This window comes from Ictidomys tridecemlineatus, chromosome 10 (assembly GCF_052094955.1).
Source record: "Ictidomys tridecemlineatus isolate mIctTri1 chromosome 10, mIctTri1.hap1, whole genome shotgun sequence".
In the NCBI taxonomy this organism is placed as follows: domain Eukaryota; kingdom Metazoa; phylum Chordata; class Mammalia; order Rodentia; family Sciuridae; genus Ictidomys; species Ictidomys tridecemlineatus.
Window position 1 is genome coordinate 37,626,871 of NC_135486.1, and position 243,793 is coordinate 37,870,663.

Here is a 243,793-nt window from a genome sequence, read left to right on the forward strand (position 1 = left end):
GAAATAAAGATTGAAAGACAACTCCACAGATCCTAGAGATTACGCTGGTGGAAGCACTATGGCGATCAGGAAGGGTAATGACCCATGGTTATTCTGACTGTTGTTAGTAGGGCTACTTTACTCCTCAGGGAACAGGGATGTAGGGCCAGTTAATATGATGTGAAACTTTTTTAGATATTTTTATCCTTGTCTTAGAACACTGCTGCACATATTTGGAAGACAGATGGTCAAAATCCCCTGCGACTCCACAGTGGGGTAGTTTTTGTTCGTTATTTCTATGGAAAAATATTTTATTTGTAGGTCTTCTATTTATATGCATATTTGCTGGAGAGCTGTGAAAGTTAGCAGAATGAGGAGAAGAGGGAATACTTGGCAATAACATACTCCTTTGTTTTTCTTGGATTCATAGTATAAGCTACTTAGGAAAAAAGATAAAGATGTTCTTTGAAAGAAGAATCTTAATGAGCTGATTGTGGTGTATGCTAATAGCAGATAACAGAGCATTCAGATAATCATGAAAATATTTTTTAAAATATTTTTTTAGTGGTTGATGGACCTTTTTAAAATTCCTTTATTTATATGTGGTGCTGAGAATTGAACCCAGTGACTCACACATGTGAGGCAAGCACTCTACCACTGAATCACAAACCCAGCCCAATCATGAAAATCTTTATCAACTAGAATGTACTTTGAGGATTGAACCCAGGGCCTTGTGCATGCAAGGCAAGCACTCTACCAACTGAGCTATATCCCCAGCCCCTAGAATATACACTTATCATGTGTTTTGCAATGACTATTACTTAGCCCCCGTATATTCTCTTCCTCATCTTCCCAGTGTTTTAAATAATTCCTTTTATAAAATGTATAGATTGTAATAAAGTAAGTTCATAGGCAAAACTTTCAGCAATATTAATATTTTAGAAAAAAAATTATCAGGAAAAAACCCATAAAGAAAACTTTGGCATGGTCTGCTAAAGTAGCTGATCTTAGCTCATAGGACCTATCATGTCCCCCATGGGGGTACAATCATGCAGAGTCCTTTCCCTAACAAAGCAAGAGGTACCCTTTTAAAAGGTACGGCTTGTTCCTCCCTTGGCTGCTAGGTTAATTACTAGGCTTAAATCCTGGCATGCCCAGCTGGAGACATACTATGCCTGAAAAGGGAGAAAAGAGATTATACCCCAAAGAAACAGGAAGAATTAGCTAACATGTACTGGCAGAAGTGAGGCTTGTAGATCAAAGAAGCAAGAAAATAAGACTGAATAAGCAAGGGTTCATTGAGTCAGGGACACATCTCAGTGGGAGAAGGGGCGGCTCTTCCTAGTAACAAAAACTGCCTGTAGGCATAAAAAGAGACTTGTAGATCAATGGATAGAAGACACAGAGACAAATCCACTCAGCTACAGTCATCTGATTTTGTACAAAGTTGCCAAAAATGTTGGAGAAGATAGAGTCTCTTTAATAAGTGGTAGTGGGAAAACTGGATATGTAGAAGAATGAGACTAGATCCTTATCTCAACATGTACAAAAGTCAACTCAAAATGGATCAAAGACCTAAGTAAAAGACCAGAAATTTTGCAACTGCTTATTAAAAGAAAATATAGGAGAAACACACCAACGTATGGGCATAGGTAACGAATGGGACTCTTATAGATCTTATAGATCAGGAAATAAAACAAGTAATTAATAAATGAGATGGCATAAAATTTTAAAGTTTCGTGCAGCAAACAGCAGAGTGAAAAGACAGCTTACATAGTGGGAGAAGATCTTTGCCAGCTATTCTTCCAACATGAAGCCAAAAGGCCCATTAGACGATTATCTTGTATAGAGGGCCTAGAAGTCACCCCATTTATCAAACTATCAGGAATGTGCTAATGCTCTAGGCAGCAGCGCTGCTAGGATGGTCAATGTTGGCTCTTCTCTGTAGACTAGGGCTGAGGTTAGGAGATGTGGTCACAGAGCTGGGCACTTTAAGAGAAATGGGGATAATGGAGTCCTGAAACAAACAAGCCAGTTACTGATGCTCAGTTGCTAGAAGCCAGAGGAAAATAATTACGATATTGATTGGCAAATTTGTAGAAATAGCCAAGGGAACTTAAATCTATAAGGGAGCTGTGGAGATCAAGTGAACATGGTGTCCCTAAGGGCAAAATAAATGGAAAGTCAACAAGGGTGCTGCTTCATACAATTGAAAGAAATCAAGAATGGATAGGCAGAAAGCTAAGTGAAATTTTCCCATTAAAAAGTTGTAATGCTGGGCTGGGGTTGTGGCTCAGTGGTAGAGCACGTGCCTCACATGTGTGAGGCATTGGGTTTGATCCTCAGCACCACATAAAAATAAATAAAATAAAATAAAAAATAAATAAATATTTAATATAAATAATAAATAATAAAATAAAATAAGATAATAAATAAATAATATAAAGTTGTAATGCCTTGTTTAATTAAAAAAATCAGAAATTAAGCCAATTTTCAGGCCCTAAACTTATTATCTGAAAAGGCTAGGAAAAATATATAGTAAAGATTTCTCTATGGGGCTGGGCTCAGTGGTAGAGTGCTTGCCTAGCATACTTACGGCACTGGATTCAAACCTCCGCACCACATAAAAATAAAATAAAGATATTTAAAAAAAAGATTTCTCTAGATCTTCTCTAAAGGGACTTATAGCCATTTACTTAGATGACTATAAACTAAAGCAAGGAGAATGTGCGACATTTTGAAGACTATTGGATATAGGAAATAAGTTAACGTAGAGACCTACAGTGTCATAGTGACCCTCCTGATATAATGGTGCCATATGAAGGGCCATCAGGATGCATCCAACATGAAACATCCACTGAGTACTAGAACAAGTAGACAAAATGATTTGGCCAGTTGACATTAGCTAGCCTTGATCAAGGTATCCCTGAACTGACACAAAAGATGTGGGAACAGAATGTTCATAGCAACAGTGGAGTTGATGCATGAATTCGGCTGCATAGAGTCCCACCTACCAAGGCCTATTGAAATACTGTCATTTCTGAATATTCACCCAGTCAGCATCACAGAACAATATCGAGTTTACATATGGCATCTTTCCTTGAGAAACTAATTGACTGTCTGGTTTTAAGGTTTCTCCCATCCTGGAAGGGCGAGTGATTTACTGGCACAGAAAATTTTATAAGTTCTAGGTATGACTTTGTCTTTCCACCACTAGGAAGCTTATGCAGTACCTTATTCCTAGGCATGGAATATCTCAGTGTTCCACTCTGTGACCAGTGAAGGAGTTACACAAAGGGATTAATAACTGGTCACATCATACCATACAGAAGCAGCTGGTCTGACACAGCATTTGAATGACCTGTTCAAGACAGTATTGAAGTGTCATCTTGGAAACATACTTTGCAAGGGTTGAGTGACATCCTGTGTGATGCAGTATATACAACTACAATGAATCAGATATTGATATAAGGTTTAGAAAGCAAGGCATGGAAACATGAGTGGCTCCATTTACCATCATTTCCAATAACCCATTGGGGCACATTGTGCTCCTGGTCCCTACAATTCTGAGGTGTGCAAGATCACTCTCAAAGTGGGAATGATCTTTTCAGGGTCCCATTGAATTACAAATTAAAAATTTCCACCTGGGCACTTTGGATTCCTTTACCTAGAATCAGCAAAATAGAAAAGGAATCAAAATCTTGTTAGAGGTAATTATCTTGTTCTCAGGAGGAGGTAAGGCTGCTGTTACATAATAAGGACAGAAGATGTTTACATGAAATATAGGGTATCCTCTGATTGTTCTTTTTTTCATAGCTTTATTGAGGTAAATTTAAGTACAATAAAATGCACAAACTTGAAGTATGCAATTTGATAAGTTTTGACATATATGTAACTATTATATAATCAATATAAAAAGCAATTTCATTACTTTTTTTAAAATTTGAAATCATACAGACTGTGTTTCCTGAAGGATTTATTATATTAGAAACCAATCACCTTAGGGAGAGGAGGGGGAATGGAGGTAGGAATGATAGTAGAATTAATTGGACATTTTTACCCTATATATGCATATATGATTATGTGATCTGTGTAACTCTATATCATGTACAACCAGACAAATAAGAAGTTATACTTCATTTATGTATGATGTATCAAAATGTATTCTACTGTCATGTATAACTAATTAAAACAAATTTTAAAAAGAAATCAATCACCTTAAGATATATAGAACCCAACCCCCACATGTCAACTATTTCAAAATTAAATGGAACACTTATAAATATCTCACAGATCAAAGAAGAAAGCACAAGAAAAGTAAATAAAAAGTGCTTAGAACTAAGTAATAATAAAAGCTTAAAATATCAGGATCTTTGGGATGAAACAGTACTCAGATGAACATTTATAACTTAAAGTACTTGTATCAGAAAGAAGCTAGAATAACAATCAAATTATTTTCAAATTATATAGTAAGAAGGAAAAAAATAAGAGTAGGAGCAGAAATATATGAAATAGAGAAGAAATAATCAGCTAAAATTTGATAAAAATAAAACAAGTCTAACCAACAAAAATGCAAGAACTCAAAAGTTAATATCAGTGAAAAGGGAGCTATCAAAATAAACCTACAGATGCTAAAAATATATTAAGATAATTGTATGCCAACATATGTGATAGCTTACATAACATGGTCTATATTAGAGAAGGATCTGTGTGCTGTGAGAAGAGAGTGTATTCAGTCATCAAAGGATGAAATATTCTATATATGTCTGTTAAGTCTAAATTATCATTTGTATTTTTCACTTCCATAGCTTTTTTATTTAGTTTTCTTTTGTGTGTGAATCTATCCAGTGGTGACAGAGGCATGTGAAAGTTATGCAGCATTATTGTGTTGTGGTATATTTGATTCTTGAAATTGAGAAGGGTTTGTTTAGTGTACATAGATGCTCCATTGTTTGTGGCATAAATGTTTACAATTGCCATGTCTTGTTGATGTATAATTCCCTTAAGCAGTATAAAATGGACTTCTTTGTCCCTTTTGACTTACTTTGGCTTAAAATTCACTTTATCTGATGTGAGGATAGAAACCACTGCTTGTTTACACAAGCCATGTTTTTCCCCATTCTTTCACCTTCAGTCTATGGATGGTTTTGCCTATGAGGTGAGTTTCTTGGGGATAGCATATTGTTGGGTCTTGTTTTTTAATACAATCTGCCAGTCTGTCTTTTGATTAATGAGTTTAGGCTACTAATGTCAAAGTTATTATTGAGATATGATTTATATTCCCAGTCATTTTGGTTTATTTCTAGTTTTTAATTTGAATTAGTTTCTCCTTTGATTAACTTTGCCTTTTGTGTAGTTCCTCCCCTGGCTGATTTTCATTTTTTTTTTTCATTTCATCTTCATGGACTATCTTGTTGAGAATGTTCTGTAGTGTAGTGTAAACTTTTGTTTATCATGGAAGGTTTTTATTTCATCTTCAAATCTGAAGCTTAATTTTTCTGGATATAGGATTTTTGGTTGGCATCCATTTTCTTTCAGAGCTTAGTATGTTATTCCAGGACCTCCCTAGCTGTGTGAGGCTGGGTTGAGAAATCAGTTGAGATCCAAATTGGTTTTCCCTTATACATAGTCTGATATTTTCCTCTTGCAGCCTTTAAAATTCTATACTTCCTCTCTATGTTAGGCATTTTCATTTTAATGTGCCTTGATGTGGGTCTGTTGTAATTTTGTACATTTGAGGTCCTATAGACCTCTTGTATTTGATTTTCCATTTCATTCTTTAGGTTTGGGAAATTTTCTGATATTATTTCATTGAAAAGATTGTGCATTCCTTTGTGCAAAAAAGTATCTCTGCACCTTCATCTATCCTGATAAATCTTAAATTTGGTCTTTTCATATTATCCCATAGTTCTTAGAAATTGATTGCTTCTTAATACTCTCTTAACCACTTGACCATTAACCCATGACTATGCATGAAAAAATGCAGCAACTCTGACTTGATTGAGAGGTCAGAGCTCAGAAACTTCAGAAATGAGGGTTTATCTAAGCCACCAGGTAACCCACTAAGACCTCCAGAAACAACAGCTCAGTGTGAGTAAAATTTAGAATGGGTAGTAGAGAAGGAAGAAAATGATTACCAGATGCAAGCCTATAATCCATGGTAGAAAATAGTGCTGCAGTTTATTCCATTAATTTTCTTTCTTTCTTTCTTTCTTTCTTTCTTTCTTTCTTTCTTTCTTTCTTTCTTTCTTTCTTTCTTTCTTTTTAGAGAAAGAGAGAATTTTTTTAATATTTATTTTTTAGTTTTTGGCAGACACAACATCTTTGTTGGTATGCGGTGCTGAGGATCGAACCTGGGCCGCACGCATGCCAGGCGAGCACGCTACCGCTTGAGCCACATCCCCAGTCCCCAGCACATCCCCAGCACCCCCATTAATTTTCTTCTAAGTGTCTCCTCAAAAAGGGAAGCTATGCTAGTTAGCTTTTCGTTGCTGTGTCACAATACCTAAGCAAATCACCTTAAAGGAGGGAAGATTTATTTTGGCTTACTCCATTCCTTTTAGGCCTGTGGACAGGCAAAATATCATGGCAGAAGGGTGCAATGGAGGAAAGCTGCTCACATCATGGCAGCCAGGAAGCAGAGATAAAGAAAGGGGTTGGGGACAGAATATATTTTCCAAAGCACAGCTCTGAGAATCTAATTCCTTCAACTAGTTTCCATGTACAGTTCCTATCACTTTCCAATAGTCAATTCAGCTCTGAATCTCTCAATGGATTAAGATACATTGATGAGGTTAGAGCCCTCATAATTCAATTTCTCTCCAAAATCCCATTTCTGAACATTGGTACATAGGGACCAAGCCTTCGACAGGTATCCCTTTAGGAGACATTCCACATCTAAAGCACTATAGAAGCTAGTAGGAACCATGGAGATGTTGAAGAATTCACTACAGTGTTCAAGGCAAGAAATATTCTCCCTACACAGAGCCAGAGCCAGAAACAAAGATTGACTGATCATGGTGGCCAGTAGTGGTGAGTGCAGCAGGGAGACCCAGGGTTTGGCCTTTTCTACTCAAGGAGAAATTCCTCTAAAAGGCAGTCTTTATTCTGGAGCTTGCTAATAGAGTTAATGAAACATTCTCAGAATTACATAATGATTTGAAGCTCTTTCTACTCAATCCTCATTTCTTTTTCTTTCTGTTAACAGGGGTCAAATCAGTATTATTATCTGAATGCTTCCCCTCTCTCTTTCATAGACATTCACATTAATAAATTTCTTGCGTTTCTAACTCCATTTTTGCTTTAGCTTTTAAGAGAGCTCAAACTGACATACCAATTTTGAAGCCTTCTTAGTTTGTGTATTTCTACAACTTGAGCAAATAAATCTCTTTTCTTATTTCCTTGACCTTTTTCTTTTAAAAAGAATCAAGATCATATGTGCACAGAATTTTTAAAGTAAGCTATGTCTTAAAGATTTACTATGAAAAAAATTTTCTTTCTCCTAATTAGGTAACAATTTCCTCTTATTTATATGATTAATATGAAATTTATCTCTATATATCTAAATAATAGGTTGCATTGCTCCTACTTGATTTTTCAGTTATAAACTTGTCTATTCCACTATGGAAGATGAGGATTTAATTCTCTTTGCTTTTCCTACATCTATGCCCATTGTATATGTCAAAGTTCTTATATTTTCCAAAGCATTCACTTGCAATTGTTTAAAATATTGTTGTTAGATTTTGTTTTTATTTATAGATAGTATTGTTTCCATTTGCATGTGTGCGTGTGCATGTGTATGTGGTACTGGGTGGGGATTGAACTCAGGTAAGCTCTACCACTGAGCTACCTCCTCAAAGCATTAAATTATACTTTGGTTATATTTAGTATTTACATTTGATATTCAAAGTTTACATTTTCTTAACTAACTGATTGTTATTCAGAGCTAAGCCATGCAGAAAACATGTGATTACATTTTCTTTCTTGCAGAAAGAAGTCCATCATTGTCTTATGTTTTTGTTGTTTTACTCTAGGATCTTTGTTATTTATGTTCCCATCTCTTCTTGTCTAAATAGCCATTCAAGATGTTTAGGTACATCAAAAAGTCTGTCAATTTCATCTTCCTGAACGAGTAAGTCTCTCTCATGGAGCCTCCTGACCTGGTCCAGTAGAACTCACTGCCTTCTGTGCTTGATGCTCAGAAATTTCCAATTCTTCCCTTACCATCATTTTAGGATTCCAAGAGTTTCTCTTTTGCATTAGAATTCCTGTTTTCCACAACCTGTTTCTTTCTCTTTTTTGATTTATTCTCTTGCTATGTTGGGGAACTTTCTCAAATAGTTACTTAAGAAACAGTGCATAGCAAGAGAAAATTTTTTTGAGATCATACATGCCTGAAAATGTCTTTATTCTACCTTTCTATTCTATTTATAATATGGATGGACACAGACATTTAAGTTTGAAATAATCTTCCTCTAGAATTTTGAAGGCATTTCTTTATCACCTTCTCGTATATAGTATTGCTTCTTGGAAGTCTAAAATCAAACTAGATAATTCATTGGGTGACTATTATGTATCAGACTATTCCATATTCTTATGATACATCTGATTTCTGATCTTTTTGCTATCCTCAATATTCTAAAGAGATCATGAGATGTGGCTTCATATAGGTCTCCTTTTGTCAGTTGTACTAGGTCTTCATAGTGCCCTTTTAATCTGTAAAGTCATGTTCTTCAAATACGGGAACTCTAGGTTTTTTTCTTTGATGATTTCTTCTTTCTTCTTTCTGAAACTCCTTTTATTTGTAGATTAAAACTTCTGTGTCCTTACTCCCACCTCCCATTTTCTATATCTTTGCCATTTTGCTTAACTTTCTAGCAGATGTCTTCAACTGGATCTTTAAACCCTTTTATTAGGAGAAAATGTTTACTTTGGTTCAGATTCAGAGGTTTTAGTCCATGCTTGCTTGGCCTTGTTGCTATGGGATTGTGGTGTCACAGTGCATTGTTGGGGGAGCACATGAGCAAGGAGGCTCATTCACCATATGGCACCCAGGAAGCAAAAGAGGAGGGCAGGCTCCTAATATACCCTTCAAGGGCATGACCCAGTGACTTGACTTCCTCTCACTAGGCACCATGGAACTTCAGGCCTTACCTCCAGAGACTGTGATTCATTTTGTATGAGATGGAATCTGGAAATTTGTGTTTTTCACAAACCCCAGATGATATTGAGGCAGTACTGAGTACCACACTTTGAGAAACACCTGTGTATAAAAATATATTTTCAGATTAAAAATATTATTTAGAGCAACTATAAATTGGTTTTGGCCTTTTTTTTCTTTTAGACAACTTTTATATTATGTGCTATTATTTATGTCCTTTAATTATTATTTTGAATTTAGCCTTGCCTAGCCTTTTTAAACAATCCAATTTTATTTCAGGAGCCAAGAAACACATGACTATATTAAGACAGATATTTTAAAGAAAGACTTAGGTATTTAGTATCCTGTTGGGGGACATTTTGCTTAACTCTCCAGTTTGGATGGCCACCAGAGCAAACCTTCTTGGCAAAGGTTATACACTTGCTGCCAAAAGTTCTTAGTGAAAATGCAAATTGAGAATGTAGGTCAATGAGGGCATGGAATAATATTATAATTATCACAGCCACCTCATCACCTGCTGGCCTAATCAGTTTCTGGAAAAGAAGTTTCTTATCTTTCAAAAAGAATTCATTTTAAAAAAAGATTCCTTTATCCTCAAATGGATCACTGTCCTAACAATGATATTGGACCTAGTTTTTTTTTAAGGCAAGAGCAGGATATGTTATTATGTAACCCAGAGATGGATTAATGGAGGAAAAATTTAAGAACTTAATGCATTTTTGCCTTAGTTTTATGAACGCTAGCATTCAATTTCCTTTTTTCCTTTTTTTTTATTAATTATAATGACATATCAGTAAGATTTTCTTCTTATTTTCCATTATAAGTCTTTCAGGTACACAAAATATTATTTAAAGTAATTAAAGCTTTTATATTATAACTTGGGTTTCTTTTAGAAAATATTTATGGTATATTCTATTGTTTGTGTAGTTTAACTATTATTTTGAATTTAATCTTGCTCATGCTTTATTATAACAAATGAAAATCTAGCTAATTTTAACTAATTAGCAAATTACTTTGATGAAGGATATTTTTTGTTAAGAACAAATTCACATAGGTTAAGTTTAAAAGTGCAAAATAAAAATCAGGAAATAATCATTTCATTACACTGCAAAAGCCTATTGTAGTGCCTTGATCGATTTTACATTTTTGTTTCAAGTAGCAAGTCTGTTCTGTATCTATATCTCATATCTGAAACCTCTCACTAAGGCTTTGATCTTTTATTAACCTCAATAATCTACATTACATTTTTGTTTGGGTATCCTGTTGTGACTGAATAATTTCCCATAAGATGTTTTTAATCCTCATATTTTTTGTGTGTGAATAGCACCATTATTTTTGTCTCCAATGCTTATAATATTAGAACTAACTGCTTTTTAAATCCTATACTCAACCCTTTATCTGTTTTCCAACTCTACATATTAATCAGGACTCTTTTGGTTGCAAGTATCAGAGTTTGAAACTCCAATTAGCTTAAGTGAAAAGAAGAATTTGCTGGGAGGATCCTGAGGTACCTCACAGAATCAAAGAAGAGCTGCAGGAACTAGAGCATGCCTAGGAACCTTAAGTGCAAGCTGGTGCCACCAGAATGTGCTCTTTCTATTTCTATCTGGATGACAGCTAGTTTTTATTATTATTTTCTACAAAGCTGGAATTTCAGGAGCAGACTAAGGTCATACCCTATGGCCCTATGTACATTCAAAAATCTGTTTGTCCTCCAGTGTAAATTCAACCAGACTCAAGAAGGAATTCTGACTGGTCCAGCTTATGTTATGTGCGTATTCTTTGGACCAATTGTTGGGAATAGTGGGATGTTATAGTATTGAGTTGGCCCAGCCTATTGGATTGGTCCAGCCTATACCTTGTGTTACCCTTGGGGTATGTGTGAAGTGTGTGTGTGTGTGTGGGGGGATTGGGATTGGAACTGGCAGTTATGTTAGTTTAGGATGTTTGGGGGGGGGACAGGGATACTACGATGAAATACCCATTTGATGATAGCTTTATTGTTGGCAGAGTCCCGAAGTGGCACAGAGCATCATGTAGCAAGCTACAGGGAATGTACCTGTGTGTTTGTGTCTATGTCTCTTCCTCTTTTTGTAAAGGCACAAGGATTCAATGATGGAAGCTATACCCTAATAATTTCTCCTAAACCTAATCACTTCTCAAAGACCTCACTTCTAAAGCATAGGCAGATTAAGTTTCTACCCTCTTAATACCATTCAAAATTACTTTGAGGATTAAACTCCTGCATGAATTGCAGGGACAAATTATATTCAAACCATAGCAGCAGCTGTATTAGTTCATGTACTCTAAGAAAACAGATGCCCAAAAAGGATTAAATGTGTAAGTATTTTATTAGGGGAAATACCTATGTGAAAGGAAATCTATAAGGAGGGAGTTAGAAATGTCTGGGAAGCATCAGACAATGATGTAATCTGACCCTGAGTGAAGAAGAGCAAGAGAGAGACATAGAAAGAGAGAAGAGAGAGAGCACACAGCTTGGATCTATATTGCTGTGCAGTCTATGGGAGGTTCCACAAGGGTATTGGGTAGTTCTGGAGGCAAAGTTGCCTGGAAAAGGAGTCTCAAGTCTCCTTGGAATGGATCTACCTTGGTATCATCGTGGAAGTCATTGGCAGGAGTAGCCAGAAGGAGGAATGGCCTCAGTGCAAATATGGAGCTGGATTTCCAAGTGCAGCAGCCATGGCCCTTAGTCTAAAAGGGGTGTTGTCATGGAAGCACACCAGTCCCCTTCAGACTCATATGGCTAAAGTGGGACAGGTACAACTCCTCAAAAAGAAGGGATATATATTTTTTTCTGGACAGATAAAACAATAACATCCAGCACACTAAGTATTGTCAAAATCCTTCTAACATGCCTGTCTCTCTCTTTTTTTTTTTCCCCATTCCCACAGTTGTTCTTGTTGTTTCTGCTTTCACTGTCTTATCCTTGGACTATCATAGCATCTTCTGAATAATTTATGCCTTTATTTAACCAGTTTTATATGCCACCTTATAATTTTCTTTCTATAATATCACTTTGGATATATCACTTTCTTGCCAAAAATCTTACGAGACTTTGAGAGTCATCTCAAATCCCAGTCTGCATTCAGAACCTTTTGATTCTTACTATTATTCCCCAGTGCTACTCCTTCATAGTTATAAATCTCACCATTCTTCAAGGCCACCAGGATCAATTCCAACTCAAGCTTGTCTTAGAATCATAGGAACTTAGATGGGGGAAGGTCTATATGTAAGCACGAACTGTTCTTCATTTTAGCTTCTTGACCAGAAGGAAGCTAAAAGTGAATCATCTTTGGAGATTAAAACAAAAGTATAAATTAGGAGGAATGAAGAGAGAGAAAGGGACTACCTGAGTCTATTTTTCCTGAGACAAAAATAGCATATAGCCCTTAGGATTTTGAGAGCAGGTAGCTGTTCTAAAATGAAAGCTACTAAGGATTTGGACTGTGAGGGAGAGGGAGGGATGGAAAGGTTATAGGACAAGATTCCAGGAAAGGTCCTTCAGACAGAAGAAAGCCCACTGAGAAAATATCATCTTCAAATACTCCACCAACACAGTCTAAAAATAAACACACATTAAAAAAAAAAACCAAAAACAACAACAACAAAAAAAACACCAAGTAAGGAGGAAGGGAAAGGGATGGATGCTTCCCAAACCTGCCATTTGCCTAATGTTTTTGTTGACTAGGTCTGTTAGCATAATTCTGTTCCAGTAAAGCTCGAGTTTAGGGTATGATTACAATCTGGTTTATTGTGGTAAAAATCCAATTGTTATACAACCCTAAACCAAGAAAGACTATTCATAACAACAATAATCTCGGCACCAGGGCTTATAACAAGCCCAGATCAGTTTCTCTGCAGCTGCTACCCACTCATTTTGGCTCTAACTCTTGTGACCACACAGAGTAAGCCTGATCTCTTTTCATCTGGCAGTCATTCAAATATTTGAAAACAATTATCATGAAGTCCCTGAGTCACTTCTTTTACAGACTAAACATTATCAGCTTTTTAACCTTTTTCTCAGAATATAATTAGAAATGTCTTGCTGCTGAATTCACTCCAGGTATTTTCTTACCAGGGCAGAGAAGAGTGGAATCACTGCTTTCTTTGTGCTAGATAATAGGTCTCTAAAATTATAGCCTAGAATTGCATTAATAATTTTAGTAGGCACCCTATATATATATATACTCTGAACTTAATTAAAACTCCAGGTCTATTCTATCTGTGCTGTTTCTGGTTTAAGTTTTTTCTATTCTGTTTTCATTCACTTATTGGAGGGCTTTGTTGAGGACATTTCATTAATTAAATACATTTTTACTAATGAGAGACCACTGTGGATTTGGTGCTGGGAGTCAAAAGAGATTTGCCTCTAGAGATCCTCTCACATTCTTGTGACCCAGGGAAGCCAGAGATGGCAGAAATCCAGGATCAGGACAAAAAGTAAGGTAAAGGAGGCACTTAGGGTACAAAATTTAAGGGACACTCACTCTCAGGTTTGTTCAAGTGTAGCACACACAGTGTACTATTCTGAACAGAGTTCTTCATACAGTCTCCTCTCTGGTTTATTGCTTTGGATAAGCTGAGAACATAGATCAGGTAGGTTAGTGCAGGCATTTGCCATTTTGGTGCAGAATCAAAGATATTTATACATATTTTATATTCTGCACAAAGGGCTTTGCAAACACATGCCCTTATTTAATACACATTAATTGATAAATATGATAGTTGTTACATGAAACTGAATTTGGAATATAAAATCAGGTTTTCACCAGATGTGATGGCACATGCCTGTAATCCCAGTGGCTAGGGAGGCTGAGGCAGGAGGATTGTGAGTTCAAAGCCAGCCTCAGCAACTTAGCAAGGCCCTAAGCAACATGATGAGACCCTGTCTTAAAATAGAAAAAGGGATGGGGATCTGGATCATTGGTGAAGCACCCCTGGGATCAATTCCTGGTACCAAAAAAAAAAAAAAAAAAAAAAAAAAAAGAGTTTTCCAAGAGCACTGGAAGGAGAGAGAATTTTTGCCTTTATTACACAGGTATTTATACACAGGGGTCTTCTTTAGTCTGTGGATCCTTGATGTCATTGTCTAAGTTCATCTTTAGAACTATCACCAGGGTTCGTATTCTCCCAACTGCATATATATATATATATATATATATATATATATATATATATATATATATATATATCTCAGAACATTAAATGACTTAGCAATTACTAGCACCAATAGAAAAGCCTTATGTAGAAAACATGTTTGCAGTAAATGTTTTGACAAGTTTCAACGTAGGTATTCATCCATGAAACAACCATCATAATCAGTGTAACAAATCCATCATGGGTCTGTCCCATGTAAAGCTTCCTTCTGTCCCTTAGTAATCTCTCTGTCCTGCCCCTTCCTAGGCTTGCTTACCTCTTTCCTCCCAGACAACCATTGATCTACTGTCTGTTACAGTAAGTTATGTAATTCACATATTTCAGACTTAAGTGGAATCACAGTATATTTGTTTTCCTCCATGGCTTCTATTATTTAGCAAAATTATTCTGATACACCCATGATATTGTAGGCACCAATAGTTTATTCCTTTTAATTATTGGGTGCTATTCATTTATATGGATATACCACAGTTTGTTATCCATTTGCTTATTGATGAACATTTGTTTTATTTTTTCCAGTTTGGACAACTTCAAATAAAAACTGCTATAAACACTCATGTACAAGTCTTTGCATGGGCATATGCTTTCTTTTTCTTGAACAAATATCTCTGTGAAAATGATGAGATCTTATGGTAGGTATATGTTTAACTTCTTACCAAACTGCCAAATTGCTTTCCAAAATGTTGGTATTATTCTTCCTCCCCGCCCCCCCTTCCAAATGTTGACCCAACTCAGTGAACTTCCATACAGTTAGCATACTCTTTCACTGCCATTCAGAAACATTGAGGCTATTAAGAGAGGTTTTACATTGCATACTTTCACTATCAAGTACATTTGTATGCTAAAGTAACTTGGTCATCAGAGCCGATTTTTTACTTCTTCATTTTGAACTTCTTGATTATACTAATCCATCAGCAATTCTGCACTGTTTCAATATCTTATTGAAACCCTTACAATCATGCTGGTTCTTGGCATACTCTAAATGTTATTCTACCTCATAAAAACAAGGGCCACCAATCTGCTGCTGCTGTGTTGCTTGGGTTCCCTGAGGCTCCAGATGTGATATCGGGCTTGAGGGCTCAGCAGTACTTCCTCTGCTGAAGCCCCCAGTGATGGCATGGCTCAGCATGTGCCCCACAACAGAGCCCACGGCCACACCAGCCACAGAGGTTGCCATCTGGGCCTTTCAGACCTAGCTGCACAGCAGGTGAGCTGACTACAGATGGTGGGGCTGCAGCTGGTGGCTGAGCTGCTGGTGCTGGCCTAGGTGCAGCTCTCATGTGAGGGGCCCGGGGACCTAACCACATGTGAGGTGTGGCTCTGGTTTTCATGCATCATGCTAAGTGTTGCAGTGGCTAGGCATCCAGAGTCTGTTGATACTATTACTGTTCCTTCTGATGAATGATCTGTTTCAATAATCATATTTTTAAACTTTAATAAATCTTTCCTATTCTTGGATTTCTCTTTCTTTCTGTAGCAGTCTTTGTTTAATGAGCTCTTCCATGTGCTCCTGCCATGATGTGTTGCCTTGCCACAGCTCTAAAAGCAACAGGGCCAATTGATCATGAACTGGAACCAAAATAAACTTTTTATCTATAAGTTGATTTTCTCAGGTATTTGTTATAGTAACAAAAAACCAACACACAGATGGGGATTATTATTAGGCAATTACAAGTTAATTGTCTGATGCTTAACAGATTCAAAATTGGATCCCAGTGGAGACTTTACTATGTTCTAGTCTGTGAATTTGAAACTTAGTATGCACTCAAACAATACTGAGTTTAATTTAGTAATGTAGGAATACATTAAATCAAGTATATTTTGGCTGGGTGAGAAGTCTACAGAAGAAAAAAAGATACGGCTTAGTATCTTAAAAAGGAGTACATTTCTACCTGTAAATTGATAACAACAATATACAGTGGACAGAAAGTAGTAGTAATGGTAGGTACCCCAGTAGTTATACCCATTATCTTATATATCATCTTTTCTATTTATTGAAAGATAAACAAAATATTTATGCATACAGTTTTAGGAGAAAAATTCAATTACTTAGGTAGTTACTAGCAAACGTATTTTTTAGAGCCGTATTTTGTAGTATTTTAAAAATTTAGTGAGCATCTTCATGAAGTGGAAATTTACACAGAAATTGAAATATAAATTATACTTAGAGTCTTACAATTCACTTTCCAACCTTAATATGTCATTTAAAATCCTGATATTGTATTCCTACAAATCATTGTTCTGTAACTGATTGTTGGGGCACAATTTTCTAAATCTTCAAAGATGTTCCATAATTCCTATAATAAATTATGCTAAACTTCAGAAAAAATTTCATCCGTAATAGTAAGTTTCTGTATTAGGGAAAAATTATTAGAAAGATGATAATGAGAAATACTATTCTGGATTAAAAATTCTTTATCTACTTTCAGTTCTTTAATTGTCAATGGCTATTTTATCTCACTGTTGTGCAAATATATACATCAAATTTTAAGAATTAGTAATATGAGGGAGAGGTCCATAACACCTAGGCCTATTTCAACTTATTTATTTATTTAACAAAAATGAATTGAGCACATGCCTCTACTTTTATAGAAATAATGGCTGAGGTTCTGATATTTGATAAATGTTAGCGATAAAAGCTCTTAGTGACCTTTACAGAATTTCTATTCTGAGTCAGGCCTACACATTTGTAGTTACATAAACTAAAGGGATTTCAGTATGTTTTTTGCAGAAGCAGATTAGTTTTCAACCACTCAGATTATCAATTTATTTTAGTTATAGAATTCAATTTTATAGGTGTATATTCTTAAGAACTTCTAAAAGTTGCTTCTGCTTTCTGCATGATAGGTGGCTGCATTTACTTGTGGGTGACATATTTATGTTATTTAAAAAGGATTATGGCATATTGTTGACCTTTGAGTGAAAGTCATTATATAAATGTCACTTGTCATTATCATGAAAATATTCAGCTGTGGGGAAAAATGCTTTAAATATAGTCAAGTACTTCTATCCAGAACAAAACAATATATTTCTTGGTTATGAATAAGAATGCTTCGCTACTATATACTGTATCCTACTAAGCATATACTTGTTGATCATTTTGTGTTAAATTGATGTATTTGTTTAGAAGTTCTGTTTACTCCTTTATGCAGACAGACCAGTATCAGGCTGTGTTAGTGCTCTTGGAAAAAAAAAAATGTAGTGTACTATTTCGTGTAGTTAGCCATCAGTGATAACCTCATTGAGCAATAATAAAAAGTAACAGATTATATTTACATAGATTATATTTACATATTACATATATAATATTATATACTGTATCACAGAGATTACATATTTACAGAGAAAAAGGAAAAAGTGTAGCTGGCCTTCTGTCTGCATATAAGGCTTAGATAATATAATGGAAGGACTTTAGGGTAATAAATTAATGTCTGTGCTATTTGTTTTCCCCTTTCTTTAGTAGAACTGTGTTACTTATGAAACTTTACGCGTAGCAGGAAAAAAAAAACTACCATTTGATCTAAGTTATTAAAAACTGTTCTGGGGGGTTCTGCAGTTGTGGCTCAGTGGTAGAACGTTTGCCTCACATGTGAGAGGCACTGGGTTCAATCCTCAGCACCACATAAAAATAAATAAATAAAATAAAGGTATTATATCCAACTACAACTAAAAACAATTTTTAAAAATCAAGTCTAGAATATTCCATGTTATTCTTTTGATTATTACTGTGCTACTTAAAGTGGGCTAATTGATAATTCTTAAGGAAAATATTTGCTGGAAGCAATGGAATAGAGAAAAAGATTTATTCTGATTTGTTTATTTTCTTTCTTTCTCTATTTTTATCTCCACACAGTATGACAGATACATTTTTTACTGTATTAGGTCATCAGGTAGTATTGCCACACATAGGAAATTATTATGGTTCTTTTCACATCAGGGACATTATTGTTTATCTCACCAAGTATCCACTAAATAATCCTCTTTAGTAGTCACTTCCTGAATATAACCATATCATTTCTGTATCTAAGGCTATGCTGTCCAATAAAGCAGACATTAGCTATGTGACTTTTTAATTAAATGTAAAAATTCAATTCTCAGTTGTACTAGCTATATTTTGAGTGCTTAATAGCCACATGTGGCTTGTTGCTACTAATGTTGCCACAAATAACAAAATAATAAAAGGTTTGTTCAGAGGTATGCTTCTGACTTAAGCTGAACTAATTTTAGTATCTGGCCTACTGATTGGTCTGGAGTAGGTTAGTTCATTTAAATTGAGTCAATGACACCCAACCTTTTAATTTATAGATGTAGGGCCTAGAAAGTTGGCAAAATCTATATATTATAAAGCTTGGGATCTCTCAAGCGTCATGTTTTTGTGCCATAGGGAGAAAGTTAATCTGTAGTGAATAAGCAAAATGAAGCCAACATGCAGAAAGATAAGAAAGATAAGATACTCAAAGTATAGGATAACATTTGGGTTCTCAAGTCTAGTTGATCCCGAGGCTCAGCGTTATTTATAAACTTATATATTCATAATTAATTTTCCAATTTCCTTAAGCAAGTCCAAATTGAGTTGCTCTCATTTGCAACCAAAAAGTTACTAAACAATGCAGAATTAATTGGAGACAGAGGATCTTGTTAGAACGTATGTATTTAGACAGGCAAGTATAATTCAAAAGTTCACAACACAAAAAATATAAACAAAACAAGTCAATTACACACTTAGATATGTTCCTGATAATTACATTTATTTTAAACAGAAACTAATTTGTAAATGCAAAAAGCTGTAATATTTATTTTGTAAAGCTAATTTTCTGTCTTGTTTCTCTTTAAGAAGTATGGAAACATTCAAAGTTATCAGAAAAAATAACTAATATTATAGATGTTTCTATGGCATTGTGATTCATTGGCTAAAAGAATTATTACTGGTTTTAATTAGTTTTTTCACTGTTTTTATATGCAGCCACATCTTTTCAGATATTTGTAATTGCTAAAAAAAAAGTTTATAGTGTAACAATGTCATTTTCACTCAATGTTTTAAAATCCTGGAATAACAATTTAACATTGACTAAATTTTTAAAATGTATTTTTTGCATAGATAGGTGTTGTCTTTATTTCTGTATGTTCAACTATATGTTGCCATATAGCATTTTCCTCATTCTTTTATAGACTTTGGTATTTTTCAATGAGTAGTGTAAATTAAATAAAGGAAGATTCTAGCTTAAAAGAATGGGTTGGTTCTTGAAAATCCATTGGGAACTTCTAGTATTGGAACATATTTTGACAGTTGATATTGCTGTTAGTGGTAGTTGCTTATTTACCTGGTACACAAAAATTACTTAACTAATGTAAGTAAAATTACTTTTCACTTTGTACTTTTGACTTGATCTTTCCAAATAATTCATCCTAACGCTCAAATTTTCCATTGATGTTTCAGTCACATTATTTGATAATTAGATTTTGGCCCTCCTAGAAATCAAACTATCATTTAAAATAATATTTCTATGGAAAACTGATTTGAAACTTAAAATACAAAAGACATTTCCATTTTATAGTCACAAGAAACAAAATTACTTTGACTTCTTATTTCAATCCCTATATCTATTACACATGATGGGAAAACTAGGTAATTGCTTGAATTATGTTGTAAACTATTTTGCAAATAATTCATTATGAAGAAGAATGAAGAATTAAAAATGAAGAAGCTTTTGAACATCTAGTGTCTAAAAGTGCATAGCCTAAACATAATTTGGAGGTATAAGTTCAAGATTAGAAATAATTTTTGTCACTTAGCAGAATACGTGATTTTAAAAAATTAAAAATTTTAAGTTATAATTGAAATGTCCCCAAACTGAAAGTATTGAATCCATGACATACTTTAGAAATAGGAGTATATAGAGAAGCTACTTTAAAAAGCCAATTCTAAGTAACTATTGACTTAGCTCCTTTTCTGTTCTATAGCTGAATACCTGAGACTGTAGAATTTATAAATAAAATAGGATTATTTTTACTCATGGTTCCAAGGACTGACTACTAGGTAGCTTTATCTGATGAAGGACTCATGCTGTACCCTAACAGGAGGGTAGTATCACATGGTGGGAGTATATGTGAGAATGGAAAGTGGGCATGTGCAGAAGAGGCAGAGGACAAAGGAGTTGACTCACTTTATAACAACATATATGTCACTCTGCTGACAACTAACAATAATTAATCCAGGTTTGGTAGTAACTGCATAAATCCCTTCATGAGGGTTCTGTCCTTGTTACTGAACACCTCTTTAAGGCTCTTCTTTTCAATACTGTTACATTCATTGACAAGTAAATTTCATCATAAATTTGGCAGGAACAAACCACATCTTAGCAACAACAGCTGCTAATCAAACTCAGAAGCTATTTGAAATGTTGGGAAGCTGAGGTAATTCATATAACATTCTCCAATATTAGTCTCAGAAATTTTCCAACTAATATTTGGAGAGCATAGCTTTTGTTTTTCATTAAAGACAACATGGTAGGGAGAATTATGCATTTTAATCAAAGCGGGAAAATGCAGCAATGACTTAAGTTTCCAGGTTTGCCAAGTTTGACACTGAAGTCCTCCCTGCCACCCCTCCAAAATTTTCTGAGCATACTATGGTAATATTAACTTGGGTTATGAAAGCTCATGTAACTTGGTCTTATATACAGTAACTTGTATAATTGGTGATGAAATATAATTTTTTTCTTTCAATATGAAACTCTTTTAAAAAGTTGAACAATTGGATTACTCAGAATCAGTCAGAAACCACAAACCCAGAACTGTGGTTTCAAATTCAGACCTATGTCTTGAAATTTAAGACAGTTTTAAGATAGAAATGTCCTTAATTACACATATTTTATGTGAATCCCACAGATATAGTGAAAACACATACATACTTGAAGTTTCCTAGCCTGCACTATAGACATTTTTGTGTTTTCTAGTAGATCATTTAATAATAATTCTTGTTTGTAGTCAGTTTTCCAGCGCAGTGCCTGGCTGGAAAAGATATTCAATGAACTAATAAAAGAATGTCTATTGAACATAAACATGTGACTAAGGGAGAGGTTATGTAAAAGCAATGAAAGACAGTTTCTGCTCTAGATTACAGTCCAACCTCACTTACATAAGTGCAAAAGATTTTCTTCTTTGTGTCAGTCCCTAATATAGCTAAGGTGCCCTAGGAGTTATCATTTTCCTTACTCGGGAGAATCACGAACTCCCTATTCCTCAATGTTGTTTGTGCCCTTGATTGTCAACGCCCTTAAAGTACCAAATGAAAATGAGAGTTGCGTGAAGAATTGAATGTTTCAAGCACCTTAAGTAAAAATTAAGTGGCCAATTGTTATTCTGCTGGTGGTTGGGCTGTGACTGTTCATAAAGCCCTTAGATTTGCAAATTTAAAAATAAAAAACAAATCTGCAAGCTTTCTAGACCTCCTTAAAAAAAAAAAAAGAAAAAATCTATCTAACTCCTACTTTTGTGTGGCCTCAAATGGGTGTTTACACGGTGTAAACAAATGCCAACTCATACTCCCAAGGGGCTGCCTGATCAGCAGCGAGGCCGAGGGGTAAAGTGCGCGCGCACACACGTGTGTGTGCGTGTGTGTGTGTGTGTGTGTGTGGGGGGGGCGAGCAGCATGTCCTCAGAATCCCTCTCTCCTGTTTGCCTTTTGCCAACTAGCTGTCTCTATCCCACAGCGGAGATGTGAGGCGAGCATTTGGCAAAAGAAAACAAAACCAAAACAGACCTTCACCTAACCAAATCCGAGAGTCACCGAGTGGAATCCCAGAGCCCCACTTAACGGAGAAGACCTGTCCATGGTCCTGACCACGTCCTCTCCTACTCCCTTCCTTCCTCGGCTCGGGATGGGGCTAGCAACAGAGGAGCGGGCGCCCGGCGTGGTCCCGGCTCCGGGAGGCTCCAGGAGGCTTCGGCCCGGGCTGTCCCCAACCCTCCGCGCCCCTCGGGCGGGTCCGGCGCGCGGGCGCCACAGCCGTCCGGACTCGGCACCTGTTTTGAATCCCGGCGCGAGGCGCAGTGGGGGCGGCGGGGTGGGGGCGGGGCGCGTCACGTGCCGCCGGCGGCGGCGGCCCCAGGAAGGTTCCATTTCTTCTACCTCCCGCACTCTGGGTGCTCGGGCCCCTCCCCGCCCCGCCCTCCCGCGGCTCTCCTCTCGGCCGCGCAGCTCGGAGACTCCGGGCCGGGCCCGCCCCTGCCGCTAGCGGACTCGGCTGGTCCTCCGTCCTCCGGCCCGCCGCCCCTGCCATCCAGTTGGTGCGGTCCATGGCGAGCACATCATGGCGATTGAAGGTAAGTGGAGGCCGACGGTGGTGAGCGAAGAGGGGAACGCCCAGTCAGCGGGGGATCGAAGGGGTCCGGGAGGTTGAAGTGCGGGCGGGGCTGTCTCCTGAGGGCCGAGGTGAGCCGGCGGAGCGCAGGGGTCCCGTCGGCGCCCGGGGAGGCGGGTGGGCGGAGCGGCGCGGCGGAGACACTGGACCTGGTTCGCCCGCGCGTCCCGGCCCTCGCGGTTCCGGTCTCGGCCGGCGCGCGCGGGGGCGCAGGTCTGGAGCTCTGGTACAGGGTCGGGGCCGCCTCCTCCGGGCCCAGCAGAGTGGGCTCCTGCTGCGGCCCTGCAGACCCCGCGGGACGGGCTGGGAGGAGCGTGGGCACTGGGGCTCGGGCTGCACCTCTCCCGTTACATCGCCCCAGCAAACCTTCCTCCTGAGATACCTTCCTTCTTGCCAAACTGAGCCCAGTTTAGCTGTCCCCTTCCTTATCCTTTCCCATCCCTGCTCTGGAACTGATTTTTCTTTCCATCCATTACCCTTCTCTTTGATGGTGTAGGGGACCAGGAAATTTGGGGTGACGTTAATTTCCTCATCAAGTGTTTTTTTCCCCCCTTAACACTCAAAACCGCTTTTCTCAATGTAGGAGTAAATATATCTTTACAACTTGGGCACTTTTAGAATCCTGCAAATATCATTCTTCTGTTTTAGTGAGAACAGTATTTTTAAAAAGTAGCTTAATAAGAGTTAAGTTCCAACATAAGGTAGATGGCACTAACGTGTACTTTTTTCTTGTTCTAAAAAACATGGAACAGGAATTAGTATCTATATTTTGTCTTGCTTTTAAGGAGGATATTGTGAAAATTAATATCATAGCTAGGATATTTATGTGAAGCCTACAGCATCTTCTATCCCTGCCTCACTGTTATATTAACTCAGACAATGCAAGTGACTTGTAAATTTCCCTATATATATACTCACCTGTATGTGCAAGGTACCTAGAACTGTATCCTTATTTGTTTACACTGAATGTGTGTTCCTCCTAAGTAAAACTTTTCCGAGTGCTTCCCATATAAATGACAATCACTAGTAGCACACATATCTGGGGAGTTTATGTCAGATCTTGTGAGCTCCAAAATTAATGAAGCTGTGTGTTTGTTTCATTTAAGACAATAAGTACCTACTCTATGCAGGACACACATTCAGTTTCAAATATCTACTTTAGCTAAGATTATGGGGAATAAGATCTACTGAAGAATACGATTTACCTATAATCTTTGATATTCCTGTTATCTGGAACAGTACTTTCAACTTCTCTTCCTCACTGTACTTTTTACTAGGGCTTAAAAGTTGTATTGTATATTTTCCCATCCAGTTTGTGGTAAAATGGTGAAGGTAATAAGGTTTGTCCAGAATGTGAAGAAGGGTTAGTCAGATAGCATTAAGATATGGTCTTATAACTTGTAACTTAAAATATTTTCCAGTTTTTTTTAGTTTGTCCATTCTTTCCTATAGCAGTTAAATGTTACTGGATCCTTTTTCATGTCAACTGTTGGTATTTTGCTCTGCCCACTACTTGCATGTTTAAAGAACAAGATTTTAAAAATCGTATTCATGGAATTATTCTGTGGTTTTATTATCATTTTATTTTAGTGCTGAGGATTGAGCCCAGAGTCTCATGCATGCAGGCATGCACTTTATCACAGAACTGTACCTCCAAGCCTTTGATATGTTGAGATACTCTCATAAATATTTTTATATTTAAGTATTTGTTTAGATTTTGTGGTTTAAAGACCAACCAATTATGTCCTTCCTAGTTAGGCAAAGTAACTGTATTGGTATATCTCAAAGATGTCAGGTTGATCTTATCACTTACTAAAGCAGATTTTTTAATACACATCATTCCTAGACTGTATTATAAAGTGAGCTCTAGATGAAGATTCTGTATTAGAAACTGAGAATTTTAGATTCTCAGAACTAAATATCCAACATTGTTCTCAATGAAGAGATTCTGAATTCTAAAACATGGTTGCTCCATTCACCTGTTAATTTAACAGACATTGATTGTATGCTAGCTGCACATATTATTCTGTACTAAACTTCATGGGCCCATGAAGGTGAATAAGACCACAGTCTTCTCCTCAAGAGTTAGCATTCTAGTGAGGGAAGACAGATAATTTTAAACAGGCAATTATGATATAGTGTGAATACCAAAAGATGAATCTTAACTTCTGTTGTTTAAAAAATGGTGATGAGTTCAACACTGGTTTGGAGACAGTAATTTTTATATTTGGGAGGTCTTTGCATTTGGCCGAAAGTTCTGTATTTGGCCTAAAGTCTGCCATTCAGTAACTTCTGTCTATTCATCTGGTTCTGCTTTCTGTAACAATAATTAAAAGTCCTCTGTTCTCTGTCTACACAGCATCCTCTCTACAACTTGAAAACAAATATACAGTGTTTTCTTTTTTAGACATACTATCCAGTTCTCTCCTTTGAAGGAATTATACTGTTTTAAAATTTGGAATATAGTGGTGGGCTATTCCATTTCAGTTGCACTGTTGAATAGTATGCATTAAAACTTTTATATCACCTTTGAATTGTACATAATCTTATTAATGTAGCTTATTATTAGAGTAGCCTTTTGGGAGCTTTATGTTGGCCCAAGATGAGGCTGCAGTCAACAAAAAGCAGTTTTTACCTGGATTACTCTCAAGTCATGTCTTCAGTCCTTTGTATAACCAACGAATGTTTTTAATTAAAGAACAGGTCATTTATATCAGTTAAGTATACTCTGTGCGAGTGTTTTGGGCCTTTAGTCTAGACATTTAGGTATGAGGATTCACTTTTATTTCCTCCTCTCTGGAACCCTTATTTTATAGCACCAATTTATTTCTACTAAATATTATTCATATCCTCCTTTATAAGTCAGACATTTAACAGCTGGTCTGGCCCTCAAATAAATATATAATGATACCATTTAAGATGTTACACTGAACTAACATAATTTCACTCAGATGTGAAGAATTTAGTTCAATCTTAATTAAAAGTACAATTTTTAAAAGGTATTTTGAAATATTGAATAGTTTCAAGATCCTTCTTGTTATTCTAGCTGTTTGTTGATACCATGTTGGGAATTATGTTCTACCTGGCCTGTCAAAGCATGTAATTGCTATCCAGAATATTAACTCTTCTATTATTGACCTCTGTCAGTCTGACATTGTTGACTGCACTTTTATCTTCTCTCCTGACAACATAGTTCTTAATCATCTCTTTGTCTCTCTTTTGTGGTACTGGGAATTGATCCCAGGAATGCTCTACCACTGAGCTGTATTCACAGTCCTCATTATTTTTGATTTTGAGACAGGCTCTTGCTAAATTGCTGAGGCTGGCCTTGAATTTGCTATCCTCTTGCTTTAGCCTCCTGAGTCACTAGGATTATAAATGTGCACCCTTGAATCTTCTCTTCATCTACTTGACCTCCTGTTTTTTGTGTTTCTCTTCTCAATCCTCTTGCCATCATCTGCTTTACATGTACTGTACACATTGAACAATATTTTAATCACTTGTTTACAAATCTGTTTTTGCAGTGCAAGTGTAAATTCCTAGAGGATAACATTTTACTCATGTTAGTACTCCTTAAATTTTGAATAGTACCTGAACATAGTATGTTCTCAAACCATGTTTCTTGAACTGTTTCACGGAATTCTGTAGATATCACCATGGATTCCCTCCACTGCTCAGATGCATATCTTTAACACTAAATTTTCTTGACTTATGTTTCCAGATGGTAGCTAGATATCTTCATTTGGATGGCCTACAATGATCCAAATGTGTAGCTTAGAACATTAGGAGTGTCCTAAAGTTGTAATTGCAGGCACCAAATCAATTGTAGCCACCAAATTTCCCCTCCATACTCCCCCTCTTCATGCACATTTACCAACTGAGTGGCATTTTAAATAACCAGACATTTAAGTTAGAAACCTGGACATCACACCTATGTTATAATTCACATTTCAAACTAATTTATGTTGCTTGGTGCTTGTGTTGTTTAGTTTATGCCCCTATTATGAGACTCACATTAGTTTCCTAAATAGTCTTATCTCTAGTCTTCAGTTTCCTTCCAATTCATTTTCCAAACTAGTGTTAATTATCTTTGTAAAATGTAAATCTCAAAATTTTAAAACCTTACAATAAAGCTGTTTCTTAATATCTGGTCCGTCTCCTCATTCAATCTGCTTTTTTCCATCTTTTCCATAAGAGTAACAAAAGACTCTGCAACATGTTTTGTGAAAGTGAAAAATGAACACCTTTATTGTTAACTTGGTATACTTAATTAAGTTAGTTTAACAACTTAATCTCTCTGGAAAGCAGTTTAAAAATTGTAAAAGAAGTTTGGAAAGATCTGTGTATGTATGTATAGATATCTACCTTTTATTCATAGTGCAGCTTATATAGTTGGCCACACATTTCTACATATGCTGTATTTTAAACCTATTACTAGAATTCTGAGATGCTCATTAAAACTTTTCCCCTAAGATTTTTTAAATTTTATTTATTTTTTATTAGCTACACATGACATTACAATGATCTTGGCAATTCATACATTTCCCCCCAAGATTTTTAAGGCAGAATTTGGGCTTTCAGAAGCCGTTTGAAATATTGAATTTAAAAAACCAATAGAAACATGATATATATTAATCACGAGGGAGAACATCAAACCCAATTCCTACTTTCCATGTTTTATTACTAGAGAGGTAGGCTTAGTATATACCTATGTAGGGTCAGTGTGGTTAGGATGTCATACCTATTCACAGTCTGTAGCAGAATGAGGTAATTTATTTAATAGTTTATTTCTGGAGGAATTACAGTTCAGTTTAATCAATGATATTCTTAAAAGTGATACTTTGACTTGTGGCAAAGCTAAAATTTCTAATTGTTTTTAAAAATATTTTCTTAGTTTAGATGAACACAATATCTTTATTTTATTTATTTATTTTTATATGGTGCTGAGGATTGAACCCAGTGCCGTACACCCACTAGGCAAGCATTCTACCAGTGAGCTACAACTTCAGCCCCCAAATTTCTAATCTTTGAGAGAGATTTGAGACATGTTTATACATTTAGATGGGGTTGTTCAGAGACTTCTGGAAGTAATTTTTACTAATTTACAGTTTACTTGAGATTCCTTTTCTAACTTACTAAACCAAATTTGAAACAAGAAGAAAACACAACAGTTATTTTCAGTTGTTTTAAGGTGGTAATAGAATGCAACAGTGCATAACAATGGGGAAAGGGCAGGGAACCATATATTGGCTTAATTTATACAATTTGTTGAGTAATACTGTTTGCATTATTACTTTTTTGGAAGACAGTGTTTATATACAGTATATATGTGATAGTATACTCACTTTCCTCTTAGATTTGATTTCTATTTAGTTGACCTCACCCCTTCAGCCATTGAAAGTAGATGTATATCAATAATGTAAGTTTGAACAAACTAATATAGATAGAATATTTCAAGCTTTTGAGTAAAATGATTATATGGATATTTTATGTATGTGGTAATGTCTTAATTAATTGAAATTAATTAATTGAAAGCATCAATTTACCATTTTGTAGGAGGAGGAAATAATGACAAACAGCAAACTGTTACTAGGAATTTATTTACAAGTAAACTATATATATATATACACACACACACACACACACACACACACACAGCAATTTATTATTTTCTACATTTTTTAGGACTATATTCATATAGATATTCAGAGTAGTAATTTTGAGTCATCATGAGGTGACATAATGAAATATTATCTTAAATATTCTGAGTTTATAAATTTAGTAATGCATATTTGTAGTTTAAAAAAATTAATCTGATGTAGTAGTCAAAACAAAGGTTTTGTTTTATTCTTATTTAACTCGAAAATTTAATTTAGTAGAGTGTGTGTATGTGCACACATATTTATTCAGGGATTTATTGTGTTATGTTAATGAGCTTCTAATTGTCAAAAACCTGACAGGGATTTATTGTGTTATGTTAATGAGCATCTAATAGTCAAAAATCTAATTAACAAACTAAATAAAAAGTGACACAATGATTGGAAAATGGATTGATTTTTGATTAGTGAATTTAATTTTATGAAATTTATATTTCTTAGGAAAAAATATTGAATAAATGCACAGGAGCTTATGTGGATCAAATAAGATACTGTATTGAGCATGCTCTGTAAATTGTGAAGTACTCTAAATAAGATATTGTCATGAATAGAGTTTTATTTGGTTATAGGTGATGCTGTTGTGGAGGTGAGTATGTTCCTTAAAATTTGGGCTACAATTGAATATAAGTACTGTAGACAATATGAGTTTGTAAAAGTATAGAAAGAACTTGATTCATTCAGACTTTTAATTCTACAGTAATTGCATAGTATCAACAAAAAACAGTGATTCCATTTTGGGAGATAAAGTCCCAGAGGATTAGAGGCCTGAAGATTTTGTTTATTTTTTAAAGAAAATTTTAAGAAAGAGAACAAGTTAAGTATGAGAAGGTTAACATTTATTTTTGAATATTTATACATTTAGTGATATTTAGTGATAATTCATGCCTTAAAAAGAAGAAAACATTATACTGAAGTCTTCCCTGATTCCTGAGCTTGAACCCTTCAGTTTTCTTTGAATTTTATATTTTTCTTGTGGAGAATGCTAAGGGAATTAACCTTTTTCAGTGTCTATCATGGGCCAGTCATCACTTATCTATTCTCTCAGTTGTGGTTAGCACTACTTTACCTACTCTCAACTGTAGTAGTCATCTGCTTTATGAAGGACTCTTTTTTCCTATCTGTTGTGGACTTGGTTTCAGAATCCTGGGCAACACTGCCCTTTGCTCTCACTCCAGCAGCTACTACTAACCCATGGAAATCAGTATGCAAGATGAAAACTGTTTTCTTTCCTGCGGTTGTTTTTATTACCACTTCTACCACTTCACAAATGACTTTTATTTTGTGGTACTAGGGATTGAACCCAGGGCTTCTCATTTTGAGACAATTTTGCTGAGTTGCAGAGACTGTCCTTGAACTTGTGATCCTCCTGCATTAGCTTCCCAGGTTGCTGGCATTATAGGTGTATGACACAATACCTGGCTTTTAGTTATTTTTTTCTTACCCTACAGATTAAGTAACAAGCATAAAATGTTACAAAAATGGTGCTGGGTGATGCTGACTTCAGAGTTAAGTCTGGATAAATTCAGGATCTATGATCTTTCCTCAACACTGTATTTTAAATTATAGATCAGAACTGGTATATTTGAATGAACGGCTAATTAGGGACAAAACTAAAATGTGTCTAGAGATCAGTGGTTAAATTGTTTGAGGGTAGTTGGCAGCATTAATAGAAAATATTTAAAATTTCATCTTCATTATATATATGTTTTTGCATACCAATTAACTATAACAATGTATGAGTGAAGGCTAACTTACAGATTGTGTCTATTTTAATAGATATGCTTTGAAGAAGAATCTTTAAGTGAGATGAAATTTTAAGATATTTCTACAGTAGATTTCCTGTGTTTGATAAGGCAGAAATAAGTAGACCTGTAAATTTTGGTGTTTTAGGATAATAGTCAGAACAAGTTAGATAAAATACAGTGAATTTTGAAAAGGACTCTTAAAGTAACTAAATTGTGGGTTTAATTCCAGTTTTGTATACCTGTATCTATTTTTATTTTGCGGGGAAGGTACCAGGGATTGAACCTGAAGTGCTTAACCACTGAGCCACACATCCCCACCCCTTTTTAATATTTTTATTTAGAGACAGGGTCTCCTGGATCTATTTTGATGGGGATTATAACATTTCTACACATTCTCCTTTGTAAATGTGGAAAAAATATGTATTTGTGCATATCCATGCACATCTGTTTCTTCTTATTTCCCCCCAATTATAAGGGGACTATGCCAGGTTACATTATGCTCCTACATGGGTTTGCCTGAGGGAAAAGATGGTAACTGACAAAGCGTATCATTTTCTATTGCTCATTTTTATGTTGCTTAGATGGTTATTTCAAAAGCAATGTTAATATGACCTGTAAAAAGTTTTTGCAAAATTCACTTCTATTTAAATTGCCTTAGAAGATTAGAAAACAATTCATAATTTTATTTTTTCATAAAAATGAAGAAAAATCAGTTTTTATTTCTTGATTATATTAAACATAATGTTTGAAAATTTTTATTGATAATTAGTTACCTTTAGTGTCTGGGTTAGTCATTTTATACTTTAAAATAACAAGTTAGACAACTTTATTTTTTAGTTCCGTTTCTTGTTATATTGGTTGTGTGATTCTCATGAGTACTTGGGCAAATATAATAATTATTTGACTAGCTTTTTTGAATTTGTGAGGTTTTTAAATACAGATAAGTTGAATACTTATAAAAGGAAGTTAGCTTTCATTTGTTAATAATAAGCTTTGTAAAAACTGTGCTGTTATATTTAAGATTGATTGTAAAACCTAACCAATTTATATTAAATATGTGGGAGAGCCTAGTTTTAATTGCACACGTTAAAAATTGCAGCCTGACTGAGTCTGGTGTTGCATGCCTGTAATCCCAGTGGCTCGGGAGTCTGAGGCAGGAGGATCATGAGTTCAAAGCCAGCCTCAGCAAAAGCAAGGTGCTAAGCAACTTAGCAAGACTCTGTCTCTAAGTAAAATACAAAATAGGGCTGGGAATGTGGCTCAGTGGTTGAGTGCCCCTAAAAAAAAAAGAAAAAAAATGCAGCCTGGTTACATGGATAAAATACATAATTCAAACTAAGTTACCAATGTTAGCTTCTAGAGAATATACATTAATGACCACATAGAAGAAATATTTCTAAGTAACCTAAGAAAACATCATTGGCCTCAGTCTTTATTGCATTATTGTTATTACTTGATTCTTCTAATGTCTTGAAAATATGTTATAATTTGGTAAGTATTGACTTAATTGATTGTTGTCTCCTCAATTTAAAGATATGTTTTTATAGTTGTATTTCATTCTAGCCGTTCAGCAAATGATCTGTGTTTGCTCATTGGTAATATTCCAGTTAATACTGTATTTTACCCTGGGAATTTGCTGAATAATAATTCTTTTATAACATGGCTTAACATTATGTACTTTTTCTTGCTGTGAGTGTTTCTGATAGTGATTAGTCTATATTGCTGATAAGAAGGAAACAATGGCATTGTTGCAACCAAGTTAGACTGTAAGTCTAACCTACTTTAGTGATAGAAATACTGTTTTCTAGCTTATTTGCTTGCTTCTCAGATGACCTACTTTTTTCGTAAGTGGATATAATAGTATTTTATTTCTCGTATCATTGCTGTAAGATATTCCTATTTCTTATAACTGAACTTTCATAATAAGCTTTTAAAATGAATTAAAGAATTCAATTATTTTGCTTTGATTATATAAAGTTTAAAAGTAATTCACAGTGTAATGATTCAGCTATACATATACAGAACAATACAAAATTTTATTGAGCCTACATTAAATTGGTGGCATTATGTTTTTATGTGAAGGAAATATATATTTATAAAGTAACTAATAAAATTACTTTTAAATTAGAATAATCAGTACATATTTATGGGTATAATGTGATGTTTTAATACATGTATTAGTGGAGTAATTTAATTGAGCCAATTAACTTATCTGTCACATCACCTACTCATTATTTTTTATGATGAGAACATTTGGAATCTACTCCCTTAGCAATTTTCTTTCTTTCTTTTAAATATTTATTTTTTAGTTGTAGTTGGACACAATACCTTTATTTTATTTATATGTGATGCTGTGGGTCGAACCCAGGGCCTCGCACGTGCTATGTGAACGCTCTACCACTGAGCCACAACTCTAGCCCCTACTCCCTTAGCAATTTTTAATAATATAATTACTTGTTTTTAACACAAGTTAAAAAGATTTATAGCAATTAGAATAAAAAAAAGTTGATAGCAAAATTGTTTATAACCAACCCAATCTCAAGTTAATCCACATGTGTATGCATTGAAGTTTATGTATGTATAAATATACTGAGATGTGTGTACATATATATGTATATATACAGTGGAATTTTACACAGTGATGAAAGGGAATGAATCACAACCACAAGTAATAAAATGGATTAATGTTACAACTATTGATAGAAGCAAGACTCAAAAATGATGGCTAAATGATTCCATTTATATAAATTTTATAAAAAGATAAAACTAAGTAAGATGTATTGTTAGTACTCAGGAGTGTGGTTACTTCTGGGGAATAGGGTTGTACTTATGGAGGTACATAAAGAGACTCCTGGAATGCTGGCCAAGTTTTTTCTTGCCTTGTTTTATGGTAACTTGGGTGCATACTGATATGAAGAGGGTTTGGGAAGTGGTGATGTGATTTCTGCTCTTGAGAGGCTTGTTGTTCAAAATATCATGCTTGAATGAAGTGTCTTCATTGCAAAACTTCATAAAGCCTTAATTTTTGGGTTGTTTAAAAAAATTCTGAGAACCAGGTTATCACATTAATTTAGTTAAGTTTAAAGAGAAGAATTAGGGAACTTTTTTCCCAAGATAATTTCTAGGTGCTAATATAAAGTGGGTTTTGGTAACATTCAAGCTCAGGCTATTTTCTATGTTTTTAATGCCTCATAATTTTTTTTTAAATAGGTGGAGAGAGAACCTGTGGAGTACATGAACTTATTTGTATTAGAAAAGGTAAGTCAATGCTCAGTAAAGATATTTAAATACTAAAAAAATACAGTGTACAATAGATTTTTGTGAGATGGCAGACAATTTATTTGGATTTATTAGACATAACATTTAATAAACATTAATTAATTAATGTTTGTTACTTGTATTATAGACTTAATTGTACATAAAGTACATGTTGATTACTATGTGGCTCTTGAGAGTTGCTGCTTTATATTTAGTTTTGATGGACTGATAAAGCCTGGTTTCTAGCATATTGATTTTTAGACATGGTGAAGAGGCAAAGAATGGAGGGTTTGATTTTTGTTCCCTTTCAGAATCTGGAATCTGAGTGCATGCTGATCTCCCATTGACTTCTGTTCTATTACTGTGCCCCATCAGAGAGATGTGAGGAGTTGGTTGAAATTCAAATCGGGAATATATCAAAGACCACAACATCCTATGACACGAACAACTGTCTATGCTTCCTTAGACAACTGGGTGGTTCAACAAGGTGGCCCCAGGAAAGGTAATTCAGTTATTAGGTGGAATGCGAGGAATCAGGTGTTCTCCAGATTTGAAAGAATCAGGAGAACATTGGGTGTCCCCATAATTCTGTAGAAGTAATCACAAATCTGTGAAATGGTATGAAGAAAGGAATAGATAGACTTGGGGAGGCCAGGGAAATAAATTCTTATAAATTTACTATTCTTATCTCTTTTAAAACTTGGAGTGCTTTCTTTTTCTTGCATCTCTTGAAAATTCACCTGATTTTCTTGAGTCTGGTCAGTTAACATCTAACCTCACCCTAATATTTTACCTGCAAGAGGTTTGGAGCAGTGTCAGTGTTAGTGATACATGAGTGTGATTGGCATGTCAGGGAAATGTCAGTTTATTCTCAGCAAGTCTTTGACAGCTCTGAAAAATCTTAGCTTTTTTAGAGTTGAAAAAAATGTTTAGTCTTTCTTAGGTGAATTGATGCGGCTATTATTGACATGGTCATGTAATTTATCTATGTATCACTGTCTGCAATTCCTTTTTATTTAAAAACAATCTTCCTTTATTAGCATGTAGCTTATCTATACCTTTCCTCTGGTATCTCCAAGGAGGAAATGGAAGTCAGTTCTTATGTGGATTTGTATTTCTTACCTAAAATGGAGGAAGGAGGACAAATTGGTACATTGTTTTTTTTTCCCCTTGTGTAAACATTTTTAGTCTTATATTCTAATGTTTTAATCTGGAATTACTATAAATGTTTAAATATTTTTTTAGTTATTTTATTTTAGTTATTTTATTTAGTTATTTTATTAGTTATTGTCTCATCCCACTAAGACTTCTTATTTGATGGGACAGCAAAAGAAGCTGCTACACAGATTGTTATCAAAAGCTGTTAAAGCTACAGTGAGGTGAAGAGAGAATCGAGAAAGAATAGAGACCACTAGGAGGAAGGAAACTAAAATGTAAAGAGGGTTTCTCATGGCTACAGTGGAAGCAGAAAGCTACAGTGGAGAACATAGAATATAAAAGTAATTATTTCATTATTCACTTTTGCTATTCTTTATTGCTGTCTCCATTCCTGGCCAGGTAGTTGTCAGAATATGCTTTGCCCACATCTCTGTATGTGGTCCACATCTTTCTATATCATTTTACTCTTGACGTCCTTCCATTTTTCTGTAGAATTTTAATTCTGTGATCAAAATTTTAGAAAAAATTATTCATATTGTAGCCATGTCATGAAAAAGTGTCTGAATCTCTGTTTATATGTATTTCCTTGGAATTTAATGTATTGGATGTTGCATAAGTATTTAAATATTTCTAGAATTAAGACTGAGGGCTAAAACTTTTGTATTTTAAGCTGGACTTTTATAAATTACAGAATATGAAAGTTATATAAAGTAGAATTATTTTAATTATTTTAATGATATTTCTGATATTACACTCATTTTTTAAAAACATGTTTGGCTATTTCTTCTCTGTCTCCTTTGCTGGCTTCTCCCTCTGTTAGACCTGTAACTGTGGAACACACCAGGATTTGGTCCTTGACTTATTTCATTTTTCCATCTTTTCCCTCTTTTGATTTTATGTAGTATTACTGTTTTGAATGCTCTGTGAATTTATAAATCCAGCTGTGGACTGTCTTTGAACTCTTCTTCTTTTATCAAACTACTTACTTGAAATTTCTTACTGGATGTCTGTTAGAATAACAACTTAACATGTCTAAAATGCAAGTCTTGATTTTCTAACATGAACCTCTACCTTCTTCAGGCTTCCTCATCTCGGGTAATTAATAGCACTGTCTACTCAGTTGTTTACGTTCTAACTTAAGAATCTTCCTGTATTTCTCTCATTCTTTTATTTCCTACATTTATTAGCAAGTTTTGTCAGTTCTACCTGCAAAATGTATTTTGAATCCATCCTCTTTTTTTCCCCATTCTGCTGCTGTCATTACAGCCTGAGTCTCTTATTTTCTTTTGCCTAGACCGCTGTTTCCTAGTAATATATTCTTAGTTATTTTCCTTTCTACAAAAGGTGGCATATTATGTATTATTATTTTGTATCTGGATTATTTTAAAGCCTGTATCCTAGAATTAAATTCATACCAAAAGGATGAGATCTTATTTTTTTTCTCTGCATTCTTCTCTAACATGAACATATCACATATCACATACCATCATTCACTTAATTTCCCATTAATTGAAATTACCATGTTTTCAAATTTTTGCTATTAAAATAATGCCACAGTGAATACCTTTGTTCATAAATAATAGTGGAGGTCTGAAAAATAAGATTGCTAGGTTCAAGAGGAATTACTATATAATTGTATTAGAAATTGCAAAGTTCCTCACCTCATGGATTGTATCATTTTACTTTCGCATCAAAAGTTTTATGAACTTGGGACTGGGGTTGTGCTCAGTGGTAGAGTGTTTGCCTAGCATGTATGAGGCACTGGGTTTGATTCTCAGCACTGCATATAAATAAATGAATAAAAGGTCCATCAGCATCTAAAAAAAGTTAGATAAATTCAAAAGTTCTTTCAGAGTGTCTTAGACTTTTAGATTTTTATTGCTGTTGCTGTTGTTAATCTGGCAAATAAAAATTGTAGTTCAATGTCATTTAAATTTTCTCTTGTAAATGAGGTTGACTGTCCTTCAAGCTCAGTATATAGAGTATAGAAATGTGCTTGGTATTATTTGAAGGACACCAGAAGAACCTGGTTCTTCTGAAATGTCTCTCATAAGTGTTCCAGGGTTTCTCCCCTTTTGGCATTTGCTAAATTAGAATCTATCTAATTTTTAGAGGTTCATTTCAGAATATATATTACCTGGGAAGGGAACAGTCCTCTGGCATTCTCATTTAAATACATTATCACAGTATATCAGATTGTTTCACTTTCACGGTGGAAAGCAGAAAATTAAGGCATGATATCCAAGACAATGTGATATCTGTGGGGAAGGAGGTTGGACAAGTGGGTGAAAAGTAGAAGCAGAACCGTCTTGGAGAGTGTCCAGATTAAGCAGATTTGAGATGCCAAGGGCAGACTATTTATAGAACGCTGAAGACAGATTGTACCTATTTTATAGTTTTGCCTGAGTTACTTTGCCTTGTCCATATTTTTTTTTCCTCCTAAGCATAGAGGAGACCCAAGCCCCCTTGGCTGTTCTTAACTTTTTTTGACTTGGGATGAATAGAGGAATCCAAAATCTGAAGAGAAATGTCATATTAGTAACTAGTTCTTACTGGGGACTGTGAAACTGGAACCTTTCCATCCCTTTCTCAACAACATATAAATCCAAGATCTTAGAGTTTTAGTGGGGGTTGGCTTTTCTTTTTTTTTTTTTTTTTAAAAATTGGCATCTGTGACCACTTTATTGTGTCTTCTGGTAACTTTATTGTTTCTTGGAATGGGTAGTAGGGGTTTCTAGGTTCCATTGTTATGTGTAGCAGTGCCAGATAGCAGTTTTAGTGGTCCATACCAATGTAGCCAGGTATCCTTGTGTAGTTAATGGGATCAAAAGCCCATGAAATGCTTATTGGTTATGAAGGTAGAGGATGAATTTCTCCTCTTAATTTTCTTTTTTGTGTCTTTGTATTCTTGTATATTTTATTTCTTTTTTTAAAAAATATTTTTGTAGTTGTAGTTGGACAGAATGCCTTTATTTTTATGTGGTGCTGAGGATTGAACCCAGTACCTTATGCATGCTAGGCAAGCGCTCTGCTGCTGAGCTACATCCCCAGCCCTTTATTTAATTTCTTTAGAAAATAGTTAAGTGTTGGGCACTGTATGGGATATCATATTCAGTAAGAAAACTTTCTTGCTCATATGTAGTTTATAATGTTCAGGTGAAGGGAAATAGATAATAAACAAACAAATTAATTTTAGATAGCTAAATGCTGTGAAGACATAGAATACAATGATGATGATGATGTGTGTTTTTGTGTGTATGTATGATAGAGAGTGTATGTGTGTCAGTATCAGAGCCTTCAGACAGAATAGGCAGGTAAGGCTTCTTCTTAGGCTGATTCTGCATGATGAGAAGAAGAGAGAACATAGATCAGGAGAAGGTCATAGTTAGAGAACAGAGAAATGCAAAGGCCCTGAGGTGGGAATAAGACTTTGCATGTCCAAGGAGCTGAAATAATTATGGCTGAAGAAGTACGTAAAGAATAAGCCTAGGGAAACTCACAAATTAAGAGAGGTGGATAGGTAGGTTAGTAGGAGAGGTAGGTGGTATCCAGATTCTGTATGGATTTTCAGGCCATGGTAAGGGGTTTGTACTTAATCTTAAACATGATAAGATGCTAGAAGAGGGTTTTAAGCAGAGGAGTAACCCTAATACCTAATAGTGCTGCTCTTACATGACCAGTAAGGAGTTGAAAATAAAGAGACCCTTGGGAAACTATAGAAGAAGTCTAGGTGTGTTAGTCATTGAGAAGTGTTTGGATTTAGGATGTATTTTATAGGTAGAACTGATGAAATTTGAAAATAGATTAATGTGCAGAAAAGCAAGGAAGACTCCTAGATTTTGGCAGCACTTCCAAATGGTGGTGCTATTGAATAAAGTAGATAGACTGAGCAAGAGCTGGGGGGCAGGGCGATAGTGAATAGAAATCAGGTGTTTCATTTTGGATATGTTCAGTCTGAGATGCTTACCAAACCTTAATTGAAGATGTAGGGAAGACATTTGGATATCTAAATCTGGAATTTAGATAGAAACTTTGGGTATTTGGTATTTAAAGCCATGGTACTTGTTGAGATTACCCTACAATTTAGCATAGGTAGAAAAGAGGGGATGATCAAGTACAGCATTGACATGAAATATGGATTTATATATAAAAATTATTCATGTTCCAGTCTTTGAAAGTAGTTTATCATCAAAATAATATAAGCTCACATTTAATGAACATTTACTAGAGTTTTTACATACTTTCTTCACTTCATTTACTTAGTCACTGTATAAAGTAGGTGTTATTATTATTTTTTTGAGAAGAGCATCTTTTTATTGGCACAGTGTAGTTGTACATAATGGTGGGATTTGTTGTTACATAGTCGTACATGCATACACTATAACAACGTAATTTGGCCAATATCACTCATCAGCACTCTCCGCTTTCTTCCCCTTCTCCCACCCCTTGTCCTTTTTCTCTACTGAACTCCTTTGATTTTCATAATATCCCCCACCCCAACCTTTCTTTTCCTTTTTCCCTTCTAGCTTCCATATAATGAGACCCTTGACCTTCTGAGTTTGGCTTAATTCTCATGACATGATCGTCTTTGTTCCATCCATTTTCCTGCAAATGCCATTATTTAATTTTTCTTTATAGCTTAATTAAAAACCCATTTGGTGTGTATATATATATACACCACATTTTCTTTATTCATTCATCTATTGATGGACACCCATGCTGGTTCCATACTTTGGCTGTTGTGAACTGTGGTGCTATTAACGTGCATATGCGTGTATCTCTATAATATGATGACTTTAATTCTTCAGAATACTGAGAAGTGGTATGCTGGATCATATGGTGGGTCCGGCCATTCCTAGATTTTTTGAGGAACCTTCATACTAATTTCCATAGTGTTTGTACTGATTTACAATTCTACACTAATAGTATAAGAGTGTTCCTTTTCCTCCACATGTTCTCCAGTATTTATTATTATTTTGCATTATTATTTGTATTCTTTTAAAATTTTTTTATAGATACAGTATCTTTATTTTATTTACTTTTATGTGGTGTGGAGATTTAACCCAGTGCCTCATGTGTGTGAGGCAAGTGCTCTACCACTGAGCTACAACCCCAGCCCATTATTTGTATTTTTGATGACTGACGTTCTGACTAGTATGAGATGAAATCTGTGTAGTTTTGATTTGGATTTCCCTAATTGCTGATGATTTTGGACATTTTTTCATGTTGACCATTTGTATTTCTTCTTTAGGGAAGTATCTGTTTAATTAATTTGTCCATTTGTTAATTGGGTTATTTGACTTTTGGGGGCATTAAGTTTTTTGAGCTCTTTATATATTCTAGATCTTAAACCTCTGTCAGTAGAGTAGCTAACAAAGATTTTCTCCATTCTGTGGGTTCTTTCTTCATTCCTAATTGTTTACTTTGCTGTACAGAATATTTTTAATTTGATGCCATCTGATTTAATAAATGCTGGCATTATTTCCTGAGTTTTAGGGGTCCTATTGAGAAAGTTGTTGCCTGTGCCTATATGCTGGAGTGTTGAGCCTACATTTTCTTCTAGGATTTTTGTAGTTGCTGGTCTAATTCCTAAGTCTTTTGATTCATTTTGAGTTGATTTTTGTGCAGGGTGAGAGAGATGGGTCTAGTTTCATTCTTTTTGAAAGCAAGTAGTTTATTAACTTAATGCATTTATTATCTTTAGATTAATACAGAAGAACAATTATTGCTTGCCTTGCATTGTGCTAGGAATAAGTGATTATCCAATGACTGTTAATTAGAAGCATTTGCATCAATATATATTCTCAGTTGATTTTATTATAGTGGTTCCTTTCAAGGTTGAGGTTTTGATGATTAGAGAAAAAGCAAGGTAACAAGGTGTGATCTATGGAGTGAGAGAGTAGAAATGGTATAGTTAAATTTTACCCAAAATATCTTATTAGACCATGAACTTGATGAGGTTTAACTTTTGTTAGATCCACTTTTAAAAGTGAAACTACAGCACATCTAAACAAAACTATGACAGATGTAACATTTGTCTTAATTTTCTCTTTTCTTTAAAAATAAAAGCTCTGATTTTTTAATCAAAGCAATACTTCTTACACGATTGAGAGCATTCCCTTAACCCTTTCATTCTCCGCAACAGTCCTACTCCTCAGGGCCAAAGACTTTTGACTCTTTTTAGTTGTCCTCTCCCCCCCCCCTTCTTCCTGTTTACTTTCATGTACTAAAGTTTCCCTGTGATTTATTTTTTTTGAAAATATTTAGATCTTTTGATTTCCTGTTGTGGTAGATTAAGGTTTTGCTCTTGTAGATTAGCATAGTGTTTAGAGGTGTGGATTTAGAGTCAGTCTTCCTAGATTCTGATGCTGTCTTTCTGTTACTTAGTAACTGTGTGTCCTTGGGAAAGTTAGTTAGCCCTTATGCACCTGACTGTCCTCATTTATGGAATGAAATAACAGTTTTGTCTTTCATATGTGTTGTTGTGAGATTTAAACTAGTTAATACACATAAAGGCATAACAGTTGATTTGAGTTAAACCTATCAGTAACAGTAATTAATAAGAAAACTATAATAGTTTTAAATACAAAATATTGTTTTATTCTCACATGCATTTCTTCATATCTCATTTTTTTAGTATGGTTGTATTTCAATGTTGGTTAAGCCAATTTTCAGAAATTACATTTTTATGATGAAATATTATTTGTAGCAAAGATGTATTAGAAGTATATTTCTTGTTTTGTATAATTTCCTGTCTCCTTTTAAAATATCCTTTCCTGTCTACTTTCAACTCAGATCTTCATTAGTCAGGGTTTAGAATGCATGCCAATTTGTCTGTCATTCAGATTTTGTTTTTGCTGCCACCTTTCTGCGCATACTAAAATATACCTTTTCCATGGCCTATATCCTTAAATTAGCCTGTTTTGCTTCCTTAGGAAATGATTAGTCAGCATATTGTATTATTAAATTACCGTTAACTGCTATACCAGGCAAACCTCAAACAAATGATTCCAAAAGGAGAGCGGTTTCTGCCTTATTTCCATTAAGTTTGAGTTAGGTATTTCGAATGGTCACAGGGCATTCTTTCTGCAGTGATGCAGGGATTCAGGTTCTTTCCATCTTGTGACTCTGACATTTTTTGTGTGTAGCTTTGAAGATGACTGTGTCCATCTTCATCAAGATGTAGGGAGTGCAGAGGAAAGAAAGGGAAATTAGGATTGTGCCTAGGAGATTCTTATGTGCTAAGGCTTGGACATTCCTTCAGATTCATATCCCATGTCAATAATTCAGTCACATGTCTACATCTAACTTCAAAACAGGCTGGGAGCCAGTGAGCCCAAGAAGTACAGTGAGCTATATTCTGCCAATATCAGTTAATCTACCCTAACATAAAATGCCTACTTTTGCATTGTCTTACGTGTTCCATATATGTTAATGGTGATCAAGTGGGTAAATTGTCTGTAGATGTAGTTGTACAGATTAAAGGTATGGTTTTAGGGAGAGAGTTTTGAGGTTAGGTAGAAGGAGAGGATAGTATAAAAACATACTCAAGGTTTTCATTGTATTTTATTTTGATGGGGCAGAGTTGTGAATCCTTTGGCTTTGTGACTGTTTTGTCCTGAAGGACCATTTCCTATTTTCCCTTTGTGTAATATCCAGTTGCTGAAGGGTCTTCTTTCTTACCTGTTTCTTTTCCACAAGCTATGAGTTACAAAATCTGCCCAACTACCTCTTTATGTCACACTTGCCCCTTTAGCTTACCTATACTTTCAGCTTCCTCTGTGCACTGATCTGCTCTTTGTGGTATTAATATTTTCAAGTTTGGCTTGGTCTCATCTTCCTAACAGTAGCTTCAGAGCAGCCTTATGCCCCTTTGCTATCTTCTCTGTTCATCTTCCTTGCAGTTTTTCTCTTTCCTTTGTTACAAAAAAGTGTAATGAGATGTGAACATCAGAGATTGCACCCTACAGTTTGATAAGTTTTCTGTTTTTAGTCACAATTGTTTTGATATTTCCACATTGTTTTCAAGCTATTCTGAGGACATGATTTTTATGTAGATTTATTTTTCCCTTCTTGTTTTATGCAATTTTGGGGAGAAATATTGAAGCATGGAGTCAGGCAGATTCCTGTGTGGGTGTGTGTGTGTGTGGAGCTGGGGATTGAACCCAGGGCATTGTGCATGTAAGGCAGGCACTATACCAACTGAGCTATATCCCCAGCCCCCAGATTCCATTTTTCTTCAGATACTCAGAAGTATCTATGGTGTGTTAATAGACAAAATTGTTAATATTATTTTAACTTCTTAATATTTTTTCCCTTTTGCTCTGTTAATACTTTTGGAATTGATTTTTTAATGTGGTTGAGATATGAACCCAGTATGTGTGTGTGTGTGTGTGTGTGTGTGTGTGTGTGTGTGTATTTTTTCTTTTTTCCCCTCCCAGTACTAGTGATTGAACCTAAGGCTGTCCACATGCTAGGCAAGTGCTCTACCATTGAGCTGCATTCCCACATTCCCCCCACATTTGAAATTTTAATGGGAATTGCATTGGATCTTTAGATCATTGTAGAGATAATAAATGTCTCTAGGGTACTTGTTGGAGTTCTTGTTCTTCAACATGACATATCATGGCATTGGTGTAATGCCTTTCAATAAAGTTTAGGAAATTTCTGTGTAAAGGTCTTGCATAGGCTGGGGCTGTAGTTCAGTGGCAGAGCACTTGCCTGGCATGTGTGAGGCACTGGATTTGATCCTAAGCACTGTATAAAAATAAACAAAATAAAGGCATTCTGTCCATCTACAACTACAAAAATTTTTTAAAAAAGATCTTGCATATCTTTTGTTTGGTTTATGTTTAGATAAATCATTTTTTGTTGTTGTAATAAATGAATTAGGGTAATATAAATGTAATACTTTTTTATATATCAGTCATATATGCAGTCATATCAGTAAGCCATTTGAATATTTCTTTATATTGAGTTTTTTATGTATACAGTCATATCATATGCAGATAATTTCAGTTTTATGTATTACTTTCCAGTTGTATTTTTTGTCAGCTTCTATGGAAAAATAAGTAAAATAGAACTTAAAGAATACTGAATAATTATCCTATAAATGCTTGTCTAAGGATAATCTTAAAAATGGACAATAACAAGTGTTGGTATAGAATAGAAAAATTGGAACCCCCATATGTTGCTACTAGAAATGTAAAATGGTACAGCTACATTAGAAAACATTTTGAAAATTCTTAAAATAATTAAACATAGGGGCTGGGGTTGTGGCTCAGTGGTAGAGTGCTCGCCTAGCACGTGCGAGGCCCTGGGTTCAATCCTTTGCATCACATAAAAATAAATAAAACAAAGGTATTGTATATAAATAAAGAATAAATATTAAAAAATAAATCTGAAAAACAAAACATTGAAGAACTAGAAATATTTTAAAAAAACATAGAATTACTATATAACCTAGTAATTACACTGATGGGTCTGCACCCAGGAGAATTGAAAACATGTTTATACAAAAGCTTATACATGAATGTTCTTAGCAGCAGTATTCATAATGGCCCAAAGTGGAAACAGCCTAAGTGTTAATCAGTTGATCAGTGAATTAAATAAAATGTGGCATATCTATACAATGAAATATTATTCACTCATTAGAAGGATAAAATATTGGTATAAACTATAACATGGATTAGTCTTAAAAACATGCTGAGTGAAAGAAGCCAGACACAAAGGCCATATATTAAATAATTCCACTCATACAAAATGTCCAGAATAGATAAATACATAGAGACAGAAATTAGATTAGTGGTTGTCAGGGTTGGGAGAGTGGGAGAAGGAAGTTACTCATGGGCTAATGGGTGTGGGGTTTTTTGAGAGGGGCGGTGAAAATGTTGTGAAGTTAGTGATGATGTCCATACAACTCTATGAATATACTACAGGTCACTGAATTATGCTCTTTAAACATTATTTCCCTATGTACATGTATGATTGCACAAGTGGCATGACTGTGCATTGTGTACATCCAGAGAAATGAGAAGTTGTGCTCCATTTGTGTGCAATGAGTTGAAGTGTATTTTTGCTGTCATGTGTAACTAATTAAAAAAAAAGAAAAAAATGACTTAATGACAGAGGAATGTAATTTTAGTGGTAAGATTATAGGAGGCTTTTCTGAATTTTCAAAATTTTTAATTTTTTTTAGTAAACACTCGTTACTTTATAGTTAAGTTCCATCACATCTCATTTCTTTATTTTTTACTTGGAATTCATTTACATTATTTCTTAGAACATTTTTCCATTTAAGTGAGTTTGTCAAATTCAAAATGTTAAAATGTCATGTGTAACTAATTAAAAAAAAAATAAATTAAATTCATGGCCAAAAACCCCCAACAAAATATTAAAATGTCTAATAAAACATGCATTGTACCTATCAAAAAATAAAATAAATGGTGAATTTTATGGTATATTTATTTCAACTCAATAAAAAAGTGCTGCTTATATTGTATAACTTTAGTCTTCTGGGCTCTTCTTTTTGGGTAAAAGTTTCTATCACTTGACACTCTTTTCCCTTGATATTTATACATCTTTTATGTCTTTGTGAACCCCAAATTAAAGTAATGATCATCAGAGAGCTGGATGTGTATGTTTATGTGTGCTTATATGTTCAAATTGTGCTCAGCTGGAAGGTGGTTTCTAGTTTTGTGGCAGAGTCTTGCTTTATGGTCCTCACTTGTTAGCATTTTCTGTGTACTAAATCTTTCTTTATGGCATTATTTAGTTTATTTGGTTTATACAAATCAACTTTTATTTCTGTATGAAGACAATCAGTTTTGGAATCTGTAGGTAAAAGAATCTTTTTAGTGGTAAAGAATTGAAGATATTAGTGGTGAACTTGTTTTTGTAGTTCAGGAAAAGTAAATATGTATTTTTTAACTTTGAAAATAAAATGGCTTTACTAAGTCAATGAGGAAAATGTGTAGATGTTCAGATTTATTACCTGCTGTACTTTTTCCTTCACCAAAAGGAAGTCAGTTATTTAAGCCATCAAATATGAACAACATCTGGGCATAATTGGAAAAGAATAAAATCACTTTTCTACCTTTTCTCTCATTTGAATCAAAGACCATCCTGAAGTTAAGTTGACTGCCTATGGTTCTTGGCATTTTGCTCCTTACTAGTCTAAATGATCTTTACAATTTTCTTCAAATGTGATCCTAAATAATAACTTAAACTTCATGAGTTAACATCTTGGAGTGAGTATTGCTGTCTAAGAGCAATGATTTGCTCTCATATTGTTGATGTAGAATTGTGCTTGGTAGTGATAGGTTAACAGATTATGGGATTGAACTAGATAGTATTTTATATTCATCGAGTTCTTTTTTTATTTACAATTATATTCATCCAATCCTAATAGTTTCAGTTCTAATACATAATTGTGTTAGGATAATACGATTATAAAGTAGGAGAGTACCAAGCATAGAGAGTTTGGAGACGATAGCTAGAATGACTGCAGTTAATAGAGCTGGGGGAGAGGTTAAACCTGGTAACTTTCCAAGCTTATGACAGGTAGAGGAGTATTTCTGTGTTGTTTTTTTTTTCCCTCTGAACTGGCTGCCATTGCTTTGTGGCGATTGAAAATCCAGTAAGTTTTTTTTTTTTTTTTTTTACTGCCCTTACTCTTAAATTCTCCTTTCCAGTTAAATAGATTTGTTGTCTTTCTTCCTCTTCCCTCTTCAAGTATAACCTGGGCCCTTCCCTCTTTTGATGGTATTTTAGCTATCTCTATTGGGTAAGCATCTATAATTTGTAAAGTTGTTGCATTCTATTCTGACTTTTGGGGGTCTGGAGTAGGATAGGAATTTTTTGCTTAGTGTACATACTTGACTTCAAACCTTTTGTTCTAATTATAGAGAGAGTAAAAGAATATATTAAAGTACCTTTTCTTTCTAGTATTTAGAAGAAAGAGTACAGGAAAGCCATATAAATTTTGCATTATATGAATCTGGAATTCAGGATACATGGATTAAATTTCCCCAATTTGCTTTATTCATGGTGTGCAACTGAATAAGTCACTAAATTCTTTGCATCTCATTTCCCCCACATATGTAAAATGGTGACACTATTTTTATTAGTTTTGACTTATCATAATGAAATGCCCAAGGAAAGTAATTTAAGACAAACAGTTTATTTAGCTCACAATTTGAAAGTTCAGCATTTAAGATCAGGGCAGCTCCATTGGTCTGGCCTTTAGTGAAGGCAGATGGTGGCACATCATGGCAGTGGTGCAAATAGAGGGAGTGGTCACACATCTTTGCAGCAGAGAGAGAAGACAGGTGGATCCCATAGTGCTTTGTGAGGGCATGTCCCCAGTGACTTTGGCCTCACCTTGTAAAATTAGTTTGCTCTCCCAAAAATACCACTTCAGGTACCAAACCTTTAACATAATGGATTTTTTTTTGAGGTGGGGGAGAGCACATTCAGTATTGAAACCATAGCATTATTAATGCCATCTATACTTGAGATCAAGACTTCTGTGGAGACCAAATAAAATATGTGTAATCCTTTGTACCAGTGAATTGGTATTATACATTATTTTTATTGAAGAAGATAGGGACAGTCTTAGAACCAGAGATGGGCCAAATGTACTCCATATGTATAAATTCTAGAAGGTATATTCTGATTATTTCCATTGTTTGCTTTTGAATGATGTGACATTTAGGATTTTGAAGATTTGAGAACTAATAGTGAGTTGGTAACATGAGCCTTCTAAAATGTTTCAGTAATTCATTTAAACAGTGGTGTATGAAGCACTTTGCTGATCTCTGAACAAATGAGTAATTCTTAGTATGAAAAAATCTGATCACTAATCTTTGGATATTGGCATAGAAGTAGACTTCCATAATCAATTTCTATGCAAGTCCAATAAAAACATTTTTCTAGTGTTAGATTAACATTAGAATGTGAAGCATACAGGGCTGGGGTTGTGGCTCAACAGTAGAGCGTGCGCCTTGCATGTGCCAGGCCCTGAGTTCGTTCCCTAGCACCACATAAAAATAAATAAATAAATAAATAAATAGAATAAAGTTGTTGTGTCCAACTACAATTAAAAATATTTAAAAAAAAGAATGTAGGGACTGGGGTTGTGGCTCGGTGGTAGAGTGCTTGCCTAGCATGCATGAGGCACTGGGTTCCTCAGCACCACATAAATGTAAAATAAAGATATTGTATCCACCTAAAGCTAAAAAATAAACATCTAAAAAAAAAAAGAATGTGAAGTACAGTAGTCCTCTGATGCTTGTGGTTTTGCTTTCTGAAACTTTACTTACGTATGGTCAACCATGGTCAAAAATATTAAATGGAAAATTCAAGAAATAAACATGTTTTAAATTATAATATGTTCTGAGGAGCATGATGAACTCTCACACCATCCCACTCCATTTCACCCAGGATGTGAACATCAATTTGTCCAGCATATCCATGCTATATTAATTTCCTGCCCATTAGTCACTTAGTAGCCTTTTTGGCTATCAGATTGACTGTTGCAGGATTGTGGTGCTTGTGTTCAGGTAGTTCTTATTTTACTTAATGGTGCCAAAGCCCAAGAATAAAGATGCTGGCAGTTTTATTACAGTATATTGTTATAATTGTTCTATTTTTATTATTAGCTATTGTTAGTTTCAGTATTATGTATAGGAAAAAACATAGAACATATATGTTTGGGTACTAGCTGTGTTTTAGGTATCCACTGGGAATCCTGGAACGTATCCCCCAAGCTTAAGTGGTGACTTCTGTACTAAAAATTACATAAAATAATAATTCTATGCTATTCTTCCCCTTTATTTGTTATGTTCTAAGGAATATATAATGAACAATGTGGTCTTTTTCTAAAGATGAAATTTAGTTTGAATATATTTTAAAAAAATGTCCAAGGTGGTAATACCAGCATCTTGGGAAGTTGAGGCAGGGGGATCACAAGTTTGAGACCAACCTCGACAATTTAGCAAGGCCCTACACAACTTAGTGCGACTCTGTCTTTGGGGAAAAAATAAAAGGTTGGGAATGTAGCCCTATAGTAAAGTACTCCTTCCCTTGGTTCAGTTCCCAGTATTAAAAACAAATGTCTAGGGTGGGAGTGGTGGTGCTCACCTGTATTTCCAGCTACTTGGGGAGCCTGAGGTGAAAAGATTGCTTTAGACCAGGCTGGACAACACAGAAAGACTGTTTAAAAAGGAAAATCTAGAATTGTTCTAATATACTGTTGGTGGGAATATAAATTCAAACAGCCAGTCTGGAAAACAATATGGAGATTCCTTAAGAAATTATAAATAGAACTAGCATATGATCTAGCACTCCCATTGTTAGGTTTTTATCCAAAGGAAGTGAAATCAGTATATCAAAGAGATACCTGTCCTTCTGTATTTATTGCCTGACTCTTCACAATAACTAACTTATAGACTCAACTGAAGTGCCCATCAAATGATGAATGGATAAAAGAAATCTGGTATATATTCATTGTGGAATATTATACAGACACAAAAAGGGTACAGTCCTGTCATTTGCAGCAACATGGATGAAACTAAAGGTCAAATGTTAAATGAAATAAGGCAGGCACAGAAAGACCAGAACCTAACATGATTTCTCTAACACATAGAAGCTAAAAGAGCTGAGCTCAGAATTAGTGAGAAGAATTTTGGTTACCAGAGGCCAGAGCTGGAGGGGAGGGGGAGAGATGGGGAGATTGCCTAACAGGTACAAAGTCAAAGCCAAGATAGAAGGAATAGTGTTGGTATTCTAATACATGGAGGGTGATTATAGTTCACAGTATTGTATGGTATAATTTAAAATAGCAAGAAGAGAGGATTTTGAATATTTTCATCACAAAGAAATGCTCATTGTTTGAGACAGTGAATAACCTAAGTACCTTGAGTTGATCAACACAGTGTATTAATGTACCAAAACCATCACATTGTAACCCATAAAGTTGTACAATTATCTGTCAAAAAATTTTTTTAAAATTCTGTAGTTGTAATATAATAGTTTTTCCATTTACTTCCTTACAGTTTTCAGATTTTCTTTTTTTTAAATTGACTTAAAAAATGACAGTGGAATGCATTACAATTTTTATTACACATATATACCACAGTTTTTCATATCTTTGTATATAAAGTATTTTGACACCCAATTCATGTCTTCATACATGTACTTTGGGTAGTGATGTCTATCACGTTCCACCATCCTTGCTAATCCCCTGCCCCCTCCTTTTCCCTCCCACCCCAAGACCTGAGCACAAACTTCTCAGAAGAGGATATACAATCAATCAACAAATATATAAAAACATGTTTTCAGATTTTAATTCTGGGGGTAGATAGCTTTCCCTTTGCTGTAGTTCAGTGATTTCTAGACAGTGCTAATAATAGATATTCTTGAATTGAGGGGACCAATACATTTTTGTAGCTGCTTTCTTGGAATGTATTTTAAGCTCCTCCCTTCAAGGAATTTCAATTAAATTGTGAATTTATAGACTTGATGGTAGCAAGGAATAGGGCTTGTGAGACTATAATTAAAATGACACTTTCATTTATAATTTAATAGAAGGTGGAAATCATGGAGCTATATTTTCTTTGATTCATTCTTAGCTTCCTTGAACTTCTTAATGAAAGGGTTATGTGTACCCAGTGGGAAAGAGCCTACTGAATTGACTCATGCCTGTTATTTTTAGTTTTATATTCCAAATTGAGGCTGCTATAAGTTATTATAAGCACTAAGTGTGTAAAGCAGACCCTCAGATTTGAAGGTAAAGTTCAGGAGACAAGGAGAAAGAATATACTGTGAAGGTTGTAGGAGTATGAGAATCTTGTAATAAAATGGGAGCAGTGGGTGATAAAGACTTTGTAAAAGTGAGCCCTGTACCTAACCCATTTTGCTTTTCTCTGAATTACTCCTGTCATAAAATACCATTTTTTTTTTCTGGGTGTGGTGGCACATCCCTGTAATCCTAGCAACTTGGGAGGCCAAGGCAAGAACATACAAGTTTGAGGTCAACTTTATCAATTTAGTAACCCTAAGCAACTTAGGGAGACTCTGTCTCAAAATTAAAAATAAAGGGGCTGTGAATGTGGTTCAATCTCCAGTACAAAACAAAACAACAAAACAAAAACTTTAATGAAAGTACCATTTTCTCTCTTATTTCTTTCCTAAAGGCTAAATTATTCATTAGTTTTGTGAGCATAATACTAATGTGTTGCAGCATGATGTCTGTGGACCAACATGACAAGTCTGTTTCAGTATAATACTCTTTAGTCACTCACATTGAAAAGGGATAGAAGGGCATTTACTGATACTAGAATAGAAGGATTAAAATGTTTTTGTTTGTCCAGCTCTTGGTCCAAGGGAAGAGGTCTAAGCATGCTTTTGCTCAGTGTTTCCCTGATTTGTATTTGAGTTGTCCTTTTTGATCCTTGAGAGGAGGTGCAGGATTCATTCCTGAGGCCATCCTGGCAGAATTGGTGTTATACATACCAACCACTCTTGTATCTTTCAGTAGTAAAGGTCCAAGAATTTTACACAATGTCCCCACTACCAGTTTAGTTTTGCTTTCTCTCTCCTAATATTTTTTTTTCCACTAGATGGAATGCAGGAGAGAAGGACGTTTTTTTTTTCTTTTTTTCTTATGATCTATTTTATCTTAAGCAGGCAGAGAAGGACATATACCAATTAATATACTAATAATGTTGGCTATATGTCATATGTACCAACTAAGTTATACATATATACTAACTATATTACTAATTAATGTTGGCTTAAGTACTTAATTTTACCTAAATTAATTACATATATTACATATAATATACTTACTTTTTTGTATGTGTATATATATATATATAAAATATGCTTGTGGCTGGGCTCTTTTGATCCATGAATTTAATTTTCTGTTAATTCTGGTCTCTTGACTATTTTGAAGAGGAGGGAAAATATCTACTAAGAACAATTTCTATACATTAACTGAAATATGCTTCATCTTTCCCACATTTCAACCCCAGATGTTAGATACCCACATCCAACCTTTAAAAAATACATCTGATGATATTGTTTAGATTTGAAGGTATTTTCCTCAAAGAACTGGTCATTGACCTCAGTAAATTTCTTTATTTATTATAAAATAAATACTCAAAGCAATTATATCTTTAATCCAGTTGGAATTAATTTGTCTAAGATATGAAGAAAGGATCTAGTTTTACACTTATCTCAAAATGATAAACTAATTATACAAATGGTAGTTATTGAATGAGTCATCCTTTGCATGCTAATTTACAATACCATTGTTACCACATATAAATTATTGTACATACTTGGATCAGTTTCTGTATTTAAATTCTTTTCTTTCACTGATCTGTAGGTGTTTTCTGGAACTACAGGTATAGTGTTTTTATTTTGGTGGCTTTTGTTAGCTGCTTAGAAAAGGGATTTTGTATTTGTGTTTGTTTAAAACATTTCTTGGGTTATTCTTTTATGTTTATTTTCCCAGTTGAATTTTGAAATCACCTTGTCAGGTATCCTCTCTACAATTTATGTCCCACTCCTTTTTCCAAAAAGAAACTTGAAAAATTGAGTTAAATTTCTCAATGTATTTATCTTTTTATTTGGAAACATGATTATATCTCTGTTTTCTCTTATGTCTCCTAGTAGTATTTTTAAATCATATACATTTCTTATTAAATTATTCCTATGTTTTGCATGTTTTGTTGCTGTAGTGAATGAGACTTAAAATTTCTTTTGTTGTATTTTGTATATAAAAGTTATTGATTTATTTTGAATAATCTATGTATATGATGTGAGATATGGATCAAACTTTACTTATTTAGCATATGGATATCCAGTTGTTTCATTATCATTTCTTGAAAAGACTGTTCTTTCTCCATTGAAATGCCTTTGTCCCTTTGTAGAAAATCAGTAGATCATATATTGTGAGTATATTTCTGTCTAAACAAAGGAATGGTTTACTTTCCAAGTAGGATGGCCCAATATTTTTCATCATCCTCCTCAGAGTGAGCAATTTAGAACTTATGAATTTATTTCTGGAATTTTCCATTTATTATTTCAGACCACAGTTGACTGCAACTGAATATGGAAGACACTATTGTATTGTAACTTTCTAATCAGTCTTGAAGTTTGATATAGTGTGAGTTCTTAAATTTTGTTCCTTTTGAGTTTATTTTAGATATTCCAAATTCTTTACATTTCTGTGTGAATTTTAGCATCAGCTTGTCAATTTCTCCAGAAAAACTTAGTGGGATTTTGAATGGGATTATGTTAATAAACCTGTAGGTAAATTGAGGAATGATTGCCATCTTAAAGACTGAATTGGCTTGATCCATATACAGTTTGTTTTCAGTCTTCAGAAATTTTATAAGAAATGTTTTTTGAATTTTGTTAAGACTTTTCCCTGCACATGTTGAGATGATTCTGTGGTTTTTAACTTTTTATTTTTTAAGTTTGTTTAAATGGTGAGTCACATATTAAACTAACCTTGTATTCTAAAGAGAAACCCCACTTGGTTATGATGGGTTATCTTTTTAATATATTGTTGGATTGAATTTGCTAAAATATTTTCTGCATCTCTGTTATCATGTCTTTGTCTAGTTTTAGTATTAAGGTGATACCTTGGAAAATAATTGGAAAGTATTATTCCCCATACTTAATTTTTCTGAGCATTTGTGAATATTTGGTGTTATTTCTTCCTTATATATTTGGTACAGTTCATCTGAAAAGCCATCTAGGCATGGAGTTTTCTTTGTGGGAATGTTTTTATCCATACTTTGAATTTTAAAAAATATGTATTTAGCTTTTCTGTGTTTTTCTTGAGTTTTGATTATTTGTGTCTATTAAGGAATTTGTTAATTTATTTTAAATTTTTGGATTTATTGACATGAAGTTGATCATAATATTTCTTTGTTATCTTATTAATGTCTGTAAACTCTCTACTAATGTAATCTCTTTTATTCCTCATATTGGTAATTTTTGTCATGTCTTTTTTTTTCCTCTGGAGAATCATTATTACTGATGGTTTATATGTTTTTTTAGTTTTCTCAATGAGCCAGGTTTTGGTTTTGTTGATATTTCTCTATTGTGTGTCAGTTTTCTAGCTTACTGATTTCGGTCCTGATCTTTATTTATTTCCTCTCTTCCCAACTGTGAGTTGTATTTGTTTTTCTTTTTCTAGTTTAATAATGTAGATGTTTCTTAATGCTATCAATTAGTCAGTATTTTGTGATACCTCTTCTAGAATTTTGAAATTAAGTTCATAGATCATAAAATCTGTTTACACACTAAATTGCAGTAAAAATCAGTATATTGATGTCACTGAGGAACAAAACTTATACTGCAGGAATTGCTTATTTCAGTAGGTAGATAGCCAAGTGGCAAAGTTGCAAGACAGTTATGCACTAAGATGATTACATTGTGTGGAGGTTCACTATGAATATGATTGATGAGCATGTGACCTGATTTTAGATCTTTGATTTGACACTTTCTTAAAATAAGCATTGAGTGCTATGAACTTTTTTTGCATTGCTGTTTTAGCTACATCCCACAAATTTTGGTATGTTTTCATTTTCTCTGTTGAAAATATTGTCAAATTTCTCTTTGGATTTCTTCACTGATTTATAGATCTTTGGAATTTTATTATTTATTTCCCAAATATTTTGATATTTTCCAAATATATTTCTGATTTGAGTTTTTAATTCCATTGTGGTCAGAAAATATACTATGACTTGAATCCCTTTAAATTTATTGAATTGTTTTATGACTTAAAATATAGAATATTTTGTGTAGTAGAAAGAATGTATATGCATTCCACTATGTTGAGTGGAGTGTTTCTTAAAAGTCAGTTATGTCAAGTTAGTTGATAGTGTTCCAGTCTTTTGCATTGTTTACTTGGTCTTTGGTAGTTTTGGATTGTCTTTTTCTTGCAATTCTATTGTTTATTGTTTCACCTATATTGACATTCTGTTATAAACATTTAGAATTATTATTTCTTCCTAATGAATTGACCTCTTGATTGTTATGAAATGACCCTTTTATTTCTGGCAATGTTCTTTACTTTGACATGTACTTTATCTGACATAAAAATTGTTACTGCATGTTTCCTTTCCCTTTCCCTTTCTTTTTTTCTTTTTTGAATTTAAGACAATTTTTTAAAACATTTTTTTAGTTGTAGATGGACAACTAATTTTTTTATGTGGTGCTGATGATCAAACCAAGTGCTTCACACATGTAAGGCGAGTGCTCTACCACTGAGCCACAAACCCAACCCTAAGACTTAATTGTTTAGAGGTTTAGATTCATAGTGGAAAATACTTCCCATATATCCTTTTCCGCCCACATGTACACAGCTTCCCTCATTATTACCATCTAGCACCAGAGTGGAACTTTTGTTATAGTTGATGAAATTACACTAACATGTCTCTTATCATCTAAAGTCCATATTTTACATTAGGGTTCACTGTTGGTGTTCTGTATTCTAAAGGTTTCAACAGCTGTATGATATCATCTATCCGCCACTATTATATCATACAGAATAGTTTCACTACCCTAAAAATTCTCTGTGTTCCACCACTTCATCCCTTAATACCCACCCCCCCCAACACCCTGCTGGCTCAATCCCCGCAGCAACAACTGATCATAGTATGCCTGTTCTGGAATATTATATAGTTGGAATCATGCCATGTAGAGTGGAGCCTTCACAGATTGGCTTCTATCACTGAGTAATACACATTTGAGGGTCCTCCTCTGCCATTCCATAGCTCGACAGTGAATTCTTCTTTGGGGCTGAGTCATATTCCATTATCTGGACATACCATAATTTGTATCACCTACTGAAGGACATCTTGGTTGTTTCTAGGTTTGGGCAATTATGAATAAAACTGCTATGCAAGTTTTTGTGTGGACATAAGTTTTCAACTCCTTTAGGTAAATACTAAGTACAGTTGCTGAGTTGTGTGGTTGAGTGTGTTTAGCCTTGTAAGAAATTGCCAAAATATTTCAAGTGTCTGTACTATTTTGAATTGCCACCAGTAAATGAGAGTTTCTTTCATCCTCACCAGCATTTGGTGTTGTCAGTGTTCTTTATTTTCATCATTCTAATAGGTATGTAATGATGTCTGTGTTTTAATTTACATTTTCCTGGTGCAAGTTATGTGGAATATCTTTTCATATGCTGATTTGCAAACTGTATGTCTTCCTCAGTGAGATGTCTGCTAAGGTTTTTGGCCCATTTTTAAATCAGGTGGTTTTCTTATTCAGTTTTAAGAGTTTTTCATGTATTTTGGATCATAGTCCTTTATCAGATATATGATTTGCAAATATTTCCTCCTACTCTATGGCTTGTCTTCTCATTTTGGTGACATTTTGTTCCATAGAGCAGAAAGTTTAAATTTTAATGAAGTCTGACTTGTCAGTTATGTTTTTCTTGGATTGTGCCTTTGGTATTATATCTAAAAAGCCATTTTTGTCCATTATGTCTTTGAAGATTTTTTTCTCCTTTCTTCTCTTTCAGAAACTCCTGATGCAAATGTATTTCTGCTTGAAGGGGTTTCACAGGTTCTTCATTCCTGTTCAATCAGCATTTTTTCTGTTTCTCAAAGTGGATAATTCCAGTGGTCTTATCTTAAAATTTGCTCATTCTTTCATGTGTTCCCTCAAAACTGCCACTGTGTTCCTCTAGTGAGTTTTTATTAATTCTTTTGGATTTTTACCTTAAAAGAATTTCTTTTTTATAATTTGTCTCTGTTGACACTTCCTGATCATACATTGTCATCCTTAGTTTGGTTCTTTGTTCAGTGTTTACTTTAGCTCTTGAGCATATTTAGAACAGTGAATTTAATATGGTTGACTAGAACCCTAATGTCTGGGTTTTCTCAGTGCTAGTTTCCGTAAAATTGACCAATGTACAAAAACCACCTCTAATCCCCTAATTCTTCAACACTGGCAGGGCAATGGGGATAAGAGCAAATTTTCCTGGTGTGACTGGCTTTGTCTTTGAGTCAAACTCCCCCCCCCCTCCGAGAATGGACCATTCTTTCCTATGCTTTATAATTTTTTATCGAGAACTGAAGATATGGTAACTCTGGAAATCAGATTCTCTTGCTTCTCAGGAATTTCTATTTTTTGCTTGGTAGGCTATTTAGTTCTCTGTTAGTGGCTTATCCAGACTGTTTTTGGTGTAGTCACTGAAATTCTTTTTCATTATATATACTAGTAACCTCATAGAGGTTTTCTCAAATATATGAATCAAACAACATGAAGTTGTGTATGTCTTTAAATCTTCCCTTAGCCACTGCTGGGAAGCCTCTGCAGCCTGAGGTGGCAAAAACAAAGGCAAGCATCTTTAGTATCCTTCAGGAATTGCCAGAGTGACCAAAATATACAGTCTCAGCAGAATCCTGACTGCTGGTCCCAGCACCAGCCAGTCACTTTGGGAAAATGAGTTCCTGTTCCCTGCTAGAGTAGAGGAATTAGGGAATAAGAGCTGGTTCTAGTACACTGCTCAGTTTCATCAACTCTTTCTTCATCAGGAGCTGCTGGTTGCTCTAAGTGTCTGTCTGATAATCAGGTTTTAGTGTTCCAATAGTTGATTGTAATATAATTTTTCAACTTTAATGGTTGTTTCAGTGGAGAAACCAAATATTGAAGCTTTTTCTACGCCATCATTTACTGTCTTGTCACTCTGTTATCTTTTTAAAAAAATATGAATAGGTCAAATGGTATTGTGCCATGTGTTTCTCATTTTTACTGCTCTGTATTCCTTTCTTTTTCCCCCTACATATGAATGGATGTAAAACATTGTTAAATTTCCCTTATTGAATGTTGGATAATTTTGATTGGTTCTTGAGCTTTTTTTTTTTTTTTCTGAGATAGGATGAGAATACCTGGGAATAGTTTGTTCCTTTGGTCATGCTTTTAACCTTTGTTAGGAGGAATAAGCCCTACATATAGCTTGCTATAGTTTGGATATGAACTGTCCTTCAAAAGTCTCTATGTATTGAAGGCTTGGTCACCCACCTTTGGTGCTACTGAAAGATGGTGGAATGTTTAAGAGGAGGGGCCTCTTGGAAGGAAGCTAGATCATTGTGGGCATGCCCTTGGAAGGAATATGGGGACTCTGGCCCCTTTCTTAGCTTCTGGACTGCTGTGAGGTAAACCGAGCTCCTCTGCCACACAGACTCTCTATGATATACTCTGCCACCACTTACCCAAAGCAGCAGGACCGAGTTACCATGAACTGAAACCTCTGAAACTATGAACCAAAATAAAACTATTCTTCCTTTTAAGTGGATTATCTCAGCTATTTTGTTACAGTGATGGAAAGCTGACTGACATATCACCTAAAGTTAATTTTCTGAGCCAAGGTCTTTCATAGTGTTCTAATAAGTGGCCTATAAGAGATTTTTTTTAGAAATTCTGAGTCATGGGAATAGTCACCATTTCTTGTTCTCTGTGCCAGGTTTGGTTAGTTTTCCCTTTTCTTTTTAGGCAGTTCTTTTACAAGCCTCTGACTCTTTCTTTACACCTAAGTGTGTGCTCATGGTTAAATCAGTGTAGATATCTGCTTAGTTTTTTCTTATCCATACTTAGCCATGTGTACTTTAGTTTTTTGGGGTTCTTTAGACTCCATCTCCCCAATCCAGGGAAACCCCTGGGCTCTTGGGTTACTCCTTCTTTTATCATAGATTATTATCCTCTTTCTCTAAATTGTAAGTTTGGAAAATTGTAACTGTATGACTCATCTCAGTTTTTTTTCTTTCTTTGATCACTGTGTTCATTGGCTACATCTGATGTCTTTATTGTCATTGTTTTATATATTTTGTGTGTTTTAGTATTTTTCAGATGGTATACTAAATCTGACTTTTGTTATTCTTTTTGCTGGAAGCAGAAAAAGTAATTATCTGAATGAGTGTTCTTGTTATTGAAATAGAGTATACAAAAATCTGGAGCAGAGATTTTTAGAATAGATACTGGGAAACTACATAGGAAATGAGAGTTCTGGATTTGAGAACAAGATATAAAATCTAGGTAAGAATAGGAGACAGAAATATGATCATTAAGAAGAATCAGAAATTAGACAATGTAAGTTTATCTAATGAACAGTATTAAAAATTGATTTGAGGTAGAAAATTAGTCATGTTTATTTTTTCATACCAAGGATTAAACCCAGAGGTACCCAATCACTGATTCACATCCTCACTCTTTTTTATTTTTTTATTTTTGAGACAGAGTCTTACTAAGTTGTTGTGGCCTTGCTAAGTTGCTTAGACTGACTTTGAACTTTGATACTCCTGCCTCAACCTTCTGAGTTGCTGGGATTACAGGCCCAGACATAGTCATGTTTTAGATGACTAGAGGATGCCTTTGGTTTACCTTAAGGAAAGGCATTGTCTAACTGACTAACATATAACTTTTGAACAAATGATTTCTGAATGAGATTACTTAACATTTTAACATTATAGAAATGGTGAGACAGAGGTAGTTGCTTATATCATTCTCATTCACGGTTAACCTAATATTTAACAATGATAAAAGGTAATGTGTTTTATATTTAATTAAAAGTTAAATGTATTTTTTATTGTGTTTTAAGCATGTAGGGGTAAATTAGAGTTTAGTATATTATGTTAACTAGTAGATAGATGGTGCCATCTAATGGCTAATATGAAAATCTTTTTAGTAAATGGCATAATACTTTGCATTGCATGTATATGCTGATTAGATTTAACCTGAAATACTTGTTGCTTTAAATGTCCAAAGTACGGTTATTTTTTAAACATAAGACATTTATATTTTATTTTAATTTATAGTGTTTTTTTATATTCAATTTTGTCAATGTCTAATTTTTGTCATATTTAAAGCCATATGAATGCAGTTAGCTTATTTTAAAATGTTCAAAATAAATTTTATATATGAAACCTCCCATCTCTATCTTTTGTTGTTGTTCTCTCATTCTATTCCCAATATATAGTTATAGATTATTCCTTGTGGTGTTAGACCAGGACGCAAGAAAAGACCACTGACTCCAATTAAAATTAAATTAAAGCAAGCTTATTATTTCCACCGGCCTGGCTGCCTCTCCCTCCCCAAACGGCGGGAACAAGACAGCAACCCCAGCTTTCCTGCAGCCCAGCTTTATAGCCCAGAAAGTTACACAAAGGGGGGGTTACAGATAACAGAGCTTTGACAAGCATCACACTAATGGTAGTTTACATTTTTTTGCTGGCCCCAACATCAGAATTTATGAGGACCATTAGAGCCTCAGAGAGGGTTGTTGTCTGGCCAGGGAAGGCCAATATTTATGAGGTGTTACTAAAGTTTCAGAGAGGGCTGCTATCTGGTCACAGAGCCAGGCATGGGTGAGTTCAAGGCATGGGCAGGCATTCCAAGCAGGTTCAGAATTTGCAGTAATTTATAGTAAAGCCAAAATTATCTTTTCATGGCTTTGTGGCGAGATGGCTCCCAATTTTAAGAAAAGTTCAGGTTGGGACTATCAGTGGAACCTCAATTCTGTTGTGAACAGAATTTATTCTTTCTTCCTCCTCCCTCTTTTTGTATATTTCGTAAAATATATCCAACATTTGAGAATATTTGATATATTGACAGTTTTTAAGTGGTGTTCTGAATTATTAGGGATTCTCTGGAGTCACTTCAGAGGCTGTTGAAATGGCTCAAGTTAGAAAAGTAACATATTGAAGGCTGTAGAAATTTTGAACTGGAAAAAAACAAAAATGCAGCTCTGTTTAGCCCACTGTTTCCTAAGCACATTCATCATGGAACCCTTCCTTTTCTTTTAGTACTGCCTCTTAGTGTCCTGTTGATGGAGTACTCTTCAAAACATCATTTTTAGAATTGTTCTGTATTACCTTTGTAAAGATGAAGGGATCTTTCTTAATTTTTTTTATTTTAATAAATTAAAATTTGTTGGTTTTCATTCAGATAATAATCCTTATTCTTTATTTAAAAACAGCAAATGCTGAGAAATATTCTGAAAACAGGATACACATAATTCCATCTTCCACTGATGACAGCTTTTATTTTTAAAATATTTAAAAAATATTTTAGAATAATTTCACATAGCCTTTTATAAATATATGTGGAATTTAAAGAAAACAGGAAAAAAACTATTCTATAGCTTGTTCGTATCCTGAATTTTTACTTATCTAATACTACATTATAAATATATTCTAATGCTATTAACTATTTTTCATTTTATTTTTTAAATATCTGATGTTTAATGATAGTATAGTTTTCAATTTATGGACATTATTTTTTGACATTGTTTATTTATTATCTACTAACCAGACTGCTAATCCTAGAGTTTTAAGTGCTTAAGTTATTTACTATTACCAATAGTGCTGTAGTGAGTAGAAAATGTTTAAAATGTTTTAGTTGTTCTGAATATTTCCTTATAAAGAAAGATCTCTTTATTGACAAAAAAATCCTGGAAGTCAGGCATGCGTATGTGGAATCATAGTGGCTCGGGAGGCTGAAGCAGGAGGATCATGAGTTCAAAGTGAGCCTTGGCATTTAGCAAGACCCTCAGCAACTTAGTGAAATCTGTCTCTAAATAAAATACAAAATTTGGCTCAGTGATTAAGTACCAAATAAATAAATAAATAGGTAGGTAAATAGATAGATAGATAGATAGATAGACAGACAGACAGATAGATAAAATTCCTGAAATAGATTATCTGGGTCAAAAAATATCTTCATTTTTAATGCCTTTTATAAATTTTTCAGCATTTTACATTGATAGGAGTCACATTTGAGGCTTTGTTTCCTCTGTATTCTTGTCACCTTTTGTTTAAAAAGCTTTGTTAAATCGATACATTATTAAATTGATTATTGTTTTAAGTTGTATTTCTCCAATTACTCTGAGGTTGTGTATTTTTTCAGTTTTAACAATGATTCAACATGAAAAAGTTAAAGACAATTCTTCTTTAGTAAAGGGCCTTCAGAAAATGCTATTGTAGATTTATGAATTTTCTTTATTTAAAATTATTATGTTTAATATTGATTGATTTTTGCTTTAGTTATGTGTTAAAATTTGCCACTTGATTGTTTGACTTTTATGATTTTTTTTGATACACAGAATTTTCATTTTATGTGTAGTAAAAATTAATTTTTTTGTCTATTTTTAAATTTTTTTATTTGTCCTTTTTAGTTGTATGTAAGAGTAGAATGTATTTTGATATGGAATTTAGTAACTTCCCATTTTTGTGGTTACATGATGTGGAGTCCCCCTGGTCATGTATTCATATAAGAACATAGGAAAGTAATATCTGCCTCATTCTACTCTCTTTCCTATTCCCATTGCATCTCCTTTCCCTTCATTCCCTTTTGTCTAATCCAGTGAATTTCTGCCCCCACCCAGCCCTCCCTCTATTGTGAGTTAGTATCTGCATTACTTATTTCATTTAGCATGATAGCCTCTAGTTTCATTCATGAAATTACCAGCAAATGTCAGGATTTCATTCTTCTTTATAGCTGAGTAGTATTCACTATTCTATTGTGAATAGGTACCACATCTTCTTTATCCATTCTTCTGTTAGTTCCATAGTTTAGCTGTTGTGAATTGAGCTTCTATGTAGACATTGATGTGGCTGATGAATCATTTTTATTTTGGTTTTATTTTATAAATTTTACCATAAAATCAAAATAAATCTAATTTACCCATTTTTTGCATATAGTTAACATATAAGATATACATTCTTTTGGCTGTAAAAGAAGTGTGCATTTGCTATTAAATATTTGAGAAACAAGTTAAGGAAAAAATAAAAACTACATGCAGTTGCTATATCTAGAGCTGATAACAGCATTTATTTTATGGCCATTAAATTTATTTATTCTTTACTGATTTGAAATGCCCTCTTTATCTTATACACATTTTCTGTGCATATTAGGTAACACTGTACTTTTTATGTTGTATTATTGTTATATCCTCTTATTAATACCATACAATTCAGTTGCACCTTTGTGTAATACATTTCAGTATTTGATTTAGTCAAACCTCATTATACATCTATATAAAAATTTTCTTTCTATTTCTTTCTATGAATCCTTACAAATCTCTGATCTTGGCAAACATACCTTTATGGAACACATTTCATCCCTAGTAGCCACTATATTTTCTGTCTTCATAATTTTATATGTTAAAGAATGCTATATAAGTAGAATTATACAGTATGTGCTCTTTTGAGATTAGAATTTTTTTTCACTTACCATATCCTATCCTGAGGCCTCCTCAAGTTTGTTTACATCAATCAATAATTTGTTTCTTTTTATTGCTGAGAGTATTCCATGGTAAGAAATGGTAAGGTACCTCAGTCTCTTTAACCGTTTACCTCTTGAATGACATTTGTGTGCTTTCCAGTTTTTAGTGTTACCCACAGGACTACTATTTACATGCATGTATAGGTTTTTGTGTGGACATGATTGTTCATTTTCTGTGTAAGTTTTGTGCCCAGTTATATGATCAGAGCCAGTGTAAATGTTGCCAGGACATTAGTAAATGTTTGAGTAAAGCAAATTACTCACCATAATGTGTGGAGGCTCCATCTACTCTATTGAAGACCTTACCAAGAAAGCCTGAGATCTCCAGAAAGGGAAGGAATTTGCCTTTTCTACTGTCTCCACACTCAAGAATGCAACTTCAGTTCTTCTCTCAATCACCAGCTTGCCAGCTTATACTATGCAGACTTCAGATTCAGCAGCCCTCACAATCACACCAGCCAGTGTTCCTTAAAAGTAATCTCTTTATATCTGTACATCCCATTGGATCTGTTTCTCTAGAAAACCCTAACTAATACAGATTTTGATACTGAGAGTGGTTCTAGAGAAACAGAATCTTAAGGATGAGTTTTCTAAATTGGTTCTGTGGTTCCTGGAATTGGTTCTCTTAATATGATTTGATTTAAATAGTGAAACTATTTCCAGTAGTAGAGAGAACACTGGTATGTGGATATAGCCATATGCAAAATATTACCAGTGGATATTCCTAATCAAATTCTAAGGGACAAGGTTTGTGGTAAATCTGTATTAATAGCTTAGAACATTGCAGTAAGCTATCCAGTATAATGAGATTGACTGGGTTGTTCTTAACTGCATGGACAAAGAAGTAAAAGAAAAGAATGAGCTCAAAGATTTGAATTTCCAGCCCAGGCACCATAATAAATGATCTGAAAGTTTCTATGTCTGCCAGAGAGCTACCAGAAGTAAAGTCCAAACCCAGAGTCTCATCCTGCAAGTATCTGAATTACTACACAGTTAGATGCTCAACTTCTCAAATGGCTGCAGGGCATTCCCAATTCTTCCCTAGACATACTTGCATCACCCTCTTTATTTCAAGATCTATAACTAGACTAAACTTCTGGTAAGATTTTAAAGGTGAGGCACCAACTGTAACCCATGAGGAGATGTGTTACACTCCAAAAGACCATGACTTTCCCTAATTTGTTTCATTAGAAGTCTGAGGAATGTGCATAGGATTTAAGGGTGTGGGATAATGACAGAATGAACATAAAGTTGGAACACACTAAATTTAAAATCTTGCTGAAAGTTTGGTAGGAATTGTAGTAAACCTCTGTATCACTTCAGGAATAATTGTCATTTTTTTGCCATGTTAAATCTTCCAATTCATGAACTCATACTTTGTATTCAGAAAATAAATCCTATATATGTTTTGTTGTCTTTATCATTATATTCCATTTTCTTTTGAGGTAATTATAAGTAGTATTATATCTTAAATTTGGTTTCTACATGTTCATTGGTATATAAAATACAATTATTTTTAATATTGACCTTATATCTTATAACTTTGATGAACTCAGTTGTAGGAGAATTTTTTTTGTTATTAATTGTAGATTCCTTAGCGTCTGTAGTTGTCTTGATAGGTAATCATGTCTTTTGTATATAAGGACAGTTTATTACTTTCAACTCTTTTTCCTCTCTCTTTTTTTTCTTGGACTGGATGACACTTTCAGTAGCATGAAGTAAGAGTAAGTGCAGACATTTATTTCTTGCCTTGTCCCCAGATTTAGAGGTAACACATTCAGTTATTCTCCACTAAGTGTGATGTTAGTTGTAGGAGATTTTTTTAGACTTTTAAAAAATCAATTGAGGGGTTGGGGTTGTGGCTCAGTGGTAGAGCGCCCACCTAGTATGTTTGAGGACTTGGGTTTGATCCTCAGCACCATATAAAATAAAATAAATGTATTGTGTCCAACTACAACTAAAACATAAATATTAAAAAAATCAATTGAGTGGGTGGGAGGACCCGGGTCCAAGATGATAGAGATGAAGTAGGCTGTAAATCTTGACTTATTTGCAGTTTAGAATCAAAACAGTGAGAGAACAGCTGGTTGGAGAGGTGGGTGACAGGGGGAATGTACTAATTATTTCACAGCATTGGAAGATCAGAGGCTTCGAGGGACTCAGAAATTCTGGTAACTGGAACAGAAAATATGAAAGAACTTGTTAATCCAGAGTCAGCACTTACATCATCAAGGCAGGTCTGTGAAACAGGGTAACAAAGGAAAAAACCAGAAGAGACAAAGCTGACAAACTTACTTTGGTAAAAGAGAAAATCAGATTGAGTTAACATGGGACAGGAACTGCAAAGTTACTTGGTGATAGAGAAGTGCTCCACATTTTTCAGTTTGTTAGCAGATAACTATGGTGGGCAGCCATTTGCAGAGATCATATCTTAAACTTACATCTCTGGAAGCAATTAAATCTCTACAACTTCATCACTTAAAGATACCAGTTAATACTATTACAGGGAATGCCTTTGAAATAGGCCACCAATTAAACTGTGAAGTGGGATCATTGCTAGTTAAAGGCTACAACACCCACCCTCCTTCCTCTAATATCTGTGCCTGGAGGAGGACAGAGCAGAGCAGAGTACATGCCATTTCCAGGGAGTGCAGTGCATAGGGAATAGCAGTGCAGTGGTCTCCCCTGGGTGCCTCTTTTGGGGAGAGTGGTGCCTAGGGTATAATGTGCACCTCTTCTGCAGGTTGCCACCATGTTCTCCAACTGCCAGCATCCACTGTGTCCTACCTGCCAGCTGCTCCCCCAAACCGTAGCCACCACCCATGCAGTTCCACACCTCAACTGAGTGCTACCTTGCCCGAAGCATGGAAACCCATAAGGGTGAACCCATACCTATTTTTGTAACTATGAGAGTACCAGAAAAATATCTCCACTTAAAATATAAATATCTCAGCAAGAAGAAAACAATGTTTTTATGATTGTTGTTGTATTTGTTTTCTCTTATTATTTTTTTCATAGTTCCAACTGATTTTCTGTATTCTTTTGTTTAATTGGATTTCTTTCTCAATAGTTCTTCCTCTCCATATTCTTCCCTTCTCCCTTCCTTCTTTTTCTCCTTCTTTTTCTCTTTGCTTCCCTACCTTTTTTCTCTATTTTCTTTTTTTCCTCCAGTATAATTTACATTTAATATGCTATCATTAATGCTCAGTATATTCTATATTATTTCTCACCCACTTTTCTTTCAATCTGATTTTCTCTTCTACCAAAGTAAGTGGATGCAGGTAGATGCTGGCAGTTGGGGAACATGGTGGCAACCTGCAGAAGAGGTGCACATTGGTTAGTAGAGTTGTAGCGATCATTAGAAAAAAGTTTTTAAATATGTTGATCTATGGTCTACTCTTAAATCATGACTGTTACGGGTGGTTATGCTCTTCAAAGTGGTACTGGTGGTTGAACTTATTACCATTTTGACTGTATGTGTTGATGCTAATGTATATGTCCAGCCCAGGGATTATTGTAAAGAGAGAAAATGAAAGAGGAATCCATCACAACAGAGGCACAAACATAACTAAATCCATAAACATTGAAGTGGATTTAAATGCTGGACAAAGAATGCAAAAGGTAAATTGTTAAAATGATCAATGAATTTGAAAAAGCTCTAAGGAATGAGAACTAAGGGAGAAAATACATATATAAAAGAATATTTCAATAAAGAGAGATTCTAAAAATGAACCAAATCAGAAATCTTGGAAATCAAAGGAATAGTAAGTCAAGTAAAAAAAAGTCTATTCAATCGATTAGATCAAGTACAAAATAATTTCAGAGCTTTAAGACAAGGTGGATACTCTGGAATATTCAGACCGTATAAGAAGAAAGAGAGAAATAGAGAAAAAAATATGATCAATGAATATCCAAGAACTCTGGGACAATAGTAGGACACCAACTATTATGGACTTAAGTTTCATAGTTACTAAAGAAGCAGCAGAGATGCAGGCCAATGGCATTGATAACTCATTCTTTGAAACCATAGAAGAAAAATGTTCAAACTTTGTGAATAATATGGATATCCAGAAACTGGAAATATTTAGAATCCTGAATAGATAAGACCAGAAAAGAATTTCTCCATGATGCATTAGAATTAAAATGCCAAAAATCCAGATCAAGAAAAAAAATTTAAAAGCTACAGAAGAGAAATGCCAATTTATCCACAGAGTATAACCAATCAGAAATACATCATATTTCTTAGCAGAAACCCTAAAATCCAGGAGGGTTCAGAACAATGTATTTCCAAAATAACTGTCAACCTAGATTGCTGTATTTAGCAAAGTTATCCTTCAGAATTTGAGAAGTTTAAAAACTTCCCAACATAAGCATAAACCAAAGGAATTTATAACTACTAAGGTAGATGATAATTACACTCAAGATGAAAACAAATAAGAACTTGGAAAAGAATAATTCTTAGTAGAATATATAAGCAATTGAGAATCAGTATTGAATCATACATTAGAAATAAATCAAAATGGCAAGAAATAATGCATACCTCTCTCTATATATTATAGCACTGAATGTAAGTAGTCTTAATTTTCCAACTGAAAGACATAGTCTGGCAGAATGGATTTAAAAAAAAAAGAGAGCCCAACTCTGTTTTCTGCAAGAAATACCTCATAGGCAAAGACATCTACAGGCTGAAAGTGACAGGATGGAAAATGTTATTCTATGCAGATGGAACCTGAAAACAAGCAGGATTATCTACTCTTGTATTCAGTAAAGCAGACTTTAAACCAAAATTGCAAGAGATGAAGGTCAAAACATAATTGTAAAGGGAAATATCCAACCAAAAATATGGAGATGGTAAATATATTTGCCCCCAAGTCCAGGAATCTAATTACATGAAATAAACACAGTTTGACATAAAGTCTTAGGTAGATCCCAGTACAATAATACTGGGTGTTTTGAATGTACCTGTCACCAATAGATTAGTTTTCCAGACATAAAATCATTGAAGACCCTTAGACCTAAAAACTAATCAAATGGACTTAACACATGTCTAGAGAATGTTTTATCCAATGACAGCTGAATATCTTTCCTTCAGCTGCTCATGGAATTTTATCTAAAATAGATCCCATTATAGGCCACAAAGCTATTCTTAGCAAATTAAAAAAAAATAAGGTTGATATAATTCCTTACATCTTATCAGTTCACAATGGAATGAAATTGGAAATCAACAAGAAAAAGAACAGAGTTTATATAAGCACTTGGAAATTGAACAATACACTTTTGAATGATGAGTGGTTATCAAAGAAATCAGGAGAAATTTAAAAATTCTAAGACTCAACTGAGGATAGAAATATAATATACTGGGCTAGGGTTGTAGCTCATTGGTGGAGCACTTGCCTTGCACATGTGAGGCACTGGGTTCAGTCCTCAGCACCACATAAAAGTAAGTAAGTAAATAAATAAATAAAATAAAGGTTAAAAAAAGAAATATAATATCTGGGACACAGAGAAGGCAGATTTAAGAGGGAGGTTTATAGCTATGAGGGTCTACATAAAAACATTGGAAAGATCCCAAATAATCTAATGATTCATGTCAAGACCTTACAATAATAAGAAGAAACCAACTCCAAAACTATTATAAGTAAAGAAATAAAAAAAATTCAGAGTCAAATTAATGAAATATAGAAAAAAAACAGGACCAAGGATCAATGAAATAGTTTATTTTTTAAAAAGATATGCAAGATTGATCAACCCTTAGCTAAACTAATAAAAAAAAAAAAGATGACGACGACCAAATTAGTGCAGTTCGAGGAAAAAGAGCTATCACAATAGATATCACTGAGTTCCGGAGGGTCCTTAGGGCCTATTTTAAAAACTTATCTTCCAATAAATTAGAAAGTGTAAAAGAAATGAATAATCTCAAGCATATTATGACTTACCCAAATTAAACCAAGATATAAAAAACCTAAACAGACCAATATCAAGCAGTGAAATTGAAGCAGTAATAAAATGCTTTTCAATAAAAGCACAGCCCAGGACCAGATGGATTCACAGCTGAATTCTAACAGATCCTTGAAAAAGAACTAATGCCAATAATCCTCAAATTATTCCAAGAAATAGAAAGGGAGGGAACACTCCCAAACTCATGCTACAAAGCTAGTGTCACCCTGACACTAAAACTTGATAAGGACACACCAAGGAAAGAATACTACAAACTAATCTCTTTGAAGAACATAAATGCAAAAAAATTAATAAAATCAGCAATAGAGTAAGTATATTATACATTGTGATCAAGTTGGTTTCATTTCAGCAATGCAGGGATGATTGAACATAAGGAAATCAAATGCAATATACCATATAAATAGAATCTAGGACAAAAATCACAGCTTATTTCAATAGATGTGGAAAAGCCTTCAACAAAATTCAGCTCCTAGTCAACAAAAAATCTTGAGGTAGCCAGGGATAGAAGGAAAATATCGTAAAGCCAACATCATATTGAATGGGAAAACACTGAAAGAATTTCCTTTAAAATAAGAAACAAGACAAGAATGTCCACTGTCATCATTCATATTTGTAAAGTACTTGGAATCTTAGCCAAAATAGTTAGGCAAGAGAAGGAAATAAAGGGGATAAAAATAGGGAAGAAAGAAGTCAAATTATTACTGTTTGCAGGTGATATAATCCTATATTTAGAAGATCCTAAAGCTTCACCAGAAGACTTCTAGAGCTGATAAATAAATGCAACAAAGTAGCAGGATACAAAATTACTATACAAAACCCAACAGCTTTTCTATATACCAATAATGAATCCACTGAGAAAGAAATCAGGAAAACAGTTCCATTCACAGTAGCCTCAAAAGAAATATTTTACTTAGGAGTAAATCTGAACAGAGAGGTGAAAGTCCTTTAAAACAAAAATGTCAAACACTGGAAAAAGAAGATGACACTAGAATTTGGAAAGATTCTCATGTTTATGGATAGAAAGAATTGTTAAATATTGTTAAAATGACCAGATTACCAAAAGTGATCTACAGATTCAGTGTAATCCCTGTCAAAATACCAATGACATCCTTAACAAAACTTGGAAGAATAAAAGACCCAGAGTAGCCAAAGCAATTCTGAGCAAAAAGAGCAATGTTGGAGGCATCACAATACTGGATTTCAAATTACATAACATGGGTGTAGTAACAAACCAGCATGGTACAGGCATTAAAAACAGATATGTAGACTAATGGAATAGAGTGGAAGACACAGAGACAAACCCACACAAATGCAACCATCTGATTCTTGAAAGAGGTGCCATAAACGTATGTTGGAGAAAAGATAGCCTTTTTAGCAAGTGGTTCTGGCAAAACAGGATCTCCAAAAGCAGAAGAATGAAACTACATCCCTACCTATAAGTCTTCACAAGAGTCATTTCAAGGTGGATCAGATACTGAAGAATTGCAGACAATTTGAAATTACTATAAGAAAATGGAAATACTCCAAACTCTAGGTCCAGGCAATGACTTCTTCAGTTGGATTCCTAAAGCCCAGGAAATAATACCAAGAATTAATAAATGAGAAGATATCAATTTTAAAAACTTGTGCACAGCAGAGAAACAATTAAGACCATGATGAGAGAGCCTACAGGATGGGAGAAAAATCTTTGCCATCTACTAAAGCATATAGTTTGGGAATTTTACCCAACTTTCAAGTCCATGAAAATTCTGGAGCAGAGTTCGTTTGAGTAGAGCTCTGAAAGGCAAGAATTGGCAAGGTCAAGTACAGAGAGAAGGGAGGAGCAGAGGTAGAGAAGGACCGTTCAGTCAAATGTATGGGAAGACCTGGAGTGAAAGAGTAATTTGAGATGGAATGAGATCAATAATTTTTAGAAATTATCACTATATTCAAAAATTACCACTCCTGATTTATATGGGATAAACTGTAGTTTATCTTGGACAATAGTAAAAGCTATGTCTAGTTATTAACAATAATTTTCAAGGGAACTGATTCCGTGTTTTAATTGTAAAAGACCATTTGCATATAAAACGTAGCAAAGAATTACAGTAGTATTATATTGTTCCTTCTCCTTGATATTTTCACACTAAAAGATGTGATAAACTTCATTAATTATTAACCTAAGTCATCTGTCAAACATGTAGAGAACCTTTACTGTATAAAAAAAGATTTTGTAAAAAATATTTTTTTAATAAAATGCAATTTTCCAAAATAGCATTATCTGATGAGTCCATCATTGTCCAATATATTTCCCTCACTTTTAGAAGTCCAAAAATTTGTCCTTTTTCAGGAGTCAGATGGCCTATTAAGGGAAAAAAATGAATTTTCATATATGTCCATAAACAGAGAGAAGAGCTTTTATTTGTATTTGGGAAGAAAGAATAGAATTGCAATCCAGGACACACATGTGCAGGCGGTGGTGGCCTCTGTTATGTTTGGAAAACAAGGGCAATGTTGAGTTTTATTAGAATCATGCAAGTCATCGGCCACAGCTGGCAGCTCTGATTGGCGAGAAGCAGCAGTTACTCTATAAAGTTAGTCTTAAGGCGATAGTTGGTAGTTACGCCTACAATTGCTAAGAAGAAAATATGTAGTCTTAAAAATAAGGCAGACTGTTTCATAGAAATAACATAGTGAGCAGTTCCTGGGACAATTGATTCTGATCCAAGCGTATTCTCCCCCTTGGGCTTGTGTGAGAAGAATGTTTTTATTTGTATGCTTAACTTACACACATCCATTTTAACTGAAAGAGTAACTTGTCCAAAGTTATATTCTAACAAGTACTTTTCTTTAGTTTTTTTTTTTGTGTGTGTGTGTGTTGTTGTTTAAAACTGGTGTGACTCAGCTAATTGGAAGAATATATATCTTTATGTGGTGAGAGGAGCAAGAATTTGGAAAGTCATTTTTCATTGATTTAGAGAGGTCTGGCTGCCACCTGCCTGCATTTAAAACTGAGGGAGAGAGACTTCTTAAAGGGAAAAGTATGAAGCCAGGATTCATTCCCTCTTATTAACCTGGTGGTCAGAGTAGTAATGGTCTCTGATCCTAGCCTTTAGGTCTTTGCTCTAGCAAGGACCAACAACTTTATTTAGAAAAGTTCAGTTTCTGGCAGTACTAATTCTGAAATGCAAAACCACACATCAAAAAAATGTTGTTTAGTAGTTTTCTGAAAATTTCTATAAAAGGAGCCATATTATCTGTATCCTACTTTTGCTCTATTATGACATTTAAACCAGTTTTCCATCTAAAATTCATCAAATATTGCCAAATTCTTACAAATATCATTTATAACACACTTTTTTGGCGGGGGACAGAGGGTACCGGGGATTACACTCAGGGCACTCCACCACTGAGCCACGTCCCCAGCCTTATTTTGTATTTTATTTAGAGACAGGTCTCACTGAGTTGCTTAGTGCCTCACTTTTGTTGAGGCTAGCTATGAACTCACAATCCTCCTGCCTCAGCCTTCCAAGCCACTGGGATTATAGGCGTGTACTCCCACACTTGGCTTTATAACACTTTTTAAAAACATAACTTCATTCACTTTTCTGTTTTCTTTTGTTTTTTGATTTGTTCTTTATTTTAAAATATTCTTCATATCTGTCCTTTACATGTGTTTTAATTTTTATGAATTAATTTAGTTTTTATGTAATTATAATTTATCACCATTAATTTATTTTCCTATTTTAAAAAATCTCAAAAGTTTGTTTCTGAATTTGAACTTTAACAATATTTTTTATGGGCTGGGGTTGTGGCTCAGTTTGAATTTTTAAATATTCTCATTATGGCTTGAAATAGGTTCTTAGCCTTTCTCTCAAGCAAACTTTTAATCTGAGCCTTCAAAAATTTATATTCCCCTCTCCTTTCTTGATAGCCTGTTTTATTTTTGAATTCTCACAATTAAATAGGATTTTTATAATCAAATTTTTGGATATCATTATAGATAATTTTCTATTCTTAGAGTTCTGTATTAAATAATTAATTGATCTGTATAAACTAAAAACAGCCACCTTTTTACCATTTTTTTTTTACAGTGTAGGATGTTTGCTTTTGGTATAGTATTTTTTTTTAAATATATATTTTTTTCAGTTGTAGGTGAATACAATGCCTTTTTATTTTAGTTTTATGTTATGCTGAGGAACGAACCCAGTGTCTCAGGTGTGCTAGACAAGCGCTCTACCACTGAGCCAGAACCCTAGTTCCTGGCATAGTACTTTAAATATTTTTTAAATGAAGTTGATTGTTTCTCTCTGAACATTTTTGCTGTTCTTTTTATTTTGAAATTTGAGACCATAATTGCTTTCATTAAAATCTGATAGCATAATAGAAGGCTTATGTTTCACTTGTTAGAAACATTACACTGCTGCTTTCTCTTTGACTTATAATACCATTGTTTTAAATTTTTCTTGACACATTTTACTGAGCCAACTTTTTTATTAACATTATCAGTGTTTGGCTCCTGGTGGGGTAAGTAACCTTGTAGTTATCCATATCAAGCTTCATTTTGTTGCAACATATTATTTCTTTAACAAGGTCCCTAGAATATCTTTATTTCAGTGAATTAGCAATCATGCCCAACCTAGAAGGGCCTTTTACAAAATTAATGAACATATTCTTAGTTCTTTCAGGTCATCAGTAAAGGTATTAAATAACAGTTCTGTGGAGTGGCTGTCTTTAAGCTTCTCTTGAGTCTTTTGAGTTTTGGATATGGTCTTATATTCATTTGTCTGTATCAACTCGGTTACATGTACAGCTGTTGTTATTCCCAACTTTAAGTTGCTGAACCAAAGAAACCATATTTAATTAGAAAGTGACTCTTGTAGCCTCCTTGGCATTAGATTTAGTCACCATTAAAGACAGGTGTGATAAACTACAGAGGTTGGCTTAAGGTAAAAAGGCAAAATTGGCACTAAAACCCATGTATGCCTGAGAGAGGTCTTAGAAGCAGCCTTGAATCATGAAGCCTAGCAATGTACTTGTTGGGCTTTTAGATTTTCTTCTAGAACTTAGATTCTATCTCTAAGTTTGTGGATTAAACTGAAGTTTCATAGTAGAGGAAGCTGTAATGTTTAAGATAGCTAGGAATTTTATGTTTTGTTTATGTAACTGCTCATTATTTCACAGAAATTATCTTGACTGCTTCGCTGAGACATAAAGGTTGTTCTTTTGTGTCAAATCTTTCTGTAGATAATTGAGAATAGATATTTTGATAACTTGTAGTGATATTTTCCCTACCTAACTGTAATGGTTGTTTTTAAAAAACAATTAGCATTTGGCATTTAACCCATAGTATGCATTTTGTTTACTTGAATATCAATATGACTTCTGTAGGTAGAAGATCATTTGGTAAGGCATATGCATGACTGCCACCTTTTCACAACAGAAGTTTATGTTCACAAAATTAGTAAGTAAGTTATATTTTGTTAGGTGATTGTGATATAATACCAGGGATTAGAAGTTCTCTATCATTAGAAATAAAGTATTAGTAGAACACGTAAATAAAGAGCATTAAAAAATTAATATGGGGTGTTCTGTGTTTGTATGTATATTTACAGTTTGTATGTGTGAGACAGCCTGAAAGGCAGACTTTAAAAAGGAACCTCTTCTCCTAGTCTGTTCAGTTAAGGTATTCCACATGGCAGGCCATCATCATTTCTTGCCTGGATTACTGCAGTTACTTTCTAAACTGTGTCTTACCAATCCTTCTCCACTCCTGTTCTTATTTTTACTCCTCAACAATCTTATCACCTAATCTATGTGTAAAATATGTATTGAGTCCCCACTACCTTCAGGACAAAATTCAAACTATAACAATTACTGCAAGGTCTTTCATGATTTTTGCCTTTGCTTTATTTTGCCTTTTAGTTGACCCTTAGTGCATCATTCTCTTTTGCATTTTTTCCTATAAATACTCTTTTTTATTATTGCTTTGGTCCCTTCCTCTTATTCTAGATTTTTTTTTAATCTTAGTTTTTAGGAGTTACTTCTTTCAGGAAGTTTTCCCTGGTCTTTTAAGTCACTGCTGTTTGCACCTATAGTACTTTATTATGTGCCCGTATAAAGAGATCACATTTGTTTTATTCAGTTTTCTATTGCTTAGTATATTTTGAATAAGTTAATGCATTATTAATACTCAGATGTTCCCATGAGCAGAAACACCTATGCCCTAAAGACATGAAAAATTCCTTCTAAGAACATGAGAGTTTCTTAAAAGTTTTGTATTTTTTGTTTTAAGTTTCAGCAAATTTTCTTATTTTGATTGGTGGATTGATTTTTTTTTTTAAAGGCTGGGGATCCAATGTAGTGCCTTGAACATTGTATACACATGCTTTACCACTGATCAGTACCCACCCCACAACCCCTAGCCTTTTTTGGTTTTATTTTTATCACTTTAAAATATTACCTTTTAGCTATATACTCTTTAAACCTCCAACTGCAGTGAATACTAATAGAAGATATACTATGATACAACACCAAATTTTTTTCAATTTCATCGTTCCATTATGTGTTTTTCTTTTTTATTGACAAATTCTTTCATCATCTGTGTGATTGCTAATTTAGTTTCAGGTTACCCTTAAAAGAGACACTACTCCTTTACAAAATTTTTCTTACTGAAATTAGCCCATAATTTATTTTTATTTTTATTTTTACATTTTTGGGTACTAGGGATTGAGCTTAGGGGCAGTCAACCACTGAGCCATATCCCCAGCCCTATTTTGTATTTTGAGACAGGGTTTCACTAAGTTACTTAGCACCTCACTTTTGCTGAGGCTGGCTTTGAACTCAAGATCCCCCTGCCTCAGCCTCCTAAGCTGCTGGGATTACAGGTGTGTGCCACCATGTCCAGCTAGCTCATACTTTCATGGCCTAAACTTTGTATTTTCAGCCTCTCAGGACCAAGACAAACTGCTTTCCACTTGATTCTACTTCAAGAGTAATTTTTCTTTAAAATTGCAAATATTCTTGCTTTCACTGTGTCTGCTACAGATATCCTGTCAGTGCAAAAGATTTATGTATAGGTATCACTTTGCAAATAGAACACCATGGCTTTTATTCAATATGCCTTGGAAACAAAAGTGAATAGTCCTTAAGTTTAAATTGCTGTTTTTAAGAAGGCTTATCTTGATCTCTTCTCATCACTAACTAAAGTGTGCTGGACCTGTTTTCTTTCTGTGTAAGTAAACATGATAAAGATGGCAAGGTAGATGAACCTTTGATTATATGTGTGTAGGTTCAGACACAGTAAATCCATATGCCTTTAACCATTTAGTATTTTCAGCAAAGACAGCATCTCTTCAGGCTTGGGGGGGGGGAGTATGTTTTCAGAATAAGCAAGAGATGTTTTGATCACTTTGAGAATAGAACTCATTGGCATAACATAAAATTTTAGGAAAAAAGTTGGTGTTTCTCTAAGAGGTTTGAAAGGAACTGCTTTCTGTTTTTCAGAGTTTTGACAGTTTTGAACTAAATTCTGTACTAAGCATATCTGAAATTGTGGTTGACATCACAGATTGGCTTTAACTGGAAGTTTCTCCTGCAGTTGGTGTTAAAGTTTTCAAAATCTTGCCTTTAGTAGCTTAGCTATGAAGATCTCAACTGAGAAGAAGATCAAAGAATCATTGAAAAAGTGAAGCAGAGAAACAAATGACCTTACATATTGCTATTTATCATTTAGATAATTTCAAAGTAAGTGATATGTATTGAATAGGTAATAAAACATTGGAAGTGGTTAACCCTAATTGGTTGTTCAAAAGAATGGCAATACTTTGCTATAGGGAGATTTGTCAGAAAAATAAGTTTTCCTCTAAACTTCATTAGAATTATAATTTTGAAGCCTAAATTGAGACTGTTCTTGAAGAAAAATCTGTCTCAGAGAATGTTTGACAAATTATTATATTAAATATTTGGTTTAAATTTATTATTATGGGAGCATTACATACTATTAAGTCAGTACTAAGTATTTGGTTTAAATATATTATTATTATTTTTAAATTTATTTTTTATGTGATGCTGAGGATCGAGCCAGGGCCTTACGCATGCTAGGCAAGGGCTCCACCACTGAGCCCCAGCCCCCAAGCCCTTGGTTTAAATATATTATGAATTTATTTTTCCATACTTAATAAAGTCTGAGTTTTCTCTTTCTCTTTTTCTCTGTTTTTTTTGTTGTCATTATGATATTTGAATGAAAATTCAGTTTGTCTAATTGTACTTGAAGGAGTTATAACTCAACCTGTTGATGGTTTCACATGATAAACAGGTTAGATACTATCTTACTTTATCAATATAGACAGGCACCTTTCTCTCAGAGAGCACTGTTTTTGTTAAGCACTTAGTATTCCACATTACTGCCATTTGTGCCTCCCCCTTGATTTTCCCTCTGAGTTACTGACAATGAATTATATCACTTATAAGTAAATGCTCTTTTTAATGTTATCTTAAAAAGAGTTAATATTATATTTTATTCCTTTTTGGTTTATATATCACCTTTCCAGTTTTGCATCATTTATATCATAAAATTAAAATTTCATGGGAGATTTATGCAAGCAATTGAGATGTTACAAAAGGAAATTTAAGCAAAACAAATTAAACCTTTTCCTAAATGATTTCTTTGAATCACTGATAATTATCTAATTCTGCCCAAACCAGAACAAAACAAACTATAGAATTTTTCTGATTAAAATATTAAAAATTAGATCTAATTAAATAGAAAACGAGTATTTCTTTTAAAATGAAAGTTGATTTCTGCTAGCCACTGTTGCATATGCCTATAATCCCAGGAGGCTGAGGCAGGATGAGCACAAGTTCAGTGGCAGCCTCAGCAACTTAGCTAGATCCGGTTTCAAATTTAAAAAATAAAAAGGGCTGGGGATGTACTCAGTAGTAGAGCATCCCTGGGTTCGATCTCTGTGATTAAAAAAAAAAAAAGTAAGTTGATTTCTTTCCTAGTTCACATTTTGGTCAAGAGATAGAATTGCATCTATTAAATGAATTATTAAAGTCTCCATGACATCGAGTTAGAGAACTAGGGTTTCATGCTCAGCAGGACAAATCAGCAATATATCCCTTATAATGTAAATTGTGAGTTGTGCTTTTTATCCTTTTTGTTTTAAAGCATTATATGAAGCCTAGGTATGTTTTGTTTAATTTTGCATAAGTATAATGAATAATGAATAGGATAGTATTTTAAAGTGTCTTTAAGGAGTTTTGTTTTGATACAAATGAATGTAACTTAGAGTATGATTGTGGCACAGACAAAATTGAAACATCAAAATTGAAAATATATTGGATTAGTAGATAAATAGTTACCTTATATTAATTATTTGTATGTATAGTCTTGGTATTTTTCTTGGAAACTTTACATAGAAAATGTTATTTTGTGAAGAAATGTAAAGACTTTATGAAATTTAAAGTTGAAAGTCAAAATGGATTTTTCTTGCTTTGATCTTTATATTATTTTATGCTTTTTTTGAACGATCAGTTTTCTGTAGAAATTAAAATGAATTTTACCACTATTATGGAAGCTTCATGATATCTTTTTAAAGTTTGATTTTTTAAGTATATATATTCATTTCTAAATATAGAGTAAAGATAACTGCCCAAGCCAGTTCTATTTGCTTGCATAAATAATCATTAATCTGGGAAAAACTAAACTATGTATTTTCTAATGAAATATTATAAATTTGTACCTATTTTACTTTATAGTATGGTTTTAGAAATTCATATTGAGGATCATATGTTTAATTATATTAGTTATATTCTTTACTGAACATTATTAATGATTCTCAGTCTTATTGTTCTATAGAATATTTTTAGTTTAAAAATTCTTAACTTTTCAAATGTGGCATATAATATAAGAATGTACTATTAATGTTGGGTTTTTAAATGTTATTCTAAAATTAATTTTAAAATATTTTGAAAAGTATCTTTAATTAAAAAATTATTTCAGTTATAATTTATATATTTATTTTGAGAAAGTCAAATCAATTGCTATCTTTTAACCTAGGTGAAAGCTAAGCAGTAAAATATTTGTTCATAATATATGTAGTAAGCTGTGTAACTTTGGTCACATAGCTATCTCTTATTTTTTATATGCAAGTTGGCATTAAGGAGCAATGTTGCTTGGCGTTTGAGATCATGGACTCTGGAGAATGTCTGGGTTCATAGCTATATGTTCTACTATGTGACCTTGCACAAGTTAATTACTCTTTGAACCTCAACTTACTAATCTGAATTCTTAGATGATACTTATCTATCATAAAATTGTTTTGAACACTATATTTTAAAATGAAAGAGAGTATAAGAGTACCTGGCAAATGTGAAACAAAGAGATTAACAGTTAACGGTTTGAGTTCAGGACTCAGTGTGCCTGACAAGTTCAAATCCATATTCTGTCACGGAATAATCATATTAAGATCTTGAAAATTGTACTCAGTCTTTCAGTTTCGATATCTGTATCAAATTGGATTGTAGTGAGAATTAAATGAGATAATGCTTATAAAGCAACAGTTACCTATAAAAAAATAAGCATTCTTTATGTGTTAGATATTAAAAGTTGTTATTAGTTTGTCTTGATTTTGTTGTAGAGCACATTAAAATTTTCCAATTTTGGATTATGAGGGAAAAATACACTAAAGAATTTTGAGTTTTTGACTACACTCATCAGATTTAATCTTCAAATGTGTATTAACCTAAACCAGTTATTGACTGCATCTTTTTAAATAGAGATTTAAAAGGCCAGTCTTAGGAGGTGAGGGACATTTTCAAATAGATTTACTTGCCTACAGTAGATAATCTAAAAGGCTTGAAAAGGTTTATATATAGATAAATTAACCATATTAGAAGTACTTATGCAGAATGGCTCTGTAAGCAGGTTCATAGTATAAATAACATTTTAAGGGAAATTCCATCTTTCAGTGAATGAAAATGTATATTTTTAATTAGTGAGGTCTAATTGTAATTTAGTTTTTTGTTGATAATGTGCAGCATTCACATCTTTGATCTTATTGTATCTTCTATCGAAATTCTATGTGATAGAAGTGAGATTTAGCAAATCTTTTTGTACTCAGAACTATTACTGGCCATCTTCTAGTATTATGTTATTTAAAATAATGTTATTTTAGCCCAGAGATGACGATGACAATAGAAATTTGAAGATTTTTAATATTTTCTGTTCGACATGCTATTTAATTTTTTTTGTTTATAGCAGTATCACTATTTAAAATCATAAATACATATTTTATATGAATGGAAAATTGACAAGTGATAGCTTCAGAGGGAGTTGTGTGAGTAGTATATTTACAACAGGCTATTGTACATTTTCCTTTTACTAGTGGAAAAAGCCTTTTTTTTAAAAAATCTAAAAGTTTATAATACTTATAAAGGCCACTACCTACATTTGTTGATTTGGCTTTATTTAGTGAGTGAAGTTTTTTTACATGGAATTAGAGGAGCAAAAGGGAAAAATCCCAAATGTTTTATAACTAAGCTGACCTTAACCAGGACACCATACTTATATTTTCCTCTGAAATACTCTGTTGATGTTTCTAATGTAACTTGTTAAAAGCTAAACTAATAATTTACCTCTCTTCTTTTAATTCATTCTTTCCCCCCATGCCCTAAAGCATATATCTTTCCTCTAATTTTTTTTTATGTTTGTTAGTGGAATTACCATTTACTCCATCACTCAAACTGGGAACTGTAATTATCCTTATTGCTTCCTCATCCTCATTGGGTCATTATCAATTTTCCTTAAACAAAGTCTAGAATTCATTTATTTTCTTGGCCACTGTTGCTACCATTTAGTTGAAGAACTGGTCACACCTTTCCATATTCGCTCCCTCTCATTTTCCAGTTTTATGAGTGTTTTATCAATATGGTTTTATAAGGCAAACCTGTAATCATGTAGTATAAAATCGTTAAGTATAAAATCGTTAGGATGATAATCAAGGTTCTTAAACAGTTTGGAGCTTGCTTTCATTTTCAGTCATAGCTCCTAGAATATATTCTTTATCTTTCCTGAATACTCATTCACTAATTCATTTATTCATTTATTTACATGTCTGTATGTCAGCTATGTGATGCTGTGCTAGGTGTGTTGAGGACACAGACATAAATAAGACAGTCATGATTGTTGTTCATTAGTGCTTTTAAAATTGCCATTTCCATTATTTCTACCTTTATGCTTTGTTATCTGTCCTTTTACTATTTATTCAGTTTGTATTAGTCTTTTTTTAAAATCAAATGTATCTCCTTTCTAAGTCATTTTGTGACTTTTTCAGATGGTGTTGTTTCTTTGTGTTCCAGTAATAATTTATACTTGTACCTTTATTATAGTCCTTACTGTACTATATTATATTATATTATATTATGTTATATTATATTTACTTGTTTACAGTTTATTCTTCCCACTAAGTTGAAATTTTTTTTAAAAAAAACAAACAGGAGGGAGGAAAACAAAAGAGTAACACAGAAATTTGGGGGTTGAGTAACACAGAAATGCAGTTTGAGGTCAGGGATAGGAAAAGACAAGAACACAAGAGAAGAAAAACAGGAGAGGCAGGATGAGTCTTAGTTGAAAACAGACACCAGAGCCACACCGGGTTTGAATTCTGACTCTCCACTTACTAGCAGGGCACGTGGTTTCATATCTCTGTATCTCAGTTTATAATGGGGATGTTAATAAGATCTTTGTGAAGATTAAGTGAATTAATATTTGTAAAGTGCTTAAAATGATGAACAACACATAGTGTATGCTATATGTGTTTATTATTTTTACTAGCAGTAACTTGCTTTATTAATATAAGCAAGGTTTTGTCATTTAGTTTTTGAAGGATGCAAGATTTTCAAGCTGCATAATATCTCATCTTGTGTGGCTAGTTAAGGGCAGTATATTTCTGAGTATATTTTGGGCCTGGGCTAAGAATAAAACTCCTATATGTATTTGCTGCTTATAGTATAATATCAAAGTTATTCTTTTACCTCTTAATGCCATATTCTGTCCTGTTTCTGAAGCTATGAGGAATGCTAATGATAATTCATCCATTTTCCTTTTTACCTCATCCTTCAAGCTTGATGCACACCATTGTTTTCATGTCATACCTTAATATGTTGAGAACAAGGCAGGCAGGGATAATGTCTGGGTCAGACTTCATAGTTGTAGTAATGACCTGTGTCTCAGCACCAACCTGATAAACAGCTGGCAGTATAACCATTCCTGATTACCTCTTCCCTTCACTCTCATTGCCCCTCTCTTGCAGAGTCACTTCTGCTCAGTCTTTTACAACAACACTGTTGACCCCTCTTTGATTAGACTATAATGCCCTACTCAGTTCTGCTCCTGGTATGCCTGGTTTTCAAAAATAAGAAAGAAAGGCTAAGAGATTAAAGCCCTTATCACTGACCAGTCAATGACTTCATTGTTAACAAATAAATTAAATGCTGATTGCCATGGTACATCTGTTTTTAGGAAGACTTAGAGTAGATAACATGTTGAATACTTTTTGAGTGATGGAGAAAGAAGGAGTAGGTTGTGGTTTGTAGGGGATATTTGGGACTTGACATTCCTTCCTAATACTTGTTAGGTACTAGAGATTCAAAAATTTAGTTCATATTTGGCTCTAAATGACCGGTGTAGTGACTGGAGTGAAGTTGAAAGGAAAGAGAGATGGCTGGGGGTTGAAGTTGCAGGAGAGTTTTATCTGTTCTTACTCTACACAATCTCCCCAAGTGGTTTCATGTATTCTTTTGACCAAATTTTGTTGAGAGTCTTGGTAGTTATCAGAGCAGTTTCATTCTGTTTCTGGAATATACAGTGATCTCTTGTCTTTAGAACATCACACATGTTCTTCCTTTTGCCTGAAATGTTAACTAATTCTTATTGGTTCTTAAAATATAATCATGGAGGTCACAACTTTGAGAAAAGCTTACTTGATCCTTCAACACTGGATGTAGTTCTCAGGGTTCTTATTGTTCTCCAATTGTAACCTTTATTATGCTGCATTGTAACTGTTTTCACCAAATTGTTCGAGAAAAGCAGAGAGATGTGTAAATAACTATGCATGGTGTATGGCTGATGCTCCAAAAATATTTGTTGGTTGAGTGAATGAGTGTGATATGGAAAAGAGAAGTGTTAGCTATTCAAGGCAAGGGGAAGAGGCTAAACCAAAAAAGGAGTGTGGTAGTTAATATTGCCGATTCTAAGGCAATATTGTGGATCCCCTTTGACTAGAGTATATATTGAAAAGGAAGCAGGAACTTTAAATAATAATATATTCTCATGAATTTGATAATTCTTGTACATAAGAAATAGTTTTTATTGATTCTTGTTAAAAATTTTGTAATACTCTTCAATGGATTAAACATTTGCTAACTGCCTATTTTGTAGACTCTTGTTTTTCTTTTAAAATTGTTTTGACATAATTTATAGAGAAACTTTTAGAAAATTTGAATGAGTGCTGTTGATTGTATTTAACAGCTGTCATTAAACTTTGGGCTTCTTTTTATAAACTATTTTAAACTATGATGATTTAAAAATATAGTTCAAATAAGGCACTAATCTAACTTATGTATGAGGGTTTCCTTTTTATTTGTAGCTTAAAGAAAAATAAATGCTTACAGCTGTGACTTTTTTTTCTCTAGTATCTCCAGAGGCAGTTGGATTTTTGTCAGCTGTTGGGGTGTTTATTATCTTGATGCTGCTCCTTTTTCTCTATATTAATAAGAAGTTCTGTTTTGAAAATGTTGGCGGGTTTCCAGATCTTGGTTCAGGATACAATACAAGGAAGAATTCACAAGACAAAATGTGTAAGTATCATATTACTTCTTTTCTTTTTATCTGTATTCTTTATTCATTTTAATACATACAATAAGAAAATTGGCTTTGACATATAATAAACTTATATTTGAGCCTCTTCCTTGTAAAAAATGAATAAATTATGTTCAGACATCTGTCTTTTGACTATGAATTGCTAAGTTATTACATAAAGATGAATTGTCTACTATCACAAAATAACATTTTTATTTTTCATTTATAATATATGCTTTTAGAAGAAAGAGATATCTGATTACTTTATATAGCTCAAATACATTGTCACATAGATTTCTAGAGAGCTTTCTCCCCATACCCCCAGAAAGTTTTTGATACTAGTCACACTTTTTCTTTACCTGCAGTATACTTTTCAGCTGCTGGATAATTTTATTGCTTGGAGGAGGTGATTTTTTCCTACTAATTTAATGTATAGATAAATTCTGATTATAAAAAGCAGTGTTCACTCTCTCCCTTGGCACTATAGGCATTATATTACTTAGTATTTACATATTGGGGAAGGCAGTTTATGATGTTATTCTTTATTTTTTGCAAAGCTTTTTTTGCAGGGTTTTTCTTTTGCTTCTTTATTAAATAAGAATTTTTAAATTTTCAATTTCCAAAGATAAAGGATAAAATTTTTAATTTAGAAGAGTTTCCATGAGTGCCTGTCGTGGTGGTGCACGCCTGTAATCCCAGCGAGTGGAGTGGGGAAGCTGAGGCAGGAGGATCCCATGTTCAAGGCAACCTCAGAAACTTAGTGAGGCCCTAAGCAACTTAGTAAGACCCTAAGCAACTTAGTAAGACCCTATCTCAAAGTGAAATAGGACTAGGGATATGGCTCAGTGGTTAAGTGTCCCTGGTTTTTTAATCCACATTACAAAAAAAAAAAAAAGTTTTGATGAGTAATAGCTTTGATGAGTAATAGCAGAGAAGCCTTGTCTTTCTTGTTTGTATACATATGTTGGAGACATGCTTTTTTTTTTCAACTTTGATAACTTAAGTGGTGATAATCCCTACTTATAAAAGTCTATTAATTATTAAATTATAGTTTGTGAATTTTGTGTTAGAAATGGTCATACTTCATGTGGTTTTGACTCGGTTAATTTCAGTGTTTCTTATACCTCCTGCTTTTTTTTTTTTTTGGTACTGATGATGAACTACTGAGCTACATTCCTCTTTCTCTTTATCTTTTGTTTTAAGACAGGGCCTCATTAAGTTGCTAAGGCTGGCCTTAAATTTGCAGTCCTCCTGCCTCAGCCTGCTAAGTTGCCTGGTGATAGGCAAGCACTACCAAGCCTAGCTCAGTCCTGCTTTTTGATCATTTGTATGAATGAATTGGTTAAAGATATTTCTTTTAGTGTCTGTTGTTCATTCTCTTGTTCAGCATTTCTGATTTTTCTTTGGTCAAATAAACTCTCTTTATCCCCATAAAAATTATTAAGGACCCTGAAGAGCTTTTATTTATGTGGGTTATATATATTAACGTGGGCCATATTAGAAGTTAAAACTTACAAAGTTTAAAAATATATCTTGTCAATTAAAAAAACTAAAAGGCTATTGCATGTAATTTAAATAACATTCTTAATATTTTAAAAAATTATGTATTTTCCAAAACCTAAAAGAAAAGTTTAGAAAAAAAGAGTGAGAATTTTTTTAAATTTTTACATTTTCTTGCAAAACAAAGAAATTTATTATAACTGGCATAATGGGAGACAGCTGAATTCTGGTATCTGCTTCTACATTCAATCTGTTATATAGTCTCTGGAAAACCCCACTGTGAACCTGTAAGCAAATTAGAGTAGAAAAGTTAAATATTCCCTTACTGTTAATATAACAAGTTTGACCTTGAGGAGCTGAGGTGTCAGGGACTATCTTAATTTTTCTGAGTCCTGTTTTTTTCTTTTATTTATTAAATAGGAAGAATATTTATCAGATAGAGTTGTTATAAAATCAAATAAGATAAAATTTTCACGTTATAATACTTTAAAGTGCCACTCAATAGATATCTGCACCTGCTCTCTCATTCTTACCTCTGTGCAAAATTGTCAATGTATTTTCCCCATAATATTTTTTATTTGAAATGATGTTGGTAGTTTGTTAATAGGATAGTTCCCTTATGTAGACTATTAATAAATAAACTGAAAGTACATAATAAAAATCCTTTTTATATTCTTCTTTCAGGTATAGAATAAAAACCAATAGTGTTTGAGGGGAAAATATTATCTTGCTGCTGTTGTGATAGCTATGGAGTGGGAAAAAAATGTCATTACATTTAAACCAAGTGGTTTGATTTGTTTTTGAAGAGTCTTTACTTCAACATATTTCTACCAATGCTTTATGAATTTACAGAAAAATTAAAAGGCACTGTATGAAATACTAATTGAGCTAAGGAGTAGCAACATTTAAGTATTAAATCCAAGTTCCAAAGTAGTTGATATTTTGAGAAGAGAAAATTCCATTGTTGTACCTTTTAGGAACAAGAAATTAGAAAATGGCATTTTTCAAAAATTTTCAACAGAATCTGCGGGGAGTGTCCTCCCTGGTGGACACAATCAGTAGTGCTGTAGAAGACTTGACCACTGCTGTTGGGGAGGTCAGCTATGCTTTAACTGACTCAGTTGCTGAGCAGGTAACAAGTATGATAAATGGCTTTCGCCCTGAAGAGGAAATTTCAGCCACAGAAGAAACTGTGAATACTTCTGAGTCAAAAAATACCAGGTTACCAGAAGTCTCCAACAACACTGCTTGTCAGAAAACACAGTCCAATTTAGAGCACAGAGCAAAGGAAATAAATTGTAATAATACTTTTGCTTCTCAAGAGCAAGGAATGCATGAAGAAAGATTATTTAAACACACTAATGATAGGCTACAGACTCTATCAGAGTATCAAGAAACTGGTAATGGTAGTGATTCTTCTTTGAAAGGCTACATGAAAAATGATGGGATCTCAGTTATGAAGCAGAATACAAAACCTGAATCTACTTGTCATGGACTTGAAAGTATTGACAGATGTAAAAAAATTGAATTAGGAATCTCCAATGATGGTAAGAATGATTTAAGGGAGGTAAGATATCAAGAAATGAAAGAAAATGAGAATACCACCAATGGAATAAGCATACTGTATGAAAAAAAGAAATATATTGTTACAGATAATCATAAAAGAGAAGAATATGCTAAATCTCAATATGCGTTTTTGGGACGAGATCAAGAGAAAATAGGCCATTTCAATAAAAGTGAACATCTTATTGATTTAGGGCATTCTGATCATTCAGAGGAAGCTGAAAAACATATTAAAGGTAAAGAATTCAAAGGGAATGAATGTTCTCCAAAAGATATTTTGACAAGCAATAGACAGAAACCTACTATGAAAGAAGATATGTATCCAGCATCATCAACTAATTCTAAAAATAAGTTTTCTGGAAAAATCAATCAACAAATAAACCTAACAAAATACCACAAAATGAAAGGAGACATTAAAACAAAGAAAAATGAAGCCAATTCTTCCAAGAAGGGAACAGCAAAGAGTAAAGTTGAAAAATATTCTAAGATAGTACCAGAAAAAGGTGAGGTCTCCTAATGTTGGTTTGAGTGATTAAATTTCCTCCTGAGTTTTTGTTTTTGATTAGGAAAACAATATCCAAATTTCCTAACTTTCCTGTCTGTGCCTGTGTATCTAATTAAAAAATTTCTTGAATCTTCATACTGGGTAATATTTAAAAGTCTTTTTAAAAAAGAATCATTTCAGGAGCCTTTGTGTTATTGGTATACCACAAAGTATGGCTGCTGATTCCTACATCATTTGGCCATATTTTCTCCCCTTGATACTGACATTGAATCCAGTGGCACTCCCATCACTGAGACACATCCCCAGTGCTTTTTATTTTTTATTTTGAGATAGTTTCTCCCTAAGTTGCCTAGGCTAGCCTTGATATTGGTTCCTCTTGTCTCAGCCTCCTGAATTGCTGAGATTGTAAGCACCCAGCTATTTTTTCCTTATTTTCTTTTTTTCTAGGGATTGAACCCAGGCCCTATATCCCCTGCCTCCTAACTTTTCTTAATGGCCATTTGTTTTACAACCAGAAACTCTGTGGTTTTCTTCAGGAAAGTGTATGCTTTAGTCAGTTTATTTGGTATCCTCTACTGGTATTTTAAATGTTTAACTCATAAGTCCTTTATACAGCATTGTTCTTCAAATCTGCCCTAGTAAGAATTTAAATAAAATGTTTTCTATTTTTCCTTGAGAGCAGATCTTATTTTATTGAATAACATGCTTAAGGATATGTATTTATTCATTTAGCCATACTTTAAAAATTTTATGACTACTTAGTTCAGAATGAGTATACATGAACAATAAATTATTATTCATAAGTTCTTTATATTGAATTAAAATTCTGTGTAAACATTTGTAGTTTTCCACCATAGTATTTGTGAAATTTTCAAAACATCATTGCAGTTTATACTGTATTAACTGCAATATGCTTCTGATAATCCTTTGTCATTTCCATTTATTGCGGGTCTAATCACAAGACTAAAAATACACTGATTTTTATGAAATATTCATCTGGAATTTTCTGTAAATTAACTTTCTTATAAAATAACAGTCTATTATAGTAGTTTTTGAATGTGAGATTCAGTAGTTTTTGGCAATTCTGGTTTAGTAGCCTTATTATTCAAAGTAGCAAAAATAAATAAAATAAACAAAGTAAAATATTTTACATAATATTTTATTCAGAAAATAACAATATGATAAACATCAGTAATGAATCTATTATACATAGAAAAACAAGGTTTTTAATTTTGTTTTGCTTTGTTTTCATTAGAAAGCATGTTGTTACCTAAAGAAACCAAATATCCCTCGAGTCTTCCTGAGTATAGTTAGTACTAAACTTAAACATGTTGTATTCCAAAAATCATTTTGAGAGTATTTTGACCCACAGATTAATCCTATCTTTAGCCACACTATAGTATTACTAATACCTGTGTTTTAGGTCTTGGCATAGGAGTTATAAGATACAGAATAAAGAGGAAGAGTTTTCTTTTTTACTTCTGAATATAAGGCTACTTCAAGTAGCATTTTATAATAGATGAAGTTTGATTACAGGGTAGGTGCCTTCACAGGGCTTCAGTCCTCCTGCTGCCTTAAACCCACCACTGTGGTATCTTCAAAGTGCCCACAACTGTGAATAGTCAGAAGGCTGTGGTTCTAGACCAGCTCTGCCATCTTCTTGACACTGTTCAGTAGAACTTTCAGTGGTAAAGTTCTGCATGTTGGCATTATTCCTTATATTACCTACTAGCTATATGTGACTATGAGCCCTTGAAATGTGGCTGATAGTATAGAAACTGGGATTTTAAATTTTGTTTAATTTTAACTAATTTAAATTTAAATAGTCACATGAGACTGTTGGCTACACAATGAGTAATACGTTTTATGAAATCATGAACTATTCTAACTGCTGCTAGTGATTTTAAAAATAATATAAAATTTATATCTCTTGAAAATTTTGTTTGAAATTTAGGTATATTTAAGTAAAAATTTTCTAGTAATACCACTTTTCACAGATAATAAATCTTAGCAGCTTAGTATATATCTTTCCAGACATAGATTGAATGTCTGTGTACATGTATTGCATGAAGGAGTGTATAGAATGTATGTGCATCTGTGTGTGTGTGTGTGTGATATGATAGGAATATAACCATACCTTGTATGATGTAACTTCTTCTTTTCTCTTAACATGATGTTCTAATTATTGTCTGTGAGTACTTATAAATTTACCACTTTACTTCTAAGACTGTATAGTAAATATGTCATTGTATAAACACATTATAAGTTATTAACCAAGGCCCAGTGATGGACATTTTGGTTATATATTATTTTGTTTTTCTTCTGCTATTAAACATAATGCTGTGACTTGTCTCAAACATATATCTTTGTTCACCTGTCAGTTTTCTTTGGCTGAATTCTCAGAAATGGATTTGGCAAATTCCTAGAAAAGAATCAAAGACACTTGGCAGATTTAAGAATTAGATATATTTTGCCAACTGTTCTCTAGAATCCCAGCGCCTTGGGAGGCTGAGGCAGGAGGATCTCTAATTCAAAGCCAGCCTCAGCAACAGCATGGTGCTAAGCAACTCAGTGAGACCCTGTCTCTAAAAAAAATACAAAAAAGGGCTGGGAATATGGCTCAGTGGTTGAGGGCCTCTGAGTTCAATCCCCAGTACCAAAAAAAAAAAAATTGTACCAGTTATAATTTCACCAATAATTATGTCTGCCCATTTCTGTTTCACTGGTAGTACTGAGCATTGCCAGTTTTGAAATTATTGTCCAAAATGAAAATAAAAAATGTATCTTATTAACTATTTGAATCAGATCTCTATATACTGACAGCAACCATAACTTCATTTGTTTATTACTGATCCTTTTAAAAGGTTTGTAATTTCCTTTATATGTCTCAAGATTGAAAAATTCCTGGGACTAAGATTATTTAAAGAATTAAAATACACAAATTGATTTTTTTCCATTAAAACATAAAAATCTAAAGCTTAGATGTCTTACATGAAAAATTATATTTCTCTAAAGCTGAAAATTCAGGGATTCAGGGTGTGTGTATGTATGTTTGTGTATGCACCTATAAAACACTATGCTTTAAAGGACAGTTTAAGGGATTTTCAAGGATTTCAATAATTTCAAGGATTATCTCTTAATTGATTTCATCTATATGCTGAGATGTATATGTGTGTCACATACATATGGATGTAAAACTTTAGCAAATTTCTTTTTTTTTCTTTTTTTTATTGGTTGTTCACAACATTACAAAGCTCTTGACATATCATATTTCATACATTAGATTCAAGTGGGTTATGAACTCCCTTTAGCAAATTTATAATGTTTTATTGCGTTTAAATGATCATTTCCTCTTCCTGTCATTCCAAATAGATAATTCCTATATGGACAAAGATGAGCATGGTTCATCCTCTGAAAGTGAAGATGAAGCACTGGGTAAATATCATGAGGCCTTATCCAGAACACATAATTCTAGACTACAGTTGGTAGATTCTAGAAAAAAGAACTACGCTTGGGAAACAAGACAAAAATACAGTCCTTTATCTGCAGAGTATGATGGATATAGTAGTGAAGCATCAATAGACGAAGGTAAGACAGTTTATTTTGTTTTTGTTTTTAAATGACACATTACTATCTTAGATTCTTTTTTACATCTAAAATTGTAAGCATCAGTGGTTGTACAGTAAACAAGAAGACATCAGAGTCACCTTTGTGAGAATATAATTTATTGAAATCATTGGGCTCAAGCTATAAATCAAAACTAGTACTGAAACACCAAAAAGTAAAACACTGAATAATACAAGTAATATTTAGATTGTAGCTCTCATTTCACAATGAACATATATGCCTAACATGCATGATATAGAAGAAATGAATGTGGTATTCACATGGGTGGAATCAGTTCTCATATACTGTTACAGAAGCTTATAGCATCTATGTACCTCACAGTGTTGAATATGACTCCAGTATGTTAATGTCAGCTTTTTCATTCAGTATGCCCCTGAATATCAGCCAGATGCTTCACATGGTATGCAGCAGAAAAAATTGTGATCTGTTCTGTGCAGAAGGAAAAGATATTCTGAGATGAATTTTTTGAGGGCTGATACTATATTACATGATGCTTTAAAAGCAATTTAAGGGATTTTCAAGGATTTCATTAATTTTAAGGACTATTTTGTCTCTAATTGGTTTCATTTTATGTGCTGACCTGGACTTTAAAACACAATCTTTTTATATCTTTCTGTAATATAAATAAAAAGGTTTTGCCATTAATTAAAATATTTCCACATTAAAAATACATTGTTCACTTGCTTGAACACATGATGAAATATATGACTCCTTCTAGCAATTAAAGTCTTACCCAAGAGTATTAAATTGTCAAAGGGGCCGGATCATCAATTTTTGTTTTTGGCTTCCTGCTAACTGAAAATTGGTATGCCTCAATTTTGTTTTTGCTAATACATAGATATAATAAATTAACCAAATACAAAATGATTATTATCTAGAAGGTTTATTAAGAGACACAAAGGAAGAAATAAAAAGTATCAGATATATCTAAATAGTACAAAGCAGTAAACCCAGTCCCCAGTTTATGTGTACCTCTGGCAAATGAATAATAGAGCAGAAAGAATGGATTTTAAAAGCTGACCTTTGTAGACATTCTGGCTATCTTTTAACATATTAGCTAGGAAACCTATCATCAATTTTTTAGGTGTTTCATTGTGTCTAAAACATGGTTAACACCAATCTGGTAGGATTGTCTCATGAGTATCAATTGATATCTGTAGTACAGTTTTTAGTTAGTGTCTGGTACCTAGTAGGTAATTTATCAGTCAGTATAATTGAAGATGGGGGTAGTGAAAGCACAGTGGTGGTGACGGTAATGAGTAGTCATGAGCAAGGCTTGAGTTTGGGGTCTGTGACCCTAGATAGTTTCCTTTCTGTAGATGCAGTTAAGGATTTTTTTTTTTTCCCTACTCACTCCTTCTTGCCCCTCACACTCTGTTCTCTGCTGTCTTGATTGTATTTCGACATAGTCCTATTATTCTGACATGGCTCTGGAACTGGTCCACTTGTCTGAGAGTCACTTCATTTCATTTTCCCTAGATACCTAATCAGAACTCCTACAAATTTCTACTTGAAATTGTTTGACAAAACACTCAGAGTAGATTAATTTTAAGTATTCTCAAATTAGATTCATTAGTTTAAAAACATTTATTGAAAACTTTTTATTATGCTAGATACTGTGTATATAAAGATAAATATAAAACAAGCTTGTATCTCACAAAAAGTCTACAAATTGGAGGAGGAAATTCAGTTATGCAGCCACATGAACAAAGTAATGTAGAAATATGGTGGAGGAAACTTTGGGAGGTGGGGATGAAGTCTAGGTGAACTGGACTTGGGTGACAACTGTATAAACAGTCACAGAATAGTGTTTTTATGAAATCATGAAAACAAAATGTATTTCAGGGCCTCTAACTTAGGATCTGTGTATGGAGAAGTGGCAGGTAATAGGGCTGACTGCTCCACTAAGTAGTTTGAATATTGTCTTATATAAAGTACGCCAGTGTTCTGGCAGTCTGGAAGACTGGAAGATTTTTAGGTAGGACTCTATGGCACTTTCAGATCAATGCTTTTAGGGAACATTATTTAAATACTATAATAGAAGAATTGGAAGAACAAGAGGAGGAAGAGGCACAGTTAAATAGTGATTACACTTTTACTAGCGAAAATTTAGAGATGAAACATACATAGCTATAGGGATGAAGTCAGTATGTCTTGGTGAATAATTAAATGTGTACAGTGAGTGAAGAATCAAGATATTTAGGCCGGATATGGTAGCGCATGTCTGTAATCCTAGCAGTTTGAGAGGTTGAGACAGGAGGATTATGAGTTCAAAGCTAGCCTCAGCAATTTAGCAAGGCCTTAAGTAACTCAGCAAGGCCCTGTCTCCAAATAAAATTTTTAAAAAGGGCTGGTGATGTAGCTCAGTGGTAAGTGCCTCTGGGTTCAATCCCCAGTACCCCCCCCCCAAAAAAAAGAATCAAGAAATTTAGTTCAGAGTATTAGAGAAGTAAGTTTATGGGAGAAGATACTTAATTTGGCCATGTTCAGTTTGATGTGCCTGTGAATTATCCAGATGGAAATATCTTTTTAAAAATGCTGTCATTGGGATTTAAGATGGGAAGAGAACCAAGTGTTAATGTAAGATAACAACAGATTGAGAGAATAGTTTGTATATCCTAGGTTATTAATTTATTTGGTACCAGGGACACACAATCGCTGAGTCCCATCCCCAGCTCTATTTTATATTTTATTTAGAGACAGGGTCTCACTGAGTTGCTTAGAGCCTCACTTTGCTGAGGCTGGCTTTGAACTGGAGATCCTTTGAGCTTCAGCTTCCTGAGCTGCTGGGATTACAGGCATGTGCCACCATGCCTGGTTTATCATCAGTTATTGCTTATTGAAAGATCAAAGCCCAAAACAGGCTCAGTGGAGTTGGAGAAGAATAGAAAGGCATATTTCAGAGTTCAGAATTTTAAGGTGAAGCAGTTTCAAATGAGAGTACATTATGAACACACAGACAAGGATGCAGAAGTACTACAAAGTGCTAGAAGATTTTAGGGAGGGAAGTGAAATAACATTCATTGGGGAAAAAATGAAGGATCCTCAGAGAGAAAATGGTATTTGGCTTTAGCTTTTAAGAATGGGGAGAAAGTTGGTGAGAAGACTAAGTCTAGATATTTAAGATAGACTTTTATAAACTCCAAGATATAAAGTGGTAAAATGTAGTGAATATGGGAACAAAGAAAAGTTCACTTGACTCAAACAGGGGTATATATGCATATAGTGTATATATGAGAGAATAGGAGACAAATGGGAAAGGGAAATGAGGGCTGAAACCTGGTGTGCCTTCCTGACTAAGAAGATTGGGTTGAATCTGTTCTGCAGTGAGAAGTTACTGAATGTTTTTCAACTAGAAACCATGATCAGGGATGTGCTTTAGAAAGATTAATTTAGCAGCAAAAAGGCTACAGGAAATGATATTAATTAAGTGGGTCTTTGGAGTAGTCTGTATGGAAAATGATAAAAATTTTAATTATAGTAGTGGCAATAGGAGGATGGAACAGAAATTAAGGTAATAGAATTTATAGAGTTAAGGAACTAAATATATTTAGAAAAAGAGGATGCTAGGTTCTATCAAATATGATTAGGAGAATAATGATGTCATACCTGGAGAGGGATCCATTCTTTGTTGGAAGTGGGGAGTAAGTAGGAGATATGATATATAGTTGTTTTGTATATGTGGTAAGGCAGAGCGTTTAAGTAATTGGAAATGTTTATCGAGTTTGCAATCATGAAAGGAGTTAGGGAGAAAGATTCTCATATTATATATATTTAGTCATAGAAATCATAAGAGTGGCCTAAAAGAAGGGAGAGATTATGGAGAGAAAATATCACATAAAGAAACAGAAGAGACAGTAAAAGAGATACAGAAGAGAATCAGGAGAATTTTGTATTTTATTATCCATAGAAGGAGAGACTTAAGGAGGGTGGGGAGACTGGCAATTTTGAGAATGCAAGTAAGCCTCCATTTCCAATAGAACTTGATCAATAACTTTCAATATAATAGGATAGAGTAATAAAGAAGTGAGATTGACTGTTGTTAAGGAAAGAATACTTGATAAAGAAGTGTACTTTTGCTGCCTACATTTTCTTATCAACTACTTGCCCTATCAACTTTAAGGAAGAGAAGTAGGTTAAAGGGGTTTATAAACCAACTATTTGCCTTTTCTCTCCCACCTGCCCATAATTACCCTCTTCTGGTATGTATTTGGGGAGGATGGGAATACACATTTTACTCTACTAGGTGTTTACACACCTGCAGAGCTGCCTCTTCAGAAACTGCTCACTACATGACTGATTGCAGAAGGCTCCTGGGAACAGTTTCCTGGGTAGGATGTGGTTCATTTTCTCAAGGCACAAGTAAAGACATGAAGAGAGTTTGCTATTCTTCTCCTTAGTGCTCTGTACCCTTTTTTTCTGCATACTATTGTTACCTACATTTATGAAGATTAGACTCAACTACCATAGGTTGAGGTGATAACCAAAGAGAATTATAAGGTTGAAGGAAAACTATTTTAAAATGTACATCTTTCAGTGACATAGTACTATCTCATTAATGTTAATAAAGAACCTTCAGTCCAGTATTCAGCACCCTAATTCCAGTACAGAACCTTTGGAACAGCCAATATTGGAAGTAAATCTGCTAGTCTTGGGTTAGGGAGAGCCTGAATAGGGACTCTATGAATAGAGACCAGTGCAGGAGAACTTTAACCAGGTAGTAAAAACTACCATTTATTGAGCTCCTACTATGTGCCTGTATGTATGCATTGTTATATTTAGTCTTCTCTACAATTCATTATGGTAGGTAAGATTATCCCCCTTTTACAGCCATGAGGAAATTTTAGATGGGTCAGATAATTTTTAATCTCAGAATCTCATAGCAAGTTATTAAGAACTATACTTGTCAGATCCAGTACAAAATTCATATTATTTGGCTTCTGCTATTTTAATATCTCCCTAAATTTATTTCATCAAGATGATCCCTCAGTTTTTTTTTTTTATATTATAAATCTGAAATCCAGATAGTCAGAAAAAAGCAACAAAAAATGTGATGGCATACTTGTTGATTTTGTTTTCTCCTCTAGGTGGCCATATTAATCTTTTATTTTTATTTTTGGAAACTACAAAAAGGAATGATATCTTCAAGAATATTTTGTAGGAAAAAATAAACATTAAAATAATTTATTTAACTCTTTGTTCATAATTTTATTTTTACTGTGTCATTCTTAATTAAAGATATTTTATTATTAATATATCTTATTTTAAAATGGTCAGTCCTTGAGCCTCTCTTGCTCATCCAACTCATGTTACTTTTACCTTCACCTTCAATAAATCTGTACTTTGCCTGTTAACAAAAAAACGAAACCAAAAAGAATCATATATAGTTTGCTGATATTTAAATTGATGAGCTATACCAGCCTTTGAAGTTTCATTCATGCTAATTAATACTTTCCATTTTCATATTAGTAAATATAAAGATCATATTTAGTGTAAAATTATTGGAATGTCTTTGTTATTTATAGCTTTTCATTCTTAATTCACCTTAGAGATTACCAAGCTATATCTATATATTATAGAAAGCAATATTATTAAAACTGTGTTATTTAAAGTTAATTTAAAATACTATTAAAAATAATTTCCAGTATCGCTGTGTCTTAGAGATATATAAGTTCTATACATATCCCTGTCATTCTTTTCCCTTATGTTTACATCAGGAGCTTCATGCAATTAATTTTGATGTTATCTTAAAATTAGGGTCACTAAAACATAGTTCTTTATTTCTTTTAAAATTATTCTCTTATTGCTTAAAATTAGGGCCATAAAACACTTTTTGTTTCCTTAAAAATTATATTTTAAAAATAATTTAATATTTGGGGCTGGGGCTGTAGCTCAGTGGTAAAGCACTTACGTAGCATGTGTGAAGCACTGAGTTAGAACCTCAGCACCACATTAAAAAATAAATACATAAAATAAAGGTATTGTGTCCATCACAACTAAAATTATTTTTTAAATAATAATTTAATATTTAATAGAAATGATTTTATGTTTATGTTTTCTTTAAGAACTTTTAAACTAATTTATAAATTAGCTTGTTCTAATTTCTGTAGTTTCTTTGTGAAGAGGGTATTCTATCTGTATTTCCCAGAATTTTTTTGATATAAATTTAGTGACTTAGAATAGAGTTAAATTTATTATATGATTTATTTAGATATTTGGAACACTTTTTCTTTGATTTCAGTTTTTTGTTGATGAATGTTTCTTTTTTGAAGTATTCTTTCTTGTGTGTGAATATTTTTTAAATAGGACCAATTAGAAGGGTAATTGATCTTGAAGACTTTTGTTAGCATTTGAAGATCTTTTTATATAATGATCTATTTCTCCCAATACTATTGAATTTTTATCTTAAAAAATTAATTTTACTTTGAATTTTTATTGTAAAATATATATACATAAAACCATTCTGATAATTTTTTAAAAATATACAGTTTAGTGGTATTATATTACATTCACATTGCATACAGTCATTGCCATCTCCAGGACTTTTTCATAATCCTAAACTGAAACTGAAATCATTAAAAAAGTAAATCTGCATTTTCCTCTCTCCAGCCCCTGATAACCATATTCTACTTTCTCCATGAATGTGATTATTCTAGGTACTACATTTAAGTGGAATAGCACTATATTTGTCCTCTTATGTCTGGTTTATTTTACTCAGCATGATGTCTTTAAGGTCCATTTTAAAGACCATGCGACCAGCGCACTGGTTTCATTAAAGAGGTTCTTGGCATAAAAGTTAGCTAGTGAGATCGAAATAAACACACAGACTCAGTTACCTTTTTCTATGACCAGGTCCGAGACAGCTCTCTCTCTGACTCACACCTGGAACCACCCGATAGGGCAGCAGGGATTACTCAGGGCTAGCAGGAGAGAGAGAGAGAGCACGCCAGGGAGTAGCCTTTTATTGGGGAACAAGAAATTCAGGGGAGAATTCCATCCAATGAAGGTTGAGGGGGGCAGTACTCCAAGGTCAGGGTCAGTGATTGGCCCCAGGGTCAGTGGTCAAGTCACACCCCCACACGGACCGGCTCTCGCACCAGGAGAGGGTCGGGAAAGCTCCGACACAGTTTAGCCAGAGCGCCTCACACCCAAACAGGGAGTTGCCCAATCACGTGTGAGAATGGCTCCCCACAATGTTGTAGCAATGTATCATAATTTCATTTCTTCTTTTTTCCTCCATTTTTTAAAGTTGTGGTAAAATATAAGTAGCATAATGTACTTTTGTAGTTGTTTTTATTAGTGTTAAATACATACTCTTGTCGTGCATCTTCAGACCTCTTCATCTTGCAGATCTTAACCATACATCGATTAAACAGTAATTCCCTATTCCCCCCATTCCTTAACTCCTAGAAACCAGCATTTTTTCCCTGTCTTTATGATTTGGCTTCTTTATCTCATATAGGTGAAATCATACACTATTTTTCTTTGTGATTGACTTGTTTTACTTAGCACATTGCACTGAAGTTTCATTCATATTGTAACATGTGTCAGAATTTATTTCCTAAAAAGTAAGGCTAAATAATATTCTGTTAGATGTATGTACCACTTTGGTTATTCATTCATATGTCAAGAGATACTGAGATTACTTCTACATTTTAGTAATTGTGAATAATGCCCCTCAACTTAGAAGTACAAATTTTTTGGGGGGGACCAAGCTTTGAGTTGATTTGAATAAATACCCAGAAGTGAAGTAGGTAGGGTTTTAGTTAGCTTTCTTGTCACTGTGACCAGAATAATTATAGGAGGAAAAGTTTATTTTAGGGATCATGGTTTCAGAGGTCTTAGTCCATAGATACCTGACTGCATTCATTGGGGCCCAAGGTAAGGGAGGTCAACACTGTGCAAGAATTTAGTGGAGGAAGGTAGCTCAGTTCATCACACGAGGAAAAGGAGGGAGGGAAAACACAAAATATAAACTACAAAGGCATGCCTCCAGGGACCCACCTTTTCCAGCCACAGCCTACCTGCCTGTAGTTACCATCCACTTATAGCTACCAGGGGATTAATATTACTGTTAGGTTAAAACTCTCATAGCCCAATCATTTCACCTCTAAACTTTTTTTTTGTTTTGTTCCACACATGAGCTTTTGGAGGACACTTCACATCTAAACCATAACATTCTGCCCATGTCCCCACCCCCAAGCTCATGCCCATATCACAGTGCAAAATACATTTAGTCCATTTCTAAGAGTCTCCATAGTCTTAACAGTTCTAGGATTGCCAAAAGTCCAAGTACAAAATCTTCTGTGAGACTCATTGCAAACTCTCAGCATGAGCTCCTATAAAAACCAAAAGCAAATTACATGCATTCAATATTTAAAGGTACAGAGTAAACATTTTCTAAAAGGAAGAAATAATGGGCATAGAAACAAGGTATGAAACCAAAGCAAGACCAAAATCCAGTTGGCAAACAAGTCCTGTAGTGTCATATCCAGCATTTGGGGCACATGGCATTCTGATGTTCTCTCTAAAGGGTTTATATAACTCTGCCCCATGGCTTTGCTAGTTACAGCCCATGTGGCCTCTTTCTGCTTCCTGCTACTATGTGCTGAGCTGCTTTCCTCCACTGCACTCCTCTGCCACAGTTCTGCCTCACCTCAAGTCCTGAGGAATGGAGCTAGCTGTCAATAGACTGAGAAACCATAAGTATCCAAATAACCTTTTCTCTTTAAAATTGTTCTTCTCAGCTGTTTTGGTCACAGCAGTGAAAAAACTGACTAAAACAGGTAGATGATAATGGTAATTCTGTTTTAATTTTTTAAGGAACTACCATACTGTTTTCTACAGTGGCTTAACCAGTTTACTTCCAGTAGTGCACAAAGGTTTTAATTTATATACAGCCTGAACAGCACTTTTTATTTTCAGCTTTTTTGATAATAGCTATCCTACAAGGTGTGAGATGGTATAGTTTTAACTTGCATTTCACTAATGATTAAGTGATATTGAACAATTTTTCACATACATCTTTTCATGACATATTGGCCATGCATGTATCTTCTCTGGAATAATTCTATTCGTATCCTTTACTTGTTTTTGAATCAGGTTGTTTCTTTGTTGAGTTTTTAGGAATTATTTAAATTCTCTTCATAAGGAATATTAACCCCTTATCAAGGGTTTGTAAATATTTTCTTTCTATGGGTTGCATTTGTACTTTATTGGTAGTGTTATTTGATGCACAAAATGTTTTACTTTCTATGAAGCCCAGTTTATCTGTTCTTTCTCTTTCATTATCTGAACTTTTCATGTCATATCCAAGAATTACAAATCCAATGTTGTGAAGCTTTTCCTGTTTTTTCTTCTGAGAGTTTCATGGTTTTACATCTTATATTTAGGACATGATCCAGTTTGAGTTAATTCGTTATTTAAGAGTTCAACTTTATTCTTTTGGATTTGTTCGCCATTTGTTGAAAAGATTCTTCCTCCCATTGGATGATATTGTCATACTTGTCAAAATTATTGGAACATGTTTTTGAGGGTTTATTTCTGAAGTCTTTATTCCATTAGTCTGTATGTTTGTACTTACTTTGGTATTACTCTGCCTTGATAACTAATATGGTTTGAAATCAAGAAGTATTATACATTCCACTTTCATTTTTATTTTTTCAAATTGAGGGCCTTTGAGATTTTAATTAATTAATTATTTTAATTAGGTATATATGACAGCAGAATGAATTTTGATTCATTGTACACAATTGCAGAACAACTTTTTATTTCTCTGGTTGTACATGACGTAGCGCTGTACCATATGTGCAGTCATATATGTAACTAGGGTAATGATATTCATCTCATTCCACCATCTTTCCTGTCCCCATACCCCCTCCCCATCACTCCCTTCCCTTTGTCCAAAGTTCTTCCATTTTTCCCTTGCTCCCGCCCCCCATTATGGCTCAGCATCCACTTATCAGAGAGAACATTAGGCCTTTGGTTTTTGGGATTGGCTTATTTCACTTAGCATGATATTCTCCAACTCTATTTACCTACAAATGTGTATTTTAAGGTGAATTTTTCTATTTATACAAAAAGCATTATTGGCAGTTTATAGAAATTGATTAAATCTGTAGATTGCTTTGGGTTTTATTTTCACCTTATATTAAGTCTAATCCATGAACATGGTATGTCTTTCCATTTAGTTGTTTTAAATTTCTTTTGGCAAAATATTGGTGAGTAGAAGTGGGATTATTCTTCATCATAGCCATCCTTCTCCTCTTTCTATTCTTTCTTTTTTGAAGTGCTGGGGATTGAACCCAGGACCTCCTAAATGCTGGACAAGCACTCTACCACTGAGCAACATTTATAGCTCTCTTTTGGAAAAGTTTTGTAGTTTTCACTGTTAAGTTTTTCACCTCCTTAGTTAAATTAATTCTCAAGTATTTTATTCTTTTTTGCTGTTATTGTGAATAGAATTACTTAATTTCCTTTTTAGGTTTTTTATCATTTGTGTATAGAGATGAAGCTAAGTTTTTGAGTGTTGATTTTGCATACTCCTTTGTATACCACTTTGTTACAAAATTAGTTTTTTAATTCTAGTGTGTTTGTGTGTGTGAGCACGTTTGTGTTACTCTAGGGTTTTTTATGATAAGATCATGTCATTGTGAACAAAGATAATTTTATATCTTCCTTTCCAATTTGGGTACCTTCTTTTTCCTCTTGCTTAATTACTCTAGTCAGCAATTCCAGTATTCTGTTGAATAGAAGTGACAAAGTAGTTGTCTTTGCCATTTTCCTTATCTAAGCTTTTAATCTTTCATCAGTTGAATATGGTGTTTTCTGTGCCTTTTTCACAGGTAGATTTTTTTATGTTGAGATACTTTTCTGCTTTTCTTCAGTTAGCTGCTTTTATCATGAATGCGTGCTGGATTTTGTTCAGTGCCTTTTTTACATCAATTGAGAAGATCATGTAGTTTTAAACCCTTTCATTCTGTTAATGTGGTTTATCATATTGATTGAATTTTGTATGTTGAATCATCTTTATATTCTAGGAATAAATCCCACTTGGTCATAGAGTAAAATCCTTTTAATATGCTACTAAATTCAGCTTGCTGGTACTTTGTTGAGGATTTTGGCATCAAAATTACAAGGAGTATTAGTCTGTACTTTCCTTGTGGTGTTTTTGTCTGGCTTTGATATCAAGATAATGCTGGCCTCACAGAATGATTCTGGGAATGTTTCCTCTTTAGTTTTTTTTTTTTTAAAGTTTGAGAATGATTAGTGTTAAATCCTTAAATATTTGGTAGAATTCACTGGTGAAACCATCATTTCTAAGGCTTTTTGTTATTGGAAGATTTTTGTTTACTCTTTTATTCAGTGTCCTTACTTTTCTTAAGTCTTCAGGTTTTTCTCTTTGTTGGTAGATTTTGTGGTGCTAGGAATTGGAGATGGGACAATAATTCCCAGGACAGGCAGGGTCATGAAATCTGCTTTTATTTTAGGCTTATTTATATTATTTATTAGTATAAATATTCAGCTTTGAGAATATGACCCAGATAAAAATTTTCAGCTTTTCAAAAAATATTTTTTAAATTATTTGAATAATAAAATAAAAAATATATATCAACAACCATAGAAATAAAAGCCTTGGAAAACTATATAATGTGCCAGGCCTTTCCCCTTACTCCTATCACTGCAGCGTCCTAGTGTTGACGTATGTGTATTCCTCCAGAGAAGGATATTGGGAGTATGTGGAGACCTTTGCAGGAACAATGAAGATTGACTGGTGGAAAATGGGGGTTGAGGATCTCAGCTTAAATGTTTGGCAAACAGGTGGGAAACATCAAATGAAGTCTGCTGTAAGGGAGCTGAGGAGTCTTTTAGGTAAGAATTTCAACTTTGTCTATTATTGAGTTACAGAGATGTAAAGTGTACATAGCTATTGGATTGGGGAGAGTCTGAGAGATAATTTGCAAGAGGAGTTTCCTGAGAGAAGTTAAAAAACCAAACATGATAAACGTGGCTCAGTAATAAAACCTTGTCAGTAAGGCAAGGCAGTTTTGGTATGGCTTAACATCTCCATCCACCTCCATCTACTGATGGCATTATATGATTTTCCTTTTTTAGCCCATTGATGTGATGGATTATATTTATTGATTTTTTTTATTAATTCATTATTGTTATATTTTTAAATGTTGACCCAATCTCTCATGAAAGATACTGTATGAGAGACATTGTATTTGGTCTAAGGTAATGCTGGCTTTATAGTTAGGAAGAGTTCCCTCTGTTTCTATATTCTGGAATAGATGTAGATAATTGGTATATTTTTTAAAATGCTTATTTACTTTTTAGTTATAGTTGCACACAATACCTTTATTTATATGTGGTGCTGAGGATCAAACCCATGGCCTTGCACACGCTAGCCGAGCATTCTACCGCTGAGCCACAACCCTAGCCCCGAGAACTGATATTTTTTATTCCTTAAATGTTTATTAGAATTCACTAATGAGGGGCTGGGGTTATGGCTCAGCGGTAGAGTGCTCGCCTCGCACATGCAAGGTCCTGGGTTCTATCCTCAACACCACATATAAATAAATATTGTGTTCAACTACAACCAGAAAAAAAAAAAAAAGAATTCAGTAATAAGTCCATTGGAGCCTGGTGTTTTCTTTGTTTGGAAAACTATTCATTGTGATTAAATGTCTTTGATAGATATTGGTCTATTCAAATTAACTATTTCTTCTTTTATGTGGTAGGTTGTGTCTTTAAGAAATTGGTCCAGGTCATCTAAGTTATCAAGTTTGACATATTGTTTTTCATAATATCCCTTTATTATCCTTTTTAAGTTTTAATCAATACCTATTTGTATATATTTATTAGGTATAATTTGACACATGTTTGTAGTGTATAATGGTTAAATCAGATTAAACAAATATCATTTCATGTATGTATGTTTTATACACACACGCACACATACTCTCTCTCACACACACACACACATATATATCTATATATGGTTTGTTTTAAAAACAGTGTCTTCCTTTGTTGCTGACTGACCTCACACCCTTGGACTCTAGAAGTTCTCGTGCCTAAGCCTCCCAGGTAGCTGGAACCACAAGCATGTCACTCACATCCCCCATATATTTAATTCTCTTTATATCTGAGTAATATTCTATTGGAGCTACATATACACACCTCATTTTTTAAAGTCATTCGTGATTGGTTCTATAACTTGGCTGTTGTGAATAGTGCTGTGATAAATCACTGTTAGAAGGTATGTCTTTGTTATGATTATTTTATTTCCTTTAGGTACCCAGTAGTGAGATTGCTGAATCATTTGTAATTAATTCTATTTTCAGTCTTGAGGAAACTCCATACTGTAATCCATAAAGGCTATACTATTATATATTAGTATACCACTAGTAGTATATAAAGAGTTTCACTTTCTCCAAATTCTTGCTAGCATTTGTCACCATTTTTTTCCATTTATTTGCATTTATTTTATGGTGAATTTATTCCCATGCTGTAAGTTTTGGTTTCTTCAGTTTCTTCTGGAATATCTTTTTGTTATATGCAACTGCCTCTTCTGTTTTAGGAACAATTTGTTCCTTTTCAGTGAGGATCATCTCAGTGTGGTGGGAGCTCATGTATAAGTTAATATGACTATGAGCTCTGTAAGTGCATCTCAGGTGCTTTTTTCACCTGGATATATGTTCAATGACCGGAGAATCTACATCTAAGTCCTGAAGTTCAGCATTACTCTGCATTTTTAAGTGTGTGCAACAGAAATTCAGCATTCTTTTTGGTACATTGACCCTGTGTCCAGCCCCGCCTGTTTGGCCTGAGCATACCTCTCAACTCTTCCATTGTAATGCTGGAATAGCACACATGGCTTATTTACAATGATATCTTTCAGATTCTTACTTGGTAGCTTTTAGAATATGCATACCCATGATGGACTGGGCAGTTAATGAATGTTCTTAATGTAAACATGAAGATCTGAAGGTCTTGGGCTGGGGTATAGCTCAGTGGCAGAACGCTTTCCTGGTATGTGTGAGGTAATGAGTTTGATCCTTAGCACCACACATAAATGATCAAATAAAATACAGGCATTCTGTCTATCTACAACTACAAAAATAAATTTTTTTTAAAAAAAAGATTTGAACATCTTGATTTGTATGATTTTGTGGGGTGTTCTGGGTCAAGAGAGTTGTGACCCATTTTCACAGATCACCTCAGGCCACTTACTGGTGGAACCATTCTTTACTTTTCGTCTTGTGATATAGACATTCCAACTGTGATGAAATGATAGGTCATTGCCATTTTCATTTCTCAGTTTATTAGTATGTTGAGAAATTTTTAATGTACTTATTGGATATTTGTATATTTTGGAGGGATAACCATTCAGATTATTTGCCCAATTTTGATCAGATTATTTGCCTTTTTTCTATTGAGTTCCTTATATATCCTGAATATTAATTTCTTGTTGGATAAATTCTTAGCAAATGTTTTTTTCCCATTTTTGAAGTTGTCTCTTCATTCTGTTTTTTTTCTTTGCTGTACAAAGCTTTTTAGTTTGATTTAGTCCCATTTGTCTAATTTTTGCTTTTGTTGCCTATGCTCCAGGAGACATCCAAAAAATATTCGCCTATACTAATATCTCGGTGTGTTTCTCCTATATTTTCTTCTAGTAGTTTTATAGTTTCAGGACTTAGGTTAAGTCTTAGAACCATTTGAGTTAAATTTTGTATATGAAAGAAATTGGGCTCTAGTTTCATTCTTCTGCATATGTATGTCCAGCATTTATTGAAGAGGCTGTTCTTTCTTCATTGTATAAAATTGGTATCTTTGTGGAAAATCACTTGGCTGTAAGTTCATTGATTAATTTCTAGCTTTTCTATTCTGTTTCATTGGTCTATGTGTCAGTTTATATGCCAATACTATGCTGTCCTTTTGAATCAGTGGGATTAGTAGTAACAGAGAATGGTATTCTGTCCATTAGATTATTTTCTTGTTGTAGGTTTCATTTATGTTTGAGTTCTGTGGAAAGCAAGTGGTCTATCGCAAGACATGAAAAAGCTTTTTCAGTAAACCCTGTAATATCTCCTTAATGTTGTTTTGCAACTCTTTCTAAAAGAAATATCCTAAAGGAGAGAAATCCATTCTTCCCTCTCTGCTGTAGACTTCAACACATACTGTCTAAAAGAGAGTAACATAAAGGAGGAAAAGCTATTTTTGCCTCTTTACTATGGATTACCTTGCACTTTGACACCTTGAGAGCTCAAGGGAACCAGCAGAGAATAACTAGGCCTAAAAGTACAACAGTAGAATAGTGCCTGGTGGAACACTTACATGTCGTGGCAGAGTTAAGTAAATCCCATTTTCTTCTCTCATATGGTTATTCCTTTTCTCAGAGAAGGATATCTTTGGAATCACCTGAATATGCTAAATTATGAAAGATTAAAGCACATTGCCATTATTAACATCTAACAGTCATTTTTATATAGTATCAGCATGCCAAAATGACATCAACACAGGTGAATTTCATGGCATACCAGATGCCCTCGGCATACCAGATGCCCTCAGAGCCTTAGGAAAAATAGCCAAATGATCAACATTCTCTACCAGGTCTTTCTACTTTGTCTCTTCTGTTTCTACTAACATCTGTTACCCTTACGTTATTCTAGGCACTTCATCACGTTTATCCCATTCCATGTATTTTTTGTTCTCAAATCTAAGAATATGGTTTACAATTAGGGGTTCTAAATGATCAGTTATTGCCTTCTGAAAAAGGAAGAGGGAGAGAGGAAAGCCTAGTTAATCAGATTATTATAACACAAAATTCTAATTGTTTATGAGATTGATTCCTTATACTTTAAATTTTCTTATAAGTGACTCTGACTCTACTACTAATAGGAAAAACCCTCAACACTGAAAGATAGTATGTAAATAATTACAGATAAATACTGGAACTAAAGAATGTATCAATGCTGCTGTTAGTTTCTTATTTACACATTTATTGTGAAGAGTATTTAGAAACAAATTAATCTCTTTGTACTGTCTTCCCATTTTGCCCTTCATGTTTCCCATCCTACATATTAAATGTATTGAATATATTTTCGAATTTTTCTTTAACATTCCTGAAATTATTGGTATGATTTTTATAAAAGGAATTTGCTTTAAAATTAAAACTTAGAATGGGAAAGGATCAGATATTCCTTTTTCCAGTTTCTGCTATAGTACAAGCTAGAATTAGGGAAGGACAAAACGTAGAAGGTAGTTACGATAGTGAAAGTATAAACAACTAAATTGTTTAAATGATAATGTCCAAAGGACTTGTCCTGTCTGTCCCATGTCTACTTAAGATTTGAGTTTTGAGAAAAAGAAAGAAAATAGACCTGACTAAACACAAACTTTTATTGGGCAATGTGGATAGACTGTGGGAGTTGTATTAGTTGTTTATCTATAAAATTGTATGTTATGGTAGTATAGATCCTCCGTCTGCTTCATTCATGTTGAATAATTTCTTAGCACTTCAAAGAGGTTAAACATCAATAGCATTGTCAGTTTTTTGTGAAATGAAATTAAATTTCTTGTTTATTTTAATTTTAAAATTCTGGGACTGCAGTTGTAGCTCAGCGGTAGAATGCTTGCTTGGCACTGGGTTCAATCCTCAGCACCACATAAAAATAAATAAATAAAATAAAGATATTGTGTTCATTTCTAACTAAAAAATGTTTTTAGAAAAATAACTCTGAAAAGTCTCTCACCTATATAATTTTAATGTAAAACTCTTTTTTTTTTTTTTGAGGCTTCTCAAAAAATCTTTCTTTGAGAAAATAAATTACCTTGAGAAACTAAGAGGTGTTTTGATGCCTTGGCATATCTCTTTCATTTGCTTCATCTGTACTCAAAAAGATAAAGCCTTTCTTAGAAAATATGGTTATATTTAAATCTCTGAGATGGTGAGTAATGCCATCAACAAAAGTAAGGTAATTTAACTGGAGTTTGAAGATTAGTAAGACAGTTATCTAATATTTAGATAGTTATGAATAAGGATTTTGCTTTTTTTATTTTAAACAATCTTTTAGTTATTATAGTTTGTTTTAGTAGTTAAATGAAAAACATATCATAAAATTTTATTTATTGGTTACTTTGGAAATACTTTTTTAATTAAGCATAAATTTAATGAAGCATTATTTATACTTTTAATTTTTTTATAATTCTGTAGTAAATAGCTTTTTTTGTTTTGGTATTAGAGGGGGGCTGGAAGCCAGGGCCTTGAGCATGCTAAGTATTTGTTTTATCCCTGAGTTGCACCCAGCCCCCAGTGAATAGCTCTTTATGGTTGATAGATTATTTTGTTTTTCCTACATCAATCAATGGTAAAATATAGTTCTATAAATAACAATAGCTGTAGTTTATTGATTGAGTAATAAACTATTTCAACACTATATAAATTTAAGTTTTTGAATCTTCACGCTAACCCTGAGACAAGATCTGTTACTGTCCGTATATTGCAGGTGAGGCATCTTGTTATGGTTTGATTTGAAGTGTCCACCAAAAGCTCCTGTGTTAATTCAAGAATGTTCAGAGGTGAAATGATTGCATTGTGAGAGCTGTAACCTAATCAGTTCATTCTAGTTCGAATGTGGTGATTGTAACTGACTTCGAGGTAACTATAGGCAGGTTGGACCTGATTGGAGGAGGGTGGATCTCTAGGTGCATACCCTGGAAGAGTTGTTCTTCCCTGCATCCTCTTTTACCTTCCTCTCTACATGCCCTTCTGCCATGATGTTCTGTCTCACCCTGAACCCAGAGCAGTGGAGTTGGCGCTTCATGGACTAAATCACTGGAACTGTGAGTCAAAATAAATTTTCCCTCCTCTAAGTTGTTCTTTTCATATATTTCCATCATAGTGACACAAAACTAACTAACACATAACTGAACAACAGTTGAAGTCAAACAGTATTGTCAAAGGTTGTATAGCAAGTGTGGTGAGAGCCAGGATTCATTGATAAATGTTCTGTCTCAGAGCTAATGCCCTGAACTCTTCCATTAAAATGTCTTGGACATCTGTTCTTTTGTATAACTTTTATACCCCAATAAATTTTTCATTGCTACTTTTATTGTGTAAGTAATATGTGTTTATCATAGAAAGTCCAGACATTGAGGTGAACAAAAAGAATAATTATTCATATTCCTACCATGAGAGCACATGAAACTTTTTTATACTTTCATAAACATTTTTATTTGCATATATTTTTTATTCAAATAGATTTCTGCTTTATGTAGGTTGTTGTAATCTGCTTTTGTTTCACACAAATACAATTTTCCATGTCATTATCTAGTTTTCATAACATCAGATGTACCGATTGTACAGTGTTTGTGTGTACTATATTTATTTAGAAATTTCCAATAGTGACATTTTGTTTTTACTTTTTTTCTTAAATGAATGAAGATGTTCTTAATAATTTTCTGAAACTTCAATCCTTGCTATTCTCTCTTCCATTAAGACTCACATGAACTTCATGGCTCAGAGATGTTCTTTTCATGCTGTGCTTATGGGTTTTTTTTTTTTTAGTTGTTGATAGACCTTTATTTATTTATACATGGTGCTGAGAATTGAACCCAGTGCCTCACACATGCCAGAAAAGTGCACTACCGCTGAGCCACAGTCCCAGTCTCTGTGCTTATGTTTTTTAATAAGTGCTCTTGATGTGGCTTGTGCATGTTTGTGTTTAGTATTATGTGATAAATAATTGAAGGTGTGAAGAGATTACACTGAGCTGGAGTGGTATTAAAATATTTAACAACTGGTATGATAATACAAATTAATGTATGTATCAAGAATAAATAAAAATTGAACAATATATTCTTTTAAATTCTCTGATAAATTAGGGTTTATGTATTATAAAACTAATTACCCAAAGGGTATAAGTTATAGAAAAACTATCCAATCATTCTAGTAATTTAAAAATCATTTAACTATTTTTTGGAATTATTGCTGCTATTTTTAGCTAATCTGCTTTCTCAAACTCTTCTAGGTATTTTTATATTAAATTTGGAGTTGTTAATTGACTAATAGTCTCAATAACCATAAACTTTCTCTTCATATTGATGATAATTATTCTTGACATAAAATTCCTTATCAGCTTCTGCTGAATGAACCAAATGACAATTAAATGAAAATACTTTTTAAACTGCCTAAAACAAAGATATTGTTATTTTAGTACCATGTAATGCACAAAAAATAATTTATTGGAGTTTCATATTTAAGAAGACTGAACTTGGATAGATGTCTGCATGAGAGAAAGAGACCAAAGACAGAGGCAAGTAGAGAAAGATCAAGCACAGGGTGGAAAACTTGGGCTCTGTTGTTGAACTGTCTCAGTTTGAATCCTGGCTTTGCCATCTTTCTATTTTTGCTTTTAAGAAATGGGTCTGATTATAATACATTACAAAAACAAGCTAATATTCATTTATAGCAATGCCAATCATTGAAGAAATGATCAGTAAAGGTTAGCTCTCATTTTGTCAATAAAGTCAATATTATTATGTTGGTTTTGGCTGGATATTCAATGAGTTTGTAAAACTTAGAGCATTAAAAAGGGTTCCCTGGGCTGGGGTTGTAGCTCAGTGGTAGAGCATTTGCCTAGATGTGTGAGGCACTGGATTCCATTCTCAGCATATAAATAAATAAATAAGTATAAATACTAAATGAATAAATGAATGAATGAATGAATGAATAAAATGAAGGTCCAATGACAACTTAAAAAAAAAAAAAAGAATTTCCTATCCAGGTCATCTCTAACCCCAAATTGCTGAGCTTCCAAGATCTCTATTAGGGAGTTCCTGTAGAACACCACCAAGATTGATGCCTGTGATAACTTCCATTAGCAGTTCTGTAGAGGCCATAGTTGCTGTAGGATACTCTATGAGGGAAATGTGGGCAGGTAGCAGCTGCCATTGCCAAGGCTGTCTACTCTGGCATCTGTGGGTACATGTAAGGATAGGGCCTAGAAGACTGGTGTATGGTAGGGAAACCCTGTCCAGGGTTCCTAAGGGAGATGAGAAGACATCCGACTGTACTGGCTACTTGTTTAGGCACCAGATATCTTCAAAGATTTCCAAATGAGAAACCAATACTATATTGACACTCTGTGGCTGAATGTCAGCACTGAGCTGATCACTGATTTGGTTTGATTGTTGGCAAAATAGGTGAAGCCCTACAATTTATCAAAAAACAAAACCAAAAATATTCTCCCAAAACACAAAAAACTTTCCTATTAGATGGGATGACAGTATGTGAATACTTAATATTTAAACTACTGCTGAGAGAGGTTAGTATATATTAAGTGAAAAAAAAACAAAGTATAAAACAATTTCTATACTCTGCTACCTTTTATCTTAGAAAACAGGAATATGTTTGCATTTGGTTATATTTAAAAACAATGGTAGAAAGAACCCAAACCTTTAAAGCTAAAGCTGATGTATCTCTACAATTACTCACTCTGGGTTTTATACCCCTGATGTCACTGAAATCATCAAGTCAAGCATTGCAGGATATTCTAAGAGAAATGATAATATAACCCATGTTGTTCTGGATAGATAGTTCTTCCTTAGCACAGAATGTTGCTTTCTGGTTATGTATATTCTGTAGCTATTCAAGAAGGAGGTCAACCAGAAAATCTAAAGATCTATTCTTATCTTCTTGCAGGGGCAGTGGTGGAAAATAGTCGTCTTTGATAAATTCTGTTTTACATAACAATTAAAACTTATATTTTAAGATATATTTCCTAAAATCCAAAAATATAATGAAACAAATGAACCTAACTATGTATTGTGAATTAGCCTAACCATTCAGAAAAGATATTAAATTTAAAACAAAGAAGTGGAAGTTGATATTGTTATGGTAATCTAGGACATTACAATTATCTTAATTGTATTAGTAGCAATGGGGATAGACATAGGAAGTATTTTTTTATTAAAAATATTTTATTAGTTGTTGGTGGACCTTTATTTATTTTTATGTTGTGCTGAGAATCGAACCCAGTACCTCACACATGCTATACAAGCACTCTACCACTGAAGCCACAACTCCAGCCTGACATAGGAAGTTTAAGTCATATTTTAGAATCAGAACCAACAAAACTGGAATTCATGAGGGCTGACAGAGAGTAAGAAATCTAGGATTGATTCCTGGGTTTGGGGTTGACTCATGAAAATGAAATAGTATAAGTAAGACTAGCATCGGAATTAGGATTTTCTGAACTTGTTAAGACAGTTTTGAAACTATCCACTTAGAAGATCAAGTTGACAATTCACTGTGTAAGTCTGGATACTCAAAGGAAGGCTCTGAGCTGGAGATAGGATTTGGGAATCATATCAATATAATTGGTATTTAAAACTTGGTACTCTATTTTTATTATATACTACACTGCAATTAAATCTGCCTCGCAGACTATTCTAGATTTATGATTAGGATAATATTAACAAGGTAAATTTCAGTAATGTAGGTAGTAGTATAATTTTTAAAAAATACTGATAAAATATTATACTCCTTTTGTAGTGGCTTCTCAACTTATCAGTTTGAGTAATTATTTACTAGTCGGTAATTATTTACTAAAGAGTAAATAATTTCTGGGTTGGTACTTTGAGACTGTGTGACTATCCTGTTCCCCAGTACCCTTTGTTTTCGGCATTCATTTATAATTCTTGCCTAAATCAATTATTATCATTTTTGTTTTGTATTAGTACTCATTGACTGTTTTGATTTAGTGTTGCTCATCCCTGTCATTTTTCATTTATATTCTCAAATTATCCTAAATTTAGGTATTGGCAGTCAGTCCACACAGACTGCTATTCCTTTTTGGCATGTCCCCATCAAATTTTGAGCACTTCCTTACTTTAAGTGCCTTTTTGGAATAAAAATCATATTCTCATCTTGTATTTTCCCCTCTCAGCCCAAGAATCAGACATTTTGCTTTTTTATGAGGGATATTATTTAGAAATCCAGATCTAGGTTGCTCGTTACTACTGGGTGTCATTTCTTCTAGGTTCTTTGTGAAGAATTCATTTTAATACCACAAATTTAAATCCAATACCAGAGAGTTCTTCCTCATTTTATATTTGTGTTACTGATAGCTCATTCCTTGTTTTCTGCTGTCAATCCAATAACAAGGACATGGTTTTGAGAAAAAGGAAAAAGAAGTTTTATATCTTTAATAGCAAAGGAGAAGCACAGGAGACTCCTATCCCAGAGGCTGTGATTCTCCCCATCAAGGGGAGCAGGGGACTTTTAAAGAAGGGATTCCAAGGCTACATTCCACCTGTACTCTCCCTAAGTTGTAATTTACTTATTAATTTGGGAGATAGTCATTTCTGAGATCTTCTGGTACCATCCCCAAAGACTAAATTACTTCATTCCTGTGGTGGGTGTGTGCTCAAGGACCTATAACTACCTGGGATGGGGAAGAAAGGTAATCCTGTTTGTCTAAGATTAAGGAACGGGAGAAATTAGGAGGAGAGAGAAAGAAAAAGGAACATGTCTGTTTTAAAAATAAGTGGCAATGGCAGAGCAACAAGGGCTATATTCAAAGCATAAAGTGGACCATTGTTACATTTGTACCTCCCTTAACTGGTAGAACCATGGTTCCTCCACAGATTTATGTATTTATTTATTTGCTCAGTTCTCCAATATGTTGAAAATAGGTTAGGAATTGCTACACAAACCCTCGCCAACAATAAACCTGTTAAATAAAGTTCAAGTATTTTTTTGCAATCTGTATGTCCTTAAAATATATCCTACTAAGGGTGTACAATGTATTGTGTTTGCAAGTTACCTAAATTAATTATTTTTTGGTTAGTTGTGTTTGCTGTAAATATAATTCAATTTATATATTTTGTTTCATTGAGTGTTGGGTTTTCTGTTTGTATAGTTTAACTCTGTATTTGAATATGTAAAGCAGCATAGATTAAAAGTAAGAGCTGAGTAAAAAGGTGTACTGAGAGAAATCCCATTTTTTTCTTTATTCTTTTTACTTTATTCCGATTCACCTTTGTAGATGTCTGCTTCTGTTAGTTTCTAATTGAGCCTTCTGTGCTTCCTTTTGCAAAAATTTGTATGTGTTTTGTTATTTCTCCTTCATTGTTATATAAAAGGTAGTAAGATAGTATCCTGTGTATATGTACGTGTGTATGTATATACATACCTATCTTTTCTTTTCATCACTTAATATATCTGGGAAATTATTCTGTAAGTTCATAGAGATCACCCTCTTTTTCTACTTTTGCAGGGTCCACTCTTGAATCAAGTAAAAAATTTTCAACTGGTTTTCTTCATATAGGGTAAACATTGACCTGTCAGACTACTTTCTATAGAATATCGCTATCAGATTTTTTTGAGTTTTTAGATGCATATCTTTGTCACTGTTTATACTTAATGTAAGATGAGACTCCTGTCTATATCCTAGTTGTTTTTATATTTTAAAACTTTCTTACTTTCTGCTACTTCTATTAACTTTTGGACCCTCTTTGCAAATATAATCCAATTTCTTGGTTTGTATTCTAGATTGTAACCAGTCAGGAGCACTCTGTTGTTTAACAAATTGCTAGCAATAACTCATTAAATTCTTTTCAAGATTTTGGTTAAGTTACTCTTACAAGAACAATTTGTTTTGATTTTAGTTATAGAATTTTTTTAGCACATTCAGGCTCTTGAGGTTTTTCTCCCATGGTGAACTATTGTGGCCAATTTTAGATTTTAGAAGGTAAGCATAGAACTAAAGTATTCTAAGGCAATTTAATCAGTAATAATAAATGATAGAGAGCTGATAGACAGGAAGCATCATGAATGCCCAGGACTCCATTCAAAAGATTGCTAACATGAAATTAATGAGATGTATTAAGTTAATGAAGCATATTATTTTTTTAATATTTTTTTTTTTTAGTTTTTGATGAACATTTTATTTATTTATTTATTTATATATAGTGCTGAGAATCTAACCCAGTGCCTCACACTTGCTAGTAAAGGGCTCTACCACTGAGCTACAACCCAGCAGCATGTTATTTTTAAAAATAAAAAATAACTGAAAGGACACTTGCAAAGTCCACACAAAGTCCAAGGACCACACCACACACTGGAATCCCACTTGTGAGATTGATTATCTGAGCATGGAGCAAACTGACAAGGCTGTCCCTCCAGGAGAGCAGCAGCCTGAGGGCATTGCTTTATAGCCTATGAGAGGAATTTTTCACAAGCATGGGCTGAGATTAACCTTTTAGCAAGCACATTCAGAATCCAAAGCCTGGAAGTCCCTAGAAAAAAATGACTTCTAAATCCAAACCTGGGAGTCCCTAGATAAAAGGCTCCTAAATTGAAACTTAGGTGTCCCTAGATAAAAATGGCTCCCAACCTAAAATGGTGGATCTGATGCCAATAATAATTTCATGTGCCTATTCAGAGTTATGTTTCTCCTTTATTAAAATTTAATCCACCTTTAAAATTATCATTGAGTTTTAGGTGTTATAAAGTGCCACGATCATCTTGCTGTATTCTTTGTTATCTTCTTATGACTATGTACTCTATTACAATATTGTACAGTATCCTACATGACTATAAATGATTTACTATTCTTTATTTACACACAATAACATAGCCTAGATCAAAGAAGACCAAATTAATCTAAAACGTGGAAATTTTATATCCATCCATACAGTATCAACATTTTTTACTTGAACAGTTTATGTTCATTCATAGAAGAATATATTATAGACTCCCTTTTGCTCCTTCACTATAGTAAATCACTACTGTATGCTACTGTATTTTTTTGTATGACTACTATACTACTCACAGAGATAGAAAAGTAACTATTTAAGAGAATTCTTAATTCTGAATTCTGGGGAAGCTGAGAAGGCTTGTGTGGCTTGGGTGGTAATAGTAGTAGTAGTGTAAGTACCAAAATTAAGTTTCTATAGATCATTTAGGGACTTAGCTGCTGGGCCAAGCAATGTGGGCTTTCTTTTTGGCAATTAGAGACATTACATCCTAACCTTCAATAGACAGTTCTACAAATTTTGCTTCTAATGAGTGCTTAAGCTTAATTTCAAATTCTGATATAAAGCTCATTGAAGTTTGAAAGGTGAGTGACTCACCTCAGAAGGAGATTCAACCAAGAGATTTTATTGGGGGGCTGCCTGAAGGAGAAGAAAGGAGAGGTAGGGAGCAGCAGTGTGAGCCTACAAGCTTCAGCTTAATAAGGGTTGCTTTGGTGATGTGGCGGGTACTGATTGGCAGGGTGACTCAGGAACAGGCAAGCAGATACTGTGTCCCTACAGGGATTGGTAGAGAAAATTGACTTCGGCGCTCTTCGGAGAGGAGGGGGAGAAGTAAGGGATTACTGAGTGAGTGAAGCTCCTGAGGAGAAACCCGATGGGGGAAATAAAACCAAAAGGCAAGGTCTCCCACACACCCAACAAAATCTAATTCTAGTCTTATCATCACAGTACCTTTGATTTTTTATGAAAGTAATTCATGCATATAAGTATATACAAAAACATTAGATTTCTTTTTGTCTTTCTCATTTTGGTAAGGAGCATATAGTCTAGTAGGTCTTGAGAAACTGTATTAGAAGGTGAGCTTTTTGAGGTACTACACATAAGAAAGTATCTTTATCCTAACTTCCTAATTGATGATCTGACTAGATAGGGAATGCTAGAGTGGAAATCATTTTCCTTGGGGATTTGAAGTTGCTGCTTTTTTGTCTTTTTATTTTCAGTGCTGCTATAAGAAGACTCTGCCATTTTGATCTTTGTTTATCTTTAGTTTATTTGTTTTATTTTCTCAGTAGGTTTAAATATATTCTTCCCACTTATACTGTGAAAACTTGTAATGAAGTAACTTGGGTATAACTTTTTTCATTCTTAATGCCAGGCACTTGGTGGTCTCTTTCATCTGAATACTCACTACTTCAGATAGAGGAAGTTTCTTCAATTATTTCTTTCATGATTTCTTTTGATTTTCACTTATTTTTCCCCCTGAAATGTCTCTTAGTTTGATATTAAATATCTTAATTTGCTTCCATACTTTTCTTATTTTTTCACTTATTTTACTCCTGGACTTTTCTACTTTGTCTTCCAATTTATTTATTGACTTTCTGCTCTCATACTTCAAAATATCAAGTTATTTTTCAGTCTGCATTCCTTTCTTAAATCATTTGCTTATTTTATGATTGTCATTTCTTTTCATAACCAAGAATGTTCTTCTATCTAAAGCCTTTTTATTTGTTACTTATGTTACCTGTTTCCTCCTGTCTGTTTTGTTTTCTTATCTTTAATGTCACAGGTTTTCTCACAAATGTGGAGAATTTTTGTCACTGAAAAGAGTGATACATCAAACAGCAAATTATAAACTGTGGGCTGAACTTGAAGTGATTGGGAAGGAATGTGACCATTCCCTTGAGACTGCATGTGTCAATGTTTACCAATGAAGTCTGAAGTCATTCTATTTTTTAGAAGAATCTTCTATTATCTTCCTCACCCTGCTTTTGTTGAGAAGTATTCCCCAGTGCAGGACCTCTTCTGGAGAAGAGGTTAGGAGCTGGAGCCCCAGGGAGTCAGGATGTCCTGCCCTTTTATAGATCTTTGGGTCCCTTTCTTCTCCTGCCCCCTCCTCCCATCCTGCCCAAAGGTAGAGTGACCAAGGGCAGGAATAGAGCTACCATGGGAGTACTCTTTAACAACTCCTTGCTGGGAGGAACAATTCCTGAAGGCAAGTGACCTGGGCCACTGGTGAGGAGGAGGAGGAAGTGTCCTGAAGGTATTAACATTCCAATTCCTTTGAATCGGCTTCTGGTTCTTCCTACCAACCAGATCATCTGTTTATTCTAACTGCCTGTTTTTTGTTCTTACTTCACTTACTTGTCTTAATTAAATGTTTGGATACTTAGTATGAAGGGATGTGGTTAGGGGTGGAAGTATTATTAATTATTTGTTAGGCACACAGCCCACCTACCACCTTCCCTGGAACCTGACACCCCTAGTTCTTAGGCCTTTCTAGGCTCTTTGGAGTGAGCTGGCCTACTCTTCACCATCTGTGCTTTGGTCACATGAGTCAGGAAATGAACAGACTGTGGGCAACTTAATTTAAGTTCCATCTTTGATGAGTAGTATAGGTGTGAATCGTTAACTTTTCTGAGTCTTAAATGTAAAATGTGGCTAATAATACCTACTTTAAAGAGTTTTGTGAGAACTAGACAAACTGCATGTCTTGAGATGTGTTAAACCCAAGGACTGCAGGAGACCAATCACACTATTTACCAATCCCAAAGAAAGAAGATGGAGAAGAATGTGTTTGGATAAGCTACACACCCAATCTGCAGGTGGATTTTCTCAGATGTTTTATCAGTACATTCTTTTACTTTAAAATAAGGATCACTCTGCTTTGAGGCTCACCTAAGACTGGAGATAAGGGAAGTAGCCTGCTTTCCCTCTTCATTTCCATCATTATAACGTTTTTTTAAGAGTCCTCTTTATCTCACTGCAAGCTTTCCTAGGCACTGATTAGTGTTTAACCCAATATGATATAGTGTTTCTGAATAAATGGTATTAATATAGTTGCATATGTGAAAGGTCTTTCTGTATAAAATTAATCACAGGTGTAATTATTATTAATTGACTGTGTTTAAAAAGTAAGAATTCACACACTATCTAAAAAATAAGAATAGCTGATTTTTGTTGATATTTTGTTGGCTAAGAATTCAGAAAATATTTTCTTCCCTATCAGAAAAATAAAATAGAATTGTCTGCAGTCTAACAAAATAATTCCAGTTATAGTTATTAGTGACACATCAATTAAAATTAAAATAAATTCCCAGTTAACATCATCAAAGTTCACCTCTAACCTCTTAGAAACCATTTCTAAACAAGGGTAACATGACCCCTCTTTTTAATTTTTGGTAGCAAGGATTAACTCAGGGGTACTCAACCACTGAGTCAAATCCCCTGCCCTGTTTTGTATTTTATTTAGAGATAGGGTCTCACTGAGTTGCTGAGCACCTGCTGTTGCTGAGGCTGGCTTTGAACTTGGTAATCCTCCTGCCTCAGCCTCCAGAAATGCTGGGATTACAGGCATGTGCCACCTGCCTGGTGACCCTTTTCTTATAGACCATTTAGAAACACCATATAAATAAGATTTTTGATGCTTTACTTAAAAACTGCTCTTTTGCCTAACACTAATCCTGGGTTTAGATTTAAAGCTTTGTAATTATATAGAGGCAAAGTTTGCTTAAATTTACTTAAAATATTGATAGAAATTATCATCAATTGCTTTATTTTCATATTTCTGTAAAGGCACAGTATTACAAAAACTATACTAGTTTAAACATTTCCAACATTACCTGTATGGAGCTTTTGTCGCTTAAGACATTTCAGGGAAAATATGGGTGAAGGAATCTGTGGGGCACACAATGAGATGAGAATTAAAACCACTAACTGGTACTGGAGAACCCCACAAAGAAAGAATTCCATAATAGTTTTAAGCTATGCTCTACTAATGGGTTCTGTGGATTCATGGTAGTGTTTTGCTCTAGAAGTAAGACAAAATGAGGGGCAAGGAGTAAAAATGACAGGGACAGACATCTAGCCCCTTATTTTGTATTTTAAATAAGTTAGATTCTCTTTGGACAAAGGATTTTATAACTAAAACATTTTTTGAAAATTTCTAATTAATAGAATTGATAGTTGAAACCACAAAATTGAAGACAGACTCAAAGATAAGGTCATATAAGGATCTAAATTAACCCTTGGCCAGTTTCCTGTGATCATCATGCTTATTCCTGTCTTTTGTTCCTTTGTTGATATGGCAGTGCATTTTGGAACATTATACCCTCTTTCTGTTTGTTTAGCTCTGCAACTCAAGGCTAAAGTTAACTCCAACTCCTGTCATGAAGTTTCTTGCTGGCACTCCCACAGATTGATCTTTCTATGCCCAGAATTTCTATACTTCTCAAGTGCTTAGTGTTCTTTTTGTTACATACATTAAATATTTTACTTCACTTTAATGTGAATTCCCAGTATATCACATAATGCTCTTTGGGTAAAAATTTAGCAAATCAATAATTTTTTTATTTAATTGAAATAAAATCATGAACCTAATTTTTCTAATTAAAAATCTCTCTGATTCCCTATATTTGGACTTCTTGTGTTTGATTCCTTAATATGCTTTATGCTTTCCCTTGTTTGCATTCATCTTGATTTGTCCACTACATGGATTATTAAATTTATTCATGTTTAATAGTAACTATACTCCTGCTTCTCTATAGCTTGACAACAGAATACTTTGCTTACATAGGTTTCTCTCTCCCTCTCTCTCTCTCTCTCTCTCTCTCTCTCTCTCTCTCTCTCTTTTGGGAGAGACTCGAACCCAGGAGTGCTTAACCATTGATCCACATACCCAGCCCTTTTTAAAATATTTTATTAGAGATAGGTTCTCTCTGATTGCTAAGTTGCTAAGACTGGCTTTGAACTCGTGATCCTCCTGCCTCAGCCTCCTGAGCCATTGAGATTATAGGCGTGCACTACTGCACCTGGCTTGTATATATAGTTTTTTTATGACTATTTAGGGGTAAAGAGGGTCATCCTTTAGAATATATAGAATATATGCACTTTCTGTCCCTACCTAGTCTCCATAAGCATTTAATTAGGTTATATAAAGACCTAAAATTACAACAGATTACTGTGATGTTTGAAGAAAATAGTTAATGCCTGCATTAATTGTATTAATATCAGGATGTTGAGTGGTGTTTCTGGAGGATTTTTGTTATTGTAGAATTGGTGGTGAGTGGCTAAAAGCTGGAATGAGGAAGGGATGATTCTCCATCTCCCCACTCTCCAAAATCTTGAACTAAGAGCTTCTGACAGTCTGGATCAGACCCATCTCTTTTAAGTATTTATTATGAGATGACAAAACTTATTACTCTTCAAAACCATTCTACCTGTCATGTGCCTACTACTATCCTATAAAAAATAAATAGGAGATGGGGGAAGGAAAAGAAAAGAGAAGTGGAGTGGGAAAGTTGGAGATGGTATGTTAAAACAGCTCTTTAACCCCACTCCCTTTCTCAGTGGCAGTTGAAGTTCTTGGAGGACATAGAATTGGATGTTTATGTGGTTTCATGTAGCAGGACACAGGAAGTAGAAGGGGAACTAACTGGGCAACCAGCAAGTCAGGAAATGCTCCACCTAATTATTAGGAAACTGGGAGCATGGACTGCTGACAATAGAAGACTTGTCTTCCCTATTTTGAGAAGTTCCTTGATGACTGGGGCAACCAAGATGAAGAGGAACATCATACAGATAAATTGTATGCATCATTTATGAAGAAACCACCATATCAGCAAAAGTCATCACAGCTGATCAGGCTAGAATGAGGTTTAGGGTAGCTTCATACCATCTGCAGGCAACCAGGAAGGCTGTCCCAGCAATTCGGGTTTTCCTTTTCCTTATTCTCACATCAGAGTAATTAGAGACAGAAGAGAAAGGGGAAGAAGGAATCTTAGTGAATCTTAGTGAGGATTGAGTTTAGTCACCAGGATACTGGAATAGGAGGATTGAACTTGCAGACCTCACTAAATCTCCCACTGAAAGGTCCATGAGCAGATGTTTAGTTGGCATCAGAGTCAGGGAATAATAAAAGCTAGTATTCATGTGGTGCTGTGTGTAGCAAGCCGTCTTTATTAACTCACTTAATGCTTTGTTAGGATCATGAGCTATAGACTATTATTCTGTTTTACAAGTTGGAATCTTTAGGTACAGACATGAGATTTACATTACCTATGAGAATTTCAAAGTCTTCTAGCCTGAGAATCTTTATTAATGGAAAGTGGGAATGGATGAACTGTGCATTAAGATTGGATGATGGGGGAGCTAGGGTTGTGACTCAGTGGTAGAGTGTCCGCCTAGCACATTCGAAGCCCTGGGTTCGATCCTCAGCACCACATAAAAATAAACAAATAAAATAAAGGTTAAAAAAAAAAAGATTGGTTGAGGGAAATTCAGTATCATATAATTTAAAAAGAGAGAATAGAGTAAAATTTAAGCTACTTTATATTATATTCCACTGAGTTAAGACTATTTAATAAATTATTTAAATATCTGAACACAGTTTAACCTAGTTTTAGTAATACATATATAATTATATGGAATATCACAAAATGCTAATGATGTTATACTGTTCTAAAATTAATGAAGACCAACATTAGAATTATGTGAACCATACAAAATTTAGTAATTTGAGAATGAATTTGGTGGTTGAGACATAGATTCATCCCTACTAACCTAAGAGAAATTATATATTATATGCCTGCCCACAATAAACAACATACATTTATCTCTATATTATATATAACCTAAATATTGCCAAGTTTTTCCAGCTTATGGACACAAATAGGGCCACATTAACATTAATTCCCAAGTAGTGGGCATTACTGATTTTTATAAATAGTCTCTTTAATTTTTTTTTAGTTTTTAATAATTACTAAGGTGTATAATTTATGGGGAATAGTGTGATAATTTATACATGTGTGCAGTATATAATAATCAAATCTAGATAGTTAATATTTACATCTCCTTAACCATTTAAAAGTTTTTTGAGTAATATAAAGAACATATTTGGGGGGTATAACATCGTATTTCACTATGTGTTAAATGCATCCTGATTAATTCAGGTTACTTAATGTTTCTGTCTCTTTATCGTTTTGTATTTGGAGTTTTTATACTTCTAGTTTTTTTAAAAATCAGATATACAATAAGTTATTGTGAACTGTATTCCTCCAACTATGCTGTAGAACACTAGACCTTATTGCTTCTTTCTGTGTTTGGATACCTGTTCATCCCGTTTTCCTATCCACCCACTTTCCAAGCCTCTAATAATCATAATAATATTGTGAATAATGCCAGCTTTACCTACTCATACAGAGACTCTAATCTCCTGCATTTCCCATTCCTTCTATTTTTTTTATAGCTCACAAGGGGTGCCATTCACTCACTCACTCATACATTAGGTCAAGCTACTACTCTTTTTTTTTTTTTTTAAACCTCTGTTCCAAACTGATCTTCTCTGGTCAGTTCTGCCACCCAAGACAAATTGTGAACACTATACTAAATTGTACTAGTTGGTCTCTACCATCATGGCAATCAATTGTCCATATGACGTAACAGCTAAATTCTTCTTCTTTTTTTTAAAGAGAGAGAGAGATAATTTTTTTTAATATTTATTTTTTAGTTTTTGGGGGACACAACATCTTTATATGTGGTGCTGTGGATTGAACCCAGGCCGCATGCATGCCAGGTGAGCGCACTACCACTTGAGCCACATCCCCAGCCCCAGCTCAATTCTTTTGCATGTGAAAGAATTCTCCTTTTGCATTATACTCTTAGTGTGGGTAAATCTTGTGTCAGATTTAACAAGAATTTTAAGAGTGTGTTCTTTCAGTTCATGCACAACACTCATGGGAAATGAATAGATTGCCAGAATAGTTTTGTAGGATGGAATCTTTTACCAGCCATCACCTTGCACTGGGAGTCACTACTTTACTCAGACCTTAAGTCCTGTGGCCTCAAATGGTTTTCTATGACACATATCTCCTTTCTTCTAATCTGATCGTTAGCTGGGTGCAGTGGTGCACACCTATAATCTTAATGGCTCAGAAGACTGTGGCTGGAGAATTAAAGGTTTGAAGCCAGCCTCAGCAGCTTAGTGAGGATACAACAACCTAGTGAGATCCTGTCTCTAAAAAATAAAAAGGGCTGGGGATGTGGCTCAGTGGTAAAGCAGTGGTAACCCCCCCACCACCACCAAACAAAAGAAGAATCTCATTGTTTCCTTCAGAACTTTGGATTGTTTGATTCACTTTACCCTCTAATTTGCTAGGCATATTCAGACCCATCTGCATTTAGTTTTAACTCAAAATGTTTTCCCTGGAGTTTTCCTACTCTCTCATATAAATCAGTGGATGCAAGTAGATTGAACAGAGTTATGGAGTGAGTATATAGGAGTTGGGGACTGAGAGGTGAGAAATGGAGTAAAGAGGGTGTCATCTAATTTCATGTGTGAGATGTATCTGAAACTCAACTCCAGTTTAGTTTTGCCTTCTGCTGTGAAACTTTGTATGCAGCTTTATTTTCTTTTTTTCTTAAACCTACTTAAGGTAAGTGGTTAGAGCCACCATGTGTGGTTTTGATGGTCTGTGTTCAGCAGCCCTGTAAGTGCCAGACATGGCTTCCAATCCTATCCTACTATAAACTTTTCCTTTGGCCCTGACTCAGACTTTGTTTTTCCTTTTTCAGGTAAGATTAGGTAGTATGATCTGGGGTTCATTCATTTTTCATATTCTGGGGTCCTGTGTTCCTAACTAGAATGGTTAAGATTTTCTCTATTTAGATATATATGTTTTATTGCCATTATTATTTCCAGTGTAATACAGAAAGTTAGTTATGAAAAGTAAGCTAGGTATGCAGTTTATATTCATCTTTCTTTAGTTCTTTTGTGTTAGCTGTTTTTCTAAAACTTAACCTTAGTCTCTATCAAAATTAATATGAAAATACTATGCTTTTTGATCTCTGGTGCTTATACTACAAATATTCCAAAGTAGGGTTGTAAATAAAGGAAGAAAATTCAGAGCTAATAACTTATCTTTAGAAAGCTTTAAAATTCTACTTGGTTGTAATTGTGGGTAAGAAAGAAAAGGAAAAATATGTTTAATCCAGTGATCCATGCTGTTGTTATTGCTTAGTGTGACTGGACTTTTTTGGGAGGTGGAGGGAAAGCAGTTTTGCATTTGCTGTTCCTAGTATGATTTTGAATTTCTGTGCATCAGAGTTTTTTTTTTTTTAAGCCTTAATTGGTGGTTGAATTGTTGTTATTTTCCTGGTATTTCTTATAGAATACTTACTGAACAGATTTGGCCAATAATATTATTTATCAAATTCCTAATTAAATTCGAATCCTAACAGATGAAAATATCTTTGATTTATCCACTGTCATCTGTCCATTTGTTTAAGTTTTCCATCCCTACAAGAAAACAAAAGATATTTTCTCTGTACCTGAACTAGATTCTCTTTACTAAACAGACTTCCATGCCTTCTTTGTATTTCCCAAAGGCCTGCTATTTAATCTTTTTTTCATTATCTCCAATACCAATGAATCCTTTTTCTCTATTCCACTAATTTCATTCTTCGTATTTCTGACATTAATGGACCGTCATTGTAGAGGATATTATATTTGGTATGTCTGTAATATTGAGTAGGACTAATATGAAATTTTCATAATTCAGTTGGGTTGCATGAACAATGATGTTCATATTCTAGAAGATTTCTTTAAATGAATTATATTTGAAGCTTCTGGGAAAAGTTATCAAAATATATACATTTATTCTTGCTTATAAAAATTTTAATCCAGAGACTAGTCAATTATGTGTCACATTTTGAGTTATTGGTAAACATTTGTTTTTAATAGCCTTAAAATTAGACCTTTATAGACTATGACCTAGTGATCTTTTTTTTCTTATTATTTGAAAAGCAAGCATCTACTATGAAGGTTACAAAAAATAAAATCCGATATAATGGATACCCAATGTTGAAGCTTTATAAGCTTACCCAATAAATATCAGTTTAAATTTGATAGATTCAAGCTTTTCTAGATCTAGACCATTTCTAGACTTAATATTCATTTTAGAAATTTAGTAATTGAATTTATATTTAAAGTATTTAAATTAGGCTAACTTTACTGATATAAAACTATAACTGAATTAAAGTGTAAAAAATAAATCTCAATTCATGGTATAACTAACTTAGAGCATTGATTTTGTAATTTTATCTACATTTTGGTTGTTGGCAAAACTTAATATAATCTATTGTTGAATTGTGAGCTTTTGAATCTTATTCTGCCTTGTGTCTTTCACTGTTTAGAATTAATTTTCTAAGACTACTGTTGCCTTATTTTTTCAATTATCTCTTTTCAGTAGTATAAGATCTCTTCTACAGTGGCTTTGCATTTTTGGCATTCTATTCCAGAAAGTATCAATTTGTCACATAAAAAGAAAAATTAGATATACTTTATTCATGTTAAAGTCACACCCTAGCTTTTTTAAAGGCAGCTTTGACTTAGATTTTCAAGCCTGAGGATATTGATTTGAATTATGCATGACTGTCTGGTGTGCAGTTGCATTAGCCTGCTGGATGGATAATGTAAACATGTTCTGAATTTTAAGTGCATGACAGTATATGAGTAGCAGGTTAAAAATAGAACTAATAACCAAGAACATACTTGGAAATTTGATTCTTACAGTGTGAAACTTACAGGGATGATATCTTCAAATGATTGGCTGTAAATAGAATTGTATTCTACAAATATAAGATATTGTCTGATAAGTGTACTAGGTCAGTGATTTTCTTCCCTCCAATTAGTTGAACTTTTGACAGTAAAAACAGCATAATAATGTCAAGTGAATAAGGATTGCCTTTCACAGATTATTAATTGATTGCTTAGGCATAATGTTTCTAATACATTTTTCAACCAGTAAGCAAGAAGTTTTAGAAGGTTGTTATATCACCTTGCCATTGACACATCTGTTTTGAATTCTGCATTGCAGTGGGTACAACTAAACATTGTAGTTCATAATGAAATGTGACATTCTAGTCTCATAAAATTCTGTACCTTTTACTCCCATTTGAAATAGGGAAAAATAATCAATTCTAAATGTATCTGTATCTTTGACACTTAATATTTTAATTTTATATTTCTAAATATAAATTTTACCTAAAGTTATAATAGATGTTTAATTGTGAAATAATAGCTAGTTCTAGACTTTGATATTAAATGATATAGATTTTATAGTTCATATACTTATAAATAATATGTAAGTATATACATATTTTTTAGATAAATTTGACCCTTTTTTGCATTTTACTGTTTTTCTTATTAATTGATAAGAACTCATAGGTATTAAGAGTATTAGACTTTGTTCTATGGAATATTTTTTCTAGTTGATATTTTTATATTATCAATGGTGATTTTGCCTATCCAGAATTTTAATATTATGGCAGATTTTTCAGGGTTTTTTTTTTAATGGCTTCTGGGTTTTATGTTATATTCCAATCTTTCTTATTTTGAGATTTGAAAAATCTCAATGTTTAGTTGTACCCACTGCAATCCAGAATTCAAAACAGATGTGTCAGTGGCAAGGTGATATAACAACCTTCTAAAACTTCCTGCTTACTGGTTGAAAAATGTATTAGAAACATCTCCATGTATTATGCCTAATTTGAAAAATTATTTTCATGTTGTCTTCTAGTATTTTTTGTTTCAATATTTTTACTGTAAATATTTGGTCCAGGTAGAATTTATTTTGCTTCAGTAGCTGAAATGTGAATTATCTAGCTTTCTTTTCCAAATTCCCAGCCATTTATCACCATTATTGACTGAACTTTTTTTTTGGTACTGGGGTATTTAACCCAAGGGCACTTTATCACTAAGCCACATCCTCAACCCATTTTAATTTTTTATATTGAGATACAGTCTCACTAAATTGCTGAGAGCCTCACTCAGTTGCTAAGGCTGGCCTTGAACTTATGATCCTCCTGTCTCAACCTCCAGAGTCACTAGGATTACAGGCATATATCACCTGGCTGAAAAATCTTTTTACTTACTGACTTGAAATGCTTCTTTTGTTATGTGATAAATTCTTTTTTTGCATTTGTGTCTATCTCCAAACTTTATTCTCTTCTGATAATTTCTCTAATATGGTGTCTAACTGTAACATGTTAGTTTTTTTCAGAATTTTAATTGTTATTTTTATACATTATTTATTTCAGATGAACTTTAGAACAGTTCTGATGCTATTTGATTGAGATCATAGTAGACTTATATTGAATATGTCTTGATTACTTTTTAATGCTGCTGATGATTACCATTATGAAGTATTTCAGTGCCCCTCCTTGCCATTTCAAATTATCTTTTTATTTTTATCCATCATCTCTATATTTTAGTAGTCTAATTTTCCTATGCCTTTGTTGGTTTCTTCATTTGGCCTTAGCTGGGATTCACCAGCAATCACTTCCCTTTTTTATTGTGACTTAATTTCTTCTTCTCCATGATTCACTTACTTCTACTCTTAGCTTTCCCTATATGAACATTGTTCTATATCTCCATGGGAGTTTGTTTCTGTAAATCCTCACAACCATTTATGATTTTCATCTGTTCTTGAGAGATTTTTCAGTATTTTACTAAACTTATCTCAATCGAGATGTAATATCCTTATAACCGTTTTAGTTATTCTATATAACACTCTCTTTCTTTTCCTTATAAATTCTACATAAAGGCTAGTTGATAGATGCATCCATATCTTTGCTGTTTTTTCAAATCACTTGAAAGTTACATTTTAATTCTCTCATTCAAGTGAAAAAATTATTTTGTTTTTTTACTGAAATTTACCCCATATAAGTGGAACCTCATGTAAGTGGAATTGTCATGGGAGAACAGATGCTTTCTAAGAAGGATTTAAGGAGTTCCAAAAAGGACAGGGAGAAGTGAGATTCTTGGCATATGTGAAAGGGAAGAATTTCAGCAGGAGCCAGACAAAGGCATAGACAGGTTTATTTAGAAAAGTAGGTGCGCATTTGGGGAGAATGTGGGCTATCACTAGAGAAGCAGTCCTGGCTTGGGCTGAATGTCCAATATATATAGAAAGCTTGTATCAGGGGCCAGACTGGGGGTACATCCAGGGTGGAGCTGTACAATTTTGTGCTAGTTTTCCTTGCACTTGCGTATTTCCCTCATTTTACAAGGTCATGGGCCAAGGGCACATTGCTCAAGATTTATAACTATGCTTTCTACATCTCAATGACTTGTGGCTGCCTTTTCTTTAAGATTCAGTATTTCTCTCTTTATCTTAAATCTCTGTCTCAGAATCATGTAATTTTTGTCTTTCTGTGTATAAGTAAAATAAGCAGTTTTCAAAGTATATCCATGTTATAGGGTATATCAGAATTTCATTGTGTTTAAATCTTTGTTTCTTTTAGTGTGGTTAAATACACAAAACATAAAATTTGCCATCTTAGTCATTTTTAAGTGTATAATACTTTGGCACTAAGTACCTGTACATTGTGCAATTATTACCACCATTCATTTCCAGAACTTTTTCATCATTTCAAATTTTTTACCTGTTGAAAAATAACACTTTATTTCCCTCTTCCCTTAGTCCCTGATAATTGCTGTTCTACTTTCTTTCCCTAGGAATTTGCCTACACCTGGTAACTTATAAATGGAACCATACAGTATTTTTTCCTATTGTGTTGGTTTTATTTCACTTAGCATGATGTCTTCAATGTCTGTCCATATTATAACATGTATCACATCTTTATTCATTTTCATGGCTAGCTGACACTCCACTTAACTGTATATATGCCACAGTTTGCTTATGCATACATCTACCTTTGGACATTTGAGTAGCTTCTACCTTTTGGCAATTGTAAACAATACTGCTGTGAATACTGGTATACAAATATTTAATTGAATCATTACTTTCAGTTCTTTGGGGACTATACCTAGGAATGGAATTCCTGGGTCTTACGGCGATTTCATGTTGAACTTTTTTAAGAACTGCCAACTTTTCTGTCTCTTGTGAACCATTTTATATCCCCACCAGCAATCCATGGGAGTTCATTTCTGTAAATCCTCACCACCATTTATGATTTTCATTCTGTTGTTGTTTTGTTTTTAATAATAGCCATTCTAATTGTATAAAAGTAGCATCTTTTTGTGGTTTTTATTTGCAATTTCCTAATGACTAATAATACTGAACTTTGTGTTTATTGCCTATTTCTGTATTTTCTTTGGAGAATTGTATATGCACGTCCTTTGCTCATTTTTTAATTGGTTTCTTATTTAATTATTTGAGATTTTCTTTCATAGTGTGGATTATCTTTTCACTATCTTGATAGTGTGCTTTGATATCCCAAAGTATATGATTTTTTTTTGGTGTGTGTGTGTGTGTGTGTGTATGTGTGTGTGTGTGTGTGTGTGTGTGTGTTTGGTGCTAGGGATTGAATCCAAGGCTTTGTGCATGCAAGGTAAGCACTCTACCAACCAAACTATATTCCCAGCCCCCACAAAGTTTATGATTTTTGATAAATTATAGCATATATTTTTTTCTTTGTTGACTGTGCTATTTTATCAGATACAAGAAGTAATTCCCAATTCCAGTGTAATTATAGTGTTCTTCTATTCCTTCTAAGACTTTTATAGTTTAAACTCTAAAGTTTAGGTCTTTGATCCATTTTGAATTAGTTGCTATGTATGGGGTGATATTTGAGTAGCTTCTACCTTTTGGCAATTGTAAACATTGAATGTCCAATTTCATTCTTTTGCACGTGACTATCCATGTATTCTAGCAATATCTGTTGAAGTCTGTTCTTTCTCCATTGAATGGTCTTAGCATCCTAATCAAAATCAATTTGGTTTTATTTTTGAACTCTCAAGTATATTTCACTGATCTATATGTCTTTCCTTATGCCAGTACCATACTATCTTGATTATAGCAATTTATACCATGTTTGTAAAGTGTAAGTTCAAGGTTTTCTTATTTTTCATGATTTTTTGAGTGTGTGGCTTGGTTATTTTTTAATGCTTTCATTAATGCACTATAGATGCGTAGTAGTGAAGTTCATTTTGACATACTTATAATTGTGTATAACATAGTTTGTTACATTTGAATCCCCAGTACTTCCCCCTTTTCTCCTCATCTTCTCCTCCTGGATACCCTTCCTGTACTCTTTTGGTCTTCCTTTTGTTTATTTATTTATTTTTAAATTGGTGCATTACATTATAATTATAAAATCAGAATGCATTGTAATATATCCGCAAAGCACAATTTGGTCAGCTTCATTCCCCAGTTCTCCCCCTTTCCTTCTCCTTTCCCTGACCCTACCACTCTACTCTATTGATTTCCCTTCTATTTTCACAATATCCCCCCTTTCTTTTATTCATTTTTTTTCTATCTTCCACATATGAGGGAAAACAGTCTGACTTTCTGAGTCTGTCTTATTTTACTTACCATGATGTTCTCTGGTTCCATCCATTTATCAACCAATAGCATAATTTCATTCTTCTTTGTAATTGACTAGAACTCCATTGTGTATATGCACCACACTTTCTTATTCAATTATTTGTGGATGGGCATCTAGACTGTATCCATACCTTGACTATTGTGAATTGTGCTGCTCTAAACATTGGTAGCATATATCACTATAATATGCTGGTTTTAGTTCTTTAAGATAAATACAAGTGAGATAGCTGGGTAATATGATTCCATTTATAGTCTCTTGAATAATCTTGATACTTGACACTGCTTTCTAAAGTTCTTGTACTAATTTGAAGTCATTCCAACAATAATACAATGTATAAATGTATTTTTTTCTATATCCTCACCAGCAGTTATCATTATTTGTACTCTTGATGATTACAATCCCAACTGGGGTGAAAGAAAATCTCAGTGTGATTTGTTTGATTTGCCCTTCCGTAATCAGGGATATTGAACATTTTTTCATATATTTGTTGACCATTTGTATTTTTTCTTTTGAAAAATGTCCATTTAGATCTTTGCCTATTTATTGAGTAGGTATTTATTTATTTATTTGAATTCTTTATATAGTCTGCTTACTAATTCCCTGTCAGAAGAGCATCTGGCAAAGATTTTCTCCCATTCTGTATTTTCTCTTCTCATGCTATTGTTTCTTTTGCTGTTCAGAAGTTTTTAATTTAGTGCCACCCAACTTGTTAATTTTTGGTTTATTTCTTGCATTTTAGGAGTCTTATTAAGGAAGTTGGTGCCTTTGCCAAAATGTTGGAGTGTTGAGCCCATCTTTTTTTTATCTTCTAGCAGTTGCAAAGTTTTTAATCTAATTTCTAGATCTTTGATCCACTTTGAATAGATTTTTGTGCAGAATGAGAGGTAGGTATTTAATTTTATTCTTCTACATATGGATATTCATTTTTCCCACCACATGTTTTTAAAAGGCTATCATTTCTCCAATGTATGCTTTTGGCACCTTTGTTAAAAATTAGATTACTATTTATGTGGATTTATTTCTGTATCATCTAGTGTATTTTATTGATCTTTATATCTGTTTTTATGCCAATGCTATGCCATTTTTGTGACTGTACCTTTCTGGTATAATTTGAGATAAGGTATTCTGATGCCTTGCTCTTGCTCCTCACGATTGCTTTGGCTATTCTGGGCCTTGTATTCTTTCATATAAATTTTAGGACTCTTTTTTCTAGTTATGTGAAAAATGTTATTGGTATTCTGATGAGAATCACATTGAATTTGTAGATTGCTTTTGGTAATGTACCCATTTTGATGATACTAAATTCTGCCTATCCATGAATAGGTAGGTCTCTCCATCTTGTATTCAATATTTTTCTTCAGTGTTTTATAATTTTCATTTAGAACCTTTTATCTCCTTAATGGAAGACCTTTAATCCTACGTATTTTATGTCTTTAAGGCTAATATTAATGGAGTAGTTTTCTTTATTTTTTTTCCCCTTGGAAACTTCATCATTAGAGCATAAGAAAACTATGGATTTTTCTATGTTGATCTTGTGTCCTGCTGCTTTGCAGAATTTTTAAATCAGATATAGAAGTCTTCTGGTAAGAGGTTTTTTTTTTTTGTTTGTTTGTTTTGTTTTGTTTTGTTTTTTTCCGGGGGTGTCCTTTGGGTACAGAACCATGTCAATGGCAAGCAGTTTGACTTCTTTTCCTATTTCTAACCCTTTAATTTCCTTCTCTTGCTTGATTGCTCTGGCAAGAGTTTTCAAAAACAGTATTAACTAGAATGAGTGAGAATAGATATTTTTGTCTTATTCCTGATTTTAAATGAAATACTTTTAGTTTTTTTCCTTTCAGTATGGTGTTAACTTTGGGTTTGTCATAGTTAGCTTTTATCATATTGAAGTAAGTTCCTTCTTCCCAAGTTTATTCAGGGTTTTTTAAAAATGAATGGGTGCTGAATTTTTTGAAAAGCTTTTCCTGCATCTGTTGAGTTGATCTTGTGATTTTTTTCATATTCAATTATAAATCAGGTTGGAGAACATCACCATTTTAACAGTGTTAAATCTTCTAATCCCATCAACAGAAGATCTTTGGTATTTTAGATTATCTTTAATTTCTTTCAATAATTGTTTTGCAGTTTTCATGGTTCATCATGTTTTCTCATGTATCAGAATTTCAATCCTCATAATCCATTTTGTGTATACACCACATTTCATTTATTCATTTATCTATTTATGAACATTTGGGTTGTTTCTGCCTTTTGACTTTTGTGTATAATGGTGTTATAAACACTGGTGTACATGTATCTATTTGAGCCCCTGCTTTCAGTTCTTATGAGTATATTTTTAGATGTTGAATTGCTTGAATCTGACAGTTTTTGCTTCATTCAGTTTGGTGCATTGTCATTAGGTAAATGCATGTAAATAATTGTTACATCTTTCTGATAGATCAACCCTTTTTAAAATGTCCCTTTTTATGTGCAGTAATTTTTGTTTAAAAAATCTATTTTTCTGGTTTCCTAGTGCATATAAAAGTCAGGTTTATAATGTATTGTAACTTGTTAAATGTGAAGTAGCATTATATCTAAAAAACAATATGAATACATTAACTTAAACATATTTAGTGCTGAAAAATGCTAATATTTATCTGAACTGTTAGAAAAATAGTGCTAATGGGCTTGCTTGATGCAGGATTTCCACAAACATTCAATTTGTGTACTATAAAGCACAGTAAAGGGAAGTGCAGTAAAATTAGGTATGCCTATAATTGTATTGTTTAAAGTGTATCTCCTGTAGACAGCATATGGTTGGATCATTTTTTTTTGTTTGTTTTTTGTTTATTTGGTTTTGGTTTTGATTTTGATGGTGCTAGGAATTGAACTCAGAGTCTTACACATATATTAAGCAGGCACTCTACCACTGAGGTACATCCCCAGCCCTTGGATCATATTTTTTTTTGTTTGTTTGTTCATTTTTTAATCCAATCTGGCAGTATCTGATGGTTTGACTGGATTATTAAATCCATTCACATTTCATGTTCTAAATATGATTTTATTTCTATTTTCTATTTTTTCCCCTATATGTCTCAAGTATTTTTTATTTTTAAACTGCTTTCTTTTATTCCTCCTTTACTGCTTTCTTTTATATCCTGGGAATATTTTCTAGTGTAGCATTTTAATTTCTTTAAATCATATTTTCACTATTATTGAGTTTTTTTAAAAATTGGTTATCAAAAGACTTTCCATATGCATTTTAACTTATTTAAATCAGATTGATATTATATTTGCTTAATTCCAGGTATATATAGAAACATCATCCTCATGTAGCTCTATTTTCTTCCCACTTTTCTGTTGTATTACTTTTATATGCATTACATTTATTCATATAATAAAACAGATAATACATTATTACAAATTATCAACTTATCATTATAATTTTTTCTTTTAGACTAGTACAGATTTGTTCCCACCTGTCTCCTTATTTTTAAATTTCTTATTCTAATTTGTTACATATGACAGCAGAATGCATTACAATTCATAATATACATATAGAGCACAATTTTTCATATCTCTGGTTGTATATAAAGTATATTCATACTATTCATGTCTTCATACATGTACTTAGGATAATTATGTTCATCTCATTCCACCATCTTTTCTACCCCCACCTGCCTTCTTTTGTACAGTCAGTACCAAATATATTACATTTGTGTATGTTACAGGCCTAAGTATTTATTAAATAAATAGTATTTCATATGAGTGTTTTTAAAATCAGTTTTTCGGAAAATGTGTTTTTACTGTCTTTTATGCTTAAGTACCTTTGCATTAAGTACCTTTGAAGTGTTTTTATCCTGATTCAAATTATCATATGAAGTCAATTGCTTTCAGTCTGAAGAATATTCTTTATTATTTTTGTAAGACTAATTCTACCAGAAACCAAATTCTCAGATTTTGCTATCTTGAAAAGTCATTATTTTATCTTCTTTTCAAAAAGATAGCTTTGCTTGATATAGATTTCTTGGTTGATAGGTGTTTTTCTTTGAGTGCTTTGAATATGTTGTCCCACTTCCTTCTGATCTCCATTGTTTTTCTTTGAGAAGTCAGCTGCTACTCTTACACAATTCCCTGTTTCATGTGCTGTTTTTCAATTGCTGCTTTCAATTTTTTTTTCTTGTTTTTGACTTTCAGCATTTGTACTCTGAGTGTGTCTTTATGCATCTCTTTTCCTTTATATTGAGTTTGTTGAGTTTCCTAGATACATACACTATTGATTGTCCATAAATTTTTTTCCATAAATTTTTTTCCATAAATTTCAGAAGTTTTTTGACATTACATCATTATTTTTTCTGCTCCTTTCTCCTTTCCTTCTGATATATCTGTTACTTATATAGTGGTGCATTGAATGATACCCATGTTTTTCTGAATCTCTCTTCTTTTTATTATTTTTTTTTCTGTTTCTTAGCTTATATAATTTCTACCAATCTCATCTTGAGTTTACTTACTCTTTCTTCCACCATTTCAAATCACTTTTTGAACCATTCTAGTGAATTTCTTTTTGTTTTTATACTTTTCATTCTATAATTTCCATTTGGTTCTTTTTTTATAATGTTATTCTTTTACTTATAGTCTTTATTTGATGCAATGTTCTAATTGTGCTTGCTCTTATTTCTTTAATCATAGTTTCCTTTGAAAATGTTTATAATGACTACTGTAAATGTTCTTCCTCAGAAGTCAATTATCTGGTCTCTCAGGTTTCTGTTACATCTTTCTTCCTTTCTTTTGTATGGATCATAATTTCCTGTTTCTTTGTATGCCTCCTATTTTTTTATAGAAAACTGGACATTTTAGATGTAATATAGCAAGTTGAGGTACTGGTACCTACTACCCCAGGGTTCATTATTGGTGTTTGTTTACTTATTTAGTGAGTGACTGGGTTATTTTAGTGAAGTCTTTCTCTCTCTAATAAGGTTTGACTCTGATTTTATTCTTCATGAAGGCCCAGCTTGAAGCACCTTGGGATGTTAGTAGTTTAGGTAGGGTTCTCCTCTCTCCCTCTAACCTGAGACAGCTGTTAAAACTCCTAATCGGCCAGTTGTTTCTTTGATGCTTTCAGCAATACCTCAGGGCATAAATTGCTCTGTAAACTAATCCAATCAAACTGCCTCCTTTGAAGTACAGTTTCTTTTTCTTTTTTTTTTTTTTTTTTTTTTTTTTTTTTTTAAAAGAGAGAGTGAGAGAGGAGAGAGAAAGATAGAGAGAGAATTTTTAATATAGTTTCTGAATTCACTGACTTTAGTTATCTTATTCCTCTGTTTTTGTAGTTTAGCCTGTATCCTCGTGAAATCTATTAAGCTCCCCCATTGTCTTCCTAGTGCCCTCCACTGTTCTTGAGAGCACCTTGAGGCTTGAACTCTTTTTTTTTTTTTTAAGTCAGATCTTTTGGGAAGAATATTGGAGCTGTTTTATGTCTGTTTTCTTCCTCTAGGCAAAATCTCTGAATGAGGGCATTGGAGATGGGGTTGGGGACAATGGCAAGCCTCTCTCTGATATTCCTGCTCTAGTTGCTGAGCGTTCACTGTGGGAGCAGCAGCAGCCTGAGGTCCTTGGCTTGTCTTTCCTGGAACCACTACCTTATGAGCAATGGTAAGGGTAATGGGGGCTCCAGTATTCTCAGCATGCAACATCCACAGCAAAGCTCTCTGCTCCATGCCTGGGGCTCTGTAAAAGAAAGATATTTCCAGCTCTCATCATGCTCAATAGGACTTAGCCTCAGCAACAGGCTGCTGGGGGACATGATAAGAAATGTTGACATTCTGCTCCTCCCCTGAGGAAAAAAAAATCTTCCCTGAGTGCTGAAGGGTGCCTTATGTTCTTGACTGTAGCAGTCTGCAGTAGTTTTTACCTCAATAAGCTTAAAGAGAAAAGAGGAAACAGTTTAGACTGCTCACCATAGATTCTCACCTTTCCTACTGAATTTTTATAGATGTTGTTGATTAGACATTTCTTCATTTGCTGTTCATTTCTATAGGCTTTAAATTGTGTTTTCATTATATGTAATTCTCACTAGTTTTACTGAGGACTATATCAGTGAATATCCATATACCATTATGGCAGAGATCAGTCTCCTGTTTGTTTTTAAACTAAATGTTTTAAGCGTACTTTTTTTTTCCAGAAGTAGAACATTAAATAGATCTGAATACCTCTATGTACATCTTCACATTTTATAATTTGGTATTCATGCATGCCTTTTTTACATGTTAAAAAATTTAGCTTCCTTTAACAATATGTAAGCATTATTATTGATCTGTAATGTCCTCACCAATGCTTATGGTTGGCAGACTTTTGCATTTTTGGCAGTCTTATGGGTGGCATTCTAATTATGAAGTTTCTGGGAAGAACAGATAAGAAATGTGAGATGTAAAGAGTGAAAAGAATGAAAGAACAGTCACTGTTTGGGATATTATTGGTCAACCTAGAAAAATAAGAAGGATTCTATAAGCAAATTATTTAAAATGGCATTTTATCCAGAAAATTTGTTCATTATATCTAATAATTTATCTATATTTCAGACTATGAACTTCATTGCAATGTGTAATATTAATGAATTTGCCTGTTCTCCCATTTTAAAGGGAATACTTATAATGGTTTTATTTTAGAATGTTTGCTCTGAGAAGGCATTTAATGAATTAAGGAAACTATCTTCTGTTCCTGGTTTGCTAAAACTATTTTTTAGTCATATATTGATGTTTAATGTTATCTTTTGCTCTTTCTGATCTTTTGAGATAACATGGTATTTATATTTTAATCTATTTATATTATGAATTATACTAAGAGATATTCCTTTGATTTACTAATCTTGCATTTCTTAAATAAAATAAAATTTGTCATGCTGTATTTTATTACTCTTCTGTTGTCTGTAGAATTTTTACAACTGTACTCTTCAAGGAGTTTTCTGTAAACATGTCTCATATTGTTTTTGAGCTTTATAATCAAGGTTTTCCCACAAATTGTTTTTTTGTACAAATTATTGGAATTATGGTTCTAAAATTATCAATGTTCTTTTATTTATTTTTTATTTAGTCCTGTCAAAGTTTTCTTTTATAAAAAAGGATTTTTAGCTCTTTCAAGGAAAATGGTTTTGGTTTTGTCAGTCTTCTCTATTGAATGATTTTTGTTTTTTTACTAATTCTATATTATTCACTTCTTTCTATTTTCTTTGGATTTATACTGTTTAACTTATTCAGCTTGATGCTTACTTTATTATATTTTAGTTTTTTTGTTTTCTAGCATGCATTTAAGACTACACCCTCTTTGACTGTACTTTAATTTAATTGGGGGTACACATTAATTTCAGTATTTTATCTTTTTCTAATTTTCTTACTTCCTGTTTTGATTTTTTTTCATTTCCTAATTCTGGATTTTAAGATATTAATGCATTAAGCTTGTTTCTGAATTCTAAGTTAAATATATTGTCTCAGATAAGAAAATCTACATAATGACAACTTTGACCATTTCTTAAGATTACATTTTGTAGCCAGAGTGTTTGCATGTGTCGGGGAATAAGTCTTCAATGTGTCAAAAGGAGTATGTATTCTTTAATTCTTGGTTGTAAGCTTCTGTTAATGTCCCTGAGTCAAGCATACTGTGTTCAAATTTGCTGTATCTTTTAGAAATTTTTTCTGCCTTTTAATCATTTAGAGAAATATATTAACTCTCCTATGAACATTGTGGATTTTTAAGTTCTTTTTCCTTATATTTCTATTTTTCTATAATTATTTTAAAGTTATATTTAAAAAGAATATGTTTACAAATTCATATTTTTCTAATGAGTTGTCCTATAAGTTATTTTGTGGCTTTAATATTTGTCAAGCATATCTATTCTCATGCTTAATTATTTAACTTTTATTCATAGTTTTAACTATCTATTGAGCATTCAGTTCCCACGTATTTGTTACAGAATTTTAAATTATTTTTATGTTTTCATTCATTTCAACCATATTTCTTTGATGTATTTGTCACACTTTTTCCATGCTTCCCCTCTCCCCCCTTCATGATGTGATTTTTAGGGGCATGATATATATAGTGTGCAAAAGTTTTTGATGGTGTCCACATTTGATGGTATCCATGTCTCTAGATTATTCTCTCGGGAAACATCACATTTTCAACAGCTTTAGGAATTTTAGAAACATTGAAGTGAACTATTGTTTCACATTAAATGTGAACTTACTAATTGTTGTTTAGCATAATGTTAATATAAAATGTTGCAAAATACAGTGCTCACTTATATTACTTGGCATAAACATTTTATTCTCACGCTTACTCACTTATTTTAACCTCAACATGAGACTCCTTCTGCCCCACTCTCCCTCTTCTTTTTCATTGTGCATTTGCCACATATTAAGTTGTAGAATCATAGAGCCAAGCAGGATGAGAGAGCTTTTATATTTCAGGAAGGCCTGCAAATATTAAAAGGTAAAATCCTATTGAAGTGACTCTCAAGAAAGGAGATTCTCATTCATAATCTATTGCAGCTTTAGCAATTTTAACTTTAAAAAAATCATTATTCTATTTCCATTTTAAAATGGAATAGTTGAATGTTTTGGATTTGTAATAGTTAAAATTAGAAGGATCTTAGTGATCTGGTTTATTCTCTACATTTCATAGACATCCGACCAGAATACTGAAATGTTCAGTTAGTTTCTTAGAAGGAGACTACGGGTTCAAATTCAGGTTTCCTTCCTCCTATTCAGTGTGTTTTGTTTGTTTGTTTTTTATGCCTACTATAATAGCTTTATAAATCAGAATCTCTTCTGCATGTCTTTGGCATTTCAGTGACTTGAATAATGCTTAGCACAAAGTAGGTACTAAAATAAATCCTTTTTGTTGAGAGAGAGAGAGAGAGAGAGAATGAATGAGAATATTCAGGTAAACCTGGAATTGCTGTGTTTTAGGTGAGTTGTACATTATTGAACATGTGCACTGAGAGGGACACTGAAACAGATAGGTGCTTCTCAGTACAGGCCCTTAATATTGTCCCCCCACACTTTTAACAGAATGTGGCATTGAGTTTCCATTAGTAATTATGCAAGAAGCTGATTTAAGTAGATACATTTTGTCTGCTAGTCAATAAGGGTAGTCTGATTTCTTTCTTTTATTTTTTTAGTTCAGACATAAAGAAAATTAGATATTAAATATTTCTTTTGAGTCCTGATATGAGCTTCAGAGATGTATTATTTTTTCCCTCAGCTAATTCTCATGTCAGCTGTGTGATCCTACTTCCTTTGTTCTTACGGTTTCTATTTAGGAACTTGATAGACTTCGAATAACTACAAAAAATGCTTTCCATTTTGCAGATGGATAAATTGAAGCATCATGGGGTTTGGAACCTCTGTGTGGACTGTATTGTATCAGATTGAATATGTGCTACTTTTAAATTAAAGAATTTTTCTTTAGTTAACCATATATTGAGTATTAAGACTATTTTTGTTTACTCAATCCTGTGTCATCTTTACATCACAATTCCTTGGAAAAGGAATAACATGTATTACTGCATTAATTTTTCTTAATAATAAAATTTTAAATAATTAGATATTTATCAGGCCACATTTATCAATTCTTGTGGATCGTTACATCATGTGATGAAACTGAGACATGATTTGTGTGTGTATGTTTGTTTTCAGAGATAAAATATATCTCTTAACAGAAAGTCTGCCTCACCACCCCATACATATTTATACTATTTTTTAAGGTGTAAGTCACAAGAGGAAATGCTGAAAAATATTTTTAGAAGCCAAGTTTGATATTCAAGTATTGAATTTTTTTAAAAAGGCCTTATATTTGGTAAAAAATTTTAAATAATTAAGAAATGTTTGCTGCAATAAGGAAGGAAGGAAGGGAAGAAGGGGAAAGTATAAGTCAAAATGAGATGATTTCTGACATAGTTCAAATAAATTTTGCTGATAATTTTGCCTGGTAATGAAAAACTCAATTTATTACATTTTTCACTGATGTTTTTGTTATAAGCCAACATTTAACCATGAGCAATCCATGTGGTCTCATAAATGAGCTCTTCTGAAAATTTTACTATGTGTTGTATGATATGAATATATCAATGAGATACTAAATTTAATATAGTTAGAAGTTTTATTACTAAATATTTTAAAATGCAAGTTTATTTTGACCTTCAGGTTTCATTCTGAATTGTCATATAGGCTTATTTTTATGTTTATATCTTTTTTTCATAGTATGTCATATTTTCTATCCGCTGAATTAATTATGAATTTTTAAAAATAATTTACTGGCTTGCTGATTTGTTTAATTAAAACATATTCTATTATTTTAAAGCATGAGTAGTGGTACAATTAGAAATTCATAGTGTCTAGATGGCTTGATTCCTGCCATGTCAGTTTTCTTGTGTTTGATGAGACACATAAAGCAGTTGTAGGAGAATGCTTGTCACTGGTATCCATGGTAACACCAAAGATACTTTGGAACTCAGAGGCATGGAGTAAGCCACAGTAATAGGTCTCATTATAAGGGCAAAATACATAAAAGGTTCAGGCATATGCTTTTAATTAGTTGCCAAAAATAGCTAGAACTGGAAATGATGCAATGAAATAATTTTTTCACTGTTAGAAATAGTATGGGCAACGTTTGACATTTAATGATTGTCTATTACTAAAAGTAAGGGAGAAATACAATAGCAACTCACAGCAGTGTAGTTTCTTAATCATAATGTGGACATGGAAGTGCATATTGATAAAAGGGAGACCTAGTTTCATACTGATACAAATGTAAAATTTACTTATCATTTTTAATTCTTATCTCTACAACATAGTTTATCTAGAACAGTACCCTTTAGGCTTTTTCTCGTAGGTTCTGAACTATCCAGGAAGCATACTATCTTTCTATACAACGTGCAAGAATGATATTATGTATTTTTTGTTTTAAATGCAAATGAGACAGTAGCCAAAATTCTTATTGTTCATATATATTACATTTTCAGTCTATTTTGGAACATAAATTTGAATGCAGTAATGCAAGATTTTTAAAAAGTAGAGTAGAATAATTAAGTATTTTCTTTTTAAGAATTATGATGGATTAAAGATTAATAACCCTTTTAAGACAAAATTTTTTAAAGATTTTCTTTTGAAATGCAATCTGTAAAGAATAATCTTGTATTGCATTGCAATTCAACACATTATTTCTTCCTGTTGCTATAGAAACTAATTCTGGTGCAGCTGTGATTGCTAATCAAAATTCTAACATTATACAACCTTTCCCCCCCTTTAGTGCTTCATTTTATTTTTAGTTACAAAATAATAAATTTCAATGGTGAGTTTATAACAATGGTCAAAACACTAATGCAGAGATTTTCAGAAATTTGAACCCATTTCTTTGAAAATAAGGAGATTTTCTTATTGTATAGTTTCAATATGAATAACAAGAAAACAAAGCCTTTTTGCTGAATTACAAAGGTCTATAATTGCTGTATTACATCAACATTGTGAAGCACTTAACTGCTTCATAATCCTAAATTGCTACTATTTCAACCATCTATTTTTGAAGTGTCTGGTTACTTGGTGTTATAAAAATGAAAAAATATAAAGTCCTCAGAATGCCTGAAGTCTTTTACACAAAATGGGAATGAAACTTCCTTAGTATCTGCAAAGTATTGAGATCACACCCCAGTTAATATAATAACTAAAGTCTAAATAGTTATTTTCATTTTTGCCTTTATTGGTATGTATATGTTCCAACAAACTGCACTGTTAACTTCATCCACTGTAAATCTATATGTATTTTACAGGCCAGAACTGGAGTTACTTTTTTTTTTCCCTAAGCACATTGGTTCAAACTAAAACTGCAAATTAAGATGCCCATACTAATTTAGATGGAATGGTGTGTGTTGCAAAATGAATTTTGGTGTAAAACAATTCTATATCTTGGGTTTTTTTAATGTTTATTTTCTCACTATTTTTTATTTGTTCTTTTTATATATACATTATAGAATGCATTTTGACATGTTATACACACAAGGAATATAACTTATTCTAATTAGGATCCTATTCTTGTGATTGTACATGATGGGAGTTACCCCGGTCATATATTCAAATACAAGGATAGGAAAGTTGTGTCCAATTAATTCTACTGTTCTTCCTATTCCCCACCTTGTATCTTGTGTTTTTAAAACTCCTTGTTTGATTACATTATGTTAAGATTTCTTGATTAGTGCAGTAAGGTAATATATTCTTTAGTTTGACAGGCAGAATTTTTCCAAATTAATCTAAAACAAATTTAAACGTTCTTTTGCTTTTTCTTGGTCTAATTTATTTAAAGCCCATAATAGCAAGATCCAGATATACAATAAACCTAATATAAATATGAAGACATAGATAATTTAAAAGCAAAGGAAAGAAGGAAATACATACCATGGAAACATCTATTCAAGCAATGCTGAGATGGCTATATTAATATAATACAAAGATGATTTTTTTTAAAAAAAGAACCCGGGCTGAATGCATGCCAGGCGAGCGCGCTACCGCTTGAGCCACATCCCCAGCCCCTACAAAGATGATTTTAAAACAAGGAATTACCAGATATAGAGAGAGACATTTTCATTATATTAATCCATTTACCAAGAAGACATTAAAAACCCTAAATAATAGTTTCAAAAAACTTGAAGCAAAGGAAAATTGACATTGACAACTATATTTAGAATTTTCACTACTTTCCCTTAGTAATAGTGAATAGAAGTTGACAGAAAATCTATGAGCGTGCAAAATAATTAAGCAACAGTATCAACCAACTCTTTTAGTTAACTTTGATAAACCATACTACTTAACAGAATACACATTCTCTTCCAAGTATACATGGACACTTTCCATGAAATACCATGTTCTGGGAACATTTTAAAAGTTTGAATAAATTTCAAAATATTGAAACCCCATAGCTGAAGTTCTCTGTCTAAAATTAAATTAGAAATCATTTGCAGCCAAAAAGAACCAGTAAATGGACTGGGATGTGAATTAGTGGTAGAGTACTTGCCTAGCATGTATGAGACATTGTGTTTGATTCTTAGCACCACATAAAAATTAACAAATAAAATAGAGATATTGTGTCCATCTATAACTTCAAAAAATTAAATTAAAAAAATAACCAGTAAAAATAAAATTAAATTTAAAAAAGAACCTGTGATTACCCAGCTTATGACTACCAATCAATGAATACTCAATGAAATGCAATTGATAAAAGTCATGTAGCTTATGCATTTATTATTATTAAATAAACCATGTTATTATGGAAAGAAAAAATAATAAAATGAAGCCACACAAAATCTGGTGTAATGCTAAATCTTTAAAAAATATTTTTAAATTTACTTTTCACTTTTGTGGTGCTAGGGATTAAACCCAGGGTTATACACATGCAAGTGCTCTATCATGAGTTATATCTCCAGCCCCAGTACTAAATCTTATAAGCAGATTTTGTTTACTTTCTTGTCATGAATTATTGTAATTATATTTTGTCAGATTTAGAGATGTCAGATTTCCTGAGAAAAGGCAAGTATAATATAAACTCCTGAAATATAAATTCTCACTGCCAGAAACATGTTTAACTTATGAACAATCTTAAAAGGTCCCATTTATTTGTTTACTGTTTTATGGTAAAATAGAGCATTTGTCTAGACATAGCTTGCAGACTTTTATTTTTTAATATACTCTGAAGAAAAAAATCTGTTACCTAAGGTTATAATCTCTAAAGAATGGGATGAAAATGAAAGCATCAGATATGACTAGATGAAGATAGATTTCATTATAAAGTGCTATTAGCAAAAATAAAAAAAGTAAAGAAAAATCAGTTGTAGTAAGATATCTGGAAAAATGTGCAGTGTTTTTGACCATCAAAACCAAATCCTAACATTTTATCACTTTGTTGCATGTAAGTTATGATATTTTTTTAATTATGAAAGAGAATAAAGAAATTAAGCAACCAAAAAAATCCTAATTTTTGAAACTAGTGAAAATGAAAGCATATTCCTAATTGTGGTATGCAAATAGCAGTGTTTACATGGAAGTTGATAATATTTATTGCTTATAGTAGAGAGGTGAAAAACCAGTTATAAAAACTTGTGCTCTCAGAAAGAAAGAAGCTAAAAACCAAAGGATAATGAATGAAATTAAAAAAAGGGCAGAAATCAGTGAAATAAATGAATGAACAGACAAAAGAGAAAATCCCTGAAACTAAAATTTGGTCTTTGGAAAAATCAGTAAAAATTTATAAACCTCTACCTAAATTGACCAAAACAAACAAACCACACACACCCACTCACAAATGACCAACATCAGGAATAAGTATAACATTGCACGTCCATATTAAAAAGAACAAGAAGCAAATATTGTGAACAACTTTATGCCAATTTTAGTTCAACAACTTAAAAGAAATAGACAATTTTCTTAATGACAAATGACCAAATCTTAATCAAGAAGAGAGAGAACTTCAACAACCCTATATTAATGCTTTAAAGCCTTTCCACAAAGAAAGCTATGGGCTCATAAAGTTGTTTTTATTGGTAAATTCTCCTAAATATTTTAAGAAAGAAATATTACAGGTCAGTACAAGCTCTTCCAAAAAAAAAAAAAAAAGACATACAGAGAGAGAAAACATTTCCCAAGTCACTTAAATTCATAATTCCTTAGGAAAAAACAGATAACCAACAATATAAGGGAGCGAGGAGAGAGGAAAGAATAAAGGAGATCAGTGTTGGTCATGTGGCTAATTTTTAAGTAAACCTTGTTAAAGTATTAGCAATTTAGGTCCTTCAAATAAAAAAAGAGATACTCTATCCTAACTAAATAGGGTTCATCCTAGGATTGGAAATTTAGTTCAATATGAATCAGTACATTTCTACACATAATAGAAGAAAGTAGAAAATCATATAGTAATCCATTTTATTTGATGGAGAATTGTGTTTGACTCATTTAATTTCCATTCTTAACAAAAACCTTCCAGCAAACTTTCAATCTCTGTATATAGATAGGCATCTTGCAAAAACAGCAACAACAACAACAAAATAGCATAAGGTAAACACCATTCTTTGTGATGAAACATTAAAGACCTTTTTTTAGCAAAATTTAGCAAAAAGCCCAGGGGATTCACCATTACTCCTTTTATTCAGTATTTTAATCAAGGGCCTTGCTAGTACAGTAAGGTAAGAAAAATAAGTCTGGAATGAGATGGACATCATTACCCTGGGTACACATATGTTTGCATGAATAGTGTGACCCTACTTTGTGTACAACCTGAGAAGTGAAAAATTGTGCTCCATTTGTGTACAGTGAATCAAAGAGCATTCTGCTGTCATAATTGATTACAACAAATTTAAAAAAAGAAAAAGAAAAGTCATAGAAATTAGAAAGAGGTCAAGCTATTTATTTGCTGATGGCATGCTTATGTAGAAATATCTAGGAAATCTACATTGAACTTTAAGGATACAAGTTGAGTATCCTTTATACCAAATGCTTGGGATCAGAATTGATAAGAATATTTTGGGGGGAATATTTGCATGCACATAATGAGATATATTAGTGATGAGACCCAAGTCTAGACATGAAATTTCTTTATGTTTCATACATACTGGAAGCACATAGCCTGAAGGTAATCTTATCAGTTTTTTTAATGTGCTTGTTTTGATTACAGTCTGTTAAATGAGGTCAGGTGTGGAATTTTTCACTTGTGGTATCATGTTCAAAACATTTGAGCAAATGTTTTGGATTTTCAGATTAGGGATGCTCAATTGTAGCAAATCAGTACACAAACTAATGTATTTCTCCGTACTAACAAAACAACTAAAAAATACTATTTTAAAAACAATACCATTCATAGTAGTAACATAAAACAAAGTTCATTAGGAATAATAATAATGGGCAAAACTTTTCCACTAAAAACTGTGAAACATTGTTTGTAGAATTTTTAAAATACTAGTCATATTTCATGTTCATTGCTTGGAAGAAGATTCAGTATTTTTTTTTTTTTTAGAGAGAGAGAGAGAGGTTTTTTTTATATTTATTTTTTAGTTTTTGGCGGACACAACATCTTTGAGGAGTGAACCTGGGCCGCACGAATGCCAGGCTAGCGCACTACCACTTGAGCCACATCCTCAGCCCCAAGATTCAGTATTCTTAATGGTCGGAGATATCTCTTGATGTATAGATTGATAATGGTCCTAATTAATGTCCCAGCAGCCTTTTTTTTTCTTGGCAACATCTGACAAGCTAAAATTTTTATTGAAATGAAAAGGGCATACAACACTACCTACTTTTTAGCATGTCCAAAATGCACAACGCTGGCAACACCACATGTTGACAATGATGTGAAGCAATAGGAACTGTCTCATTTCTTATTGATAGAAATGCATAATGGTATAGACACTTTGGAAGACAGTTTGGTAGTTTCTCAAAACACCAAACATACTGTTACTATGTGACCAAACTTTCACACTCCTTGATATTACCCAAACATGTTTGAAAACCCTTGTCTACTCAAAAAGCTACATAGGGATGTTTGTAACAGCTTCATTCAGTATTGCCAAAATATGGAAGCAACCAAGATATCGTTCGTTAATATGGAAATAAACTGTGGTTCATCCAATGGAATATTATTCAGTACTAAAAAGAAATGAGCTACCAAGCCATGAAAAGACTTGGAGGCCATGTAAAATGTATTACCACATGAAACCAATCTGAAAAGGCTACATACATGTTAGATAATTCCAACTGTATGACGAAAGGAAAACTGTTAAGACAACAAAAGATCAGTGGTTGACAAGGGTGATGGGAAGGAGGAATGAACAGACAAAGCACAGGGAATTTTTAGGGTAGTTGAACTACTCTGTATGGCACTGTAATTATGGATTCATGTCATTATACACTTGTCCAGACTTACAGAATGTCCAATACCAAGAGTGAGCTCAAGGTAATGATGATGTGTGGATGTAGCTTCCTCAGTTTTAACAGATGGGTCCCTCTGGTGGAAGGTGGCTGATAAGAAGAGAGGATGTGGATATGGTGGGCGGACAGTTTATGGGAATGCTCCCTCAGTTTTGCTGTGAACCCAAAATCACTCTAAAAAATAAAGTCAATTTTTGTTTTTATTTTGTGATACTGGGAACTGAACCCAGGGGTGTACTAACACTGAACTAGATCCTTACCCCTGTTTTTATTTTGAGACACAGTGTCACCAAGTTGCTGAGGCTGGCCAGGAACTAACAATTCTCCTGATTCAGCCTCCTGAGTAGCTGGGATTATAGGTGTGTGCCACCATGCCTGATTTAAAATCTGTTTTTTTTTAAGTGTCCATAAACATCAAAATAATTTTGAAAAAGGACAAATTTAAAGTATTATTCCTACCTGTTTTCAAACTAAGAGTAAAGGTTCACTAATCACAGAGCATGGTATTAACATAAAACTAGCCATATATATCAGTGAAACAGAAAAAAGTGTAGAAATCAGGCCCTCATTACCCAGGCCCAACAGCAAGGTGCCTCTTTCTACAAAAGGAACTACAAAAACTGGTATCTGCATGTAAGATAATGTCTCAAGCTTTATGTCATGCACAAAAATTAATTCCAGGGAGTTCATGTACATAAATGTAAAACTAAAACTTAATGATTACAAGGAGTACACATAGAAGATGTTTGTGATTTTTGAATTAGGCACAGATTTCTTAAATAGAATATAAAGTCATGAATCATAAAAGAAAATTTGATGGCTACATTTAAATAAAAACCTTTTGTTCTTCAAAAGAAAATGAAGAGGCAAGGCATAAACTGAGAAAATATTGAAAAACATGATTTGCAAAGGACCTGTGTTCAGTTTGCATGGAGAACTCTTACTGATTAATAGTAAGAAGCTCACAACTTGATTTTAAAATTATACAAGATTTGGACAGATGCTTCACCAGAGATTTCTGAATGGCCAATAAGCACATGAAAAAAATGCTCAAATTATTAGTTATTTATGGAAATGCAAACTAAAACCACTATGAAATATAACTACACACCCCCTGGAATGATTAAAACTTGAACTGTCTAGCAGCATCAAATACTGGTAAGGATATGGAACAAGTGGGACTCTCAAGTGTTGGGGTTTGCCTTTCTGTTGTTTTTGTTTGGTTGGTTTTTTTGCTTATTTGTTTGTTTTCAGTTCTGCAGAGTGAACCTAAGGCCCCACGTATGATAGGCAAGTGCTGTACATACCACTAAGCAACATCCCAGTCATTTTATTTTGAGACAGTGTTTTCTTAAGTTGCCAAAGCTGAACTCAAAACTTATGATCCTCCTGTCTCAGCCTCCCAAGTAGCTGGGATTACAGAAATGCTCCATTGTGTCCAGCCTGCATTGCTGGTTTGAATGCAAAATAGTTCATCAACTTGGAAAGTAGTTTGAATAGATGAATTGTGGTATCCCTACAATGCAGTACTACTTAACAATAAAAAATTACAAATTCCCAATAGACGTAACAACATAGTTTTCTCACAGAAGCATTTAGGTGGAAAGATGCTAGATGGAAAAGATTATATACTGAATGATTCCATTTGTATGAAATTCTTAAAAAGGCATAATTTTAGTAGAGAAAAAATAAATAAAAAAGATTAATACTTGGCCTGGGGCTGAATTTGTGGGAGACAAAAGGACATGAGGGAACTTTCTGGAATGTGGAAATGTTCCTTATCTCCATTGCAACAATGGTTACTTAACTGCATACATTTGTCAAAAGACTACATTTAAATAAAAAACTTTGGCTCTTTAAAATCTAATCTATCCAATCTATCGATGTGGATAGGTTTATTTTCTATAAATTATTAAATTTATAAAGTAAATTTTTAAAATAGAGGATTCATCTATTGGCAAGCTCCAAGTATCCACAACTGGAAGGAATTCTGAATCTCCCTGCCTCTGCCAGCACAACCTTTTCCCAGTGCTGATTAGCTTTTAATGTCTCTGTGTTGAACTCAATGCATAACAGTTGCCCTCTAGTGAGCCTTAGATGCTCTGTCTGGGTGCATGTACAGCCACTTGAGGAGCACAGACACATGTGGGTCCTTTACCCAGGCTTCTGGGGTCCCTTTCTCTTTACAGCTTTCTCCTTTTCATTGTCATGACACATAGTTTCCAGCCATTCTAACAGCTTCAAACCTTTCTCTACCTCCACAGCCTAGCTGGACTGTATTGCCCTGCTCTCTCTCTAGTTTTCTCCAGGCAGAGAGCTGGCCAGTTCCCTTCTCATTCTTCATGTTTGCCCAACACCTGAAAACATTTGTTTCAATACATTTTGTCCAGTTTTATTGTTGTTTACAGGGAAAAAAGCTCATCTACTTCTTCTTGGATAGAAAATGAAATTTCTTGGTATCCCTTTTTATCATTCATTATATGTTGTGTAGGGTAAAATCCAATTTTTTTGAACACTATAAAATTATATAACTGACAAATGATATAACTGATAAAATAATAAGTAAAATTAGCAAGATAATTTTAGACAATGTTTCCAAATTTAACAAGGAATTTAATTTGCAAAGGGTGTTATAGTTTCTATAATGTAGTTGAACAAAATAAAAAGAAATTCTACTTACTGCTATTGATACTGAGTTGCCTTCATATTGTTTTAAAGGTGATAAAATATAAATTTAATCCTAAATTTTCTGTTTTGGTATTATGAGACTTTATGAGAAATAACAATCTTTATATCTAAAAATTGCTAATAGCAATTTAGCACAATTCTGTAAATTTATAACAATGGGTTTGAAATATCTATTCAGTATATTAAATATCAGATCAGATGACTGGGGGGTGTAGCCAAATGGTAGAATATTTGCCTAGCATGTGTGAAGCCCTGGATTTGATTCCCCAGCACCAAGTAAATAAATAAAATTGGTTTTATAACAGGAACACTAGTAGGTATTTCCTATATGTCATCTCATTAAATTATTTAGGAAATTTTGTGAACATAACATCTTCCAGTATGCCCTGAAAGAAATCCTAAGTCATTTCCAAATACATAATATTAGTTTGTAGATTATTTTAATTAGCGTGTATGGGGAGAGGTGCTGGGGAGCCAATTCAGGGCCTAATCTGTATTGGTTAAGTTCTTTACCACCAAGCTACAACTCCAGCCCCATTTTAATTACCATTTTTAGACTTTTTCATATTTGTTTCTAGAAAGAAAAAAATTTGGTGGTGATTCTCCTCCGCAACATTATGGAGTATCTCTAACATGTTTTAATTAGAAAAGTTCTAAAACTTGGGCATTGAGTAACATCCATCAATAAATATCATCTGCTTTTCTGTTTCTTAATGTTAAAAACAAAAGGAAAAAGACTAAGTTCATGGTCTGAACCCAGATGTCTCACTGCCATACCAGTCATCTTGAAGAAATAGCTCTGCCAGAATTATCTTGCCCCTTATTCAATAAAGCATTTTAGTTATTGTGTTTTAGCAACTGTGTTGCTAGGCACTGTAGGTGCAGAGATAAGAGAGTACCTACTTTCACAGGGAGCTCACAGTGACAACATCTGAACAAATAACTGCAATGCATTGTGAATGATAAAAGCAAAGTATGCTATAGAAATAATAACAAATACTTAGCCCAGTGTGTATGGTAAGTACGTGTATTTTGGATGTGTGATACAACTGGGACCAAAGGAGAGAATGAACCTTTCAAAGAGGTAATATCTAAGCTAAGTTTTGAAGGACACTATGTGAAATTACCAAAGTAAAAGAGGGGAGAATGTGAAGGATATCCTAGGTGAGGGAGGAGCATATATGAAATTCAGCATAAAGGAATATGACACAATCAAAAAATTGCTAGTATATTGCCTTGATTGGATTGAGGAGTGTAACAGTCCTGGGTGTAGGTTCCTGGAAGATGAAGCTGAAATAGGGGCTTGGTTACTGAGGATTTTTTTAAGAGCATGATAGAAAACAGGATATTGTCCTAAATGTGATATGAAGGCATTTAAAGACTAAAGAACTGGTTCTGTAGAACTGTAATACTATACAAGAAAAAAATATTTTGTGCCCAGAACTTGGGAAAAGCTAAGTCCTCTCCTGGGCATAATTAATGATGTAGTTTTAATATGGTATATAATGAACACAACTGGAGAAATGAACATATGGCCTCAGCCTCATGAGCATCATGAACTAGCCAACTGTTTTAACCCACAGTTAACTACAGAGCATCTAGTTACACAACACTTTCACAAAACACAATACACAAAATTGTAATGCTCTAATTATAATAATACTATATAGCTTATAGGGAGTTTGAATTAGAACCTGACAAGTATATTATAGTGAAACATTTGAAAACTCTTTTGATCAAAAAGTAATGTGATAAGGATAGGGATTAGAAATTCATTTGTCGAGAAGTCGTGCTGAACCCAGTTGTGGAAATTCTTGATGCTATTCTTGGAATAAATAGAAGTTTAATGATAAATGTTAAGATTTTAAATTGAGGTAGAGTAAATGCAATTGTTGTAAAATTTATAAACTTTTTCTATATTAGAAAGAATTTAGTTTGGTATATATGGAGTGAAATTTCAGAAATTATGATATTTGACACATACTTGTCTTTTCATGTATGTAAATATTTTTAAACCCTAAGAGCCATTCCAGTCCACACCACACCAGTACTCCAGTCTTTCTCCTCTTGAGTTCTTTTGTCCAGCCAGATCATTGGCAGCTACCAAAAAATGAGATACTGCAAGGATTGTTTCAGATTATCAGAAAAATAAACGAAGCAGAGATAGGGTTTCAAGGCATGGTACTAAAATAATCTGACCCTTGTTTTCTGATAAGCATTTAAAGGTGCAAAAAGAAAAATAATTTTTAAAAATCTGGAGACTTCCACTGCAACTCTCAGAGTTTGCCAGTGATATTTCTTTATATCATGACCTACTACAGACATTTGTGTACCGTTTGGTTTAACAAGTCTCCATGGTCAAGTGTTGAGCTTCCTCCACTCCTCAGTCATCTGAAGAAATTTATCTTGCTCTGAGCAGTATTCAAAGATAATAGCCGTTTATCTTACCTGTGAGTCAGAGCTCTATAATTAAATAGGTGATGTGCTGCTTTCAAAATGTAGAAGCCAAACAAGCCTATTGTCTCCTTTGTGGGAGACAGACCTGGAATAATAAACCCTCTTTGATTTTTAGAGGAATATTCCATCAAATCCTTGGGTCCTCAGGAACTTTATTGAGATGGCAAGCTGTCCCCAACCTTCTCATCAGATTTGGTTCTCAGTTTCATCTCAAATGACATCTTACCCCAAGGCACTTCATCCTTCAGCTCTTCTACTCTTGTTGGCCTAAACCTGTTATTATCCAATAGTATGGAAGTTTGCAGCCAAGGACACAACAGACTGTGGCATAGAAAGAATACTTTTGTTTCCCTGATGCAGGACAATAGATATATTGCCAAGTGAAAACAGTCTCTTAATTTCTGTTCTCTCTGGATTGTTACAAAGGAAAATTACTTGCTCTCTTAAAGCTGCATCTCAAAATACCAAGGCCATCTTAATTTACTCGATTAGGATACTCCATCTGGAGTGGTAACTGCAATTGAAGTCATCTTCTAAGTTTATGATAATGCGCCATTGTTTTTCAACGCTTTTAGCTTTTGCATTGGCCAAACTAGTGAAGGCATTTACCAAGCCTGTAATTCTCAAGTGTCTGCTTTTCCTTTGGGACACCTTGTTGCTGAAGAAAGGAAGCTTTGCTGATTTCTACCTGTCCCTTCCTAAATCATATGGCCATTGCTTAGTAATCCAGTTTGGAATCCACTGATTACTAAAAGTATACATTCTAGTTATAAACTCAAGAATTGGAAAAAATATAGCAAGCTGGTTTGTTGGATTTATTCTTAGTTATGTGATGTTCTGACTCTATTGTATGTGGGATTGCTTTTAAATTTTACTAATTGCTCATTTCATGTCTGTAGAAATTCAGTTAATTTTTAAAATATTGATCTCTTATCCTGTGACCTTACTGAATTTACTAACTCTAATAGATTATCTCTAAATTATTTTTGGTTTTTTACATCACAATTGTCATCTGAGAGTAATGACAGTTTTATTTATTTATTTCCAATTGTTTTTACATCTTTTTTTTTTTTTCTCACCTTATTGCACTGGCTAGGACCTCCAGTACATTGTTGAATAGAAGTGGTGATAACAGGCATCCTTGTCTGATTCCCGATCTCAGAGGTAAAACTTTCAACATTTCATCATTAAATATGATGTGTACTGTAGGACTTTCATAGATACCTTTTAGGAGATAAAAAAATTACCTTCTATTTTTAGTGTGCACAGAGATTTTAGCACAAATTGGCAATTAATTTTATCAAATGCTTTTTAAAAAGCTGTTACAATTATCATATTACTTTTTACTTTTATTCTTCCATTGCAATGAATTAGATTTATTATATTTTGAATGTTAAATCCATGTGGAATAACCCCATACTCTTAGTATAAACCCAATTTTGTTGTGATACAGTCCCCTATTTATACAACGCTGGGTTTGGTTTACCAACATCGTGTATAGAGTTTTTGTATCTGTATTAACGAGGAATTTTCTTTTTCTCTTTTTTTTTCTTTTCTTTTTTTTTTTTTTTTGCCTCTCAAGATACTTTATCAAGTTCTTGTAACAAGGTTATGCTAGCCTTCTAAAATAATTTAAGAAATAGTCTCACTTTTAAATAATCACCTGAAATATTTTATGTAATATTGGTGGAGTTTTGCTTTCCTAAAGTGATAAATTCACCAATGGAGCCATCTGGGCCTGGAATTTTCTTTTTGAGGAGGTTTTCAATTATAGATTCAATTTTTATAAAAAATTTAAGTTGCATAATTTTCCTGGGTCCATTTTGATAGGTCTTGGAGTTTATTCTATGCAGGTATTTATTCTGTTTTGTGAAAGTATGCCCTTAATTGCATCTTATCAGGTACAGCAGAATTTTGAATTTTCCCTTCTCATAAGGTTCACTTTTCTTTCTTCATTAAGGTAGCATCTATCAGACTTTTTCACCGTAAAGTTTCCCTTTGTAATTAATAAGTATTTTATGGGAAGTTACTTTGTAATTATGGATGTATCTTGTTCCTCAAAAATCCTTCAGTTTTGTTTGGAGTTGAGGCTCAGTGGTAGAGTGCTTGCCTAGCATGTGAGAGGCACTGGGGTCAATTCTGAGCACCACATTAAAATAAATAAATAAAATAAACATATTGTGTCCATCTACAGCTAATTTTTCTTTAAATTCTTCAGTTTACTCAAATGTATCCACACAGACTCTTTTCTTCAATGAGTTATATACTACTATAGTTACTTATTTTAAAGCTCAAATTGTTAGTGGAATTTGCTAAGAGTGGGAGGTTAGGGGAAAATGCTCCTCTAAGTTGGCTTGTTCTTTTGGCATGTCCTCATCATTGCTTAAACATGACCTGACTTTCAACACAACAGTTTTTCTCATCTCATATTATACTTTCCTGGGCGTAGATCTGGATTAACCATTTCTTCAAGGAATCCTGGTTCCTTATAGTGGAAAATAGATTCAGAAGCCAAGATCTGAGTCTAGGTATGCTTATCACTACTGAGGTGGTGGTGTCTCAAATCTAAGTGGATGAAGCTAGGGTATTTGTGTATGGGTGCATATGTAAGTATACTCACATACTTATACATTATACTATACTATATTTATATGAATAGTGTGTTATCTCTAATTTTAATCCAACATCACAGAGCTGGATCTAGTTTTTTCCCTTTCCATATTTCTAATACCCTTCTCTAACAGTGAGAGACCTGGCTGCCATTAACCTTAATATATTACTTATCTGGACAGTCTGTACACATGCCCTCCCAACTGTCTGTTTACATTCCTTTTGTGTTCTGATATCCCATGCAGCTTTTCTCACTTATGGGTATCCTCATGACCCTCAGAGGATGGGCTCTGACCCCTAGGACAGTTTGCCCCACATTGGATGCCCTCATTGCTTATATAAGCTCTGACTCTCCGATTGAGTTCAACAGCGTGGACCAAGACTCCTCCTTTTCCCTGTATAGTTGCCTTCCTTACTCCCTTTGGGCTCTGTTTTAGTCAGCCATGTTATCACTATGATCAAAAGACCTGATAAAAACAATGTAGAGGAGGAAAAGTTTATTTGGCTCACAGCTTCAGAAGTCTCAATCTATAGATGGATGAATCCATTGCTCTGAACCAGAGGTAAAGCAGAACATCATGGTGGAAGGGTGTGATAGAGGAAAGCAACTCAGAACATGGTACCAGAAAGCAGGGAGAAAGAGCTCTGCTTACCAGAGACAAAATATATACTCCAAAGGCACACCCCTAGTGACCTACCTCTTCCAGCCACACTCTCCTTACCTGTGACTACCACCCAACTGAATCAGTGCACCGATTAGGTTAAGGTTCTCATAGTCCAATCATTTTGAAACTGGAGTTTTGGGATGAAACTAGATTCCCTGCTTCTGTTGACAGATAGGGTTTATGCAGGCTGTAGGCCTCACCAGTTTTCTTCTAGATTGTTGTCTGGCAAATGTGAAGAATAAAATCCAGGACAATAACAAAAGAGAAGAGTTAACAAAATAGGATTTGAGAAGAGAGAGAACTCCCTTGATGCAGGTGGGGATTTGATAGTATTACAGGGCTGGGGCCTTCCAGGAAACAGGCAGCACGAAGGCCACTCCTCCTTGAAACCCCATTGCCAGTGATCAAGTCAGAAACATTTCAGACTAGTCACTCAGAGCAACAGGCATCAGTTTGTTGAAGGGATAGGAAAAGGGGAAAAGGGACACTCTCAAGGGAAAGTGTGGGTCCGTTCAGAGGAAAAGGACAGCATGCCTTTCCATACTCCAATTTATTGGAGATTTCAAAGAACTTTCCAGAAAGTCCCACCCAGGCCTTGTCTTGACTTTTGACTGACGATAGGATAACATCGGACTTTCAAGTTTCCACTACCATGACATCCCAAGATCACCTTGGCCCACACTGACCAGTTCTAATTTTCCTGTTCTTAACCATACTTTCTTACAGGTTTTGTGGTTAGAAGGAATTATCCTCATCTCTCTGAGTTTGGGGATCTAGTCTGTGAAAAAGGTCACAAAAGTCTCTTCCTTCAGAGTAACTTGGGTTCCTTTTATCAACACTGTTTCCCACCTGCATTTCCCTTGAAGATAACAGATAGTTTTGCTGAGAAATATGACATGTCCTGTCCACTTAAGCCAGGCAGGCTGCAGGTAAATTACTTCTTGAAAAAGAAAGCATGGGGGCCTCAGTACAGTGGGCCCATTTTATAGAATTATTCTCTTAACCTCTGTTCATACCACTCACATCTGTCTCAATTTCCCCTCTAAATTGTCTTGCATTTTCTAACCCATGAACTTTTGGGTAACTCTTCATATCTAAACCATAACAGGCCTGACTCTTCAGACTTTCTTTATACATGGACACCCTCCTATGCTACTCAGGCTTTGGTTTCCTATGCCAGGCTGCCCTTCTGTGCAGATGGACACATCACCCTTCTATGCTCTACTACCTTTCACTATGTACCTTTCTGCATGGAAACCCTTCTCACCCTAACTGGACATTCAGGACACAATACCAGGCACCTGGCTCCATGGTTCTAGTCCTTCACAAATGATGACTCCACTTCCTTCAGTCTGGACAGACTTTTCACTTAGTCTAGGCTCTATTGCCCCAGGCCAGGCTACCTTCCTTGGGAAACTGCCTTATCCTGTTAAGATTCTGACTCCCCTTACTAGACCTTTTCACCCTGCCTGGGCTCTAACACACTGTGTAGGGCTACCTCCATTGTCCTCTCTTCCTTCTTGAGTTCTGACACCTCACTTGCAGCTACTCCCTGAAATGAAGGCCCTTCTCATCGCTTTTGGGTTCTGACACTGCATGCTGGCTACCTTGCTTCCTGTATGGCCATGGACATACTTCTTATGTGGCTTGGGCCCCAGAATAGCACAGTGTACCTCCCACACAGATAGGCATCTGTCTCTCCTTTCCCCCTTGGGCTTTGACATACTTCTCTGTACCTCTGGCTTCTCCTGCCACCACCATTGAAGACCCCTGCTTTCTTCTGTCCTACTCAATAGCATTAGAACTAACATTTCAAAGGAGGGAAAGACAGGAAAAACTCAGTATCTTTTGAATGTCTATAGGATTTGAAATGATGTCCTTAATACTATTCCTGACATTAGTAACTTATTTCATCTTTTTCTTTCTAACTACATTCTTCAACCAGTTTCTCAATTTTAGTTGTTTTTTTTTTCAATTAATTGTATATTAGTGTGCTGATACTTTCTAATTTATGCATATTTTTAATTTATTTTTCTGCTCTTCATTATTTTGTAGACCCTACTTGGGTTTTAATATGATGATTTTTTTTTAAATGTCCTCAAGTAGATGCATAGGTCATCATTGTTTATTGAATTCCCCCCCCCTCAATATATTCACTTAAAATTTTCTCCTAAGCATGGCTTTAGCCACATCCCACATGTCTTTATGAGGATTATTTTAAACTTTCTCTTCATTATATAAGTTAATTTTAATTATTATACTTTTTGATTCATGAGTTATTTAAATATTTTAATTTCTAATTATTTTTGTCTAGTTTTTTACAGTTTTTTTAACTAATATTTTTGTTTCTGATTTCTAGTTTAATTCCACAACAGTCAGATAACAACCTCTTTGTGCTTCTAATTTTGTAAAATGTGTTGATCCTTAATTTATTACCCAGCTTGTAATGAATCTTGGCAAATTTTCACAGGTACTTGAAAAGCAAATTCTGCAGTTGTGAATATTCACCATTTTTTAGAACTGTGGTTCTCTCCACTATCTTAAAACATAAGGTTAAGAGCTATTGGTCATATTCTGCATATGCATGCATACTGTTTTTTCTAGGTTAAGAAAATATTTCAACTTATTCTGCTATGAAGTATGCAGAGGATAAATTCAAATTCTTTGACATATCCAGGTTGAACCCTTTTATGGACATATTATTTCCATTAAATAAGGGTATAAAATTAGGTAGTAAAGCAAAACCTAAAGTAATGAAAGAACATCATAATTTTGGTGTTTGATAGTCCCAGTAGAAAGATCTTCTTAAGGTTTATGTTTACTGTGTAATTTAATAATATAAATTATGTTACTGTATAAACAATTGTTGGAAACTTTTTCTAGTGTCAATTAAATTTAAGCCACATCTTAGTTATCACACTATGTAGACAACCAGGAAATAGTTGTCATTTAGAATATGAAGAGATAATTGCAAAACTAAAAAAAAGGAAAATTATTATGACTATATATTTCAGTGAAATTTGAATTCCATATACATTAGCATGTTCTTTGCTTTGGAAAGTAAAATATAAAGCAAAGATAAAAGAAGAAAAGTGGTGCATTATTATTTTCAAAACTTTGAAAATGTGGTGTGGCCAAAATAAACTTTTTAAATTTTTTTTTAATTATAGTTGGACACAATATCTTTATTTTATTTATTTATTTTTATGTGGTGCTCAGGGTCAAACCCAGGGCCTCACATGTGCTAGGCGAGCACTCTACCATGGAGCCACAACCCCAGCCCCCAAAATAAACTTTTTATTCTGGTTACAACTTTAACATAATATTGTTTTCTCCAAATTTAAAAGATAGTAGTGAGGTCTACTCATTGAGCCTAGTTAGCATATTCACATATCACAAACTTATTTTGTGTAATTTGTGCCTTGATCTCTGAATCAAGAGTTATATTAAATCTAAACAAGAGCCAGATGACAGGAACTTAGTTGTGAAAATGTGCTCTAGTTGATTGGCAACTTAGCAGGAATCTAATAAAAAGTAATAGAAAGAAGGAATACCATTATTACCACAAAGAAATTATACCATGCTGGTAAGAGCAAAAGGAAAGTTAGGGAGTAATTATTATAGAACAGTTGTTGGGGGTAGGAAAGCCACAGAGAGAAAACGTATTTTGATTAAGATTAAAAACTGAGATCATATGACCAAATTGAGGGATAAGGAAGACAAGGACTGGATCATACTTGTTTTCTAGCCAATATCCTTCTGTCTCTTCCTTCCTTGACCTCCCATTGTTCTGTTATCTACTCTTTTACATATGATTAGGTACCTTAACCCATCCCTACCTTTAAATTTTTGATGGCATCTGATTAATTTAAACCAATTATAGTAATCCCGTTTCTCCTATCAGTGATGGGTTTAGGAATAGGCATGTGACCCACTTCTGTCCAGGGTGATCTATGAGGCAATATGCTGAGACTTCTGGGAAAGATCATCTCTCTTCTCAGAACAAAGGTAAAGGACACAGATATTATTACCCTATATACATGGATAATTACACTCCTGGAGTGACTCTGCACCATGTACAGCCAGAGGAATGAGAAATTGTGCTCCATTTGTGTACATTCTATTGTAAAATTAAAAAATTTTTTTTAAAAAATGGTACACTGACTCCTAGAACCAGTACATTGTGGAATTTTAATTAACTTCTGTTACAGTAAGTATTTAGATATGGCCATTTAATTTAATTTATGGCTGATTAAACATTTTTAAAGGAGAGGAGGATATTGGTTTAATGATTTATAAGTTCTATCACTTGATATTGTGTTTAGAAACAATAGATTAACTCCAACTCTGAAGTTGCTTGTTTTGTTTTTTAACAAATAGGGATTTATTTGTCTCACCCATAAAAGTTTAGAGCTATTCATGATGTTTCAGATGTCAACTCTTATCTTTTTTTTTTTTTTTTGCTTTTCCATCCTTACTTTCATTCTCATGTTAGTTACTTCATGGGCACTAGGCAATTACTGCATCCTCAGGCAGGTGAAAAGGGAGGGCCAAAGTGGGTGCCCATAGAGTTTGACTTCTTTTATCAGGAAAACAAAAGCTTTCCTGGAATTCTGATTTGGAAATTTTCTGCTTAGATCTCCAGCCTAGTTGGATTGCTGCTCAGGAGAGGTCAACTGTGTGATAGGGTTCAGTCAGTCCACCATGCACATGTTCACACCATACCTTCTGCATGTGAATAAATGGATTAATCCACATAAATTGTTGATAGCCACTTGTCTCTAATATTCTGGAATTGGTTTTTTGGCTGCTGCTTTTAATGTGTTTAATATATCTTCTTGAATTTAGCTTCAACTATATTAATTCAGCCATCCTTTTTTAAAGTTAGCATACTATCCTCACTAGTTAGACATTTAGTTTTCTTTTTCAAATTTAGGGCTTTTGAACAAATATATAATTTTTGCTAAGTTAATACAAATTAATAGTTTTCATTTGATCCAGGCATTATGGAAATTTTTAAATGAGGTTTTTAGTTTTTATGTAAAGTGGATCTTAGGAAAAACACAGGAACTGTATTGAATATTGAAGTTGAACTCCATAACAGTCTTTTGTAAGGGTCTTATTTGTAGAAGGAGATGCATAGTCTATTAAATAAAAATTAGCATCCCCAGCACTGAAAAAGAAGAAAAAAAAGAAAGTGTTTAAATTCAACATTAAGTATTGCATTCAGGTTTATCTGTACAGACTCAGCAGTTTTTTAATTGTGTACTGGACTCTGTCCTTAACCCTTTCCCTTTTCCACCTCCAGCCTTCTTCACAGATAAATGTTTACTTCAATGATTAAGAAGTAAACATTTAAATGATCTTTTAAAAGTGAAAAACACTGATTCAAATTATTCCTAGAATTGGGAGATAACTCATGTAGACCAGGAGGAATCATGCTTTAGGAGGGCTACAGACTCAAGGAATGGGGACATGTAATGGAGAAAAGACAGCAGAACTGTAAATTTTTGCTGTGTGGTGGAGATTAACAAACAGAGTTTGGATCTGATTCATAGGGCACATCATTTTAGGAATCTAGATCCAGAATAGATGTGAAAAAACAGTCCTGACCTTGCTGAATCAAAAGCAGGTTTAAGTTCTTCTCAATAACTAAAAAAAAAAAAAATGAGGGTTTTATGTTTGTTTAGCCTACTATGTTTTTATTGCTTTGGCTAAGAAGCCACAAATCACAGGGAAAAGACAAAGTATGTATGCTGCTGGGTTGTTTTGAGAGAGTGAACCAAATTAAAAAACCTATTTAACAAAAACTTATTTTTATGGTATATAACAGGGCCTCTCTAAGTTTATGATTTATTTTTCTGATCTTTGCAGGAAGGGAGGAGTGGAAACAAGATTATTTTGTTTCTGCACCTCAACTAGGGAAGAAGGACACTGATTTAGTAAATCTAATAGTTATATTTCTGCAAAATTTTTAATCCTGTGTTTTTAAGCTATTCACAATTACTGTAGACCGTACTTCATTTTGAGGCTAATTGGAAACAGTGACCAGATTCTTAATCATTATCAGGAAACTGCATTCAGAGAATGAGAAGAACACCGCCGCTGGATGAATTGCAACCACCACCATATCAGGATGACAGTGGTTCTCCCCATCTCTCATGTACACCTTCAGAAATTGGGGATGGTAAATGTGAATTTTCCCACTGCAGCAACAGTCCACGATGCTCATATAACAAGTGCCCAAGTGAAGGAAGCACAGGTCATGAAATAGAAAGTTTTCATAATAAAGGATATGAAGAAGATGTTCCAAGTGACAGCACCGCAGTCCTGAGCCCTGAAGTAAGTGAAGCACATGTAAGTTTAAAAGTGGATGTTAATTGGAAGATAGTAATCTTGTGCTTTTCTTTTTGGTAAGGAGAATGGGATTCATCACAGTCTTATCCCTTTGTAGTTTATGGTACCAGTTTCCATTCTTAAGCTAGTCTTTATCAACAAACTGACCAGGGCTGTCTCAACTTGTCTTCAGCTCCCTCTGCAACCAAAGGAAGATGGATAGATAGTTCAAGATAGGGAGTGGTGGTGGTTGTTAAACACTTTATATAAAATATTCTGGAATTATTTACCTTTTTATTTCATCTCAAGGTTACAGTTTATGTTTATTTGGATTTTTATTATTACTTATTAATGTTTTATAAGTCTTTTGAAATCACTTTATTGTATTTTCATTTATAGAATATGAAAGGGATAATGGATAATGATGGTCAGCCTTACTAATGCAATTTGAATTCAAAGTATCATGTATCCAGAGTGGTTAGTTGGTTAAATTTAAGTCACTTTTTTTGTAACAAAAACGTGAAAATAATAGAAAAAGTAATTTTTGCTATTTCAAAGTATTGCCATTGGATTTGTTAAAAACTAGAACAGTAAGGTGTTTTCATAAGGTAGTATTTATTTTTAGGATTTACTTGTTTTGATAGTTTTAGAGTGTAAGCTTTTACAACTTTTGTTCCTGACAGCATTCCTGAAAGCATACAGTATGTTTGTCTCTCTACTAGGTAAATTTTCTGCTTTGCTGTCAAAATTAAATAAGGAAGTAATTTCCCAACACACAGAATAATTAAGTTATAGATAGAATTTCTTTAATTTGGGAGTATTTTTTTATAATTTTAAAAAGCGCTTTGCTAATATTTTTGTAATATTTCTGATGTTATAATATATCTGACCTAGAAGAAAATTCTACATTGATATTTTAAATTTAATGTATTAGTGTTTTATGATTTTCCACAAGGAATGTTTGTGTTCTATCACATAAACAAAGTTAAGATCGCTGCTTTGTGACTTTTCAAACTGTATACACAGCAAGCTAACAGTGAAGCCTAGATTCTAAAATTAATAATAGTAACAACTATCAAAGGTGTCCTGGGAATTTTGCTGTGAACTTTACATAGTCAGCTCATTTAGCTCTACCAAGCATATCCTCAGAAGTTATATTTCTGTTTCACCAGTGAAAACAGTAAGACTGAGAGAGTTAAGCAATTTGCCCAAGTACATGCAGCTCTTAACTAGTGGAACTATAATTCAAACCCAGGTGTGTCTGACCACAAAAATGATGCTCTTAACAACTGTTATTATATTGCCATTCTTAATCTAAATTGTTGTGTGTGAAATTACTTGAATGTAGTGGTATCCTCTAACATACCACGAGGCAAGTCATCACAAGAGACTCAGACCAAATTAAGATGCTTAAATTACATGTGTATGCACACTTATGTATGCATGTGTTTAAATTTATTTCAGATACAAAGCAAGAAGTAAGAGGATTATGGTAAGGTACATTGACACACTTACCTCTGTCATTATAGGATATTGGTAGGTATAGGTAGCAAGGCCACATCATGGTTTATACAGTGCCCATATATCCTGTTCCACTGTCTTTGTTCCATCAACATTCCTATTTATCGTATGGTAACAAATACCAGAGTCGAGATTTAAATAAGGGTATCAAGACCCAGCAGTACACACTTGCTTTAGAAGCAAGTACACCTGACCACCACTGGACCTTGCCAGTGAGCCTACTACATGAATACAGATTTTTATCTGCATTTCCTAAGTAGAAACATGGGAGACAAAGCTCTTATCTCAGAGACAACATGTTCATGACTTGGGTTTTCCATCATTTTCTATAGGTAATAGTCATTTGTTTCATCATAATTTCTAATTAATTCATCTATCTTTGGTATATTATTAATTACTACCGTTACTAATTACTCTTTTGGTATATTATTAATTACTACAGTTATTAGTTACGGTTTTAATATATCATGAATTCTGTCTTGTCTCACAAGTTGCTTTCCTTACACATTATCTATAGTTAATGCCTATATTTTTACCCATAAATTTTAGAAGCTGCTGACTTGCTATCTTTGTTAACACTTATTTTTGAGTTTCCTCTACTTAGTTTTGTGTCTTTTATAGTATCACAGAATATAATCAAACAATTTAGCAAAACTACATTACATAAGTACTTTGATATAGAACATTAATAACCTATGCAAGTATAGGATATAATGTTAATATAAAAATTTTATTTTTCGAATTTATTGTAACCCTATAATTGATAATATGTGTCAATTAGAAAAGTCTTTCCTCTTGGTTTAATCCAGGTTGCAGGTGTCTTAGATACATGATTGAACTAAAAGAGGGGAAGAGGGCACAGAAGAAATCTGTGGCAAGTAGTTTATAAACTCTATTGAGTTTATGTGACTCTGTTGCTAGCTAAGTTTTTCTAAAACTTTGATCCAGGCACCTTGAAAGGGAATGATTGTTTGCTAGTTTCCTGTTTGAAGAGTGCAAATAGTAGTTTTTATCTGTTAAGGTTATACCCTTTAAATTGTGGGTTTCACATTCTTTTTTTAAATTTTTAAAATTTGATCTAATTAGTTATAGGGTTTCACATTCTTAACATTGGAATGCTCAGGGAAAACATAGAAAAAAAATGTTCTTTTGAGTAAATGAAAGAAGGAAGACTGTGGGGCATTAGTATTCATTGCCACAGTGAGCACTGAACACATGCTGAACACGTGACATATTTAAGGTAAAAAACCTGGCTTTGACATTGTTGGTAACTATATGAAACTCCCAAATGTATTCCAGACAATTAGACTGGCAGGAATTTGAGACAACTAATGGTTATAATTTCTTTTAATGTCATAATTAGTATGTATAGTTTCCAGTATTCAACTTTTAAAATGTGTATTCTTCATTTTCAACAATAGGTAATATTGGAAAATAATATATTGTTTTTAATTTTAGTTAACAATTGAAGTAATATGGTCTGAAATTTGGAGGATACTTAGCTGCAAAAATATTTGAGGCCTTTTTATACTTCCATATTTCACATTTCCTTTGGTTTTTAAATCGAAATAGGTTTATGTTCTTTCATAGATGGGAAATTGTATAACAAGTTCTAAAAATGGAAACAAATTTTTCAATAGCATTATACTTTATTTATGTGCACTTACTCTGCAGTTTAATATTGAGTTGCTGGTTGTGTTCTTTATAGTGTGAAGGTAAAATTTATTAGTATCTCACTAAAGGAACAGAAATAACAATAAAATATATTTAAAATTTTTAATTGTAAAACATATGTCCAACTTTCTCAAAATGGTAATGATGTAGAGTACATTCTAAATGTGTCTTTATTTAATAAGTGTTCTAGTTTAACTTACCATTTCTAACATTCTGGCCCTATATGGTAGATTTTGATTGTAGCTGGCTGCTAATTATACTTTTTCTTTGAGGGCAAATTAAAATTGTTTTCCCATCATCCTCATAAAGAAATATCAGGCATTTATGTGCTAGATTAAATAATAGAGTTAAAAATTGAAAACATTTTAATTTGCTTTTCCTAGGATATGTCAGCTCAAGGATCATCTTCACAGCTTCCTAAACCTTTTGATCCTGAGCCAGAAGCTAAATATGGCACACTGGATGTGACTTTTGACTATGACTCACAAGAACAGAAGCTTTTGGTAACAGTGACAGCTGTCACAGACATCCCAACATATAACAGGACAGGTGGCAACTCATGGCAAGTACACCTTGTTCTTCTACCTATAAAGAAACAGAGAGCAAAAACCAGCATCCAGAGAGGACCATGCCCTGTCTTCACAGAAACATTCAAATTTAATCATGTTGAATCTGAGATGATTGGAAATTATGCAGTTCGGTTTAGACTTTATGGTGTACATCGCATGAAAAAAGAAAAGATTGTGGGGGAAAAGATTTTTTATTTAACAAAATTGAATCTTCAAGGAAAAATGTCATTACCTGTGATACTGGAACCTTCTTACAATCATTCTGTAAGTATCTCATCATATGACCTCAATACAATGTAAGTTTATGGAATATAATATATATAATTTTTTAAAATCTATAATGAAGCAATAAGTTTGTCACCATATTGTTTGCATAGTAATCATACCTTTATACAAATTTCTAGGCCTTGGATAGGTAGGTATAATTTTTGTTCTTTTCTATTAAAGTTCCTTTTGAAGATGATGAGGTATAGGTTCTTTCTTGAAGTTATGAAGAATGAGACCCATGGACAATTCAGGGTGAGAGTAAAGTAACAGAATTTATTTTTGAAACAGAAAGGAAGTGAAGCTCCCAGAGAGAGGGGTTCCAATTGGTATGCCCCAGAGTTGCTGCTGTCTAGGGGTTTATATGGTATTGTTAGAGGTGACCTTTAAAGCTATTGGCTATGGAATTGTTGCAATCAGGGCTCTGCTCTGCCTATAATATTTCTGCTCCTGCTCTCAGTGATATATGATTTATGTATTTTATTCTATCCCCTTTCTAGCCAATGGTCTTAGATTTGTCCCTTTCTTGAAAATGTATTAAATGATTATGATGTAATCTAAACTATTTATAGAATTAAATTTTTTTCCAGGTTAAAACTAGGTGATCAATTAAAATCTGTTTATCCTTCTGTCTTGTTTGCTATATTGCAGAAATTTTCTGCTCATGAGTTATTATCTTTCCACAACTGCGGTGAAATTATTTTAAAAATTCAAAAACTATGACCTCATTGTATTTTCAATATTTTGAAGCATTTCTGCGTGAATACTTTTAACTTAAAGACTTCCAACCAGCTTTCACTTTTTTTTCCAGATTATTCACTTTCAAATCTCTAATCATATTTTTTTTTCTAATCATATTTTTAACTAAATTCCCATAAAGCATTGCATGTCACAGGAGAGAAGTGTCTGCACTATTTGTTTAAACCAAGGAGGCACATTATGCCACATAGTTATTTAGATTATGAGAAAATCTGTTATATGTGCTATAAGTGTAAATTGTGATTTATATTTATACCTGTTATATTTAACAAAAAGCATTTTTGCAGTATCTATGTCAGGATGGATTTAAATTTAAAAATAAAGATATTATATTTTAGCATTGTTTTAAGACTTTTAAACGTGTAAGCATAAGTTCAAGGTTAAGGTTTCATTGCATTTACATCAGATAGTATTTGATTTTGTGGGACTTTCATTCACAGTCAGACTATACAATTTAACTAGATGATTTCAGCATCTGTAAAAATAAAAAGATGGTGGTAAACGTGTGTGTGTGTGTGTGTACACACATATATCCCCATGTGTGTTTACAATGTAAGAAGCTTTATTGATAGAATTAATAGCTTACTATCACATCAAATTTTAAGAATTACTTTTTTTAGGAGAATGTCTTTTTAAATGACACTAGCAGTTTATAACAAGAGAAATAAAAAGAAAATTTAGATAATATATCTTTGAGGAAAGTATAAATTTTCATAAAATTGAATATTCTATAGTTATTAATGTGATTTTTAAATTTTTATTATTTGGTCTGAGTGATAACTATTTTTTCTGTGGAAAACATAGTATTTTATACAAATAACTGCCACTGATTTAAATTAGAAGAGAAAGATTATCATCAAGAGGTATGTATTTTATATCGCTTTATTTATTTTAAATTATCTTTCTTCTGATTCCATATTCATTATATTCATTGTCCAAAGAAAATGAAGCTCTAAACATATGGTCTTATCTCTGGTCAAATTTCTGTATACACCTGTGTTGCTTGTGTTAGGTTATAGTCATTGATTCTATAATCTTTTTTTTTTTAGCCAACTAATATTGTAAATTTCTTTAGAATACTTACAAGAAGAGTTTTTAAAAAGTTCTAGATAAGAAGCTTCTAAGATTTAATGTTCACATCTAAACAAAACCATCTTCTGCTCTTAGAAAATGTTTCTTCTGCACTGACATGTTTCTCAAATTTAATACCTATAATTTTTCTTTTCTCTTGCTTTCTTCTTTCTTCACTTTCTTAAAATCTTGTTTGTTTTACAGCTACTGAAACACCATGGTTGTGAGGTTAACACTCATAAGTGTCAGTTGTCTTGTTATAAATATTGATAGAATATATGTATTTTCTGTATGTAATGTTCTCTTTGCTTAAATTTTAATATTACATGGAGGAATCTTGTCATAGTTTACCTGGGTGAGTTTGGCTCTAATTTTGTTAGATGTAAAAATGTGTGTATAAGGGTTATATTCATAATTAAATATTTATTCTAGTGACTTTTGAATAATTACTTACTATTGCTTTTGTTACAAGAGCATTTGTCTTTTGGCAAGGGAAAGTTTTAACCCAACCAAAGAATTCACAAATCACACTTAAAATATTTTTTAAATTTCTTGGGTTTTTTTCATGGATAATAATAAAATAGAGTCCTGCATATAGTTTAGCTTCAGAGCTAGTTTTTGAAGAACTGATTGAATCAACACATTGAGAGAAATAGACAAATGCCATCAAAATGACTTTCTGAGAACTAAACAATTAGTTTCCTTCAGGGTAAGATTAAAATTTAACATTGAGATATAGTTTAAGGTATTCCTCTTTGATGATAAAAAATACATCAGAGAGTTGTAAAGCATGAGTTCTTACTACTAAATAGCTGTGTAAGTTTGGTAAATTACCTAATCATTGTGAGTATCAGGTTTCTCATTAGTAAAATGAGAGGATTAGAACAAATGATATATGAGGTTCTATTCATCTCTGATGTTCTCTGGTTCTACTAATATATATGGTGAAAGGATTTAGGCAAGAACAGAATTGAGTGAATTTTAAGTTCATTTTATATGCTTGATACATCACATTTTGTGGTGAGCACGTATTATTTCCTCCCTCTTTCATACCTTTTCAACAACTTTCTAATGATCAGGGAAGTTCCAACTAAAGCTTTCTATCTTCCTAAGAGCAGCTAGAAAATTCACTTTCCTAATCTTGCTCATAGGGAGAGCATGAGCTTTATGACTAGACTGTACTACTTGTGTTCATTTCTGGGAAACTTCAATATAAACTGAACAGAGAAGATACTGTGCTCATATTATGTCTCTATGAAGCTGATGGCAGAGCCATTGGAGGTGAGAGACCACAGTAACTCTAAAATGGCTTTGTTGGTGCAGAAACAATGTTAGTGCTGGGCCAGTTACAGTTGTAGTAAAGAAAAGTCCTTGAAACATGAGAGTCCTATAGGAACAGCAACAAAGTTCCTGTAAGACAATGGTCCTGCCATATGAGTTTAGACTTTATTCTTGAGAGTCTTGGCTGTTAACCTGATTTCCTGTTTGTCCCCATTCTTTTAATAAATTGCCATTCCACTTTATGAGTCGGAGTTAACTTCCAGTGTTTTCAAATAAGAACTCTGAAATTGTTTAATATTTACTTGCTTCTGTCATTTCTTACTCCATGCTGATAACTGGAGTGTTGGCAGTTACCTTTACTACTCTCTCATAATTTGATTTCTCTTACATATTCAACTTAGTTAGGGTGGTACTCTTTCTTAGTGTATAAAACCAATTTGTTCACTTGAATTTTTAATACTTTATTACACACTCTGTAGTAGTTGCCTGGAATAGCCTTTCCTTTTCTTCTTCCCAATTTTATTTTTCACTCAATTTACTTGATTTTTTAAATACTGTTAGGTTTATTTTATAGTTTATTAAAATAAAATCCATGATTTTTCTAATGGATATAACAGACAAACCTTTCTATACAAATAGTGCCTGGATAGCATTATCTATACGGAATGACTAGTTGGGATGATAGTTAAGATTCCTGCACATTGCTCCAGTTACAAAATATAAGAATTTTGATTAAATCCTTGATGTACTTCAAGTAATTTGTATAGTCTTGGTGAGTTGCTATACAGCAAGATTGATGTTTAGCAAATAAATGTGGTATGTTTCATCTTGGGATCAGATGTTTTAAATTGATAGATGAACTGCAGTTCACCTGTTAAAGTTTCCTGTAGAAAAATGATTCTCAAAGTGTGACCCTGGGCCAGCAACATCAATGTTGCCTAAGAGCTTGTTAAAAGTGCAGATTCTCAGTCCCTGTCCCGTACTTACTAAAGAAAAAAGAAAAAAAAAAAAAGTGTGTTCTTTCCCAGATCCTCCTAGTAAGAGCACAGCCCACCTAAATCTTTTTTTTTAATTTTATATTTGTTTTACTTAGTTGTACATGACAGCAGAATGCATTTCAATTCATCGTACACAAATAGAATGCAACATTACAATTTAAACCATTTATGCAATCGTATATGTACCTAGGGTAATGTTGTCCATCTCATTCCACTATCTTTCCTATTCTCATAACCCCTCCCTACCTTGCCCTTTGCCCAATCCAAAGTTCCTCCATTCTTCCCATGCCCACCTCCATTATAGATTAGCATCCACTAATCAGAGGAAACATTCAGCTTTTATTTTGGGGGAATTAAAAAAGCAATCATAAAATTCATTTGGAAAAATAAGAGATCTGGAATAGCCAAAGAATCCTTAGCAAGAAAAGTGAAACAGGAGGCATCACAATATTTTTGCTAAGCATAATATTCTCCATCATCCTTTACCTGCAAATGCCATAATTTTATTCTCTTTTAATTCTGAGTAATAGTCCATTGTGTAAATATACCACAGTTTCTTTAGGTGGACATCTAGGTTGGTTCCACATATTAGCTATTGTGAATTCCAATACTATAAACATTGTTGTGGCTATGTCACTATAGTATGCTGATTTTTAAGTCCTTTAGGTATAGACCAAGGAGGGGGATAGCTAGGTCAAATGGTAGTTTCATTCCAGGTTTTCTGAGGCATCTCCACACTGCTTTCCAAATTAGTTGCACCAATTTGCAGTTCCACCAGCAATGAATGAGTGTACCATTTCCCCCAGATCCTCTCCAACACTTATTATTGCTTGTATTCTTGGTAACTCCCGTTCTGACTGGGATGAGATAAAATCTTAGAGTAGTTTTGATTTGCATTTCTCTAATTATTAAAGATGTTGAATACTTTTTCATGTATTTGTTGATTGCTTGTATATCTTCTTCTGAGAAGTATCTGTTCAGTTCTTTAGCCCATTTATTGACTGGGTTGGTTTTTTTGTTTTTGTTTTTTTTTTTTTTGGTATTAAGTTTTTTTAATTTATATCCTGGATATTAGTGCTCTATCTGATGTATGTGTGGTAAAAATTTGCTCCCATAGTGAAGGTTCTCTCTTCACCTCAGTGATTGTCTCTTTTGCTGAAAAGAAGCTTTTTAGTTCAAATCCATTTCATTTATTGATTCTTGATTTTGTTTCTTGCACTTCAGGGCTCTGGTTAAGGAAGACCGGGCCTAATACTACATGATGATGATACTTTTTCTTCTATTAGGTACAGGATCTCTGGTCTAATTCCTAGGTCCTTGATCCACTTTGAGTTGTGTTTTGTGCATGGTGAGAGATAGAAGTTTAATTTCATTGTGCTACATATGGATTTCCAGTTTTTCCAGCACCATTTGTTGAGAAGAGGCTATCATTTCTCCAACATAGTTTTTGGCACCTTTGTCTAGTATGAGATAACTGTTTTTATGTGGGTTGGTTCTGTGTCTTCTATTCTATACCATTAGTCTACATATCTATTATGGTGCCAATACCATGCTGTTTTTGTTACTATTGCTCTGTAGTATAGTTTAAGGTCTGGTAGTGTGATGCCTCCTGCTTCACTTTTCTTGCTAAGGATAACTTTAGCTATTCCAGATCTCTTATTTTTCCAAATGAATTTTATGATTGCTTTTTCAAGTTCTATGAAGAATGTCACTGGTATTTTAATAGGAATTGCATTAAATCTGTACAACAGTTACGGTAGTATGGTTATTCTGACAATAGAGCCCTGGAAGATTTTTCCATCTTCTAAGTTTTTCTTCAGTTTCCTTCTTTAGTGTTCTGTAATGTTCATTGTAGATGTCTTGCACCTCTTTTGTTAGATTGATTCCCAAGTATTTTATATTTTTTGAGATATTTTGAGTGGGGTAGTTTTTCTAATTTCTCTTTCAGTGGATTCATCACTTACATATAGAAGTGCATTTGATTTATGGGTATTGATTTTATATCTTGCTACTTTGCTGAATTCATTCATTAGTTCTAGAAGTTTTCAGGTGGAATTTTTTGGACCTTGTAGATATAGAATCATGTTATCAGCAAATAGTGATAGTTTGAGTTCTTCTTTACCTATTTGTATCCCTTTAATTTCTTTCTGTTGTCTAATTGCTCTGGTTAGAGTTTCAAGGACTATGTTGAATAGAAACGGTGAAAGAGGGAATCTCTTTTTCCAGTTTTTAGATGGAATGCTTTCAATTTTTCTCTATTTAGAATGACTTTGGTCTTGGGCTTAGCATAGATAGCTTTTACAATGTTGAGGTATGATCCTGTGATTCCTAGTTTTTCTACTGTTTTGAACATGAATAGGGGCTTTATTTGATCGAATGATTTTTGAGCATCTATTGAGATAATCATATGATTCTTGTCTTTAAGTCTACTGATGTGATGTGTTACATTTATTGATTTCCATATGTTGAACCAACCTTGCATCCCTGGGATGAACCTTACTTGATCATGGTACACTATATTTTTAATATGTTTTTGTATGGTTTGGGCCAGGATTTTAGTGAGAATTTTTGCCTCTATATTCATCAGGGATATTGTTCTGAAGTTTTCTTTCTTGATGTGTCTTTGTCTGGTTTTGGTTTCAAGGTGAGGCCAGACTCATAGAATGAGTTTGGAAGGGTTCCCTCCTTTTCTATTTCATGGAATAATTTGAGGAGTATTGGTATTAGTTCTTCGTGGAAGGTCTTTTAAAACTCTGTAGAGAATCCGTCTGGTCCTGGGCTTTTCTTGGTTGGTAGGCTTTTTATGGCATCTTCTATTTCCTTGCTTAAAATTAATCGGTTTAAATTGTGTATGTCCTCCTGATTCAGTTTGGGTAGATCGTGTGTTTCTAGAAATTTGTCAATGTCACCGAGATTTTATTTTTTATTAGAGTATAAATTTTTAATTATCTTGTGTATTTCAGTAGTGTCATCATGTTATTTCCTTTTTCATCATGAATTTTGGTAACTTGAGTTTTCTCTCTCCTTCATTAGCATGGCTAAGAGTTTATCAATTTTATTTATTTTTTTTCAAAGAACCAACTTTTCATTTTGTCAATATTTTTAATTGTTTCTTTTGTTTCAATCTAATTGTTTTCAGCTCTAATTTTAATTATTTCCTGTCTCTACTACTTTTGGTGTTGATTTATTCTTCTTTTTCAAAGGCTTTCAGATGTAGTGTTAGGTCATTTATTTGTTGACTTTTTATTCTTTTGATGAGTGAGCTCAATTCATTGAACTTTCCTCTTAGCACTTCCTTCATAGTGTCCCAGAGATTTTGATATGTTGTATCAGTGTTCCTTCATTTACCTCTAGGAGTTTTTTTTAATCTGCTCCCTGATGTCTTCTGCTATTCATTCCTCATTCAGTATTATACTATTTAGTCTCCAGGTGCTGGAATAGCTTCTATTGTTTATTTTATCATTGATTTCTAGTTTCAGTCCATTATGATAAGATAGAATATAGGGTAATATCTCTATTTTTTTAATTTGCTAAGAGTTGCTTTGTGGCATAATATATTAGATATAATATAATCTATTTTAGAGAAGAAGGTATGTTTGCTCGATGATGGAGGAAATACTCTATATATGTCTGTGAAATCTAAATTATTGATTGTATTATTGAAATCTATAGTTTCTTTGTTTAGTTTTTGTATGGAAGATCCATCCAGTGGTGAGAGAGGTGTGTTAAAATCACTCAGTTTTATTTTGTTGTGATCTATTTGTTTCTTGAATTTGAGAAGGGTTGGTTTGATATATGTAGATGCTCCTTTTTGGGGGGCATAGATATTTATGATTGTTATGTCTTATTGATGTACAGTTCCCTTAAGCAGTATGAAATGTCCTTATCTCTTCTGACTAAATTTGGTTTGAAGTCCACTTTATCTGTATGAGGATGAAAACCCCTGCTTGTTTACATGGCCCATTTGAGTGATATGTTTTTTCCCCATCCTTTCACCTTCAGTCTGTGGATGTTTTTTCCTATGAATCTCTTAAAGGCAGCATATGGTTGGATTTTTTTTTATCTAATCTGTCAGTCTGTGTCTTTTAATTGATGAATTTAGGCCATTAGCATTCAGGGTTATTATTGAGACATGGTTTGTATTCCCAGTCATTTTGGTTTATTTTTGATTTTTAAGCTTTGGTTGGTTTCTCCTTTGATTGAATTTACCTGTTCCTCCCTTTGCTGATTTTTATTGTTATTTTTCATTTTCTTCTCATGGAATATTTTGCCAAGAATATTGTGTAGTGCAGGCTTTCTCATTGTAAATTCCTTTAATTTTTGTTTATCGTGGAAGATTTTTATTTCATCATCACATCTGAAGCTTAATTTTTCTGGGCATGAGATTCTTGGTTGGCATCCATTTTGTTCAGAGCTAGGTATATGCTGTTCCAGGATCCTAGTTTTGATGGTTGGGGTTGAAAAATATGCTGAGATCCAAATTGGTTTCCCCCTATATGTAATCTGAAACTTTTCTGTTGCAGATTTTAAAATTCTGTCCTTATTCTCTATGCTAGGCATTTTCATTGTAATATGCCTTGGTGTGGATCTATTGTAATTTTGTACCTTTGGTGTCCTGTAAGCCTCTTGTATTTGATTTTACAATTCATTCTTCATGTTTGAGAAGTTTTCTGATATTATTTCATTGAAGAAATTGTGCGTTCCTTTGGTTTGTATCTCTTTGCCATTCTCTATCCTGATAATTCTTAGATTTGTTCTTTTCATGTTGTCCCATAATTCTTGGAGGTTTTGTTCATGGTTTCACAACATCTTCACTGTGTGATCAACTTTATTTTCAAGATTATACATTTTATCTTCAATGACTGAGATTCTGTCTTCTAAGTTATATAATCTGTTGATAGTTTCTATGAATTTTTTATTTGGTTTACTGTTTCCTTCATTTCAAGGATTTCTGTTTGTTTGTTTGTTTGTTTTTGTTTTTCAGGGTCTTTCTTTCTTGAAGTAATCTTTTGCTACCTGTATTTCCTCTCTTATCTTTTTGTTGGAGCCATCAATTGTTTCCTGTGTTTGCTCTTAATTTATTCTTGGCTTCACAGATCATTTTAATTATGTACATTCTGAACTCCTTCTCTGACATTTCTTCTACTATGCTGTCAATGGAATCTATTATTGTTTCAGTTTGGTTTGTTTCAGGCACTTTCTTCCCTTGTTTCTTTGTGTTATTTGTATGTCTTCCTCTCTAGCAGTGTGGATTTGAGGGTCAGTCACTCTGCTCCTACTACATGTGCGTGCTTATCTGCTATTCCTCCTTCCGTGTGGCAGGTGGGCCAGGGTATACGGTGATCCGCCTCAGAATTCTTCTGCTAACTGGGATGGTAACATGCTGGTCCTCCCAGGGAAGCAGAGAGGACTAGCCGTGTTCAGGCAGGGTGGGACTTTTCATGCTTAGGATGGTGCCAGCCAGGAGCAGGAGGAGCGGCTGCAAATACAGAGGAGGGTCTAAATCTTTGATTTCAGCCTTGTGAGACTCTTCAGTAGAAAATTCTGCTTAGCCTACTTGGACTTCTGACCTACAAAAAAAAATGTGAGATAATAAGTGAGTATTGTCTCAAGCTGCTAAGTTTGTGGTCATTTTTTAGTGATAGAAAACTAATACAGATTTTGGTATTGGAAAGTGGGATGCTGCCAAACAAATACCTAAAACTGTGGAAGTGGCTTTGAAATCACTGTTAGGTGAGGATAGGAAGAAGTCAGGGGAAATTTCTGAAGAACATGATCAAGAAAGTCTAAGTTGCCTTGAACAGACTTAATAGAAATGTGGCCGTTAAGAGCCTTGCCCAGAGGACAAAAGGAAGTGAAATACATGTTCTGGACCAGGGCTGGGAGCATTCTTTTTATGATGTGGCAAGGTGCTTAGCAGAATTGTTTCCTGCAGTTACATGAAAAGAGCAACTTACAAATGAGGAATTTGAATATTTAACCATAGAAATTTCCAGGCACGGTGTTAAAAGTCTTTGAAGGAACCAGGACTTGATGAATTGGGAAATCCCCTGACAAGATGGCAAAACATGCTAAAATTCAAAAATGGCCATGACAGATGGTATAGAGTAGCTGCACAGCTTTTGCTGAAACCTCACAAGGATCAAAAGGGCAAAGTATACTCAGTCTCCTGGAAAATCATTCTATGAAATGAAGGGTGTTCCTCAGATCATCACAAAAAAACTAAAAGGCTTTTAAAAGCTAAAGATCATTTTCCCTCATTTATTTCAGCAGAATCTAAAAATAAAGGAATTATCTTGAAAAGATTAGTGGACATGGCTTTCATTTAATGGAGGGAACCTCTGTAAAATTCATATAAGACTTACAAAATTCTTGAAAAAATCATATCAGCATATACATTAGCACCTTGAACGAAGAAGAATCAGGAATATGAAATGAAAGCAAGGGTCTGGATTTCCAAAATTCTGTTGGTAGGAAGCATGCTGGTGAAACTTCCTAACAACAGATACCTGCTTGCTACTTTTCAAGAAGGATGAAAAATGAGAGCACAGAGATGGATCCGAAGACTCAGAGAGGCTTGTTCCCGAACTTTAATACCTATTCAGGGAACTGTGGCTATAGTTTGCCCATCCATAACTGCCTTGAACGAGTGATTGCCATTCATTTTGCCCTTTGTGAACTGTAATGTCTGTAATTATGTCTGTCTTCCCATTGTATATTGGAAGTGTTAGTGGCAGTGTTAGTGTTTCTTTAATTATACAGATTCATAAGGGAGAAGAATTTTTCCCAGGAGCTAAAATTGTTCACCTTGGGTTTAGATAAAATTTTGTCATTTGTGATTATAAGATTTAAATTTAGATATTGAGTTTTTTTAATGTTGAAATGATGATGAAATGATATGAAATTTGGGTGTCCTTGGGCTGGGGTCAGTGCATTTTGCTCATAAGAAGTGTATGGTAACATGGGGGCCAGATGGGCAGACTGGAGTAGGCAGAATTCTAAGATGGTCTCATGGCCTTTATACCTCTGGTGTTGCTGCTATACTTATGTTACATGGCAAATGGATTTTGAAGATATGATTAAGGTTACTTATAAGTTGACATTAAAAGTATGTATTGCTGGACATGGTATGTACACCTGTAATCCCAACAACTCTGGAGCCTGGGGCAGGAGGATCACAAGTTCAAAGACAGCCTCAGCAGCTTAGCAAGACCCCCCTCTCAAAAATAAAAAAAAAGGATAGGCATGTAGCTCAGTGGTAAAGCACTCCAGTTTCAATCTTCTAACAACAAAAAAGGAGGGAAGTCAGTCAGAGGAGATCTAGACTGTTCACATGAAAATTTTCTCTTTGCTTCTAAGTGAAAATCGAAATGCATAAAAATATATTCAAAGCTTGAGGCAGATAGAGGGAGCCTCCTGAGAGGACCCAAAAGCAACTTTTCATCTGCTGAGCTCTGGTCAACTGCCACCAAGAATATGGGAACCTCAGTCTTACTCTACAAGAACTGAATTTAGCCAACACTTAAATGAGATTGGGAGAGATTCTTCTCCAGAACTTCCAGATAAGAGTCCAACTGAGTCGATATGTTTATTTTGTTTTCTGAGATCAGCAGAGAACCCAGCTAAGTTCTCCCAGACTTCTGAACTATAGAGTCAGTAATATGATAAGTAGGTGTAAGTTTGTGATAACTTGTTACACAGAAATAGAAAATTAATATGGTCCACAGGGCCTAAAATATTTATTCTCTGGCTCTTCACAGAAGTTTGCGGACCTCTCCTTAAAATAGCTGGGAAATGAGATTGAATATCAAATATGCAAATCACTACTTATGCAATCAGATAACATACTGAATATCTACTTTTATGTTGGGATATTCTTTACCAATCCATGGAATCTTTAGCAAATACCATTACACAGTTGTAAACATATATAAATCAAATTTGCAGGGACTCTTTGTTTATGACTATTTATTCCCCTTTTATTATTCTTTATGACTGCACTATCAGTATAAGTACCATTGCTCTGGTGCTTATTAGACTTGTTTTACAATTTTCTAAATATAACTAGCTCTCTATAATTAACATTATTATTTCATTTTTTGATCCATAGTGCTTCCCATACTCTGTTCCAGAGTCACTGCTATTCTAAACCCTTTCCACCAGGAGGCTTTCACTAACTCTAGTTTATTCAAATTCTGTTTCTATAAGTCTTATAACACCTTTCCTTTTATAATTCTTTATAGTACTTACAATTCTTCATAATTGCTTACTGTCTTAATTGTTGTACCCCTAGCCCTTAGCTTAATTACTGACCTATAGACACTCCACAGTAAATATTTTTTAGTAAATAGACAAAAAAGTGTTTATTCATGGGGCTGGGGTTGTGGTTCAGTGACAAGAGTGCTCGCCTAGAGTGCTTGAGGCACTGAGTTTGATCCTCAGCATCACATAGATGTAAAATAAAGATATTGTATCCACCTAAAACTAAAAAAAATAAATATTTTTTAAAAACTAAAAATAAAGTGTTCATTCACTTTAATATGTTGCAATATGAACATAAGGGAAACTATAATAGCTGTGAGAAAGTTACTACATAATTAGGTTTTAAATTTTTATGTTCAAATTTTGCCTTAAAGTTTTAAGAAAGAAGAAGACAGTGATTTTTTTAATTGAATCATAAATACTACCACTTAGAGTTTAGTGATCACAGAATCCAGCTATCTTGTCCAGTAAGAAAATACTTAACTTAGATCAAATCATTTGGCTAGTTTCTCCTGGCCTCTTGGTTCAAAAGCTTGGGCTGGAATGCAGTGGTCCTTCTACAGCCAGTAATTTTCCAGAGATTTTGGAGGGGCCTATTTGGAAACTTCAATTTAATTTAAAAAGATTCTGAGACCTTTATTATGCATGATTTCTGATATATAAACTACCTTTAAAAAGATGTTGAGTGGAATTTCTCCACAAAATTTTTCTGCACACATACCCAATGAAATGAGTAAAAAAGTATCAAAACTACCATAAAATTTACCAAGAGCAACCACTCAATGGAAGAAATATCTATAATTCAGAGTGGCATGAAGAAACATATAGCAAAATACATACTTAAAACCTAATTCCATGCACTATCCATCAAAAGACATGCAATAAAAATCTTAGAAATTTTAATTACAATTCATAGAAAGACAAATTACTGAGTAGAATGTTTTAGTACAGTAGAGTGTATTACTACATACAAATATTTAGTGACCCTTCTTGTAGAAGAGTTTTAAATTTCTGTCTGTTGAAATTGGGCTGTTTATCTCAGTATCAACTTACTTTGATACAAAAGTTGATGCAAAGATTGATGTTGCTACATCAAAAGCTCAAAATATTTATGATATTGATTTGAAGCTATGCAGTAGAAAAAGATGAAACTTGAATTTATGGTTGCTATTATGGTGACCTGTTTATGTAGTGATAAAGTATTTTGTAAAATTGTCTCCTAAACTAATGTAGATGGTAGTTAACATAAAAAATGAACTTACAGCTTTAGGCAAAAAGGGTAGGGAAAACAAACTAATAACATCAATTTATTTACTATTTGCATTTGACTGCAAAGTATTATAAGAAAAAGAAGAGTTCATAGAGGAACAGACAGGATTGTAAGCAAGAGTAAAAGGAAATAGAGCAAATATAAACATTCAAGGATCTGTGGGATTGGAAGGTACAAATGAGTGGTTTCCAACCCATATATGATAGAGCTGACAACACTGAGCTATCAAAGGCTTCAGAAAAATCAAGGACCAAATTGAGAGTGTTGCCAAAGCATCCAATGTTTAAAATATTTGCGTTGGGTGTGGTGGTGCATGCCTATAATCTCAACTACTTGTGAGGCTGCGGCAGGAGAATATCAATTTTGAGACCAGTCTGAGTAACTTAGAGACACTGTCTCAAAATAAAAAGCAAAAGACTGGGGATGTAGCTCAGTGGTAGAACACCTTTGGGTTCAATCTCCAGGACTGGGGCAGGAAGGGGAACAAAAGTCTAAGTAGATTATTGTGGTACCCAGAAAGTCATTTCTTTTGGACAAAATGGTTCTAGTAGCAAAAGGGACTAAAGGTGTGGTGCTCCTTCAAAGAGTGGGAAATGCATAAAGAAGGAGAATGAGCAAGACAACATCTGCCTTGTCTGATTTGAGAATTATAGCAGAGCAGTTACTATCTTGTGGTCCTTAAATGGAAATGGTTTTGGCAGTTTTTTTGTGTCCCTGGTTCACAATTGCATATCGGATGTTTGTATAGGGGACAACTCACCTTTTTAGTTCTGTCTCCAAATGAGGAAAAGCCACATCTGTACTCAGAGTATTTAATACCTATCTTCCCTTTTCACCTTAAAAAGGTGATTAAGGGGTTGGCATATAGTGGTAGAGTACTTGCCTAGCGTGCCCAAGGCATGGGTTTGATCTGCAGCACTGAAAACAAACTGAAACCAAACAACAACAAAACAACTAAAAAACAAGACCTATGACTGTTAGCATTTTGGGCTTATTTTCCTTAGGGCAGCATGGGAGTGTTTTGCATATGGGAGAATGAAGGAACTGAATGTTCAATATCCAGAGGAACAGGCATTATGGTCTTGGATATCATGTGCATCTATCCGCTAGCTTCTCCCTGCAGAAGCAGAATGCATTATTACCCTGTTGAACTCAGATGTGGCTGTGTAATTTGCTTTGATCTTCTTTTTATAACTTTTAAGAGCCAGAATAATGTTTCTGCTATTATAGAAACCTATGGAAATGGAGACTCTCTCAGCTTTGAGGAGAGCCTGTCTTGCTAGTCCAAAAGTGATAAGTTGTGTAAGCTCGAAGTAATCTACTATTGTATTAATATGTAATTATTTATTACCACAGTGTAATGAGCCTGACTGATTGGCTCTTTTTAAGGAATGTGTGAGCTTCTGTGACAGATAAGTGGATGAAGCAGGGGAACTGACTGGTAGAATTGCCTTCTTTTTGAAAAAATCTAAGTCTACATATTTGTTAGAAATTGGACTTCCCGGAAATAGACCCTGAAAGGGAGCTTAGGGTACTACATGCTTCGTTTTTTTTTTTTAATGTTTATTTTTTAGTTTTTCGGCGGACACAACATCTTTGTTTGTATGTGGGTGCTGAGGATCGCACGCATGCCAGGTGAGCACGCTACCGCTTGAGCCACATCCCCAGCCCTACTACATGCTTCTTAAGTCATGTTCTTGGAATCAGTACTTGTGAAAGAAAGGAAAAGGAAACAAGACTGGAAAGAAGGAAAATTGAAGCTGAAGGGCATGCCTAACAACAGCTTCAGCAATCCCATGGGACTCTGGAACTGATATAGTTCTTTAGAGTTGTCCCCAGTTGGGCCAAGATAGAGATGGCAATGCCTTTACATCCCCTCAGTCTCATTGGCTATGGACTGCGCTGGAGGATATAAAGGTGAGGCACTTCCTGAAGACTACAATTGAAGGCTGTGTTCCAACAGCACTCCTGATGGCTAAGATGATAGTCTCTTCATTAATAAGGAATCTTGACAGTGTATGACGGTGTCTACCATGGCTATAAACCAGTACAGTATAAAACCAGTACTCTATTTGATTTAAAAATCAGAAGGGTGGGCATAGGGAAGTTGGAAAGAACACTAAGAATGCTAAAAGTGTATATAGTTAAGAAAAATGACGACCTCCTTATGTGACTAAGAAATAGATCATATAGAAAATAATCTTTCTATTAAGCCGTTTTAAACTTTAACTAATTATATTTTATTTTCTTTTATTTATGTAAAATAAAATGGATTTCTAAAATAAAATATCTGTAGTTTGATCTCATTTTTATAAAAGCATTTTTATTCCTTTTTTTGTTTCATAGAATATGTCTGCAAAATGTTTACCAGAAAGCAATTTGTGGATGGTAAAGTTCAGGGTGAATTTTTTTTTAACTTTTATCTTTATTTTTGCATTATTTATGATAATCAGTTTTCAAGTTTTTTTGTTTGTTTGTTTGTTTGGAGTTTTTTTTTTTTTAGTTGTAGAACACAATATCTTTTTTTTTTTTAAATTTTTATGTGGTGCTGAAGATAAAACCCAGTGCCTCCCTCATGTGTGCTAGGCGAGCGCTCCACCACTTAGCCACAACCTCAGCCCTCAGTTTTCAGTTTTTTAAAAAAATGGAGCGAGAAAGGTCCAGGGAATTTGAACTCTTGTCACTTTGGTTAGGGTGAATAAAAAGGTAAGTTGTTAACTAGATTCTTTAGGACAGCAGAGGAATAAGACAAAGGATAAGGCTATGGTGGAAAACCTTAAGTTTTCTTAGATTTTAATGTTAGAGAATATGTGCCTAAGTGCCTATTTTGTTAAATATGCTTCTCTATTGTACTTTTGTGTCAACACAGCAGTTCTGGAAGTAGACATGAGAGTGGATGAATTTTTCTCAGGGGTGAGAAGAGCCTCAGGAACTCCTAGAAAAAGATTGGTGATAGGAGAGGTAAGATAGGAAGAAAAAAAACAATTAAAATATCACAGAAGACAAGAATGAAGTTCATGAAGGAAGAAATAATCAATTTTGTCAGATACTACTTATAAATCCAATAATCTGAGTATTGTACAATCTATTAGATTTGAGCTGTGAGGTGATAGGTAGCCTTAAAGGGACATTTAGGGCGGTGAAGGGACTAGAATCCAAACTGGAATAGCAATCATGTAGATAACTTTTCCACCAAGTTTATAAAAAACAGGAAGAACGAGGATAGTATTTGGAAAGTTGATGTTTAAAGAGGATGTTTTTGAGGCTAGGAAAAACTTGGGCATGATTAAATACTAATGCAAATGATCTGATAAAAAGATGGAGTATGAGATATAGGAGAGGTGATTGAAGAAACATTAATCAAGATGATTAGAGAGGTGAGATGAAAAAGGGGCAGATGTGTTGAGTATTTAAAGGGTGGACCATGAAATTGAACAGGATAAAGAGAAAATTGAGAAAGGGGCTGATGAATGGAGGAAAGATAACTGGGCTAAAAGTCTTCAAGGATTTCAAGGAAGAGGTGTGAGAGGAGTAAGTAAGCAAAAAGCATGGAAAGTTAAGGAACTGGAGTTGAAGAGAGAAATGTTTTCAGTAATACGATGTGAAATGACACGGGTTCAGAGTGTGAGGGTGGGAGTGGGCATCTGCAATGGAGTCAAAGGTAAAATCACTGGAGATAGATAAGTTGATCAAGAGAGCCCAGGTTCTTGGATAGGCTATCGTATGGATGTAGAAGTCACAAAAAGATAATGGCAGAAGTTGAAGTATAACAAAAGATAGAATCAGGGATCATTTTCCTCAATGAGTGAAGACAACCTGTTCAGGGAATGAAGAAGAAATATCTAGGAGGACAAAATTTCTCCAAGGATGACAAGAGGAAAATAGTGGTTCTTTTCCATGATTTTTAGGAATAATGTTTGTGAAAACGGAGGATAACTTTGTTTCCTGACTTTGGGGTTCTTGGAATATGAGGGAATATCTGGGATGGAAAGTCCATGGGGAATAATGTGTCCTCAGGAAAAAAATGGATTTTGATTAAAGCAACATGCCGGGGCGTCTGAGCAGAAATTAAAGTTCAGGAATTTATAATAGATCAGAGTATCAAGAAGGCTCTGGGAAAGACTCTGGAAAGGAGAAACATAATAGGAAGAAGTTCAAAGAATAAAAGGATTAATGTTAAAGTAAAAGAGATGAACAGTATCATCAGCATCTACCTTCATTTGTATTATGCTAAAGTGTCAATCCTAATTATAATTTTATTCCCTATTTTAAATCTCACATTTCATTTAAAGTCTAATTTGAATCCCATTGTTTGTAGAAATGTATCAGGTCTTTTCTAATTTAGTTTAAGCTACTTAACCTACCTGTTTTTGTGTACCCATGATAGGTATGGTTATTGCTATAGAAATGTTGAATGTACAGATGGACAGATGGATGAATAGGTATATATTTGGTATATTATCATTGAGTTTATTGCTTCTGGTCCTCATTTTTGCAGCTAGCTGTATGTTTTCTTTCTTACTAAACTTGTTTTATGAGCTTATTCCAGATTTTAAACACTTGAAGACTGGACTATTTACTTATATGGTATTTTTCATAGAACCTGGTACATAGATGTTAGTGGCCACTTATTAAATTGATTCACCATGTTGACTCAAGGAAGCTTGGATTATTCTTAAATTCTTACCCATTTCCATATAGCAGTATTTCTTGATAAGTATCAGTATCCTTAAAAGAGCCCTAATAAAAATCTTTTTTGGGGGGGCAGGGGCTACCATGGATTGAACTCAGGGGCACTCAACCACTGAGTCACATCCCCAGCCTTATTTTGTATTTTATTTAGAGACAGGGTCCCACTGAGTTGCTTAGAGCCTCACTGAGTTGCTGAGTATGGCTTTGAACTCAATCCTCCTGCCTCAGCCTCCCAAGCTGCTAGGGTTATGGGCATATACCACCACGCCTAGCTCCTAATAAGAATCTTTTACAACCTAAAATACAATAAGCATGCATCTTGAGGTAATTAAACAGTTTTTAAATAATAATTGATTAATTAGAAAAATAAATGGTTATCCTGTTTCTTATTCAACATATAATACCATAGTCTCCTATGAGTGATCAACCTTCCTTATGATTTACTATGAAAATATTCTCATTGTGGATACTTAACAATTTCAGCCTTTAACTTCTGAAATACCTAGATATCAAAAATAGTCTACCTTTTATGTTAATGGACTTAATCAATTCAGTTTGATATTTGTATTGCTATTAATGTGTGTGTGTGTTTGTGTGTGTGTGTATTGCTAGGGATCAAATACAGGACTTCATGCATGCAAGGAAGCACTCTACCACTAAGCTATATTCACAGTCTCTTGTTAGTTTTATTTTTAATAGAGATCAATTATTTCTTACATTCCATAATTGAAATGTGTATATTTATAAGAATCATACTTTATATTGCTAGCAAATACCTTTCAAAACTTAGTTTCACCCATTTTCACATATTCACAGCTACCATTGTCTATAAAAAGTCTACATTTTCCAAATATGGATTATTATTATTTATTATAAAATAATTGAAAACACCTCTTGATAAACGAATGATCATAGTTAAAAAATACTGCTTGAAGGAGAAAGCTGCATCTGTTTAATTCAGTTTCATAGGAACACAGTAAGATGGGACATGGCTTGCTTTAATAAAATTAAATAGAGACAGTTATTCAAGGAGAAAGTAAATGAACATATATTATTGATAGAAAGCAATAGCAGTAAGTCTCGCATGAAGAATTTTTATCAAATATTTCAGAGAAAGGGAGAAGCTAAAATAGGACACAAAAGGGAGCCTTTTGTTTAAATCATATTTTTTTAGGTAAAAAAGAAGTGAAGTTTAAAAGTCAGGTCTAAAATTTTGAACATGCATGAGAAGTTGCATGAGAAAAACTAATTTTAGTGAATAAAACTGGTTTTGTTATCATTGCTGCTATTCATTTAAAAATAAAAGACATCAAACAGTTTAACCCAGATTTATTTTACTGAACCATCCAAGTACACTGTCAAGAGCCAACATATACTTCATTCTTGGTTAGTATTTATTTGGTGTTTATTAGTACTTATTTCAAAAATAAGCCAGAGTTGAAGAAGATCTTTGAAGATGGAAAGACCTCCCATGTTCTTGAATAAACAGGATTAAAATAGTCAAAGAAATATGAAAAAATGTTCAACATTCTTAAGAAGTAGGGAAAGACAGATCAAAATTACACTGAGATTTCATCTCACTCCAGTTAGAATTGCAATCAGTAAGAAATACAAATAATAATAATTGGTGGCAAGGACTTTGGGGAAAAGGTACACTTTTATGTTTTTGGTGAGACTCTAAATGAGTACAACCACTCTGGAAAGTAGAATAGAGATTTTTCAGAAGACTAGGAATAGAACCACCATATTATCCAGCTATCTCACTCCTATTTATCCAAAAGAACTAAAATCATGAAAGTGATACAGGCACATCAGTGTTTATAGAAGTGCAATTCATAATGACCAAATTATCCAGCCTAAGTGACCATCAGCAGATGAATGGATTAAGAAAATATGGTATACAACACATACACACACACACACACACACACACACACACACACACACACACACAAGGGAGTTTTACCAGCTATTAAAAAAAACAAACAATGAAATTGTAGCAATTACTGGTAGATGGATGGAACTGGAGAATATCTTCTTAAGTGAAATAGCCAGATTCATAAAGTCAAGGGTTGAGTGTTTTCAGCAAAATAAAGGAATAAAGGGTAAGGGGATTCCCATGTAAATAGAAGGGAGATCAGTGGAGCAAAGGAAGGTGATTGACAGAGAGGGAGAAGGGGTGGGAAAGAAGCAAAACAATGGAATGAAATTATACTATGTATATGTATGAATATACCACAGTGAATTTCACCATGATGTATATCTATAAAGCACTAATTTAAAACTATAAATAAATAGAAGTAAGATTATTAGTATAGAGGGAAGGGAAAGAGGCAGTATTGGGGACTGAAGTGGAGCAAACTATATTCCATGTTAATATGATTATGTCAAACCCCAATATTATGTGTAGCTATAGTACAGTGATAAAAACATAAAAGTCAGAAAATTAAAGAATAAGTTTAAAGTACATTTATTTTCCTGTACTGCTCTATATTTTGAAGTTTATTTCCCCAAGATAGCAGTTTCATTTGTTGGTAATACTCTTTAGTATTAGCAAGGACTTTATGAAAAAGAATACTATTTGATCATTTATGGTGTAGTAAATAAAACAGGTAAACATGTCCAAGTGAGCAGCATGTTCAATAACTAACCATACTCTAAAGTGTGTAAAATAGAACAAGAAGGGACAAAATATTGTTATTTATGGAAACATGAAGATGGTGTATATATACACCATCCAAATTTCAAATATTAATCATTATTTTTAAAATGTTCCTTTTGGGAAGTCTAGATTATTGACATCCTGAACATATGCTTTGTTTGTTATTATCAAACCTGTGAAATTATCTAGATTTTTCTTAATAGAATCACTTTTGTTTCCCTCTTGGTTGTTTTACAGTAACAGAATAGTTGTATCTACTGTGCTACTTATTATCATCATATCATTCATTGGATAGATGAAAATTAATGAATAATAACATTCAGTGAGGTTGTTCTTGAGACCTACTCTATAAAAATGAAAGAAAAAGCAAACAAAGCATTATTTTATTTTTTCCTTAGTCACCTTCCTCATCTTGCTAATAATTGTAGAAAACTAGCCAATGAGCAAATACGTTTCCAAATCAAAATTGTTAATCCTTATATTTTCACATTTAAAATCTTGGCAGATAATCTAAAATAGTAATTGCTTCATTTAAAATGTTTAAGGTGGTACTCATTTTTCAATGGTAGAGATGAATATGTATTTTATCAGAATATGTGTTATAAAACAACTAGTAGTAATTATATTGCTCATAGTCGTATCTCTGTATTCCCAAAAGGTCATGATTAGATCTGCTGAGGCATTTATTTTGAGTTGGACAGGGTTTAATACTACTTGGGTAGAGTAGTAATATTTAGGTAGTAAGAATTTAAAGAGAACTGGAAAATACTAACTCATATATGTTTTTCTCAATAATTTGAAATTTAATTTAGAAAAGAAGTAGCTTTACATTTGATATATAATGGAATATGAGCTTAGGACTATATATATAGTCCATTTGATATATAATGGAATATAGCTAGGACTAAAGAAACAATTTTCAAAGTTAAAGTAGAAGGAAGTTTTTCTTAGGTTTTTAGTCTCAAAAATCACATTTGTACTATAGGGTCTTGTAGTGAGCTGGCAAAATATCAATTTGAAAGTTAATTTTATGAGAAAAGAACAATTTTGTTCATAAAATTATTATATATGATAAGCTAGTATGTAAGTTCCTGGTGTTTATTTTTAAGCAGCTAGATTTAAATTTCTGTTGAAAATGTCCATGCTCCTTCAAGGACCATGTATACAGTGAATACTGAAATCTCCTGTTAGTCTCAAATACCCATTTTTAGGCATTGAGTATGCAAGAGTATTCTGGTGGAAAGGTTAATTCCCTGTCCACATGCATTTAGCAACTGGAATAGAATAGCAACTATCTTGAGTACTTCACAAGGTTATGATAATTAAATGAAATAATGTTTGTGAAAATCTTTGTAATAACTAAATATTAATTGTTATCCTGAGATAAAATGGGTGTGCTAAATTTAATTTGAATAATTCTAACATTTTTATATACACATACGTGTATTTTAAAAATACTTTCTGGTATTATGAAAAATGATAATTTTCTTTCCTCTATTTCTTAGATCTAGAATTTTTGTATAGGCTATATCTTAGCTATTTACTAGTCAGACTTTGGGGCAGCCAATGATTAGAATACAACTAAAATACATTTTTTTTCTAGTGGAAAAAGATAGTAGGAATAGTACAAATGGAAAACTTAAGTTTGGGGAACATAGTTCTGATCTATTTTGGAATTACCTGTTGTATAATCAAGTATGTAACTTGTATAGTAAAATTTGTACCTTGGTTCTTTTGTATTTTACACTAAAAATAAACAGTAAACTGATTAGACTTTAATTTGGCTCTCTTTTAAGGGACTAAAATTATTTGTAGGTTAACATATAATTTTCATATCAAGACTTTAAATAAATTATTTTTATAGTATAAAAATCTGTTAGGACATTCTCTTTTAAATCTTATTTAAATAATAGATCTATATTTAAAAAGTCTTATCTAAATGCTTAGATCAGTCCAGGTATCATAATTTCAGAATTGAAGTTATTAATTTATAAAAAATTTTTTTGAACTTGAGAAACTTGAATATATGACATGTTTTAATATATTTAAGCAAGTTGGCCTAAACTGGCACTTAAAGAAATGGTTTGTTTGTTCTTATAGTTAAAGATGGTGGATTAAGCACATTTAATTGTTTCCTTTTATTTCTGTAATCACCACTAAAATAATAGTAACATAATTTACAAAATAAATACACAGACATATTCTCATTCAAGTTCATACACAAGGTCGAAGTTAGTTGCAAAGAGGGCAACAGGAGAAGAGATACCAGCCTCTGGAAGAGTTGTAGAACGAGTTTGGGAACTGATTCAGTAGAATGGTAGAAACCTAGCATAATAGAAGACCACTAATCTGATCCACAGAATCATCTAGGCACAACATGGGACAGCATGAGCAGGAATCCTACTAAATGACATTGTATCTCCATCCAGCATGAATTGTGGCAGACTTGTAGGTAGATCTTGAGCAGTCTTCTCTAGAAAAACATAAGATTCTAAACAAAGACCACCCTATATGGCCATTTAGGGGCCTACTGGCGAAATAGCCTATCTATTCCCCATCTATTCACCTTTATGACCATCTGTGAACAAACTGCTTTGAAGTGTAGGGTTTCTGATAAGCTTTTAGTGATGCATTCTTAAATATCAACAGGCAATTATGCCTCAGAAGACAAAAAGGGAAAGTCTCTTGGAAAGAGAAAACTCAGGATAAAATAGGGGGGGAGATTACTCATACACAATGAAAACTACATAATGCAAAGATACAAAGAAAATTTAAAACTAATTCTGAACAGTATTTTCAGGAAGATTTGCATTATATACATTTTTAGTAAGAGAGAAAATACTCAGAAAAAGGGATCTTTTGTAAATTATAAATATAATTGCCAAAATAAAATATGTACTAGAAGAATTAGTATAGGGATTTATAAACTATTGGCCCTTTGCCTATTTTTGTGGAGAAAGTTTTATTGAAACACAGCCATGTCATTCATTTACATATTGTCTTTGGCTGCTTTGGCAATACAAAAAAGTAATTAGTTTTGATAGAGTTAATATGGCTCATGAAATCACAAAAACTTACTATCAGGATCATTACAGAAAGGGTTTGATAACCTGTTTGATTAGAAGATAAAGATGAAAAAAAACAACCTCCAGAAATAAAAATAAGTATAGAAAAGAAATACACAGGACCAAAAAGAAAAAAAGCGGAAGGAGAAGTCGTCGTACTAAAAATATAAGATAATTTGCCAGAGCTGAAGGGCTTAAGTCTTCAAATAAAAGACCTGAACAACAAATGAAAAAGTCTAGATCTAGACCCCAAATTGTAAAATTTCAGAACACCAAGAGTGAAAGAGAAGATATTAAAAGATCCCAACTAACAAAAATAAATGCAGATCAGAAGGCCATCAGACTTCTTAACTATATAGCTAGTTACTAGACCACTGTTAAACCAAGACTTCAAATTGCAGGAGAAAGTTATTTTCACTATATTGTTTTATATGTATAATTTCCTTAAATCCTCAGCACAACACTATTTTGCAGATGACAAGTGTTGAGAATACTTTAGTAACTGACTTTCCAAAAGTCACTTCTACATTGATTGCTTTAGCATTCAGCAAATATTTCCCCTCTCCCCTGTTTTCTAGTTTCTTTGCTATATTTAAGAGGTGTACATTTTGGAGATTGCCTAAAGTTGTCAATGCTAATCAGGTTCTGCCAATTAAATAAATGCATTTGTGCATAGTTTACAAGGTGAAAGTGAGGCAGAGGCCATCTTCTTACTGCTTCAGGCAGGCAAGTTCAAGGAAAGATGTTTCCTACTCCCTAGCAACATTCTAATAGCTAGTTTTTGGCTTCATGAATGCTAACATGTAATTGCAGAGGCAGTGGCAGTGACAACTTTGGATACCTTGATCAAGCTAAGCTAGCATGTTTTTTAACTTGTTCTTCCCACCTTGTTGGTTAGCACAGTATCTTCTATGATGGGTTAGTCTTTCGGTGTTCTAGAAGTCATTCCTGCCAGATCAGCCTAGACTCTGCTCCTGCAGCCTTTCTGACAATTTTGTAAGTACCTGATTTCCTGAAGTAAATCTTAAAATATCCACAGTGATTTAGTCCCTTCACTGAATGCTTTCTGATGCAATTCATTGTAGAAGCATATCATTAGCATTAGAATATGAGGCATGAGATTTTTTTAGATTTTTTGCATTTCTTCCAGACTCCCAATGCTATCTATATACAATATACTAAGACACTGCAGTCATAACTAGGGTTTGATTCTAGTTAAAGTGTTTATTTTTTTTAACATATGCTGACTGAGAATATTTACATTGATAGAAAGAGGTAAAGAAAAGCAACCTTTGTTTATTTATTTAGCTTGAATAGTGTTTCCATATGCTAGGTACAGTTTTAAGCACTTGATGTATATTAGTTCATGTACTCTCTAAGATAGGTACTAGAATCCTCAGTTTATAACTGAGAAAAACAGGCATAGGAAGGTTAAACTGAATTACCCAGAGTAACACATGTAATAAGTGGCAGAGTAAGGATTTAGATTCAGCTGTCTCCACAGTCTGTGCTTTTGCTATTCTATACTTTATCATTATGCCTTATAATTTGACCTAAAAAGGAATTGAATTTGTCTTGGAATGGCGATAGAATCAAACTTGATGTATGAACATGTCTTTACTCCTATGTACTTTGTTTTTGGACGATGTAAAAATCTCTAGAATCCCTAAAATGACAAGATAGTTATTTTTAGGACAAAAATACTGTATAAAATATATTTGAAAATGAAAACTAAAAGTACTCTTTTTAATCATCAATACTGATGTGTTCCCGAAAATATTTTTTTACTGTCCTAGGAAGTGTGATACAGTAGTATCACATATATTTTACATGTAGTCCCCACCTAATGAATGTTTCATGGTCTGGTATTCATTTCTAAGTCAGAAGTTCATTTGTTGGGGCTGAGTTGTAGTTCACTGGTAGTATGCTTGCCTAGCACATGTGAGGCACTGGGTTCAATCCTCAGCACCACATAAAAATAAAGGCATTGTGTCCATTTACAATTAAAATTATACTTTCAAAAAAGTTCATTTGTTAATCAGTGTTTGGACAGTGTCTGGAAACTTGAACTGAGTCTATTTTTAAAAAAGCATTAAAGATTCTAGGGGAACTTAAGTACAACTTTATTTCCATTGAATAAGATAAAAGATAATGTTTCCCATTCTCACCTTTACTGTCGTGGCAGTGGCTTTACCAGCCTAGAAATGCAGATCCTTGGGGAGTTAATAAGAGGACTCCATTAAGGATTTTGATAGAGCAGATGACAATCAAAGTATGGCTGCATTGGTGATGACCACATTAGGTCCCCTCAGCTGATATCATCTGAGATTTCATTGGTTAGAATTTGTTGGCAGTGGCTACTGAACAGGCAAATAAGTGTGTTCACTGAGGTTTATAACCAGAAATTTAGGAACCAGGTTTTGAGTTTATATAAACTTGAAGTTCATAAGTTCAAATTTAGCTTTATGTTAAAATATCTTTTTGGAAGAAGGTACATAAAATGAATGATTTCATCTTTAAATTTCTCCTGTCTTTCCAGTATTTCCTGTCTTCTAGTAGTTCATATGTAAAATCAGATGATTGGGAAGTTATACTCCATATATGTGTAATATGTCAAAATACACTCTACTGTCATGTATATCTAAAAAGAACAAATTTAAAAATTTTAAAAATCAGATGATTTGATCCATTATGTGACCATTAACCATATTCAAGATGAGTATAAATACCCACATATTTATATTTTTTTCATTGGAGAACCATTGTCTTATATTGAAAAAACAAACAAAGTTCACAGTTCTTACAGTATTGTTTTTTCTTTTTTCCTTCTGTTTGCCACTCTACTTTCATCTTCTTTTAATGAGAACTTGGGCTTTTTTGCCTTTGGGAAAAATCTTTGTTTTTAAAATTTTTACATTACATTATAAATGCCACTCTTAAAGGAATCAATACTTAAAATGCAGAATTAAAAGCTGAAATGTTTTTTTCTGAAGTGCATTCTACTACCATTTTTCCTAGCTTGGAGCAGAATTTCTCAAAGTAAGCTCTACCAGCCATTTGTATCATAATCTCTTGGAATATTTTTTAGCACTGTTGATTCCTGGGCTCAGCACTGGATCTGCTGAATCAGAAAGTAATTTTTCCCTTTTCAGTAGGGAAACAACTGAAAAGTCTTTATTTTAAACAAATTGCCTCAGTGGTAATCGCATCACTGAAATTTCAGAGCCACTGATAAAAGTGTTTTCCCAAAGAACATTATGGGAGTGAGTTAGGAAATATATATTTGTCTGTGTGTTCCATCAGATCTTTTCATCTTTTATTTTTCTTTCAAATATTTAGCTATGAATATTCATTAGACATCCAAAAATTATTAAAGGGAATAGAATATAACAGATTATAACAAGGTATAAATAAAATTATAGTAAGAATGAAGAGAAATTTACATTTTTTAAATTCCCTTACCATCGTTTAATTAACAGATATTACTTATGAAGAAACATAGATCACATTGAGTAAATACTTTCATCGGTTGAGTTTGTCAGTTCAAGTGAAACCACCCCAACTCAAAGTAGTTTAAACAATAAGGGAAGACCCAGAGGGTAGGCTTTTCTTTAGTCAGGACTTAATAATACCATCACAAGACTGATTTCTCTTTCTGCTTTCTGCCCCACCCTGCCTTCTTTTCATCAGCTTCATGACCAAGTTTTACATAGTGGCCCTCTTGAAACTCATATCTCACTGGGTTACACATCCATTGCAGAACCAGTCACTTGACTATGAGGACAGGCTGCACTAATTAGCTTAGGCTGAGGAGTTGAGCTATGGGTTGCCTCTCAAGTCACATTAGATGGAAGTTGGAAAGGAGTAAATTCATGGGATTGGAGGTAAATGATGCTAGGGAGATAACCAACTAATGTATAATGTAATGTTTATTTATACTTGTTGTTATTATTTTATTGTGACCAGAGATTGAACACTACCACTGAACAACATTCCCAACTATTTATTTATTTTTATTTATTTTTTTATTTTCAGTACTGGGAATGGAACCCAGGGGTGGTCTACCATTGCTCAGTCCTTTTCATATTTTCTTTTGAGGCAGAATCTCACTTAGTTGTCAAGACTGGCCTCTAACTTGCAGTTTTCCTGCCTCAGCCTCCTGAGTTGCTAGGATTACAGGAGTTCACCCCCACATCCAGCTTATTTAAATTTCTTGAAAATAAAGTTCACCAAAGTTCACTATAGGTGAAATCATCTTTTCTCAGTCTAATCTTCATTGGAATTAGGCTGACTTTTTTGTATATCCCTTTAGGAATCTCGAGTTCTGCTTCACACTATTATTGTCTTTCTGACCCACTTAATTGGCTATGAGTTATGTCCTGAAAGGTGTGATTCTCAATCTTTTCTATGTTAGGATGACTTGAGGAGTTTTTAAAATAAAAATGCTCGGGCCACCACTTGGATGTTTTAAATCAGGATACCTGAGTGTCTGTATTATTTTAAAGCTCTGTAAGAGACTTGAATGCCTAGATAATTTTGTTCTATAGAATCTATCTTACCCAGTTTTCATAAGGATAGTTTAATTTGGTTTCCTTTTAGAGAAACTTCATAGTTCATTTTCTTCATAATCCACTTATCACTATTAACATTCTATGTGAATAATTTTAAAAATATTTTTCCTTTTATATTGATAGTCTTACTAATATAGAATTTATTATAAAATATGAAAAGAATGTGTAAGTTTTAGAAATCTTTCTTTTACACTAACAGAGTGTATACTGTACCAAGTGGCTTTCATAGCTTATACTCCTTTTTCATAGAAAATTATTAAATTTCCTATTTTTTATTCTTTGGCATGTATGTATTTACATACATATTGACATTTATATTTCTTTCTTTATCTATGAATTGAAAGTTGTGCATTCACATTGAGACTATCAACTCCAGTCCAGCACCATGGAATTGATACTAATTTTCTTCCTTTTGATTATAAGAACTACCTTTTTTGATAGAAGTATGGCTCCTATTACCTTTAATATATTGACTTATTTGATCATTTCCTTCATATATAACCAGTGTTCTGTTGTAGCTATCCCCTGCCCAAAATTAGTATAACTTTGTCATCTTTTTCATCTTTCTCCTTTGTCATCTTTCTCCTCCTATATGAAATCTTCATTGTGCTTGGCCTCTGCCACACACACCAGTCTGCACCCCAACCCTGCCACTGGGTAAAGGCACTTCTTACCCTGCACACACTGACTCAGAATCCCCATGACAGTCTGCTTCTGATACAGGGACAGCTGCTGTACCCTGCTTAGGCTCTGACACCACCCACTATATCACTATTCACTTTCCTTACCCTCCCTGGAATCTGACACCTTCTGCTGGCCCACCTGTGAATCTGTGAATGGAAGTCCTTCTCACTCTGCTAGTCTCTGATGGCCCACTTTCACTTCTCATTGTTCTCCAACAACATGGCTTCCTTACCCCCACAAAAGCCCGAGTGTTGAATACTTGGTCCCCTGCCTGGCACTACTGGGAGAAGGAGTGGGGAAACTATAAGAAGTGGGACCAGTCATTGGGAGTGTGCCCTTGCTGGAGACTCTAGCCCCTTTCTCTTCCTCTTTTTCACTTTCTGGCCATAAGATGAGTGGTTTTGGTCCACCACATTCTTGGCACATGATGTGCCAACAGGCCCAAAGCAACAGGGCTGACTGATAAAGGACTGAAACCTGTGAAAGTGTGAGCCAAAATAACTTTATCTCTTTATGAGTCACGTATATCAAGTATTTTTTGTAGTAACAATTTACTAACACAGGCTTTTATACCCCAAACTAGGCCACCCCGCTATGGAACTTTCTTTCTCATCCTGCTCAGGCTCTGTTAGCCCTTTATGGCTACTTATCTGGACTTTATCCTGCTGTGTCTTCCTTCTCACTGCAGCTTAGACTCCCTCTTCACCCTGCTTAGTCTTGGGTGCCACTCCTTTATGAAGATACCCTCCTAACCCTGCTTGTATTTAATAGATTTTTGTAACTTAATAACTCCTTGATGATCTCTCCATAAGGTTTAAGATGACAATGATGGTCATAATGATTATGTGTACACTGATAGTAACGATAGCCACTAACTGATATTGATTAATACTGATAAAGATATGGTCATACTCTGTGTAACAAATGATTGTGATATTTATTCTTTCCAGGTGTTTATAGCATACCAAGTATGAACTTCAGAGTACTGTATATAACTAGGAATTATTTTAGGCCTTCCAGGATTAAAGAATCACTGGTTGAGTGGTGGAACTGTCCGTGGTGCTGATCATACACCCTGGCTTCTCTTCTGGAATCTAGTGTAATAATCATGAGCTCTCCTGTCTTGAATCTTTCCCACTATTACACATCTAATATCTCTTTACCTTTTCCCAAGTTTTTTTCTAAGCCCAGTTAAATCTAACTTCTTTTTTATACATTGACAAGGCACTTTCATAAATCACACACACACACACACACACACACACACACATTCTCTAAATTTATTATATCTTGTTCTGATCTTTTTTTTTTTTTCCACAATGGTCAGAGGAAGACCTTCCTCTAAGCCAGGTAGAGGATAAATGGTTTTAAAGAATGGCATCTTCTTTTAACTAACTGACACATAATTCTAGACTGACAGCCCTGCTGTAGTTTGAATCTTACCTATCCCCCAAAGGTCTTTATGGTAAAGGCTTGATCCCCCAGCATGGCATTATTGGGAGGGTGGCTAGTGAGAAATTTTAGGTCATTGAGGGCTGTTCTTGGAAGGGATAATGAGACCCTGGTCCCTCCATGTCTCTTTCATTTCCAAGTCATGAGGAAAGCAGTTTTGCTTTGTCATGCACTCCTACCATGATGTTTCACCACAGGCCTAAAGGAACAGGGCTAACCAACTATGGACTGAAATATCTAAAACTGTGAGTGACAATAAAACTTTGCTTTTTATAAATTACTTATCTCTATTATTAGTTATAGTAACATAAAACTGACTAGCACAAGTTCTGTTGTTGCAGTTATACACCTGTTAGTGGGAGAACATTCTAAAAGTACATGTATGTTTTTAGTGAAGCTTCTTAGGTCAGGTTTTCTAGAAAAATCAGACCTAGTTTGGGAGCTGCTTTTCTTCTATTCTGCTGGGATATATGTTCTTTAGATCTTGTTTTCCATGAATAGCTACTGTGATAGTAAGCCTGAGACTTATCAGAAGTTACTTTCTATAGATGTCCTCAGATTCATGTCTTGCTCTTCATATATATGAGAATATAATAAGAAATGAATAACAGAAATTGTAGAGCAAATAGGTTTATTTTGTTTAATAACCGAGTGCACCAGTAAATGTCTAAATCTGATTGAAAGTTTGCCATTAGTGGTACCAATAACAGCAGATCTAGTAGGAGTATCTAGTTTTGCTTGCCTTTCATATCCTGTTAATATAGTCCCATATGCACACCCAGTAGACAAACAGAATGATCAAAACCTTTGTATTTTCTGAAATGCTTTTTTGGTCTACTTGTGAATTGGTGGAAGAAATAAAAATGTATAGGAATCCTAGAGCTGAGTGCTAATTTTGACCTAAGATCCCAGCCCACAAGATATCTTATTCTCATCTTATTATTTTACTCTTAATTAAGGCTTACTCTAGTCATTTGTTTGTTTGGGGGCTTTTCCTTTGTTTTCACATCTGTGTTGTGAGTTTTGTCTCAAGTTAACATTTGTCTGGAGTTATTAGCTATGGGTCATTAGTATTAAGTGGAGTCTTGTGTTTCTTGCTTTAGTTGAATCCATGCTTACATAATTTGTAAAGCAGTTTCAAAATGCCTTTACCTCCTATATATCTTTATTTAATACTTATTTTTTAGTTATAGTTAGACACAATACCTTTTTATTTATTTATTTTTATGTGGTGCTAAGGTTTGAACCCAGGGCCTTGCACATGCTAGGCAAGCACTCTACCACTGAGCCACAACCCCAGCCTAACCTCCAATATATCTTTTAAATCTTCATTCCTGATGGTACCTTAAACTCAGCATTTACCATATGAATTCCTTTCTTCCCCTGCTCCTAAATATGCTTCTCCTCCTTAAATCATTTTATAGCATGACCATACAAATAGTTGATAAATCTATCAACTATGAGTCATAAATAATAAATCTATGAGCCATAAGCTCATCACATGTATCTACTCTTGTTTGGAGGTTTCATCAAACTTTTCAGAGCTGTAGGTTTATAGTTTTAATTAAATTTGGAAATTTTCTGCCATTACTTCTTCAAATATTAATTCTGGCCACCTAACCAAACTGACTACAACTGTATTAGACTCTTAAAAGTCATCTCACAGTTCACTGATAATGTGTTCTTTTTTTCTCCAGCTTGATTTTGGATAACTTTTATTATTATGTCTTCAGGTTCATTAATCTTTTCTTCTGTAGTGCTTACTGCTTTGATAATTCAATCTAGTGTGTTTTCCATCTCAGTTGTATTTTTCAATCTCAAAATTAAATTTAGGTCACCTTAATCTATTGCCTCTCCTTAACATGCCCATACTTTATTCCATTATCTTGAACTATAGAGTATATTTATAATACCTATTTAGTGTCCTTATCTACAGATTCTATCATGAGTGCATGCAGGTGCCACTTCTGGGTTGTTTTTTGTTTATTAATTGACTTTTTTTCTTATTATGGTTGTATTTTCCTTTTATTTTTTCGAGAGAGGGTCTAAGTTGCCTATGGCCTCACTATATTGCTGAAGCTGGCTTTGATCTTGGGACCTGTCTGCCTCAGCCTCTCAAGTGGTAGAATAACAGGAATGAGACACCATGCCCAGCTGTATGTTCCTTTTTCCCATGCTTAATAAGTTTTTAATGAATGCCAGATATGGCAAATTTTACATTTTGGAGGTGCTAAATTCTTTTGTCTTTACAACTTTTGGGCTTTGTTTAACTTTTCAGGCTTTCTTTTAAGTTTTGCTGTAGAAAATTAGACATTATTTATTTAGGGGCTAATTTCCTTCTAAGTACGCATTCCAATACTCCATATATTACAAGTTTTCTCCATATCATCTGTTTAGAATGTGAATTAGCTATCTGAGTGTTGGAGATTGTTCTGCCTGATTCTTTCTAGCACATCTTTCCTTAGCCATAGATACTTTGGGATTTTTTTTAAAGACACTTTTGAGATATGAGCAAGAATTAAGCATATTTAAATATGGATGAGACAGATTCATTGAACAGTGATTATTTAGGATATGAGACAAAGAGAAACATTAGAACAGTTGTGTATCTCTTAATGATGTGGACATGGTCTGAAAATGCATTGTTAGGCAATTTTGTTGCTGTGCAAACATTACAGAGTATACTTACATAATCCTACATGCTCTAGGTTGATCATTCTGTGTCTTCTTGAGGTAATGAAGAGAAAAGGTAAGCAAGACATGTGGAAAGCTGTTACTAGTGTAACAGCATATTGCTTTACGGTATACTGTTTTTTATAAGTAAGAGTACACTCTAAAATAACTATTAAAAGTGTAGTAAGTAGGTCACCTAGTAACATAGTTGTCATTATTGTGTGCTGTACATAATTGTATATGCTCTACTTTTAAATGACTGGCAGCACAATTAGGTTTGATGTTCACCACAGACGTGTAAGGGATGCATTATGCTACAATGTTATAACAGCTACAGTTGCACTAGGTGATAGAAATTTTTCAACTTCATTATAATCTTACCAAACTACTAACATATATGCAGCCTGTCATTGACCAAAAATACTATTACACAACACATGACTGTATTTAAGAAGACTGGAGAAAAATAGGATCTAGACAACAAGTAGAAAAAGTGATCTGAAGTAAAAGGGATGCTTCCTCTTATAATGGTAAGAAAGGAAAGGATCCAGATGTAGGAAAGTTTGTAGAAAATGTTGACAGGACGTTGAGGAAGATTTCACATATTGAGGGGTGTGTGTGTGTGTGTGTGTGTGTGTGTGTGTGTGTGTGTGTAGCAGAAGGTAAAAATGAATAAGGAGAAAAGATACTAGATCACCTCAGGAAGGTTCCACTTCATCACATTGTACAATGTTTTCCCTAATATAGTCTGTAAGGGCAGGCACTAGTGACCAAAAGGAGGCAGATTAAAAACTTCTGAGCTAGGCTTTATTGAGATTCGCTCCCAGGTGAGACCCTCCAGTCCAACAGAGCAGGTCTGGGGGAATCACATCCAGGCTCAGCCAGATTGGAATTTGGGAGGGCTTAGGGTAGGAAGGGAGAGCTTGGGACAGGAAAAAGAGGTTTTTAGAGTCCTTTTTCCTCCTAGAGTTGGTCAGGGGATCTTGCTGAGATTGATGTCCTTCCAGGATCAGTCAGGTGACCCCACTGATTGACAGGTGGTTATCACTGCTTTTCTGTCGGCACCTGATTGGTTGTTCTTTGACGCACATGGATTACCTAGTGCTTTGTTCCCTTAACCACCTCAAACTGACCTAACATCCTGACCTTTTGATGATATAGGGCACCTAATTCCATCTGGCTACTTCCTGCTGGCTAGGGGTGAAGAATCTCATTCCTGTAAAGGGGTCAGAGAGAGTTTTAGGTGGGGGCAGAGTCCCTGGATCCAGAGGAGTTAGTCATGAGTCGTAGGTCTCTGTCTTGGGCATCAGAGGCTGGTAGTCTTGAGGAGCTAAGGCCATACTTGACTGAACATTCTCCATGAAGACTAATGGTCTAGTTGCTGTCTCCTCTTTTATAACTGTTCTTATAGTTGTTTGATCTTGTCCTTCATTATCCCCAGAAATGACTGTGTTTTGGTTTAACTGTTTTTGCTAGGTGTTAAAGATCAAGCTGGTCAAAACTGACTTTCTTTCTTTCTATTGTTAAGAGTCAACTGAGTTCCCACAGAAGTCACTCTTGGGAGAACTTGAGAGCAGCCTCTTAGTTCTGCTAGTGCCATTTGCGTTAGGATGGGTCCACATCTTGCTTGATCATGTGGCTTCCCTTGGAAACATCAGAAATGTCTCCCTTCTCCAGTGATCCTCCTATTCATAGCAAGTGTACTGATTGGCTTTTCATTCTCCAGTGGTCTCATTAATCTCCCTGATTGGGAGGTTATATGGCCCAGAGTTGCAAAGCTCTTTAGAGAAGTTCCCTGTTCCCTGGATTCAGACTGACTCGGAAGGCAAGAGCCAAATATTGGTTTTCTTGGCCCTTTTAATTTAACTTTAATTTTTAAGTTTTGACCTTAATTTGATCTAGCAAATCAGTCTTGCCAGACTTAAACTAAGAATACTGGGTTTTAACTCAACTCTGGCCTACTTGGAGTCATTCTGACATGTAGTAAGAAAGATGGGAGGCAGAGCCTTATGTCAGGTAAGGTGGGGCTCTTATTAACTTAAAAATACATTTAAATTGTACACCATATATGGAACTTTATATTAATCTTATTGATAATAGGTCCAGTTATATAACATTAAATTATATAAATAAATCTCCAATGTTATTCTTATAAGCCTAAAATCAGCATATAATTTTTTGGAGAACACCAGCTTGATATAATGCTCTCTTAAAGCTTCTACCTTAAAGACTTGTATACCTGGAAAATATGAACACATTTAATATACAAAGAAGACTATAGCACCACAATTACATTGATGTTTTTATATTAATATTACAATATTACAAAATAACAGTTGTTGTTTAATCATAGTTATATAATCTTTAATTCCTTCAAGATTATTTGCTCAAAAAAAACTTAATAAACACAATGTTATGGGTAAATTAATGTTTTAAGAAGTTCTTGTCCTTTTAAGATAGATTAAACTTTGGTTTATATCAGTACACTAACATTTGACCTTAGGGAAAAAACCTTACTTATACAACCAACTTATACAGACCTTCTTTATCACTTACTTAAACCCTCTTATTTACTTAATCCCATAGACTTTCTTATCCAGAAATACTTTTTTACCTTCTATTAAATATAGTTTCCATACCTAGAACCTTCTAATTTCTCTTTTCCATCTGTTAACCCCCTTTTTTTAAAATAATCCCTGTAAATTTCTGAATTTAGGTAAATTTTTCTATTTTAATAAGAAATACTTTGTTATTTACAGTACAGTTAATCACATCAGTTTACCATTTCATGAAAACATAAACAATGTTTAAGTGTATACAATTATACCTGTTGGGACTTTAAACTCTTAGTAATCTTGTTTTCAGTGATGACAAAGCAACTTTAAAGGACATTTTCATCAGATATCGGAGAGGGGTCTTAGGGCCATCCTCAGCTGGTTTGAGCTTGGGTTAGCTGGTAAGAGGGCCTGGTGGGACTGGGTATGGGCACTGACAGGAGAAGAGAGGAGTGAGTGGGTGGAGGGATTCATTGATGGGGAAAGGGGAAGGGTTGTATCAGTAGAAGAGGTGAGCAGAGGAATTATGACTGCAGGAGAGGAGGAGGGAGAGGAGGGGAAGAGGAATGGAGGGGGAGGGTTTTGGAGTGGAGGAGGAGGACCTGTGGTAGCAGGAGGGGTGAGGGAGAGGATTGGCCTGGGTAAGGAGGGGGAAGACAGGAATGTAGGGCTGAAAGCAGCTCCGGTGGATCTGAGAATGAGGAGGGAGGTGTGGAAGAAGGAAAACTTAGCAGTAGAACAGGTAGAGCAGAGAGTAAGACAGGAGCAAATCTCAAAAACCCTGAACATTTCTGTCCACTTCCCTGTCTGGCAACATAAATTGTTCAAATCGGTGAGGATTTGAAAATCAAAAGTTCCTCCTGGGGACCACTGTGACCCATTGTCTAAGTCACACTGGGGCCACGACACAGTGGAGTAAAAGACCAGGCACTTACGGCATAGGTCTTGAGTAAGTCCTAATTTTGCAAAATTTGAACATAGACAACCCAAAGGAGTTTGGGGGTCTAAGGAGGACTCAGTGTTTCCCATGACTTTCTGGCACCCTCGGGTGGGTGAGAGCAGAAAAAGGTATCCCAAATTCTGGATAAGGGCCGGGCAGGGGTTGAGGCATCCCTGCAACCCATGGGGGCCCAAATGGATCAGAATGGCTCACGCAAGGACTGGGATGTCTCCACAGTTACTGAGGCCTTGAACAGAACTGGCAGGTGTATGGCATGCTCATGACTTATGGATAGACCCCTTGGATGGAAAGGGGCTGGAAGGTCGGTAAATGAGAGAATTTACCCCACTCCTGTAGCCCAGATGAAGGGAGAGGGAAAGAAAGAGCAGCTTAGGAATGTCCTGGTTCATTTGAAGGAGATGGTGGACCTCAGTCTCTATGAGAGAGGCCCAAAAAGCCCTCCCAGGTTTTAGCACCAGATGTAAGGTCAAGCACTGGTGACCAAAAGGAGGCAGATTAAAAGCTGCTGAACGAGGCTTTATTGAGATTCGCTCCCAAGTGAGACCCTCCAGTTCAACAGAGCAGGTCTGGGGGAATTGCATCCAGGCTTAGCTGGATTGGAATTTTATTGGGCTTAGGGCAGGAAGGGAGGGCTTGGGACAGGAAAGGGAGGTTTTTAGAGTCCTTTGTTTTCCTAGGGTTGGTCGGGGGAATCTTGCTGAGATTGAGGGCCTTCCAGGATCAGTCAGGTGACCCCACTGATTGACAGGTGGTTATCACTGCCTGTCTGTCAGCGCTTGATTGTTTGTGCACAGGTTGCCTGGTGCTTTGTTCCCTTAACCACCTCAAACTGACCTAATACTGTCAAGGAGCTACAAGCTTCATCCAAGCTTAGCATTTTACCACCCAATCAAGTATGTTGAATAGACAGAGAAAGAAGTTTAAGGCATTTACAAGTAAATGGTTTAAATGATAGATCTTGAAATACAGCCTTCATGGAAGAGGAAGTGAAGTCTGGAAGGAGCTGATAAGCAGAAAATATAGGGACAGGGGACTAGAGAGACAGAGTGAAATGGGTATTGAAAACTAGAATTGGTCCGTTCCCCTGGTGTTGAAGATTGAACACCTGAGAAATGCTGAAGCAAGAGCGAAACCTTTTATTTAAAGGATAGAACACACATACACACACACACACACACACACACACATACACAGAGAGAGAGAGAGAGAGAGAGAGAGAGAGAGAGACTCCTTGGAGAGGAGGGTTCTAGAGCTGGTGCCCCAGGGAGTGAGTGTGTCTTGCCCCTTTTATAGATTTTAGGTTTCCTTTCTTCTTATATCCCCTCCTCCTCCTATCTTGCTTAGGAGTCTGGAAAAGAAGCCTTCCAGGGGTACTTCTGTTTTTCTATCTGCCCTGAAAAGCAGGAAAGGAGCCACCCAGGGGGCATTCATTACCAACTCTTTGCTGGGAGGAACAATTCCCTGGAGGCAGATCACCTTGGCAACAGGTTGGAGGAGGGGGAAGAGATATAGAGGTACTAGCATTTTATTTCCTTTTGATTCAGCTTCCATCTGCCTGACCCAATCATTCATTATCTACATTGACTGTCCTTTTGCACCAATCTCAAAACTATGGCATTATGAACGTAGTTTAGTGAACAGCTTATATTAGGGAACAGAAGTTGTGGGACTTAGTAATTTTGGCAAAAACCTAAGCACACCTGTAATGACATTCAGGTCCAAGAGTAATGAAACCAGGAGAGAAAAGTTACTAGAGATGAGACAATCAAACAGTCTAGTGTCTGGTGTATTTAGAAGGGTCATTTACAGGAAATTTAATCTTCAAGTACTTTAACTCAAAGAGAAGTTAGGGTGAGGGAAGGTCTGTGAATGAAGTGGCAGTCATCAGTAAATAAGCAAGCCTTAGCAGGTAATTAGTGGTAGAAAATGTTGCTGGGAAGAAAGAATAGTAACTTCAAGTGTCAGGAGCTTCAGACTAGATCATTGTCTGCAGAAATGCTTTGTGGAATCATAACGTGTTTTAAATTTTTAGAAAAATAAGTATGTGTCATTATTATAGCAGATTTGAAGGGACTTTATCAATTCCACAATTTTTATTCATCTCCACTGGAAGTTATCCCCCCCCAAATATGGGAATTCTAAATAGGAAGAGGGTGTGGGCCCCATGTTTTTTTAATTATTATTATTGAAGGGAAAGCAAGAAATGAAAGAGACCAGGCAAAGATACACACAAGGGTTTATTTGTCAGAGCTGACAAATAAAAGCCATTTCTCTAGCACAGAGAAAGGGGCAAAATGGCTTGGGTTCTGGGACTTTTAAAGGACAGGCTCAGGAATCAGAGCTAGGTGGGTCCTAATGCAGATAGTTTGGGGTTGGTTTGGTATGAGAGAGTGGTGAGCCTTTCTCAGAAATGCCCTTGGGTGGGAAAGCCAAACTTAAAATGGTGGCTGTTACTTAAGATAACTCTCCAGATGCTAAGCAAGGACATTATAATTATAGTGAAAAAAAATCTTTTTTTCTCACATTTTTTATTGGTACAATAAAGTTATATGTAATGATGAGATTTTTAATTACATATTTGTACATGCACATAATATAAAAATATAATTTGGCCAGTATCACTCCCCAATACTTCCTCCCTCCCTCTGTGCCTCCCATCCCTTGGTTCCTTTCTTCTACTGATCTTCCTTTGATTTCCCTGTGATCTACCCCCACCTTTCTTTTCTTTTTTCCTCTCTAACTTTCACATATGAAAGAAAACATAAGTCCCTTGAGTTTGACTTACTTTAACCTAACATTATGGTCTCTAGTGAAGGGATATTCACAAAGTCCAAGAACCACACTGGAATCCTACTTGAGAGATTTATTGTCAGTAGCATGAAGCAAACTGACAAGGCTGACCCTCCAAGGACAGCAGCAGCAGGATATTGGCACTCACAGGGCAGCTTTATAGCCCACAAGAGGAATTTCACAAGCATGCTTAGGGGTTATGTCAAGGGCTGGGGTAGGTTCATTCCTTTAGTAGGCACGTATTCTTACAGGAAGATAAGCAGCATTGCCTCAGGATCTCTAGATAAAATGGCTCCTAAAATGGCTCCTAAAACCTGGGAGTCCCTAGATAAAAATGGTTCCTGATCTAAAATGGTGGATCTGTTGCCAATATTGATCTGATGCCAATATCTAGTTTCATCCATTTTCCTGCAAATAACCATAATTTAATTTTTCTTTATGGCTAAACAAAATTCCATTGTGTTTATAAAATGCCACAATTTCTTTACCTATTTATCCATTGATAGACACCTATACTGGTTTCAAAGTTTGGCTATTGTGAATTGTGCTGCTATAAACCTGGGTATGCATGTGTCACTGTCATGTGATGATTTTATTTCTTTAGGGTAAATACTGAGGAGTGATGTAGCTGGGTCATATGGTGGTTTTATTCCTAGTCTTTTGAGGAACCTCCATATTGATTTCCATAATGGCTTTACTAATTTAAAATGCCACCAACAGTGTAAAAGTGTTCCTTTTGGGCCCCATATCTGAGGGAGAAATACCATAGCATGCATACTTCTTCACTGCTTGGTCACTCCTCATCTCAACTGGCTGTTGCCACACCCCTGTTAATGTTACTACGATCACCATCCAACTGGTGTTTTTCAGTAGAAATGTGAGGGCCTCACTGCTCACAGGGAGCCGAGGGCTTACACCTGTTATCAGTAGGGAGCCAGGGCTTACACCTGTTAATAAGACATGTTTATGGGAACTAAGAGTCTAGAATCTTGATTCCTAGTCTATTTTATATGAAATTTCTAGATATAAACCTTCTTGAAAGGTATTTGTCCTTTTCAGGCCTTGCTTTTCTCATCTTTAAGGTAAGCAGGCTACATAAAATACAGTCATGCACAGCATAAGAATGTTTTGGTCAATGACAGATGATGTATACAGCAGGGATCCTGTAAGATTCTATCTCCTAGGAATATTGTACCATCTTAACTTGTGTCCCTACACTCTGTGATGTTCAAGCAACATCAGAATCACCTGTAGACATTTCTCAAAACATATTCTGTGTTTACTCTGATATGTGGCAGCGAACTCACAATAATGGAGGAGGGGATAGAAGTTCAGTCAGTGGATTAGACAAAGGGGAATAAAGAGAAAAGGAGGGAGGATAAGAAAAGACAGTTTAATGAATCTGACATAACTTTCTCTGTATATGTACAGATACACCACAGTGAATCTCACCATTATGTATATCCACAAGAAATTAATTTTTAAAAAATAATAATAACTACAGGTAAGTGGCAGAAAGATCAATAGAGGGAAGGGAGCAGGGGAAAGAAAAAGGGAATGATAAGGAGAGGTACTGGGGTCTGAATTAGAATCAGATATATTCCATGCTTGTATAATTTTCTACTGTTATGTATAACTAAAAATGACCAGTAAAAAAAAAAGCCACATACTGTCAAACAACACATGACTATAGATGAATTTGAGCAGAGTTCTATAGGAATACTCTGGGATTCTGAAAAGTATTGCTTCAAAAAGTTTTTTTTTTAATTTAAGTACAGTAGCTGGGTGTGGGGTGCATATCTATAATCCCAGCCAACTGGGAGGCTGAGGCAAGAGGATGGCAAGTAGGAGGTCAGCCTGGGCAACTTAATGAAAACCTGTCTCAAAATAAAAAGGTTTGAGAATGTAGCTCAGTGGTAGAGTACTTGCCTAGGTTCAATCCCCAGTACCAAAAAAAGAAAAGAAAAAGTATAGTTTAAAATTGTGTAAACTAGATACTACAGCAGCACACCCACATCAATGTTTATAGCTGCACAATTCACAATAGCTAAATTATGGAATCAACCCAGATGCCTATCAATAGATGAATGGATTAAGAAATTGTGGTATAGAATAGTCAACAAATTATGAAAAAAAGTTCAACATCACTAGCAATTAGAAAAATGCAAATCAAAACTATACTGAGATTTCATCTTACTGCAGTCAGAATGGCAATTATCAAGAATACAAGCAACAATATGTTGGCAAAGATGTGGGCGAAAAGGTTTTTTTCTGGAAGGACTGCAAATTGGTATAATCACTCTGGAAAGAAATTGGAGATTCCTCAGAAAACATGGACTGGAACCACCCTTTGACTCAATTATCCCACTCATCAGCATATACCCACAGAGCTTAAAATTAGCATACTATTACTGATGTGGCCACATCAATATTCATAGAAGCTCAATTCACAATAACTAAGCTATGCAACCAATGTAGATGCACTTCATCAGATGAATGGATAAAGAAACTGTGGTATATACACAATGGAATATGACTCAGCCCTAAAGAAAATGAAATTATGGAATTTGCCAGTAATGGATAGAACTGGAAGCTATCATGCTAAATGAAATGGGCTAATCCCAAAAAAAACAAAAGTTGAATGTTCTCTGAGATGCAGATGCTGACTCACAGTAGGTAGAGGTAGGGGCAGGGGATAGGAGGAGGACTGCAGGTTCACCTGGTTGGAAAGGGGGCAAGGGGAAAATGAGTGGGTGTGGGAATGGGAAAGACAGTAGAATGAGTCAGATATAGCTTTCTTGTGTTCATATATGTGTAACTCCACATCATGCACAATCACAAGAATGGGAAGTTATACTCCATGTACATATGATATGTTAAAATACATTCTACTGCTATGTATAACTAAAAAGAACAAATAAAATAAGTAAATTAAAAAATAAATTATGGTATAAGAAACAAAGAAATAGAAATTGTGATATATTTATATATACACACACATACAAACACACACACACATACATATATAATGGAGTTCTACTCAGCCATTATAAAGAATGAAATTATGGCATTTGCCTGAAATTGAGTGGAAATGGAGAATATCATGCTAAGTGAAATTAGCCAAACTCAGAAACTCAGAGGTTGAATGTTTTCTCTCATATGTGGAAGATGAAGTAAAATAATGGAAGGGAGAGGAAAGGATAAGATTTTTTTTAAAAAAGAAGCAATCAATACAAATACATGAGCAAAAGGAATTCTAGTAGAATAGAGGAAGGAGAAGGGAGAATAGGGGGAGAATGGGAGGGGAAAGGTGGATTGTGAACTGAAATCTATTTTCATGCATGTGTGAGTTTGTTGGGATGAATTCAACTACTACGTATAACCATAAAGCTCTAAAAAAATGTAAAAAGAAAAGAAAAATAAAATAAAATTGTGAAAGCCGTATAAACATATCCTATATATTAAATTTTAGTCAATTGGAAACTATGTGTTAACACACTGCCTACTGTTTTTTTCTGTAGATTTATTAATAAAGCTGTGATAGATAGATAGATGTAAAATTTTTATAGTTGGGGCCTTGCTTGGGAATATTATAGCTTGGCATTAATATAGTTTGTGTGTGATTTAATCCTATAAATATCTGCCCATATAAATTTATCTAAGTTCACACATCACAATCAGTGCTAGTCAGTGCTTTTTTTTTAATATAGTAATCACATAATTTTGAGTTCAGGGTAATTCTTCTAAATGTAAGCAGTTATTAGATATTAATAATCATTTAACTTGAAAAGTTTCTTTAATGTTTTATAACTATTTTTTTTTTTTTTTTAGCACTGGGGATTGAACCGATGGGTGCTTTACCACTAAGCTACATCCCCAGCCCTTTTAATTTTTTTTATTTTGAGACAGAGACTGGTAAGTTCTGGGGCCTCACTAAATTGCTGAAGCTAGGATCAAACTCTTGATCCTCCTGTCTCAGCCTCCCAAGTCACTGGGATTACAGATATGTGCCACCATGCCTAGCTTGTGAATTTTTTTGTTTGTTCAAAACATTATTCTTTTTTCATTTAAATATGTTGGTATCCTTGCTAAAAACAAATTGAGCATGAATATGGACTTTCAATTATATTTCACTCATCTATATGTTGTTGCTCCTTATGACAGTACCACTCTGTCTTAATTACTATAGTTTTTTTAGTTGCGTATGGACACAATACCTTTATTGTATTTATTTATTTTTACGTGGTATTGAAGATCGAACTCAGTGCCTCAGATGTGCTAGGTAAGCACTCTACCACAGAGCCACAACCACAGCCCCTTAATAACTGTAGTGTATAAGTTTTAAAATTGGAAAATTTGAGACCCCCAACTTGTTTATCTTTTTCAAGATCATGTTAACTGTTCTATGTCTCTTGTACTTAACATACGAATTTTAAGGCCAACTTCTCTATTCCTGGAAAAAGATCTTTAAAAGGCCATTAGGGTTTTGATAGGAGTTGCATTAAATCGGGAAGTATTTGTATCTTAATAATATTAAGTCTTCCAAACATAAAATGTTTCCATTTATTTAGGTTTTTAATTTCTTTCACAAGTGCTTAGAAACTTTCACTGTATGAGTCCTACACTTCTTTTGTTAAATTTATTTCTGATTTATTCTTGTTAATGCTATTGTGAATGGAATTACTTTATTTTCTCCTATTGTTTATTGCAGTGTAGAGAATGTGATTGACTGTGTATTGATCACACATCCTGCGACAATACTGAACACATTCCTTTTTTAAAAATATGTATGTTAAGATTTACTGTGTACAAGACCCTGTTGTGAATAGAGATAACTTTACTTCCTTTCCTATATGAACGCCTTGACTCTCCTAGAGCAGACTTTGATCAGGCTCCTCTAAGACCTCCTCTTTTCAACTTTTCTTTGGCCAGCCCAACCTAGTACTAGTAAAGAGTCATGCTCAATTTAGTGAGAATCCCCTTACCATTGATATGTGATCACCCTTCATATTTAACCAAGTTTCTCATCCTCCACCTTTGATTTTTTTCCACATTTTTATTGATGCATTATAGTTGTAGGATTTTTTGTTACGTATTTTTACATGCACACAATAAAACAGTATAAGTTGGCCATTATCATTCCCCAGTATTTCCCCTTTCTTGCCTCTCTCCCCCTAGTTCCTTTCCTCTACTTCTTTCAATTTTCATGAGATCATGCCCCCATCTTTCTTTTTCTGTCTTGCTTCCCCATGTGAGAATAAACATATGACCCTTGTCCCTCTGAATTTGGCTTATTTTACTTAACATAATGGTCTCAAGTTCTATCCATTTTCCTGAAAATGACATAATTTCATTTTTCTTTATGGCTGAAAACTCCATCGTGTATATATACCATATTTTCTTTATCTATTTATCAGTTGGATACCTAGGCTGATTCCTAGTTTGGCTCTTGTGAATTGTGCTGCTATAAACATGGGTATGCATATATTGCTATAATATAATGACTTTAATTCTTCAGGATAAATACCAAGAAGTTGTATAGCTGAGTAATATGGTGGTTTCATTCCTAGTCTTTTGGCAAAACTTCATTGCTGATTTCCTTAGTGGTCGTGCTAATTTACAATCCCTCTATCAGTATAAAAGAGTTCCTTTTTCTTCACACCCTCTCCAGCATTTATTATTGTTTCTATTCTTGATGGTTGTCATTCTGGAGTAAAGTGAAATCTTAGTGTAGTTTGATATGCATTTTCTCTTCACATTCTTAATTGTTTCCTTTAATGTGCAGAATCTTTTTAATTTGATGCCATCCTATTTATTAACTATTGGCATTATTTCCTGTGCTTTTAGAATATAACCCAATTTCAGTCTTCCATTGAGATAGTCTTGACACCTTTTGAAATAGTCTTGGATAAAATAATGTCTTCTTTAACATTTTAACAAAGTATCAGAATTTTTTCTTTAGCAACATTTCATTTTTCTTACCTATTTACCCTTACTACATCCTCCAGTATAATGTTGAATTGAAATAGTGAAAGTAGAAATCCTTTCCATATTCCTGATCTTAGAAGGAAAGTATTCAGTCTTTTATCACTAAAAATGATGTTAGCTGTGGGGTTTTGTATATATCCTTTATTTAGTTGAGGAAGTTCTCTTCTATTCCCAATTAATTGAGTGGTTTTATCATTAAAGTGTGTTGCATTTTGTCAAATGCTTTTTCTGTATCTGTTGAGATGATCATATGGTTTTTGTCCTTGGATCCAATTATGATGTATTATGCTTGTTGATTTTGTACATTAAACTAACCTTATGTTCCTTGATAAATCTCATTTGGTTATGACATAAAATCCTGTGATAGTTTGCTAGGTATAGTGTGATAGTGTTTTATTGAGGATTTTTTGAATAGTCATGAGAGATATAGGTTTTTAGTTTTCTTGTAATGTCTTTGCTTTATTTTGGCCTCAAGGAATGAACTGGGAAATGTGTCCTTTTTTCTTTTTCTCTTTTTTCTTTGAGGGGAGTGTCCTCTTTTGGGCGGGAGAGTTTTTAAACATTTGGAATTTCTCATTGTCCTAGGGTTGCAATAAAATATCACAAACCAGGCATCTTACAGCAACAGAAAGTCATTCTTTCTAGAAGATGGAAACCAAGATATTCACAGAGCTTGTTCCTTCTGAAGTCTCTGAGGGAGAATTTGTTCCTTGCCTCTCTGCTAACTTCTAGTAACAGCTACAATTCTTGGTGATCCTTGGCTTGTAGGTGTGACACTGCATTCTTCACCTCTATGTTGAATGACATTCTCCCTGTGTGTCTGTGTCTCTGTTTTCTCTTCTAGTAAGAACACCAGTCCTATTGGATGAGGGGTCTACCTTAGTCCATTGATTTAATTTTAAAGTACATCTTAATAATTCTACAAAAACCCTATTTCCAGATAAGTTCACATTCATAGGTAGCAAGTGTTAGAATCTGAATATTCCTTTTGAGGAAGCCATTGAATCTACAACAGAATTTTCGAGTGAAGCCACCTGGGCCTAGACTTTACTTTGTGGGAAGGCTTTTCGTTACTAATTCAATATTGTTATAGATGTATTCACCTTTTCCATTTATTCTAAGACCATTTCATCATTTATGTCTTTCTAGAAATTTTTCCATTCCATTCATAAAGTATTCCCTTGTATTTTTTACTTCTGGCAGGTCAATAGTGATAATCCTCCTTTTGTACTTAGGTTTAATAACTTCCGTGTTCTGTTTTCTTAGTCACTCTAGCTAAATGTCAATTTTGTTGGTCTTTTCAAAGAATTAATTTTTGGTTTTGCTGATTTTTATCTATTTTTTTCTAGTATTTCCACTCCTTTCTTCTCTTTGCTTTGAGTTTAATTTACTCTTGTTTTTCTAGTTGTTTTAAGGTGGAGAGATAATTGATTTGAGATCTTTCCTTTTTCACAATGCATGCATTTGGCTACAAATCTCAGAGTATTTTTTAATTTCACATTTTATTTCTTCTTTGATCCATTTTTTGTTTAAGAGTGTATGGTTTAATTTACACATTTGTAATTTCCCAAATTTCTTTCTGTTAGTGATTGCTAATTTGATTCCATGGAGCTTGGAGAACATATTTTGTAGGATTTCTGTCTTTAAAAATTTATTGAGATTTTTTTTTGTCCTAATAGTGATCCAGTCTATCCATGGAAAATGTTCCTTGTAACATTTGAAAAGAACGTGTTTTTTGCTGTGTTCTGTAGATATCTTTCAGATCCAATTAGTTCATGATGTTTAAATCTTCTCATAACTTATTGATCTTCTGTCCTCTTGTTCTGTTCATTATTAAAAATGAAGTATTGAAGTCTCTATCTGTTATTGTTGAGTGGTTTCTTTTTTCAATTCTGTCAATTTTACTTCTTATATTTTGGTACTACATTATTGAGTGTCTGTATGTTTTTATTTTTATATCTTCTTGATATATTGATGTATTCTTTGTCTCTAGTATCAATTTTTATCTTAACATCTATTTTGTACAACATTGGTGTAATGACTCTACCTCTCTTTTTGTTTCTACTTACAAGGTACATCTTTTAGTAATTTTTTCTTATCACCTTATTTTTAAATCTAATATATTATTCTTATAGACATCATGTTGTCAGGTGTTCTTTTTAATCATTCTGCCAATCCCTGCCTTTTGATTGAAATGTTTATTTCATTGATATTTTAATGTAATTACTGATAAATAAAACTGCCATTTTGCTCTTCGTTTTCTATATGCCATTTGTCTTTTATTTCTCCTCTTCTCCATTACAGCTTTCTTTGGTGTTAAATATTTATATTCTAGTATGCCATTTTATATACCTTGTTTCTCTTACTGTTTTTCAAGTTATAGTCTTAGTAGTTTTTCTGGGAATTACATTTAATATCGTAATAACTAATTCAGATGAATACCAGCTTTATTTCAGTAATACATAAAACTTTGCTGTAATATGGACTTCATTCCCTTACCTTCTCCTTTTTGCTGTTATTGTCATACAACTTACATTTTATGTATAAGTTAATCAACAAATTTTTATAATTATCACTTTATTCCATGTCTTTAAATGAAATAGCAAAAAAAAGTATTCTGTACATAACTGATAGTAAAAGAGTTATTCTTGCTGTAACAAATTACCACAAACTTAATAGATTTATTATCTTACAGTTCTGAGAGTTTTAAGTCCAAAATATGTCGAGGATATTTCTTCTTCGTTTTGTTTTGTTTTGTTTTTCCATCTTCTAGAAGCCACTTATATTTCTTGGTTCACGGCCCCTTTCTCCATCTTAAGAACCAACATCAGCAACATGGTTTTTCAGCATCTGTCTCTCTCTCTCTTTTCCTCTCTCTCTCGTTGACTCTTGCCTCCCTCTTACAAAAGCCCTTTTGATACCATTGGATCCACTCAATTATTACAGAATTAACTTCCTATTACAAGATCCTTAATCACATTGGCAGAGTGCTTTTTGCCATATAAGGTATATTTACAGGTTCTAGGGTTAAAATGTGGACATCCTTGGGAGGCTATTACTCAGCACACCAAAAATTATAAACAAAAATACGTTTATAATGCCATCTATATTTACCCAAGTAGTTACCTTTAGAGTTATTGTTTTGTGTCTCTTTATTTTATCCTAAAGAACTTCCCATTAATGTTCACTTTAGGACAGGTATGCTAGTGACAAGTTCTCTTAGATTTTTCTTATCTGAGATAGTCTTACTTTCTAACATTATTTTAAAAGGATAGTTTTGCTGGATGTTGAATTCAGCACTTGGGATATGTTGTTCCACTGCCTCCTGGCTTCAGTGATTTCTGATAAGCCATCAATTGCTAATCTTTTTGAGAAGCCCTTATATATAATGAATTGCTTTTCTTTTATTGTTGTCAAGATTCCCTCTTTGTATTTTACTTTTTACAGTTTAATCTCAAAGTATGGATATCTTTAGTTTATATTATTTGGAGTTCATTGAGCTAGTCGGACATGCATGCCAATGTCTTTCATCAGACTTGGGAAGTGTTCAGTCATTATTTATTCAAATGTTTTCTAAATCTTCTCTCTCCTTCTGGGTCGCCTGTTACATGTTATGCTGTTATGTTAATGTCTCACAGGTCTTAGATGCACTTTTCATTTTCTCATAATTTTTTTCTTTCTACTCTCAGACTAGAAAGTCTCAATTGACCTATTTTTAAATTCACTTGTTCTTTCCTTTGCCAATTCAGATCTGTTATTGTTCACCTATGTTGGATTTTTCATTTCATTTATACTTTTCAAATTCAGAATGTTTTGCTTTATAAAAGATTTTTATCTCTTTACAATGAGTCTCTATGTGGTAAGGCATTGTTTTCATACTTTAATTATTCTTCAGACATGATTTCCATTGTTCTTTTGAAAGAGCTTATTTAAAATCTTACCTAAAGCCCAATATCTGGCCTTCCTTGGACAGTTTCTAATGACTGTTTACTATTTATGAACAATGCTTTTCCTGTTTCTTTGCATATATTATAATTTTATGCTGAAAACTAGAAATTTAAATATTCTAGTGTATCAATTCTGGTAGCCAGCTCCAGGGCCCACAGTTTGTTGGGTTTTTTTTTTTTTTTGGTGGGGGAGTGGGTACCAGGGATTGAACTCAGGGGTACTCAACCACTGAGCCACATCCTCAGCCCCATTTGTATTTTATTTAGAAACAGCATCTCATGAGTTGCTTAGCGCCTGCTGTTGCTGAGGCTGGCTTTGAACTTGGCATCCTCCTTCCTCAGCCTCCCAAGCTTCTGGGATTATGGGCGAGCGCCACTGCACCTATGTCCACAATTTGTTGCCGTTGTTGATTTTTGTTTGGAGACTTTTTAATTCTGTAAGATATCTATTATTTATCATTTGCTGCCATTGAACTCTGTTTAGTTTGATTAGTGGTCAAATAATTGGACCAAAATTTCCTTAATTGCCATGGACATGGTCTCCCAGCCTTCTTGAAGTGGATCTGTGTACTGGGGCATTCCTTCAGTGTTCTAGTAGTGAGTATACTGTGCCTTAGCCTTTGCTTCTTGCATACACAGAGCCTCAAGGTCAGGTAGAAGTGAAAGATTAGGACCTTCTTAGGTCTTTTCTGGGTTTATATGTGGCCTAGTACATGTGCATGGACTTCTAGACTTCCAGGAATATTTTGGAGCTTTTCAGAGCTTACTATGAGTATCTCATTCTCCATATTTTCCTCTTTAGTTTTTCATTAGTTGCCACTGATGTTTGTACCAATTATCCTAAGGATAGAGCTGTTCAGATCACATAGATCAAACTCTGAATCAGATAAAATCAAAACAAAGCCTTGAGAATGGAGCCTTGCAGGGAAGTATCAGACAAGTAGTAACAGTTCTCTGGGGGTTGAGCTACTGGGCACTACAAACTCATTCTTACCCCTCCAGTACCTACTAGGCAGTTGATTTTCATAACTACCACATTTGAACTTTTGATTTCAAGGCTGCTATAGAATTGGGGGTAGGGATGGATGGACTGGTGTGTAGGGTAAATTTTAATTGTTGCAAAGCTTGTTGATCTTAGGATATTTAGCCATTTTTCTTGAATAAACACTTCTTGGTTGTTACATGCCTTCAGTTATATGAATCTCTGAAAAAGTTTATTTTGACAACTTGTGCCAGTGTTCATGTTCCTTTTTTTGGAGAGAACAGACTTTCAGAGGTCCTTATTATTCTGGCCTTAAATATTTTTGAATAGAGGTATGTCACTATCGAAATCAACTTTGTAGAAAGTCTAGTTTATTATATCTGATGTCCATCTCTAGCATGGAGATTGTTCATTGGAATGTGATAAGCTGATCCAAATGGTCATTCAATTAAGAAAGGCCTCAGAGTATTATCAGAAAAGCTATTCAAAGCCAAAAGTTCAAAAAATCAAAAGTGAATAACAAATCAAGTGGACATGGAAGATGACCTGATCGAGTATAGGCGATCTCTCTTATGCCTGCTTCCTCTTTCCCCTTCTGCCTGCCATTTCTTTTCACATATATCCATGGCAGATTGCATAGATACTGGTATTCAAGAAACACTGGAGGGGGCTGGGGTTGTGGCTCAGTGGTAGAGTACTCACCTACCATGCGTGAGGCACTGGGTTCGATCCTCAGCACCACATAAAAATAAAATAAAGATTTTTTTTTTAAAAAGAAGCACTGGAATGGAGAAACAATAGCTAAAATAGTATTTCAGTATGGAAAGAAATAAACTGTCTTACAGTTATCTGTTTTCAGAACACCATATGTCAACTCATATAATCTTATAACTGGATAGGATATGAACAAGAATCTTTCTTTTATGATAAACAAAAATTAGACTCTCAACAACTAAATTACCCTAAGTCATAGGACTAACAACATACAGAGTTACTCTTAGCTCTTTTAATTTATTAAGTACTCTTTGTACTAGGTAGTAAGACTTATTAGAGAAGTTAAGTAGTAAGGAAGAACCAATTTTGAGGTGTTTCTAGAGGAAAAAATTACTAGGATATGTCTGATCCTTATATAAGATTAAGAGGAAGGAAAATTCCAAGATGGGAAAAATGTAATGCATGGAAAAGATAATTTAATATATTGCAACTACCCAGAATACAATGTTATTCTAATGTGGGAAAATGAAGATGCAGTTGCTGTTAATTCAGTGAAGAATCAGGGAAATAATTACTGAATATTTAAGCCAAAAATATATATATTTTGCTAATTTTCCACGAGGTGTCAGCAGCACTTTAAACAACAGCAATTGTAAGGATTATTGGAGGTAACTATCTAAATTTGTTAAATATTATATTGTTGGGAGTACATTTTCTTTCTTTGTTACCATTATGAGATTGTTTATAATTAAATATCTTGAAAAATTATAGATATAATTTAGAACTTCATTCAATATTTTACTATCTAAATTAATGGTTTTCCATACTATAGGATTGATTAACTGTTAAGTTTTCACTTCTCCGGAGACTAAAAATATTCTGAAGAAACTGGGTCAGCAGGGGGCAGCATAATCTTACAGTGTTTAAAATTTGGTCATTTGAATGACCATTCAGAAACAAATGTAAAAATAGTGTGTGCATAGATTTCCAAGTTTTTTAAGCACTCAACCTGTTTATTTCAAATGAAAAATTTATTTATAATCCAAATATATAAAGCAGATTAAAAAGTGATAATTTTCTAGTAGAAATCTTATTTTATAATATTTCATTGTAACATTGAATACTGAAAGTAATAGAGTTGTTTTGATGAACAAAAACTTTAGAATAAAATTTTTTAGAGGGGTCTATTACTGTCTTCCTTTTACAGATAAGGAGACAGTCCCAAGGAAATTGTAAAACATGCCCAAGGTCACATAAATGGCAAAATGTTGGAACATACACCTAATCTCAGTTGTCTTACTCAAAAAGTGTAGACTCCTACAATAATACAATTACAGATATGTTTTAGCCTTACTGTTGCTGTGAAATTGAGTCCTCTTTATTTTTTTTTTTGCTTTGTTTTAATTACACAATTTAGAGAAAATTTTGATTCACATAAATAAGGAGTTACAAAGTAACTTTTTAAAATATTTATTTTTAGTTGTAGTTGCACAAAATACCTTTATTTTACTTATTTATTTGTATGTGGTGCTGAGGATCGAACCCAGGGCCTCACATGTGCCAGGCGAGTGCTCTACTGCTAAGCCACAACCCCAGCCCACAAAGTAACTTTTTAACAGCCTGCTTTACTATCCAAATATTTTTCAATGAGAGAAAGTTGGACAGGGAATATTTAGGTACAAACAGTAAAACATTAAATCTGCAATACAAATAAATGTGATGATTTTCTCTAATGTTAACAAGTAGTATACTACTAAGGATGTAGGCACAGTTATTCCACATTTTATAGGTAAAGTGAAATGTGGAGAAGCTAAATGCTTTCCCGAAGTCACATTCCCATGGAAATCTGGCTCTAAAATTTGCTTACCAGTATACTGTATTGCCTATTTCAATACTCACTTATGTACTTGTATCGCTTTTATTTTAGTTTTTAAATAAAATTGTATTTTTAAAATGAAATTTAATAGGTTCTACTAACCATAGTTGAAAAGCCAGTAGGCTATGTATAATAGAGAATAATACAAAACATAGATAATATTTGGAAACAATTCAGGGCTATTATATTCTAATTGGCATTCTCTTTACTATTTTAATAGTAAAGACATATAAATGCACACACACATATAAATATGAATTCAGATCTTATTTAAAACATTGATTAATAGAAACATTTTGTACCAACTTGCATAGGAATAACTGATTCTAGCACTCTATAAGCTTATTGACCAATTTAAATAAGTTCATACCTCCTTCAGATGTATATACGTAAGGTCATTTGTGCAGTACAGAGCTTAACTACCTTAGCAACTCACTGTATGTCACCAGGGTCTCTTTTATTTCACAAAGCAAGCTTTTGAGGTCAGAAATGTTCTAGACCAATAAGAAGTCAGGCAAGTCAGTTATGTTAATTTTAAAGCAAAAATCATAGTTCTTTCTTAATATGTGCTAATGCTAATAAGTTACAAAAATCTTATATAATGTCTCACTATGTATCTAGATCTCTATGACTAATTATAATAAAAAAAGATACTTTAAAAATCTATTTTACTACAGGGTAAAAAAAAGTGCAGGTTGGTTTTTTTTTTCCCCCCCAAGATGTAAAATGTATGCAAACTACAAGAATCCTCTGAGGTAGACTGTCACTAGCACAACTAAGTAAATCATAATCCCTTCCCAAACACTCAAGTCACGCCACATGTTCAGCCTTATGCTGTTATTTTTCACAGACAGATCTGAGCATGTTACTTCCCAGTTCAAAATGCTTCTTTTACTTCCACTGGTTAGGGTATGTCCAGTTTTCTAACCACCATATTTCATGGCTTTCATTATTCATTTTTTCATTCAATAGTATTTATGACGTGTCTGCTGAGCGACAGGTACTGTAGTAATTTTCATACACACACAGAGTGGCAAAACAAATATCTTCCTTCAAGGAACTTACAGTCGATGGGTAAGATGTTCAAAGCAACACTAACAATATAGTATAGTGAGTCTCTGATAGAAATATTCACATAGTGCTGGGTGAGTATAATTTAGCTTCAGTTTCCTTTCCAGCTATATCTTCACCCCTACCCATATACACCAGCCACACTATATCACTTTACATTTACCAAATGTGCTGTCAACTTTGGGACCTTAGCTCATACTTTCGTTTTGAAATGCCCTTCCCTGTGCCTATTGAAATTCTTTTAAAACCAGTGTCAACTGTCTCTTGTCAAGATATAGTTTCTGTTGTCCAGAGTTTATCATATCTATGATATTTTCTCCCATAAAACCTCTCTAGGAATTTTCTCATAATCTGCCTTGAAATCAATCCATCTATACCCTAGTAGAGTGCCTTGTGCAAAATAGAATAGCCTTTCAATGAACTTTTATGCTGCCAAGTTTCTAAATAGTTATTCTGTTTTGAATGTGTTTCCTTCAGTAAGAAAAAAAACGCATAGTCTATCATTTTAGCAACTGGCCTAAAGTCCAGTCACAAATAAAATAAATTGGAATTATGAGATGAATATGAATGTTTCTGAGTTATTAAACAAACTGAGAATAAAGATATTATATTAAGTAAATGGATATATTGATTTTCTACCAGAGTACTGTCACCTCTACTTTTTTCCTGAATAAAATCCTGTTTTGTTCAGGAAACCACACCTAGGCCATACAGAATTTGACAGGAAAAAAAAAAAAAAAAGCTCCATCAAGGGGACTCCATATTTTAAAAAGTAGAAACACAAAGAATTGATCCACTCTGAATGACAATCAGCAGGCCCAAAAGAAAGATATATTGGCAGTTCTAGAACTCATAGAACACTATAAAAGAAATTATAAAATAATATGTTTTAAAAGAATAAAGAGATAAACTAAGAGGGAAACCACAAAGAATAAGACAGTATGAGCAAAGAGGCAGACTTTAATAATGACCTCTAGAATAAAAAAGAAGGTCATTAAAAAAGAGTCCATAAAAATATTAAAAAGAAGATGAGGAGGGCAGACAAGAGATGAGAAAAAAAATGAGAGCAAGATCTGAAATACACAACTCATCAGACTGCAAAAAAGCAAGGTCCTAAGCCGCAGTTTTTAAAAACCCATAAAAACTGCAGTGAAAAAAATGAACACCAAAGATGAAATAATAAAAGTGACCGCAGAGGAAATATAAAGGAATAATAATTTGACTTACAGAAGGCTTTTCAACAGCCACATGAAGGCCAGAAGGCAGTGCAGCAGTATGATATCTTTAAGGTGTCAAGGCAAAGTAACTACCAGCTTGGAATATTATAGCCACCTTAATCATTACTCGGTAGAGAAAGCAAATGCCAGATACTTTTAGGCCAAGACCAAGTGTTTATCACCCATCGATCATAGCTATAATAATTACTTAAGCATATACTTTTGTAAGAAAAACATTGAATTCAAAAATGAAGAAATAGAAGAAGTGATGAGCCAGAAGATTGTTAAACATGTAGAAAGGTCATATAGAAAAACTAAATAAGCAGAGAGAGATAAATTAAGCAGAAAATTGTTATTTAAGATATGGATAATTTCAGTAACACTTAACCAATTTAATTTAATGGATATTTGTGGGACCTCTACCCAATTAATTTTAAAATATGCACTTTCTTTAAGCATATGTAGAACATTTACAAAAGTCAACCATATGCTAGACCACAAAGGAATTCTCCACAAATATAAAAAAATCAATATTATATAAATTTCATTCTTTGACTACCTTGGAATGAAATTAGATATTTATTCAACAAGTATCTGTGAGGCACATACACATATATACCAGATGTTCCAGGAATTCAGTGTACATAAATGAAAAATTTTGACATGCATAAAACTTAACTCTAGGTAAGAGAGGGAAGGAGAAAGATAATACAGTAAGTATGTGGTGTGTAAGAAGGTGAAAAGTACTCTGGGAAAAAACAGAAGCAGGGTGAGCAAGATCAAGAATGCTATTTAGAAGGATGAGGTCAGGTTAAGGCTCACTGGGAATGTGACATGTGAGCAAAAATAGGCACAGATATTAGCCACTTACATATCAGGAAAGAACATGTAAGTGGACTGAACAGCACACCCTGAGCACAGAGTACTACATGGTGTTCAAAGAGTAGCAAGGATGGGGTTGAGGTTGTGGCTCAGTGGTAGAGCACTTACCTAGCATATGTAGGCACTGGGTTCAATTCTCAACACCACATATAAGTAAATTAATAAAATAAAGGACCATCAACATCTAAAAAAATTTTTTAAATAAAGAAGAGTAGCACAGAGGTGCCGTTATTTAGCTAGGACTCCAGGATTTCAGAGTAGAGTATAGGAGATGAGGTAAAGGAGGCAGCCCTCTGACCCAGCCCCCCAATACTTGTAATTTTGGATACTCATATATTAAGAACTTCATGAATTAACTTGCAGTCAAAGTATAAGATAACAGAAATTCAAAATATTTATAGTAAAAAAAGAAAACTGTTAAATTTGTGGGGTGCACTTCTAACAGTATTATAATCAGATGTATACCCTTAAATATATTTGTGACAATATACAAGCATTCTTCAACTCAGGAAGTTAGAAAAGGTAAATAGTACAAAACTATTAAAGAAAAAATGTAAAAAAGGTTTAATGAAAATAAAATCTCATATATGTCACATGCTGAATAGATGTACCTGTGTGTATTTATTCTTCAAATTGGTATTCCAAGACGGCATGAGAAAAAATTTTACATTAAATAAACTGTTCTCATAAGCATATATGCAGAAATGTCAAATTGACCAGGTTTATACTGATTACAGCAAATAATAATGTGTATGTATAAATTTTGGTCACAAAAGAAATTTTTCATGACCATTTTCCACATGATGCTGTAGTAAAATGCTGGAGATATGAAATATCTTGTTTCTATTTGCTTTAAAATAAATTTTTCTTTTAAACCTTCCTATTAAATGCATTAATTTCTCAGTGTTAATATGTAGGACTTATAAAAGAAAAAATAAGAATTTTTACTTTTGTTTTAAAAGGTAAGAGTCTATCAAATTTGGGGAACAAATCTGGGAAATGAAGATAGGGAACTGGTTTCTCATGACAAAGGTTGAGGTCTGGATCAGTGAGTACCTGAAGCTACTGCTGTACGAACTATTGTGATTATATAGTCCAATAAGTTCCCTTGTGTTTCTTGCCCTGAGGAATAGTGTGAAGAAAGATCCCACCTGAGCATATATATGTATAGTTTTACCTTAAAGTTGGATATTCTGTCACTTTCAACTTAAAGTATGCTAAAAAGTGTACAATTTTAGGTAGACTAGCTTCCAACACCACTCTGAAATTTAAACTGTCCGTCCATCCACTGCTTTCCTGGGTAGGCTATCCTATTTATTTATTTATTTATTTATTTATTTATTTATTTATTTATTTAGTAATACTAGGGATTTAATCCAGAGGCACTTTAACCATTGAGGCACATCCCCAGCTCTTTTTCTTTACTTTTTATTTATTTGAGACAGGCTCTCACTAAGTTACTTAGGGCCTTGCTAAGTTGCTGGCCTTGAACTTGTGATCCTCCTGCCTCAGCCTCCTGAGTCTCTGGTATTACAGGCATGCACCGCAGTGACTGGCTATCCTTTAGATTTACCTGGTGTTTGGACAATCCCTACCAAAAATACAGACTGTCTTTCCTTATACTGGATGTTCAGAGCAGAGGAGGCAGGATTTGGAGCACAATGCTGTTCTTGCTTTCTCTCTTCTGAAATTGCCTCTGGTTATCTCCTGGGTACCTCATTCCCTGAGGCTAGGAAAAGGCCCTAAGGAGGGAGCACTGCTGCTGGAGATGAAGCTCACTTTTGTGGCAGTTCAGCATTGAAGCAGGTGCCTTCCCCAGGTTTACCCTTCATCATCCTCAGTACGCCTATCACCCCCATTTCAGAAAAGTATAATGGAAGCATTTCATATATGAATACAGTTAAAAACCTAAACTATCTTCCAACTGTAGTGAATAAGTTAAATAGAAAAATCTTTAATTTTTTAAAATTATCATTGTATAGTTGTACCTTAAAAATATTGAGTGTAAGTAGTTACAAGTAAGTCAGAATCAATTCAGTATTCATGGCCCAATATGTTTACTTCTTAGGAATTCTGTTTTTTAAATTGTATGGCTCTTCTAGATATATTTATAAGTTCTCACCTAATTTTAACCCGTTAGCACCATTAAGGAAATGTATTGGCTGGCATAAGCACTAATTGTGGTTATGATAAACATTATATAGTTTATTCATTTGTCTGAAATTTTAAGTAGATTTTTTCCTACTCTCATAGAATTGCTTATAATCCTTCACCCTGGGGCAAAAGACTCAGGAAAGGAGGGGAGGTAATAAAAAGAAATAAAATTGTATGCAAGATTGGAAGTTTTACTTTGGGGAGCCTGTGAGACTAGTCCTTTAAGTAGATCTAGTTATGACTGGAATTTGCTTGACTTTGGGTTAATCACCTGCCCATTACTGCCACCAGCTGTAAATTAATGACAGGGTCTGCAAAGATTCCTGAATATACACTGAATGGAGCAGCATGCCCTGAGGAATAGTGAGAAGAAAGATGCCACCTGTGCATATGTATAGTATGTGTGTTTAATTTGTTTTTGCTACTGTGACGCTGTTTGTGTAGTTGTTCACCTGCTTTTGTGCTCAGGGATCTCCTTGGACTGCCACAACTCTGGTATCTCAGTGGGCAGGCACATTGATGGCAGTGGAAAGTCCTTGAGATTAGCACTTTTTCTAAAGTAGAAACTCAGAGTGAACTCTATTAAAGAATAGTTTTTTCTGTTATTTAAATGTTAGAGACTCTTGGTGCTCTTGCTTTTTGTTGTGCTTGGAGATAAGAATTTTCACAGCACAGTGGAGAGAAAAGGTGGTTGTTCTCCTTAGGGACAAGAAAAGTTCTCACCTATCACTTCCTTTGGGAAGCATTTTGTTGCTCAAAGGTAGCAACAAAATGTGTGCTGATACACAAGTCTTAGGTTCGCATTTTATTATATGACAGTAGGTTAATGTGAAGAATACTATGTTATGAAAAGTATTTCATAATATTCTAACAGATGCTGCTAGTATAATAGCCTAATGTAACAAATGCACCAAATGTGTTCAAGCATGTTTTTGACACTATTTTCATAAGTGATGATATATCCTAATTGAAACTTACTAAAATTATGTTTTCTCCTCCAACTGTCATGAAAACATACCAAACTTGATGTTTTGTGTACCCATGATTTAGGAATATAAAATGTATATTCCTGTGGCTTTCCTCTCTGAGATTTAGAGTTAGATTTGAATATATGAGATATTATTCTTCTGAAGATTAATCCATTGAACTAATTCAGTCTCTACATATATGTTAATTCTCCATCATCACTTATATAGCCAATAACAGATTTAAACTTGAAAATTTATGTGAAACATTGTTATAAGCAGTAGTGATATAGCCTCTTTGTTTTCTTTCTGACTGGTGGAATGAATACCTTTATGAATCTTCAAAGGAAATTCTAAATATTTATTTTACCATTGTATGTTTATTTGTGCATGTTATGTCCTTGTATCATATAATTCTTTTCTTAAACCATTTTTTCCTGTGAAACCCAATACACATTAGAAACATGGAAATAATAGAAATTGTACTACCCATTTATCGCAAATTAACCAGCATCCACATTAAGGAATTAAAAAATACCTAGTACATCCAGAAATCTCTGTCATGCCCTTCCCAGTTATTTTACCTTCTCTCCCACCGCTAGAGTTAACAATAATTTTGACTTTAATATTAATCGTTTTCTTGCTTTTCTTTATCTTTTGCCACCTATTCACACTTCTGGAACACTATAGTTTATTTTGCCTAGTTGTTTTTGTTGTTGTTTGGTTTTGGGGTTTTGTTGCTGCTGTTGTTGTTTTGAAATTTATATAAATGGAATTTGCTGCTAGGATGTATCCATCTGAACCCACCCTTTTTCATTCAGTTACATTTGTAAATATATAATGGTTTTCATGAACTTACCACAAATTATCTGTTGTACTGTTTGGGTCCAGCATGAGCAGTGCTTCTGTGGAAATTCTTTCATGTCTCTTTGATGAACATTGGGTATATTTCTGAGCAGTATAGATGTAGGTGTGAAATTGCCAAGCCATAGGTATGTGTATTTTTGACATTTTTAAAAGCAGTATCACTTTACACTCCCACCAGGGAATTATGATAGTTCTATCTCTCTTCATCCTCACTACACTTGGTATCCTTTTAGCCCATCTGTTTTTTGTATTACCTCATGGTTTTAATTTCCATTTCCCTGATTACTAATGAAGTCAAGCAAATGCAAAGAAGCCTGTTGAGATTTTTATTAGAATAACATTTAACCTATAGATCAGTATGGAGAGAATGTTACAAAACTCAATTAATATATTAATTTATCTATATAGCACTTTTCAATTTCTCTCAGTAAAATTCATGACTTTCTGCTTAGAGGCTTGCATATCATTTGTTCCATTCATTCTTAGATATTTTATACTTCTATGCTATAATAAATGCTATTGGGAGGGGGAAGTTGCTGGGGATTGAACCCAGGGCCTTGTGCATGTGAGACAAGCACTCTACCAACTGAGCTATATCCCCAGCCCTATAATAAATACTATATTGGTAAACTTGTTTTTAGATTTGTTGCTGACATATAGTAATACATACATGAATTTTTAAATTTTACCTTTGTACGTAGTTTCAATTCTTCTTTAGATTTGTTTAGATTTGCTGTATACATAATGATATGTTCTCTACATAAGTACAGTTTTATCTGCTTCCCTTCCAAATTATGACACTTTTAATTTCATCTTCTTGTCTTTAGTAAGACTAGGACTTTCACTGGGTGGGATCTCCACTACAGTGTGACTAGGAATGGTGATAGCAGTTTCGAAAGGAAATATATATATTTTTTTTAAAGAGAGTGAGACACAGAGAGAGAGAGAGAGAGAGAGAATTTTAACATTTATTTTTTAGTTTTCGGCGGACACAACATCTTTGTTTGTATGTGGTGCTGAGGATCGAACCCAGGCCACTCGCATGCGAGGCGAGCGCACTACCACTTGAGCCACATCCCCAGCCCGAGAAAATATTTTTTTCTGTTTCAAAGGGGAAATCATTTTTAGTATGGTATTGCATATTGCTGAATTTGGTTTGCTAATAGTTTGGTTAGCATTTTTTGAATCTACTCTCATGAAACAAAATCCTGTAATTCTTTTCTTTTTATGTCCTTGATAGGCTTTGGTTTTAAGGTTTGCTAGATTCTTAATGGAAGTTGAGCAGTGTTTTTTCTTCACTCCCTGGAAGAGTTCGTGGAAAACTAGCATTATTTTTTTTATAATTTTTTTATCTTATTTTAATTTTTATTTATTTGTTTTTGTAGTTGTAAATGAACAGGATGCCTTTATTTTGTTTATTTTTATGTGTTGCTGGGGATCGAACCCAGTGCCTCACACCAGCTAGACAAGTGCTCTGCCAACTACAGACCAGCCCAAAAACTAGTATTATTAATTGAAATTCACTAGTGAAGCCATCTGGGCTAAAGTTTTTTGCATTTGCGTGTGTCCCTTTTTGCTATAGTTTTCTATAAGTGCGTTCAGGACTCAAATTTCAGACTTATTGGAAGAAATCTGTTCATACTGTCTTTTTTTAAAAAATATTTTTAGTTGTAGTTGGGCACACTTCCTTCCTTCCTTCCTTCCTTCCTTCCTTCCTTCCTTCCTTCCTTCCTTCCCTCCCTCCCTCCCTCTCTCCCTCCCTCCCTCTCTCCCTCCCTCCCTCTCTCCCTCCCTCCCTCTTTCTAGTTGTGGCTAGTTTGGCTTTCTGTGTTTTCAGCCCAGGTTATGAAATGCATGCAAATTTGGAATTATTTTATCTTCTTGGTAAAGTGAATGCTTTATCATTATTAAGTATACTATTTCACCTCCAGTATGTTATTGCCTTGAAGTCACCCTGATAAAACTAATGTAGCTACATCAATTTCCTTTTGGTTGTTATATGCATGGTAAACTTTATCACCTTTTTAACTTTTGCATATATGTATGTTGGCTTATAAATAGTAGATCACTTTGTTTACTGAAACTGTGCCAATCTTTGTCTTTAAAGGCACAATTAAGACATTTAATTTAATATAATTGAATCTAAATTGGTGCAGTTTTTTAAGGTTGAAAACTTTTTAGGCAATATTTCTTCATATTCCTAAAATAGTTTAGTAATGTATATAAACTTAAATTTATCTTCTTTGATATATACATAAAGAGATAGAAGTTTATGAAACTTTATCATATTCTATTACTTCTTTGACTCCTATAAAATGAAGAAAGATCTAGCAACTAAAATATCTAAGGACAATCTTTTTTAATCTAGTGTTTGGGGAGTTCGGTTTGCAACTCTTGTCTTTATCATGATTTACCTACCTTATTCCAATAAGCGTGATGTAACAATATATCTCTAATAAGTCTTTCTTGAAAAAATACTACAAAAATTTCATTTTTATTAACAGGGTTGTGACTCCCAAGTGAGCATGTCAGAAATGTCCTGTAGTGAAAGTACATCGTCTTGTCAATCTCTTGAACATGGTTCAGTTCCAGAAATTCTCATTGGCCTGCTTTATAATGCCACAACTGGAAGATTATCAGCAGAAGTGATAAAAGGCAGCCACTTCAAAAACTTGGCAGCGAACAGACCACCCAGTGAGTGAAAAAAAATTTTAATTGTAACATTTTCCGCACTTATGGGACTCTCAGCATTAGGGGCTTCAATCCTATCATTTTAGTCTTAACCAATCAAAATGAAATGGTGAATCATCAGCTAATCTGTTTCATGTTTTCTATTTCCAGTCATTTGGGAAGTAGAAAAAATTTGAAATTCAAAATATTGTGTGGTGATAGGAATTTTAATTTTTCACAGTGTCTACAGAATAAATTATCCCTATCATAGCCATTATCTTTTGATGGAAAAAGTTACAGGGTTTTTAAAAGTGAGTAATATTCATAAGTATGAATAGAAATGTGTACAGTGTTGTTAACTAAAAAGTAAAATTGTTTTCTATCTACATATAGTGCTTTGAACTAATGTATTTACTTCTATATTTCCCCTTCTTTTTTCCTTAACAATGTAAGAGGAACTGTTTCTTTAGATTTTCTTCTCATTTAAAAGTATAGGGGGCCAAGGGTGTAGCTCAGTGGTAGAACTTATGCTTAGCATGTGCAAGGCTTAGATTCACTACTCAGCACCACAAAAAAAAAATAAAAGTTTAAAAAAAATTAATTATAAACCAGTACTGCCAACAGTCTTTTCTTGGATGGAATGCGCTTTACCTTTACCAGACAAACAGAATAAGAAAGTTTGGAGGTTGATCCTAGATGGTCAGAAGTGAGAGCTAACAACATACCTCTGCCCTGTGTGCCTCTCAGCTTCTCTTACCTTCAATTCAAGGGGGTGGAGATAGATTATAGAAGCATAAAGAAATTGTCTTGCAATTTTAATCCAAAACTTTTTGTTGACAGCTATGGGAAGTATACTGGGAACAGAGCAACTTCATTGTATATTTCTCTAAAATTAAAGCTGTTGATGCCCTGAACTAAAAATTGGAAAGAAAATCTTGAATAAAAACACCTCCTTAAATTTACCTAAAGGTTTCATAAAGACTTGTCTTTTACTCCAGGTATCAAGCAGTTATTAAAGCACCCTTGAATTAAATTAACTTGACTTCTCCGTGTCAAAAAAAAATCATTATTCAATTAAGGTCAAAAGTCATAAAAATATATTTGGTCTGCCCATAGTAATGTTAAAGATCATAGAATCCATCTATCCCTGAATTATAAGTCTGAAGGCCAAAATTGTATTCACATTTCTACCTTAGACAAATGACCAAGCTCTCTTAAGTCTGTTTCTTTATAGGAAAAGCTAAGGCTGTGTTTCTCAGAGTAATTGTGAGATCCAGATCTGACAAATGTGCATAAAAGGATAGAATTAGTATTATCCAGTTTTTTATTTGAAAGGAAATATTCAGTAGGAGGAAAGAAGCCAATCCTAGCATAAACAGACTGGCAAGTGTGACTCAGTTATCTTCATTCATACACACTGTGAATGCAAATTAAAATGGCTGGAAAGATAAACTATAGAATAAGACTTGTAGATAAAATGAAGAATAGTGAGGCAAGACAACCTCAAGAGTGCACACTCTATGTAAATATTCTAATTTAAAGATGTTTTAACATAGTATCAGATATAACACCATTTGGGGTCACATTGAGCCACAAGTAATCAATGTGCTATTCATAGTTTAGCTAATAGTTGAATAATTTTTTGACAGATAATTAACTGGAGATGTTTTAAAAGTAGCAGAATGAAATGGTTTTCTGATAGAAATAGAAAACGGAACTAAAAAGGAATCAGAGCTCAAAATGATCTTAAGGGCAAGATTGGATAGTAAAATTAAGAAAGATTAGCAACCACTACATGGAGTTGGTTTTTCTGGTTTAAGAGTGGATGATAACAATTGTCATTGTTTTAGAGTTAGTTTTTCAGCATAAGGTTGATTATGGTATTAGCTGAGAGGTAACTAATAAGCAAATATAAGTCAATTTTTAAAATAATTATATGACAGTAGAGTATTTATAAAGGAGATGTAAGATATTTAAAAAGTGATATGCAAGACAATTCTGTTTGTCCTAAACTCTACATATTATATAAATTATAGCCCTTCACATATACCTAGATTCTAAACCTTGAATTGTGTTGTAGACTGAATAATCCCAATTTAATCCAAAGAAATAGCAATATTCAAGAGCAAAAGCTGTGATAACTGTATATTATTTGCATAACTTAGTTTTATACTATGTTGGAGTAATAGATCTATTTCAAATATTAATATTGCATGGATAAACTTAAAATTTAGCATAATAATAATGATCCTATAATGACTTTTATTCAGTCTTTTATAGTCTAATAATTTGCATGATTTAATGTTCAATGTGCTTTAGACCAAGTTATCATTATAAAGATGTCCCCCTTTAAAATAGTGTAATTTTTATTTAAGATTACACAATGACCTTAAAATTTTTCATTCCATAAAATTTACCCAACAACCCTTTTGTTCAGCCCTCTACCTGAATTTAAATGCTAAAGTTTTGTGTTTTTCCACTCCAGTGAACAGTGTTTCCTCTTTAATTCTGACCTTTGACCCTCTTTCACCCAACGATTGACATCTGGTCATTATTTCTTTTACTGCTTTCCACCCCCTGTTGTCAGATGGACTGTTCTGTTGTCTAAAACACTTGATAGGTGGACAGGTTTATATAATCCGAGGTGAGTTCTTGTAGAGGCTAATTGGATGTTGTCTTTTCATGCAAAAACAAAATACCCTAAAACTTGCCAGCAGTGAAGCTGTCCACCATGTTGGTTTCTGAAAAAATGCACATTTATTATCTGTGATACTTTAAATAAAACTAACTTAGAATTTATCTCTGATTATGGATGATGGTATTCAGAGTATCAATAAAACAAGCCAAACTTTTTAAATAAAAGTTTTTATTTTTCCGTTTATTTGTATTTTGAATTGTATAACAGAAATAGCTATTTCATGAGAAATATTGCAATTGTCTTTGAAATTAATTGAAATTTTGATATGAAGTACACATGATGGATCAACATGCTGAAGATCATTTGCATGAGTCTAAAGAACTTGAAACATAATCTTTTAACGAGAGGACTTATCTTTGATTTAATCAGACAATGAAGTGTTATTTTTCACTTTGTACACTAACATCCCATCAGTTTTTTTATGATTCATGAAAATAGTAAGATATCATACTTAAAATTTCACTTTGAATTGTATCTAAAAGAAACCCTATACTATTTATTTTAACTACTCAAAAAAAAAAAAAAAAAAGAAGAAGCAGCACATTAAATGTATCCTTGCATGAAACCAGGAAAGTTTTACTTGGTTTGCTAAACTTTGAACCCTTAATGCATTTGGCTTTATTATGACCCATAAATGTTTTAAAATATATTTAAAAACCACATCCATGCAGAGATTTTTTTGACATTTCATCCTAAGCTGTTTTGATGTCATCTTTGCATTCTTGTCTTCCTCTTTTCCTCTTCACCATTTGCCTTCATTTCTATTTGTTTGTTGATTCTTATTCTCTGAAAACACAGTGGAATGCTTTACAGTGTTGTGGCTAATTGAGCTTGCTAAGTGTTTATTAATGCCATGATGTCCTGCTTAGTGAAGCTAAATGGGAATGGGAATGGGCAGGGGAGGTAGTGGGATGTCACAGATGGGATGGGAGGGTGGAGGAAGGATTATGAGGTATACCTTTAAATTCTATTATGTAGAAATAGAGAGGTTAAGATATTATTACTCCCAAGATATTTTCAGACTACTCAGCATTCTCTGTACTTGTCACATTTTATAAGTATCTCTATCAAAGTGGATTGGTTGAATTTCTTAAACATGGTATACACCATATCCTTATAAAGTATAAATACTGAATATTCTCAGCACTTGTTATAAGGAAATTGTTCCAAGTTCGTTGCAAATGATATTTGTATTATGTCGGTTTTTTTCTTTAGATACATATGTTAAGTTAACTCTACTGAATTCCATGGGTCAAGAGATGTCCAAATGCAAGACATCCATCCGCAGAGGGCAGCCAAATCCAGTATACAAGGAAACTTTTGTATTTCAAGTGGCCCTATTTCAACTTTCTGATGTGACACTTATACTATCTGTGTATAACAAACGCAGCATGAAAAGAAAAGAAATGATAGGCTGGATTTCTTTAGGTCTGAACAGCTCCGGAGAAGAGGAACTCAATCACTGGACTGAAATGAAGGAGTCGAAAGGACAGCAAGTATGTAGATGGCATGCATTACTAGAGTCGTGATGAAGAGGATGAACGAGTGGTCAGTCAAAGGCAGAATTTATTTCTTATTACAACACTGCTGTTTTTACCTGGTCACCATGAAAAGAGCTATTCTTTGAAGAATAATATTCAACTCTACCAAAATTATTTAGATGCGTGGAAAGATCATCTAATACTGACATAAATAAAGAAAAGATGTGTCTCTTGTAAAGCTTGTCTGGAAACTGAGAAACTGACATCATTAATGTTAAACTAACGGTCCTCCAGAGATTTAAAAATATGCTTTTGATTTGAAGTTACTTTTACTTTAGCAAAAGAGCCAGTAATTTTATGGAAGATTATAAGTGATTTTTAAAAATCAGAATTTTAGTTGCAACACTATTTTAGTATCACCCTACATATTACCTAAAACATTTTAAATGGCCAATCTTGGTGTTTATAATGTTATTTAATATAAAAAAATAGTTCTCCAGCACTATCACAAGTCATATTTAATAGTGAAGGGTTTCAATCACATTTAAAATTATTTTGTCTCAGACGTGTTCTTTGTGCCCTTAGTTTCATTGTGCCTTGGTTCTTCTCCATAGCACTAAATCTAAGTGCAAGCAAGTATTCATTTTCACAAAAGAATTTTGAAGCTTTGTTGTTTTTCAAAAGTTTATTTCTTTATTTGCCTTTGCTTTTGCCTGATCCAAAGAGACCAAGTCATGTTCTGGTCCCTTGCAAGCCTTCTAGACAGGTTGTACTGTAGAACTATGTAACTTTCTGTTGAAAGCACTTCCTGTATTCTTGTATTCCAATGTAGGAAGCCAATAGAACAGGACTTTATTTTAGAATTTCTTTCAGTGATTGACTCTTTACAATTGTAGTAATGTGAAAAACTTTTTTTTACAAACTGAAAAATAAGCTGAGCTGTTGGAAATTGAATGCGATTCAAGTTAAAGAAAAATTTAATTGTCTGCTCTGAGTATTTAGTAAGTAACACTGCATAAGGCAGGTAGCATTCAAAATAAGAAACTCTTCTCTGTCGCCCTCACTTCAGTTTATATGGTGATGTAAAGACTATCCTGTTCAGTTTGATTCAGAACATCAAGTTAAAAACAGTTCTGAGATTCCTTATGAAGTTTCTAGTGACTTGTGACTAGATTTTATGAAATTTACAGATAACGTTCTTCAACGTGATGTCATCTTGTGCCTTTCATGTAAGTTCAATTTGCTCATACAGCTTGGAAGTTGTATTTGCAAAATTAGGCCTTCGATTTTTTATAAATATAAAGATTCCTCAGAACAGTGTCACAAGATCTTTATTTCCTCTGACGTATGTAAAAGTTATACAATGTACTAATTTTTTTTAAATGGCAAGGCACTTTTATTTGTTGTTTTTATATTTAGGAACTCTGAATAATCAAGAATATTATAAGCTATTTTCTTTTCAATTTTGCTTCTTATCTAACATATAATTTATGCATATACTTTATTAAATAGAGTATGTTTTGTATATATGAAAAATTTTTTCTTTCTCATTTTTAGTAAAGCTAGACAAAAGTGTACTATTTACCAATTACTAAAAAGCAGAATATCATTGTTCCTAGTCCCCACTAAGTACAATATGTTATTGTAAGCTAGAACTCATTATTACCATAATGAAACCATGCATAGATATTACTACTTCAGCTTGGCTGTACTGAAAGGCCTTAAAAAAGATTTTTAAAAACCCATGAATTCATATTTTTTAGTTTAAAAAAGGCAGCTCTGTGCTTTAATACTTGTGAGTTATAAGAAAAAATGCAAATGAGCAACATGGGTTTTAAGAATATGTATTACAGAGTTGCATTAAAGAAAAAATTCATTCTTTGTTACATCAGTGCACTTTTTTCCAGGATTTTTTAAATAAATGAGTTACAGTTAGAACATGAGTTGAATGGCAAAATACCTCATTTAAGTATTTTCATCAACAATGCAAGAAAAGTTTGAAGGGGGATGTAGATTTTACTGAGAAATTAAATTTAGGCATTTGATGTTACAGTTATCTTTCCTGTCTTTGAAACAACTGTCTTTGTTGTTAACACCTGGTATCTTTCTAATAAAGAGAGTTGTCAGTCTTATATGTAGCTGTAACAAAGCTTAATCAAACATATTAATAAGGCCAGTTTGGTGCTTTCACCTTTAGTAAGAAAAAGATAACTGTTATTTGTTAAATCTACCTTTCTTCAGACAGAATTGTGTGTGTGATCTGATATCTCTTTAGAGGTTTATCTAGTATAAGTATCAAATCTTATGTAGCCCAAAAACTAATCAACATTTTTGTAAATTTCAGGGAGGACCCTCCTCCACCCCAGCTGCCAAGTCCTCAAAGATAATAAGTTATCTGTATGTGTGTCAATACATACACACATGCCTACACTCACACACAACATACATATGTACACATATATGTATTTATAATGGTGAAGGTGCCCTGGCTTTTTCAGACTACTGAATAGAAAAATATTCCTCAAATTTATGGATTGTTTTTCTCCTTTATATAAATTACTAGGTCTTATATTTGGTTTTGAGGGCTATTTGGTACCATTCTCCACCATACATAGCAAAATACACATCTTTTCTTCTTGTGGCTTGATACAACTTAGAATAATTACTCCCCCAAAATTGTCTATTTTTTTCCAAAAAGGATTAGAGTTCAAGAGATGCACTTCACTGTGCTTCATCTAACATACAAGACAGTACTACTACTTTTTTTGTTTACTTGAATTCACATGAAAGCTTCAAGGCAAAATTTTATATCTCAGTAATTATAGCAAATAGGTGCCCACTGGTGGGCAGCAGGTGTTGACTCAGAAACTTGAGAAAGACAGTCGACTTTCTTGTTGTTCTGCTAAAATCCCCTAAGCTTCATAATTAAATGAGCTAGTCCAAATATGAAGTTGACCAGCATTTATGGCAGCTCCTGAAATCACACTATCCCAAAGGAACTACAAAATGTAGTAGTTTATTATTGCCCGGAAACAAAGCATATTTCAAATCAGTGAAGAATTTGTTTAGTATAATATCATCTTCCCTTTCAGAAGCCTTATTCTGTAATCTGTGTTCCCAGTACTGTTCAATTTGCTTGAAATCCACTTGTACATTATCTTATCATGTGTTCAGTGAATTCTTGATAGTATAGTATTGCCTGACAAAAATAATATATTAGACCACAATTTAAGAAAAGAAAACCCAATGAGAAGATATCTAAAGTATCCTGATTAATATACACATGATCTCCCAGTCTCTCAAATAAATTAAAAGTATAGGTAGGCTATTTAAAGTTTGAATCTTAGATGACATAAAAACAGTAGTTGTGAGCACATTTTTTTCCATTTCATTATTTGGATATGAATAGAAATGATACAAATTTGTTTGCATGTAATTACCATTTACTTATATAGATGAGATAATTCAGAGAAATTTACATTGATATTTATAATTCACAAGTTTTCTTATTTTTTTCCGTTCACTGCCCCCAGTTCATCTATGACTTACATTGGAAGTAGCCATCAATATCAATATCCTTATCACCAACCATACTTAATATTGAGCACAAGGTTAAGCATGCTGTAAAGCATTTTCTTTTTTTCCCCACATTTTTATTGGTGCATTATAGTTGGTACATACTGATAGTATTTGTGGTTACATATTTGTATGTGTATATAACACACAATATAAACATAATTTGGCCAGTATCACTCCCCAAAACTTCACCCCTCCCTCCATGCCTTCCATCCCTTGGTCCCTTTCCTCCACTGATCTTCCTTTGATTTCCATGAGATCCACCCCCACCTTTCTTTTCCTTCATCCTCTAATTTCCACATATGAGAGAAAACATAAGACCCTTGACCTACCGAATTTGACTTACTTCAGTTAACATAATGGTCTCTAGTTCCATTTTCCTGCAATTCCATAATTTTATTTTTCTTTATGACTGAATAAACTCCATTGTGTATATATACCACATTTTCTTTATCCATTCATACATTAATAATTGATAGATACCTATGCTGGTTCCATAGTTTGGCTATTGTGAATTGTGCTGCTATAAACATGGGTAATCTAAAGTTAATTTTAAAACATCAATCTGTACCTTCCAAAAAGTGTAATAATGATGATGATAACAGCTATAATCTACCAAAGCTCTAGAACAATAATTTACTATTTTGATTCTTTGAACAATATTATGAGGTAGGTATATTATTCATATTTTAATCAGTGAAGAAATTGCAGCATAGAGAGGTTAAGCAGACTTTCCTAAGGTCATCCAGTAAGCAAGCAGTAACTAGGATTAGAACCAGATGTACATTACTCTAAACACCATACTGTGCATATTGCAGTTACATCCCTCCTTTCAGTTGCATACAAAAAGTTAGAACAACATTAGATTTATCAATAATCGTACCCACTTTAACTGAAGGCAGAACTAGTTGGTGGAAACAGCTCAGGAAAAAGAATAGACAAGACCAGAGGTTTACTTTTTCTCAGAACACAATGGGGAATTTTGTGTCATGTTTTGTAGATGATTTTTATTTTTAAAGAGTTGTTATTAGATTCTAAAATTATATTAGTTTGTTCTGCTTTTTGGCCACACTTGGGAACCCAAGATAATTAAATTGCATCAGACCATCTTTCTTAACCTGTGAAGTGAGTAGCTGTGTCTGATAGCCCACATCTTACTCATCAGTGTTAAGGAGAAAGCTCATTGCAGTTTGTGTTTCTTGTATTGTTTTATTAAGGTTTGATAAGAATTGTAGTTAGTTTTATTCCATGTCTCTCTTTTCCCAAGTGGTAGTAAATGCATTGTCTTATTATCTTTATATGTGTCTTTGCTCATAGTAGATACACAATAAATACTGAATTGAACTAAGTTCTCTATGGAAGAAATCAATAATACTAATATGTAAGTCTCATTTTGCACAAATCTTGTGTTATGCATGGATTTATTTTTCCTTCATTTAATATATATTTATAAGAATACCAATTATGTGCATGAGTTATTCTAAGAACTACAGAGGCAGAGGTAGTAAACTGGATAGACAAAGTGATTGCCCTCAGGGGGCTTAAATTCTAAGGAATATGAGCACAGAATAGTGTAATTTCACTCTAATCTGATGAGATGTCAAGATAGGGATGCAAACAGCATTGTGGTATTTGGTAGAGGAATATAATGTGGAATTCAAAAAAAATCTTCCTGGAGAAGATAATACCTAAGTTGGGACTTAATAAATATGGGTTAGATTCCCATCAAACTCTAAGGAATATTACAAAATGGTAGTTTCCAAGATGTAGTGTGTTTAAGAGTTATCTTTAGAGCTTAACTTGTATTCCCAAACTCCACCTCTAGAGATTCTGTTTCACTTGGTCTAGAGGGAAGCCTAAGAATCTAGATGTTATTATGCTCCCCAAGAAATCTTGTCAAATATATTGGTATAGAATATTGAACTTATTACATAGAATTATTGATAGTAATATTTCAGTGCCTGTAGACTAAATCTTTGTGTGTAATAGTGATAAATAAGAGCGATTAAGACTAAGATTAATGTTACTGATTAAGATTTAAGGTTAGGACTGGGGTTGTAGCTTAGTGTAGAGGGCTTGCCTAGCATGTGTGAGGCACTGGGTTCAATTCTCAGCACCACATAAAAATAAATAAATAAAGATACTATGTCTATCTACAACTAAAAAAAAATATTTAAAAAGTCTAAGGTTAATGTTACTTGTACATCCTTAAAAAGAAATATTTAACGAAGAAAATGAAAAGTAATAATTATGATGTCTAGTCCATTCACATTCAACATGATTTTTTCAAAGTCTTTCTTGCTATAATTCATAAATTCTATGATGTTTATTTTGTGATTCCTAGAAATTTATTGTTAAAATATTTACCTCTAAACTGTCTTTGCAATAATTAGATATAAGGCAAAGAATCTTAGGAGGTTTTTATCTAGACTTCATTCTCTGTCAGTATTCTGAACAAGGTTAACCTATAAGAAATCATATAGGAACAGTGGTATAGTGGCAATTTTGTTTTCTTGTTATAGTAAGCCTTCTACTTTCTCTTACTTTCTCTTTAATGGCTTCATTGTCACCATACCTTCAGATGAACCTCAGTCCTAGATTCTTCACTAGGAACAACAGTGTTTCTACTACTTATGATCTGATCTTTATTTCCTTGATTGCTTTGTTCTTCCTTAGGGTCCTTGATTTCAAATAGCAAGTTAACACAGCAAACCTTAGGACTTCTGCTTCCCCTAAAAGTAGATGCTATGGATAAGGTACATCTGAGTTTCTGTTTTCCCTCTTTTCAAAGGTAACCACACTGCCTTCTCTTGTAATATTTTGCATAAATATATTTTACATTTTGAAAGTTTTCTTTCCTCCCACAAAGATCTGTGATAAGCCCACCAAAAAATGAAGTTACTTGAATATTTGAAATAATATTGTTATAGAATTGGACTGCTTTGTGACTGCTGACATATCATTGTGTTGAATCTGGTCATAGTTCAAGCTTAATATAATGTTAATGTGGAAAAGTTTGATATACTGGAATTATTAGTTAATTATCAAAACTGGATTTAAAATCTTATTTTTTCTCCTCCCTCTTTATACTAGTATGCAGTTTCCTTAAATGTTTCCTCTTTCTCCCTCCCTGCCTTCCCTGCCACACACCTCTCATTTCTATACATTCGCACTAAGTACCAAAGTTAGTCAGAGCTGAATAGGACCTGTTGAAAAGGGATGCCTTGACTTTTTTCATTTGACCTCGTGGACTAGACAGTAGAGAGGACCAGACAGGTTTTCTCAAAGACTGTGGGAAGAACAAAGCATAATACCCTCTCCTTCATAACAGGCTGGCTGCTGCTACTGTGATAGTTGTTGTCATCATCCTCATACACTTACCTTGAACAGTATGATATACCCTGGAACTATGTTGTAGGAGCTGGAGCAGAGAAGGAAACTATTAATCTAGCAAAATTTTGGCATAATTTTATTATAGAATTTCAGCCTCTCATTACATAAAATTTTATAATTATGAGAAGAAAGTCACTGCTGTGCAATAATTATGCAAGATGTTTGACATTAATTCATTGTCAGCTTGATAGTCTATATCTTAAATTATCTTACTATTTTAGGGCCCTTCTCATGCTTTTCCTTATTATTCTGGTTATTAGTAAACCTAATTTGTACTATCTGGTTTTTTTAGATTGTCCTTTAAATATTCAAGACTACTTTAAAAGAAAAACCATAACAGCTTTCTGTTTATTCCTTTAGCATGTGATCTTTCACCTGCCAATGTGTTTTAAAATGAATATGCACTAGATGACATATAACAGCCCATTATACACTGAAAAAATATTTCAAAATTATAATTTATAAATTGAAAATTTTATGTATTTGTGTATTTAGATATTGCCAGTGTGCTTATTTTCATAAGTCTAAGCAATTAATATTGAATACATCTATTTTATTCATTGAGAAAATATAAATTTTCTCATACCTCTAAGATTTATTGTTTCTCTTTGCTGTTCACATCTAGTTGAACTGTGAACCTCATAAGAAGTCTTTGTGTTTCCAAGCATGCTCTCCTCTTCCAGCTGATGTAGTTTTTAATAATGACCAAACCATTCATACTCTTAGGAGTAGGTCTTCAAAGTCACTCCTGTTCAGAACCCCCAGTAATGTTGCTGACAGTGATACATAAGCACCGTGGGAGAAAAGAACCCTGAGGTATAAAGCATTGGTATCTCATAACCCTAACAGGGTGACACATTCAATACCTAAATATAATTTCAGTGAGAATGGAATAGAAGCCAACTTTTTGGAAATGGGGAATTTTAGGTCCTTATGTCATATTCTCCCCTTTTTGATCTTCTCCCTGCCCTGTCTAGCTTGCACATTGTCTTTAAGTTTTGTGAGACAGCTTTTAAAAAATGTTTTTTTTTAATTTCACATGTTGCTTTAACCAGGAAATTTCAAAAAACTTAAAACTGAAATAAATACTTAAAATTATAGAAAAAAATGGGGAGGGGTTGCTTGTTTTTGTTTTGAGTTGTCTTTTTGGATAAATATTGGGAATATTTACAGTATTCTGTAATTACGTCACCTGTGTTGTATGAGGGGACACCAGGATAACTTTGGTACGTAAGTTGACTCTCATCTAAGTATGTTAGTGTATTTGAACAATTATTTGAAGCACAACTAGAAATTAGTGGTGGTACTTCCAAAAGCATTTTGATATTATAAGTGTTACTTTAAGTTTACCAACAGAAAAGTTCAGTAGTATCTTGCATTATAAAAGTAATTTATCATGATTCTGCATAATTGTATTAAAATGTGCTTTGTTTTGTGGTGAAAATAATATTGTGGCAACAATTTTGAGGAATCTTTTAAGCTGATATAGAGGAGATAGCCAAACTTTGGCTAGACTTTTCCTAGAATTTTGAAATAAGAAAGAAAATAAATATTACTTTTCAGTTACTTTAGTCTTGAGGAAGAATAGTTATATGAATTTTAAGAGTCTTAATAAATGTTGGGATCTATTCTTTTTCTAAAACTCTTGGGTTTTAGAACTCAATACTCTTGCATTGTGCTTTTTTCTCAAAATAATGTAATTTTTATGGAAAAACTCAATTAATGGAATCTTTTATTTATATTCCTTACCAACCTACCAACCTTCCTTCCTTCCTATTTCTTTTCTTTTTTTCTTTAGAGGCAAGAAGTTTCCTTAATAGTATAGTTTCTACAGAGCTTTCTTACTTATTTTTCTAATAATGGATATTACAGTGAAATGAAGTTTAAATGCTCTATGAGCAAAATTCTGTTAAACAACCTGAAGAAATACACTGCTGATTAACATTTCCTTTGGTCTTAAACTGTCTCTAATATATTTGTGAGTAACTATAACCCATTGATGGACCTTACCAACAAGGGTCTGTATGGTTATCAACAGTGTTGTATTATTGTCACATTAATTTGCATTTTTGTCAAAACTGTAAACGGATAAGTGTGTGAAGCAATCTGTTTTCTAGAATGGGCTTATATATCTACTCATTTTCACATAATTGAAAATGTGTGCTATGTGTTGCATTGTATTCTCACATCTACTTTTCTACTGTATACACCGATTGTCTCGGTGCCTTTGTCCTTTTGTATAATTGTATTACATAAAGAAACCGCTGACCTCTGCATAAACAATGTAAAAAAAAAAGTTGAAATTACTATTCCAAGGAGATTTTAATGGCAGTTTAATTTTCCAGAGAATAAATTTTTTGTGTGGGTTAAAAGTTATTTTTCTTCACTTTTATGTAAAAAAGTTGTTCGGTACTCACATCAAATGGGTCAACGTCTGATTTCCCTGATGGTGAGAGATCAGAATCATCCCTCTTTCATCACTGGCAAGTAAGTGTTAATATGACTATTTCACAAGATAAACGAATGTCAATTACATCAGCAGATTTCACATGGACATATATAAATGTTATTAGGATCTTAGGTTTGAAAAAGAATCTCATTTAAATATTCTATAAAATGTTTCTCTCAGAATGTTTGGGACATTTAATTGTAAGTCAGATCTGGCCTTCAAAGAAAATAGACTCTAGCCAGGCACAGTGACACATGCCTGTAATCCCATTCCCTCCAGAGACTGAGGCAGGAGGATCACCGGTTCAAAGCCAACCTCAACAATTTAGTAAGGACCTAAGCAACTTTGAGACTCTGTCTCAAAATTTTAAAAAAGAAAAAAGGGCTGGGGATGTGACTCAGTGGTTAAGTGCCCCTGGGTTTAATCCCTTGTACCCATCCCCACTCCCCCAAAATGAAAATAGACTCCAGACATAAACATTTTAAAATAAT

General features: G+C 33.8%; 1 protein-coding gene across 9 annotated transcripts; it reads left to right on the forward strand.

Annotated features, from left to right (window-relative positions):
- Window positions 1-22,419: 22,419 nt before the first annotated feature.
- Syt14 (synaptotagmin 14) lies at window positions 22,420-243,229 on the forward strand. 9 transcript variants are annotated; one of them, XM_078022756.1, is made up of 10 exons: window positions 22,420-22,642; window positions 33,293-33,340; window positions 33,652-33,842; window positions 83,444-83,608; window positions 90,550-90,765; window positions 162,333-162,619; window positions 166,177-166,626; window positions 229,540-229,729; window positions 232,293-232,349; window positions 233,619-243,229. In XM_078022756.1, exons 3-10 carry the CDS (start codon window positions 33,776-33,778, stop codon window positions 233,930-233,932), a joined length of 1,746 nt encoding a protein of 581 aa, XP_077878882.1. In that variant the 5' UTR covers window positions 22,420-22,642; window positions 33,293-33,340; window positions 33,652-33,775; the 3' UTR covers window positions 233,933-243,229. The 9 variants fall into 9 exon arrangements, with proteins under 9 accessions (XP_077878882.1, XP_077878883.1, XP_077878884.1 ...); XM_078022758.1 differs by having other exon boundaries at window positions 22,422-22,642; window positions 33,716-33,842; XM_078022754.1 differs by having other exon boundaries at window positions 22,422-22,642; window positions 33,716-33,842; window positions 162,333-162,604.
- The last annotated feature ends 564 nt before the right edge of the window (window positions 243,230-243,793 follow it).

Excerpts from the sequence above, each read along its gene's own strand:
- Syt14 (XM_040277090.2), top strand. The coding sequence starts at position 86,104 with ATGGCATTTTTCAAAAATTTTCAACAGAATCTGCGGGGAGTGTCCTCC. Across the intron at positions 87,176-90,549 it reads TAAGATAGTACCAGAAAAAG|ATAATTCCTATATGGACAAA; the intron begins GTGAGGTCTCCT and ends CATTCCAAATAG. Across the intron at positions 166,627-229,539 it reads AACCTTCTTACAATCATTCT|GGTTGTGACTCCCAAGTGAG; the intron begins GTAAGTATCTCA and ends TTTTATTAACAG.